This window comes from Ctenopharyngodon idella, chromosome 18 (genome assembly GCF_019924925.1).
Source record: "Ctenopharyngodon idella isolate HZGC_01 chromosome 18, HZGC01, whole genome shotgun sequence".
Lineage (NCBI taxonomy): Eukaryota > Metazoa > Chordata > Actinopteri > Cypriniformes > Xenocyprididae > Ctenopharyngodon > Ctenopharyngodon idella.
In genome coordinates this window covers 16708276-16932091 of record NC_067237.1, presented here as the reverse complement: position 1 = coordinate 16932091, position 223816 = coordinate 16708276, and the positions used below count along the sequence as shown (strand labels likewise).

At 38.4% G+C, this 223816-nt stretch overlaps 1 protein-coding gene across 4 annotated transcripts; it reads right to left on the bottom strand.

The window, feature by feature from the left end:
- Positions 1–5101: 5101 nt before the first annotated feature.
- On the bottom strand, positions 5102–213242 carry lekr1 (leucine, glutamate and lysine rich 1). Of its 4 annotated transcripts, XR_007926205.1 has the most exons (14): positions 213103–213242; positions 211976–212058; positions 198668–198882; positions 178754–178873; positions 166233–166396; positions 156717–156902; positions 148537–148618; positions 135479–135544; positions 128410–128592; positions 114785–114878; positions 111166–111330; positions 107851–108117; positions 58832–59012; positions 50000–50228 (listed from the first exon to the last, which is right to left on the bottom strand). XR_007926205.1 is itself a non-coding variant. In XM_051870470.1 (13 exons), the coding sequence occupies exons 1-13, from the start codon at positions 213104–213106 to the stop codon at positions 85250–85252; spliced, it is 2043 nt and encodes a 680-aa protein (XP_051726430.1). In that variant the 5' UTR covers positions 213107–213242; the 3' UTR covers positions 84956–85249. The 4 variants fall into 4 exon arrangements, 2 of the variants coding, with proteins under 2 accessions (XP_051726430.1, XP_051726431.1); XM_051870470.1 differs by lacking the exons at positions 50000–50228; positions 58832–59012 and adding an exon at positions 84956–85663; XM_051870471.1 differs by lacking the exons at positions 50000–50228; positions 58832–59012 and having other exon boundaries at positions 107186–108117.
- Positions 213243–223816: the final 10574 nt, after the last annotated feature.

The following is a 223816-nucleotide window of genomic DNA, read 5'->3' as shown; positions in this document are numbered from 1 at the left end:
GTCCTCCATGCGGGCTTTCATGTGTCTTGCACTGAGGAGAGGCTTCCGTCGGGCCACTCTGCCATAAAGCCCCGACTGGTGGAGGGCTGCAGTGATGGTTGACTTTCTACAACTTTCTCCCATCTCCCGACTGCATCTCTGGAGCTCAGCCACAGTGATCTTTGGGTTCTTCTTTACCTCTTTCACCAAGGCTCTTCTCCCCCGATAGCTCAGTTTGGCCGGACGGCCAGCTCTAGGAAGGGTTCTGGTCGTCCCAAACGTCTTCCATTTAAGGATTATGGAGGCCACTGTGCTCTTAGAAACCTTAAGTGCAGCAGACATTTTTTTGTAACCTTGGCCAGATCTGTGCCTTGCCACAATTCTGTCTCTGAGCTCTTCAGGCAGTTCCTTTGACCTCATGATTCTCATTTGCTCTGACATGCACTGTGAGCTGTAAGGTCTTATATAGACAGGTGTGTGGCTTTCCTAATCAAGTCCAATCAGTATAATCAAACACAGCTGGACTCAAATGAAGGTGTAAAGGATGATCAGAAGAAATGGACAGCACCTGAGTTAAATATATGAGTGTCACAGCAAAGGGTCTGAATACTTAGGACCATGTGATATTTCAGTTTTTCTTTTTTAATAAATCTGCAAAAATGTCAACAATTCTGTGTTTTTCTGTCAATATGGGGTGCTGTGTGTACATTAATGAGGAAAAAAAATGAACTTAAATAATTTTAGCAAATGGCTGCAATATAACAAAGAGTGAAAAATTTAAGTGGGTCTGAATACTTTCTGTACCCACTGTACATGCTAGTTCTCTGCTGGTTTTTGTCTTTACGGTGTGTTCGAGCACAGCTGTTTGGCTCAAATGTCATAGACATGAGGAGACTAAACAGTAAGGTTTTGCTATTGCTATTTTTTTTTTTATGTCGGTTTCATGTGTCTGCCTTTACAAGCGTTTTGAATAAAGTTGTTGTTTTTTAGAATGTCATTGCAGAGTTTTGCATCAGCTGCCTCTTATATAATTTAGATCTCTCTGTTATTATAAAAAAGACTCTAATTGGCTCAGCCATGTCCCTGAGGACCCAGAAACCCCAAACAGATGCACATCTGTAACTATTGTTTGACCACAGCAAGAAAATACTCTTGGTTTCTTAAAAGTAGGGTAGGCAATAGGCTTGCTGTGATAGTCAGTGTTACCGGTGTTACATGGCTCTTGCCCACTGCCCCTCTCCCCATGTCATTTTAGTAATAACAAAATCATTTAGTTCAGTTAGAGAACAGATACTGAATTTAAAAACTGAATGCGTCTGCACAATTCGGAGTGAGCCGAACATGAGTCAGAGTCGGGTGTGCCTCATACGTCCTGAAAAGTGAAGCTGCGGGCTCTTTGATCACCCCCTGGTGGCTGGATGCAGTACAGGTCATAAACCCGCACTCTCCATGTAAAGGAAAGGCACTTGAGTCAAAATAAAAAAAATAAACTACACTTCCAATAACATTTTCCGAAAGATGGTTTTGGTCATTTAAGGTAGTTGTTATCATGCTGATATATATTCAATTGTTAGTTTTTGTGACAAGTTTGGTTTTAGCTAGCAATTTGATGCTATAGAAACGGGGCGTGTTGTCATGATTGACAGTTGTGATTGACAGCGTCTCTGAGGACTGTCGGAGCTTCGAGGGGAGATTGAAGATATATAACTAATAATTTTCAATTTCTGTGTTATTTCACATTGACAAAATGGATCTGATGGATCACTGAACTTTTTTCGGTAACGTTAAATGTGGGCTTTATAAGCTAATAAATAAATGTTATTAGCTAAGATAACACGCCTAACGTTATATAGCCATGATGGGAAAAAGCAGGTGATCGTTATCTGGCAGTTACTAATTATTTTTATGGGTATAAAAAAATTATTAGCAGGACAAAACTAATGATAGCCTACTCTAATTAATTATAGAGCACTGTCTACAGCAATCGATCTCCTGTAACGTTAGTTCAACTTTATTTAAAATGGCAGGACCGTTTCTGACATTAGAGTTGTTTCTAGTGGCGTATTATATTGAGTTTAATTTGCTGTTTCAAAAATATTATTGCTCTAGAAACAGAATAGCCTATTATTTTATAGGTAGAATTTTAAATTGTGTATAATTTATACAGCCTATTTAAAATACATCAATGATGTATTGACGTCTGGGCGGAAGTTTGATACCGTGACTCCGCCTCCGGGCTCCATTGACGATTCCTTTTGCGCATGCCCAGGCTCCAAACTGACGTTTTTGCGTAACATGTCAACGTCCATCGTGGTACGTTTTACATTCAGTTCATTACAATGGAAGGAAGCGACGTCGGCGTCCATCTTTTTTTTAAAGTCTATGGTCAGAGCACAGATCACCATGGTGTATGGATTGCCTCCAAGCTGTTTTATTTGTTTTGTTAATAAATAGTCTATGTTTGATATAAGCGAGTTTATATTTGTTTCTTATTTATTTGGTTCCACTGGGATTTTCAGTTTTTCATTTAAACTTTGTGCAAGTTATTTGTTATTTTATATTAGGCCTATAGTATGGTGTATGCTGTGCTTATTCGTTTTGTTAATTCATAATGTTCAAGTAACATCACACATTTTTTTGGAACGCCCACCTGGAGGGCAAAACAAGGCTTTCCTCCATTGCCCACCAGAGATTTTTACCAGGTTTGTACAAAGTACTAATGAAGTAAGACAGTATTATTAAAAGGCCAAATTCAATATACACCTTATTGATGATGCATACTATGTACAGGCAAGCAGATGAACCCAGAATATAAATGAAACACACCTTTTTCGTTAAGCATTTTTCCAAAGAAAAACATTATAAAGAAAATACTTAACCATTTAACACATTGTGTTCATATTCTGGGCTCATCTCACCTGTATATAGTAGATATTCATTATCAGTAAGGTGTATACTTGGTCTAATGAACCAACCATTTTAATGAACCAACCATTCAAGCAATTGCCGGCCCTGAATTGCCGCCAATTCAAAAGCGTAAGTAAATTGCTCACAGGCATTCATAAGCGATTTAAAAAGAGAAAAAAAGGTTTTTTCTCTAAAAAGGTAGAAAAGAGTGAAAACCCCCAACACCCTGGTGATACCGGTATTACAGGTGTTGTCACACGTCATGTAGATGGTGGAAAAATTTCCTCATCGTCACATCCCTGGAAGGCAATGTTTTTTGGCAACACTTTTTGTTATTCTGGTTGAAACTTTCTTCACATCCTGATAGCAATCAAGATTAGAAGTGGTCTAAATATTTTTTTAAAAATGTACATATACCTTCTATAGAAGTCTCAGGACCAAAAAATGTTTCCTCCATCCAATTGCAATGATAGGACCGAATGAAATGATAGGATGTCCTATCTGCCTGTCAACCTATGTATTTGCGTACCTCCGCACACCCTGTTCGTGTAGACATCAGGCTATGCAGAGTTGTAGACAGTCACCGAGTGCTGTAAACGAACTGCAGACGCCTTTACAGTTCCTCCTGAACCAAAACAACGAGCTTATACTGCGCTCGCGCCATGTTGTAACCATATTTACAACCCGTGACATTATACTCGGAGCTGTTCATGTCCTCAGACTTGGATTTATGTGTTTATATGTCAAAACTATCAACGCAAAAATTAATCTGCAGCAGTCAAGTGGTACAAGTAAGAGCTCTGCAAGTTGTTTACGTTCATTATTATTGTAATGTTATGTGCTTTGAGACATGAGGTAATTACATGAGGTCTCTCATGATGCTTTGCAGACTCTGCTCTGTGCGTGTTTGTGTGTTTTGGAGAGAGAGCTCTGAAGGGAGGGTGGGATCTAATGCTTTCAAAGCTAGCTGGCTATTGCTAACATCTCCGAAATTGCCTACCCTACCTTTAAAAAGATAGATCACACAAAAATAATTTGTCTCGCAACGCGAGTGAAAACGCTGTGAAGTCACCTTCTCATTCTCTATATAAAGTTGTTGTTTTTTAGAAAGTCATTGCAGAGTCTTGCATCAGCCGCCTCTTATAGAATTAAGATCTTTCTGTTATTATAAAAAAGACAGTCTTGGTTCAGCCATGTCCCTGAGGACACTTGTCTTGCTGCTACCCAAATCTCAACCGTTGAAGATCACACAATGCCTCTGTGTGTTTAAAATTTACAGCAATATTATGCACATCTGATTCAAACCACCACGCAACCCCAGAATCAATTGCAGTTTACAGCAATATGCTGTATAACTTGTTTGCAATCACGTGGCTCTGATGATGTGTGAAATTCATGTGGAGGGCAGGAAGTGAAAATTATGAGAATGGATGAGATGGAGAAAAGACCGTACTGTGCTGGTTTAGAAAGGTATAAACAGAAAATCACAACATATGTTGGACGTGATCCTTATGTTATGAAGAGGAGCAACTTTTCCACTGAATTGAAAGACTTGCCTGCCATCGAGGAGGTAGATACAGAGAATGTGAAGCTGCCGTCACGCCGCGTTCAGTTTTAGTTTGGTTTGTTTATATCGCGCTGCCTTTCTGCTAGTGACGTTAGGGCAGTATTTTTGATTTTCTGTCGTGACTGTGAAAATGTCGCCATTGTAGGTCATTCATGCTGAATCAAAAATTGCAATAGGAACTCATCGCCATTCAGGGAAAAAACTGGACAGTGTAATACAATTTTCGCCTGTGTAAAAACACTAAGGGAAGCGGGTTGAGGAGGTGACATATAGCAAATCTAATAATGTCACTGATTAAACCCACTGCCTATGACTCAATGAAATAATCACATAGCTGAGTGTTTTTGAAAGTTTTGTATTTTGTTTTGGTTTAATAAGTAACATTACATTTGCGAGTATGACTCTCACTCGGCTTGTGAATGAGCATAACCTGCACACAGCCACTTCAAAACCGTTCACAAGCTTTTATGGGTTTGATTTTGATTGTCATTTGTTGAAATAAATACAAAAAAATACAGTGTTGGTGTCTGTCCACTGAATGTGACGATTCTCCTCCGTAGCCATATGGAAAAGTGATTTACAAAGACAACATTAAAACTACAGTTACATTTACACTCTTCCAACAAAAAAATGAATCAACCTCTGTCAGCTTGTTAAACATTTTTTTATTTGGACATTTTCTACCATATGCAGCAGCCCATGCCACTGTTTTCACGGTAACCAGATCAACACTGTCAAACAGAATTTTACAAAACTTAAGTGAAAACACCAAATGATCATGCAGTGGGATAAAATAGCTTCTCTTCCCTGTAAATGATACCATGAAGAATGTGAATATTTAACCGAGTCAAAAACAAAAAAGGTAAGCAGGTATCCATATTAATTTCAGTATCAGCAGACGCAAAATGCTATTAAAAGCGACAACTTTTAAAGTAAAAAAAAAAAAAAAAAAAAGTTAAATGATAAAACCTCCTTGTGGTTTCTCGGTTTGAGCAACCATAAACAACCCAAAACATATGAAGTTTGTGATAGCAATTCCTATATAGAAAAATCTCTTCCTTCCCTCCAGCTGCATTTCGTGTGTCAGCAATGATGCAATTCAATACAGTGTGAATCTATGAAAAAAATCTATGACTGGGTTTGGACAGTACTTGATTTTAGGCAAAATAATGAATGATGCCATCTTAAGCTGATATTGCATCATAGATGATATGAGTTAAATCATAAATCAATTAAAATATTCTTTTAAATTAGTCATGGATGATCATAACGAAACTTACATCACTCTGCTAAGCAAGCTGCCCTATCAGCTCTACAAATCATACAGAAGTTGTGCAAAACTCAATTTCCGGAGGGCCACAGTCCTGCAAAGTTTAGTTTCAAGCTCCAAAACACACACACACACACACACACACACACACACACACACACACACATACCTGTATTTTATCGTTTTCAAATAAGCCTGAAGGATTGACTGAGCTGGATCTGGTGTGTTTAATAGGGTTGAAGCCAAACTCTGCAGGGCTGTGGCTGAATCCCAAATCGCACCCTAAACCCTCACGGTCTTCCTCTGAGTGTGCATCGAGTGCGCATAGCGGCCACAAAGGGGGAGCACCCTTCTGAAACCTGAAATGATGAATGGGACACCCTGTGGTCTCGTGGACTTAACGGATACACGCACGCTGCAGCAAGTCCACAAGACTGAAAGTGCATAGAAGTGTGTAACTTGGGATTCAGCCTGAGACTATCCATGAACTGATTTTTCTATCCCTGTCATACAGTGTTTTGCTCTCTTATGTCAGTGTTTGATTTTGCAAAGGGACACATTTCTGTTTAGCCAAAGTGAGTAGAGGTGCCTTGTACTTGTGTGAACAGTGCAGATAAAATCAAATGCTTGCAGACTATTGCTGGACAGTGACAAGAGATGCTCCAGAGACAAGCTAAGAAGTGAAGGATAGACACTGGATAGGACTAAACTATGTAAAATCAAGCAGCATTAACAACAGTGTTGAATTATCACTCTCCCTCCCCACTTCTGCACTTATCAAAAATAAATCTTTTATACCTTTTTTTTTAAATTGCAACATATTTACACTTTGTTTGATCAATTTGTTCAGACTATTCCACAAAATCACCCCACAAGCCCCTCTCAAGTTATAACCCCCCCTCTCTATCTGTGAACAATTGTTGTATGTTTCCAGGCAGCTGTTTATTTTTTGCTTTATAAATTATTTGTGCAGTCTTAAATTCTACCATATCTTTAAACTTTAAAGTGTGTAATTTTAAGTACAGTAAATTGGTATGCTCATAATATCTTACTTTGATATCTGAGAGGCAGGAGACGAGTAGTGCGTAAGCAGGTCAAGCGCAAATGACAAACATCTGTCTTTTTTCAGTAATTGGCTTGGAGACACCAGATGAAAGCCAGGAAAAAGAATGTGGTGGAGAGAGAGACTGGCTAGACTTCAAGGCAACTTTTATTTGTTTGTACCACTAAGAACTGAGCAAACCAGTCACACTAACGCTGTCTTCTCCTTTCCACACTTTGAACCTCATCACAAATATAATGTACTTTCTTATTCAACACATGCCGTTTTTCCAATAACTCCAATACGCTGTGCTACTTTTGCATATGTGGTTTCCAGCAGATTTTGTAATCAAGTATCACACCCAGAAATTTATTTTCACACTCTTTCTATTTCAACATTATTAATTATTACTTTTACTTGTGTATCAGTTTTGCAGTTTCCAAATAGCAGCAGCAAAAAAAATCACAAATTTTAAGAAGTTTGTCACCCTACATATATCATTTATATACAGAATAAATCATTTGGGACCCAACATTGACCCCTGTGGGACTTCACATATGATAGCCAAGCACTCTAATCTGTACTCCCCTATTTGCACAAACTGAAGTCTGTTACTTTTCATCCAATCATGTACAACCCATTTGATACCATACTTATCTAGTTTATTGATTAATAAATGGTGATCAATTGCATCAAAAGCTTTTTTCAAATCTATAAATACTCCCACTGCATATTATACTGCCCCAATCATCAGTAGGGGGCGTGCCCTCCCATGATGGGGGAGGAGAGTGAGCCAATCAGCAGTAGGGGGCGTGTCCACTCATGATGGGGGAGGAGAGTGTGTGAGCAAGAGGGAGATTTGAAGAAAGACTGTAGAACGAGAGACGGCTGAGAGACATTACAAAAGAGAAAAGATCAGAGGAATTATGATTAAGAAGGGTTATGATCAGGCAAAAGCTGTAGAACCCGCCTTAATATTAGAAAAGCTTTCCAGCACTGGAGAGACCCAAGTGGGAAGGCCTGAAAACAAATGCCAAGTTTGCGTTGTTTTTGCTCCATACGCGAGTAATACTGGTTTTGCTGTGTTTCACAGAACCAAGATATACTGTTGTTGTAATGTTAGCTGTAGTAACAGGACACTTTTGAGTGTCATTGTTTGTCTGGAGCTGCTGTGCTGCTGGCGACTAACAACCGACTCTAAATTCAAAAATTGATACACCTCTTGATGGAAATCACAACATTTGTTTTCATCAAGAGGTGCATCAATTTTTGGTTAAGATCTTTTATTGACAATGCAAGAGCCAAGCAATCTGTAAAGTCTAGTCCAGCACATCCCAAAGAATTTCAGTGAATTTGAAAGTCCTCCTTCCATATTCAACTTACGAAGAAAGTGTAAAACTCTCGCAGTTCAAAATGCTTATGCTATGTCCAAAATTACGAAAAAAGCTTAACTATTGCGACGTCAGTCATCACGTTTATGATGGATGGATGCACTTTCTTAAACTTCATACTCGTTGGTCCCGATCACTGCCATTATAAAGCTTGGATGCGTCAGGATATTTATTAATATACACCGATCAGGCATAACATTATGAGCACTGACAGGTGAAGTGAATAACACTGATCATCATCACGACACCTGTTAGTGGGTGGGATATATTAGGCAGCAAGTGAACATTTTGTGTTAGAAGCAGGAAAAATGGGCAAGCATAACGATTTGAGCGAGTTTGACAAGGGCCAAATTGTGATGGATAGACGACTGGGTCAGAGCATCTCCAAAACTGCAGCTCATGTGGGGTGTTCCCGGTCTGCAGTGGTCAGTATCTATCAAAAGTGCTCCAAGGAAGGAACAGTGGTGAACCGGCGACAGGGTCATGGGCGGTAGGGCTGCACGATACTGGGAAAATATGCGATATGCAACATTGTTGTTGAGTTTTGCGATAACGATATTTCTTGCGATATAAGAATTCCCTATAGAAATGCACAGGTAATAGATATTCTTCTGATCTAATTAAATCTAATTCAGACTAAAAAAAAAAAACTACGCAATGTCAAGGTGCAAAGTATAGTTATATTAACCTTAACATCAAGAACATGAAACTAACACCTGAAACTAGGGGTGGACGATTAGTTGTTTTTGTTATTTTAATTTATTTATCTTTGTTATTGAAAAATAATAATTACAGACAATAGGACAAATACAATAGGACAAATTCTTACTTGAAATAGCGTTCAGGTAAGAAACAATACAGAAACTGAATGATCAAATGTAAATCTAAAACACATGAATTAAATATACATTGATTAATAATAAAGCTACAAAAGCTATTCAGTCAAGAGCAGTGAGTGAATTTCTCTTTATTTTTTGTTGTTTAACAGATAGCAGCAGGTTTACTGTGTAAGGAACCCCGCATCGGCCCAAAAACGGAATCCGACGGCCTGGGCGAAGGTTAACGCGTGTATGTCTTTTCAGCGCCTCTGTGAAGTTCACTTAATTTCACTCGTTTAATCTGACTCCGATTTTAAATGATTATTACTCTTAGGTTGTGTTCCCAATTAGAAATTAATCATTTGTTATGTACTAATTTAGATTTTTGATTATTCTGGGTATCTCATATTTTCAATAATTTGTTTATTACGGACCCATATCACTTAGAAAAGTCACTTCGGCCGGTGAGTGCCTTTCACGATCACAAACTCGCCAGTTCTGATCTTAGTCAGAGGGTGCAGAGTTTACTAATGCGTTTGAGTCGAACCGCCACATGCTTGTTCATACAAAAACACAGTTTTCTTAGTCACAATACTGCAACTTGCTAAGCCAGTTGATAGATAAAAATCAAAAAGTCCCATGATGTGCTAACATGCTCCTTTCATGGGACTTTAGTTTGAATCTATCCTGACGCAGATTTGTGGAAATATGGACTCCAAGAATCTACTGGTCATAATGATTTCAGAAGAATCCAGAGTAAATCAAATATAACATTTTATTTGTCAAGTAAAAAATGTATCGCGTTAATTTCATAGTTGGACAATTAGAAGCCAATTCACAAATAATAAATGCATAACATCAATTGAAATGCACATGCACACAGTGGTGGATTAGTGTTTGAAGACACTTGAAGACACTGTGTGGGGGTCTCTGGCTACAGAAAATCCCCCATGACTGCTTTGCACTTTACCTTATATACAGACCAGAACAAAAGGGTTGTGAATATTTATTACACCAACACCTGTTTTGGGGGGAGAGGAGTGGGTTTTTTCAACACCCAAAAGGAGGACAGAATTCTCCTTAGTTTTCAGTCTTCTTCATAATACCAGTGACTGCTGTGAAATTGAGGCCATTTTACCAATCGCACTGAGACATTTAAAATGATACCAAACATGAAAGGAAATAACAATAGATACACCAGATACATTATACTTCTCTGAGAACTTTCAGTGACTTGTGTCAGGGGGAAAGGAAGGAGAGTGGGAGAGTGAGTGAGTGGGAGAGAGAGTGAGTGGGAGAGCGTGGGAGAGAGAGTGAGTGGGAGAGAGTGAGTGGGAGAGAGAGTGAGTGAGTGAGTGAGTGAGTGAGTGAGTGAGTGTGTGTGTGTGTGTTGGGGGGGGGGGGGCAATAAGGCGCGAAAGAGAACTGAAGGGATCGCACGCTGTCAGAGATTTCCCAGATCTCATTCCAATCAATCATCTGTGGGATGTGCTGAACAAACAAGTCAGAAGACTTAAAGGATCTGCTCCTAACATCTTGTTGCAGATACCACAGCATACCTTCAGGGGTCTAGTGGAGTCCATGCCTCGACGGGTCAGGGCTGTTTTGGCAGCCAAAAGGGGGAACAACAATATTAGGAAAGTCGTCATAAGGTTATGCCTAATCAGTATAACTTAGATTGTGAAAGAAGAAAGTCATATATAAATATCACTTGAGGCTAAAGCAATAATTATTTCATTTTATTGTAAACTAATCCTTTAAGGTCTTGACTCAGAGGTGCCAATTCTTGTGTGAAAATGATTCTTCATGCTTCCTCCTAACCATTATTTCACAATTTGAACCTGACGAATCTTGGCTTTGTCAACCTGGAATATGGCCAAGATGTGTGCTCATACATGGTTGTTTAAGAAATGAAAAGGTACACACTCCACCAATTAGAGTTAAAAGAACTGTTGCCAAACATTTAACATGCTAGAAACATAATAATCACTGCAATAATGATCCAGTCATAGACTCTTAAGCATTTGCCTATTTAAAGCCCAAAGTATACTTTGGCTGTCTATGTGATGTAATTTTCACCATCAGGAGGATCCGCGGGCATGCAAAAAGTATACACGGGCCTTAAATCCAAACAGTGACTTTTTTTTTGGCCGGGCAGTGTATATTAGTCTTACTTGGACTATCGTGTTATGTAGGGAGCGGTTCATGAAAACAGTGTTTGTTTTTTTTTGTTTATGGAAGGGATGACTTAGAATTAGAAGAGCTAAATAACAATAAGGCGACGTTCACACTGTCAGTCCAAATCCAATTTTTTGTTTATCTGATTGGAATCTGATCTAAAATTACTCATTGTCCACAATGTGTATCGCAACTGTTCAGATCCAATTTGCGTGTCCATGTTGCTCTTTCGTTTTCCGGAATATCTGCTGGTTTCAATGGCAATGTAGTTGCATTGGTAGGCATATGCCAAAAATAACAATAGCAATGACAACCACAACTTGGAGGCAGTGTTAATTTCGTTAACGAAAATTATGACAAAAAATGTTTGTTGACATTTTTTTCCATGACTAAGACTAGACGATGAGAGATGACACCAATGTCATTAAACAATAACTGTGACTAAATCAACACATGCAATATCTTTATGGAGAAACAAGCTTTAGTGTGTTTAAATGATGGTAAGGGAACTAGATTTAATATAAAGGATTCATCGAATTCTTTTCTAGATCTAACAATAGTTTCTGGAGCTATAGCTTTAGAATGTCAGTGGGAAGATCTAGATCAATCAACATTAGGAAGTGACCACTTTCCAATAATATGTGATGTTGGATTGGAAATTTATCAACAAAATAAAACAAAGCAAACTAGGTGGAGGTTCGATAAAGCTGATTGGAATAAATTTAACAAGTTATGCATTGACGGAATGGAGAGCTCAGAATATTCCAGTTTAAGCAAATGAAGGGAAAACAGCAGTGACCGAAAAAGAAAAAGCTGTAATGTTAGCTTCCACCTTTCAAAAGGCACACAGCACAGTAAGTAATTATAAGAGAAGGAGGGAAGAAATTGTAAAGCAACATGAAGAGATATATTATATAAAAAAAAAAAAAAAAAACTAATAGTCAAACAGCTTTAGATGCCACCTTTAAAATGTGGGAACTTAAAAGAGTATTAATGAGGGTTAGAAGTACTGCTCCAGGACAAGATAGAGTTTGCTATACTACGATTAAACATATAGATGAAGTAATACTTAAAGCAATATTGCACCTTTTTAATAAAATATGGGTGGAAGGACAACTACTTTTATCTTGGAAACAAGACATCATAATCCCTATTCCCAAACCAGGGAAAGATTATGCAATAGCAGGAAATTATAGGCTGAAAGCTCTGACGTCTAACCTCTGTAAAGTGATGGAAAAATTGATTGTTAATCACCTTTACTATGTGTTAGAAAGCAGAGGATTATCAGTTTGGTTTTCGACCAGGTAGATCCACTTTAGACTCATTAATAAGATTAGAAACCGATGTAAAAAAGGCTTTAGCAATGAACGAGGTGTTGCAAAGAATTGGAATTGAAGGAAGATTTTATAATTGGGTTTTAAGTTTCTTATTTAGACAAACGATTCAAGTCAAGGTGGGCAGTATATCATCTCAGATGGTAAATGTAGAAAATGGAACACCTCATGGAAGTGCTATAAGTCCTGTATTATTTAACATAATGATCAATGATGTTTGTTATTAAACAATAAAAAGGAATTAAAACAGCATTATATGCAGATGATGGAAGAGAGGAAGACATGTTAAATATATTGTGCATAAAATTCAAGCAATTGGGGTTGTAGAGAAATGGTCAGTGGAATGAGGATTTAGATTCTCTATACCCAAAACGTGTTGTCATTTTACAAAAAAAAAAAAAAAAAAAAGGATTGCAGAAAATATTACACTTTACTTATATAAACAGCCACTAGAAAGGGTAATAAATTTTAAATATTTAGGTTTATGGTTTTGTCTGGTGTGGGCTCGGCGACTGGAGCGGAGTCTGGAGACGACTCGGGCACTGGAGCGGAGTCTGGAGAGGGCTCCTTTGTGGCGGCAGCCCTTCTCTTCGGCGGCTCAGGCTTGGCGGCGGCCATTTCATGGCGTGACTCCAATGCGGCGGTGGCCATTTTCTTCGGCGGCTTGAGCTTGGCGGCGGCCATTTCATGGCAGGACTCCGATGCCGAGGCGGCCATCTTCTGGGTAGGCTTAGAGACAGGCAGGACAAGATGGGAAGGCCCACTGGAGGGATATGTGGAGGAAACCGGCGGGAGGTGAACTGACCAGGCCACGTGTGTTTCTGAAGGGGCTGGACAAGGAGGATATGTATTCATGAGCCTCTTCAATTTCAAAATCAGAACCATTTAAAAAGAGAATCAGATTAATAGACTCGACTAGGGAGAATGAACAGGCAGGTTCAATATAACGAATAGTATCCTCGTCCAGGCCCTTCAGAAAACATGCATTAAGAGGTGCATCTGGCCAGCCCACCAAGCAAGAAAGCTCAGAAAATTCCTCCACGTACCTCTCCAGCAGACAACCGTCCTGCCTAATCCTCCACAGACGAGCCACTGCTTGAATGCTGGTCTTGGGGAGTACTTAAGAAGTCGGGAGAAGGAAAATCCCCATAGTGCTGCGGTGTCCTTTCGGTCTTGATCTGTTCTTCTGTTACGGGTAGTTGCAAGCAAGAGTGGATGCAGGAAAGAACTTCAGCAACAACAGGTTTATTCTCCAAATATAACAAGAACAGAACAACTACACCATTTAGCAAACATAAAAACAGACAAAGGAGTGCAGGGAAGTGAGTCCACATAAAGAGAGTGCTGACGATGAAGTGCAGGTGCAGGGAATCCGTGATCAGGAGAGTGATGAGGAAGTGAATGCAGGTGTGGACCAGGGAGGATCATGGGAGATGGAGTCCGGGAGTGACGGGAACTGTGACAGACATAAGATATAAAAAATTATCTGTTGATTACTGGATCAATTTACAAGGGCATAAATTGGATCATCCTACAAAATCAATAATAGAGGGGAGTTGGGAGACAATAAACTTAACAGGAACAGGTTTTGCAAGGAATGGGCTGCAGGAATGTCATTAAATAATATATAATTTTCATTAAAGGATTAGTCCACTTTCAAATAAAAATTTCAAAGGTCAAAGTTTGAACTAAATTGTCATATAGACCTTATGTGCCAGAGAAACAAGTGCACCGCCATCTTTATAATATTGTCTTTGAACTTCCGTTTTTGCGGTAGCTCTGTATATTTCTATGGTATCGCTGTCAAAGAATAACTAGCTGGTGAAGTGGATTTACTTGTTGTAGAGTTAATGAAAGTTATCATGAGCATTGTAATGTTTAAAGCAGATGTCTTAACAAATGTCAGTAGACCGGGAAGATTTTAAAAAGAGCAGTTCATTCATAAATACGTAAGATCGCTAAACCAGAAGTCAAAAGACAACGAGCGCAGTGCTGAAAAGGGTCAGGGCTACATAAGGTCTATACAATATGCTAATGTAAGTATTTAACAATTAGTTCAAACTTTGACCTGTGGAGGGCAGTAATACACTTAGCAGTGTTTACACTGCCGGAATTCTAGTAGAGAAGAAGAAGAAGAGAGTTAGTTCAAGAAGACCGTCTATGGTTAAAACGTATATAATTTTTTCTTTTTTTTTTTTAGAAAATGACCGATCATTTCGCTAGATAAGACCCTTATTCCTCGTCTGATATCGTTTAAAGCCCTTTGAAGCTGCACTGAAACTGTAATTCTGACCTTCATCCATTTGGGGCCCATTGAAGTCCCCTATAAGGAGAATAATCCTGGAATATTTTCATCAAAAACCTTAATTTCTTTTCGACTGAAGAAAGAAGGACACGGACATCTTGGATGACATGGGGGTGAGTAAATTATCAGGAAATTTTTATTTGAAAGTGGACTAATCCTTTAAGAATAGAATATAGATAACATCTTTTAGCCTATACCTAGACTGAAATTACGTCGCACGGTAAAATGCCGTAAATACATGACATTCAATCAAATTACCTCATCTTTCGCGGTCAAAACTGACTGCATCCACGCCAGCAAATCACGCTACATTAGTGCTGTTCTCAACAATAAAAGTGGGGATTTAGCACTTGCCAGCTTGAAGAACAAATAGCGTATAGACAGACTGTATAGAGATTTAAGATTAAAACTCTTCGATACAAAAACATACCCTTCTTTGAGTTATTGTTTTTAAAGTTGATCATATTATACCAGCAAGAATGCAGTGTTTCCTGAATATTGATTTTATACAACAGTTCAACAAACAAAAGTGATGTATATTTTAAACAGTATTGTCAGTATTTTTTGCTCTATTTTGCAACGAAAGCCACAGCAGTTCTGAATCTGAATCTACGAATCTGCAGCTTTGAAAGAATCGTCAATGATTCAATGACCCATTCATAACTACTGCCGCTTGTTTTGATACTGAAAGAATGAACGACTCGATGTTTCGCTCATAAAAACAGTGACTTACGCCACCTAACAATTGCTTTCCTGTATAGATGACATCACACCCTCGGGTGGCAGGCACAGCAGATTTCGCCATAGTGGTTGTTTGTGTTGCATCGCATATGTGAAGGTGGGGGCAGAGGCATGAAGATAAGGGTGTGATAGAGGTGCTTTGTTTTGTTGATTTCAAATATCCGCAGAGTTTACAAGTAATTGCTTGCAACCTTAAGGATGGACAAGATGTAAAAAGGTGTAATTCAGGAGTGATTGATATGTTAGTCATGTTAGTTTAGATTTATATTAGTACCATTCTGGATGTGAAAATTTTTTGACTAAAGGTATGCCACTAGGTTGCGTTTTATGCAGCGCTCATTGGTTTATTAAATTTATTAGGTATTTTGCTCAGTAGACAGTTTTTGATTATTACTAATACTACTCTTGTGTTGGATCTGGATGGCTGTTACTTTACAGAGATTATGTATTAATCAGGCTACTCGGATGAAAATAATGAGATGTGTCCTTTGCAAAGCAATGTGTTTGGTATGGTATTTTTCTGATACTTCGCTACAGTGAAGGTCAAAAATACCCCTCTTTGTTGCACTTGTTTGGGTCCCGTTAAAACATTTTTATTTATTTATTTTTTGCACATGGCTGGCTTGCTGGCAACATTTGAAGAACATGCATATTCCACCAAAAATGCTTGAAGCAGGGGAAAAATTATTGGTGTGATGATGCACTGTTTTTTTTTTTTAACTGAAAAAAATGCCACTATGATACTAGGTATTTTCCTGACTTGTCCTAACATACCAGCTAATACTGCTTCCTTCATAAAAACCCTTCCTTTTCAATAAATGTAGTTTTACATTGTGTTCTGTGGTTTGAGAACAGAGAACAAAGTTATTGTTTGGCCCATTCTTTGTTCATGGATTACTCAGTTATCTGCATTTTACTGTTCGAATCTCATCCTGGAGTTGCTGTCATAACAACAAGTTCATAAGCTCAAGTCTGCTCAAGATTTCAGAAAAATTGTAAAAAGTCTGCTGTGCCATTAGAAATATGTTATTAACCCTTAAGAAGCTTTACTGATTACTGTACCTTACTGAGAAGCTTCCTGATCAAAGCATATAGGTCTCAGCACCTAATTAGCTGGGAGAGTGCGGCGAATGCTTTGATTGGAGTCAGGATCTACACCTGCAGCCACCAGCATGTCATTTGAAGCTATCGCCAAACTCATAAACGTGAGAGCAAAAACTTTCACTTTTAACACAGGAGATAAAGCTAGAATTCTATATCCAAGGTGTGCACTCTCAGAAACAGTCACTCAGACAGCTCGTGCATATACCGAAATGAATCCTGTTCTACTGCTTATTGTGCTTGAATGATTGAAATCACTTCTTTTTAAACTGCAAGGCTTAAAAATGCATTTAAATGATAAGCTTTCATGATGACACATAACGGTAACATTACGTGAATGTAATCAGGATAGAATGGAATGTAAACAGTCCAAAATCACCGGTTAATACCGTCTACCGGTATATCTCCCTCCCATAATAACTCTACTGGTGACAGAATGGAGAAAAAACATGGGAGAAACCAGGCTCAGTCGGGGGACTAGTCCTCCTCTGGCCAGGCAAACCAACATGGTGTGGTTATGATTCAAGGCTCTTGAGTGGCTGATATAATCAGATTGTGGACTGATATCATTCAGAACAGTTTATCCAGTTCCTTCTGCTTGAAAGATGCACCTTGTTATTCATTAAATGGCAGTAATTGGGTCTTTCAGACAGCATGCTGGTCCTAACCAGATTTGGCTTTCCCAGAATCTGGTGTGAGGTGTTCATTGGGCATCTGCCAGGTAAGCAAAGCTATACTTAAAATTCCAAGACTGAAATGGCATATAGAAAAGTTTATTTTATTTAGCTTGTCACCACATTTAAGGACTTGTGAGTGCTGTAACTTTGTTAGTTGTGTGTTCTCTCAAGATGTGAAGCACCGTACAAACCACAGAATGGAATTTGCAGATAAAAATATGGACACTGGATAGTCACTTTTAATCTCCAAAATGTTTGTGAGCTCTAAAATGTGGATACACATGTTCCATACAGATGTTACTATGATTGTTATACACTCTCAGAAAAATAGAATAGAAAAAAATGTCCTATTATTGGTACAACTGCTTGTCACTGGGGCAGTACCTTATTTACACCTAAAATGTCAATATCAAGTTTATTTCTAGAGCAGTTTAAACAACTAAGTTGACCACAGTGCTTCACAGTGATAAAAATATAACAACATTCAAACAAAACACAATATAGGAGATTAATCTCTACAATACATTAAAAGCCAGTAAAAACAAATTGAGTGTTTATCCAGAAAGTGTTTGAGCAGTTTCAATACACAATAGAAGAACTGTTCCACAGTTTTGGGCAACTACGGAAAAAGCCCTATCCCTCTCAAGTTTAGTCATGCCCTAGGAACGGTCAACAACCTCTGATCTGGATTAATGGATTGTGCATAGAAGGCTCGTAAGATAAGCAGGTGCCAGTCTGTCTGTTTAAAGATTTAAAAACAAATAAAAGAATCTTAAAATCAATTCTATCAACATCCAACAAAAGTCTAGCTGCATAATTTTGCACCATTTGAAGTTGAGAAATAGACTAATGGTTTATAAATACATAGGCACAATTGCAGCAATTAAGTTGGGTAGAGATAAAGTCATGAGCCAGGGCTTGACTTTTGGCAACAGCCTTTGGTGGTAAAAGCTGGCTTTTATGACCAAATTTATCTGATTATCAACTCCAAGTTTAGAAGCAAGACAACTGTTCCAGATTAAGATTTTAGTTTAAGATCATACTCATCGGAGGGACTAAACACATCAATCTTTGTTTTAAACTCAAGTTTAGAAAGTTTAGTGGCATCCAAAGCTTTAGATCGGTTAAGCAAGCCAATAAAGGTTGTAAGGCATTTGAATCATTCAATGTCAAGATATATTTGAGTGTCGACCGCAAAACAACAAAATGAAATGTCATGTTTCCTAACGAAGGCATGAATAAAGAATAGATCCTTGTGGGACACCAAAAATGAAGGAAGCCACAGTAGGAAAACCCTCAAGATAAACTGATTTTTGACAGATAAACCATTTTAGGGCACTTATCTCCCTCCACAGTGTTCAAGGCGGAAGATGAGGGTATTATGGTCTACGTCATCAAATGCTGCACTCAAGTCTTGTAATATGAGAATAGCATGATCACCTGAATCCACAGTTAAAAGAATGTAATTTCAAACTTGCTATCTCTGCTATGGTATTTCCTAAAACCCGAACGAAATGTTTCAAAGATATTGTTTATGTTCAAATGACTCTGTAATTGTTGGAATACTATTTTCTTGATAATTTTCAAAATAAAAACTAGTTTAGAGATAGGCCTAAAATGTGACAAAACAGTAGGATCGAGATTGGGTTTCTTAATAATAGGTTGGACAACAGCATGTTTTAAACACTCTGGGATAGTCCCTATGACAAGGCATTTATTAACAATGGACAGTATAGGTCCATCAGTAGCTAGCACCTCTTACAACAGATATGTAGGAATTCTGTCATGGTGGGAGGCGGTAGGCTTTAAAGTTTTAATTATGCTTTTTCGAATATTACCTTTCATTAAAGGTGTGGTAAATAGATTTTGAAAAACGCTGTTGGACATTGTTGATATTTGAAATCAACCCAAACAAACCCACCCCTCTCTTCATTGCTTCGCCTCCAAAACACACACTCCAATCCTAACCACCCTGCTCCGAGTCGGTCTCAAACCCCGGCCCGGCCACTGCTGGCATGCGAAGCGAATGCACTTACAATGACGCTAAACACCGCATTCACTAGTGGTCGTCAGTGTGTAGTGGTTTAACTGCACAACTCTCACTAGCTGGCCACTGGTACACATGCAACAAAATGCTTCAAAAAAAAAAAAAAAAAAAAAAAGCGCAGTTGATGAACGAATGACAAGGAAGCACAAAAAATGAACGTACAGTACACAAGAGTAAATAAAAACAAGAGTTTGTTGTTAATCGCCAACAGCACAGCAGCTCCATACAATCAAAACCCAGTGTTACTCACATGTGAAGTGGAATCAAAGCAGCCTCCGCGTCTGTTTTCAGGCCTTCAAGCTTAGCTCTCTCCAGCACAGTTTCTAATATTAACGTGGGTCCTAAAGCGCTTGCCCAGTCATAAACCTTCATTCCAGTGATATTCTTTTGAGCTTTTGTATTGTGTCCCATCTCTTGCTCTGCAGTTTTTTTTGTTTGTTTTTCTTATTTTCAAATCTCCGTCTTGCTCCTCGACCGTCATACGCCCCCTAATGCTGATTGGTTAGACGTTTGTTGTTGGTGTCGGCCCGACTAACTTCCAAACAGTGTTTTTCAAAGTCCCGCTTTAAGTGTGTGATGTAGCTGTCTGTGAATGTAAACGATCTGCAAGGTTTTGAAGCCGAAAGTGCATGATAAATAAAGTTATTGTCTCTCAAAAGAAAGAATCGACAGCCTAAATGAGTCGTTAGGAATTCAAATCACACTTCCATGACAGCCACACGTCACTGGGTAACACATTTGCCTAATGCCCGCCTATGGTCTTCATTGGCTGCCCGTGAACGTCTACTTTGACCCACCCTCAAATGCTGTTTTCTGCTCTGCAAAAGCAAATTCTCTTTGTAAACACTCCCAAAGGATGAGGATGTGAAGAGTCAGTGGTTAAAATTACAACAGCGATACAGCAATTTGTTTTTTTTTATTGTGTATTTCTTCGGCTAACCTGCTAACTCACGTTATCACTGTCTTAATGAAATACTTCTGCAAATGAGCTGTGGCCCACTATTACCTAAAACTGTGTCCATTAATGCAGATTGTCTGTCGTTCTTATTACAGTTCCCACATGTACACTGCAATAAATATACACATCGGTTTGTTGAGGAACATACACTTGTTAATGCTGAAGGAGAGGAATTACAGTTGCAATATCTCAAATTGTACGTCAAACTGAGTACAGTATCACTGAGAAACGTCCTGCTGAAGTCGTCCTTGCGATGGAGGTTCGGGTTGAATAACTAGTTCTTCCAATGTTTTATCAACAGACTCACGCTTGGATTGATATGGTAAAATCGATGGCATCATTACTGTCTTTACACTGTGTACAATCACTAGGCTTTAGGAAGCCTGCGGAGCTGAAATTCAACTATGGGAATGGCCGTTTCGTTTCCGCATGTGCTGTAAGCGGTAGACCAATCACAACAGACTGGACTATCTGACCAATCAGAGCAGAGCAGGCTTGTGGAAATGGATTTAATTTTAGGTTTCAAAGGAGCAACATCATTGAAAAAGCAAGCGAAAAATCAACACAAGATCAAGCGTATGACTAAGGATGTGTGTGGGGCCTTTCTGATCCTGAAGAGCTTAGTAGTATATTAGGTTTATAAGGTAAGGGGTAGATATAGCCTGATGAATCTTGGCTTTGTCATCCTGGAATATGGCCATGATGTGTCTTCTTATATGGTTGTTTTAGAAATGAAAAGCAACACACTCCATCAATTAGGGCTAGAAGAACTGTTGCCAAACATAAAATGCTAGAAACATAATAATCACTGCAATAATGATCCAGTCATAGACTCTTAAGCATTTGCCTATTTAAAACCCAAACAGTGACTTTTTTTCTTTTTTTTTTTTTTTGACTTTTTTCAGGACAGTGTATATAGTACATATGTTCAAATATATTTATACACAAACAGTACCATATTTTATCACATGTATATCTATATATTACAATGAATATATTACTGAATATAAAATTACATTTATCATAATATAAGTAAATAAGTATATTATCACATTTTTCAACAGGGCCTATATGAAAAGTGCCAATTCCTCATTTATTATTCAATATAATTGTCACGAATATGGCTCCTTCGGCCCTTCCTCCGGACCACCGGAGGGAGCCATCACCGGAATACTGATCAGTTCTCATTCGGACTACGTTTCCCATGGGCCCTCACTCCTGGGACTGATTGCACACACACCTGCACCGCATCACACTCACACTATATAAGACACACTCACACACACACACATTGCGAAGTCTTGATTTGCCGAGGTGATCATTTCTGAGCGTTTTTCTGTGGACTGTTTATCTGTTACCGATTGGACTGTTTATTCCCTGCGACCCTTTGCTGCCTACCCTGATCTTTGCCTGTTTCCTGGACTGTGATTGTTTGCTGCCTGCCCTGATCCTTGCCTGTACCCTGACTCTGTTTGTCTGCCGCCTGCCCCGACCATTGCCTGTTACTGTTTATGCCTCTGCCTTTGCCCTGTCTACTCTGTAAGTACTTTTAATAAACTAGCTGCAAATGGATCCACATTCTGTCGACCCATCATTACAATAATGCAATATATTATTCTGTATATTTTAAATATACATTAAAAAATATATATTGATTGTTCATATATAAGGAAATATATTTTCTTTGTGTAAAGGGTGACAAGCTGCTGTACCCCAATTTTTGCACTTTTTTCCTGACAGTGAGTTGGAATGGCAGTTGACAAATTGTACACCATTAAGTCAAGTTTATTTATATAGCACTTTATTTAATAAAACATTGCTTCAAAGCAGCTTTATGGTACAAATCAGTGTAATAGTTTAATAATTTTCAAGCACAAATTCAAGTACAACAAAGCAGCTCTACAGGGAATGACCGTAGTTTTAGTCAATTATTTACAGTGGTCTTCCCTGAAGATGAAGTTCAACAAAATTGGCTTGGTCACTGAGTCAGATGACATCTTCCTGTTTTAGTGGGTGGTTTTTGGCAGATTTAAGGTGTGACAGAGCCTAGGCCATTTACCGTTAGTGAATAACAGGCACTTATAATATAGTAATATTAGTAATATTCAGCTGGTCATGTTATCACAACATGTCTGCCCTCCACTAGGCATATGTAAAACACATATCATAAAACACAAGGCACGTGAGCTAAACCGGCCCTCTACCTTATTTCATGTGTCCTGCAAGTTAATTTCATTATACTGTGATTGTCATACTTCCACCTTATTTAACTCATAAGTTAATTTCCAAAAACCATACTAATGAAATGTCTCAGTTAGCACTTTTCTTGTGACTATAACCCTTCCTGTGTATCACATGTGTGTACAGAACATTCAGTGTGTGACATACAGATATCATTAATGTTCTTAACGAAAAAAATTTAATGTAACAACATGAATCAAGATGAATGACAGAAGGCCAAGTCCTGACTGTGGATGAGAAGAGGAGGGTAATTAGCTCCTGAGCAACACAATGAAGCTGCTGATAATATTGAATAGACCTTCCTTATAGGATCAGTAAAGTCAACGGATACGTGACTTGGCAGAACTATGCTTGATTTCCTTGATGTGAAGTACTGATGTCAAAACATAATTATGTACACTATACTCCAGCTGCTCTGGCTCTGCAAAGAGTCCCCCACCTCTTTTTATGACGTATATGCCATATTCACCGCCCATGAAAACGTCACACCCAGGGCAGGACTTAGATCATTATTCTGGCATTATTAAGCTAATATAGCATAGGTCAACAAACACAAGCAAAGTCGACTTCTGAAAGTTGTTTCTTGGAAATGATTGCTAATGTCAAAAATCTGTTCAGCCTGATCAGCCAATTTTAGATAAAACTGGGAAAGATTTGTAGGAAAAGTAAAAAAGTTGTTTTTCATACAAGCAAACAGTTTGAAAATGGTAAATAGGGATATTATCGGAATCGGCATAAATCAAGGAATCTGTTGACAGAGGAACACACAACAAATTTTGGACAATATTTGTAAAAGTTAAGAGTTTTGTAAAAATCCTTATATTTACAGAACACTTGGTGGTGCAAACTTCTCAGATACCTTCATAACATGCTGTCACTAAAGGCAGGCACCTTATTGGGCACTCAGTGGTAAATCGGGCTGTGGTCACATTGCAAATTGCACCTACTGTAATTTAAACTGATTTAATCTCTAACCCGGTGATGACATACTGTGTTTAGTTTGCTCTAAGTTGCACTGTATGTGTATTTTGTGGGGAATGCAGGAAAACCCCAGTGATATTAAAAACAGTGTATTACATCATGCTAGGCTTGTGATTGCCCCCTTTGTGTGCAATAAAAATCCCCTGTGAAATCAGCTACTAAAAATCTAGTCATATGAAAGAGGATAAAAAAGAAGAGCCCTTTTTTTTTTACAACCTTATCCCTTTGTCAAAAATATCATCTACTGTGGGAACAAGTCAAAGTTTTTTTTTTGATGTTTTGTTGTACAGAATTGAATTACAATGATCAACAGAGAAAGGCTGTTCAATGTAAACAGTAATAAATAGATGGAGAACAATTGTGAGTGAGGGATTTTTTGGGTCACCAGTCCACCCGTGGCAGGTCAATGGAAGAGTGGCAACAGTAACCATACTACCATCATTGGGGTTTTCCCTGCATTATCCACACATATTTTAGGATGCATGCAGTGCTTCTTATCAGAGCAAAGTATAAACAATTTTGTCACATAAGTAATACAGTATTACATCACCAGCTTTAAGAGTTTGAGTGAGATTAATTAGATTAAGACTTTAATCCTTTGATTTAGTGGGACTCTCTCTCTCTCTGTGTGTTTGTGTATGTGTGCATGTTTTTCTATCCCAGTGGGGACTTTCAGAATGAATTTTTTTGAAAGTGTAAAACTTGCGAAATATCCTGACGCATCCAAGCTTTATAATGGCAGTGAACAGGGTTCACGAGCTGAAGAATGTGCCTCCATCCACATCCATCCATCATAAACGTGTACTCCACACGGCTCTGGGGGTTAATAAAGGCCTTCTGAAGCGAAGCGATGCATTTGTGTAAAAAAACAAAAAACAAAAAAAAAACATATTTAACAAGTTATAAAGTAAAATATGTAGCTTCCGCCAGACCGCCTTCCATATTCAACTTACAAAAAAAGTGTAAAACTCTTGCAGTTCAAAAAGCTTACGCTACATCCTACGCCTTGCCTATTCAACTTACGGAAAAAGTGTAACTGACGCGACGCCAGTTTATAATTTCTTCGTAACTTGAATACGGAAGGCAGTCTGGGGGAAGCAAGATATTTAACTAGATTATATTTACATATTTAACTTGTTAAATATGAATTTTTTTTTACACAAACACATCGCTTCGCTTCAGAAGGCCTTTATTAACCCCCTGGAGCCATGTGGAGTACACGTTTATGCTGGATGGATGTGGATGGAGACACTTCCTTCAGCTCATACTCGTGACCCCTGTTCACTGCCATTATAAAGCTCAGATGCATCAGGATATTTATTAAAATATCTTCGATCTTCGATATAAACCTAGGATGGCTTGAGGGTGAGTAAAGCTTGGGCTAATTTTCATTTGAAAGTAAACTAATCCTTTAAGCTAAAATAAAAAATAAAAAAAACACTCACTGTAGAAACATTAACACAACTTTAGTTCACAATGACATTGGATTCAACCTAATGGCCTTAAGGAGATGTCTGTCTAAAGCTTTCTGAGCTGTGCACCAAACAATGGGAAGTTTATGTAAAATGTTTCTTATTAGATTGTGGCAATCGAGTCTGGGATAGTCACCCATTCATTCTCAGCTGCGTCAGAAAACCCAGAGACCAACCACAATCGGATGCTGCTGCCCTAATCGCTTAGAAAAAAGCTTGTAAAATTTGACCACATCCTGAATTCTTGGATGAAGGTAGTGAAGTGTTGAGTGCCAATGTATTTGACATGCACCCGACATTTGCCACAGCAGTGCAAATACATGCAGAAACACATGCTGTGGCACATGCAGAAACACATGCAGTCCCATAGAAATGGAATTCTATCCACTAATGCATTGACAAGTCTACCTGAATGAACATGCATTTCCCCAGGACATTTTGTGTGTTATTACTGTTTATATTAAACTGGCTTTTAATATTGTATAGTGTTATGCATGCCTGATGATAGAACTACTAGTTAATGAAGCCCAATCTGTGTGGTGTCTCCTATCAAAATAATCATCGTTTAATGACTCACACTTTGATGGACATCACAATCTTAACAGCTGTTTAATAGTACAGCAAAGAAGTAAATGAGAAAAATTAATCGCTCACCCAAGATATTTATAGATCAAGTTCCGTAGCTTGACCCTTAGGAACTGAGGAAAGATGAGAATTGAAAGGGAATGCACAGTATGTAATGACATGCCTTTAGGCAGACATGGTCATGGGGGTGATGACTTTGACACTGATACTCAGCAAAGACACAAGCACTAGAAAAAGACTCCACTAGATAAGTTAGAAAAGCACTCTGGTGGTCCAGAATGAAGTGAAGTAGAACTAAATCTAACATTACCGTTCTAGGCTGTGTTTCCTAAAAGTATTGCAAGCCTAAAAATATTGTAGAAACCATTGGGACTAGTGATCTCTACGATCTGCTTAGGTTTGCGAAGCTCGTGGGAAATGCATCCCTTGTTGGTTTATCATAGGCCTATGTGTGAATTACATTATAAATATGAAATGAGTTTTTTGTGCAGTTTAATGTGTTTGATAGACAGAACAAGCCATTTAATGGCATAAATTAGTAAAACATGATTAAATGACTCACTGAGTGATAATTCAAATGTCAGGAATTGATGATACATACAGTGTTGCGAAAACAAGCATCCAAAGTCTTTTTTTACATTTGATGTGTAATCCTTTGCAGTCGATAGAAAACTCAGCATATACTGAACAGTATATGTACAGTACATGTTTTTGCCATATGTTTTCTTAAAACAGAAATAATTTCTGTAAATCCATTGGCCAAATTATGAACAATTTGCTGCCATTCTGTGAATAATATGTACAATACAATACGATGTTTATTTATATAGCACATTTAAAAACAACCAAGGTTGACCAAAGTGCTGTACAACAATAAAAATAAAATATACAAAGCAAACCACACAGACATAAAATGCACTCACAAATACAAGAATTCAAGAGAAATTAATAACAAGTGAAAATAAATGAGTTTAAAGGGTTAGTTCACCCAAAAATGAAAATTCTGTCATTAATTACTCACCCTCATGTCGTTCCAGACCCATAAGACCTTCATTCATCTTCGGAACACAAATTAAGATATTTTTGATAGAATCCAATGGCTCAGTGAGGCCTCCATTGCCAGCAAGGCAATTATCAATTTCAATGCCCAGAAAGCTACTAAAAAAATATTTAAAACAGTTCATGTGACTACAGTGGTTCAACATTAATGTTATGAAGTGACGAGAATACTTTTTGTGCGCCAAAAAAACAAAATAACAATTTTCAAAACACTGCTTCATGAAGCTTCGAAGCTTTACGAATCAGTGGTTTGGAGCGTGAATCAAACTGCCAACTGTCGTTATTTTTTTTTTTTTTTTGGCGCACAAAAAGTATTCGCTTCATAACATTAAGGTTGAACCACTGTAGTCACATGAACTGTTTTAAATATGTCTTTAGTAGCTTTCTGTGCATTAAAAGTGTTAGCTGTCTTGCTGGCAATCATCGAATTTTATCAAAAATATCTTAATTTGTGTTCTGAAGATGAACGAAGGTCTTATGGGTGTGGAACGACATGAGGGTGAGTAATTTATGACAGAATTTTCATTTTTGGGTGAATTAACCCTTTAACGTTTTAAAAATCAAAACAGATGGCGCAGTTCTAATGTCAATCAATAGGCTGTTCCAGAGTTTGGGACCAGCAATTGCAAATTTACGGTCACTTCTGCATTTTAGTCTGAACCTTTGGATAAAGAGCAGGTCAAGCTCACTAGATCAAAGTGAACTAGATGGTCTCTGAGGGTGTAGATATAATGGGGCCAGATTGTTAAAGGATTTAAAAACAAATAATATTTTAAAATCAATCCTATATATATATTTATTTTGAATACTTTATTTTAGAGTTTTTTTTTTCTTTTTCAAAAATAAACACAGAACAAAATCAATCCTATATTTGATAGAAACCAATGCACTGAAATCAGGACTAGTGTGATGTCATCAAACTTGCATTTCACCTTTAGGAGTCCTGCAGCAGCATTTTTAACTCTTTGAACATGAGAGAGAAATGGAAAATTCCAAAACAGAGAAAGTTGCGGTAATCGAGGAAACAAAAGCATGAATCATGGTTTTGAATTCGTTCAAGGACAGGAAGGAATTACTTTCGGCAATAAAATAAGATCAAGATCGTATTACTATGTTCTTCTAAGCAAGTGAAAAGCGACTGTAAGGCATACTTATAATTACGCTTTAGGGAAAAATAGATCTGAGTATCGTCTACATAACAGTGGAAAACGTCATATTTGTGGAAAATAGAGCCTAAAGGGAGAATGTATAAACAAAACATTACAGGGCCAAGAATAGAGCCACGTGGTACACCACAGCAATGGTTCGCTGTAGAAGGAGAATGTCATGGTCAAGCAAATCAAAGGCTGAAATAAGGTCTAATAGCTAGGACCAGGATCATTTTCCAAACACACTTCTCTCAATTGTTTCCCATCTGTTTTGAGTATTTCTGTCTATAGAAATAGCCAAAAAAAAAAAAAAAAAAAAGCATATATTAAAAGTTGAGCTGTGAGCATTATATGTATGTGTCCCTCTCAACAGAGGCATGTTTTAACAGACAGAGCAAGTGCAGGTCCCTGCTCTCTGTTGATGGTCTTCTCTCTTACTGTCCCACACCAAGCACCCACAGAAAATGAGCATTGGGTGCTCAGAAAAAGCCCCATGACTAACATTTATTCAAGCTAACATTTAGCAAGCATTTTGATTGCATCCCATTTGCTCTAGTTCAGCAGGAGAAAGTTCCAAATAAAAGTATCTGTAGTTCAGTTTCAAACTAGGAATGGCAAAGTACAGCAGATGTAAACATTCAAGATGACACTCCACCAAAGTGTTTAGATTTATTTTCCAAAATAGCACTTTAATTGCCTTTAATAGCAGTAAATGGCTGCAATCAGTTGTAATGATATTCCTTCTTAAAGAGCTCAATCACACTACATTTTTTTAAACTGAATTGCTTTCCTCATCCTGGGAAACACAAAGACAGCTTTGATGCCATTGGGAAATGACTCATTAGTGTTACAAGGTCTCAGGTGTGAATGGGGAGCAGTTGTGTTAAATTTGGTGTTATCGCTCTCACTCTCTCATACTGGTCACTGGAAGTTCAACATGGCACCTCATGGCAAAGAACTCTCTGAGGATCTGAAAAAAAGAATTGTTGCTCTACATAAAGATGGCATAGGCTATAAGAAGATTGCCAAGACCCTGAAACTGAGCTGTAGCACGGTGGCAAAGACCATACAGCGGTTTAACAGGACAGGTTCCACTCAGAACAGGCCTCGCCATGGTTGACCAAAGAAGTTCAGTGCACATGCACAGCGTCATATCCAGAGGTTGTGTTTGGGAAATAGACGTATGAGTGCTGCCAGCATTGCTGCAGAGGTTGAAGGGGTAGGGGGTCAGCCTGTCAGTGCTCAGACCATACGCCACACACCGCATTAAATTGGTCTGCATGACTGTCGTCCCAGAAGTAAGCCTCTTCTAAACATGATGCACAAGAAAGCCCGCAAACAGTTTGCTGAAAACAAGCAGACTAAGGACATGGATTACTGGAACCATGTCCTGTGGTCTGATGAGACCAAGATAAACTTATTTGGTTCAGATGGTGTCAGGCGTGTGTGGCGGTAAGGAGTACAAAGACAAGTGTGTCTTGCCTACAGTCAAGCATGGTGGTGGGAGTGTCATGGTCTGGGGCTGCATGAGTGCTGCCGGCACTGGGGAGCTACAGTTCATTGAGGGAACCATGAATGCCAACATGTACTGTGACATACTGAAGCAGAGCATGATCCCCTCTCTTCGGAGACTAGGCCGCAGGGCAGTATTCCCACATGATAACGACCCCAAACACACCCCCAAGACGACCACTGCCTCGCTAAAGAAGCTGAGGGTACCTAAACTGGACACCCCTCACATTTTTGTAAATATGTATAACACTGAAGAAATGACACTTTGCTACAATGTAGTGAGTGTACAGCTTGTATAACTGTGTAAATTTGCTGTCCCCTCAAAATAACTCAACACACAGCCATTAATGTCTAAACCGCTGGCCACAGAAGTGAGTACACCCCTAAAGCTCAAGTGAGTACACCCCTAAATCCCGCAAGCTCAACTCCGCCGGGTTGAGCTTGCGGGAGAAGAAGGCACATGGATGGAGTCTACTTGGATTCCCCTGCTGCTGTGACAGGACCGCTCCTACACCAGTGGTGGAGGCATCAACCTCCACGATGAAGGGCTTGTCGGGGTCGGGATGGACGAGGAGAGGAGTGGTGGTGAAGGCTTCCTTCAAGATGTTGAAAGCTTCTGTGGCAGCTGGTGTCCAGTACAGAGACTTGGGCTTATTTTGGAGGAGGCTTGTAAGTGGGCTGGTGATGAAGCTGTAGTTCTGGATGAAGCGTCGATAGAAGTTGGCAAAGCCTAGAAAACGTTGAAGTTCCTTTACAGTAGAGGGTGAAGGCCAGTTCCTGATGGCATCCCTCTCCTCTCGTCCATCCGGATGCCACTGCTGTCGATGTTGTATCCAAGGAACTGCACTGAGGGCTGATGGAAAGAGCACTTTTCTGCTTTCAGGTAGAGTTGGAACTCCCTCAGGCGTTGCAGGACCTCCGCAACGTGGTGGCGATGTTCGGCCATGCTCCGGGAGTATATCAAGATGTCATCGATGTAGACCAAGACGAACTAATGGAGGAACTCGCGGAGCACCTCATGTATCAAGTCCTGGAATACGGATGGGGCATTGACCAGGCCATACAGCATCACAAGATATTCATAGTGTCCAGTAGGGGTCACGAAGGCGGTCTTCCACTCGTCCCCCTCACGTATCCGGATGAGGTTATACGCGCTACGGAGGTCCAACTTGGTGAAGACAGTGGCACCACGGAGATGTTCTAGCGCAGCTGGGACGAGAGGAAGGGGGTATCTGAACTTGACTGTGATGTTGTTTAAAGCCCGGTAGTCAATGCATGGCCGCAAGCCTCCGTCCTTTTTTGCCACGAAGAAGAAGCTAGATGCAGCAGGGGAAGTAGACGGACGGATGTAACCTTGCGCCAGAGCCTCCATGATGTAATCCTCCATGGCCTTCTCCTCCTCCCCTGGGCACTGACTCACCCGGAAGCTCTTTTGGGGCAGAAGACATCGCTGAAGGGGGCGTAACAGGATGGTATATCCACGGAACATTGTTCAACTGGGCTTTCGATGGATGTAGCACAGACAGAGAGATGTTCAGAAGGAGGAGAGGATGGTACTGGAAACTCAGAGAAGCAGTTCATGAAACAGGTGTCGCCCCACTTCAGGATCTCGCCGGTCTTCCATGAGATGACTGGGTTGTGCTGCTCCAACCAGGAGCGCCCTAAGATCACGTCAGCGGTGGATTCCTCCAGAACCAGCAGATGTAGTTTCTCCACGTGAAGAATTCCCACTTGCAGTTGGATGGGACCGACACTCCTATGTACACGTCTTCTACTGAGGGGTTTCCCCATTACTGAGTGGATCTGGTAGGTAGACGGCTTAGCCGAGGTCTTGAGCTTGAGCTGACGGCAGAGGGCGTCGGAGATGAAGTTGCCTGCTGACCCAGAATCGAGGAGTGTGCAACAACTGGAATAGAAACATCAGCAGCAGTAAGGTTTACAACGGTGGTGAGTGGCTTCATCTTATTTATAGGGGGAATGATGGCACTCACCATGGGACGAGGAGGACGAATTGGGCATGTGGAAATTACATGCCCAGGAGAACCACAATAGAGGCACAGATACTGGGTCAGCCGCCTCTGCCGTTCGGTGGGAGTGAGTCTAGAGTTATCCAGTTGCATGGGCTCGTGGGCTGGTTATGGAGGGCTGACGGATTCTGGTCGGCAGAGGGAGGTGTTGAACAGTGGCTGGCCCTGGTGCTCTTTGAGACACGACTGCATACGAGTGGTAAAGCATATTTAGAGATGGATGAAGCGTTCTAGCCCGATGGTATCCTCGTATGCAGCGAGATGCAACCGCACTCGAGGGTCCAATCCTTGACGATATGTTGTCAACAGAGCTTGCTCATTCCATCCACTCGTGGCAGCGAGGGTTCTGAATTTAGTAGCATATTCATTCACAGTCATTGTGCCTTGTTTCAAATTATACAATTTCTCACCAATAGACGAATCCCAGGCGGGTCTTCCGAAGACTTCCTTGAAATGAGTGACGAAACTGGAATATGACTGGGTGACAGGATTATTTTGGGACCAGACAGAATCGGCCCACTGAAGTGCTTTTCCATTCAACTGTGAAATAATAAAGGCTACCTTGGAGTGGTCAGTGGGAAATAAGTGTGGTTGCATCTCCAGGACCAGCGAACATTGCAGGATAAATCCGTTGCAATCCTCCGCCGAACCAGAGAAGGGCGCCGGTTTGGCCATGGGACTGGCGTACACAGACGGTGAAGAAGTGGCGGCAGTGTTGACGGAGGTGATTGCTGGCTGTGACGGTGGTGGATTGGTGGTGAGTGCTCGGCGCAAAGCATCAACGAGCTCTTGAAATGGGTCCGGGTGGCTCATGCTGGCGTCAAACGGTCTTGGTCCGGTCTTCTGTTACAATACAGAAGGGCAGGTAACAGATAATGGTTGTTTATTGACACACAGCAGAGATAACAGTGCAGCAGGTGAGTAAATAGATGATGTTGGAGTGAATGATGAGTGATAGTTAAGTGATACTGTCCTTTGTGGTTTGTAGAGATGACGATCCTGGATGACGATGGTGAGACGAGACGCTGGAGACTGAAGACACTCACACACAGACGTGGAACACAGGAGTAAGTATAACCACTGGAGTCCTTGAGGTAAGCATCGAGGTAAGTCCTAATGCGAACAAGACCGGACAGTGACTGAGTGTGTGTGAGTGTCTTTTGTACTGGTGGTGATGCCGTGCTGATGAGGTGCAGGTGCGTGTGATCAGTACTCTGGTGATGGAGTGCACTGTGATTGGACGGTGTTGGAGCCTGGCGTGTCTGTGACACCTCTACAGTCATAATAATTATTTCATGAATAATGCCTATGTAAATTTTTATTCTATTCTTTTAATCCTATAAATAAAAAAGACACATTTTGTAATCATTTGTAAGGTTAGCTACAGGTAAATGTTATGCTTATCCTGTAGAAATCATTGTGTAAGTCAGTTGCTGTTTGAAATGAAAAATATTTTTGAACTAATAACCTGAGTCATGGCCAAACCAGAAACTGTTGCATTTAAGACATTCTACATATTTCTCTTCTTAAATGCATCCTGTAGACAAATCAGTTCTGGTGTATTTTTGTGCTGGTTTTGGGTGTGGGAATATCTGTGGAATTCATTAGTTGCCATCAAAAATATGATTACCCTTTTTCCTCTCTGTTTCCCGGAGTTGGCCAGTATTTACAGACATTCCAAGCAAAACTTATTGTATACTCAGGATTCCAAAGGTATGTGAACAACAGAGAGAGAGACTCTATGCAACAAGACCTAATAAACAATAATCAAGTAGAGAAACCACCTAAATTTTGACACAGTATTCAAGAGGATAGAAAAATGCACAAATCTATCTGGAAACTCCGAAAGGTTAAGAGCATATTTCAAAATCCAGTGAACTTTTCAGACACTGGGTGTCACTGTGTGCAGTGTGCTGCTCTCTCCTCTCACGTACTGTTTGTTTTAGTACTTTATTGAGCTTTGAGTGGTATTTGGGCATGTAAATGTTGTCATAAATTGATGTAAGAGATAAGCTGGAATCAGGATGTCCGCGCCCCGGATCCTTAAAAAGTTTTAAAATAAGGCCTTAATTAGCATTAAAATGCAACCAAACTGTCACAGAAATTAAGATTTAAATTTTATTTTCACTCATTGCTTTCTGAAATCTTAAAACCATTAGAGCAATAAAGAAACATGGGTCAATGAGAAAATAAAAGCCAAAACATGTTTGATAAGTTATTAAAAGCACAATAAACCGTGCAAGAGAACTGCATCACTCACACACTTACAGGCAGCCTTCCGTGCACACACACTCGAAGCCCGCGCACAGAAAGCCATCCGTCTATCAAATACACACACTTATGTGTCTAAATCACACTATAATTTGTGTTATGGTACCCTGGCATTAAATTACACGCACAAAAAACAAAAACAAAGAAACATTGCTGCAAGGGTATATCTAATACCACCGCTGAGAGAGTGAAATTTAACATCTTTCTCTCTGACTGCCACGATTTATCTCTCTATTTTTGTTTTCATCTATCGGAAAGAAAGGCAATAGTGGATTATTTTCTTTCACCATTGGAGCAAATGGTAACGTTAAAATTATATTTGCTATGGTCTCCTAGATTCCTCCACAGACCTTTACCCTGCTATGGTTCATTTAAACACAGAATTTTGCTTATGTATATAATTTTGAAAATGACATTTTCAGGCTTCTACTATTCATTAAGGATTCAACTTTGGCAATGGGATGTACAAACATTGCAGTGTTGAATTAGGTGTGTAAAATGAGTGCGATGATCTACATCAAAGTGTGTCCAAGGACTGAGCCTGAGAGAGAGATGAATTTTGTCTGAAATAGTTGGCGGTGGAGTGGAAGGGTTGAAAAATCCTGCATAAACTATCATGAATTCCAGGCTGGTTTATGATGGTTAGAGCCGGTATAGGTCTGGTGTGGCTAGTCAACCAGCACTTGCGCTTCCCATGCTGCGCACCAGCAAAACAGCATCCCAGCTGGCAAAATATTTCAGGAGGAATCACACATGCTTACTTCATGCTCTCATTATTATACTGAAATGTACACTTGCATTCCACAATTTTTTCTTGTGTGGCACTCAGATATATTTATGGGGACTTCACTTTAAGCTTCAGAAACTTAGGGTTCTTATAGAATAACATGCAATGTTCATGCCTTCATTAATCAGACTTGAACAGAAGCCAGTGGGAAAAAATTAACATTAAGCTGACACTAAATAGCACACCACAAGGGCTTCAAAGACACAAAGTGGAACATTCAAACAAAAACTGCATTCTGCAAGACTTACTTGAATAAAATCTGGTGTCTTCTTAAAAAAATCTCTAAAATGCAGGCTCTGATTTTGGAATGACTGCCTTGTGGTCTGTATTCTTCTCCTGCAGCAGATAAAGAGACTGGCAAATATTGTCAAAATTAAAAAGAAAAACTGGAGGGGAGGGAATACGGAGAAAAGAGCGTAAGAGACCTAAGGAGCAATACAAGCCCTGCCCTGCATTTAGATTGCTGTTTTTGCACTATTTGCACATGGCAATCACAAAGCACCTTTATATGAATAAATTCTATACATTATTAATGATAACAATAAAACCTTATCATTATCTCTTTTTTTATGTTTTACTTTTCTGAATGGTCACTTGTGCTCTTGCATTTGTATGCCTTTTGCTTACTCCTGAAACTTTGCGCTACTGCACGTATTTTTCTGTCTTGTATGATAACTTGCTTGTGAAGTTCTTCATTTGTTCCTTGGGATAAAAGCATATGTCAAATGACTAAATGTAAATTTAGTGTTTGGGTCTGTCTACAGAAGACTTTGTTTAGCTATAAATGTATGCAATAAGACAAGCAAGGCCAGAAAAACAAAAAAGGGAATGGCAGAGCAAAAAACGACAAAAAAAGAAGTGCAATATAAAGGACTGTTTCATTGATGTCAGGGAGCCAACTCAGTCACCACCGTCATCAATCACCACGTTCACCAGATCACAGTCACCTGATTACTGATTCCCTCCACCTGTCAGCAATCAGCCCCAGCGCCATATATACTGCACTTCACCCGATCACTCACTGTCTGGTCTCAACCTTACCTAGTTGTGTTCCCAGATCGTCTTACCTGTGCTACTTACCTGTGGTTCCCGTACCGTCCTGGCTCTCCTTAGTCCCTGCTCTCTGTTGCTTCTGGACCCGTTGTTGCTGGATCACCTCGAAAGGAAACAAAGATAACATCAGTATCAGATAAACTGTACCAAGACTTCACTACACCTCAACCACTTACCTGGTCTGCTTTCTCTGCTGTGTTGATCAATCGTCTGCTTTCTAATAAACCTGCTGTTCTTTACATCACGTAGCAGATAGACGAGGAACACAGAGGTAACAACTGAACTAACTGCAAATAACTGAGAAAAGTCCAAATGAAGATTTTTTTTTTTCTTTTTTTAATTGAAAGAGTGAAAGGTGACATAACATAATATAACATAACATAACATAACATAACAAGAAGCCAATAGGCAGAACAAAAACAAAAACAAAACAAAACAAAAAAGATAACAGAACAAAGATACAGAGATACAGAAAGAAATAAAGATACACACATACCTATACATAAATATAAATGTCATATATCATGTACTAAAGTGTAAAGGTTATTCCACAGCTTTCCAGTAAATATAGGAAAGATAGGTGTATATTTATAACAAAAAGTATATATATATATATAAATACAAACACACACACACACACACACACACACATATACATATACATACACATACATACATATATATACATATACATACATACATACATAAATACCAATATACATGGATACGGTATATACATTTTCTTTATAACATCTATTGTTATTAACAATCAATTTAATTACTGAATATAAAGAATGAAGTTGAAGAAATAGGATGCTTGTTATTATAGTAATATATTAACAATAATAATAAAAGTAATGAAACTATGTATGTATACTTACATACATGCCCACTTACATATACCAATATATAGATATGTAGTAATATGCAAATTCCTGTTAATATCGAATGCTATTATCACGTTATTTCCAGTAGATTCAATAAGACAGTATAGAGAGAGAAGTAAAAAGAAAAAAGAGAGAGAGAGAGAAAAAAATGGTAAGTTGTTTAGATGTATATATTCCATGGTAGTATGTTAGTATTATTGCTATTGTTGCTACCACTGCTGTCCTTCAAATATTATAAGTTACACAATGATAAGAAAAATAAAAATAAAAAATAAATAAATAATAAAGAGAAAAGAGATCTTTGGATGGGAGAGAGAGAGAGAGAGAGAGAGAGAGAACTTGCGTTGTTTGATGCTGAAGATAGGGAATCATTGCGATATAACGCATGAGCCCATTTCTTATTCATTCGTAGGCCATTTGCAGACCTTTTCTAAGTCACTGGTGCATCACAGCCTCGCCTTAGTTGACTGACATTACAACATGGAGGTATTCTGGTTTGAGCTCGCGCTCCGTTCCCATGCTCACACACACAGCATCGTATATTATTATCAGTTTAAAATTATATTTTGTATGACTAACCTGTACTATTTCTTTACAACAAAACATTTTGCAAATCTATCATCTCTAGTCACACACCAGTCATCATCAGTTAGCCTATGTGTCCCAACCCAACACGCACCCCAGAGAAAAAACTTTGCAGGTCCTATGGCTAAGAGAGAGACTACTCGTGACCTCAATAGTAACGACACATTTTTTTTGTCAGTAACGGTAACGGCGTTGTAACGGGGAAAAAGTAATTCATTTGATTACTCGTTACTGAAAAAAGTAACGCCGTTAGTAACGCTGTTTATTTATAATGCCATTATTCCCATCACTGGTAGTGATACTGAAGTCTATGCTTCAGCCAAATGACGTCTTGCGACCATTCAAATCTTATTAACCACATCAAATGGCAAAACTGTACACATTTTTCTCTCTTCAAGTAGAGATAATAAGAGGGGATAAAGAGAAATAGAGATGAGAGGGAGGGAGAGAGAGAGAGAGAGAGAGAGAGAGAGAGAGAGAAAAAAAAAAAGGCATGTGCATATATATTCGTACATTCATATACAAATATTTATACACATCTCCCCTTCCTTCCTTTTTCCCATACATAATAAAGATATGCATTGTATGTGGGGCATTGATTCACCAATCAGGGTAAATGGATGTTCAAGTGAGGGGCAATGGAGCCATATTCGTTTGAATTCTGATACTTTATGTTTGAGTATGGCTATCTGGTTCATTATTAATATAGTCATTTAATAGTTGTAACCATTGTGTAATAGAGATTTTGTTTTAATTTTTCCAGTTGATTAGTATTGTTTTCTTGGCGATAACTAGAGACAGAAGTATAGGTTTGACGTATTCTGATGAAGATTTTATTTGAGAATGATCACCTAAAAGACACAATGAGGGAGTTGCTGGGATTTCACAGTTAAAAAAAAATAGAGAGATTTGCGGTAACGTCTTTCCAGAATGGGATAACTGATGGACACGACCAGAATGCATGAAGATAATCATCTTGAATATTGAGAGTGCAGTGGATGCATTTGTCAGACTCCGCCATTCCAATTTTAAACATTTTATATTGCGTTAAGTGTGTTCTATGTATAATCTTGTATTGGATTAGTTGAATTTTAGTGTTTCTACTTATATTGAATGTGTTATTGCAAACCTGTCGCCAGAGATTACTATCTGTATTTATGTTTAAGTCTTTGTCCCATTGCTTAACTGGAATTGTGTATGTTATGTCTGTAGGTAAAATTAAGGTGTATAGTTTAGTAGCTGTCTTGAATTACTGATCTTATTTATTTTTTCGGTGAGAGTTGGTGATTTGTGATAATTTTTACCGATTTTAGTTTCAATTGCGTTTTTGATTTGTAAATAGAACAAATATTGATCTTTGCCCAGGTTGTATTTCTGCATCAATTCTGGGAATTTGGCCAGTCTGTTGTTGTCACGCTGGGTTGCAGGAAGGGAAACACAGACGAAGAGAATCAATCCAAGATACTGGTTTAATGAATAATCCAACCGGGAGACAGGCAGTCAGGTGCAACACAACATAACGGACCAAGACTGAGTGAGCGGGAGGAACTTAAGTAGCAGACTTAACAGGGGTAATTTAATGGAACACAGGTGATACAAATGAACTAATGATGACGGTAACAGATGATGGCGGGAAACTGAACAAAGGAACATGTGACAAATGAAAACAAACTGAAAGTCCTTAAACTGAAACTAAACAGACTGTGACATTACACCCCTCCCAAGAAGGCGTGGCCTCACGCCGTGGAGGGAAAATGGAGGCGGCTTGGGAGGGGGACGAGGACGTGGCCAGGGGCAGGAACCAGAGGCAGGCAGATGGACGGAGGATGACGACCAGGGCGGGACTGAAGGAGGTAGCATCCAAAGAGGTGAAGGTAGGAGTGGCCAGGTGGATGCAACCCAGAGCTCAGCCAAGGTGATTCCCCAAGGTGGAGTCGACGGTGGTAGGAGCCATGATGGAGATGGACTTGGGGGGATGACCGACAGCGACAGAACCTTGGGAAGTCCAGACGAAGTCCGAGGCGGTGATGGAGTGCCGATGACCTGGACGGCTGCGACGGAGATGCAGCGACGACTCTCTGAGGCGAAGGTGGAAATCCGGAGAGCAGAGGATGAGCTGGTGCGACCGAGGGCGGAGGTGGAGCCTGAGGGAGGGTGGAGCTCGATGGTCGATGCCGGAGTCGAGGGGAGAAGGAGTGTAGGCACAGGAGCCAGGTCGACGTGTCGAGGCAGGACAGAGCACGACGAGGCTGGAGCGGAGCCACGTGCTCATGACGCCCAGGAGGAGTAGGCTCCCAGCAGGACCACGACATAGCCTCGCCACTGAGAGGAGGATGTGGTGACTCGTAAGGACTGATGGGAGACGATGATGACTGGGTGACAGGCTTGGCGGAGGTCTGGATGTGAAGAGTGGCACAGGAACCCAAAAAAATTAAAGTGTCCTTAATGGCAGTTAGTAGAGGTGGTGGGAGAGGGAGGTTGGGTGGGGATAACAGAACTGGCGAAGCAGATTCAGATTCATAAGAATTCCTGGGACATAGGGAATTTCTCACCACACTCATTGAAACCAGTAAGTCCATCTGGTGCTCGCTCTCAGTGGCGGGGGGGTGGGCGGGCACCGATCCAGAACAGGGTGTTAAGGGCGTCGTCCTCCAGAACGTTGTTGTTGGCCAAAAAACAGAAGTTATTCACGTATGAAAAAAAATTGTGGCTCTCCTGGGCCACGGTGATGAACATTGCCCGTTCATCAAGGTAGGGTGGTCTGTTCATCTGTCACGCTGGGTTGCAGGAAGGGAAACACAGACAAAGAGAATCAATCCAAGATACTGGTTTAATGAAAAATTCAACCGGGAGACAGGCAGTCAGGTACAACACAACATAAATGGACGGTGAACGGACCAAGACTGAGTGAGCGGGAGGAACTTAAGTAGCAGACTTAACAGGGGTAATTAATGGAACACAGGTGATACAAATGAACTAATGATGACGGTAACAGATGATGGCGGGAAACTGAACAAAGGAACATGTGACAAAAGAACGTGACAAATGAAAACAAACTGACAGTCCTTAAACTGAAACTAAACAGACTGTGACAGTTGTCTATTACCAAGTGATGTATATGTGTAACTCCTGCGTTACTCCATTTTTTATTGATGATCGGTGATTTATTAATAGTGAAATCTGGGTTATGCCATAAAGGAGAAAAATTTTTTGGTATTAACTGATTCTGGTTTATTTAATTTACACTCCACCATGCATCTAAAGTACTGCGGATTACTGCATTTTTGTATAAATCATGATGTTTAATTGAGTTTGTCACGAGGGGCAGATCAGCTAATAAAATGTTTTTGCATTCGGATTGTTCTAATTGTAACCAAGTGTTATGAAAATGATTACCATTAATCCATTTGCAAAGGTATTGTTATTGTGCTGCTAGATGGTAATAATAAAAATTTGGTGCGCCTAATCCCCCCATATCCTTACTTTTTTGTATGGTATTAATGCTTATTCTGGGGTTCTTATTTTTCAAATAGAATTTATTTATTATGCTATTTAACTTTTGAAACCATTTTTTAGTGGGTTGTCTGAAGATTCTTTCATAGAGATTACATTATTATGACAGAAGAGCAAAGCATTGAATAGATACTTCAAAACTTTGCGTGAGAAGTTAATATATTGTTTATTTAATTTCCAAGCCATTGAACATAAGCCTCACACTGGCATTCAGCCAGGCCCAGTTCCAGAATAGTTAATATTGTGTCACATACTGGCTTTGATGAAGCACACAAAGAAAGAGAGAGAACAAAAACAGACTTCAATGATCAGTCCAAAAAGGGAACAAGCAGGAGATTGCTGGAGAAAACAAACAACCACATTAAACTTATTTTACCACACAATGAACTGAACAAAACAGGGAGTATATATAGAGAGAAGCAAAAAAGGGAACTGAATGATACATCAGTGGAGAAAACGTAAACAAACACATTAATCTTAGAAGATACCAGACAATGAATGAACAAAACAGGGAGTTTATATACAGAGAAGCAAACAAGGTAACTAAATGATACACAGGTGTAATTAATCAGAAACCTAGGAAATTAAAAAGGAATAAAACCACAGGAAATCAGGAAACAGGGAAAACCAAACTAAAACACTAAACATAACCATTATGATACTGATAAGGCACTAAATATTTTCATGTTATTGTTTTCATATCTAATAAATTATTGATATTAAAATTCTATACTATTATGCTTTAATAAAGAAAAATAAAACCCAAGTTTTTAGACATTCACAACAGCATGAAGATTGGCTAATGATTACATTTAATAGTGTCATTCAATTATTAGCCTTTTTAAAGATTAACTTAAAATGAGTGTGAAAAGGTGATGGAATGGAAAAGGTAATCTAAATGTAAAATTAGGGGAAATGTACAATTTAATATCCAATATCGACTTATAGTGACTGAAAATCACTAATATTGGCATATGGTGCCTTTAGCAGTTAAACTGCCATCTGTATAGTACTCCTGTGACTAGCATACTAGCATTCCATAGTAAAATCCATCCAGCCTTCAATCCAGAGCAAACCATTCTGAGTTTTGCAATCAAGTTGTCATAGCATCGTGTCTTTGCTGTTTTTCAGCATCTCATGCCATGAGTGTCATGTGCAGTGACTACTGTGTCCCACTGTTGCTCTTTAAATACTGCTGCCTTTAAATACTATAAGTCATACAGCTACAACTGCGCATAAATAGCTAGCTATGTGTGCCAGATGGAGTTTTGCTGAATAGATCAACACCAATGGCCTGACTTTGGCTGTTCTGCTAAATGGCTTAAAGGGGACCTATAATGCCCCCTTTACAAGATGTAATATAAGTCTCTGGTGTTCCCAGAATGTGTCTGTGAAGTTTCAGCTCAAAATACCCCACAGATAATTTATTATAGCTTCTCAAATTTGCCCCAAATTTGGGTGTGAGCAAAAACATGCCATTTTGTGTGTTCCTTTAAATGCAAATGAGCTGCTGCTCCCGGCTCGCTTTCCAAAAGAGGGTGGAGCTTTAACAGCTTGCACTTCGGTTGATCAGCAACAACAGAACTGGAGAATCTCATGCAGCCAAAATGAGGATTGTCAGTAACGGTGTTCAGCCTTACATTGTTCAAACCGGAGTCGGACACTGTTGGAGAGACTGCAACATTTAGAATGCATCAGGATGTTTCTGAATGGTTAGTGGATAAATTTATGTAGTTGCTGTGGAGTTGATTCAACTAATCGACTAGCATGTGCCGTCATGTTAATCTTTTGAGCAAATCCAGCGTTGAATTGACCCTCGTTTGTGAAGCAGTCCAGTGTAAAAGGACGGCATCGCAACAACACTCTACTACAACAACTCTTTCTCTTCTCTAAAGCAGCCCAACATGGCCTCAACCCCTTTGTTGCATGTTCTTGCGAGCAGGGTTTATGTAAATCTTAGGATTAGTGATGTCACCAACCCGGGAAGAAGCTTGTTGTAGTCTCTACCAGCCGTTTGTTGTAGTCTTTAAACAGTGAATTCTTTAAAAGAAAATATCTCTCTGTGCATTGAACTTTGAGCGTCGTAACTTTGCAGATGTTTTTTATGCTCTAACAGCAACATTACACACTAACTAAAGTTAAAAAAGTGAAATCATAATCAACCACCCCTTTAAACATCTAGGGCCAGATTTACTAAACAATTAGCGTGAGAAAGCAATTAGTGTTAAAAAGTGTTAATTATCTTGCTGTCAATGAAGGTCTCACTGATCCATCAGATTTTATCAAAAATATCTTAATTTGTGTTCCGAAGATGAACAAAGGTCTTATGGGTGTGGAACAACATGAGGGTGAGTAATAATGACAGAATTTTCATTTTTGGGTGAACTAACCCTTTAATGACAAACTGCTCCAAATACTGCTTGTTGGGAACGACAACTGCTCATTATTTAAATACATCGAGTACACACTGTGTGTGGCTGGTTCTCCATTAATCGTAGAGGAGAAAGCCCGCTCCGAACCAGCAATACTCGCCAAACCCAGCCTAAGATCCTCAAGTGGACCACACAGAGCCTATTCCAGAGCCCAGCCAGCCATCACCCCAATGCACAGGCATTAAACCAGAGCCTGAGACAAGGACAGAGAGCCCGGAGCCCGACCCCCAATATGAGTCTGACCAGGTGTGTGAGCCAGAGCCACTGTGTATTGCAGAGGGACTTTTGGTGGAATATGATGGAATGGAGAAAAACCCCGACCACAATCCCGCCACTGAGGGTGAGCTAAAACTGGCCTCTGTGCAATATAATTGTAGCGAGTGACAAATAATATGATTCAAAAGTATGTATCTGTATTAGATAACAGACTCTAATAGAAAAAAACTGCATTTAAACTCTTAACAATTTGGGCGATTTAAATGTATATGAACCAATTTTGCGAATCAGAAAATCACAGGAACGGCTACAGGAGATAGTAATTATTCACTGCAGAACACAGGAGTCAATAATAAATTAAGTACTTTACTTCAAATAATAATTTCCCCAAATTTAGTTGTAGGCCTTCTAAAAAGAAAAATAACAACAATTAAATCACAATAAAACAATAAGAAACAACAAATAAATCACAATTTTCCAATGTAGAAGAAATTAGGAAACTCTTCAAATATACTCAGTTATTAAAAAAAACAAGATAACCCTCTTTTCCTCAAAGAAAATACTTTGGAGGCAAAACACAGTTCGGTTCAAACAGTCACTGATATCAGATTTTGTTTCACAATCACTTATCTCGAGTCCAGCGATGCATCTGTTAAAGGGGTGATGAACTGAGAAATCAAATTTTCCTTGAGATTTTGACATATAAGAGGTCATCATACTATAAGAATATCCTGTAAGTTTCAGACCTGAAAACTTCCTTGTTAGTCCAATAAAAGCTTTTATTGACTCCAGGCCCAGCAAACGTAGGGATCTAAGATGTCAAAGGGCAGCAAGCACCGCCTCTGCAGAAGAAGATCAACGCCTACTTCATCACTGCCTGTTTAGCCCCGCCCACTGATTCGTGCATGACATGCAATAGAATAGGTAGCCTAAGTAACATAGGCCTACGTGGTGCTAAACCAGATCGAGCTACAAAGCAATAAACATGCCGTTGAGGATTACAAAATATTGTGCAGTGCCTGGACTCGACAGTAATGCAACATGTAAGTAAATGTGTTAATTCTAATGCCTGATCTGATATGTAATGATTCATGCACAGCCAGATATTCTTTGTCTATGTGTCAGTAAATCAAACCAGTGACTAAACGCTCAACTTCACGTTGTTTCTCTTAGTAGGATGAAAATAATCTGTTATTTAACGATGATTAAATTATATAAAGAAAGCGATCAAAGAAAGCTCCCTTTGCAATCGTTGGAGCAGCGCGCGCTGAAGCTGTCAATCAAACAGCGTGAGTTTATCAGTGACGCCTTTATCGGTGACTCCCGTTTTATTCAATGAATCTCTTAATTATATTACGTTTGCACTGTTAGTGAAGATGAAAGCATTTGTTAGTGTACAGAAATTGAGTTGCAATGATGAGATCACTGCTTTCATGCGCACAACATGTCTGTGATCGGCTACAGTGTTCATCACTACAACCTTTCATGCCACAATCTAAATATAATGCCATAGATCTAAACGTAATGCAACACTTTTCACGATTAGTTAACCTTGAGAGCTGTAATAGTAAAAACACGCTAAAAGAGAGAGTAATACTTAGCTATTTCAAATGGAAAGACGTTAGCCAATCACAGCAGTGGGCGTTTACACTGAAGTCTCACAGCAAACACGCCCCTTAAAACAGAGCGTTCAAATCAGAGGGCTAAAATCAGGGTAGGAAAAATGCCTTTTATTTATAAATTATGACAATTTTGGATATAAAAAGCATACCAACATTGTAAGTGCACCCCAGGAAACATTATAAAACAATAAACAATGCAGTTCATGACCCCTTTAATTCACAGTTCCATCCAAGAAAAACATCCTTCCCTTAGCAAAGAATGAAAAACTCGATCTCAGTCTCTGTTGTCCTCTTGATAATCTTCTTCTCCTAGTATTTGACTGGGTAGTTCGCCATCAACGGAATTTTCTGGTGAATTCGAAAAACCTGACCTATTAAAAGCCAGAGATCGCAACACATAATATATTTATATGTGTTAAATATCCCTCAGGTAAGTAATTTCCTTCTATTATAATCAACATTCACATAATGAAAATGTTTCAAATGATTTTACATTAAACAGCAATTAAACAATAACTCACCACATCCAGTATTTCCACACGGTAATACGTCAAGATTGAGATCCTCACGAACATAAAATTAACTGGATTCTCTTAGTACAACTGTTCCTCCACGAAATCAAAAGGTTTTTAAACAAAAACAACAATTTATATTTGTATTTCTTTTTTTTAGAGAATTGCTCTAGCTTAACGCTCTGATCAGTTTGTGAGCTCGCGCTGCTTCTGCTGACTAAAAACAGGGCAGAGTTTCTTAGTCTTCTCTCATTGGTCAATTCTCTAATACATCTTATTCAAATTATTCCTCTTTCACATTTATTCATTTTTTTCCCTTGCACACTATATGTCAGTTAACAATCATATAGCTATACATTTCTTGTATGCTCATCGTTGCCCCTGGTCTTGCCCAGCCCGAACTCTTCTGTGTCTTCATCACCACTGGTTCTGCCCAGCATAAAGTCTGTTTCATCACCCTGTATCAAGTTTATATCATCGTCAGTGATCCCACTCAGCCTCCCTCTCCTGCCTCCACATCCTGATTTAGTCAGTCCATCAGCCCCCCCTCCACTGGTTCCATTCAGTTCCTCAAATTCTCCTCTAACACAATTTTATTGTGAGGATTATCCTGAATCCCCTGGCTCCGCCTCCAGCCACTGATCCCATTACTCCACCTTGGTCCGTTGATCTGTTAGTTCCACCTTGGCTCCTCCCTCCTTCGGCTCCATCAGATACAACACTGTTCATATGGCTCCCTCATCCCTCCGGCTCCGCCTTGGTCAGACGTCACCCTGCCTGCGCCACGGACTTACGAGCCATCTGCTGCTCTCCGTCTCTCCACCCCTTCAGCTCCACTGGCACCTGGCCACATTCCCTCCGGCTCCACTTTGGTCCTCGGTCACACCGGCTCCACCTCAGACTCTCATCGATGCAACCTCGGCCTCAAGGACCACCAGTGTCACCCGGTCCCATCTGTGCCCAGAGCTCCACTACCATCGGCTTTCTCTCTGTCAGTCGTCCGGGTGTCGTCAGTCAAGTCTCCACCATGGCTCTTCCCTCCGTCATCTCCTCTGTGGGCTTTCATCCTGGCTGTGCTCTGAATCAGCACCTGGCTACTCTTTTGATCCTCGCCTCCCTGGTTCCTCCCACCATCATCAGTTATGCTGTGTTTAATTTTTTTTTTATGGACTTTTAGTTTGTTTCTCTTCAGTTACCTGTTCCCTTTGTTATATTTTCCCGCATCTATTCATTTGTCTGTATTTGAGTTCATCACCATGTGTATTTAAGTTCCTCATTTTTTCTTGTTCATGGTCCGGTATTGTTTGTGCTTAGCACTCTGTTTCGTTTGTGTTCCCTCTGTTTGGATTACCTGAATTACTTTAATAAACACGCTTTTACTTTGATCTACATCGCCTATCATCTTCATCCTTGGACTAAACGTGACACATTTCAAATAACTGGTAACGAGTGGAGAAAATTATTTTCCTTCTACCATGCACTGTCTGTTGTTTGTGGTGCCTCCTCCAACAGCAACTATCGCAGCCATGTCAAGCGCAAAGAGAGTTAAGAGTAAGACATGCATTTTTGGGGCATTAAATAATGCCGCAAATACCAGTAAATTGACTACAAACCGTAGGATTTATTTAAGTACTCTCCTTTCCTTTTATTTAAGTACTCTCCATTCATTTTGCGTCTGAAAGGGAAACTCTTACAAATGCATATGCACTAAGGGCAGCTGCAAAAATAATTGTGTCCATGTATTTTCATCGCTAATTTTTCACTGTGTCTTTAGTAAATACTGACAGTAGTTTTTTAAATGCCAAAAGAGGGTTTGTGCTGGCACAAGCTGTTAGTAAATATGGCCCCTTTGTCTTTACCCACTATGTGCACATATATGGAGGCATGAACCTGAAAAGATAATAATATAAAAAAAAGTTAGATATTTATTTATTTCTGCAGGTTTGGGCCTCCATACACAAGGGTCATGAATCTCTGCAGCTTATTTATCTAATAACTTAACTGCCTGTGTACATGAGCTGGCTAAGGTTTAATGACGCACTTCATGGTCAACTTGCATTTTTAGGAAGCCATGGCCAACTTAATAGCAATGACAGACACAGAGAGTGTTTTTATGAATTTGTATTCATCTGTTTACCTCGGTCTTGCAGATGATAGGTGTGGTCAATAAGAAAATCTCAGTTTGTTTTTATTAAACAGATTTAAGCAGTGTCACACTTAGTAAAATAAATAAACCACAAGAATTTCAAAAGGCAACAGGACTTTTCTGAGAGCTTGCGGAAACTTTCTACAGGGTTTGTTGGCTGTCCCTCCTGATAATTAAGATTATCTGTTGGCATTCACAATACCGAGCATAACTTCAACGGGAATGTTCATATTTGGATCTCATCACATCCTCTACAGGATATAAAATCATTTCCCAGAAATGTAACAACAGCTAACACCCTAATGATCTTATTCATGTTAAGAGAATTATGGAAATTGTTTAGACTATTTAGATAACCTTGGCCATTCTGATTGTATCACCCGGCAGGCAGATGATGCTCAGGCAGAGATCAGACAATCTGTACATGTTTTAAAGTGTCTTTCTTCACTGTATTTTCTCATCCACACACTGACATTCATTTGTTCAAGCACTGTTCACTGAAAACAATGTTAGTTATAATTTTATAATTGAATTTTTATTGTATAATTTTCATATATTTTTATCATATAATTTTTGGTAACCCTTTATTTTAAGGTGACATAGTTACATGTTACTACATGTACTTACTAAAGTAATATCAGTAAATTGCATAATTATGCATATTGCATAATTACAAGTTGTCTTGAATCCATCCCACTCATTTCCATTCCCCCAAATTCTATTTAACTACACCTGTTGTCATTCATCATGGACTGCTACATAAACCACCTTTCACAAACACACACTGTCTGGTCTCGTTGCTCATACCTGTGACTCACATTGCCTATTTGCAATCCTGTTTTAAACAAAGGACGCCAATGTGAGCGTGCACAACACGACACGCAAAACGGCAGGTGTAAAAGCGTAATTTTTAAAAAAAACGCCTTGGGTTCGTTTTTTTTTTTGGTTTGACGCACCGCGTTAAAAACTGTCCGACCAATGAGATTGGCACTTTTGTTCACGTGCCTGGAGCTGCAGAAGTTACAGTAAAACACAACTTGGTGGCGCTCAAGCACAAAAGGTCTTGCCGAGCACACATTGATACCAAGACGACGAAGAGGAAGTACGTAGACGAGGAAGACCCCTACAAACTATGGATGCTCTGCCAGTTCTTGGCCACATCAATAGATGTGTATTATATGCCATTTTATTTCTGTATTTATTTTTATTGTTTTTTTTTTCTTTTACACTCAAGAAATATAGTTGAGAATGTCTATTTCATAAATTATGTTTATTTGAACTACCGTTGACTACTGTCATTGTGACTTATTTTCACTACCTTTTCTGACTACCATCTCCTCATGTCATGTATATGCCATATATGTCATTTTATATCTGTATTTTTATCTTCTTAATTTTATTAATGTCTAATTCATAAATATGTTTATTTGCACTACCATTCACTTGCACTAAGCACAAGTGCCATATACTGTCAGGGAGTGAATTTGCACATTCACTCTGCGCATCGCCAGTGATAATCGCTTGGGTATGAGCACGAAAAATGTCTCTAAAAACGCTGGCGATAAGCACGTGCGATAATCTTCCTGGTGCTTTATTTTGTGTTTTTGTGAGACATTTTTTTTAGGATTTACAGGGGGTTCTGTTATGGTAGTTTTGTAGGGTTACCATTGTGGTTAAGAGTAGAGCCTAAACACTGGCCTTGCTCCGCTTCCTCGGCTCTCAGCCCCACCTCACTTGTCACAAAATTTTTAAGTTCTACCAATGTTTTGAGTATTCTGAACTTATTGAGTTTTACAGTGTGCCTAGTCAGGTTTTTTCCAGTAAACAACAGGTGGCTGTGAAAGAATAAGACAGTTAATAAAAGGTGTCAAATGGAGGCTTCTTGCCTCTGGGTAAGAGTTGTCCTTGGAGAATGTTATATCTTGCCTTTGATGAAGGGTTGGCCATCAATTGGCAGGTTTCCACAATCAGAGCGAAAGGCAAGATAAGAAAGACTTGTCTGTGTGAAACAGGAGCGGAAAATCTTACCAGAAAATTAAGTCACTTGGTTATTGCGAAATAACAGATAAGAAAATTTTTTAAGAATTGCACCAGGCCAGAGACAAATTCAGATGTCCTACAGACATTTTGGCAGGCATCTCATTTACTCACAGGGTGAGTAAATCATTTTCTTCTTATTAACAGGGTGAGTAAATGACCGGATTTTCATTTTTGGTGGACGATTACTTTAACCAGTATTAATAAGTGCGATAAAAAATATTATTTATTATCCCTGATGCACTGAACTTTATTGTAAGGGTTAGTGTTAACAGGTTCATGGTGATATTACTTTTTAATTAGGTTGTGAAATGAATTTGACATGTCACTTCTATGGAGACACAGATAACATTTTGTTGTTTTATGTCTGGTTTGGGTTAGAGTTATCTGCTTTCTATTTGTAAATCAGTTAATGGTGTGAAAAAGTGCTGGATATCATGACCTTAATTTTGATAACCTTAAGCACCAGAGTGAATGGCAAGTGTAAAATGAAATGATAAATACAGGTACACCCACATTACTACACCCTCAGGGTAATGGCAGCAGAGTGACTGTGTGGGAGAGAAGCTAGAACAATCAAACTATTGAGATCACAAAGTTGTTTCAGCACTGTGCTTTTAATCTTTCTGGGATGGTAGCAAAATTATTGGCAAAAAAACAATCCTACTAAGAAAATATTATTGAAAATATTTCTGCACAGTTTAGCAAAGAACAGAGGGCTTGTCCGGACAACAGTATTGTAGACCACAAGATATGCATACAACTTGTTTGACACTAATGAGCAGATGCATCAGACGTACTGACGCACATGTGGCTGGACACAATGCCTGCGGGGGGAAAAAACAAGCTTGAGAAATTCACATTGACATTGTCTGAGATTTTAACAGAGGTATATGTGTAGGACATCACAGAAGACAGTGTTACCATCCGTTAGTATTTTATAAATTAAATTTATCTTAAATGTCCAACACTGCATGTAGCAAATTTTCCAAACACACTAAGAAAGGGGTACATAAGTGAAGCTTAGTATAAGATAAATACCCAGGGGGATCTTCTTCTAGACATAAATGAGGTTACACAACCATCAAATGGAGACATTTCAAGACATCTTGTTCCCTTTCAAGGGGAACTCAATGCTGTGTCAGTTGCTGACAATAAATGGGGACGTTAATACACACTACTAAAGATTGATCTTAGGATTTAAGACTCAATATTGGTTCTTAAAAATGAGATTCGATTAAAATCGAGCCATAGTAGTGATGTAAACTGTGAAGATGTAAAGCATGGGTGAGTGATATCTGCTCAATGTATGATATAGTAAATGCCCTGTATGAATGTAGTAAGCCATACTATAAGCATAAATGTAAGATACTGTACATAACAACAGGCCTGGTTTGAGTAAGTACATAGCTGAGCACCATGCTGAAGCTCAGGAAGCTACTAAACTATGGGTTATGGCAGGCAGACCCAGACAAGAGCTCAATGTTGTATAAGATACAATGCTCTATTCATTTCATCTATAAAAATGTCTTGAGAGCTGATTCTATGGCTATGAAGCTGTTAAATAAAAATATTACTGATTTTTGGAAAGAAGTGAGAACTTTTATCAACTGCAGAATATCACTTCCATGTACTTTAGATGTAGTCTCTGGAGCACAAAATACTGCAGAGTTATGGAGACAGCATTATTATAATTTATTTATTTAATTGTGTCTGAAAGGATTTGTATAATGTGGGCAATATTGAGGGTAATGATCCAATAATGATCACGTCACATGAGGTGTATCAAGCTATTAGCAAGCTGTTTGACAACAAGTGGCCTAGAACCTGAATCTTAAATATGGTTGTAAAAGTAAAAAATCTTGGATTTATTTTTGGACCTTCTGAGGGTGCAGCCTTTGAATTGGGACAGCCTTCATAGTGCCGCTGTGATGCAATCGGCCTTCAAATACGGCCTTCTGAGGGTGCAGCCCCTGAGTTGGGACATAGCTAGTGTGTCTGATGTGTCAGCAATTAGAATATAAAGCTTACAAAATGGTTATCATAAACTAGCGCTAAGATCCAGAATCTGCCCTACCTAAATTTATGGCCAGGAACCACTACTGAATCTCAACCATATTGTTTGCGATCATGGTTAGTGAATAAATGCACATGCAACCTCTGTGCTACAACACAAAGTAAAAATGTAACATCTGGAATTATAAGAATTAATATTAGGAATTTCACCGGTTTAGTTTTTGAGAGAAGCTTCTTAAGGTTTTACCAGAGTTCAAAATGTAAATCAGAAAACTACTTATGCCGAGTGCAGACTACACAATATTTTTGTCGGTTACGGGTCACTCTGTCAGATTATATGATTTTGACTCCTAAAATCTTGGCGCTTCTGTGCTCCTATTAGCCAGTGTCACACGTGACGGACCATAGACTAAAAAAGATGAACGATGCACTTTTGCTCTCTTCCATTGTAGTAAAGAGAAGCTGCCAATGTCCAAATATGGCGCTGACACCTTGGATCCCGAGTCTGCGCAGTAATGAGCATGAAGTAGAGCGGTATCAACACACTCTCCCTCAGAATCGGTTAGTACAGTTTACTTCAGAATAACTCATTTATGTGTGTTTGAAATAAACATTTATGGAAATGTAGAAATTAAAGTTGAAGCTCCAATCTCCTTCTGAAAATACCAAAAAAAGTCAGTTGGTGCCTTCAGTGACTACCTAGCTCAGAGAAGCTGTCAATCTCAGCTGTCAATCATGACATAACACCCCCCGTTTTATAGCATCAAATAACTAACTAAAACCAAACTTATTTTAAAAATGAACACTTGAACTTACATCAGCATGATAAAAACTACCTATAATGACAGAAACCATCTTTGGAAAAAAAATTATTTGAAGTGTAATTTGATTGTTTAGTTTGTCTCATGTCCCATTAAATTACATGGAGAGGGCAGGGTTTATGACCTATACTGACTGAAATGTTCACTTTTCAGGACTAGTGCGGCACACTTAGATGGAACTTGTTTTGGACGACCAAAAAAAAATTTACCATGCTAGTTTTTCTGTCGTGTCGTTGTGAAGCATCGCAGAAGCAGCATCAGTTGTCGTCAACTATGAGCAGATTGGAGCTTTAACTTTACTTTCTACATTTCCAGAACTGTTTATTTCACACTGATATAATGAGTTTTGACCGATTCTGCGGGAGTGCGGGAGACCTTGATATCGCGGCTCAACTTCGCACTCACTACTACGCAGACTCGGCCTCCAAGTTCACTATGCGCAGACTCCAGACTCAAGATGTCAGCGCCATATGACACACTGGCGGCTTCACTTACAACAGTGAAAGAGAGTGAAGGTGTGTCGTCCATCTTTTTTTACAGTCTATGACTGAAACGATCGAATCTTGTGTCCCGATTCCCATTGTAGTTTACGAATCCCCACAACATCCTACGTCAAGCAGATCATGGCAAAATCGGGCTAAAATAGTGCAGTCTGAACTGAGCATTAGCCAACAACTGTTTATGTTTAGTCATATCAAAAATGAAAATGGCTAAAAGAAAAAAAAAAAAAAACATGAGTATGTTGTTTGTTTTTTATGATCTGCACGAATTTGCTTTTGTGGAAGAATCTGGATCTGTGGTTTGTATCATCTGCAGCTGAACTGCTTCTCTTGATCTAATGTGAAAACAAAGCACTCACAAAACCATGCATTACCACAAGTCGCATAAATGTTAATTAGTGTTCAATTTACTCTTATCAAAACAACTGTAATCAATACAATTTTGTTTGTGATTAATAATCGTGCTTATAATTTTTAAGCAAAATAATCATGAATATCAGTTTAACCATTATTGTGCAGCTCTAACTTACAGAAAGAAGAGGGTTTCCAGTGGCAGAATCCGAAACAGACTTAAACATCGCAGGCAGTCTGAACTTACAGTTCAATTTGAAGGGGGGTGGATTCTTGAATCCACTGCCGCTTCAATATATATCTTTATTAATCAACATTTATCTTTCTGTTAAATTATTTGAATGGCTTCTTCAACGTATGTTAAAGCATTTATTTTCCTTTTCAAACACTAGAAAATAATTTTGAATTTTGTCTGTACCTCTCACTGAGAGAAAAGAACATGTTATCAGTGTGTTTTGGGAAAGTTTCCTGCTCAGAGCAGAGTTCAGATCAACTTCAACCTTGAAGAAGCTGCGAATCATGTGTATCTGTGTATGTGCGCTAAGTGTTCTGTGCAGGTCCTTTGTACTGGTGGACAACTGGCACTCTGCTGGAGAACAGACAGACGCCATGTCATGACCCCCCCAAAAAACATCCAGAGCCTAAATCCAGGGGCCCCTCATCAGCATCCTGATGAATGGAGATATGCTTCTGACTATCTGTCCATGTGTGGAAGATTATCAAATTTGTCTATTTTTCTTAGCCAATCAGAATCATTCAACCTGAAGTAATGAGGTAGTTAGTTGACTCTGTTAGAGTATAATTGTTATGGAAATGTGAATGTACGCAGAGCGGCCTACAAACTCCTTGTGAGACTTGAAGCTGGCTTCTGCTGATGAAACTGCAAACTATTCTTCAGTAAAATTTTCTTCAATTTATTATTTTTTTAAACTAGATTTAAACTGGGTGAGCGAGTCTGAGCCCCGAACATTATCAGGAAGGCTATTCCAGAGTTTAGGAGCCAAATGTGAAAATGCTCTCCCTCCTTTAGAGGACTTAGATATCCTAGGTACAACCAGAAGTCCAGTGTTTTGTGACCTTAAAGAGGTCAAACAGGACTTTCCCTTCCCATCATGCTTTGCATGGGACTGAATTGGTAGAGTAAATGTTGAAATAAAGTGTTGTTTTAGCAAGATGAGAAAATGGAGAGACTTGTTAATGTTTAATGTTCTATTAGGTATTTAAAAGCTTCTGTTATGTTAGTGGTTTAGGGGGTTACCAATGTGGTGAAGTGCTTGTGTTTGGGTTGAGGACCTGCTAACAAGAATTCTAATCACTTTAATAATAAAGCAACCACTATGGTAGTGCTCTGGATGAAACCGGTACCACTTCCAGACTGCTAACACCAAACATCACGTGTAAAGAAAAGTTATATTTAGGTTGCTGTTATGTAAATCAAAGGACTAAACAAGAAGCATTAATAGCCAGTTGTACAGTTGTGCTCAGAATTATTGGCACCCTTGGTAAATATGATCAGACCCGGCGCCAGACACAAATTCACGGACGGGCATTACGTTTTTTCATGGGGGCACAACTGAGATCAACCTCATTGCATGGACAAAAAAAACCCCCAAAAAACAAAAAAACAAACATTGGACCAAACCTACTGCAGCTGTCTAAACATGTCGCAGGGCTCGACATTAACGCTTGTCCGCTTGTCCAGGACAAGTGGATTTTTTAAGGGGGCAAGTAAAAGAGAATTTTACTTGCCTGACTGGACAAGTAGGCTAGCGCTAGCCTGATTAGATTAACAAAAAAATAACTAGGGAATCACCAAAACGCGATATTGATTCTGCATTCATTTAGTCTAAGTAGCGATCGATAGTGCATAATAATATATAATGTATAATGTACTGACGCTAACAAGGTTGCGTTGTTGAGGCGCTCGCGCTGCGTCTCGAGGAGAAATCAAAACAAATGAGCGCAGCAGACACAAAGAAACTCAGTTAACGTACTGCCAGTAGCGGCTCCCATAAATTTAGGTAGGGCAGATTCTGCGTCTTAGCGCTTGTTTATGATAAACATTTTGTAAGCTTTATATCCTAATCGCTGAACACATCAGACACACTTTTGGCAGAATTCTAATGTCCGTGCGTTATTCAGCCTGAGGGTGGCGCTCTAATGATGACTGACAGACTTTAGTATAGTACACACGACAAATGCATAGAATGCCATCTTAGAATTGCCTTAATGTAGTATTTATTGCGTCCAAATGTTGTTTTAGAATGTTACAAGTTATGTAAGAATTCCAGAAAAGAAAACAGTAATGTTTATTCTCAGAAAAACATAACACAAACACAACAGAACTACTGTATATAAAATCTATTCACATGAGCACGTTTAAACTAAAGGGTTTATACTCTCATTAATTTGATACGCTACTCCACATAGGAAGAACAGACATGCCAACTAGTTACTGACCTGATGCAGACACATATCTGAAGCGGACTGATATCGTCTTGGTCTGGAGCGAGGTTTACGTGAGGTAATGTCACGTGGAAATAAAAGGGGCAGCCAGAAATCTGCCCCAATGGCTCTCTATGAGAGGGTGCTGCAGTTCCATTTTTCACCACAGATTTACAATGGAACATTGTGGGGCGCTGTAGAGCTGGGGAGGGCTCTGAGACCGGCTGCCCCGCTAAATATCATGATTCATGCCTGCTAGTGCTGAATCCATGCGCTACATTTTAATATATCCTGCTCACTTTAGGTTTTAAAATAGTCTAGAAAATCTGAAAAATATTTGTTGCAGAATGCTGAACACATTTATAATTTATTATTAATTCAGTTTATATAGATCTATCTATGTTTGGATGAATATTGTGACTCTTTTTGTTCTATTTTAGCAGCGAAAATAGTTCAAAGCCAAACAAAGATCACAGCAGAACTATAGCACGTCAGTCTCACAGCAACACTCAGACTTTCGCCTAACGTTACCTTGCTGCTCTCTCCTGCCAACTTTGGTGGTCTTTGATTAAAGAAACGCCGTACATCCATAGTCACTGTCACACGAGATAGCTCAACATAGTTGTTTAAAAAAAATGACAGTTAACGTTAAGCGGCAGCGCTATGCTTAGCACACAACCAAACATTTCCGCGCTCACTATCGACAAACCAATCAAATCCGTTAAAAATTATAATTTTTTTTTTTTTAAATCAGACCAAAGAAGACATTTTTTTTTTTTTATTCAGGAGTTATGTATATACAAAATGATAACTTTTGATAACAGTAGCCTATTGATTAATATATATTAATATATATATATATATATATATATATATATATATATATTGTGCAAACATGCAAGACTGGTGGTTGGTGAGACGTGGAGTTGGCTCGTCCAGGGTGGGCACTAGTGACTCACAGGGCGGGCTAGGCCCCCCAGTGCCCATGGCGCCAGGACTGAATATGATCAGAGATGACTAAAAATAAATCTGCATTGTTTATTGTTTAAGAGCCAAATGTAAAAACGCTCTCCCTCCTTTAGTGGACTTAGATATCCTAGGTACAAGCAGAAGTCAAGAGTTTTGTGATCTTAAAAAGCGTGAAGGATTGTAGGGCAATAGAAGGTCGGTTAAGTACACAGGAGTCAAACCATTTAGAGCCTTATAGGTCCTTAGCAATACTTTATAATCGATACGGAACTCAATAGGTAACCAGTGAAGAGATGATAAAACTGGTGTTATATGATCATATTTTCTTGACCTGGTAAGAACTCTAGCAGCTGCATTTTGTACTAATTGTAGCTTGTTTATTGAAGAAGCAGGACAACCAGCTAGTAATGCATTACAGTAATCTTGTCTAGACATGATGCATGAACTAACTTTTCTGCATCAGAAACAGATAACATATTCCGTAGCTTAGCAATGTTTCTGAGGTGGAAGAAGGCTGTTTTTGTAACATATGAGATATGATTTTCGAAGGACAAGTTGCTGTCTAATATAACACCCAGGTCTTTAACTGTCAAGGATGGAGTAACAGTACATCCTTCTAAATGCAGACTGTAGTCTGAGAGACAGCCGTGACAGCCGACCCCTGAGTGTTAAACAACATAAACAGGAGAATAACTAGGAGAAATTGCCAACCAAAAACACCATAAACATACAACAACGGAAGACAAGGGACTAACTGAAACAAAGGGCTTAAATACAAGGAGAACAGAGGACTAAACCAGACTAATTAACTAAACACAGCTGGTAAACAATAATCATAATAAAGGTAACCACTAAGGAGTGGAGAGATCTTAATGTCATCCATATTTTACCAAAATACTGTATAGGCAGCTACTAAAGAGGATTAAGCCTGCCATTCATCAATGTGTTCCAGAGACTCAATAGAAGACTTTTAGAAAAAAAATATTTTTTTGATGTTGTTCACTTTATTTTTAAACAATTCATTTTGATTTAACACCATTGTATCAGGTTTCTGGTTCAAATGTGGTTGCTTCATGTATAATTGACTTGAAACCGTTACTCTTTGACTTAACTTGAGGTTTTCATTTTGAAATAACCTGTTTCAATCAAGTAACCAAATCAAACAGGACTTTCCCTTCCCATCATGCTTTTTATGAGACTGAACTGGTAGAGTAAATATTGAAATAAAGTGTTGTTTTATGCATTTTTTAGCAAGATGAGAAAATGGAGAGACTTGTTAATGTTTAATGTTCTATTAGGTATTTAAAAGCTTCTGTTATGTTAGTGGTTTTGTTTGGGTTGAGGACCTGCTAACAAGAATTCTAATCGCTTTAATAATAAAGCAACCACCATGGTAGTGCTCTGGATGAAACCGGTACCACTTCCAGACTGCTAACACCAAACATCACGTGTAAAGAAAAGTTATATTTAGGTTGCTGTTATGTAAATCACAAGCATTAATAGCCAGTTGTACATTTGTGCTCAGAATTATTGGCACCCTTGGTAAATATGACCAAAGATGACTGTAAAAATAAATCTGCGTTGTTGGCCTGGCATGATTGTGCTCACATTGGTTCAAACTGGGAGATTTATTGAACTCCTGCAATTTGATTACCGGGCTAATCTGAGCACTTTCTCATTCTTATTTACTGCACTTTGTTATTCTTCTAGTTATTTACTTATAGAGGCTAATGAATCAGAAGTCTCAAACATTCACAGAAAATAGCTTACTTCTTGACTGCAAAATAAGGTGGATAAACTGTATGCACAATCCAGTCTAATTACCCTTTGATTCCCCCCTAAATTCTAAAATTCCAAACATTTCTGGCATCTTCCAGGGTGTATGTATGTGGGTGTTTACTAATGCCTGGAATGTCCAACACTGCACTGGGAATAATCACAAAGCACATCTGTCTGCCCAAATCTGGCTCCAACAGTTCCATCCATAATACTTTTTGACTATTTACATTCCCAGTAGATTAACACAGTGTGTTTTTTATGGGAAAAAGGTCAGTATACATTTTTTTCAGAAATACCTAATTCATTCCAACAACTCAAGAACCCTTCATGTACATAACCCTGATGTAAACAAAAAACAAAACATTGGTTAAGAATGCATACCTGGGTTTACAAGGTGTCTGATTCATTGGTTTGAAATCTTGAAGAATACATGGGAACATTGTATCAGTCTGTGGGCTGCTTTGTTTTCTACTTGGATGCTGTATTCATTCTGTCACCTGAAGCTGTGTAGTGATTTGTTGGGTGTGTGTAAATTCATGGCTTTCTTACCAGTGAGTAATCTTTTCATCAAATCAACTGGAAAAATGCTTCCATATTGTCCAAAAAACCTCAGCATGAGCCACACCTGTTCATCACACCATCACAGATTGTTTTGACTGCTGCAGTTCTGGTCTCTAGCATTTGGCGTTGACGTACCCTCGCTAGGCTGCTTAACGCTCAAGTTCAGGTCCTTGAAGAAAAAAACAAACATACAGTATTAGGTTGATATCATGACTACATGCAAAGCCCTTCTCAATTAGTGTACCCAAAGAAGAATCTACATCAGACAGTTCTTCATCCATCCATCCATCCATATCCATATCCATCCATCCATCCATCCATCCATCCATCCATCGTTATTGTAACAAAGACATGGCATTTTAATAGTACAGCAGGATTTGACATGCCATCTTTCACGCTTGAACATAATGGTAAGAAAACATCCCTAATGTTAAACAGACTTCATTGACTTCATTATATTCTTCTTGCTTGTTCTGAATCAGATCCAAAGTAACTAGTAACTCACTACTCAACAAGCACAACTCTTTCTTGTCTAGTTTCTCTCGTATCATGGCAGAAAACACAACACTGATCATATCATAAATAAACTAAACAATTTCCTTTTCTCATGACTTAGCGTTATCTTTTGGTTTCAGTAGGTTTTGGGGGCGCAAAGGAATTTAAGCCAGTGTCTCTTGAATGTGGTTTAGATGCTAAATATTGGACTTCTCTTTGCTATAAATGTTGATTTAAACATGTTTGGGGCTTCTTTTTTCTCGGAACAGTAAATAATATACTTTGGGGCTTTAATTGTAATATGCATTTTATTTGCTACAGGATACAACTGAGGGATCAGAGGAAAAACAGAATTCATTCCCTTAGTAGTTTATTTAAATGTTCCCCTGAATGAATGACTATAAATTATTGATTACATGAAGGCACCAATATTATTGTGAACTCTTATACTTTTAAATTGGCACAACCTATCATCTCTTTTTTTCTGTAGTTAATTTAATCTGTGCCCAAAGATGGCAAAAAGCACAACTTAATCTTACACGTTTGATCTTGAATCAATAACGCCAATGACACGACGACATGTAAGGTCATGTACTGTAAATGCCTTCAGTTGTGTTCTGTTTTCAGGTTACAGTCATAAACAGTTCAACTGATAGTCACACCTACATTTTTTGCTTGCTACCTTGATTTGACTCTGCATAGACACTTATTTGCTGCTGTTCTGGGGGCTTTTAATTATGCGTGTCTGTTTACATTTTGAAAGAAAAACACTCATGTAAACACATTTTGTTTGGCTTCGAGAATAAGAGGATTTGTAAATCACATGTAAACCACTCTCTGATTTTACACCCCATATTAAAATGTGTTTTGGTCACTTGAATCACAAACAGTGTACTAAAAGTATTGAAAGGTTTTGCTGCAAAGGACAACTTTCCAGCTTTTTCACCTAACGTAATCACAATAGGACATAGTGGATCTCAAATCTGGCAGCTGAAATCCCAAAATAAACATTGGATTTCTATGGTTGGATACCTCAGTTTGGGCCGAAGGCCCAGACCAAAGGAAAATATGTAGACAGGAGACGCATTTACTGTGAAATGGGTCTTGATTGACCACTTTTGATGGGACAGACTGAACGTCATTTTAGCACTAGGGCCTATAAGTTGCCAAAATGTGTACTTCTAACACTTGCCCCAGTGTTTCAGTTTCAGACACTTTTACAATGCAATTATTAAAGAAATAAATTTCAAAACATTCAAAATCCACTGACTCTTAAATGTGATGTCTCAATAGGCATGACATGTTATACTATATGTTACCACTACCATATATGTACCATATATTTACCATGGTATATATCAGTGTGTCATCTCTAATACTGTTACAAGTATACAGTATTTTTTTTTAAACATGGTTTGGGAAATATGCTAATTTTCCCACCATAATATTGATTTTATTATGACTACATAAATCCTTCCAGCTAAAGATGATCAATGGAAAGACTACACACGCTGTTCATTAACAGACCACATTTTAGAGTTGTTGAAAAATGTGGCAGTTTTGAATCTGTTTGCTATTTGTCTAAAATGCCGAATGAACAGTCTAATTATTGTCTGAATGCCTTAAGACGTGGTGTCTGCCACTTGCTCCAAATGTCTGAATTCTCAGACTGTAGCAGCTGCATCCTACTGTTTATGTCTATACAGTGTCTCCTTGTTAAATGTGATTGCTCAACTTTTCATGCTCTACCATCAGAAAAACTATTTCTGGAGCAGGTTTACATCGTCTCTGATGTTTCCAGGCTCCAGATGTAGAAGATAGTCTTAGGGTTGTTTCGGGCAATGCAAGATCGAGTCTCGGCTTGTGGCCCCATTCCTGACCCCATTTTGCTCTCTCTTGTTTCCTGTCAGTTCTCTGTACTGCCCTGTTCCAATAAAAGTAAATACAGTCAAAAAATGTTTCCAGACCGCAACCATCTCAAATTCCTACTTGACCTATGTCAGGAATGCAGTAGCAGTGTTCATTCATTTAGCATTCCGAGAATAAATATGCACTTGATTTGTAATGCATTTGATCATTTTTTTTAGAGTTATTTTGTTCTTATGTTTATTTTGCTGTTTTCATGATAGTTGTATGAGTATGGTTGAAATACTCATCTTTAGTACTCTAAATTAATCTAAAAAAGAAGGGATTTTGAATGTTAAAAGGTCTGTCATGAAACTCTAGATAGATCTTTGTTTATATAGCACTTTACACAATACAGATTGTTTCAAAGCAGCTTTACAGTGATAACAGAGAAAGATGGATTTCGGCTGTTGTTCAGCTGAAGTCAGATCATTGTTGATCCAGTTCCATTGTAAAGATCATCAGTTATTAATTCATTCCAGTTCAGCATTATCTTGACCTAGAAAAAGTGTTCGTCTGGCCTTCATCGGCCTCCATTTAGAATAAATCAGCTTGCCTTAGGCCACTAATATGACTAAAGTCTTCATCTTGTTTGAGTGGATATCATTTTAGGGGTCCTTGATTATGAATTCACTTTTTTAACTTTAGTTAGTGTGTAATGTTGCTGTTTGAGCATAAAGAACATCTGAAAAGTTACGACACTCAAAGTATTTTCTTTTACAGAAATCGCTATTTAAGGACTACAACAAACGGCTGGTAGGGACTACAACGAGCTTCTTTCCGGGTTGGTGACATCACAAACCCTAAAATTTACATAAACCCCGCCCCCGAGAACACGCAACAAAGGGGGTGAGGCCATGTTGGGCTGCTTTAGAGAAGAGGAAGAGTTGTTGTAGTAGAGTGTTGTTATCATGCCGTCATTTTACACCGGACTGCTTCACAAACGAGGGTCAATTCAACACAAAAGATTAACATGACAGCACATGCTAGTCAATGAGTTGAATCAACTCCACAGCAACTACATAAATTTATCCACTAACCATTCAGAAACGTCCAGTTTCATTCTAAAAGTTTTAACTTCTTCCTGAGTCTCCCCATCAGTGTCCGACTCCGGACTCCAAGCTATAATAAATGATCTGTGGGGTATTTTGAGCTGAAACTTCACAGACACATTCTGGGGACACCAGAGACTTATATTACATCTTGTAAAAAGGGGCATAATAGGTCCCCTTTAAAATTTTTAAAAGTACTGCTGACTTCTTGTGAATAGATTTTGTAGTATGTGTAAAACTTTTTCAGTGAAAGGAACCTTTTATACCTGTAAGTAATATTTTTGTCATCAGGATTGTTGATGGGACGTGTATGGAAATACAGTATAGAATGCAAACATCTTGTGTTGGGCATGTGTTCACAGGTATTTTAGGGGATGTAGGCGGTATCTTGAGTTGTATGTAAAGGTGCACTATGTCACGTTTACTTGTTTTCCTGGCTAAACAAACAATAAGTGTAGTATACATTCATTTTATTTATTTATTTTCAAAAGGCCTATTCTGTAGAGATAAAACATTTTTACAGTGAACCAAGTTGCTCTTTTTATTATTTGTAAATTAGCAATTGAAATCCTTTTTTATCAACTGCACTGCAGTACTTTATCACCAATATTTTCCATACAATTGTAGTTGTTCAGAATTGTTCAGAATCGTTTAATGTCACATTCAGCCAGTCCAGGCAGTTCAGCAGTTTTCAAAATCTGGCTGTTTGCAAAACCCCTGGAATAAGTGGTTCTCCAGGCCTTGATTTGAGGAACCCTGATGGAAAATTGTCCCTATCATGGCCCGTTCAGCAAGGTGACCAGCTTGCCAATTCAAGATGACTAATAAACTGTCATGTTTTCCAAGATATATTTATAGAAAACCTTATTTGAAGCTTTTTATTAGAGAAGACAGAGATCAGACACTTACTGTTCATTTCTGTAATATAAACAGATACTGACTAGCCGAAAAACTCGAATGCTTGATTTATAAGAAATAATCAGATCAGCCAAGCTAACCTAAATAAACACAGCACTGTTATTATTTCATTTGAATGTTATTAATGGTTTTGGATCAAAATCTAGACGAGTGCTATTAGAAGAGACACTGCTGTCAAACATTGTTGAGAAATCACAGACTAATAATTCACAAAATCTTAATCCCTCTCTTTCTCTGATCAGATGTTGAGAGTGAGTGCGTGGAGTTAGCGTGTGTGAGTGGAAGAGAACTCTGTTGTATAAGTGAATTTTTCTGTTTTGCAGCTTGTTTGTGTCAGTCTTTTGTTTGGCAAGCGTCTTAAGCAATAGGAGGTGCGCTGTCGATCAGCGAAAGCTGGTCGATATGGCAGCATCTCAAAAGTTCACCCAAAAATGAAAATTCAGTCATAATTTACTCCCCCTCATGTTGTTTCAAACTTGTATAAATTTCTTTTGTGATGTCTCAGTAAGTCACTGTGTGTCTGTACCAGAGCTACAGGTGAATGTCTGACGTGATTTTGCACCTGGACTGAATCAACGTGCTTTCAAAAAGGGACTCTTCAAACTGACAGCGGGAAGAGAGTTGCTTGTTGTTGGTGTTTGTCATGAGGCTACCGGAGCTCTTGGGGGATATGGAGGTTGCGGGACACCACCGCCGCACTAAAGGAGTTCTCGTTCTGATTGACCTTCCCTAGAATGATGTTTTGTTGGTTGTGTTTGTCTGAACTGTTTACACTTGTATTACTTACATGCACACGCTAACACGCTGATTATTCATCTATACTGATTATATTTTATTAAGAAGAGGTTGTGTGGCCTCTCCCTGATTTTGATGCATTCCTTGGAAAAGAATCGTAACACTTTGTTCTGCTGAAAACTAAGAAAGTTATTTGGAAGAATGTTTGTAACCAAGCAGATCTCACCACCCCCATTGACTACCATAGCATTTTTTTTTCCTACTATGGTAGTCAATGGGGATGGTGAGATCTGCTTGTTTACATTCTTCCAGATGACTTCCTTTGTGTTCAGCAGAACAAATTTATACAAATTTGAAACAACTTGAGGGGGAGTAAATGATGAGTTTTCATTTTTGGGTGAATCATCCCTTTAAAGTGGAGGCATAGCATTAAAGTCATCTCCGAGGAGCGTTGTTCTCTTGAGGAGTGCACAATTGCAGTTGCTGAAGTAGTAGGATACTCTAGTATTTTGTCTGCAGCTAGAATGAATAGTGCTATAGTGATTTTTTTGAATGATGTGGAGAAAGTTAACAACGTTGTAGTGAAAGGGATTGTCGTTAACAATGCGTTTACCCTGGTAATACCTCTGGTCCAGCCGGCAAAAAAGATTATGCTTTCAAATGTACCACCATTTATTAGAGATGTGGGGAAGATGTAATATGTTCTTCCAGCAGTAGGGGGGAGCTGTGTTTCATTGTTTGATTGTGCCCTCTTTATATGGGTGGAGCTGTTGTTGGTCACAATGCTCTTCCTTTGTGACAAGGTAAGGAGGGTCTTCCCTGCCCTTTGTTATCTTATAAATGTATATGATTATTTTGACCATCCGTGTTATATAAAGAGATATATTGTTGTTAGAGAGGTTTACTAACGTATATGTGCAGTTATTTTTGATGGATGGTTTCGTATTTCTGATATTATTTCATATGTTGTAAATTCCATGTGGTGGAGTATATTTTTCCTTATATTGTATTGTGTTCAAGGTTTATTTGTGTATTTTGTGGTTTGTATCATTTGTATTTTGCATATATTTTACATCTATCTTTAGTTTTTTGTATGTTGTTGTTTATTTTTCCTTAGTTTGCAACCATGTGATTGGCTGCAGCTACAGCTATTTTGCTGCCTGTTGTAATTTGATATATAATGTTTTGATGTTAATTTGGAATTAACACAATGCTCTTCCTTTGTGACAAGTGGCTGATGTGTACGAGACAAATAAAAAGAAAGCTTCACTGCTGTGACACAACGACGGTCTTGGTGTCCTCCTCTTACACCCAGTATATCACACAACGCAGAGACATTTGGGGGAGCACACCAACGAAGAGGGTTACAGAGATATGATATGATTGAAAGAGATTTAATGAGACATGGTAAAATTGTGTCTAAAATCAGGAAGATCTAGTTAGGTTGCGGGTCACCTCAGCTGAAACCTGCGGTTTCATTTAGAAGACAGGCACACATGATTCTAAAAAATCAAAATGATCTCACATGATTGAAATAAAGTGGTAAATTATGTTTGTTTTTTTATTTAGCACCAACAAAGCACTCATGTCGCTTCATAAAATTAAGTTTAAGCCACTGGAGTCACATGGAGTACTTTAATGAAGTTTTTCCTACCTTTCTGGACCTTGGAGTGGTAGTTGCATTGGATCTCTATGGAGGGACAGAAAGCTCTCAGACTTCATCAAAAAGATCTTAATTTGTGTTCCCAAAATGAACAAAGGTCTTATGGATGTGGAGGGTGAGTAATAAATGACAGAATTTTCATTTTTGGGTGAACTAACCCTTTAAGATGGACAATTATGATTATGTGATCTATGCAACTTCAGAATGTATGAAGTGCTCTGGCTGTGGACAAGAAGGACAATATGATTCATGCTCTTCTAGAGAAGGGAGATCCGGAAGTAAGAGATGGAAATGATAATGGAGAACTCAACAAGAAAAACTTGAAAGATGTTGAGAATGAAGATTGGAAAAACAAGTACAGTGTGATATAACTGATGCTAACCAGTGTAATCGAGCGATAGCCGATGATCGCACTTGATTCTGACTACGCCACCGGGGCTTTGATACCCACGGAAATAATTAAACACAGCAACACAAGTTCTATAGCTAGTGAATAACAGAGACGTGACCTTCAAGTACAACGCTTTTTATTAACAATCAGTACTGAAATCTCTGAGTAAGCATTCAACTTATAGACCCTTAGCGGTTGGTACAAATAGGACTCAAATAGCAAAATCAATAATAACACAAAAAGAAATAACTTCAAAACAAATATCAGTATATGACCATCAGCCTAAAACTTATGAAAAAAATAAATGAATAAATCATAAGCAAAACAGCAGAGCTTAGACATCAGAGGTCCATATGCATACAACTCCACAAAGGAAGATCTGTCAAACAGAAAAACAAAACATAAATACAAAGCAACTTTATCAATCTTTAACAAACTAAATAAATAAACTATATAAAATCAACACAAATAAAACACCTGTCACGGCGCCAATCTAACACAGCGTCGTAACCACTCAAAACACACAATCCTTTAAATCACCCAATGAGTACACATGAATATTATCACTATAACAAACCTAACCATCTAATACTGTCGTAATCCAAGAGTGGACTAGAAACACTGCGTGATACAGCTCATTGCTATAGGCCAAACACGGCGTCCACAACTTGCTATAGGCGAAACACGGCATCCACAACTTGCATAATATTGCATACCGCCCACGCGCTCACACTTTTGCATCGGGGGGTTATCTCTCTACAATTAACAGAATAGACCATGTAAAAAACAAAACATCCTTATACAAGCTCTTACAGCAACTAAACAAATGCCACACTCATACCTTGCTATGGCGCTTCAGGGTCACAACACCGGAAGGAGACGGAAAAGATCAAAACGTCAGAAAATTACACAGTCTGCCAACATTTGCGCTATTTATAGGGCAAAGTAGATACATATGCCCCACCCCGTACACCATCCTTATTATCCACTCGGTCACACTAGGTTGCAATGAAGGTGAGGAAGACATAGAAATGATAGAGAATGAAAGTGTTTTAAAAACACCTGCAATAAAATGGAAATTGAAGAAAAAAAGGCTATTGGAAGAGAGCTAGGAAAGTGACTGGAGATGAAATGTCAGGAAAAGGTGTTGGATTCAGATGGAATCAGATATGAGCAATATTGATGAGCCTGGCCCAAAAAGTGGAAGTGTCTGGGTGCTTCTCATTTCCTTATTATTTGTGCATTTAAGATTAAGATAAATCTCTTTCCCTTGATCGCAACCCATTTTCTATTTTATGAAATTATGCATGTATGTGTGAGACTAGTAAAAAAAAAATTTTGTTACTACAGTGCAACAAGTTGCTCTTTTTTATTTGTAAACTAACAACTGAAATCCATTTTTACCACTGCACTGCAGTACTTTATCACCAATATTTTCTGTACAATTGTAGTTCAGAATTGTTCAGAATCGTTTAATGTCACATTCAGCCAGTCCAGGCAGTTCAGCAGTTTTCAAAATCTGGCTGTTTGCAAAACCCCTGGAATAAGTGGCTCTCAAGGCCTGGATTTGAGGAACCCTGATGGAAAATTGTCCCTATCATGGCCCGTTCAGCAAGGTGACCAGCTTGCCAATTCAAGATGACTAATAAACTGCCATGTTTTCCAAGATATATTTATTGAAAACCTTATTTGAACCTTTTTTATAATTCAAGACAGAGGAAGCACTTACTGTTTATTTCTGTAATCCAAACAGTTACTGACTAGCCGAAAAACTCATGCTGGAATTTATAAGAAATAATCAGACCAGCCAAGCTAACCTCAATAAACACAGCACTGTGAGTACTTTATCACCAACATTTTCCGTACAATTGTAGTTCAGAATTATTCAGAATCGTTTAATGTCACATTCAGCCAGTCCAGGCAGTTCAGCAGTTTTCAAAATCTGGCTATTTGCAAAACCCCTGGAATAAGTGGCTCTCAAGGCCTGGATTTGAGGAACCCTGATGGAAAATTGTCCCTATCATGGCCCGTTCAGCAAGGTGACCAGCTTGCCAATTCAAGATGACTAATAAACTGCCATGTTTTCCAAGATATATTTATAGAAAACCTCATTTGAACCTTTTTTATAATTCAAGACAGAGGAAGCACTTACTGTTTATTTCTGTAATGCAAAGAGTCACTCACTAGCCGGAAAACTCACAAATAAGTTGCTCTCCGGAGGCAGATCTAAGGAAGCCTGCCTGCAAGGGGAGCAGTTTGCCAAGCCATGTGAAGATGACTAATAAACTGCCTGAGTCTGGAAAACAGTTCATGTTGTCCAAGACCTTATCTGGAGCTTTTTATAAGAGAAGACAGATAGTTTGCACGTACAGCGCTACCCCTTCATTTCTGTAGTCTCTGCTAACAGTTACTGACTGCCAGAAACCTCATGGTTGAATTTATTAGAAAGCTAGCATCAATAAACACCACACTGTGATTATTTCATTCATATTTTATTAATGGTTTTGGATCTGTTGTGTTTATAATCAACTTGACTGATTTAAACTAGTCCCACTAGACGTTCAATCTAGCCGTAATCTGATTATCAAGATCTAGATGGTCATTATGATGTAAATATCATAAGACAACATATGATCATTAAAATCACATTCCTGTCAATCTCATGCAACTTTTAAAACAGCTATGGAATTCACACTTAACATTTGAAACAGTCAATGAATTTAAAACAGTCCATTTGAATGTGACTGTCTGATGTTACTGTGATCATTTGTCCTTTATGAAGAAACGTCTCTTCAGTTAGTCTTTGACCCAAAGCAATGCATTTTAATAATGTTATATCCATTGTTGAAAAACTTGACCTGATCAGTCTTTTAAGTTATATTCAAGTGTTAAACAACTATAAAATCAGCTATATTTTATACTGCGGGGCTGTTGTATGCTTGAATCTGATTGGTTGACGAACATTCTAAGGTGTGCAATTATTTTCAGGGAAACGCACGGCTAAAGTAGTTCCAGGCAGGTCTTGACTGCATTGCATGTCCATATTAATTTGCCAAATGATTTCAGTTATTTCAAAAGTCCTTACAGCCTACAACAGCAGAAGAACCAAAACCCACAATGACATTGACCAAGTAAATGCTTTCTTTTCTGTTATTTGAGTTATTTGGAAACCTGTATGGAGGCGGGTGCCATTTTCTTTGAAATTCATTTTTTCCTCCTGTTTTTTCTGAGTGAGACAGGGAAGTATTGCTGTTTTTCTTTTCATTTTCTTTTTGTAATAGGTAATTTAGAAGATTAAAATTTATTTTGAACCTTTTTGTTTATTATTTTGGCCTTGCTCTCTCCTGAAGCTTTTGTTTTCTACTTCTTTTCTGTTTTAATAAATTACGCTTCAGTTTGATCTTTGGTTGGCAGCATTTCTTTCTTGAGCTGGGGCTGGAGATGAGAAGTTCCCTATGGTCTCTCTCATTTTTGTTACATTTACCCTTAACCCCTAGACCAGGGGTCGGCAAGTAAGTTTGGCATCGGGCCAAAATATTTTTCACCACTAGATGGCAGGCCAGAACATAGTCAAAGGATAATTTAGGAAATGAATTGATGAAAAATGCAACTAGAATTGCCTGCGAGAGACTGTTCTAGTGTCTTTTGTAACTGGTAGTGAGCTGTTACTCTGTGTTAAATCCTGTAGTAGGACAGTCATTAGCAAAAAGCCACATTCGTGTGGCGGTTTCCGGGTTTTACACTGGATAAATTAATAAAGCAGAGTAGTGACACGTAACCTGGCAAGTATCTTCATTCACCAACTTGCAACACAGACTGCCTTGCTAAAAAACACATATGTGGGAGATGCGGAATGGATAAAAACTAAAAAAATAAAAGAGGACTTGAATCATGCTCTTGAGTCATGCTCTTAATGAACTATGTTTTATTTCCTCTTTCCACATTGTTGTAGGAAACTTTTTCCTCGTCGAAGCAGAGACCAGGAGACGTTGGGATATCTTTCAAGCAGAAGTTACTCTTTATTGAGAAACGCGCTGTGCGTCGCTGTAGTCATCCAGGTCCACTAAGGCAGGGTACATTGTAGTTTATATACATTCAAGAGGGAGGGATACATAGAGTAGAGGTGGAGACAATCTAAACAAAGCATGCAAATGCAGTGCAGGAATCAGCCCGTTACCGGCATTTCCCCAGCCCTGATCTAATCAACATAATAGTGTCATTCAAAGGCATAGGTGCTAATCCAATCAGTCTGACAGTATAGCCCATACCTTCACATTATCATAGAGACAAAGGCAGAGCTAGAAAGTCATCCTTTTTACCTTAAAATGCTAAATACAATGTACTTCACCATATTATTTCATGTGATGTTATGTCAGGATGTAGGATCAGCAGATCTTAAACAGATTCTTAAATTTGTAATCCCACAGTCCCCCCTTTGAGAGTTCTAATAACTTTCACATAATACAAATTTAAACCTTCTTAAATCCCTTCTTTAACCTATGTTTGTTAACATAAGTCCCATCTTCCAGTCATGTAACTTGTAACAGATACAGGCACATACATCTTATTCTATGTCGTGTCCAACATTTACATAAGTGTTGTTCTTTAACTTGAGTATACTGTTGACACACATATACAATGCAGGGTGGTAATATGTTGTATAAACTACATGATGACACAGAAAACCATGTAGCATAAGCGTGGAAGTCCTAAAAGTCCATGGCGCCTGAATAGCTGTGGAGTCTGTTCCCTGTAGAGTCCATTTCCAATGCATTTCCATGTTTGTCCCAAGTTGCTCAGATGATTCTTTGTCGTTGTGCAACTCCGAGTTGCTCAGATGACTCTGTCTTCATGAAGGTTGTTCATGGATATCTGAGGTGATGCTTTACACCAGGTGCTGCTTATGAGCCTGTCATGGCATATACACATACCTGCAACACAAGAAAACAAAGAAACAGCAGACCAGCAGTATTCATGCATAGACTTTAGTACGTTAGACCTCTGATGATCGTATAGTTTTTCTGTCTAACTCTGATCATCATAAACTTCTAGTGATCGTATAGTGGTTTTGTTCCTTTTTTTTTTTTTTAACCTAGTCTTAATCAATTTGACACCTATAGACCAGTAAGGTGGGGATAAACTACTGAGAGGGGGAAACCTATGAGGAAGTCTTCACCACAGGGTTGACCCCCGAGGCCTGTTGCACTTCGGTTCTTCCCTGGGCTCCTCACTAGTCTGTGTGTCCTATTCTCTCCCTGTAGTTAATTTGTAAACTTTACTGTGCTACATCTCCATCTTCCAATGAAACATTAGTCATAGCAGACATCATAACCCACAGAGCATGGATAAGTGAATGGAGTGTGTTGTAGCATAACATTTAAGGCTGTGAGTGTACTTAACCAGTGTACCCCAAATGGTGGAAGTGACAGTCAACTTTCTTTTGTTCAGAATGAGTCTTTCAGCTTTCTTGTAGATTACTGGGGAAATTAAGCACTCACAGCCCAAATGGTTAGCATGTCAGTAAGCTGTTGCTCCAAGTGTTTGGAGAAGAGGGGAGGGGCAGTTTCAGTGTAGCAAGTAGACTGAGTAGGAGCTGAGTAAAGCTGTTCATTTCTTTAAATGTCTTTTTGTTTTTCCTACACTCTTTCATCCAATGTCCAGGTTTACCACAGTAATGACAACTGCCTTCTCTCTTAGGACATTTACGTTTCTGTCGATTCTCTGTGTTGACCTTAAAGGATGCTGCTGCAATCTTTACTCTTGTCTTGACATCCGAGTCTCTTTCCCAAATAGCTAACCGATCTAAGTTGTTTTGCAGAGTTCCATTAGACCATGTGAGGTCTAAGAAAGGCAATGCATTTTTGTATTCTGATGAAAGCCCATCAAACCACATGCGAACCAGTGGTCCATTATCCTCTAACACCTTCTCTGGAGTGTCAGCTATTCCACTGTATGCTGCAGCTGACTGACAAAATCTTTCAGTGTACTCACTTACAGTTTCATCCTTCTTCTGTACACAACTAGTGATCTTTGACCAGTCCACCTTTGGTCCAACAAGGTTCTGTAACACTCTCAGAACTCCTTCTCTCAATTCACCTTTGCTGGAATGCTGAAACTCAGAATTATTTACAGCACTTTCAAAATCACTGAATTCTGACTCTTTCAGGATTTGTGACATTAGCTGGGTGACTTCAGTTAGGGACATATCATAGAGCTTCATTTTCCTGGACAACTCTGTCCTAAACTTAGAAAAATTTCTGTGCACTGATGGCAAACTCTCAACAAGTCTTTCTATGTCTTCAGGACCTAGAGCGGTACTGACTGCTTGTAACTGGAGTATGGGGGTTACAGATGTAACTGTGTCAACACCTTTTACCCTACTCTGAGCCTTTTGTCTCGCTCCACACACTTGAACTGCATTTACATCTTTATCCATGAATCCAGTATTGCTATTGCCCTCTAGTCTACAGAAAGACTCTAAGTCAGGATAGCTTTCATCTGACTGTTGGTCTTTTGAGTCACATTTGGTTGAGGCTTTGTTAAGGCCCAACTTCTGCGTGAGACGAGACACTCGAGTGTGCAACTGTTTGTTCTGCTCTTCTAACTTAGCAATACGTTGGATTTGTTCTTGTGCAATGGATAGAGTAAATTCTCTGTGGCAGCAGATAATGCCCTTCATATTTTTCTTCCGAATACAAGCACCAAGTACCTTTTTGCATTCTTCAATAGACCAAACTTTTTCTGGATGAATCCCAAATTTCTTTGTCAAATCCAATCTGACTGACTCAGTCACTATTGAGTCCATGTGCTTTCCTAACAATGATTTGAACTCACTATCTGTCCATAAAGGGGTAGCTAGTCCACCTTTCTCAGTTGTTGGAATTAGTCTAGCGTTCTTAACATTTTGTAATGTCTTTCTGGCACAACAATACACTTCAACACTTCCCTGACAGAGCAGAGGTTAACCTAGTTAATACACATCGTAATATATTCAACCTTCTCTGGTGAGCAGAGTAGAACCAACTTGCTTACACACTGTAACAGTTGTAACCTTCCCTGAATTAACAGAGGATGAACCTTCTTCTCTAGCAAAGTAGAGAATGACTATTCTGTTAACACACCACCTTCCCTGATTAAACAGAGGATAAACAACCTTCCCTTATAAAGCAGAGGATAAAACTTCCCTAACTTTACAGAGGATAAACCAATATTAGCACGTGATGCCAATCTTCCCTGCCTGAGCAAAGGATACCAATATTAGCACATAATGCTAATCTTCCCTGATTAAACAGAGGATAAACTTCATCTCTAAAAGAACATTTTTAGAGGGTAACTTAGTTAACCAAACCCTACAGCTGTCTGTTAACTCTTCTCTGACGGCGCAGAGGATAACAACTTGGTACTGGTCTTAATGGTTCTTTTGGATAGAGTATCACTCACCAACCCTTGGGTGTACAGGAAAATTCAGCTTGGATCTTCTTTTGGATCAGATCTTTGTTGTGCTTGAAGTTTCAATCAGGATTGAGGTGAGAAGCTCTATCCGGGTCACGGCACCAAAACTGTAGGAAACTTTTTCCTCGTCGAAGCAGAGACCAGGAGACATTGGGATATCTTTCAAGCAGAAGTTACTCTTTATTGAGAAACGCGCTGTGCGTCGCTGTAGTCATCCAGGTCCACTAAGGCAGGGTACATTGTAGTTTATATACATTCAAGAGGGAGGGATACATAGAGTAGAGGTGGAGACAATCTAAACAAAGCATGCAAATGCAGTGCAGGAATCAGCCCGTTACCGGCATTTCCCCAGCCCTGATCTAATCAACATAACAGTGTCATTCAAATTCATAGGTGCTAATCCAATCAGTCTGACAGTATAGCCCATACCTTCACATTATCATAGAGACAAAGGCAGAGCTAGAAAGTCATCCTTTTTACCTTAAAATGCTAAATACAATGTACTTCACCATAGTATTTCATGTGATGTTATGTCAGGATGTAGGATCAGCAGATCTTAAACAGATTCTTAAATCTGTAATCCCACATTGTGAATAATAAATGTGTATCATTTTAATTTGCTTGTTACACAATGGAGCCTAACTTACTGTAATAATTATTTGACGTAGCTTACTTTTACACTCAGAATTATTCCTTGGCATCCTCACATATTAAACTGCATTTTTTTAAATTGTTTGCATGCTGGAGGTACGCTATTACGTAGAGTGCAGAGTGATGTTAACATTTAAGCTAGCTGGTGAGAGAAAATGGCACAATCAAAGAGTCTAAAGAGAAAATGGGCATACAAAGAAGAATGGAAAGACAACTATGCGTTCATCCTACCTAGTTTTGCGAATGCAAAACAAGTCTTATCTGCAACGAAGTTGTCGCTGTTTGCAAAGAATATAATATTAGATGGCACCACGAGACAAAGCATGGCCTTTCTGCTCCAAACAGAGGCACAAAATCGCAAAATTGAAGCACTGACAGCAAGGTATGCACACAGCAGCAGGATCCTAGTGCAGAGCCTCACAGATCAACAGAAAGTGACAAGTGCATTCCTAAAAGCGTCTTGGGTGCTCGCACGACACAACCGTCCATTCACTGACAGTTACACCTATCTGTGTGGTCTGCTATCCGGTGCACAGATCTGCTGTCAGATGCTGTGCAGGAAGTTATGATAAGTGTTCTCATTCAGGCCAACTACTTTTCCCTAGCCATTGATGAGAGCACTGACAACACAGATGTAGCCCTGATGTGCGTCTATGTTAGATACTTTGATGTAGGAGTTCAGGGAAGAGCTGCTTTCTCTTATTCCATTAGAAGGGCACACAACTGAGCACATTGTATTTATGAAAGTAGAAGAGTTGTTTAGGCTGCATTCATTGTCATTTGAGAAGGTTAACCTAATCGTGACAGATGGGGCTCCTGCTATGGTGGGAAAGCACAGAGGTCTGATAAGCAGAGTGAAAGAGATCGCCCGCCAAATACATTGACTGCACTGCCTCATCCACCAGAGTGTCCTTTGCACCAGGCTCAGCGGTGAGCTAAAGGAAGTTATGGATAAAGTGCACACAGCATCGTCTTTTCTGACAACTTATGGCTGAGTCAGAAGAGGCCACTCACGATGACTTGCGCTGGTTAAGCAACGGAAACACGTTGGGCAGCTTCTGTGCGCTTCTGGATGAGGTCAAGGCGTTCCTTAAATTAAGCAAGATTAGGGCAGCAGCTGATCACCTTGCCCTCTTGGAAGATGAAAAATTCATGTCTAATGTTGCATTTTTAGCAGATACATTTGGCCACCTAAACCAGCTTAATCTGCAGCTACAGGGGAGAAGCAAATCCCTAGTGGACATGGTTGAAAAACTGGAATCATTCACGAGGAAGCTGGAGTTGTTGGAGTCAGATATATCAACTGGCCGGCTGCTACATTTCAGTACACTAAAAACACAGGCCCTGGGACAAGTGACAGAGCTGATGGTGGACTTCTTCAAGCAGCTACAGGCCAACTTCACTTCTAGGTTTGAGGACTACTCTATCCCAAAGAATAGTATTGCTTTTGTGTGTGACCCTCTCACAGTCCGACCAGGAGACTTCTCCTCCCTGGCGAAAAAAACGATCCCCTTGTTGGACGAGGCAGCATTTCAGAAGGAGTTAATTTCCAAACAACTTCCCTCGTCATTGATGCGCTCAGAAGTGCGGAGTCTGTGAGTGCCTTTTGGGTGGCATGCTCAGAAGAGTACAGCACAATCAAAACACTTGCATTTTATGTGCTGACAATGTTCCCTTCCACCTACACATGCGAGTCGACCTTCTTATCAATTAATGCGATAAAGACACATGAGAGAAATCGCATAAAAACCTGGAGAACTGAGGCTGTTCTGCATCCATAATCAAGATTTTTTTTTTGCTGATTGTCTTGTCAATCTTTTTGATAAAAAGGAAGCTGAATTTGCTTTGTTAATGTTCAAGTGTTGGTGCTGAGGCCCCGCGTTATAAGTAAACATTTCAATGGTTCACTGTTAGTTTTTTTATACCACACATTTCATGACGGCTATTTTAGAAGTGTGTCTAGCGATCCACAGACTCTTTTGAATGTCTTTCAGAACTTTTAAAATTAAAAGCTCTCAATTCATCTCAAAATAAAACATAAAAGGTTCTTGTACTTTTATTTTGAAGGCAAAATCACTAAAGACGAAGTGATTGTGAGTAACTGTTGCTGTCATGACAGATCTATTTCAGAACCAGCCGCTATCAAAATAATCTGGCTGCAGGCGCGGGCCAGATATTATTGCTGGCGGGCCAGTTTTGGCGACCACTGCCCTAGACTTAAAGAGGGGAGATCGTAACACAACTTAAAAGCTACATGACATTTCTCACTAGTGAGGTAATAACAGTGCTGTTCTTGGAGCAGATTTACTTACAGTTTTCCTATAAGTAGAGACGCTGCTGCCAAACACTGTTGAGAGACGCACAGATTCAGGTAATTCACACATGCTTAATTTCTCTCTCTCTCTCTCTCTCTCTAATAACTGCATTAGTCTGCTATCAATGGCTCAAGCCTCCATTACTAGCTCTAAAATGACTTTCAAAGCTAGCTTGCTATTGCTAGCTTCTCTGAAATTGCCTACCCTACCTTTAAGACACTTTACAGGTGATAGATAATTAAGGTCACAGTTAAAATAACTTAGGACATTAAAAAGACCCTTCTACCTACTCTGAAAAACACCAGGAGAAAGATGTCCAGGGTCCCTGATCACCTACTGAACATGTCATAGTCCTGCCGCAGGAGGCATGAGGACTGCAGATGTGAACAGAGCAATAAACTGCAATGTGCGTAATGTAAGACACCTAAGACAGCGCTACAGGGAGACAGAAGCAGATTCTGACTGTTACTTTTCATATCGACACTCCTTTATTCAGGGAATCATTATTCAATTTCTGTTCATTAGTTTTTGTCTCTGTTGTTGAATCTTTTTATGCTCATACAAATATTTACATGTTACAAAATTTGCTAGAGATAAAAGCAGTTAAATGTAAGAGAATGTTTTTTTTTTTTTTGCTGAGTTTAGTTAAAACACTGGGGAAAAAACTAAGTAAGTGATTTTGTGCATTAAAGTTACTTCAATGGGAAAATATCTGTCCATTTCATCAGTCAAATTCATGCCTAGCGATAATTTAACTTCTGTGGCTAATAGAAGATTTTCAATATTATGGGTCCTATCACACAACCAATGCGACGCCAGGCGCGACGCAAGTATTTTTCGCTAGTTTCTGCCCGACGCAGTTATCATTTTCACGTCCAGCACCCACGTTGTTTAAATAGCAAATGCACTCATTCCCATCTGTTCGCCCATCGGCGTGCTGGTTTGAAAACGAGGTTCAAGCACATTGTTGGCGTGTTGCTATTTTGAGGCAATTTAAAACGACTGCGCAGTATTTTTTTTTTGTTATTTAAAGGGCGTGTTAGTAATATGCACCTATCGGTGGGTACACAACGCACGTACACTCTGCTTGTTACACACACAGGGATGCGCAGCAGCACACAAACATGCCAAATATTAAAATTAAAAGGATTACAATATAAAAGATTATTAATGTGTTCATTAAAGGGGTGGTATAATGCCACTTTTATAATTTGTAAAATAAGTCTATGATGTCCCCAGAGTGTTTCAGCTCAAAAAACCCCACAGATCATTTATTATAGCATGTTAAATTTGTCACTTTTTGAAGGTGAGCAAGAACGCTCCGTTTGTGTGTGTGTCCCTTTAAATGCAAACGAGCTTCTGCTCTCAAAAGGAGGCGGAGTTTCAGGAGCTCGTGTTAGCACTTAGAAGCTCTGATTAAGGTTACCTCACGCCTTTTATTTTCAAAACAGAGTCTGCCAATGAGAGAGACTAAAGAAGAAGTGACATTTTGAATGCAACAGGACGTTTCTGAACGGTTAGTTGATGAATTTATGTAGCTGATGTGGAGTTAACTATCTTAAAGTCATTGATTAGCATATTCTGTTATGATAATCTATAAATCGCTCATGTGGGAACTGTTGTAAGATGCCTGCAGAGCCAGAGAATATGCTGCATGAAGATAGAACAGGTATAGTTTAGTTTAATTACGGTTATAACTTGTCATTTTGTCATCTTGCTTTTATGGCATGCTATTGCATTTGTATTACGTACTGTATTGCAGTAACATGGCCTCACCCTCTTTGTTGCGTGTTCTGGGGGCAGGGTTTATGTAAATTTTAGGGTTAGTGATGTCACCAGCCCGGGAAGTAGCTCGTTGTAGTCTCTACCAGCCATTTGTTGTAGTCCTTAAGCAGAGAATTCTTTAAAAGAAAATATCTCCCTTTGCATTGAACTTTGAGCGTCGTAACTTTGCAGACGTTGTTTATGCTCAACAGCAACATTACACACTAACTAAAGTTAAAAAAGTGAAATCATAATCAACCACCCCTTTAAGATAAAAATGCCCATAATGGATAGTCATTGCATGTATCAGAATTACCTATTTGCAGTAATGGCGAATGAAATTGGCTAATTATTTGACCAATCGTGCAATGCACACATGTATTTAAACTGACTCGTCAGGTTGAGGGTGTCTTTATTCCGCCATGTAAATAGCGAATCCACCATGGTGCAAGCACACCTGGCTTTTAAAGGGAATGGGAGATGGCACTCTGATTGGTTTACTGTATGTTATGCCCAAAACACACCCATGACTCATTAAAAGACTAGGTACAACCCTTTTGGACCATGCGCCTGGCACACAGACCGTTTTTTCCATCATTAAACTAGCAAAAGTGGATTCAGACATGCCCTAAGTGCACCTGCGCCATGCGCTTCAAGACCATGGCCTTATGACTTTAGCACGGAAAAACTTTCTTTTGTATTGGGATCACTGATAAACCCCCTTCTGTGAACGAATGGCAAGAAGTGTTAATGGAACTGATACCACTGGAATACCTTACATGTCTAATCCATATTGTTCACAAAATATGGGAGCATTTGTAAATGATTTGGATCCCTGAGTCGCAAACTTTGTTGTTTAAATTTCACAGATGAGTACTCTGTATATCCATCGTGTGAGCTAATATGTTGAAATGGAAGTTTGTACTTATTTTCATATTATTTTGAACAATTTGGAAATATGTTCACTTTCAAATAAGTATGTTCAAGTATGCTTAGTAAAATACTTTTCTCGGTTCTTGTCACACTAAGGCTGTTAGGGAATTAAAATGTAAAAGGCTGATTATGTTAAACTAAGTTAAACTCTAAATGCCATACTGAGAGGTTTGTTAAAGAGTAACTGTAATGATTTCACTAGACCAGCTTTGTGAGACAAAGATAAAAAAAAAGAAATAAAGTAAAACTGTGAGAAACAATGTTGCTATTGTGACATTTGGAGTGATAATTATGAGATAAAGCCAAAATTGAAATTTAGTCACATTTATGAGATAATTCACAAATGTGAGATAGACAAAGTCGCAATTGTGAGATATAAAGACACATTGCTAGGTTGTTGTTGTAAAGTTGCAATCACAAGAAATAGTCACCATTGCCTTTTTTTTTTATAATCTATGACTCAAAAACAGGCATAAGAAACCCATTTATTTTGAATATCAACACAGAGGTCCACCCACCCAATGAACTCTTTTCTCTCACATTTAACACTGCCTTCTAACCTTCCTGAAGTTGAAGGTGTTTCCTGCTGCTTTACTGTATGTCAAAAAACAGTGTCAGAACATTCTGTATTTCAGTATGCACGTGTATAGATAACATAAGTCACTGTCCGCCCCCCTCTCATTCCACACAATGATTGATGAGATGATGAAAGCATACAAAAATGTATTTTCCTGGGCTTCATGACTTACGTGTTATGAGACGGATATTAAAACAAAACACAACGTCTTCTGCGTTTGTGCATTGTGTTTGTGTGATTTACTTTGGTTGGCACTTATTTAAAGACTTCCCCTCACTTCAGGACGAGGAAAAGGTTAAGTGGTTGGATTAGCAGGAAGTGTGGAGGAGGATCACACGCAGGCCACCAGGCTCAGCCATCCCTTACAAAAAATAAGAATACTTCAGATTCATTTTATTAAGTATATCTCAAGTATATTTTTAAGTATACTTTATGTATTAAGTATACTATCAATGTTAGACAAATATGCTTAGATTTTTCTATCAGTACATACTATCAGTGAAGTATACTTAAGTGTAATTTTATGCATATTTCTGAGAAGCACATAAAAAGTAGACTGAAAGTATACTTTCTTATTTTTTGGTTTAAAAGAAGTATACTAATAGCACACTTGAATACAATTAATTTTTGTAAGGGAAGAGTAAAAGTCTCTGGTTCAAAGTTCAAGAGTTTATTTGGAAGAGGCCATGTGAACTCGAACTTATGATGGCCGGGTTCGGGAAAAAAAATCATGTCCAAAAATAAGACTGATGTAAGCTATACACACCCAACAGCTATCAGCTACTTCACACAAACAAAAAAGGAATGACTGAATGCAATCCAGTACTGTTACGGTCTAGCGGTGTAGGAACACACACGGCGAGGAATGTAAGGTCAAGAGTCAGACTTTACTAGGCAATCCAATGGAACATACAGGAACAAGGGTTACACACACTAACAACGTAAGATAACGGACAATGGTGAGGAAGGTGACTGTTTATAAAGGAAGTCCAGATGAGTGATAATGATGATGAGTGACGTGCAGGTGCAGGACAGAAGGGATGCTGGGAAACGTAGTGCTGGATCTGGTGACTGTGACAGTACTTCCCCCCTCCGGCAAGGCGCGTCCTCGCGCCGAAGAGGAATATCCAAAGGGGAGGGCCGGAGGGGGTTCAGGAGGAGGGCGGTGAAGCTGGAGGATGAGCCGGATGAAGGCCCAGTCCCCAACCAGGATGATGGACATCGGCAGCGACGCTGAAGGGAGGAGCCATGGTGGTAAAGATCTCAGCGCCACCTTGGGGACGAACGAAAGCGGCCGCGGCGATGGAAGAGGAACCCACGGCGCAGATGGAAGGCAGATGGAGCGGTTTGATGCCGATGACCCAGGCGACCGCGACGGAGCCACAGCGACGACCATCCGAGGAGGATGCAGGGATCCTGAGGGCTGAGGTGTAGCTGGAGCGACCGAGGGCGGCGGCGGAGCCTGAGTGAGGGTGGAGCTAGCTGGAGCAGTAGGGGTGGAGGGCCGGAGAGCAACGGACGGACTGCAAGTCCGTTGCGTAGGCGATGTGACGTCCGACCCTGGTGAAGCCGACGGTCCGAGGCAGCTCCACGAAGCCGATGACGACGACGAGGGAGGGAGGAGCGCAGGTGAAGGAGTCAGGGCGACGGGTCGAGGAGGAGAGACGAGGACAGATGCTGGAGGCGAAGCCACGGGATCCTTAAGCCCAGAAGGAGATGGCTCACAAATGTCCCGCTATGTAACCACGTCACTGAGAGGAGGTGATGGTGTTGTAGCGGGACTGATGGGGGATAGCTCTGGCAAGACAGCAGACATGGTTGGGGTCAGGGAAGAAGGCTGAGATGGAGATTCGATCAACATTTCCAGGAGGGGATGTGGGAGAGGGAGGCTGGTAGGGATTAATGAGTCCAGTATAGAGTCTTCAGAAAGCTGGGGAGTAGAATTGTTGTTGGGAAACTCACTCTTAGTGACGGGCGGGTGGGCGGGGCTTCTGACCTGCTCGTCGTCTCCGACACTTACTCTCTCGACGCTGGATGGGACCCCCGACTCGAACCTCTCCTCAGATGGAATTACCTCAGGCTCCGGGGTGATGTCAGACTCGGTCGCTCCTCCTTGCACGGGCTCTGACGTCACGGCGGGGTCGTCGTCTCCATCTGCGGTGAGTCTCTGGTTGGGAACTGGGTTCGGCGGGGTTCTGGATCTCCAAGCACTTTAGCAGGGCTTCCCTCCAGTTCAAGCCGGTGGTATCAGGAAGATTGCAGGGTCCGTGGTAGTTCGCCCCGATCTGGAATAGTTTCTTTAAGTCATCATCCTCCAGCTGGCTGTTGATGGCAAGGTGAAGAAATATGGAAGTGAAAGACAAAAAATCATGGCTCTCCTGAGCCACAGCGATGAATTTGGCCCATTCATCCATAAGGGCGGTTCGTTATTCTGTTACAGCTGTGTAGGAACACACACGGCGAGGAATGTAAGGTCAAGAGTCAGACTTTACTAGGCAATCCAATGGAACATACAGGAACAAGGGTTACACACACTAACAACGTAAGATAACGGACAACAATGGTGAGGAAGGTGACTGTTTATAAAGGAAGTCCAGATGAGTGATAATGATGACGAGTGACTTCAGTTGCGGGTGATGATGATGATGACGTGCAGGTGCAGGACAGAAGGGATGCTGGGAAACGTAGTGCTGGAACTGGTGACTGTGACAAATACAGAAAGTGTTGATAATAATTCAATGTAATAAGAATGTATTACTGTACCAAATATTTGTTCTGTTTAAAGTTTAATGTTTTTGAAAGAAGTCTCTTCTGCTCATCAAGGCTGCATTTATTTTGATAAAAATACAGTAAGGGGCCGTTCACATATCGCGTCTAAAAATGCGTGGAAAGCGCAGCCGTGCCACTTTGTTCTTCTTTCCAATGCACTTGCGCTGCCGTGGCACCTGTCGTTGCTATGAACTGCGCTCTCCACCATGAGGAGGTTTCAGCAAAGGATTGATTGATTTCTTTAGCTTTACTACTAGATATATTTATGGAGATGAGATATAAAAACCACCCTGTACAGCTATGATCAGCTGTTCGGCTGAGCTTTTGATGTTTTGTTACGGAAAGGCTGAAGCTGATCAGTTGGTTCTCGTCACATGACCTGTGGTGCGCTTGTTGAGAATTTTTCATCTCGATGCGCCTGGAAAACGCACCGCATGAGCATCACGACCGCGTCGCTTCCATTATGAGCGCGCCTGCCGTGCACCTACATTTGAAATAATGAATTCGAGCACGCAAAAGACGAGATATGTGAACGCGGCCCCTAAAACAGTAATATTGTGAAATATTACAAGTTAAAATAACTGTTTTCTGTTTGAATATATTTTAAAATGTAATTTATATCCAGTGATCAAAGCTGAATTTTCAGCATCATTACTCCAGTCTTCAGTGTCACATGATCCTTCAGAAATCATTCTAAAATGCTGACATTTCTCATAATCAAACAATTGTGCTGCTTTGATGAATAAAAAGTCAAAGTTAAAGAAAAGAAAAGGGCAGTACAAATCTTTCAAGTTGGGCCACTTTTCAGTTTGAGGAAGTGAGGAAACCACACACATACTCTCACTAAGTCATTTTTCAGAGATAAAACGGAAACAGGCATAGAACAAAGGGAAAGGCATTGGAAGAAACAGATAAAAGTCATTCACATAAGATAAAAGCAGAAGGGAATTGCTCCAGGAAGAGGAACAGGAGTGTGTGTGTCTGTATCCGTGTAGGAGGATGTGGGCAAGTGTTCATGAGTTTCATTTCAAAGGAATGTTTGAGTGTGGAAAAAGAGCCTTCAAAAGGGTGGTGCAGCACATTACTTGTGTTTGGGCGGCTCAAATATGTATGAGAATCCGTGCGTACGTGCTTTGAACCAGTCCAAGCTGGCTGAGGACTTCAGTGTTTACCCTTGCTACGACTGCAGCAATCTATAACAAACACAGGCAAACATTCTAAAACACATTCAGTGAATGTGCCAAGAGGTGCACTTCCTAAATTTCCTTAAAGGGGTCGTATAATGCTTTTTTATGTTTTACTTTTCCTTTAGCATGTTATGTATCCATATCCATGCATGTATACGATCTGCAAAGTTACGAAGCAAACGTCCATGTCATTATGTGAAATATTAGCATAATTCCCACCCAAAGGCGTACGCAACGAAAGAAGGCAAGGTTTCAGGTTGAATTGTAGTGCTGTCGTCATATTGTGTTAGGAATGAGAAAGAAAACCCACTTTTGATTCAGACGTTGGGATTTTTTTATAAAGTTGTACAACCCAAACATTTGACGTTTGCTTGTGCACAGCACATTTTACAGAGGACAGAACAGCTTTCACACACGACTTTCAAAATAAAAGTCTTGCATCAGTAAAACATTTACAATTACGTTTTTGTTGTTGTTGTTTCTTTACACACTCCATGACTCAAGGCTGTAACCATGTTTTGAACAGTGGAAAGGACATTTTTTAATTTTTTGCCAGGGGGGTTATTGTTTTTTTTTATAAGGAATTAAATAATTAAAGGAATAAAAGGGATTTAAGGGAAAAAAGACACAAGAACGGTAAAAGTTCCAGGCCTATTGTAGTTATGAAGTAATCAATTTAATATTTTATTTTGAAATACACACAAATTTACTCTTACTTGTATGTCCAATATGTAAAACATGCAAAACGTTTCTTGTCTCATCACATGCAGTTATGAACTACATGAATCATGTAAAAAAATAGCATATTTTCAATTCAAAACTGAACTTTAATAAAAAAGTTGAGTAGTTTGTATCACTGGGTATTACTATCGGTTGCTGAACATTACTATTGTAAAACAGTCGTCAAATATTAAACATTTAGCTACTTAAATTTTACCACACACTCTTTCACTGCTAAAACTAAGTGTAGCATTGGAATTCGCGCTCGTCTTCTGTGAACGCCTTCTTTGATGTGATTGGCCATCTCAATCATTTTGAGTGCTGAGGCAGACCAGCCAAAAATTTAACTTTTAAAACTTTGTCAATTCTGTCATTCAGTGCATAATGTAGTGCAGCAACAGCATCAAGAATATCAAATTTGGGGGGACAATTTGGCCATTTTTAACTATTTGGGGGGACTAGTCCCCCTCAAAGTCTATGGTGGTTACGGCCCTGCCATGACCCACCGGTTGAGAAACACTGTTCTAAAAGACTGCCAATCAAAATCTGGACCACGCTAATCTGTGACATTGAGTTGAGTTGAGATGATAACCCAAATGCAGTTTATTGAAATATCAAACAAACGCAAAGTAAACAGAACTTGACCTGAACAGAACTCACCAACAGCAGCTAGACCAGGCACAATGCAAACATGACGGCTAAACGCTGAGTTCGTAATTACCTTAGTCTCGAGATGACCACATGTGTCACACAAGTCACATGACACTAGACAGGAACCATAATTATGACAATACACAAAATAAAAAACATCAAAACATGAACAGACGTGACACCTAGAAGTATACTGAGCACACAATCTAGAGATCTTTCTAGGGAGAATCAGAGTTTGTTCTGTCTGCTTCTCACCGTGACGATGCTTTTGCACAAGTCGTTCACTGAAGTGACTCTGTCTTTGCTAATTTTCGGTAGGGTGGGTGCCAGCCGCGATGATCCATGCCAAGATGCCGTACTTCTACCCACGCTAGTAGGATGCCACTCAGACAAACCCTGTCTGCTGCTCTGAGTGGATGAGGTGTCGTAGTTACGTGTCTGAGGATGGGAAAGGCTGGGATTGAGTCTGGGGATGGGGAGGTCTGAGTTCATTTCTTTAGATCTGGAGAGTCGGGTGTGTGTGTGAGTGTCCTGTGGTTTTTGGGTGGCGTGTTTCAGCTGTTCTTTGGCTAGTGTGAGCGCAGCTGTCAGCTGTTCCCTTTCTTCACACTCACGCCTTACTGTCTCCTCAAGAAAGGACTTCTAAAAATCACAGAGAGAAAAAAGGGTGGAGGGATGGAGAAACAGAAACAGGCATCAGGCCAATACAACCCTTATGTATGTAACTAACCAAGCTATATGAAAAGCAGCTACAGTAGCTTAGAAAACATCTTTACCTTAATTTACAGTAAATCTGTAACCTATTTTTTTTTTTTTTTGGACACTTTTAGCAAGCATTTCATTCATATGTTTATAAAGAATAAATCTAATACGCTTCTGCTGCAGTCTAAAGTTTTGTTGTAAAGTTAAGAGGCGTGTCGGCAGAGCTGCTGAAATCTAAATAATTTTGTAAGTGTTAAAGTGGTGCTTAATTACAGTCTCATTAATACAGCAAGATGAGTAACAACAAAGCAGTAAATGCCACCAGTACGAGCGCCAGTATAGCTAGCTAGTTGGTCACGATGATGTGTGCAGGGAAAGCTTAAAACTTACAAAACTGCAGGAAGTTGGTCCTCCTCGCCCACTGGTTGTTTTTCATAAATTCCAGAAGGAAAAGGGCTAAGCTGGGCCAGACAACATGAGACAAAATAGAAGAGCTCTACTCCCCTATGCAGACACCTCCGCCGATCTCGCCTGAAAGCATGCCTCTTTTAAATACGTGAAACAGTTGCAGAAGGATGTACGATTCCAGCTGCTTCATCGCGCGACTACTGTTTGAGTTCGTTGAGGATGAAACATTGCTCTTCAATACGCTTGATGAAGCTCAGCAGTTTTACGATCAGCGGATTGCTACATGTGAATAACTCTTGATATTTTGGCAGCAATGTTGTGAATTACAGAAGAGACATGTTGACTACTAGGTAGGATTAAGACATTTTCACAGTTTCAGCACACCATTTAAGTGCACTTTTTTGTTTTAGGGTGCTTTCTTCTGCTTTGACAATTGCAGTGCCCTATTTTCATTATTCATTAAGTATATAATTGATCCTGCATTTGGTTTAAAACAGTTTGACCCAGTTTCACAGACAGGGCTTAGATTAAGCCAGGATTAGGCCTTATTAGGGCATTTAAGTGTCTTTTATGAACGTGCCTTAGAAAAAAAAACATTACTGGTGTGCATCTTGAGACAAAACAATGACATTGGCATATTTTAAGATATGCCAATGCAAGTTGCTTTCAGCTCAAAGATGCATTTTAGTCTGGGACTAGGCTTAAACCTTGTCTGTGAAACCAGGGGTTTAAAGGGTTAGTTCACCCAAAAATGAAAATTATGATTTACTCATCATCAAGCCATCCTAGGTGTATATGACTATTTTCTTTTAGATGAACACAATCGGACATATATTTAAAAATATCCTGGCTCTTCCAAGCTTTATAATGGTAGTGAATGGGGGGCGTGTTTTGAAGCCCAAAATAAATGCATCCATCCATCATAAAAAAAATAATCCATACGGCTCCAGGGGGTTAACCCTTTAGAACCTGAAGCTAAAATAGGTCGTTTTCACATATTTTGTTTTTTTGACTATAAAATTATAGTTTAAAAATAGAATTTAAATAGAAAAAAAAAACTTAAAAACGGGAATAAATTTTACTGCTTTTTATTTAGAAAAAATCTGAAAACTCATGGACGAAAGAATCGAACACTTCAAACTTCAAAAATGAACTATAATACATATATACAAGTCTTTTTTGTGACACTGGGTTAGGGCTGGGCGATAAAACGATAACGATATGTATCGCGATAGACACGTGATCGATATCAATAAAAAATGTGTTCGATAAAACGTTCGATATTTTTTTTATTCTTCGTCGGAAGAAAACAGAGGTTGCGAAGCAAGTTTGGTTGCATTAACAAAGGCACTCGCTCTCTGGTAACCTAGCAACGTAGGGAGTGACACGCTAACAGCCAATCATGTAACAGTATCAAGTTTGGTTGCGCCATATCGTTGTCTCGTGCTGGTCTGCTGGATTCCTCTTCAGTAACCGGCGACTGATAAGCAGAAAATGAGTGCCGCAGCGAGCGAGGAAATTGTAAATAAAAGAGGAAATGTCAGCTCGCCAGTATGGCAGTTTTTTGGATATTATAAGTCTGACCGTAGTCAGACCAATGTCGTCTGCAAATTATGCAAGACCGTCGTCCCCGCCACGACTGGTAATACCACGAACTTGATGTACCACCTTAGCCGCGCTCACCCTTTGGAGCACAGCCGCATTCAACCAACAACATCTGTAGCTGCAACACCGCACAACATTTTAATTATTTGAGTTTTCCATGGTTGTTGACATTTCTGTCTTAATAACTGAGGGGATTATGATCAGAAGGTTAAGTTTAAAATAAAAATGTTTAAATGTAATATATTTTTCTCCTGGTCCTTATTTTAAATGGGTCAGAAAAAATTATCAATAATTATCGATATCGACCGATATGAAACACTGATATCGTGATACAGTTTTCAGCCATATCGCCCAGCCCTACACTGGGTTGCAGAGTTTTCACTCAGGAGCCTTTTTTTACCCCAGTTCTCCAGGCGTTTTTTGATAATTCAATCCAGTCACTCAAATGTGATGCTCTCTGAAGCAGTTCCTATCTAATTTGCAAGCATAGGCCCACATCACACTCCTGGCACTTCCATGGGGTGCTCTTTTTACATCGTACGCAATAACGCCGACCCATGCTGGCCTTCTTCGATGGGTCCTGAATGCCACTCACAGGAACAGGCAGACGATCGCATCTCTCTTTGGGGCTGCCATCCAGGGGAACGCCTGTGAGCTGAGCAGCCAGCAGCTCCTGAAAGTTTTGCTGTGTCATGGGCTTGTTCTGATGGATGGCACACAACTCTTTGTGTAAAATGAAGCTGTTGGTCACTGCAATGTCCAGGAAGTGCTGGAAAACGGTCATGTACCACTTCCGTGTTTTGCGGTGCACCCACTTTGTTCCTAGCATCTGGTCAGAGGTGTCAACTCCCCCCATGTACTTATTGTACTGCCGAACTGCAGTTGGCCTGGGAACAGGGACCCTCTGTTTTTGCCCATCGACTGCGTCCACGGCTACAACTGCATCCACGGCTGCGCCCACGGCCCCTCTGAGGTGTCGTCGTGGAGGATGTGGATGGCCCATTTGCTTCTTCAGAAGCCACACTGGAAAAAAATACAACCTTGTGTTACAAACTCACTATATATTAATAAATGTATTTTCATTATGAAACTATACATTAGTAAAAGCAACATTGTAAAAAAAAAACAGCAGCAACTATAATTACAACAACACAACAATGAAATAACAAAAATAAAGCTTGCACACATCACGCATGTACGCACACATCACACATTCATGCATGCAAACACATGAATGCACACACAGGCATGAAAACACTTGAATGCATGCATACACACAAGCAGGAACACACATGCATGAATACACATGAACACACACATGCATACAAACACATGAACGCAAACACATGAAAGCACAGGCATGCAAGCATGCATACACATGAACGCAAACACATGCATGCAACACATGAACACACACATACATGTGCACGCATGCACACAAACAAATGCACAGCACATTCTAAAATGCATGAAACAGTGGTGTTTTGAACTGAAACACTGAATCTATGTATATTTTACTGACATTTCTCACAGCGTAATTAGAAAACAAAGGACAAGTTTCACTTACCAATCCACGTCTGGATCAACACCAGCAGCATACGCCTCCTCAACGTCTGAATATGCAGACTCTGGGTCTGAAGAGTCCCGCTCAGCCTCCTCCCAAGTGTCATCAAAAATAAACTCAATCGCCTCCTCTCTTGTATACCCTGTTTTCGCCACGTTTTTGTCCGTTTTTTAATAATGTTTTGTAATCGAAAACTCTGTAATTACCGTATATAAGCTGTATATTGGCGTAACGTGCATGTTGTCTACTGTCAGGAGCACTTTGAATTATTTTGATAGTGCAAACAGTTCAAGAGTTACGGTAACATGAATACAGCTTGGTTGGATGTGTCGCTGACGACACATCTGGTTTTAAAGGGTTAATAAAGGCCTTATTTAAAATATTTAAAAATTTAAAAAATAAAACTAGCTTCTGGCAGACAGCCAGAAATCTGACCTGATGCATAACATAATGACGAATGCGGAGGCACAGAGGAGAGAGCAAAACAAAACAAAACACCAGGACCAAATTAGAAGTCTAAAACAAGAAATTTTAAATAGAAATGTTGGAGGATTTTGATATAAGAGAAGAGGAACTTCAGTTTGTTGCACAGCCATATTTGTTTAAATCGTGAGAGGTGTCTAAGCTTACGCTACTCCTACATCCTGTGTCATCATCGACTTGCACAGTATGTGTATGGTTGTCTGCTGGAAGCTAGTTATTTTAGATTACAAATGTTTAAATATGGATATTTTTCTTACAAAAACCCATTGCTTCGTTTCAGAAGGCCTTTATTAATTCCCTGGAGCCGTATATGGATTATATTTATGATGGATGGATGCATTTATTTTGGGCTTCAAAACAGGCCGTTCACTACCATTATAAAGCTTGGAAGAGCAAGGATATTTTTTAAATATATCTCCGATTGTGTTCGTCTGAAAGAAGATAGTCATATACACCTAGGATGGCTTGAGAGTCAGTAAATCATGTGATCATTTCCATTTTTGGGTGAACTTTAAGGTGATAGGTCTGCTACATTATATAACACACTTTACTTATCTGTGCTAATTAAAGGTGCAGTAAGTGATTTCTGAGAAAAGCTGTTGAAAGTGGATCGGACCGAGCACCAAAACACACTTGTAGCCAATCAGCAGTGAGGGGCGTGTCCACTCATTAGGGGGGAGGTGCCTGTGTTGCATAGCATGTTTGTGAATTTGGGGGCGGAGCTATCAAGATATCTTTTTGGGTAAGGGCGTGTTTGTTTTGGTGATTTCAAATATCAACAGCGTTTCTCAAAAATCGCTTTCTGCACCTTTAACAGGCTATTCAATAGTATTGATGATGAATAACTTTACCGTTGATTGGCCCAGAATTTATGTTTTGCATTTATAGTTTTTTTTTTTTAATGCGATGTCTGTTAATAGTGCTTGTGGCCCACTTATTTGTATGCCTGATTTTATATTTTTTGCTTTGCTTTTCTGGTTACATTATGTTGGGTACTCTGGGGAAAATAAAAAAACTCAGAAGGATATGGACTTCGATCATTGGGAGCCGAGAGATGGTTGCTAGCTGCAGTTATCTTTGTTCAATGGACAAATCTAGAATGTATTATATGACAATACTAAACACAGAGATTGAGAGATTGAGGAGATTAAATACAGAAATAGCCTTTCTACAGGAAACACGTACTGAAAATCATAAGAGACTTAGGAAACCTTGAGTTGGCCAGGTCTACCACTCCAGTTTTAACCATAGGGGTACGGACGCAGAGATAACAAATCACAAAAGAACACTTTACTGCCTCTGGAATGATTTCAGATCCCCAAGGGCAGTACATTATTGTATCAGGTCATATTTTTATTACACCAGTAGTCTTGGTCAGTGTTTACACACCCAGTTGGGATGACATTAACTTTGTTAAAAAAAATATTTACCTTGTTACCGGATTTATTCATATCTAGCATGATTAACATATTTCTACTAACAAATAAAACAGACTCTATATCACCATTTTTATGGGAGATGTTTAAGGTTGTAATGGGGGGAATAATACCATACTCTGCCCCTCGTAATAAAGTAAGGAACAAACACAGGAGAAAATTATTGCATCCATACAGAAAATTGATCACCAATACGCAGTTAGCCTTTTTCACACTTCTGGGTTTTTGGCTTCCGGAATGACCACCGCCGGGTAAAAGTTATTCCAGTAACAGTGATAGATAGCCGAGCCTAAGAACCAGTTTGGGAATCAAAGTCTTTTTACGAATTAAATGTCATGAAAATATTTGAATGGTCTTGGTGATTTATTGGTGAGACTACAGAGCTCTCATTAAGAGATAAATTTATGAACTAATTCAAAGTGATTACAGTTAAACTGGTTATATTCGCGTCTGTTTGGTGTGGTGGTGCATTACCGCACTCCATGTGCTGTAAAGACAGTGTGTGCATCTCAATGTGCACACTATCCATCCTAAATAGTAAGCTATGTGACATTAGTAATACTCAATACTATTTAGGGTGGATAGTATACACATTGTGATGCAGGGAGTGTTTTTCATGACGCCCTGGGGAAATGATCGTCTGGCAGCTCTCTTTTCACGCAGACCTGATCCTCTGATTCATAATGAGAAGCAGGAAGGCTCGCACCCTGGATATTTCTGGATATATATATATATATAGACACTTCTGTCATTAATTACTCACCCTCATATCGTTCCACACCCACAAGACCTTAGTTCATCTTCGGAACACAATTTAAGATATTTTTGATGAAATCCAAGAGGTTTTTTATACTCCATAGAGAGCAACGAAATTACCACGTTCAAGGTCCAGAGAAGTAGTAAAAACATCATTAAAATAGTCAACATGACTACAGTGGTTCAACTTTAATGTTATGAAGCAATGAGAATATTTTTTGTGTGCAAAAAAACAAACAAAAATAATGACTTTATTCAACAATTTCTTCTCTTCCATGTCAGTGTCCTACACTGATGAAGTTGTAAACAAAGTGCAGCACTTCCGTGTTTACGTCTGAACGCCGGCTCCTGTGTCAGCACCACACGCATGCGTCTACTTGCACTTGATATTTTGTTTTCAGCCTCATCACCGGCTGCAGTCATGACCTCATCTCATAAATCAAACACCTGTGATTCAGCAACTACCTGCTAATGCACTTGTATTCATGTAAAGTAGCCTTGCTGACAAGTTTGGGTGAGTAAAGGCAAAACACACAAGATATAGTACCTTCAATGCCCTTAGACGGCGATATTGCTGCTTTACAGCAGAAACAAACTTCTGCAGAAAAAGTTAGGTGCAAAATGTAAGGTGAAATTGCATTACTCATCACAGATGTATTGGAGTTAAAAGTACATTTACTTGTTCAAAAATGTAGTCAAGTAGTGAGTAAAACTTACTAATATCTTTGATACTCAGTACAACAACTTGACTTATGAATTTGCACATGGTTTGTCTTAAAGCATATTAAAAACACCACATAGACATATAAACAACATTAAAAACTTGATTTTCACCACAGGGGGACATTCCTGGCTAATGAAAACTCTCCCAAAGTTTAAAAGAGAAATCTGCATGAACCTTTACGATTACAAGAAACTAAAGGAATTAAATTCATGCAGAGTGGTAGGACCAGACTGATTTCCCGTCAAGTTCTATCAAAAATTATCCTCAAAATTGTCTAATCATTTATTTATTAGGCAATTTTAGATTTTGCTCATTCATTTCCTAGGCTCGCCTGCTTCATCATAAACCAAAGGCAGTTGTAGACACCAATATGCTGCCCACAATATTTGTTTGTCTAGGAGGCACACGGCAAGCCTGAACCCATGCTGTTTATTTTGGCTATAGAGCCACTATCATTACTCAGATCGTCTAGTAGTGGTATTAAAAGAACGAGTGTCAAGTACAAAGTTTCTTTATACAGTATGCCAAAGATAAGTTACTACACATGACTGACCTCCTATCATGTATCTCAGAAGTTGTGAAACTATGGGCACTTCTCAGGTTATAATCTAAACTTTCTTAAAGTACAGTGGTGGTCAGAATTATTGGCACCCTTGGTAAATATGATCAAAGATGACTATAAAAATAAATCTGCATTGATTATCCTTTTGATCTTTAATTCATAAAATTCATAATTCAAAAAATGAACCTTTTATTGAAGGAAAAGAATTGAAAGTGGGAAAAAAAAAAAAAAAAAAAAAAAAAAAAATCACATTATGAAATAAATGTTTTTCTCCAAAACACATTGGCCACAATTATTGGCACCCTTCTATTCAATATTTTTTGCAACCTCCTTTTGCCAAGATAACAGCTCTGAGTCTTCACCTATAATGCCTGATGAGTTTGGAGAACACCTGACAAGAGATCAGAGACCATTCCTTCATGCAGAATCTCTCCAGATCCTTCAGATTCCAGCTCCATGTCGGAGCTTCTTCTCTTCAGTTCACTCCACTCATTTTCTTTAGGGATCAGGTCAGGGGACTAGGACTGGCCATGGCAGAAGCTTCATTTTTGTGCTCAGTGACACATTTTTGTGTTGGTTTTGATGCTTGTTTTGGATCATTGTCCTGATGGAAGATCCAATCACTGCCCATTATAAGATTTCTAGCAGAAGCGGCCAGGTTTTGTTTTTTTATTTAATAAAATATAATAAAATATAAGAAAGATTTGTTTACATTTTAATTTTTATTTAAAATTATTTGTTGTTTGTCTTAATTAAAAATGCATTGGTTACTTTTTTTACTACTGTTCTTTTTTGGGAAAAAAAATGTATTCAATTTTTTTCAATAATTATCGATACTGAACAATATGAAACATTATATCGTGATTAATATACTATGGGAAACTCCTTTTGGAAAGACTCTGGAGCAGCTGGATGCTGACGTGAGCACAAGTGAGGTCACACGTGTCTCTGGGAACTCGTTTGTGGGAAACTCCAGCTGTTAACACAGAGGCAATGAGGAGCATCTGTCTGCATGATGTCAACAGCCACAATCTTCAGGTGAAACAGTGTCATCTAGTGGTCACAATGAGATACTGCAGTACACAAATGAAATCAACAGTCTCAGACTGTTTAGAATTACGGAACTGTAAGAATTTATAATGGCACTCATGAATGCTTGTTTCTCATTGGCTGACAGAGGTTCTAACTAGGGGTCTATAACTGCAAGGCTATGAAGCAGTTACAGGTACTTATTGTACAGTTAACAATAATAACTCTGCTACAAGAGTTATTATTGTTAACTAAATCTAGAACTATTCTAAAAAAAAAAAAAAAAAAAAAACTTTAAATGACAATTAGAAATATTGCCTTGGCAAATTGCTGAAATAAGTTTCAGAACTAAAATTACTAATTGGAAATAAATATAAACCAAATAAACCAATTTTTTTTTTTTTAAACTATACGAGTATTTAAATCATTCTATAATAATAATAATAATAATAATATTTGTAGGCCACATTATACTTGTCCAAATTAAAAAATCATCTAAAATCTATGCAAATACATCTGTTTTTTTACCTTAATTTAATTTTAACATCTATGAAAAGCAGGGCAATTTCAGCAGCTGTTTTGATAAGAATTTATTAAAATAAAAACACATACAAATTTAAAAAAAAAATTAATGCACACCTGATGAGCAAATATGCTTCCTGTCATGGCAGCAGTATTTTCAGCAATTAATTGGTCTGTTGTCAATGTAGTGAACAACAGACGTGATGGCACCCGAGCTTCACAACAGACATTCTTTTGTCCCACTTTGATTAATACAAAAGAGTCTGATAGGACCCTCAACGCCCTCAACTAAATGACTTTTGTAATCAGAACCAGCGGTGGACAGTAACGAAGTATTTTTACTTCGTTACTGTACTTAAGTACACTTTTCAAGTATCTGTACTTTACTGGAGTATTTTTGAGCAACTTTTACTTTTACTTCACTACATTCCAAAGCATAAGATCGTACTTTTTACTCCACTACATTTCATAAAACATATCGTTACTCATTATTTTAAAATGAAGAAATCGTTACATGCTTAGAGACGTAAAAGGGGTGTCGGATTCATGCATGAACTGATTCTTTTCAATCATCCTGTTAAATCGGTTCACAAATCACATCAACAATTCATTCGTGAATTGGGCTGTTCTCGAGTCAACAAATCACTGATTCAATGATCCGTTCAGAGCGACTCTCCAGTGAATGAATTTCACTGTCTGACTGAAAATTAGCCAAGAACTGGAGGATCCTCTGAGTGCGCGCACGACTGATGGTGAAAAGTAAGTCAGCCTACTAATGTTGAATTTTAGGATTAATTATTATAACTGAAAATTATATTTAGGTCACAACTGTCAGTTGTTTTTGAACTAAATCTTCTGTAAAGGGCGATCTGTTTAAGCCCACTGAAATGCTTTAATGCCGACACGTCCACATCAATGTGTCTACAGATCGCGATCTTGATTCAAACAGATCAAATCACATTTGAAAACTAACTTGGTGCTTTAAATAACGGTTCTATCGATTACATCATTACTGCACTAGGAGGCGACAAGTGACTGTTAAAATGTATTTGACATTGAATGATTCATTCAAAAGATTTGTTCAAAAACATCGATTCATCCAGTAATGAAACAAGTGAAGTAGTTATGAGTAAGTCATTAAATCATTCATTCAAACCCATTTTATTAAATTAATTATTTATTAAATAGACTGCAGCAATTAATATTTTGTCCTCTAGTAAATAATTATATGCAATTTTGTTTAGTTGTCTATTCAGAATCATGGGAGAATCATGATTTCTATTTGAAGGAAACAACAACAAAAAAGGAACAAAAAAAAAAATCTAGATTCTCATTTTATCCAGAATCTCTAACACAAATTAAAAATAAAATAACACATGCATGTTCATCTTCCCCGCTGCTGTAGCAATTTTTTTAAAATGTTATATATTTAGCCCTATATGTTTTGTCTGTTTTTATATTGTTTGTCAACAGACATTACATATTATGTATCTGCATCCACTAATCTTCCATCCATACTGACTAGTGGCTATTTGACAATTCATAATCATTCATAATTATTTTGAGCAATAGGATTATATAAAATATGTAATATAAAATGAAATTATATAAGTGGCCTATATAAAATTACAAAATAAACATTCATCAATCAGTACTTTTTTACTTAAGTACATTAAAAATTAAGTACTTTTGTACTTTCACTCAAGTAAAATTGAAAAGGAGCAGTAAATACTTTCACTTGACTAATATTTTATGATACGTCTCTGTACTTTTACTTAAGTACTTGATTTGTGTACTTCGTCCACCACTGATCAGAACTGCCAAAGATGGAGGACAGGAAACATGACATCAACGGCCTATTGATGATAGGCTAATCTCATCACCAGTTGCCTTTGTTCACCCCAGCCCTCCATGCCTGAGTTCAAGGTGTGAATGACCATGGACTCCTAGGGCTGCCAAACTGGTTCTGGCTAGAGCACAGCAAGAACAAAGAAATGCTCAGAAAGAAAGACATCTTCTAAACATATTAGCTTGAAATCACCAAAAATGGACAGGAATACTGTAAGGAACATGTCCTATACATCCTTTTACTCATCCAGGAAACTACACACACAGTGGAAACCACACCTAGAATAAAAGCCAATGCAACTGCACCCACTGAGACAGAAGTGTGATACCTCAACCAATTCACATCAAGTTTGGACTCTACGAGTTCAGAACACTGCTACAAGGACTTTGAGAAAGGTTTGAAAAAGAAATAAAGCATTTCCAAGGTCCTAAAGACATTGTTTTATTTAACGGTGTATTTTGGGACAATACAACAAGTTTCACAGGATGAAAAGTGGGTGTGTTAAGGGACGGACACCTGGGCCCTCATTTACCAACAGTGTGTAGAAAAGGTTCTATATTTTGACCTACGAATAAAATTTAGAATGTGCCTAAGTACAAGAAAAAGCCTAAGTAGACGCAGTTCTTACGCACATTAGTAAGAAATCATTGTTGATAAATCCCACATGTGCGTAAGTACCCTGCTCGTTCACGTTCACGGTCATTAGCATTCGGAAACGCCTCCAATTAACCATATATGGTGACAACACTTCCCTTTAAAAATCACGTGATTGTATTTTTTTCTCACCGCAATAATGACAGAGAGGATTCTGTCCAAGCAGATCAGCACGATCTTGGAAAACGCGCTCTCTGCCAAGTTTTCCAATAACGCAAGATAAGCTATTGCACTGGGACAAACATTTTTCACAGCTGTCTTTTATGGGGTTTGACACCAATTACGCATCATGTTTAAAACTAGACAAATTATAAATTGAGTGTTTTATAATTAAAGGAAACACAGGACATGTGTGGATTGCTTACTGTGACACTCTTAAATGCTTTTTATCTGTAGTGTCGCTATTCTACCACTAGATTCTCTGCGTAAGCATGCTCAGAGGTGTGCTTATATTTACACACATTTCTACGTATAAGTACAAGTTGGTGAATCCCACACTTTGCTTGAAACTGTTCTTACGCACTCATTACGCACAAATCTGTCCGTACGCACCGTTGATAAATGAGGGCCCTGGAATGCTGTGACCCAATCACATCACCACATCAGGAAAGGTGGGGATTAAAGCTTCTCCAATTGAACAAACCCTCGTTCTGAGTTTCTGACCTGACGAGGAAAGAACAACAGCACGGCCAAGGTGAGACTCTTGCGAGTAAACCTTTCACCGCACGGATCTTCAAGCAGCCCAAGTGCTTCTGCAGAGGACTTTGAGTCCAGACCTGCATAACTCAAGTACCTCCAACCTACAGAAGATCCTACGGACCGACCACCATCCGACCTACAGTTCTCTGGATTACACAAAGACCTCCAGCACTCAGTGCAGCTCTGCAACTGTTGGAAAGCAATCCAGTCTCCCACTGCACATAGAAGGATACCAGTGGACAATGTTTCCCATTCCCGGACTAATCACCCAACCAAGAGAAACGTAAATATAAGCTAACCTAACCTTTTCCCAAAGGCCTTGGCATTAGGTTGTTGCTAAATGAGATTGCTATTTGTGTAGAGACTGTTTATCTAGGGTCAGCGTACACAGATAGATACTTTAGACACGTTATCTGTATTCACAGTAAATGCGTATTTTCTATTTTTAATACCAGCATCCACAAAGACCACAATTGACTCCCTCATAGACTGCTAATTACCCATTCATTGCTTCGTCCAATCCGTTGCTCATCTACTTGGCATTCAATTTTGTTAACATTAACATTAATACAGAATATTAATATTAATATTTAAGACCATAAATAACTACATTTGTGGTGCCCTCATGTGAGGCTAATCCAAAATCACTACATCAATTATTTCATACATAAACTTTCATAAAAATTAAAGTTACAGGTTATTATAATGCTAGACTGCAATAAATGTGGGTGGTAATCCTGATTTGGATTGTAGCTCATGTAACCAGAGCTAATCTAAAACATTCACCCATTTTCTTCCCTGCAGCTACAGAACATACTCACACACCAGCCATGAATGCAGCTCATCTACACACACACACACACACACACACACGCACGCCTGCTTAACAAGCCATACACTCTCTAACTGTACCGGAGAGAATACAGTGTGTGTGCCAGTAAAGGTCAAACGCTATACGGGAATCTTGTGTAGACAAAGTGACCTTTGCTTCACTCCTCTCCTCGTCTGACACATGAAGCCACAGAGAGTTTATATCACAGCATGAGGCCGAGTGAGCAAAGCTGCAGTACAGCAGCTGAGGGGAAAGGGAGAATGATGAATGGCGATCTTACTGACGACAGCTAAGAGGTCAAATTTTTGCCACATAGGGATTTTATTGAGGAAAGCAAAATACTCACCAGTAGGTTGGAAACAAAATAAATCTGTTGTAAACACTTTCTGTTCAATAAATTGATTTAATTTAGGCAGTTTAGAGTTTCAGTTTGAGATCTGGATTAATTCTGTTGACTTCACGATGACCAAGATTTTTAATAATTTCCATTAGCTCACTCCTGTTAATTTTATAATTTATGGCAGATAATTGTTCTAAAGTCTGGGGTCAGGTTATTTCTTTCTTTCTTTTTTAAAGACTTAGCAATAGCACATTAATTGTTCAAAAGTGACAGTAAAGACCTTTATAATGTTTCAAAATATTCTATTTCAAATAAATGTTGTTTCTATTCATTAAAGAATCCTGAAATTTTTTCTTGAGAACCAAATTTGCATATTATGATTTCTGAAGGATCATGGGACACTGAAGTAATAGCTGCTGAAAGTTCAGCTTTAACATATATTAAAAAAGAAAACAGTTCTTATAAGTTGTAATAATATTTCACAATATGACTGTATTTTTGAGCAAATAAATACAGCCTTGGTGAGCAGAAGAGACTTCTTTCAAAAACATTACAAAAAAAATCCAAAATTGTAGTGTGTATGAAATACATATTCAATGTAGCAACCCATAAATCACCATCTTTCTGTTATGAAGTAGAAACGCTGTCAGCGTGAAACCACAAAAGCAAAACCACAATTCTGCTGTTACAGTTACTCTGATGCTCCGCTTACACACTGCTGGTCTGTGCGGTTTGAAACACTAAAAAACATAATACAGCTGGCTGTGTGTGTGTGTGTGTGTGTGTGTGTGTGTGTGTGCATGTGTGTGTGTGTGCGTGTGTGTCTGTGTGTGTGTCTGTGTGTGCAGAAAGGATGGATAAACAGTTGTGTTTATTTTGTCAAAGGGATGAAGTGTGAGGAGGAATACTAAAATTGTCTTACTATACAAACAGATATAAAGACAATTTTAAGATGTGAAAGAAAATGAAAGAGGAGAGGCTTGAATGCACACACATCTCTACAGAGAGGGGTTAAAGAGTCATTTTAAGAGCAATACAGAGTCCATGATACATGTCAAACAGCCCCACGAGCGACTAATGAGGGACTTCAACTCTCACACAAGGCAAACACAGTATGTATGGATATGAAGGGATTAAGAGGATAAATATGAATCCACTTTAGAGGTGGTTTGCCTCATGTACACTTATGTCAACATCATATAGTTAGCATTTATGGCATGAGCAGTGGTGTCTGGTGGTCTTCTGAAAAGATCAGTCAGAGTTTGTGTGTTTGTTACAGTGTGTTGATCTGCCTGTTGTGTGCAGTAGGGATGGAGAAATGAAGCCTCTTGAAGTTTTTTTCTGATTATTTCGGGTAAAGATTCAAATCATCAGGAGTGTTGAAAACAGTGCCATCTTGTGGCAGGTAAAATTTACAGCAGCCATAAAACCTGAGTGTGCAGCTCCGTTATTTTATTCATTTATCTAGTTTATGGCCATGTCCCAAATGGCACCTTAAACCCTCATGGTCTTCCTCTGAGTCCACACTTCACGTAATGAAGTGTGCCATTTGGGACAAGGCCTATATTGCGGCCTCACCCTAGACGGGGTCGTACCAATAATACACACACACACACACACACACACACTACTATTCGAAAGTTTGGGATCAGTAAGATTTATTAATGATTTTGAAAGAGGTCCCACAAATGAATGTAATTTATTCCTGCGATCAAAGTCTTTAGTGTCACATGATCCTTCAGAAATCATTCTAATATGCTGATTTGCTGCTCAAGAAACATTTATATTATCAACGTTGAAAACAGCTGTGCTGCTTCATTTTTTTTTTATGGAAACTGTGACACATTTGTTTTCAGTATTGTTTGAGAAATAGAAAGTTCAAAAGAACAGCAATTATATGAAATAGAAACCCTTTGTAAACTTTTGTATGTCTTTACTGTTGCTTTTGACCAATTTAATGCTTCCTTGCTGAATAAAAATATAATTTTCTTTCAAAAATAAATAAAATAAAAAAATCTTACCCCAAACTTTTGAATGTTGGTCCCTGTAGCAGATCTAGGCAGGTGGAGCTGGGGAGGAGGAGGGGTTGTAGCATGCTACAGGACCAGCTTACAGCAAACAATGAACCAAACTATTTAAATGTTAAGCACACAATCTCATCGGCTGCAGGATCAGCAGAGGCCAATCAGTTTGTGCCATGCGGTAATGATGTGATTGCTTGCAGATTGCATGTGAAGGCCTGCACCCAGTGGTCTTAAACTCGATTCCTGGAGGGCCACAGCTGTTTTGCTCCAACCCTAAATCAAACACACCCTGATCCAGCTAATCAAGGTCTTCAGGATTACTAGAAACTTCCAAGCAGGTGTGAGTTGGAGCTGGCTGGAGCTAAACCAAACAGTATAGAACCCAAGAGGCGACACTTTGATATTTTTTGGGTAACAGCCACTAGATGGCGCTCCGGTAGCGCGGCTAACATTATGGGGTGAAAACACTAACTGGACCATAGAACCCTTCACATCTTAGGCACCCAAAATCGGCGAATTTCACTGCCAAATCAGAAGCACAAAAGAACATTTTTCAAAATACATCATCAGTAAATTTTATGGCACCTACAGTAAATGTTGTATTGTCTTATATATGTTTTATTTTACCAGTTGTGGAATCCAACCATTCAACCATATGAGGTAACGTAGTTAGCCTACTTTATTGAGTATTTCCATTTTATGCAACTTTACACATTTATTAATAGTAAATTAATAATTAATAAATGTAAGATCATCATGTTTGCAGCGAACAATATATTTCAGACCTAGTGGAGTAATAGTAGTAATAGTACCTAGGTCTGAATTGAAATATATATATATTGTACGTTTTAATGGATCACGCTACAAACATAACGATCTTATAATACATGATGCATTGCTGTGTCCGTTATCGCATAATTCCCACTTTTGGACACTTTTGCTTTAACGGACATTAGACAACACTGCAAAATCAAGCTGTTATATTCATATATTTATTGTCCAACATTCCCAATTTTTCTGATGCATGTCCTTAATTTAATTTCATATGTTGGTATTAATTCAGTGTTTATAATGCTAATACTTGAACTTCAAAGAATTTTAACCCAAACTGACTGGGTTTCTAGAGAGCGAAGGCTTTGTGAAAAAAGTGTAAGACTTAAACAAAAAGTGTGTAAAATAAACTGTTAAAAGGATTTGATGATCACTAGTGATAGTATTTTATTCTGTGTTGTCATCATTCAAGTTTGATTTCAGCTTTAATGTACGTTTTTTTTAACAAAGTAGCTGATATTACCATAGAAACTAGTGGACTGCCGACTCGCTTTCACCCCAAAATGGCGGAAACGCAGGGCCGCTGCTGGGCGCCGGTGTTGCAATGGAACGTTCTATTGAGTGTCGCTTCTTGTTAGTGTATATTCTTTGGCTAAACTGTGCAGAGCTGTGGCCTTCCAGGAATTGAGTTTGAGACCTCTGCCTTAGTTTCTCATAACTGAACTACATGGCCCTCCAGGAATTGAGGTTGAGACCACTGCTTCAGTTTCTCATAACTGAACCACATATTTCAATCATGTCAATTCTCGAAACAGGACTTACAGCTCCCCAACACAAACAGATATTTCACCAAGACACATGTACTGTTGCTGCTCAGAAGAGCCACGAGAACCGCATGTTTGCTATCTATGTGTGTATGGGCATGCTTTGCCGATTGGCTTAAAATCTAGCGGTTTGACTTGACTGTATCCTAGAGTCATTTACTATTAATTTTAGCAATGTGTACCTGGTTGCCATACCCTCAGGTTTAACCTAAAGCAGCTCTTTGTGCATGAGCCAATATGACTCAAACTTACCGAATTAGAATGTGAACTATGTGTGATTTTGACAAATTAGACATATGTTGCAAGCTGACAGAGATGGAGAAAATAACCCCCAGCATCCACCTGAGCAAGCATGCATGCTACATGCACTTATTCATATTTTGCTGTGTTCAAACAGCCTATCCAAAAGTATGGCCATGTGATAAACAGCAAACCACAGAGTAACATGCAACCTGTACAATCTATCTTCATGAAAAATGTGCTCTCATGCAAACTATTAGCTGTAACTTCACAGCAAGGTTTTCTTCCTGCTGCTGTCATTGACTGAAAATACATGTTCTCATGCTTTGCTTATATGCTTAATGATTCACTCCTGTGCATTATACACAACTTGTAAAACATCAAACATGATTTTGAACATGCATGTTTGCTTCATTTATGAATCGATATATGCAGATCATGTAACAATATTTGGTGATTTCGAATAATATAGGATGGTTCACTTATCTAAAGAAGTTGAATTTCAGAGTAAATCTGCAGGACTACCCTACAGCAAACACTGAATCAGACTATTTAAAATGTTGAGCAAGCAACCTCATTGGCTGCAGGATCAGCAGAGGCCAATCAGCTTGTGTCATGCGGTAATGATATGACTGCATGCAGATTGCATGTAAAGGACCAATCAGCTTGCGCCCTCTAGAGTTTCATGACTGAACTACTGTATATAGGGGTTTAACTGAGGCCTGGGTTTTTAACGATGGGGGCCCACAACAACAACCTCTAAAAAAATGCTGGTTTAAAAACAACACAAGTTGGGTTGGAAATGTACAAACCCAGCGACTGGGTTGTTTTAACCCAGTGGTTAGGTTAAATGTTTGCCCAACCTGCTGGGTAGTTTTATTGAACCTAACTATTATTTAAAAATGACTATATGGCTGGCTTAAAATGAAACCAAAATATGTTGGAAATTAAAAATCAGACACAATTACTAGAGGCAACAATAGTAATCAAAAGGTGAACATTTATTAATAAGCAATTTAATAAATGTTTATTGTGTAATTATTATTCATTAAACTTAATAATAAATGTTAATTTATTAAACATATTAAAAAATGTTATTTTTTGTGTTCATTTTAAGCAAGCAATATAGTAATTTTAAACAATAGTTGAGTTAAATAAAACTACCCAGCAGGTTGGGAAAACATTTAACCCAACTACTGGGTTGAAACAACCCAATCGCTGGGTTTGTCCATTTTCAATCCAACTTGGGTTGTTTTTAACCCAGCATTTTTAGAGTGTATCCTAGCTACAACCCTGAATATTAGTGCACCCGTACTGTAAGGTGTTAACATTGCTTCTGAAAATAAATACTAAATATTTGTTTTAAATTATTGCTGTAACAATACTAAATTAAAAACGACATTAGCATGTTGCTAAGTTAACGATGCAACATCTGTTGAGCCTACAAATACATAGCACACAGAAATAGAGTGTAAAATTGATAATTTACTAATTAGATTCAATTATTTGTAATGAACGAAATCTAATTTTAATCACATTTCTCATGACTCATCTGCCATCTTGAATGAATTGTTTCGCTCATCGCTACGATTGGCCTGTCTGCTAACGATAAAAATTATACCTTTAAATTTGGCCAAAATGAAGTCTCTTGGAAAGGGAGCATATTTTAAAATACTTTCATCATGCCTTAAAATACTGTCTAAGTAGGCAGCTAACTTAATTTAGAAACAGAGCACCAGTCCTTCCCACTTCCCTCCTGCTCTTGAACCTGCAACCTCATAAATCCTCATAAATATCAACCAAAGTCTGAAAATATCTCACATGCCTCTGAAGAGCGCAGGCACAGTTCAAAGACAAGATGAAAAGGGCGAAAGAAAAAGAGAGCGTGAGAGGGGGAGAAAGGGAAAAGAACATCAAGAAGGTGCTTCTTATGAAAGGTGAAGCGTTAAATGCCCTTAGGTATCGATTTTATATCACAGTCAGATCTTAGATAGCTTTAATGGATTCTTAAAATGCAGCGAAATCTTTCCCACAAAAGAAAGCCATTTGCTTTGAACATGGCGAGGGAGATGAGAGAGGGAGAGACGCTGCGCTCTGGGGCCCGAATAAAAGAATATGTCAGCTGTGAAATTCACGTCACGGCGCCTTGAACTAGACGAACTGGCGAGACACGCAGGAGAGAGAGAGAGAGAGGAGGGTGGGGGCGGGTGGCGGACCCTGAGGGGCGGAGGAAAGGGTTTTTGGAGTCCGAGTGGGAGAATATGAGAGGGAGAACTGACAAGAGTGTCGTGACTGAAACCACAGACTGCCCCCTGGAGACGCAGGCATGCGTGTCAACAGAATACTGCCCCAAATACTCTCTCCCTCGCTCTGACTAGAATGATTCACTCATCTCTCCCACACTCTCACGCATGCTCATGTCACCTCTGCTGTTTCTTATTTTGGTGCTGGATATTTATTCTCGTTCTCTCCTCTGACCTGTGTGCTAGTTATCTGCTGCACTGACTGTCTAACCTACCGTATCTGAGTCTAGAGCTGTTTGCTTAAAATTTTTTGCACCATGATATAAATGACATGTCTCTGCACATCAGTGATGAGCACCTGTGAGTTGTTTTGTTAGTATGTCTATTTATTATTAGCCTTCATTATTAATTGTCTGCTGTGTGTAAGCAGTATTTGAAGTGTGTCAGAGCTCTTGCTCTTCACTCTTTTACCCCTAGGGGTCGGTAAAAAGCCATTTAAAATCAGATAACTCAATTTTGCTTCAATGTAGCTTAAGAAAGAAAATATTCCCCCGGTTTCACAGACAAGGCTTAAAAAAGTCCTAGACTAAAATGCATGTTTGAGCTGTTTTAACTGAAAGCAACTTGTACTGACATATCTTAAAATATGTCAGAGCCATTGTTTTGTCTCAAGATGCACACCAGTAATGTGTTTTTCTAGAGTACATTTATTTAGCTACTTAAATACCCTAATTGAACTAAGGCCTAATCCTGGCTAAGCCCTGTCTGTGAAAACGGGCCATTATATCAAAACTTCAATAACATACAATCATGCCCAATTAATATTAAATATTAAAAGCTTCAAGACACTTTATATAACCTATTTTCTTGTGTTGCAAGGGGAATGTCCAACTGGCCAGAGGCAGAACTCATTCCAGCTTCACTACTCACTCTCATTTGGTAACATTTTATGTTCAATTCATTAACTTTAGTTATTGCATTAGGTATCATGAACCTAAAATGGACAATGTTAATTTACAAATGTACTACTCTTCATTGTTTAAAGGGGTCATGACAAATTTGCCTTGATCTTTTGACATATAAGAGGTCTTTGTACCATTAAAACATCCTGCAAGTTTCATAGCTTAAAACGTCCTCCTCATTAACAAATTTATTTAATCAAGCTCCAAACATGGCTCGTTTTGATATTGGGTGTCATTTACATACACTGGACGTGAGTGTTGCATCTTCTCAAAATCAAATAGAACCCATTATAATCACTGACACTGTCTACACTGATACAGTATACAGATGTGTGTTCAGTTTCTGACATACTCCACACACTTGAGTCTGTCGAAAAACAGGACAAATGGAAGTGCGAAAGAACGTTCGCTTTGACGTGTCCAGTTCAAACAGCTCGCTTGCGTCTCTGTACAGACTTCAAAAGGATCCCAGTGTCGGAAACAAGTGGATAGTTCATTTTAATGGCATCCTGGATCAGGTTGGAGGATTATATGTTTGTTTGGGGCATTTTGTTTTGTAAACGAGGCACAGTGAGTTTGCAAAGAAACTTTTGTTGACAGATTTGTATTGGATCTGACAGCAGCTGCATCACAAACCGTAAGTAAATAATTACATAATACTTTTAATACTGTAAATGATGGTTTTATATGGATAATGTTTTCAAAACACTTACTCGTGTGCAATAGCGAGTGGGCGTTGATACTGTTTCCTATGAAGTGACATTAGCCAATCATAACAGTGGGTGTTTACTGACAAGCCTTAAAGTTTTTCCGCATATATATATATATATATATATATGTTTTTTGTGCAAAAACTTTATTAACATTATAAGTGAACCTCAAAGAACATATTGAAATAATAATAATAATAATAAAAAGCATGTCATGACCCTTTTAATTCACGGTTCGTCATAATACATTTAATAATGTTTAATTTCTGTAACTTGAAATGTTAAAAATTTATATTTCCATTCAAAAGTTAGGGCTCTGTAAAAAAATTCTCTCATGCTCATAAAACGGCAGCATTTATTTGATCAAACTTCAGTAAAAAACAAAAATACTGTAAAATGTTATTATAATTTAAAATAACCATTTTCTATTTTAATATATTTTTTAAAAAATTATTTATTCCTGTGATGGCAAAGTTGTATTTTTAGCATCATTACTCCAGTCTTCAGTGTCACATTCTAATAAGCTGATTTGGTGCTCGAGAAACATGACATTATTGATGTTGTGCTGTTTAATATTTTTGTGGAACTGTGATACATTTTCCCTAATACTTTTACAGGTAATCCCTAACCTTTTAATTTTAACTCATGTATTATGTTGAAATGAAATGATCATTTCCCAGCATGCATTTATCCATGTCTACCCACACTAGAAACTATAGCAGCTAGTTCTTCCTATGAAGAAAAGTGCTCAGAAACTGTGTAAATGTGCATCTGTTAAATCCATTTTTGGACTGACAGGCCGTGTGGCCCGTGTGAGTCGATGACTCTTCTCAAACTCCCACCTTTTGCGGTCAGATCTGTAAGTGGAGAGGAAGACAGATGTGCCTCACCTCTTCCTCTAGGGCGGCCCTCTCTTCTCTGAGCTTGTGTGTGTGACTCTGAGCCTGGTTCAGCTCCTGTGTCTTCTGCCGCAGATCCTGCAGGGCCGACTGCAGCTGTGCCTCTCCCGTCCTCCGCTCCTGCAGTAGCTGCTGCTGCCTCTGGGAGGCGCTCTCACGAATATGCTGCATCTCCTCCTCCTGCTTATTAACACGCTTTTGTAGCTCTGCCAACTCCTCCCGGAGCTCCTGTGTGGCTGAATGAATGAGAGCGGGAATCTAGAGGGAGATATAGGCAGACATGTAAATACAGTTTGTAAAAAAAACACACACCAAAAAACATTTGTGCTGATGACTATGACTAATTACTTCATCTGCATATCAATACAATCCTATGTATGGACTATAAAGATAACAATAAAGTTAAAAAATCTTTGTAAAAATAATTTCTGAGGGATCATGTGACACTGAAGACTGGAGTAATGATGCTGAAAATTCAGCTTTGATCACAGGAATAAATTACAGTCTAAAATATATTCAAAAAGCTATTTTAATCTGTAATAATATCACAATATTACCGTTTTACTCTATTATTCATCAAATAAATGCAGCCTTGGTGAGCAGAAGAGATTCTTTCAAAAATATTTAAAAAACTTGAACATTAAAAACAACCCCCTCACTCCCAAATCCCCTCCCCATGTTGGCGGTGCCCAGCAACCCCTCATCTGTGGCATGCAGGCAGACAAAACCTCTCAACATCACTTCTGGACCAGTAGACCTGCCTCCACCAATCTTCCTCTGGCCAAAGTCTCACACACTCACACACACACACACACTGGGTGTATCAGGCTCCACTGGACAGACAGTAATCAGACATCATTTATGGCCATGAACAAAGGAGAGGTGTGAGCCAAAAACCAAACACTCTCAGAGAGAAAAACACGGAAACAGACACAGAGAGCTGAGTGAGAGAGAGAGAGAGAGAGAGAGAGAGAGAAAGAGAAAGAGAGAGAGAGAGAGAGAGAGAGAGAAGGGGGTAAACATGAAGTGCTGATCATGTCAATCAACCGCCACACTGTTTTGTCTTGTTTCCAGTTTAAATATCTAGAAATTCTTAAACCAAAAAGCATTTTCTAGACGAGTAAAAATTATTGTCTTGTTTTCAGAAAAGATAAGTCAAAATTAAGTGAGTTTTTCCTTAAATGGAACCCCTGGTGTTAAGACTTGTATGGCTTAATATAACGTAAATGATGTCTCTTACTGAAATATGTAGTAGAAAACCCATGAAAGATTTACGTTATTTCAAAAATCCACATCGTTTTTATGCATATTTTGGACAATGGGCGGCACCATTTTGTTTAGGTGCACAGTGCGTTCAATGTCGATGACGTCAAATGGTTGCTCTCTGTGAGCTACTGACACTGCCCGGCTGCTATTTTTACCTCAACACAACTCGGAATATAATATACGATGCCACATTGTGCAGCTTTTGGTTGTAATTTTCAGTCGAAGGGCAACAAGAGAAGCGATGTAAGTCTTCACTGCTTTACTAAAGATAAGAAGAGGAGAAAAGAATGGGACGTTGTGATGAATGTGGACGAATAAAACTTCCTAAAGACCCGCGTCTTTGTTCTCTTCACTTTAACCCTGATGCCTTTGAGGCTTTTAGTAGACCACAGCTGAAAGAGCTTACAGTTGGCGATAAATATAAGTGTATGCTTTAACAAAATGCCACGCCTGTCGTGGGCAGCCCATAACACATCTCGATTGAGACAGACTGCCTCAAAGCTCACGTGCGCTGTGATGCACGAGATATCTGTGATCGCATGAAACAGTAGCATCTTCTCAGCATGTTTAACTGTGTGTAACGCATTCAGGTGATCAGATGATTTTAACACGTCAATCATACAACAGTAGTTCGAACAGCCACAGAGACATTGCACAGAGACATTGCACAGCTTCGATGTTTTCAGCCTCATGTTTTAAAAGGAACCCTGCGGGTATTAAGACTTGTATGCGTTATTAGATTACCGTTGCACCAAAACATATAGATGAAAAAGTATCAAAGGCATCAGGGCTAAAGTGGAGAGAACAAAGACGCAGTTCTTTGGGAAGTTTTATTCTCATCCACATTCTGCACAACTTCCCATTCTTATCTCTAGTAAAGCAGTGAAGACTTACATCGCTTCTCTTGTTGCCCTTCGACTGAAAATTACAACCAAAAGCCACACAATGTGGCATTGTATATTATATTCTGAGTTGTGTTGCTGTAAAAATAGCAATAGGACAGTGTCAGTAGCTCACTGAGCAACCATTTGACGTCATCGACATAGAACGCACTGTGCACCTAAACAAAATGGCGCCGCCCATTGTCCAAAATATGCATAAAACGATGTGGATTTTTTAAATGATGTAAATCTACTACAAATTTTAGTAAGAGACATTTTTTTGTTATATTAAGCCATACAAGTCTTAATACAGGGGTTCCCTTTAAAACAAGCAAAATAATCTGCCAGTGGGGTAAGCAAAATAATCTTGTTTTCAGTTTGAAATAAGATTATTTTGTTTACCCCATTGGCAGATTTATTATTTTTTTTTGCTTGTTTTAAGGAAAAACTCACTTAATTTTGACGTATTTTTTCTGAAAACAACTTAAAACACAACATTTTGGAGGGCAATTGGGAATGATTCTATTCATGTTTTGAAGTGCAGTAAAAAAAAATATTTTTTTGATTTGTGGTTTAATAACTCATGCATCAGAGAGTTAATTAATTAGTCCAGTGGGAAACTGAGAGCGTGAGTTAAGTCTCAAATTCAAACCCTCCAAGCAAGTCAAACATGTTTTTCTTTATCTCAGGATTATATAAAATTGTGAACTCATCAAATTAAGATCAAAGGGACAAATAAGAATGCCCAAGATGATGCAAACTCCTTTGAATAGTTTGAAATGCATGTGCCATGTTCTTGATGACCTGTAATCTTTGTATTTGTGTTGTTTTCATAGAAAAAACTTTTATAGCTTTTTCCAAAATATATAAATAAATGAACACGTATTTAATCACTCTAAAAAAGCAGTATAATCTAGAATTGTTTTTCCCTACACCAAATACATGTGAATTAACTGACAGCTCTCATTCATTCAGAGAGAGCTGATATTGGCATCACTATATTACTATTTACACTATAATATATATAACACACTATATTTAAGACACAGCTAAATGTGACATTTATTTGAAAACTAAACTGCTTTACTATTCTGAAGTCACTGACCAATGATCAAGACTTGTAGATCAAATGTGTGTGGCAGAGGTTAGCCAGTTGTACCTTGTTTTGTAGTTGCTGGTTTTCACTCTGGTATTTGTTCTGCAGCTCTTGGTTTTTCTGCTGTTGGATGTCCAGTTCAATTTCAGCTTCTCTTCTTAACTCCATCTCTTGCTGTTTCAGCTGTTTGTCCTGCTCAGCCTGTTTCTGCTGGAATAAAACCTCCATCTGCGTGCACACAAATACAGGATAAATAAGGGTTGAGGTCCAATTAAGTTTAGAAGATCTACTAAGAATCAGATCATCATTTGTGCACTTGATCCAATTAAACTTTATTAATTAAAACAAATGTAGTACATTTCAACCACAACACAAAAGAGCAGTGTTACTGTATTGCTTTCTTAAAATAAACCCAAAATGGGTTGGAAATTAAAAATCAGACATTAATTAATAAGCAATTTAATAAATGTTTATTATTTAATTATTATTTATTAAACTTATTAATAAATGTTCATTTATTAAACATATTAATACATGTTAATTTCCAACATATTTTGGGTTTATTTTAAGAAAGCAATACAGTAATTTTTAAACAATAGTTGAGTTAAATTAAACTACCCAGCAGGTTGTCAAACATTTAACCCAACCGCTGGATCAGAACAGAAAAGGGATTTTTAGAGTGTACCCATTTAGTAACATTGCTACAATAAGTACATAGTATGTTTATGCAAAACAGGACTGTAAAATAAAGTGTTAGTAAAATAAATAATTTTTGTTAATTAAAATCAATAAATTCAAGCTGAAATAAAATATAAATATTAGATGAAAAATGTAATCTTAGGAAGGAAAATGAGAAACGTTGCTTGTAGTTGAAGTTCTAAAATTACTACTAAACTGAAATAACTAAAACTGAAACAACAATAAACTAAAGCTAAATAAAAATAACAAAATTACAGAAACTTAACCTAAAATTTAAAAGGAAAAATAAAAAAGCTAATTCAAAATTTGAATAAATGATATAGTAGTATATAAATAATGCTAAAACAACACTGCAAAATAGACAAAAAGGACAAACAGTAAAAATTAAAAACTGACACCATAATACATAACCAAATAGGAAGTCCCATGCAAATCCCCTGAACACCTGCACACTTGCATCACATTCTGCCTTATTTACATGCTGAGTGAATTCTTGCTTAGCACAGTGTTTATTTCTCACTGAAAAACTGAAGAGTAAAACAGCTAACAGGACAAAATGGGATATGAAATACATTTCATCTCCTTTCATTATGGTTAACTTGGGCCTCATGTGGTGGGGCAGAAAGCAACTAAAGCTGTTTGTGTAGTCCTTCAGTGATCATACGCTTTCATATTAAAGACAAGGATTTTTCACCAACTGTGGGTTTTTGAAATATTGAACTGTCAGCAGCTGAATAAAATGGTTAGAGCAATTACAAACAGCAAAGAGGGAGATGGTGGCATGCCATGTATTTTTAGTCAGGCGTGACCAAGGTCACCATGCTTTTCATGGAGCCCAGAGTGCAGACAGTTTGCGTGTGAGAGAACACAACAGGCTCTGTGTCAGTGAGAGAGAGACAGCATCTTATGTGTGTGACAGTGAGAGACCACTTCCACCTAGACTTGGATGCATGTCTGTGTTAACAGCAGGAAACCGGCGGGTCTTAAATGTAATTTGCACTAAATCAAACAGCATTCCTCTTAATACCAGCATGCTGAGGGCAGACCTCAACCCACATAAAAAAATAAAAATCAATGAAATTCAAAAAATAAAAAACAAAAAGAGAACTAAACTGAAGTACAGACGGAAGGAAAAGAAAGAAAATGTGCTGGTACTTCTCTGGGACAGCGATGTTATGGACTGCACAGAAAAGCTTTGTGTCTTCAGTGTTCAAAGGCCACACAAAGAAGTTTGTGAGATATTAAATGATGAAACAACAGATTTACTGATCAAAATAAGTCTTCATTTAGGTATTTGGCACATTCTGGTTGTGAATAATGTTCATAATTAATGTGATTAATTCCACCAATTGTTTGCAAACTACAAAAGCACTGAAATATAGTTTTAACTCTCATCTTAAAATATTTCCATTGATATTGTTCATTGAAACTTACTGTATTATGTAGAAGAGTGTTGTGAGAAAGAGAGTGAGCGAGTTTATTACCTGAATTCAGATTTAGCATTTTCCTTCAGGTCAGTCCTATGTTCATAATAAAAAATCTGTTTAAATGTCCTATGTATTATCTTGTCCTTTTAATAGTTAAGGGGTTTTCCCATGATTGACAGCACTAGTCAAAGCATTTTTTAAGCATGTTTACAACAACTCCGTCTTTTCAATGTAAAAGTCTTCGCTACTGACTGACACACTCATAAAGACACTCTTTGTCGCCATCTAATGGCATAATAATGTAACTTCTGTTGCTGTTCGCGGTCAGGGACTATTTTTTCCGGTGGAAGGAAGGCTTTTACTAAAAGTTTACTACATGAAAGTTGCATTGATACATATTTTTGGCTTTAATATTTGTATTGTGTGGTAACCGTTTTATAAAAGCAATATATATATATATATATATATATATATATATATATATCATAGTCAACTTTGAAGCCTATTATATTGGTAAATTTCCTAGGTTATTAGTCAGCTTTTAAGCTTATTATATTAGTAAACTTTTCAGTCTATTTCACTGGTTAACTTTTTAACTTATTCCATTGATGAATGACAGTATAAAAGGGAGAACAGCTTTGCTGTTGTGTGATTTGCCTCATAACTGGCCATGTGACTCGCTGTGGAACTTGCCTTTAAAGGGTTAGTTCACCCAAAAATGAAAAAATTGTCATCAATTACTCACTGTCATGTCGTTCTAAACCCGTAAGACTTTCGTTAATCTTCGAAACACAAATGAAGATATTTTTTAATGAAATCTAAGAGATTTCTGTCCTTCCCTTGACAGTCTACACAACTGATACTTTGACGCTTCAAAAAGTTCATAAAGACATCGTAAAAAATAATCCATATGAATCGAGCGGTTTAGTCCAAGAGACACAATCACTTTATATGATGAACAGATTGAATTTAGGCTTTTATTCACATATAAACATTTATCAGTGAACATAAACAGAAGCTCAAACATGCTGCGTAACATGAGAATGAACCTCATTTTGTTCTCGCACACCAAGCAAACATTCTTGAGCTTCTGTTTATCATATCTGATGTGTGAGCTGATGAATGTTTATATGTGAATAAAAGCCTAAATTAAATCTGTTCATCATATTAATCAATCGTGTCTAAACCACTCGAATCATACAGACTAGTTTTCGATTTGGAAATGAAACAATCTTGTTCTGACCAGCCAATCTATAGCCAACAGAATATATAACCTATATTCTTCCAATCTGGACTAGCAACTAGATTAAACACCCACAAAATATTGCAAAGTGAATGCAAAGTTACTTGGGGGAACGCAAAAGTTTTGAATTATTCTGATGTGAAAGATGCGAAAGTTGTGAACTGTGAAGATGTGAACTGTGACATTACAGAATAGTGCAATAAGGGCCATGCCATCCTTCTGATGAATGTATTATGAACAAATTACCAATCATAAATCAAATCTACTCATTATAAGAGAGGATTCACCTTTCATTTGTAAGTTGTGACCTCACCTTTGAACTGTGCTCCTCTGCAGTGTTCAGCCTCATTCTGAAGCTCTCCTCCAGTCTCTCCAATTCTCCCACATGAGTTCTTCTCAACTCCTCCCTGTGAAAAGAAAGTCTACAGTAAATTCACCAACCATATAAATCAACTGAACACATTGCATAACTTAAATGCTTTAGAGAACGCTTAATCATTGAGCAAATGATTACACTTAAGCATCATTAACAAAATGTCTCGTCTAATTCTGACTCATGCTGTCAAACCTGCCAGGACACGAGTCTTCTAAAACCACTACGACATGATTCAATGTTTTAATATTACAAGACAGACAGAGGAGAGATATTAGGCCATTGCGACACAAGGTGTTTCAATTAAACAAGTGCACAAGACTTCAAAGAGTCACAGTGACACATTTATGAGCAAGAATATTTTCCCGTTTTTGATACAGTTGTTATGGAAACATAATTGTTATTTTTGTTAATTGTCACATGTCATAAAACATTCTTATATAAAACTATGACTAATCTTGGTCTGTAGCCTCAGGGATGAGGAGAAATTACAAAGGAAATGGAGAAGAGGCCCTAAAACAAGGTCAACAAAGTCAGACGCAGTAATGAGTACTTCACAACAACTGCTAATCCCAGCTGAAGACGAAACTAATTCACCATTCACCCTGAACACAGCAGACATACATGTTTGAGAAAAAGAGTTCTGTTTCTTCCTAAAACTGTGGCGAGACTGGGCACCTGTTTTTTGTTTGTTTTTTTCCTCAAAAAATTGTTATCTATTAGCTTTCATATTAGAGATATTTTTAATCTGCGCCATATCCTGCGCTCTGTAAAATGTATCTTCTTTTTTTTTTCATGCCCAGAAATAAACAGTACAATGCAAAGAAATACATTTTTAATTGGTCTTTTTGAACTTGTTTTCCAGTAAAAATATAAGAGAAAATACATATAAAAGTAAGTATAAAAATATACACTGCAATTCAAAAGATTGAGGTTAGTAATTTTTATTTTTTATTTTTAAGAAACTGATACTTTTTTTTAGCAAGGATGCATTAAATCAGGGGTGCACATAACTTTTTTGGTCTGGTTCTCAAGGGAGCACCTGGAGATGTTGCTTGGTACTCACATTTTGCTCTTCTCACTATCTTCTTTTCTCTCGAACATGGTAGATGATGGTAATGATGTTTTATTTTATTAACATTAATGACACAGACAACAGCAAGAATATTAGGCTGCTGTCACTTTAAGACTGAATGCACGCACGGACTGAATATACTGACACACATCCGGTTCCTTTCTCAACTGTTTGCTAATGACATAACCGAGAGAATACTTGCTGAGACAGGTATTTTGACATAATTTTGTGTATATGTGTCTGTTCAAGCGAAAGTAAACGCGAAATAGGAATCAATTCGGTGTTTGAGCGTTGTCTGAAACAGGCCTCTCTCGAGATCTCTCTCTACGTGCGCGCGCTTCGGGTGTGGCGCAGATAACAGCTCGCGAGTTCCGATTTTCGCCACTTCTTCCGCTTTTAAAATCGTTTGAATGTGTTAATTGGACAAAACACGTCCAAATGATAAACTTTCACTCTATGATGGTTAAATTTAGCAGTTAATCCGCGAATAACATGCGTGCTGAACCGTTGGACCTTATCCGTACGCATCACGGATTAACTGCGATTCGTTGCACACCTAATAATTAAAGAACACACTTATCATCATGATTGCTATCTTACCAGAGATGGAGAAAAATCCTACTCCACTAAGTAAACGTGTCCCTGTGAGCCGGTCCCCAAAAATGTTGGTACTTAAAAGCGCTTCCCTCCATATTTTCTGGTGCGCATCGTTTATTTTTACCGCGCATGCGCACATGCATTAAATTCATCAAAAGTGACAGTAAAGATTTTTTTTTTTTTACAAAGATTTCTATTTAAAAAAAAATGCTGTTCTTTCTAAAATATGACATTCTATCTAAAATATGAACTGTTTTCAACATTGATAATAATCAGAAATGTTTCTTGAGCAGCAAATCATCATATTAGAATGATTTCTGAAGGATCATGTGACACTGAAGACTGTAGTAATGATGCTGAAAATTCAGCTTTGATCACAGGAATAAATTATAGTTCACTATATATTCACATAGAAAACAGTTATTATAAATTGTAAAAAATATTTCAGATTTTTTCCAGTATTTTTGATAAAATAAATGCAGTCTTGGTGGTTTGTTATGGTGAACATCATTCCTGGTCATATTCAACAATTAATGCAGGTTATACCAAAGAAAATAATTGTATATATTAATAATATTTAAAAAAAAATGTGATACTTTCTCCACCTCTGAAACTACTTTCCTGACTGCAGTAATGATGCTAAAAATTCAGCTTTGATCACAGGAATAAATTACATTTTAAAATGTATTTTCAAAAAGAAAACAGTTATTTTTAAATTGTAATAATATATTACTGTTTTTGCTGGGTTTTTTTAATCATATAAATGCAGATTTTGTGAGTAAAAGAGGCTTCTTTCTATCATAAACATAAACAAAAATCTTACTGACCCAAAACTTTTGAACGGTAATGCATAAATAATATATAAGAGAAATAAAATACACTCATATTAAAGATACTGTACATTCTCTAAAGTCTTAATATAATAATTTAAGGACTGGAAATAAGGATATAAATCCTCATTGAGAATAGGATATTTTGTCATGTACAGACAGTCTCTCTTCCTGTTTGTTGTCATTTTTAAACCGTGATTATAGTTTGACTCATCAAACTGTCAAGATTTAAACAAAAGCCTTTGAAAAGCTCTTCTGCTATTAGCCGAGACAGACAGCGGGGATATGAGGAACGCCGGTGACTAGACAGACAGTTTGGCAGAAATTCCATTTTTACAGCACATTCCTCTGTGGCTCAAACATTCCTCCCATGAGACAGAAACTGTGACTTCGTAGACAGACTACTTCCATCCTGGATTGGTGAAGACTGAGACGGACAAAAACAAACATAAACAGCTCAGCAGAAACATCAAAGTCCAAACAGACTGACTGAATCACATCGCCACATACCAGCATTCCTACATCCACACACCCTGACCTGACCTAAAATGTGTCTCGAATACGATATTCAGAATATTTTAAACCTGAGTATAACTTTGATTCACCCTAGTATGTGTTAATGGATGCTGCAGTAATTCCCCTGAGACAGAGGCGCTCACACAAAGAGGAAAATAGAGTGAGCGAGCAGAAGATTCCAGGCGTATTCTCGTTTTTTCCACTCAAAGAGAGAGGGAACGTCTCATCTCGCTGGTCTAGGGGTTTACGTGCCATGAGGGTGCATACTATTAATGTTAGATAGGTTGGGGACTGACAGACACGCAGCTCTCTGACAGCAGTTGTGTGATGGGTCTCCAGAGAGCTGGCCTATAATGGGGGATGTCTGCAAGAAGTGGCTCTCAGAAACACAAGTGTTAAATAGACCCAGTCTGGAATGTCCACACTTCACTGCACTTGTGTAATCACATCAATGGAAAAATATCGGAGTGGCAGATAGAAAGCAAATGCTCCGAAAATGGAAGAAGTTGGCAGGAAGGAGGAAAAAATCACATGACAAAAAAAGTTCTGAAAGAAGTTTAGTGTAACTAGGATTTTCAATACAGCTTTGAGGTCAGCGTTACTAAATGTGTAACCGCTCACAGGCGTGAGGGAAAAAATAAGCATGTGGCATGTGACGTATCAATTTTTCATATCAGATTATTTAACACATATTTTCACATTACTAAAAAAAAGGTTAAATGATTCAGTGTTGTCCTCATAATAACACATTTTTGCTTCAAAGAAAGTGTAAAAGAATATGATTATAAAGAACAATAATAAAGATTTTTTAACTAATATCTAGATATCTTTTCTAGGCTGGCAATAAAATGTAAAAAAAAAAAAAAACTTTTATATATATATATATACACCAAGGCTGTAACCATGTCCTGAACATTGGTGGGGACCAATTTTTTATAAATCATAAAGAAACAGAACAGTAAAGGAAATTCTAGGTCTAAAATTAGTTGGGGAAATAATCATTTTTAACTATTTGCAAAAAAACATTTGCATTTATTTGCATTAAAATATGCACACATGTCCTAGTTTTATTTGTATGCCTGATATGTCGAAAACGTTTCTTGTCTCGTCATGTTAGTAATTACATGAATCACGTAAAGTGAATCATGTAATTTCATGTGTATATATATATATATATATATATATATATATATATATATATATATACATATATATATATATATATATATATATATATATATTTTCCATTCAAAACGGCCATATCTGAGAAAAAAGTAGAGTAGTTTGCATCACTGAATGTTACTGTCAGTCGTTTAACATTTCTGTCACAAAACAGTTGACGTATTAAATGTTTCGCTATTTAACTTATCTCACTCTCTTTCAACATTAAACTGACGCTTCGCGCTGAGGAAGACCAGACTAATCTTATAGTTTATTTTTATTTAAATTATTTTTTGACTATATCCATGCAGCTAGTTAGCTTTGTTAAAGGGATAGTTCACCCAAAAATACACTACCGGTCAAAAGTTTGGAATCGGTAAGATTTTGAATGTTTTTAAAAGAAGTTTCGTCCGCTCACTAAGGCTGCATTTATTTAATTAAAAATACAGTAAAAACAGTAATATTGTGAAATATTATTACAATTTAAAATAACTGTTTTCTGTTTGAAAATATTAAAAAAAAAAATGTATTCATGTGATCACAGCTGAATTTTCAGCATCATTACTCCAGTCTTCAGTGTCACATGATCCTTCAGAAATCATTCTAATATGCTGATTTGCTGCTTAAGAAACATTTATTGTGTACAATTTTTTTTTTTTTTTTCAGGATTCTTTAATGAATAGAAAGTTCAAAAGAACATAATTTATTCGAAATATAATCTTTTGTAACATTATAAATGTCTTTATTGTCACTTTTGATCGATTTAATGCATCCTTGCTGAATAAAAGTATTAATTTCTTTTAAAAAAAATAAAAATAAAAATTCTTACTGACCCCAAACTTTTGAACGGTAGTGTATAATGTTACAAAAGCTTTGTATTTCAGATAAATGCTGTTCTTTTGAACTTTCTATTCATCAAGGAATCCTGAAAAAAAAAAAAGTACACAACTGTTTTCAACATTGATAATAATCAGAAATGTTTCTTAAGCAGCAAATCATCATATTAGAATGATTTCTGAAGGATCATGTGACACTGAAGACTGGAGTAATGATGCTGAAAATTCAGCTTTGATCACATTTTTTTTTTTTATATATATTTTCAAACAGAAAACAGTTATTTTAAATTGTAATAATACTTCACAATATTACTGTTTTTACTGTATTTTTAATGAAATAAATGCAGCCTTGGTGAGCAGATGAAACTTCTTTTAAAAAAATGTAACACTATAGTGAACACGATCTGTACGGAGCCACTAAAGGGACATGGGGAAAGAAAAAAATATGTCAATGCTATTGCGTTCTCTAGCAAAACTTTTGCATTCCCCCCAGAAATGTCACATTTGCTTGCAAAAGTTTTGCGAGGGAACAAAGTTTTCCGGGAAAATATGCATATCTCTCATAATGTATGTCCAGGTATATGATATATCTCACTGTCTCTGACAACACATGTAAGCATTCACATTCACAAGAAAGAAAGAACTAGACATGATAGCCAGCAGTGTTGGGGAAAGTTACTTTTAAAAGTAATGTGTTACAATTTTGCGTTACTCCCTAAAAAGAAACTTAGTTACTTAGTTCCTTTTTTACATTACTTTTGTGTTACCTTTTCTGTAGCCTGAGCTGGGCTTGCTTGTTTGTTTAAAAAAACAAAACAAAACAAAACAAAAAACTATTTTTGGCACCTGTAAAGTCCCTTCTCACCAAAAGTGAAATGAATAAGCCTCAGGCTAAAGGAACTGCAAATTCATGTCTGTACAGTAGAGGGCGCAGCTCAAACAAACCTTTCAGCTGTGCTGCCATTCTGGATTAAAGAATAGGATGCAGGAGAAGTTCAAGACTCTTCAGGAATAAAAATAAAACACAAATGTGATGTTTAACTAAAGCCATTTTTGCTTATTAGTATGATTGAATTGGATCATCTAAGGTCAGGAGGAAAGACATTGTTTAATGAAGTGAGAATAAAGTATATTTGTATTATTTAACATCTTTAATTATTGCAGATTTGTGTAATACTCTGAGTTTGCATTTCACTGTTTTTAATCATTCTGAGGAATACTAAATCTGTTTTTGTGCAAGTGAGATGAGTAAATGAATGCTCACATTTAGTGTAGAACTACAATAACCATCTCACTTTTGATTAATTTAATGCATCCTTGCTCATTAAAACTATAATTTCTTTAAAAAGAAATTAAAAAATTTTACCGACCCCAAACTTTTGAATGATAGAGTAAAACTTTGTCTCTAAAATGGCCTAAAAGCGATGCCGCCGTCTTCCTGCCTCTCTCACTCTTTGAAGTGTTTTTGTTGTGTTCGGGGGTTTGGTGATTGTGGTTGTATGACCCTGGGCTGTGCGTGTGGGAGACCAGAAGTGAAGTGTTACTCTCTCTCACTCTCTCTGTCTATAAAACACATCAACAGTGTTATTGTGATCCATGCGAATGCATGAAAGAGGGGTTTGTTCTTATGATTCAGTGCTTATAAAAAGGCTGAAGCAGTAGTTGTTTGGTGGGCGGGAATACTGGAGAGTAGAGGGACAAAATGTCCTCTATAGAGAAGAACAGGGGTCAGAATCTGTTCTGCTTTAGCTGACTGAAACGCACAAGCGGGGACTGTGATAATTGGCAAAGCGTGGTTACTGCAGAGCCCTGTTATTGTATGACTGTGAATATGTGTGAGAATACAACGCACTTGCCTTTTATTGTGCTTCCTCAGCGTTTGTCCCTCTGAACTGAACCAGCATGTTCAGTTCAAGCATACGGTCAGGACATTCTGTTAACTTCTTTGCACTTTAACAAAGTGTTTATTCTTCTTTCCCACAATGTCTCAGAAACAGTGGTGTGTGGTGGACGTCTGAAGGCACAGTTCCCTCTTCTGGGTTTTTCTTACTCCACTTTCATTTGATGTTTATGGTACTGGGGTTAAAGTGTTAGTTGACCCAAAAGTGAAAATTCTGTCATTAATTACTCACCCTCATGTCGTTCCACACCCGTAAGACCTTCGTTCAACTTCTGAACACAAATTAAGATATTTTTGATGAAATCCGAGAGCTTTCTGATCCCCATAGACTGCAACGGAATCACCACTTTCAAGGCCCAGAAAGGTAGTAAAGACATTGTTAAAATAGTCCATGTGACTACAGTGGTTCAACCTTAATGTTATGAAGTTACGAGAATACTTTTTGTGTGCAAAAACAACTTTATTCAACAATTTCTTCTCTTCTGTGTCAGTCTCTGATGCTGTTCACGTTGTAAACATAATGCAGCGCTTCCGGTAATGTTGTAGTCAAGACCACTTAATCCAAGACCAAGACCAATGTATGTTGAGACCAAGACAAGACCAGGACCAAGGCAAGGAGAGACCGAGTCAAGACAAAGACCAGACCAGCAATCCTTAAATTCATCTAAAATATCCACATTACACCCTGAAAAATGAGGTCAAATGACTTGTTTTTAATCAATAAATACAATTAGAATAAGACACTATATGGAGCCGTTAACAATCAAATTAAATCATTAACAACAAAATTCATCTTTGCGCTGCAGAGGTGGCACAGAAGCTGCATCTGAATTCGTAAAATTACAAATGCATAAATAATGCAAAATAAAATTTTGTTTATTGAATGTTTATATAAAAGCAATATCAAGTTTACAACTGTGCTCAAATTTGTGAAAACAGCTTGTGTGATATTGCTTAATTATATCAAGTTATAATATAAAAATCCAGATCTCATACAAGTACCTTTTTTGCAACAATATCTTGAATTTTGTGAGCATTTGTAATAATTTTGGTTACATTTTTGATACGATCCCTTATTAATTTCTGACCCAGCACAATAAATAAATCTAATTGCAAATTACATTATTGATTGCATTTGAAGCAGGAAGTTTTACATCCAATAACATTAATGATGTTAATAAATCAGACAATGCACCGGCAATTTATCCCCGCAGTTTCGGTCTTGAAACAAAATAAAATCCCAAGTCCTGAGTCTGAGACCAAGACAAAACCAAGACCTTCAAATAATGGTCTTAAGAACAAAACCGGAACACAACACTAGCTTCCATGTTTTATGTCAGAACGCCGACTCCGTATTGGCCGGCTCCTGCGTCAGTATCACATGTATGCGTCGAGGTGCTCCTGTGAACAGTGTCAGAGACTGACACTGAAGAGAATAAATCGCTGAATAAAGTCGGTATTTTTGTTGCGTTTTTTGTGCACAAAATGTACTAACATCGCTTCAAAACATTAAGGTGGAACCACTGTAGTCAAATGGACTATTTTAACAATGTCTTTACTACCTTTCTGGACCTTGAAAGTGGTAATTATGTTGCAGTCTATGGAAGGTCAGAAAGCTCTCGGATTTCTTCAGAAATACACTATATTGCCAAAAGTATTGGGACACCCCTCCAAATCACTGAATTCAGGTGTTCCAATCACTTCCATGGCCACAGGTGTATAAAATCAAGCACCTAGGCATGCAGACTGCTTCTACAAACATATATAAAAGAATGGGTCGCTCTCAGGAGCTCAGTGTATTCAAGCGTGGTACCGTGATAGGTTACCACCTGTGCAATAAGTCCATTCGTGAAATTTCCTCACTACTAAATATTCCACGGTCAACTGTTAGTGGTATCATAACAAAGTGGAAGCAATTGGGAATTGCAAAGCGTCGGATGCAGTGGTGTAAAGCATGCCGGCACTGGACTCTAGATAAGTGGAGACGTGTTCTCTGGAGTGACGAATCACGCTTCTCTGGCAATCCGAGGGACGAGTCTGGGTTTGGCGGTTGCCAGGAGAACTGTACTTGCCTGATTGCATTGTGCCAAGTGTAAATTTTGGTGGAGGGGGGATTATGGTGTGGGGTTGTTTTTCAGGGGTTGGGCTAGACCCCTTAGTTCCAGTGAAAGGAACTCTTAATGCTTCAGCATACCAAGACATTTTGGACAATTTCATGCTCCCAACTTTGTGGGAACAGTTTTGGGATGGCCCCTTCCTGTTCCAACATGACTGGGCACCAGTGCACAAAGCAAGGTCCATAAAGACATGGATGAGTGAGTTTGGTGTGGAGGAACTTGACTGGCCTGCACAGAGTCCTGACCTCAACCCGACAGAACACCTTTGGGATGAATTAGAGCGGAGACTGCGAGCCAGGCCTTCTCGCCAACATCACTGCCTGACCTCACAAATGCGCTTCTAGAAAAATGGTCAAAAATTCCTATAAACACACTCCTAAACCTTGTGGAAAGCCTTCCCAGAAAAGATGAAGCTGTAATAGCTGCAAAGGGTGGGCCAACTCCATATTAAACCCTACGGATTAAGAATGGGATGTCATTAAAGTTCATGTGCACGTAAAGGCAGGCGTCCCAAAACTTTTGGCAATATAGTGTGTCTTAATTTGTGTTCCAAAGGTAAACAAAGGTCTTACGAGTGTGGAACGACATGAGGGTGAGTAATTAATGACAGAAATTTCATTTTTGGGTGAACTAACCCTTTCAAGGCAAATGAAACAACTGTGTTTTTGCCATTACCCCCTTCACATTCACACCATGCTTTAGGATTTTTATGAGAAATCAATGAGAGGCTGCACTGCCTCCCTATTCCTCGGTCAAAACACCCCTGCTTAGAATCAATATCAAACATAACAATTCAAAAACTGCTCAGTTTATCTACAATCAAAAGAAAAGCTATAATTTGTGCATGTCTACGTCTAGACTCACTTTTTACTGCTAGTATTTGTGATTATTACTGCTTCTATTACAAGCTGGATATCCCCCTCCGTGCCTTTAAAGGCCAATTCACACTGCACCGACAGACGACACTTAGTCGGGTTTTGTCGGATCAGTGTGTTAACCCTGTCGCCGTTGTTCATACTCTTTATTTTTTCACCATTTGAACAAGCTGAATCAGCAGTTGTGGAATGTCTGAGAAGTGACGTACTGTAATCTGGTGACTGTCAGCAAAGGTCGTGTCTGTCGGTGCAGCGTGAATTAACAATATAATCAAGCTCTGTTTTTGGGCTGAGTCTGACATTGCTGTTCCTCAGAGGACGACAGCTTAAGCACTCATTTCCATCTCATTACTCAAACACCTGTGACCTCTGACCCTACCTCACCTGCAGCACAAGTATGAGCCTGCCTAACGAAGCCCATGTCTGAAAATCAGCTCAATGACTAGATCAATACATTTTTAGAAAAGCAAGTGTTTGCCTTGGGCTGGAATGAACAGTGTTGAATAGCAGTTGACCAGGTGACCTCTTGACAAACTAAAGGAACATTTTTGAAAACAAGTCTTCACTGTAGTATATAAGAACGTCAGGCATGAGTAGACGACTACCAGTAGAAAACACTGCATACTATAACTGTAACACTAGAAAACATTCATAAAACATATGATGCTTGCAAAAACATGGTTGAAAATATAGAGTTGTGACAGGTTCTTGTTGTTCTCAATGACCAATGAGCTTATCCAAATAATTGGCAATACCCTAGCAACCACCTAACAATTCCATAGCAACCACCCAACACATGATCAGACAGGCCTGGACATCAACATGTGAGAAGTGAGTGGCATGGCAACAAGACCATTAGCCGACACAACAGTTGAGGTGTAAACAGGTGAGGACGAACATAACAGAGAAGACAAGCCTGCGCTGTTGGTTGCTAACAGACAGGTACCTCAGGGACAGAGGAGTGTATACAAACAACATCAGACATCCAAACACATAAACAGCTGGGACGTAACAAAAGCGAGAAAAACAGAAACTCAATACACAGGTGGCCATTGATACTATCATGCACTAATAAAGGAGAAGACATATGTGAATTGACTTGCAATTACCCTGATGAACAGGTGGAAAAGAACAATAGAAGATCTAATAGAAAGGAAGGAGAAGAGGAGTTTAGGGGCCATTCACACAGAATGTGTTTTTGAATTTAAAAACATGAGACTGGAATGGGAAAGATGCATTTTTTAAAAGCTGAGTGCTGTGATTTTAGAAACATAAGAAAACAATGGAAAAGCAGCACAAAGGAATGCAAAAACATTTGTATTGTATTTAAAAACATGACACAGAGCAGTGAAATGAAAAAAAATATGCGGTCTAAAGATGTGTTTCTTAAAAGTTTAACTTATTTTAACGTTAACTTATTTTAAAAATGCTACCAAAATTTGCTGCAAAATACACAATCGCAATGGTCAAACATGTCTGTCTAGTGCATGCTTACAGGAAAACAATCGAAAAGCAGCATAGTAACTGTGTTTACATGGACCCTAATAATCCAATTGTAACCGGACTAGTAGCACAGCTGGAAAAATGTCAAAAGAAGTCACATGTAGCCACATCAATAAATTGGCCAAACTATTTCATTCAGATTGTAAGGGTTGGTTTAAACCTTTTCTAATCCAATCGAGAGGACATGTAAACACTGGAACCCAAATTGAATCCAATGGAGAGGATGAGATTGAAACCCAAAACTGGAAAGTTCTGAGCATGTGCAATGATGTAGAAATGGCGTAATGACGCACGGAACAAGCTGTTATTGTTGTTGTTGAATATAGTGTCATAAATGACTGTCGAGGCATTCTAAATTTCTCCTTCCACTCATTTTTACTGCTTGATATAGATAAATATTAAGTCTGCTCTTTAAAACAAAGATACAATGTAGGAGAATGGTTAGTATGCGCAAACAGCGGGAAACTCTGTATATTCGTGCAGTGTGTGCGTGTCAAAAAATCACTTCCGATTTGAAGCTTGTGACTAGGGGTGTAAGAAAACATCGATACACGTCAATATCGCGATATTATGCTTGGCAATACTGTATCGATTCTTAAAAACACTGTATCGATATTTATTTATTTACATCCAAGATTCGTGGCTTTGTGTTCGGTTTAATCCCAACCACTAGTCGCTAGATGGCAGTGTTATCGCAGAACGTAACGCAGAGAAGCACAAGGTGCGTGCATCACTGGCGTTAGCATTAGCAAACCCAGCTCACAAGACGATATAATTATTCCGGCTTTCACCGTGGTGTACAGAGCTCATGTGGACTCATTTTGGCTTCAACTATAAAGAAACCACAAGGAGATCGACAAGAGTCATGTTGTTTGCAAAATAGACCATGTTAAAATCCAATACTCTGGAAACGCACTGAATCTGAGAGCTCACTTAACATCCCGACGCCATCCACGCTGCTGAGAGGCGTTTCGATAGAATATGCAACATGTACTGCACACTCTCCTCTCAATAACAAAATGAACACACAACAAAAATGACAGCAGAAAGAAAGCATCTGATCATAGCGATGTGGATTTTTTTTGTCAGGTTTTATGCATATGGTGGTGTGTTCTTTATGACAGTTTTTTTCTAAAATTAGATCCTCTTCTAAAAAAACAAGAAATTTCGCAATATATCGCCTTTCTTACAGATTTTTCTTGCAGTATTCTATATGCTTAGTAAGACCTTGATTAGCTGGTTCAGGTGTGTTTAATTGAGGTTGGAGCTAAACTTTGCAGGACAGTGGCCCTCCAGGAGCAGGATTGGACACCCCTGGTCTAAAGATACGGGGGTTTTTTTAACTTCTTTGGTGTCGCATTTTTAGAACAATGTGTCATGCGTGAAGATGTGAAATGGTAAACCATGTCAGTCAAGCGCATATTGAAACAGCAGTGGAAACAATGAAAAATCAGTGCAGTGGAATGGAAGTTTTTTGTGCATTTCAAAATGCGAGACACCGTTTCAGAATTGATTGCACTTCAGAATGACGTGTCAATGGTCAAACACATCTGTCTATGGAAAGCTTACATAGAAAAACAATGGAAAAGCAGCACAGTGGAATGCATAAACATACTGAGTCAATCACACCGACTAGATAGACAGCTGCACTCACTTCTTGCACGACACAGTTTTCTAAAAATACGATGGTCAAGTTAAAATAAGTTCAACTTTTAAAAAAAAAATGCAGTTTTTTCCCATTCAATTGCCATGCGTCTCACGTTTTTAAACAAAAAACGCGTTCTGTGTGAACCAGCCTTAATTCTGCTTCACATCATGCCTAATAACACCCCTTAATACTGGTTATTTTCCAGTAACGCACAGCTTTAGTTGAAACACAGCTTCTGCATAACAGCTTTCGTTTTGTTTTACCATTGTAAATGAAGACAGATAGAGAGGAAACAGGTTCGCAAACAGTGAGTCATATCCTACAGGTCCCGACGTGTCGACAGACTATTGAGAGGAACAGGTGGGATGCAACAGAGAAAGAGAAAAAAAAGCTGTACAGCTGTAGTGTGGCTGAATATAAATGTATTTGTGTGTAGCAAGCAACACTTTATTTATTCTCTCCTGCTGCGGAGTGTGACTGACTAGCGAGTGTGTTTGTCTAACAGACCTCTCCTGCTGTAAAGTGGACCGGGCCACTCTCAGGTCCTTCATCTCGCCCTCCGCCCGCTCCAGTTTCCGGGTTACCTCCTCCTCTTTCTGTTGCCACGTCAACAGCTGCTCCTGCATGGACTCGCATCTTTGTTGACATGACAACCGGCTCTCCTCCTTCTCCCTCAGGTCTCGGGACAGCCTTCAGGGGAAAGTGTGAACATATTGACTCACGACACATGCAACCGTTTAAAACCACATAAAAGCTAGATATCTGCACACACACAAAATAAAGAGCTTTGTTCTGAAACTAAGAGAGCTGCTTCACTGCATACTGCCTACATACATCCTTCCATGCTGAAATGAACAGTATATGCTGTGGTTTGGATGTTGGAAAGTTGGTTATCCTAGCAGGCTTCTAAGTTACCATGTGCTAATATCCACAGTTAGAGTTGGCAATGGCACATGCTGCTACGCAAACACAATAACTGAGCACAAACAATACTTAGCACACATAAATGATAGTTTAAATAATTAGTAGATGGAATTATTTTTATCTGTATGATAATTTTATCTTTAGTACTGAATTAAATAAACTACTAAGTCTCTTCTGCTCCCCAAGGCTGCATTTATTTGATATATAAAACAGTAATATTGTGAAATATTTTTCAATTTAAAATAACTGTTTTCTATTTGAATATACTTTAAAATGTAATTTATTCCTGTGATCAAATCTGAATTTTCAGCATCATTACTCCAGTCTTCAGTGTCACATGATCCTTCAGAAATCATTCTAATATGATGATTTGCTGCTCAAGAAACATTTCTTATTACATCAATGTTGAAAACAGTTGTGCTGCCGAATATTTTCTGTGTTCTCTGATGAATATAAAGTAAAAAGAAAAAAATTATGTGAAATCTTTTGTAACATAGCAAATGTTTTTACTGCCACTTTTGATCAATTTAATGAGTCTTTGTTGAATAAAAGTATTATTTTCTAATTGCTAATGTGAACCTATATTTACACAATGCCATACAAGTGATTTTATTTTATGCAACAGCTCAATAAACAAGAACTTAATATTAGGCAACTTGCATTTAAGACACAATATCACCAGTTACTTTGTCTATTTTTGTTCTGCCAAATGTAAATAGCTCCAAGCTAAGTAAAAGCAGAATCAACTGAAGCGTCTCAGAGCTTGGTGTTTCATTGCTGAATGAATCTAATTGTTTGAATGGATCGATTAAGTGAATGATTCAATGACTGGTTCATTACAACAGTCACTTGTTTTGCTCGTGAATGAATTGGTTGAAAAAATGATTCAATGACTAACTCATAAAGACAGTCACCTGTCGCCACCTACTGGTGAAACCATGTAACCTGCAGAAAAAGTCACTTGGTTGATACCTCTATCTGCCTAGTGAGCACACCTATAATGTCTATAAATGTTATCTAGGCAGACACCTAACTGTAAGTTTTGGAAACATGCTTATGTTCAACTACAAACAGACTCTTAAAGAGATATTATACAAAATCTTTAGGGTCTGTCTGCAGTACTGGAGGCTGCAGTTTCAGGACACTAACATAAGATGGATAACAATCAGAGTGTGAGTACAGAATGTGACCCTAGCTGTGGTTATTAGCAAATTTTTGTGGGCAAAAAAGTTCTGTTGTCTATTGTCAATTCTGTAGTGATGTATGAATAGGGTGACCATATGTGCCATTTTCCCAGGACGCGTCCTGTCCAGGATTTCTAAGTTGCATAAAATGTCCCAGTTTTGTTTTTGTTTTCATATTTGCGGAAGGTAATGACTGAAAAATAATTTGACCAATAGCATGCATTACACATAATCGACCAATCGTGGCTTGCGAGAAGGCTGGATCTACAGAGAACGTTCAAAGCATTGCAAATACGACAACATTTTAATGCATTGCATGAAGACTGTCAATAAGAACAGTGGCTTGCACAGACCTCCGTTCCGGGGGCTCATCGATATGACCACTTTCACGATTAAAGAGGCAAGGGCTCAAACCATTTTAGGCAACTTAGAAATCCTGGACAGGACGCGTCCTGGGAAAATGGCACATATGGTCACCCTATGTATGAAGCACAGTTCACACATAAATCACTTTCAAACAAAGCAGGTTCTGTTAGGGAATCTGTGTGGGGAATCTTCACACTCACACAAATTCCAGATTGTGTGGATTGCTATTAAAATGACAAAAATTTGCAGAACAACAGCAAATGTAGTCTCATCATCAGAAATCATACCCATGGACCATTGGCTGTTGTATTTACATTTAAATTTAATCATTTAGCAGACGCTTTTATCCAAAGCGACTTACAAATGAGGATAACAATAGAAGCAATCAAACCAACAATAGGGCAACAATATAAAAGTGCTTTGATTAGTACCAGTTCGTCTAGAACAGTCCATGAGCAAGGCACACAAAATGGGAAAAACTTCAGGAGTTTCAATGTTGTCATCTGATTGGTTGAATTATATAGGAGACGTGTATGTCGCCTTCTTTAACGGTCTACCTGGAAACAAAGCAGCCACGACGCCAACATCTCTCATGGAAGAAGAAAGCTGTTGTGTTTACAACTGACAATGAGCGCTTGTCACGATCAACTAAAAGCTGGACTTTCAAACGTATGTGAAGATCAAAGCATAGACTCTTTAAAATACATTCAAGATGTATTTTATTGTAGGGACATCGACGTTACATTTTCACACACTTAAACTTGAATGAACTGTGATTGGTTGCTTTACATGTCAGTCAGACGGCCTCTAGGCAGTCCTTTGCCAATGAAAGCTGCGATGGAGTCCAGACCTTCTGCTGTCAGTCTTAAGCTCTGGCTATGTAAATGTGACCACACCTTTACTTAAACCTTTTAGCAATCAAGTTGAATTTCAAGAAAACTGTAGGTTTGCAACACTGTAAGTTGTTAGTATTTGGTAGAAATGCTGCTTTGGTTGCACTTTTTTTCAGACATCCAATTTGGTAGGTGGCGCTGTCACAAAACAACCTAGAATTATGGTGCTGCAGGATTGTACCGTTGTGAATAGGCATATGTATAATGACATGAAGTTGACATGAAGCTAACTTATCTGAAAAAAAAATCCTATACCTGCCTGAAGGAGGACTTCCTGGAGAAACAGTCACATTTCTATTTCTCTCCCTTTCCTATCTCTCCTTGTCTATCTTTTTCCTGCAGGACAAAACTAGGAAATTCCCAAACACAGCTGATCTTATCTGTTGGCCTCCAGCCTCCTCTCCCCCTGGTTGAGGAAGACATTTTGGGAAAAGGTGTGATAATGACACACTTCCCATGAGCAACAGTTATCACTTAAAGATCAGACAGTTTCCTCCACAAGACAGTGTGGCAGCAGATCTCGTCTGGCCCTTCTAAGAGGAACCAGGAAGCCAAAAAAAGAGGCTGGTATGGCCTTAGATCTGAGCTGGAGTCCTTAAGTCAGACAAAGATAAGCGCCATCCCACAGGCACGCTCACATCTGTGGATTTTTTTGTATGCCTGAATCCTGTGGATAAAACATTTTCCCAAAGTACACACTGGCTTCTTTGGAATGCCTAAACAATTAAGGAAATGCTGAAGCTTAACATATGTTCACTATAAAGTTGAATACGGAATGAAAGCAATGTGGGGAGCACATGGGCTTTTCTGTGGGCGTTACGAGCCAAGGAGTCATACTTTTTGAGTATAGAAGAGTGAGAACCGTGGTTAAAGATGACAGGGGTCGGATTTAAAATAGATTCAGTCTGATATCTGTCATCAGAATAAATCATTAGCGCCTGTGACATATGAGTCTACTTTGCAGATATCATGGCTCCATTGAGATGGTGAAAATTAAAGGAGCTTTGAAAACCGAGATGTGAAGTGTGTGTATGTGTGTATGTGTGTGTGAGGTGCGGGAAACTCTGAAACCCGAAGCCCTGTGAGTGGGAAGTGCTTCTATCTTCCATCACAGAGCTTCACACGCAGCTTAAGCCTGCTGACACATTACAGAATTTAATATCTATATAATATCACTCAGTTTGAAACAGAGCTGTGATATATGGAGAGGAGGGGGAGGGTGTAAGACCTCGAAACACAGAACATCACGCACATACGTGCCGCTTTCTAAGCTCAAAGGCATCAGGTCCTCTTTCATCAGGTCCTCTTTCTCACATCTTCTGTCCTTTTTTCTCCTTTTGCAGTACTAGGTGTGGAAGCTTGTTTCCGCCACTAAATTAAAAAATAAAAATGATAATTGCGATTTTTTTTTTTTCACAATTCTGACTTTTTTTCTCGCAATTGCAAGTTTTTATCATGCAATTCTGAATTTATAACTCGCAATTCTGACTTTATAACTCACAATTCTGACTTTATATCTCGCAATTCTGACATAACATGCAGTTCTGACTTTATATTTCACAATTCTGACTTTATAACTCACAATTCTGACTATAACTCGCAATTCTGACTTTATATCTCGCAATTCTGACTTTATAACTCACAATTCTGACTTTATAACTCACAATTCTGACTATAACTCGCAATTCTGACTTTATATCTCGCAATTCTGACTTTATAACTCACAATTCTGACTTTATTTCTCGCAATTCTGACTTTATAACTCGCAATTCTGACTTTATATCTCGCAATTCTGACTTTATAACTCACAATTCTGACTTTATTTCTCGCAATTCTGACATAACATGCATTTCTGACTTTATATTACGCAATTCTGACTTTATAACTCACAATTCTGACTTTATAACTCGCAATTCTGACTTTATATCTCGCAATTCTGACTTTATATCTCGCAATTCTGACTTTATAACTCACAATTCTGACTTTATATCTCGCAATTCTGACATAACATGCAGTTCTGACTTTATATTAAGCAATTCTGACTTTATATTACGCAATTCTGAATTTATATCTCACAATTCTGACTTTATAACTCACAGTTTTGACTTTATATTTCGCAATTCTGACTTTATATCACGCAGTTCTGACTTCATAACTCCCAATTGTGAGTTCATATCTCACAATTTTGAGAAAAAAGTCAGAATTGTGAGATATAAACTTACAATTGCGAGAAAAAAAGAGAATTGTGAGATAAAAAGTCGCAATTATCTTTTTCATTTTTTATTTCATGGCGAAAAAAAAGCTTTTATAACCAGGCACTGCAAAAATGTTTAAAAGAAAAAAAAAATTATATGTATCAATTGAACTTGTCTTATATCCATGCTGTAGAAACAGTCCAAATGATGACGTGTTTAAATACATGATTAATGCCTGTAATGGGTTTTGTAATGCCAGTGTTTTTTATGTCTGAGGTCACTTTGCCCTCTGTGAAAAGCTTTCAGGTCTTTTCAGCCTTTCTTTATCTGCGTGTTGACCTCTCTCCATCTCAGACTGGTGAGCAATCATGACAAACAGCACACAGCACTCCAAACCACAGCCAGGAATGTGCATCAATCCACGGAGACACTTGCAGATGACTGACAGACACTAACAAACTCTGTCTCTGCCACACATAAACACACACACTCACCACACTTTTACATAGACAAACACATGATCACACCCTAGTCAAACAAATACACAATAGTTCATGGTTGTGCACAGTTTAGTGGACCATGACATCAATCAAAATAGACAAAATGTGGCCAAAGATGTCTGACATACTTCTATTTATAATTTCCTAGTGAGTGAGTTTAGTATTTGTGTGTATATGAGAAACTACTGCTTTTCTCTTCTCAGAGAGAAAAAATATTTGCAGAAGTTACCCTGTTGTCTCAGAAAAAAAAAAAATCCTTAACAAAAAAAGAAATTGAATTAGTTTTCAAAATATAAAGAGTGCATGACAATTATCATAATTTAAATACCAAGCTCTGTCATGAAACTCTAGATGGCACAGGCTGATGGGTCTTTAAAGGATTAGTTCACTTCAGAATTCAAATTTCCTGATAATTTACTCACCCACATGTCATCCAAGATGTTTATGTCTTTCTTTCTTCAGTCAAAAAGAAATTAAAGTTTTTGAGGAAAACATTCCAGGATTTTCTCCATATAGTGGACTTCACTGGGGATCAGTGGGTTGAAGGTCCAAATGTCAGTTTCAGTGCAGCTTCAAAGAGCTCTACACGATCCCAGACGAGGAATAAGGGTCTTATCTAGCGAAACAATCGGCCATTTTCTAGAAAAAAAAGTCAAATTTATATACTTTTTAACCACAAATGCTCATCTTGCACTGCTCTGTGATGCGCCACACATTATGCAATTATGTTGGAAAGGTCACGCATGACGTAGGCGGAAGTAATGGCGGTAGGGTGAAAAATTCCATCTCATTTTCTCCATCAACATCAAAATCGTTTGACTTCGTTGTTTTATCTATTTTTGTAAAGGGCATTTGACTTAGTCTTTGCACTTTGTAGACACTGGATCGGTACTTCCGCCTACGTCACGCGTGACCTTTCCAACGTGATTACGTAATGCATGGAGCAGAGTAGTGCAAGATGAGTATTTGTGGTTAATAATTTTGATTTTTTTTAGAAAATGACCTATCATTTCGCTAGATAAGACCCTTATTCCTCGTCTGGGATCATGTAGAGCCCTTTGAAGCTGCACCGAAACTGACATTTGGACCTTCAACCCGTTGAACCCCAGTGAAGTCCACTATATGGAGAAAAATCCTGGAATGTTTTCCTCAAAAACCTTAATTTCTGTTCGACTGAAGAAAGAAAGACATAAACATCTTGGATGACATGGGGGTGAGTAAATTATCAGGAAATTTGAATTCTGAAGTGAACTAATCCTTTAACACAACCTGCTGACAATTACATCATTAAGTGTGCACAAGCTGATTGGTTCCTGTTGCAACTGTAGCCAATGAGCTTGATGCTCAACATTTAAATAGTTGGTCAGTCAGTGTTTGCTGTAGCAGTTTGCAGCATGCTTTCAAAGTTTCTCTAAACCCTTCACCTTTCTCTGCATAGATCTGACTCCTTTCAGACTTTTATATCTCGGCAAATCAAAGCACAAATGTGTGATTTTTCATTCTTACGGTTGTACCTCTCTATGGCGGTCGTCTGTTCGCTCCACAACGCTTGCAGATCCTCCTTCTCCACAGACTTTATCCTGAAAGACAACAGAGATGTGTTTTTATTTAAAGCATCGGCTGCTAACATCTGTTCCCTCTTTCCTCTATTGCCTCTGAGCTGAGAGATACTGAAAAAATTTCCCTTCTCCAAAAAAGTCACCCAAGCATGTCCCTCTGGCATCCGCTTCTAACACCAGCATCTCAGCATGAGCAGCTAAACAATGGCGTGTAAACGAGTGTAGCCCAGGGCACGTCCACGTGTGATGTTAGCAGGTACCAGCAAGGGTATAATGGGTGTTGAAATCTCACTGAGCGAGAGGGAGAAGGTGAAAACAAGAAAGCAGGTGGAAAAGAGATGGAAACTCAATCTGACATACAGCTGTTATGTTTTTTTTGTAACATCGCTCTGTAGTGTGAGTTATAATATAAAACTCGGTTAGTGAGCACAAAGTGACAAGTGTGGGAGTCTAATAAAACAGAATGAAAGCCATAGTGGCGCCAAGTGATATGTTATTAAGATAAGCGCTTCTGAGGAAAAAAATAATCAAAGATTATCATTTTAAAAGATATTCAGTTATTTGAAAGTCACACATTTCTGCAAATTTCTCAGGTATTTTATGCACTACCATTTAAGGATATGTTTTTTCAGGCCATTCTATTCTTCTTCAGATGAACACTTTATAATAAGGTTATTGTTAACAGGGTGATGACATGAGAAATCAAATTTGCCTTGATCTTTTGACACATAAAAGGGTCTTTGTAGCATTAAAACATCCTGAGGGTTTCATATCTTAAAACGTCCTCTGTATAAACAAAGCATTTGTTTGATCAAGCTCCAAAAACGACTGTTTTTGATATTGCAGGATCTGTGACAGCAAATCCATTTGCATATGACTTCAATGATTAGTTAAACATCATTGCACCATAGGCCCCTGCCCACTGGCACACAGTCACTTAACGACTGACATTTGCCTACACTGGATGTGAGCATCGCGTCGAAAGCAAATAGAAGCCATTATAATCACTGACACTGTCTACACTGATACAGTATACAGATGTGTGTTCAGTTTCTGACGTACTCCACACACTTGAGTCTGTCGACAACAGGACAAATGGAAAAGAGAAAGAACGTTCGCTTTAACGCGTCCAGTTTAAACAGCTCATTTGAGTCTCTGTACAGACATCAGAAGGATCCCAGCGTCGGATGGTTTATTTTAATGGTGTTGTGTTGGAGAATTATATACAATACTTCTACAGCATTTATAAATCTTAATGTTAACTAATGTAAACTAATGTTACTTATTGTAAAGTATTACCTTTCTTACTCAGATTTACCCGTACCTAAACACATCAGATAGATGGACTCTTCATGTCACAATAATCTGCAAATTGGACCAAACTTTGTTGCCTCAAGTCAAAAGACTGGCTAAGCAAGACTATTAATATGCTAACAGGGGGCTTTTGTGTGCCTGTGTGTGTGTATGCGCGTGCTTTCGTTTAATGCGTGCCAGACAGTGTTTACATGCGTGTCTATCACTCTGTCATTGCTTTAACTCATTAATTCACCATGACATTCTCAAACTCTGCATGCTAGTCAAGCAATTGTGTCATGCAACATCTAAACATTTGCTGCATATGTACATACAAACCTACATTCTTGTTTTTCTTTCATGGTCGGGACTTGCCATCGATTATATTATAAAAACAATAATATAATATGACATTTATAATATACAATGGACTTGCCATTGATTTTGCTAATTTATAATATGTAATATAATATAATATAATATAAAATAATTACAGAATATAATATAATACCCCCAACCATTAAAACTAACCCTCAAAGAAAACTTTTGCATTTTTCTGTTGTAACATTTGGTAAATTTTTAAGTTGTTTTCCTCGTGGAGACTTTGGCTTGTCTCCACAATGTAAGTGACGAGGGATGCATGATATATTGCATCACATTTCTGTCACATTTGTGCCAATATTAGAGATTTTTTCAGCTATCGGTAGCAGTCAGTGAATTGAATGTGAATGTTTTATTAGCCATAATTATCCGCAGTGTCACGCAGAGTCCAAGCACAACCAAAACAATGTTCTTCTGCAAAAATGCATGCAGTTTTGTTTTTCAACCACTAGAGGGCCAAAAGTTACCTAGTAGACCTTTAAAGGGATAGTTCATCCAAAAATGAAAATTATCCCATGATTTACTCACCCTCAAGCCATCCGAGGTGTAGTATATGACTGTCTTCTTTCAGGCGAACACAATAAGAGGTATTTATTTAAAAATATCCTTAGTCCTCCAAGGTTTACAGTGAATGGGGGGCTGCGTTTTGAAGCCAAAAATAATGCATCCATCCATAAAAAAAAGTAATCCATATGACTCCAGTGGGTTAATAAAGGTCTTCTGAAGCAAAGCAATGCAGTTTTGTAAGAAAAATATCCATATTTAAAACTTTATAGCTTCCGGCGAACGACCGTACGCAGAATGCACAAGTCGACTTGTGCCAAATGAGTAATCCTCTGATGCGATGAATGACGCAGGATGAAGGAGAATCGTAAGCTTAGACGCCTCTCGTGGTTTAAACAAATAGGGCTGTGCAACAAATTTAAATTCCTCTTCTCTTATATCGAAATATATATTTGTCAGGTCAAAGGTTACTCTTCCGCCGCCAGTCGACTTATGCATTCTGCGTACGGTCGTCCACCGGAAGCTAGTTGTTTGAATTTGAAAGTTTTAAATATGGATATTTTTCTTACAAAAACGCATCGCTTCACTTCAGAAGACCTTTATTAACCCACTGGAGTCATATGGATTACTTTTTTTATGGATGGATATATTATTTTTGGCTTCAAAACGCAGCCCCCCACTCACAACCATTATAAACCTGGGAGGACTAAAAATATTTTTAAATATATCTCCAATTGTGTTCATCTGAAAGAAGAGAGACACCTAGGATGGCTTGAGGGTGAGTAAATCATGGGATACTTTTCATTTTTGGGTGAACTATCCCTTTAATACCTATTTTTCACACTGTACATTATAATGTTGTAGCATTGAAAATGATTGATTTTAGTTTTAGAGTTTTATTTTTAATTTATTTATACAAAACAATACACTACCATTCAAAGGTTTGGGGTCTGTAAGATTTTTTAATTGTTTTTAATGTTTTTGAAAGAAGTCTCTTCTGCTCACCAAGGCTGCATTCGAACAAAAATACAGTAAAAACAGTAATATTGTGAAATATAATAAAAATGTAAAATAACTAATTTTAACTAATATAATGTTAATATATTTTAAAATGTATTTTACTCCAGTGACTTTTGAAAGATAGCATAGTATAGAACTTGGCCATTTACTGGTTATCAACCATAACATGATAATAATTATTGGCCTATCAGTACTGGCTAGAACTGTAACATCGCTGCATCCCTCGTTCCAGCAATGAAGGTAAAATCTGACCCCCTCACACCCACTCAACCCAGATAACTTCACACACAGGACTCTGCAGACAAATTCTCCCTCTGGCTCTCAGACTGACCTTCCTGTCGATCAGGACACAAGCACAGACCTGGCATGTCTGAGTCCGGTTGCTAATAAACGGGAAACTGTTCTCTCTGCTTTCTTCTTTTCTTGCCGTTTGCAAAACGTCTACGCCAGCCGAGGCTCCTGGGGCCTGATGTTAAGCACAACATAGCAGAAAAATCCCTGCATTGCTAAGCTGAATAACAATCAGTCTCTCACTCTCTGTCTCATTCCCTCGTTCTCTAGTTTCTCCAATTCCCTCTCAAGGTCAGCACAGTATAGATTCCCTGAGGGTGTCGTCTGTCAACTGTTAAGCATTCTGCATCCCCCCCATCCCGACTCACAAATATTTTTCACCCTCACACGCCAACACTCCCCATCCTACCCAATCGACTCCCTCAACGCCAGTCTAGGAAGAACCTGGGGAGTTTGTGTCTCCCAGCTGAGCCGAACGAGAGCAATGGTGTTTAGATGATTGTCGAATTTTATGGACGTTTGGTGAAGTCCTTTCTTTCTTTGTTTATTATGGTTGCCTGAAGGTTTCGCTGAGCTCTGTGACACACTGCTATCTGACAGCGGGTTAAGATAACCTTTTATTTCCTCTGGATCTCTGTGACACTAGAGATAAGATTGAGGGGGAGAGGAAAAGGGAGAGAGAGAGAGAAAGAAAAAGTGATTATGGGATTAACATGTTAAAGATGGATGTCCCTGTTTGGATGAAAACATGGCAGCTATCAGGTCAAGTGGACCTGAAAACAAGAACACAATCTGTAACTCTCACATGCTCATAAGAAGTCTGCCTCTACCAAAGAATGGATCAGATTTGATAGAAATGAATGATCTGAGATTATCTTTAGCTCATACTTAAGGGTAAGGTATTTGATTAAATCCCTAACACACAGCAATGAAGAACTGAATATATGAATTATCCCTCAAATTATGCGCCTTGTGCTATTACCTTCCTAAGTGACTGGGAAAATGGCAAAACAAAAGCATAGACTTTGAAGAAGGGAACCTAGCCATATCTAGGGACCACAAAATAATTTGGATATAGGCACCACCAAAACAATGGCTGACAAAGTTTTTTATGTTTTTGAAAGTCTCTTATGCTCATCAAGCCTGCATTTATTTGATCAAAAATACAGTAATATTGTAATATATTATTATAATTTTAAATAATGGTTTTCTATATTACTTTAAAATAGAATTTATTCCTGTGATCAAAGCTGAATTTTCAGCATCATTACTCCAGTCTTCAGTGTCACATGATCCTTCAGAAATCATTCTAATATGATGATTTTATACTCAGTTAATATCATATTTAAGTTAATCTATGTTGGAAACAGTTGTGCTGCTTAATATTTTTTTGGAGCCTGTGATACTTTTTTTTCAGGATTCACTGATGAATAAAAAGTTAAAAAGAACAGCATTTATTCAATCATTTGTTCATCTTCAATATCACTTTTTATCCATTTAACACATCCTTGCTGAATAAAAGTATTAATTTCTTTCCAAAAAAAAAAAAAGAAAGAAAAAAGAAATTGACCTCAAACTTTTGAACGGTATAGTGTATATTGTTACAAAAGATTTCTATCTAAGATTCTTCTAATAAATTGTATCTTTTTATTCATTAAACAATCCCGAAAAATCACAGGTTATAAAAAAATATTAAGCAGCACAACTGTTTCCAACATTGACAATAAATCAGCATATCAGAATGATTTCTGAAGGATCATGTGACACTGAAGACTGGAGTAATGATGCTGACAATTCAGCTTTGATCACAGAAATAAATGGTATATTAAAGTATATTAAAATAGAAAACCATTAATTTAAAGCTGCAGTCCGTAACTTTTTTAATCCAAAATCAATTTTTGAGCAAGTACATAACCAGCCAGTGTTCGAAACTATCTCCTTACCTTAGCCCAGGGCTCGTCAACTGGCGGCCCACAACTTTGGTCTGCCAATCATCTTCAACCGGCCCGCGGCACCCCAATCTCCCTCCTCCTCTTTTCCTGGTGGTGCGGCTAAATTTGGTTAGATACGTGGCCGCAGTGGCGCCTACAGCTGTACGGCTATATATGCACTGTTCGTACCATGCACGCTCCTCCAACTGACCTGAGAAACGTTTTCCGTGCGAATATTTCAGCAGTTATTATGCATGTCCCGTATTTCTGTCGACTTTCTTTTCCGTGAATTGGCCAAACGCGCTTGCATTAACGATCTGAAACGATTTGGATTCATTCGGGCCGCTCTGTCTCTGAATCGTCTATAGTTGTTTCTCGGGTCAGTAACAACAAATACAGAACAAGTAGCACTGTTTTCAGGTGTTTCACTAGTTTACTTTGAACTACGCAGCACGGCTCAGTGGTTAACGGAACGAAAGCTTAAAGGAGCTGCGTTTATTCCCGGTCACCATTATTAAACAGTGTTGCGACATCAAGTGAGATTAGCGTTTCAATTCGACACACACCTCTCGGTTACAAACCACAAATCACTCGATGATTAAACTAGTTTTAAATCGGATGAAACAGCCTCAACATTCCCAACAAGACTGATGAGGAAAACAGGAGAAACGTGCCATGAATGAAGATAGAAGACTTTTAAATCCCAAAATCACCACACTTACAAATATTTACCATGAATGAACTGTAGTAAATTACCATGGTTTGTGTAAATGTGGATTATTTATATTGAAAACTATGTTATAACCATTTATATTGCAATATTTATTAGGTGGGTAGGGGAATATATAATTCATGTCTTTGTTGAGGTGTAGTTTGTACCTGTGTTTAGGCATTTTTTATAGGCCTATATAACATATCATAATATAATATCATTTGACAGTGGTAGTGAGTAGCCATGTATGGTTTTGCCGGTGGTTACCAAGTCTCACTGTGAGAATATTTTCATTTAAGCCTAATAATTAATAAAATAATTTTTACCAATAAGACCCCCCCTCCCGGCCCACCTCAACTTTTTGATTTGATAATCCGGCCCTCGAATGAAACTACTTGAAGAGCCCTGCCTTAGCCCGATTCACAATGGTAAGTACTGGTGGGTTTCCGTGGAAAATTTGAGAGGTCACGTCTGTTTACATAAAAAATGAGTCCCAGCTAGTAGGCTAAATCACATGTGAGGATGGCGGATCATTTATAGCCTTTTCACACAGCAGTTATTCCGAAGTACAGTATTCACACTGGTGTGGTGACTGACAGCAAACATTAGATTCATCCGCTCTGAGGAGTTGTGCCGATTCACAACCCACGTAAAGATGATAATTCCGCAAATAACCGCAATTGCAGGATTCAAACAGAGATGCCGACAAAGTGGTGAAACTTACGGACTGCAACTTTAAATTGTAATAATATTTAACAATATTGCTGTTTGTTCTGTATTTTTGATCAAATAAATACAGCTTTGATGAGCAGAAGAGACTTCTTTCAAAAACATTAAAAATGGTAATGTTTCCAAACTTTTGACCGGTATATATATATATATATATATATATATATATATATATATATATATATATATATATGTCAGTGCTTCCCACAGGTTTGAAATATACTTGCGGTTCATAGCCGGGTGAAAAATCCTCCTATACCCACCTCACAAAAATGGTCTACTACATGTGACAAACAACAAATAATGTGTGATTTTTAACAGTATTTTTATTTATTGAAATAAATTTTAATTACATAGCATACTATTACATTTAATTACATACTAATATTATGCATTATTATGCATTGTAAATTATGCAAAATTACAGCATTTAAATGGTTCTCCTTTTCCTATGTTCTCCTTGCTGTCATATAGTGTCTCTCTCAGTGAATGGGACACAGATTTTACTAGTAAAATTTATATAATGAATAATATACGGGTCAAATAATGTCTTTTCTTCCTGTGGTGGAGACTACAATAATTTACTATAAATTAAATGGAAATCAAATTAAATACAATTTATTGTGTAACCAAAATACCAATAATGCCCAGAAGAAGAAAAAAAAAAAAAAAAACTTAGCGTGTGACTTTTAATTATAAACAAGCCCGAAATACACCAGGACTCTTATTTTGAAATGTCTACACAATTGCGGGCTGATCCTTCAGATTCTTACAACCATCTAAAACATATTACATAAAGGCCATAAAGTAGACATTGTCATAATTCATTAACTTGAGTTCATTAGCAATCGTTTGGCATACATCTGCGCTTTTCGTTGATTGAGAATCACTGTGAAGCAGTCTGAAGCGTTGTTTTTATTATTTTTATCCTCTTATACTTTTGTATAAGAGGATAAAAATAATAAAAGCATAAATGTGTCTCCAAATATACTTGGGCGGCCGTTAATATACCTGGGCGGCCCGCCCAAGTAAACTCTATGTGTGGGAAGCGCTGTATATATATATATGTGAGGGAAAGAACCACTCATATTTTCATCAAAACAAGCACAAATTTAGTTTATAATCAAAATAATGGCTTAATAACATGTTCTTTCCTTATCATTCTCTTCCTTTCTCTCCTATAATAATCGATGGCCAGCACTCTTTGAGGTTTATTAATGGGTAACAAATGGAGGTGGAATCTGTGGCATGTGAGAGAGTCTATTTCTTAGAGAGCGTTCTTTAGGCCTGAGGGGCTACACTCACACTGCTGGAGCGCTGTGAGACATGTAAGACCAGGTATCAGGGTTTTCTGCTGTGTTTAGGAGGGAATACTGGGAAAATGACAGGGTGTGACATCTGAACTCCAGGTAACTGAGTTCACTACATCAGTTGAGAAGGTCCAGTGAAATGTTTTGCATATTCATATTTTTAGTTAATATACTGTTTATCACTTCATATCTCACCAGGGAAGGTCCCGCTCATTTACAAAAGTTTTCTTCCTTTTCAATCTTGCTCTTTTCCATTCTCTCTCTCCGCAGGTTAATCACATCGGTGGTCTGTCACTCCATGAGGATTTTAAATAGCCCCTAACTATTTCTGACATGTATCAGCGTAGCCACGGAAACAAACCGGCTCGGCAGATGTGTGTGTGATATGCGTGTCTGAAATAGGGTTAGAGGTTGTGTAGTTGTCATGGGAACACATGCTGCATACAAACACTGCTCTTTCTTCCCTGATATGGAGATATCAAAGCTTTGGCACACGTATCCGCACACACACGTCATGCTGTTTCAGAGAAGCCGAGCGCAATCTAATTCATGAGGTCTAAAGTCATTGGAGTGTCTTTACTGAGAAAGTTGAATAATTCAGGTGTTATTCTTGGCTTGTTTGCGTGTATAACTTAAATTAGATTAAAGGGATTGCTCAAACATAAATGGAAATTCTGTCATCATTTGCTCACCCTCACATCATTCCAAACCTGTATAACTTTCTTTCTTCTTTGTAACGTCTAAGAAGAAATTTTGAAAAACCATTTTTGTTCATTTGTCCAAGACAACACTGAATCCCGTTTACTTCCATTTTATGGACAAAGAAAAAAAAATCTACTTTTCTGTTCTACAGTGAGTCATTCCATAAATCTAAAAATAAGTTGATATCTCAAAAAATGAGCTTTCAGTAAGATGTTGTTTTATCGCAATACCAAACTTTTTTCCATTAGACGCCAACATTGCTTCACAGAGATTTCTGATTTGCAGTACAGTATAATTTCTCTCTCTCAAACATCACACACACACATTTTTTTAGTAAACACATATAAACCACATTCTGACATCCACACCAACACACCCATACAATTATAGCTGCATAATTTATCCAATTGGCTCCATAAAACAGCAGAAGCGGAAAACAAGGGGGGAAAAAAACCCTGAGAAAATGGAGCAATCCTTACCAACAGAATGAAAGCCTATTAACAAAGACTGCATCATTTTAGAGCTAAATGGCCCTGGGATTTAATGGATTTCAATGGGTTTAAGTGTAACTATTTTGTGTACCTACAGTGTAAAATAGATTTATGGAAGGAAATGAAGGTGAAATATTAAAATTCCAATAAAAATAGACACTACTGCCAAAATTTAAGCAGTTGGCATTAAAGGAACACTCCCCATTTTTTTTGAAAATAGGCTCATTTTCCAACTCTCCTAGAGTTAAACAGTTGAGTTTTACCGTTTTTGAATCCATTCAGCCGATCTCTGGGTCTGGCGGTACCACTTTTAGCATAGCTTAGCATAGTTCATTGAATCTGATTAGACCGTTAGCATCTTGTTAAAAAATGACCAAAGAGTTTCAATATTTTTCCTATTTAAAACTTGACTCTTCTGTAGTTACATCGTGTACTAAGGCCGACGGAAAATGAAAAGTTGCGATTTTCTGGGCCGATATGGCTAGGAACTATATTCTCATTCCGGCGTAATAATCAAGGAACTTTGCTGCCGTACCATGGGTGCAGCAGGCGCAATGATATTACGCAGCGCCTGTGACCCCCTGCTTGCACAGGGAGCGTGCCTTGCAACCATGAAGACATTTGTGAGAGACGCTGCGTAATATCATTGCGCCTGCTGCAGCCATGGTACGGCAGCAAAGTTCCTTGATCATTACGCCGGAATGACAGTATAGTTCCTAGTCATATCGGCCTAGAAAATCGCAACTTTTCATTTTCCGTCGGTCTTGGTACATGATGTAACTACAGAAGAGTCAAGATTTAAATAGGAAAAATATTGAAACTCTTTGGTCATTTTTTAACGAGATGCTAACGGTCTAATCAGATTCAATGAACTATGCTAAGCTATGCTAAAAGTGGTACCGCCAGACCCGGAGAACGGCTGAATGGATTCGAAAACGGTAAACCTCAACTGTTTAACTCTAGGAGTTGGAAAATGAGCCTATTTAAAAAAAAAAAGTGGAGTGTTCCTTTAACGGGATAGTTCACCTAAACATGAAAATTCTGTCATCATTTACTCAGCCTCATGTCGTTCCAAACCCGCAAGTAGGACTGGGCGATATGGTAAAAAAATAAAATCTCGATTTTTTCATAACGATTGACGGATTCACGATTTCAATTTCGTTTTTTTTTTTTACTGTTTAACCATCCAAATTAACTTAATATGATTTAAGTAACATTCTCTTTATTAACAATCTGGTTAAAAAAAAGTTCCAAGTGCAGCACACATGAAGGGATCAACATGGTGTAAATGTAAAACAATTTGTTAAATATCTTTGCAGAAAATATGCCTGAAATATGAAGGCAAATGTTGTACAAACTTATCTTAAACACATTCTATATACTCAGAAATAATATAAAATAAGAAAATGCTAAATATTTCTTAAAAAAGTAATAACAATTAATAACACTAGTAATAGGCTATTATTAACAGCAAAATTGCAGCGTTTCACCCATGAAACGGCATTCTAAAAACACGGTGGTCAAGTTCAAGAAAGTTCAACTCGCGTTTAATATCTTTGCCTTTTTTTCTCATTCCACTGCCTGCGTCTCATTTTTATAACGCAATAACGCATTTCTGAATGAACAGCCGCTTAAGAATAGTGATGTGTTCTACGTTCATAAAGCGTCACATGAGAGCGGTTAATCAGACGCACCGGCGCCATCATGAGGTCGGATCATTTTCTTCTCCTAATACGGTTATCATTGCTGTATTGTCAACATGTCTAATTGTAACGCTTGCTAACATTTTTATTCAAAATCGCGATTTCTCGATTTAAAAAATAATAAAATCGAGGCAAAACAATACATTTGAATTAATCGAAAAAATCGGAAAAATCTCCCAGCCCTACCCGCAAGACTTCCGTTCATCTTTAAAACACAAATGAATATATTTTAATGAAATCAGAGAGATTTCTGTCCCTCCATTGACAACCACTTTGATGCTCCAAAAAGTTCATAAAGAGATTGTAAAACTAATCCATATGAATTGAGTGGTTTAGTCCAGATTTTCTGAAGATACACAATTGCTTTATATGATGATTGAATTTAGGCTTTTATTCACATATAAACATTCATCAACTCACACATCAGTTGTGGTAAACTCAAGTTCAAGGATGTTTGCTTGACGTGTGAGAACCAATGAGGTTCATTCTCTTGTTACGCAGCACGTTTGAGCTTCCGCAAGAACCAGTGAGGTTCATTCTCGTGTTACGCAGCACATTTGAGCTTCTGCAAGAACCAATGAGGTTCATTCTCGTGTTACGCAGCACGTTTGAGCTTCTGCAAGAACCAATGAGGTTCATTCTCGTGTTACGCAGCACGTTTGAGCTTCCGCAAAAACCATTGAGGTTCATTCTCGTGTTATGCAACACATTTAAGCTTCTTTGCATCCTTGCTGAATAAAAGTATCATTTTCTTTAAAAAAAACAACATGCTGACCCCGAACTTTTGAACGTTAGTGTACACGCAATGTGTTTTTGCAAAGATTGAGGGCTGTCGGTTGCATCAGATCTGTTTATCAACCTTCCAAACTACATTAGCGCAGACGGCAGGAAGAACCAGCACGCGACGAGCCCCGTCCCACGCACACATACACAGCTGTCAATGCCAGAGCGGCCCTGACAGCTACACCAGCTCTCCCCCTGTCACATCACATACACTGTCCTGCCACAGAGCCATCTGACAGCTCTCATCCACAGGCACAGAGAGAGGCTCCTTCGCTTACAAAAGAGATAAAAGAAGCCAGAAAAACAGAAGTTGGGATAGATTATAAAAGGAGTATGAGCCAATGTTGAGTCAGTGTGTGTAATGTGATGAACCTCAGAGGAGGGAGGTGTGCAGAGTGTAAAGCAACACCTGACACTCAACAAAAATGTTTCTTCATCACGCGCTGCCAGGTCACAGAGCTCGCAAGTCTTCGCTCCTTCTTCACCTCCAGCAAAAAAAAAATAAACTCCCTTCATGAGGAGATACATCACATATTGCAAAGAAGATATCCTCATCTCTTTGGTTAAATAAACACTCTTGTTTGGTGTGAACGGCAGTGCATTGGCATTCAAATGTAATACAAAACGGCTTCTCTCAGACTGGGAGGAAGATGGATGGCTGTTACCCAACTGAGCAAATCATAAAATGCTGCTCTTTCCTGTTCCCCACACACATTAAATCATTTTAGAGGGGAGTGTTTTATAGATAATGGTGTTATATTGAGCTGTAATATGAGCTGTGCTGAGATGTTTGGATGTAGTGTGTATGATGAAGAGCTATCAAAAGCAGAACACTGAATTCTGGGTAAATCAGGGTGAAATAATTTTTTCTTAAAATATTTTTGTTGAATATTTGTGCTCCATCACACTGATAGCTTAGCAACATGTCAAACTATATTGGAATCAATTGTGAGTTGAATCTCCTGCATGCTTCACATCAGTCACCAAATTGGTGTTTCAGTCAGTTATGTTTTATTTCAGTTTGGATGCTTTAGAAGGACACCAGCAGACAGCTCACTTATTTTATATAATGGACAAACTGTAATTCCGCTGTATACTCAAAACATGAACATGTCTAATTCTGAATATGTGCTGAAAGTGTAGACTATTCAAAAATAACTTACTCCAGGAGTTTCTTTACATGCTCTTTTTCATGCATGCTGTTCTGGAGATCTATTTTCAGAGTATTCACCTCCTCCCTCAGGCCTGTAAAAACAACAAGAACAAAAAAAAAAATCCTTGATGTACACAGAAAAAATTTAATAACATGACACTATGTGCCCTTAACAGGCTACGGTGTTGATCAGATGACTAAGGAATGCTTCAGGAAACTCATGTAACACAGAAATGTTCATGCTTATAAATCCAACTTGGCTTAGCATCTACTGTTGGCAAAAGTTGAAAACAGATTTTTGTCTCACTGTCTTTTGTCACTTGCTATAAATGTTCATCTGCTTTTCTTTCCTCATTCATCCATTTCCTCCTCTGCCAATAAATGTAATTCTCTTTTTCCTGTCTCTCCCTCACTGCTTTGTATCTCTCATGAAGCACTGAAGCATAATCTGATGCCTATCGGTTGCCAGCAACCATAATTGAAGGTGAACTCTACACCCAAACACGGGCCAGTGAAAGCATTCTCATTCATCATCTCAGCTCGGTGACATCCGATGCAGCATCAGGAGACCGTATTCACTCAGACCTGCTCTCATTATCGTGAAGGGAGCAGAGAGACAGAGGAAAAATGGCCAAGGGTTTGAAACAGGAGACATTTTAAAAGACAAGAGGGAGGAGAGGATGACAGGAAACTGTAGGAGTCAGACTAGCCACAGATTTAGAGTTGTGCTACTGCAGTCACCGGACACGCAGGACATCTAAATCACAAATTATGGGCATACAAGCCAATCTTCATCTTGTTTTGTTTGATGACAGCATTCAGTATTTATAGTGGCCAGGCTACACTTAAAATTTATGTCATTTAATTAGATAACAAAACCAAGAGGCGTCTGCAAACAAATGATGTTAGAAATGTTCTCAGAATGAATGCCACTATTAGTCATGCTTGCAATTATTTTTAACCACCTGGTGTCAAGGTGATTTTTAGTGGCCAAGAGAGCTCAACACACTGCAACTGAAGAAAACACAAGCAAATAGAAAAACACCAGCAAATTAAGAAAACTTCTTCATCAGTTTGACAACACGTGCTGTAAATACTCACAACACAACCAAATACAGAAACACACTGCAAATACTCACAACAGAGAAACACGCAGAAACAAACGATCAGGATGTTAAAATAAATGTCAATTGTCAAATGTCAATTCACTGTCTATTTGTCAGTGGTGTCATCAATAACCTGTAAGGTGAGTTTTTTTGTTTATTTTAACATCCTGATCCTATGGGAGTTGTTTTTGCAGCACGTTTCTGTAATTGGTTGCGTTGTGAGTATTTGCAGCACGTTTTTGTATTGCATTGTGAGTATTTGCAGTGCATTTCTGTATTTGGTTGTGAGTATTTGCAGCACATTTCTGTAATTGGTTGTGTTGTGAGTATTTGCAGCGCGTTTCTGTAATTGGTTGTGTTGTGAGTATTTGCAGTGTGTTTCTGTAATTGGTTGTGTTGTGAGTATTTGCAGCACATTTCTGTAATTGGTTGTGTTGTGAGTATTTGCAGTGCATTTCTGTATTTGGTTGTGAGTATTTGCAGCACATTTCTGTAATTGGTTGTGTTGTGAGTATTTGCAGCATGTTTCTGTATTTGGTTGCGTTGTGAGTATTTGCAGCATGTTTCTGTATTTGGTTGCATTGTGAGTATTTGCAGTGCATTTCTGTATTTGGTTTTGAGTATTTGCAGCACATTTCTGTAATTGGTTGTGTTGTGAGTATTTGCAGCGCGTTTCTGTAATTGGTTGTGTTGTGAGTATTTGCAGTGTGTTTCTGTAATTGGTTGTGTTGTGAGTATTTGCAGCACATTTCTGTAATTGGTTGTGTTGTGAGTATTTGCAGTGCATTTCTGTATTTGGTTGTGAGTATTTGCAGCACGTTTCTGTAATTGGTTGTGTTGTGAGTATTTGCAGCATGTTTCTGTATTTGGTTGCGTTGTGAGTATTTGCAGTGCATTTCTGTATTTGGTTGTGAGTATTTGCAGCACATTTCTGTAATTGGTTGTGTTGTGAGTATTTGCAGCATGTTTCTGTATTTGGTTGCATTGTGAGTATTTGCAGTGCATTTCTGTATTTGGTTGCATTGTGAGTATTTGCAGTGCATTTCTGTATTTGGTTGTGAGTATTTGCAGCACATTTCTGTAATTGGTTGTGTTGTGAGTATTTGCAGCGCATTTCTGTAATTGGTTGTGTTGTGAGTATTTGCTGTGCGTTTCTGTATTTGGTAGCGTTGTGAGTATTTGCAGCATGTTTCTGTATTTGGTTGTGTTGTGAGTATTTGCTGTGCGTTTCTGTATTTGGTAGCGTTGTGAGTATTTGCAGCGCGTTTCTGTAATTGGTTGTGTTGTGAGTATTTGCAGTGTGTTTCTGTAATTGGTTGTGTTGTGAGTATTTGCAGCACATCTCTGTAATTGGTTGTGTTGTGAGTATTTGCAGCGCGTTTCTGTATTTGGCAGCGTTGTGAGTATTTGCAGCGTGTTCCTGTATTTCGTTGTGTTGTGAGTATTTGCAGCGCGTTTCTGTAATTGGTAGCGTTGTGAGTATTTGCTGTGCGTTTCTGTATTTGGTTGCGTTGTGAGTATTTGCTGTGCGTTTCTGTATTTGGTTGCATTGTGAGTATTTGCAGCGTGTTCCTGTATTTAGTTGTGTTGTGAGTATTTGCAGCGCGTTTCTGTATTTGGTTGTGTTGTGAATATTTGCAGCACGTTTCTGTATTTGGTTGTGTTGTGAGTATTTGCTGTGCGTTTCTGTATTTGGTTGCGTTGTGAGTATTTGCTGTGCGTTTCTGTAATTGGTTGCGTTGTGAGTATTTGCTGTGCGTTTCTGTATTTGGTTGCGTTGTGAGTATTTGCTGTGCGTTTCTGTAATTGGTTGCGTTGTGAGTATTTGCTGTGCGTTTCTGTAATTGGTTGCGTTGTGAGTATTTGCTGTGCGTTTCTGTAATTGGTTGCGTTGTGAGTATTTGCTGTGCTTTTCTGTAATTGGTTGCGTTGTGAGTATTTGCAGCGCGTTTCTGTAATTAGTTGCGTTGTGAGTATTTGCTGTGCGTTTCTGTAATTGGTTGCGTTGTATTTGCTGTGCGTTTCTGTAATTGGTTGCATTGTGAGTATTTGCTGTGCGTTTCTGTAATTGGTTGCGTTGTGAGTATTTGCTGTGCTTTTCTGTATTTGGTTGCATTGTGAGTATTTGCAGCGCGTTTCTGTAATTAGTTGCGTTGTGAGTATTTGCTGTGCGTTTCTGTAATTGGTTGCGTTGTGAGTATTTGCTGTGCGTTTCTGTAATTGGTTGCGTTGTGAGTATTTGCTGTGTGTTTTTGTAATTGGTTGCGTTGTGAGTATTTGCTGTGTGTTTTTGTAATTGGTTGCGTTGTGAGTATTTGCTGTGCTTTTCTGTAATTGGTTGCGTTGTGAGTATTTGCTGTGCGTTTCTGTATTTGGTTGCGTTGTGAGTATTTGCTGTGCGTTTCTGTAATTGGTTGCGTTGTGAGTATTTGCTGTGCGTTTCTGTAATTGGTTGCGTTGTGAGTATTTGCTGTGCGTTTCTGTAATTGGTTGCGTTGTGAGTATTTGCAGCATGTTTTTGTATTTTCAGCACATTTGTTGTCAAACTGATGATGTTTTAATTTGCAGTTATTTTTTTCTCTTTGCATGTGCTTTCTTCAGTTGCAGCGCGTTGAGCTCTCTTGGTCACCGTAAGTTCCTCTCAAACCCACACAGGTTATGGTGAACATGTTCTACTAACGTTTGAAAACCAGAATGTGGACAAATACCTTCTATAAGTCATGGAAACCTGGAAAGAGCTTAAAAATCATAGAAATTTCTATTGTGAATATATATTTTTGTACATGTTCTAAAATATATCACCAGCTACATATTGTTCAAATGTAGAGCCTATGTGGCGTTAAACTTGCTTGCAAGTTTACTGATGCTCAATTTGTGAGTGAATTGCTCTTTTGAGGCAGCTTGCTTTCAAAAAAATCTATCAAACTAGTTCACAAAATGATCTGAATGATTATCAAATCGATCTTAATTGAAATAACTTTAAAAATCCTTATCCATTTGACCGGAAAGGTAAAAAAGATGTAAATTAACTGGTCCAAAAAGGTGGGAATATGAAATTTGCTTGTGAGCCATAGTGACGGTTGATTTGTAAGCATTTTTTTTTTCTTTTGAGGTGGTTCATTTTCAATAAATCGGTCAAACTTGTTCACAAAATGGCCTAAATGATTATCGAATCAATTAGAATTAAAATAACTTTTAAAAATCCTGATCAACATGATTGGAAAGATCAATTAATTGGTAAATAATGTGGTAATATTTATATTTATTATATTGTGACATATTTTGCTTGAAAATTTTGCTTGCTCATGCTATCTTTCTTTAAAATAAATGCCATTAAAGTAATTTAATGAAATGTATGCATTTTTAAGTGTGATTTTGAGAGATTTTTAAAGTGATTTTGTGATTTTAAGGGTGCCGAATTGCTTTCTGATCACCGTAGCATGACCAGGCGAGATGGAGAGCAAGGTATACCCACATACACTCTTTGCTTTGCTCCCTTTTTTCTTTTCTTTTGTCTCACACGGGAAGGAAAAATCAATCTGCTTCAATAATGTTCAATGAGTGCTTCTCAGAAGAAAATTTCATGCTCTTTCATAGTTCAGGAGACTTAATGGAGTTCTTAGCCGCATTTCATGTATGAATTAATTTTGTCTCATTAGTTTTCCTAAAATAGTTTTCCTCCTTTTGCTTGCTCATGCTATCTTTCTTTAAAATAAATGCCATTAAAGTACTTTAATGAAATTCATACATTTTTAAGTATGATTTAAGATCCTTTCATTTTTAACCACACTTAAAACGGAAATACTATTTGAAATGAAATCATTACAGGTTATCAGCATCACATTGTCTTGTCAAAAAAATCTAGAAAATGCACTACATGAACATTAATTACACGGTCTGTCAAATATACTATTTACTATTTAAGTCAAACATATGACATATGACTGAAAGTGGAAATAGCTCCTTTTTTTATTTTACAGAATATTATAATTGTAATTTTCTAATTCTAACTATATGCAGAGTTGTGGTTATATGACTGTCAATGGTTATTAATAATGCATGGATAAACAGCTCTTTTCAGGCGCCTTTATCACTATCTACCTATGAACAGATAAAGTACACAAGACACACAAGAGATAAGATCAACCAATTTGCATGAAGAATTATTGATATTTACAAAGGTGTCAATGTAACAAACAGGAACACACGTTCACACATGTAACCGCAGCCAGGAGCCACACACAGGTCCTGGCAGTGTTTGAATAGATGGAGTGGATGAGAGGCTGCCCTTTACTGCCACCGACCAGAGCAAGTCGTTCTGACCTCTCTCTGTCTCGCTCTCACTCTCCTAATGATTAGCATCGTAAACCACAGGACAAAAATACCCCAGAGAGGCTGCGGGACTTCAGAAATCCAGGGAGAAATTATTTGTAAGACGCTGGTCTAATTTTGAAGCACATCTCCTGAGGAAAATTACCACAGCAAGCACAACATTGTCTTTACCGAATGAAGAGACGATAATTAGGTTGTTGCATCATCCCTGTGAAAACAGCAGCTGCAGAAGGAGAGATAGTGAAAAGGGGGTGTAAAACCACAGTAAATTATGGGAAACAAATGTGTTTGTTTCTAAAGGAACTGAGGGCCAAGCCATAAACACCTGAAACCGCAGTCCAGAGGAAGCGGTCATTCTGTTCTCAAACTGTTTGTGCTGGCGAGCAGGTCTGCTAACTCACAACAGGATGTATTCCAGAACTGCATAAAGCCTGGGGGGGGGGGGGGGGGGGGGGATCGCTGTGCTACGCGGTCGATCCAAAGAGCTTTTATTCAGAGGAAAAATGGGCTGTTTTGTTCTGTCTGTTTGTTGGTGAATCGGCTGTCTGACTGGCTCTGAGAGGCTGAGACCGGTTAAGGTGACGTCGTGCTTTTTTCTGCTGAAAGTGCTCTCTACTGCATTGCCCATGTCAGTGTGACATTTTCTCGAGAGGGGTAAAAGAGTGCCGAAGAGGGGGGCTTCACCTCTTTAGCAGCATACAGATAATTGCTTTCTGGTCACCGTAACATGACCAGGCGAGATGGAGAGCAAGGTATACCCGCATACACTCTTTGCTTTGCTCCATTTTTTCCTTTCTTTTGTCTCACACGGGAAGGAAAAATCAATCTGCTTCAATAATGTTCAATGAGTGCTTCTCAGAAGAAAATTTTATGCTCTTTCATAGTTCAGGAGACTTAATGGAGTTCTTAGCCGCATTTCATGTATGAATTAATTTTGTCTCATTAGTTTTTCTAAACAATTTTAAGAAAACAAACATGACAATAGATTAAAAATGACACACAGTGTGGCATCTAATACGAGTATAGAGCTTGAAAATGAATGTGAATGGCACATCTCAGGCAATTTGGCCTGGAAAAAACTACTTTTTTTGATAGATTACCATTCAAAGGTTTGGGGTCAGTAAGATTAATTAGAAAAAGGAAGACTTTTAAGAATATTAAAAATCATATACCAAATTCAAACTTTTAAATGGTTGTGTATCTTCTATCTTTACAAATCTGGGCATAGGTTGAGACATTATTGAGATCTATTCCAAAACTATAGAGAAAATAGATTATTGGTGTCTTTTTCTCTGGAGAAAAATCTCCAATCTTCAGTCTAGGAAAAACAATTGAATAATTTGTGATGTTTCTTTCTTTAAGCATTAAGCTGTGTTTCTCTCTCTGATTCAGAAGCATCTCCCATCAGGCCGCTCATGGAGGTTAGAGGCCGTTGGCTTGTTGACGAGGGAAACGTTTCAAAAGTGTTAACTGCACCACTGAGAGTTTCAGAGGCTCCATAAAGAAACAAGCAGGGAAGCTGAGACTCTTACCCCTAAACACCTGTCTAACACAAACGTCCCCATACACACGCTCAACACCACATAAACACACACACAAGAACTGAAAAAGCTAGTGAAACACATCATAGGCACGTCTGGATACTGACATGGTGTGAGACTGCAATCCCAAAACACCTGTCCAACACAAACACACACACCAGATGTACATGGATTTCCATGGATGGCAAACAGATAAACACGGGGGAAACAGAGAGAATGAAAGTGAAAACTGCTGAGCAGCTGAATGGGGAAACTCCCCAGAATTTGAAATGTATTATTATTATTGCAATTCTGTTTGGCGCCACTAATGGCGCTAAAATGACACACTTCACCTTTAAAGGATTAGTTCACTCACCCCCATGTCATCCAAGATGTTTATGTCTTTCTTTCTTCAGTCGAAAAGAAATTAAGGTTTTCGAAGGAAAACAGTCCAGGATTTTTCTCCATATAGTGGACTTCACTGGGGTTCAACGGGTTGAAGGTCCAAATGTCAGTTTCAGTGCAGCTTCAAAGAGCTCTACATGATCCCTGATGAGGAATAAGGGTCTTATCTAGAGAAACGATTGGACATTTTTTAACATTTACTTTTTGACCACAAATGCACGTTTTGCACTGCACTTTGATGCGCCACGCATGACGTAATCACGTTGGAAAGGTCACGCATGACATAGGCGGAAGTACCGCGGTAGGGCGAAAAACTCTCATTTTCTCCTTCAATTTTCAAAATCGTTCAATATCGTTGTTTTACCTTTTTTTGTAAAGGCCGTTTGACTTAGTCTTTGCACGTTCTCTTTGTAAACACTTGCTCAGTACTTCTGCATACGTTACTCAACCTTTCCAACGTGATTATGTAATGTGTGGCGCATCACAGAGCAGTTCAAGATGAGCATTTGCGGTTAAAAAGTATATAAATTTTATTTTTTTTAGAAAATGGCCAATTGTTTCACTAGATAAGACCCTTATTCCTCGTCTGGGATCATGTAGAGCTCTTTGAAGCTGCACTGAAACTGACATTTGGACCTTCAACCTGTTGGTAACCACTGAAGTTCATTATATGGAGAAAAATCCTGGAATGTTTTCCTCAAAAACCTTAATTTCTTTTTTCGACTGAAAAAACATAACATCTTGGATGACATGGGGGTGAGTAAATTATCAGGAAAATTTTAATTCTGAAGGGAACTAATCCTTTCAACTGTGGGTAATATACACACCCTGTATGAGACACTGGGCTTCTTGGTTTTGGTTCTGCAGGAGTTTCTGGGACTGGACCTGGTTCTCCAACTGCAGCATCTGTTCTCTTGCTGCATCCAGGTATGACCTCAAATTTGGCACCTCCACCTGCAGACTCTTCAGCTCCGCCTGCAACCCATCCACTTCCTGTTTCAGACGAGCACACTCTGAAAATGAATATATTTGAGAAAGTGGTCAGACTTTAACATTTTTCATTTGTTTGTCATCATTGTGGGGTACAATCTCATAATGTAGTGGAAGTGCTGTGTCCTGCAAGTATTCCTGAGAATAATTCAAATGCAAAACAGACTCTTCCGAAAAAAAAGAATAACGATAAAAACAAGATGCCCGAGCGTAGACTAATTTGACCTGCTGGAAAGACAATGAGTTCAGTGAGGTGCAGGGGAATCCAGTCAGCATGGTTCCCACCCTCTAAAGCAGACTGTATAATGACACAGTAAACAGGACGTTTGAATGGATGCTGGTAGTTTCAGACTATTTGGGGCAGGGCTAAAGTACATAAACACGGTGGGACCAAAAGTATAGACACGTAAGCCACATTTAAAAACATTATTATTATTATTTTATTTATAAAGTATGGACACGTAGGCCACAATTAAAATTAAAAAAAGAATACATTATTTATATATATCACATTTATATAATATATATATTATATTATATAATAAAATAAATACTAATATACAATTAATTAATTAATTAATGCTTAAATACTATATTAAATGCTATTATATAATAATAATAATAATAATCAACAATGAATGTAAAGATATGTATACTGTAACGAAAGATTTCTATTTAAAAAAAAAAGTGTACTTTTAAACTTTCTATTCATCAAAGAATCCTGGAAAAAGAAAATGTATCACAGTTTCCACAAGAGTATAAAGCAGCACAACTGTTTTCAACATTGATAATAATCATAAATGTTTCTTGAGCAGCAAATCAGCATATTAGAATGATTTCTGAAGGATCATGTGACACTGAAGACTGGAGTAATGATGCTGAAAATTCAGCTTTGATCACAGGAATAAATTACATTTTAAAATATATTACAATAGAAATAATTATTTTAAATGGTATAATATTTCAATGTTTAATATTTTACTGTAATTTTGAGTGTAATTTTAAAGTGTTCTAATGCTTTTTGGGGCACCTGTATCTCAGATAAAAGCCTGATTCACTCCGCATACCACTGCAGTGAGAAAATATTTTGTGTAAATCCTTTGATCCATTGATATACAGTAAGATAAGACTGACACACATAGTAAATCAATCACCTAAGAAGGTAAAATTCATAACTCTAGAAAATCTCACAAGTGCTTGTGCATGGCATAACAAAGACAACAACAAAGCAAATTCTCTAATGGGTGAGAAAATACCAGAGAACTTTAAACAACAACAGCGGGCGCAGTAATTCATGTCAGCAACCCAGACCAATGAAGAGCTCGCACATAAACAGAGACAGAGAGAGAGAGAGAGAGAGAGAGAGAGGCCAAGCCTCTGCCTGCTGATTGATGCACTTCAGGTCATGGGGTGGTTACCATCAGCTCTGTTGCATTCGGTCCCAAACCTGCTGTCTCATGAACACACACACACACACACACATTCAAACACATTCAAACCCTACCTGTCTCTCTCAGCTGACTAAGCACCTGAACAGCAGCTGCTAGTGCTGACCCAGCGTGAGTTAGGGTTCAATGAACGCTTTGGATGAAACTCGTTAGCATACTACTGCATAGTGTGTGTGTGCGTGTGTATGTGTGTGTGTGTGTCCTTGCAATCTAAAGCCCTGCCCTGTGTGAGTGTCTGAACTTGCTTTTGGTTTTCCCAGGTTGTGTGAACTGCAGGGGCACGTCCGTACTAAAGAGTTCTGAATAAAACCTAAAACCTCGATTTTAAAAATGAAAGTATTTTATATACCTTTGTAATTTTAAGTAAGTGTTAATAGAGTTCCAAATCGTAACCAAATACTGTAGACTGGGATGGAAACCAAATGTAAACATTTAAGATTTGGTCATTGATCAAGCACTAATCTGAAGATTCAATGTCAGTGGTGTAGTATATGACGGGTGTAGTATGTGCACAAGTTAAGTCTTGTTAACGTCTGACGCATTCGCTCTGGCACAAAGCACTGAAGACGGCGTGTGTGCCTCAGAGGCACTGAGAGGCGTCTATATTAGGTGTTCGGCTGCACTATTCTCTACAGACAACAGGCAGCAGTGTGGAGAAAATATCAGCTGAACCTGTAAGAAACAAAAAATTTCCTTTTTTTTAAATGAAATTAATGACAGATTTTTCTATTTTGGGTGAACTATCCCTTTAATTGTTCACTAGTATTTGCAAAAGGTGTACAAACCAACAAAAACACCCAACATCCAGAATAAATACTGTCCCTGCCTCATATGGTACACTTCGGCTCTGTCCCAAATGGAACTCTGAGCCCTCGCGACCTTCCTCCAAATCCACATTTTCATGATGTAATGCCACTTTGACAGTAGGGGTAAACGTCAGCTGTGGAGCTTACGGGCTTGGCAAAAATGCACATCGAGGGCGCATATTGACCGCAAAGGAAGCGCTTGCGAGCACCTTTCTGAAACCTAGATATTTGGAATAGGGCCTTAATGTGCACTTGTGGTCTTGTGGACTTACAATGGCCGCTGTGTGTGTGTGTGTGTGTGTGTGTGTGTGTGTTTGTGTCTGTGTCTGTGTGTTTGTTAAGTCCACAAGACTTTAGGGCAGGGGTGTCCAAACCTGGTCCTGGAGGGCCACTGTCCTGCAGAGTTTAGCTCTAACTTGCTTCAACACACCTGCCTAAAAGTTTCCAGTATGCTTATTAAGACCTTAATTAGCTGGTTCAGGTGTGTTTAATCCTGAACTCTGCAGGACAGTGGCCCTCCAGGAGCAGGATTGGACACCCTTGATATAGGGTGTCCCATTTGTCATTTTAGGTTTCAGAAGTGTGTTTGTGAGTGCCCACTTTTACCCCTTTTCCACCAAGGCAGTTTGCAGTGGTTTGTAAGTAGCACCAAAACACTGCTGGTCTAGAAGTAAAAAAACGCTTGTAATCTAAGTTATATTATTAACCTTACTTTCATGTTATAAGTAAAACAAATGTTATATTAAACTTAGTCTTGTCAACATTTTGGAAATTGTTTTCGTGTTCATTGAGATATTGTTTAAAATGTTACTTTTCATAGGGGGTGTACTCATTTACGCTGAGCACTGTAGGTTCGCAAAGCTATGAGCATCAATAGTAACGCAACGTCTGCCATTGTTGATGGAAGGCTTGTTTGAGATGCATCTCAATGCGATAGGCGGGTGAGTGCTGCGAGAGCGTTTGGAGAGCATACGACTCCTTGTGCTTTTGGATCGCTCTCGCGGTGCTTTGATGTCATGTGCCGAACGGTCTGCGCGGCTCGGATGCATCTCAAACAAGCCTGGTGTGTTTGTGTTTTGGTGCTGCCACGCTAGTGTTGCTGTGAATGATGAGGTGTATACAGTGACGTAAGACCTGGCTCTGTGGTGGCTCTCTAGCCTGTGGAAAGGCAAACCGGCTCATAGAAGGCTCGTCAGCCGAACCAACTCCAAACCGGCAATAGCACTGGCTCTGAACTAGCACCCGTTTCATGTTGGTGGAAAGTGGGTATTTGTGGCCAATATGCGCCCTCGATGTGCACTTTTGCCAAGCCTGCAAGCCCGGAGCTCTGCAGCTGACTTCTACCCGACAGTCAAATCGGCATTAGATCATAAAAGTGTGGACTTGGAGGAAGGTCGCGACGGCTTAGGGTTCCATTTGGGACAGGGCCACTCTATGTCAGAATTGTGTCTCAGGCTCTGAATTTTTTTTAACACTTTCTTTTTTTTCATCTTAGAGCCTCAGAATGTTCATTTTTAACTTGTAGGTAAAAACCTGGTTCATTTGTAAAGTTTATTTTTACTTTAAAGGGTTAGTTCACCCAAAAATGAAAATTCTCACCCTCATGTCTTTCGAAACCTGCAAGACTTCGAAACACAAATTAAGTCTGAGAGCTTTCTGTCCCTTCACTGACAATCTATGCAACTATCATTTGCAAGTATTCCTGATTCCTGATCAAATATTAATCTCCAACTTGCATGTGCGTTGTGTTGACGCGAGAGCAGACGTTGTTATGTGAATGTGCGTTAGAGATTAATATTTTGTAAAAAAAAAAGTGGTAAATTATGTTTTTTGCACAAACAATGCACTTGTGTCACTTCATAAAATTGAGGTTAAACCACTGGAGTCACATGGATTACTTTAATGATGTCTTTACTACCTTTTTGAGGCTTGAAAGTGGTAGTTGTGCAGACTGTCAATGGAGGGACAGAAAGCTCTCAGATTTCATTATAAAGATCTTCATTTGTGTTCCAAAGATGAAACAAAGTCTCACGGGTTTGGAATGACACGAGGATGAGTAATTAATGACAGAATTTTCATTTTTGGGTGAACTAACCCTTTAGGTAAGACCAAACCTACTCCTTTAGCATGGAGCTTTAGCATCAGTGGAAAACAACACATAACACAACCTTAACTTTTCTATTCATCCTTTTTCTAATTTTCTTCCTCTGTCATATTTTTCTCCTGCCTTTATATACCTTTCTGCTCTCATCTTGTCTCCCCCTCATGTCTCATAACCGTGGAAAGCAGACAGACAGGTAGCAGCGCATAATTGTTGCATCCACACCCATATCGGTTTGGCCCTTACCCACTCACACATTTCTGCACATAAACAAGCTGTCTTTTAGAGCAGAGCAGAACCTACATGCACACAAACAGCCAAATATAACATCCTAGGAGTGCTTTCAGTTGAACTGACATGAGCAGTGTAACATACACATATTTAAAAAAAAAAATGCAAGTGTTACGCGTACATGCTGAAAGACAGGTAGAGGGAGGCAGAAAAAAACTAAGCCTAAACACTCCTTAGGCTACTGTAAACAAAATACCTGTCTGTTGGTTCAAAGGATTCTAGCCTTTTGTACTCATTCACCTCTCAATGACACACACACGCACGCACTTGCAGGAATTTGGCAGCTTTATGGAACGTGCAACAGGCAGAAGGAAGGCGGTACCAAACGTTCGTGGGGAGGAGGAACACACCTCACGGGGTGAGCGAGAGGTTAACTCACCCTACGGCACCTGAATCATCTGCTAACCAAAACTATGTTGAGCGACACAGAAGTATGCATGTGCTAGTATCAATGCATGAAGCGATTTGCATGCCAATGTGTAAACCGAACAAACGCCTTCAAACATGCAAACGATCTCTTAACATATATGCACAGACATGCCTGTCCAAATACTGAAAAATACTGACACTTTTGCCCTCACTTTAACTACACTATTCTCTCTCTTAAGGTGTAGTCACATTAGCAACATTTCGGTGCAATTTTGCAGGCCAAAAAAGGTCCAATATCCATTATCCGTTCACTAGTAATTGTCCATAAGCTGAACAAACCAACAAAAACACCCAACAAACACGACTGTTTGTCAAAATTGTGTCCCATGCTTTAAAAGTTTTTTTATTATTATTATATTATATTATATTATTCAGGTTTCCTGGGCTCCAGTGTGAATGTAAAGTGGACCAAGATTAAAGTTGGACGAAAACAGAAATAATTTAACTTTTAAAATATTATTTTCACAGCATTAAGGAAAATAATAAGGGCCTTAAACAGTGAGATTGCATACAGTGAGAGATGCATTAAAGGATTAGTTCACTTTAAAATGAAAATTACCCCAAGATTTACTCACCCTCAAGCCATCCTAGGTGTATATGACTTTCTTCTTGGAGTTATATTAATAAATATCCTGACGCCTCCTAGGTTTATAATGGCAGTGAATGGGACCAACAAGTATGAAGCTCAAGAAAGTGCATCCATCCATCATAAACGTACTCCACATGGCTCCAGGGGGTTAATAAAGGCCTTCTGAAGCAAAGTGATGCATTTGTGTAAGAAAAATATCCATATTATAAAGTAAAATATGTAGCTTCTGCCAGACTGCCTTTACGTACGCCTTCTTTGATGTCGAAATCTTCCAGTTCATTTCTTCTGTTTAGTCCGTCTAGGTCAGATGTCTGCGTTGAATACAGAAGGCGTAGGATGTAGCGTAACACTGTGTCCTAACCAGACGCGATGCAATAAGATTCCAGCGATAAACAGTTTGACTGTCCACACTAGACGCGACGCGACAATGAGAAGTGATAAAATCAATCAAAAACCACAGCCAATCAGAAGAGAGTGTGGGCGGGCTCTCTTTTGGCAAGAGCACAGCAGACACAATGAAATGGGCAAGTACATAGTAAAATTCATAAATATTACACAATTTAAACATTATTTAAAGTACATACGGAGTGACTGAACCAATCTTTGTCATAGAATACACTTGTTTGTTCACATTGAGTTGACAGTTTGAACATTATTGTGCCCATTTATTTATTTTCAAGATCTGAGGTGAATTAGCCAGTGTTGTTTTCATTACAACCAAAAAGTTGGGAACACAGAATGATATTCAAACTCACGTTAGATGCTTTTAACACTAAATAAAGCACATAAACAGTACCTGATATTATCATTGGCATACTTTGTGTTGCTGTTCCAGCCGCGGCGTCGCGGAGAAAAAGTTGCATCATTAATATTTTCCTATTAATATGGAAAAGATACCTTTTAACGCTTGACGCGGCGTCGCGGCGCGCCTGGTTAGGACACAGCGTAAGCATTTTGAACTGTGAGAGGCATTACACTTTCTTCATTAGTTGAATACAGAAGGCGGTCTGGTAGAAGCTACTTTATAACTTGTTAAATGTGGATATTTTTCTTACACAAATGCATCACTTTGCTTCAGAAGGCCTTTATTAACCCCCTGGAGCCGTGTGGAGTACGTTTATGATGGAGGGATGCAATTTTTTGAGCTTCAAACTCGTTGGTCCCGTTCACTGCCATTATAAAGCTTAGATGTGTCAGGATATTTATTAATACATCTCAGATTGTGTTCATCAGAAAGTCATATACACCTTGAGGGTGAGTAAAGCGTAATTTTCATCTAATCCTTTTAATGGGTCAAAAATTAGCATTTTTGCTTTGTAAGAGTTTCTGTGTCGCATAAGCTCTCTTCAACAGACCCCGAGTGTAACTGGTCTCTATAACCGATCAAACGCCTTATAAAAATGCCACAAAATAAGCCTCAAAAGTTATTAAAGATGCAACAGTGATCATATATATTTTCGATGCGAATGGCTGTGCTTTTTTTGTGCATTAAATTATAGCTGTTTCATGACCCTTTAGTTATGTTTCCAAGTAAAATAGATATGTAAAATAGACTTACAATGTAAGTGACATGAGCAAAACAGACAAACTGTTAATTGCAAAAATTTGTATTACAATTAATCATCAGCACAAAATTCATGATTGTGACGGTATTTGTATACCATATTTGCGTGAATGTCCCTAACTAACTAATCCTAATCCAGTGCCCAATCTAGAATCATTGCACAGCAGAAAAGGAAAATCTGCACTAACCCCTCAAACATGCTAGTCTTGATTCAAGGAACTGCTCAGACACAGAGGATGGGTTATTTTTCGGAACATCTCAGTCTGGTTAGAATTACATAAAACAAAACTAGATAGCTCACATTTCAATCAACAAAGCTGAAACGGCCAACGCAGCGATGCATCATGCATTCAAACAGTTAACACATTCCTTTGTGTGACTCGTTGCAGTGGCTTCAAGCACTTTAATTTTCCTGCACATCTAAAACAAAAGTAGATGATTTATGAGTACCACGTGGGGTGTACTATGAATTGTATTCAGTATGTAAATTGAACTCGAATGATTAAATGTCTATTTAAAACACATCTCTCATCCAAGACAAATTTCTCCTAAGGGAGACAATAAATGGTACCTTGACCTTGACTTGAATACAAAATTTGTTTTAATACTACATTTTTAACTAAAACATTTGTCAAGAAGTGCTTGAAACTGCTCTGACAGACTGGTTATATTACTGACACCATGCTCAAGCCGGAGCGCTGAATCCAGTGTCAAAACAAGCCATTCTGAAGGATATCATTCATAAAATGGACAGAATAATATTGTTTTGATTTTTACTGTGGCATTTTTGTTCCCTCTTTTTAGTGCACTGAATAAAAATGTGGTGTTCTGATCAGCGTGGCTGTGCCAGCTCACAGTTTGAAGGGAAAAAAATCCCATGTGCATCCAGAACATTCCTGCACAATTTTCATTTCAAAATTCCACACTTTTCCACACTAAAATTTCCAAACCGAATCAGTAGATTTTTGAGACCTTATTTAACATAAATAGTTTATGCTGCATTATTTTTATCATTATATATTTGGTATATCTATTGACAGAAATGCAATATAATATACATAACTATGTTTTCAGTGGTGTATAAAGACCTTACATAATGAACCATTATGTTTTTATTACCTTAGAATGAGCCATTTCTATCTACATATACCGCGGGTCCCCCCTCCATGTCAAGTCGCAATTATGCGTCGGCATGTTTCTACAGCAGCCCTAAACGGACAAACACTCTACAGAGCGTGTTTCATCACTATGTTGTTGTTCTTCTAAATCGTTTGTGTTTTTAGAGGCAGCTTGCATCATCACTATGTTGAATACGCACAAAGAAGAAGTAGTAGTAGTAGTCATCTGGTTTATTAGAAGCAGAGACCGTTCTTTGTTAGAAGTAAAAAGAAACCTTGTGGGACTTTTTAGGGAGTGAACGTTTCAGTGCACTGGAAGGATTTTGCGATTAAGACAGCCCTTAAAATGGCCGACTCCCTAATCAGTGGAGCTGCCAGTTTGCTACGTTTCAAATGACAGCAAGCACAAACTATGCAAAAGCGGTCCAAATTCACTCACTCGTTTCCAGTCACTTCTTTAAGTGAACTGTATTAGTGAACTTATGTAGAGAATAGTGAATGAAGGTATAGGGGGTGATTTCGGATTCAGCCCTTGTCTACAGAGCTTAATAAATTTCAGCCCCACAAGACTACCAATACCACACACAGCACTGTGCGGCACATACTGCCCTGCCATCCACTGACACTCTTCTCTCTTCCAGCTCCGATAGCAAATGTCTCATATCCTCTATTATCATTATACTGCAATTATCTCAGCACAGCGGGAACAGTGTGCCCTACATCTCATAGTCACCAACACGCACCCACAGGCCGAGGGAGAGTGTGTTCTATTTTAATTTCAGACCATGACAAGATATATTGTGATTGTCATCCTTGGTGTGTAGGAGTGTGCTCTGATTCTGATCTGCCTGCATCTGCTCAGAACACGTGTGTAATAGACATGCACCAACATACACGTGTCCTATAAGTTGCAACAGATGTACAAATCACAGGAGCAAATGTTTTCTGAAGAAAGACAGAGTTCACAGGACACGAGCAGTGGTTGTTTTGTGTGTGTGTTTAATTACCTGCGTCAGCACTGATGCAACTCTGCTGTATCGGTGCTTTGCTGTTATCCCAGGTCTCCAGGAAGTGAGTTAACTGGCCCTTAACAGTCGTCATCTCCCCACGAGATGACTGCAGCAGGGTCAGAGCCTCCTTGAGACGCCACTGCTGCTGCACAAACCGCGATCTGACACACACACACACACACACACAAAAAGGATTATTCAAAAGATTCTAATTTAGTACTGAAGAAGACTACATATCTTCACTACACTGCTTTAGTGCAAGAGAACAATACTGGCTCCGGAAAATGGCAATATGGCAATAAAATGGCAACATAAGAGAAAAAGAGACAAGGAAAGAGAAAAGATGAACAGAAAAAAAAAGTGACTACATGAGATGTTTGTGTTCATTTTGAAAAGAGAAGAGGCGAGACAAGAAGACTACATTAAATGTTTGAGTTGATTTTGAAGAGAAGCGAAAAGATGAGAAAAGACGAGATGAAACATTTGAGTTCTATTTGAAGAGAAGACAAGGCGAGATGACAAGAAAAATTGAGAAGAGACATTAAATGCTGATAAGAAAAGAAGAGATGAAACGTTTTAGTTCATTTTAAAGAGAATGAGAAGAAAAGAGAAAAGATTAGAAGAGAGTACATGAAATGTTTGAGTTTATTTTGAAGAGAAAAGACAAGACGAGGCAACTAGAGACGACTACATGAAATGTTAGTTTATTTTAATGAGAACAGACTAGATGAGAAGAGAAGAAAAGACATTAAAGGCCCCGATATGGTTCAAGCGAAATCGAAGAACAAGTTCATTTGCAGTTTGTTTTGGGAGTTCGAAAAATGTTCCGGAAAAGTTCGCTCTGGCAGGTAAACACCTTCATACTACCATTGGTTTGTGGCGATTATGTAATAGGTAGCTGTGGCTCTGAGGCCCCGCCTTCTTTGATGTCGAAATCTTCCAGTTCATTTCTTCTGTTCAGTCCGTCTAGGTCAGACGTCTGCGAGTAAAAACATGGACACACCGGATTCCCGCTTTATTGTAGAAAATTAAGTTGTAATTCTAATTGAATGAGACACTTATGCTGTGTCCAAAATCTAATACTTCTCTACTATATAGTATGCGAAAAACAGTACGCCAACAGAGTAGTGTGTCCGGATACATAGTATTCGAAAAACAGTAGGCGAAAAGTCCCCAAATGACTTACTACTTCCGGCGAGATTCTGAAGTGTGCATACGATGGACACTTTACTATCCCATGAGGCTATGGGAGAGGATTTATGAATGGAGGTGAATCGACGTAACTGATGCCAATAGGTCACATGATAATGACAACATGGCAGATGTAGTACGTCCAGATTTCATTCATACTATATAGAACGTACTTTTTTAAAGGTTGCGAAATTTCAAATGTAGTACCTACTTAGACAGTACGCAATTTTGGATGCAGCTTTACACTTTTCATGTTTAACTCTTTCCCCACCAAACATGGAATATGTTATTTGTGAGAAAACGCTTCCCCGCCAAACTCCGGCTTTCCGTGTTTTCACTGTTATATGCTAGGGGGTGCTATGACACATCTTTTGAAAGAGTACTGAATCTCCTGATTAAAGCACGAAGTTGCAGAAACAAGCGATATCATATGTAATCATATGCATATGTAAAATAACATGATCACTAACATTAAACAGCATTTAAATCAAAACTGCCTAATGTTACTGAATGGAATGTCAACCCAGATCCCAAATCTCTGATATTTTATTGCACACTTTTGTATCTTTGCCAGTCTGAGAACATTCATTCAATATTCAATCTCAATTATATTCAGGAGAAACAATTGAGATGATACAGAGATCTCAGTTGTGATCTTTCTATATTACAGGAATTAACCAGCACAATCAATAATGATTAAAAAAAATCAGTGCTGAAATCACTGCTGATTCTGAATCAACCAGGTTTGATCCATTAAAGTCAAGTCCTTGAACACAAAACTCTATAAGCCTAGATAAATAAAGTTTACACTTTATGTGTGGGTGGGATATTTGTACTCCTGTTAGTTTTAAGCTATGTCTCATTTGTTATGAGTTCACGTTTTCATATAATCCTTGAGTAAGTTGAAGGTAAACACATTTGGTAAGCAGCTGTTTTTACAGTACACGCTAGTGTCGTGATGAACAGGATTAGATGAACATGCTCCTGCTGGACCTTCATTTACAACACCATTAATTTTCTATGGGACAGTCTGTGTCTCTTTGGGTTTGGCCTCTTGCAGTTTCTGGCTGGGTGTCAGCACCGTCAGTGTTTAGTTGGGTGATTCATTGAGGTTTGTAGATTTGAAGTACTGTGTCAGTTCGGCTGCACCGCTGTCCTACATCACACCATCCCCTACTCATCCCCACCAGCATTACATCATCATCATGAGACAGCGGCAGATAAGAGCTGCCAGAAGTCTCAATGTGAATAAACAGGACGCCAACTCCACACACACACAAACACACATGTACGAAATCTCTTCAGCGACCACACACCAACCACATGTGTATCCATCCCCCCATCTCAGTCTGTCACCACATAAACAAACATACACAAGCACACACTCATCCACTTGTCTAGGAGTCATGGAAACGGGTAAACATGGCAGTGTTAGGGTGAGACATGGAGACAGACAGACAGTAAAAGAGGCAGTGAAAGAGAGAGAGAGTGACACAGTGGGAGAGAATCATGCAAATTAATTTTTCATAACAATGGAATAAACCAGGGTAAGAAAAATGGCTATTGTCAGAGGAGAGGAAAAGAGAATTACAGTAAAAAGGCAAAATGAGAAAGTCAAGACAGGTAAGGATTGGAATGAGACAAGAAGAGGCAAGACAAGAAGACAGAAGACTAGAAGAGGAGATGAAAAGAGAGGTGAGGAGACGAGATGATGGGATGAAATAAGAGGTAAAAGATGAAATGTAAGAAAAAGAGATGATGTGAGAAGAGATGAGAAATAAAGAGGAAATGAAACAAGACAAGACAGGATACTAGAAGAGGAGATGAAAAAAGGGAGAAGGAAGAATAGGAAAGGAGATGAGACAAGATGAGAGGCAAGAAAAAAACGAGATGCAAGGAAAAGAGATGTTATGAGAAAAGATGAGAAAATAAGAGGAAATAAAACAAGAAGAGAGGTGAGATAATGAGACAAGACAAAGCGAGAGACGAGACCAAAAACGAGATGAGACCAGAGACGAGAGAAGAGACGAGACCAGAGATGAGAGAAGAGACGAGACCAGAGACGAGACCAGACCAGAAATGAGACCAGACCAGACCAAAGACGAGACCAGAGACGAGACAAGAACAGACCAGAGACTAGACGAGATGAGACGAGATGAGAGAAGAGACAAAAGAGACGAGACCAGAGACAAGACCAAAAATGAGACGAGACCAGACCAGACACGAGACCAGACCAGAAAAGAGACCAGAGACGAGACGAGACCAGAGATGAGAGAAGAGATGAAACCAGACCATAGATGAGACAAGATGAGACCAGAGACGAGACCAGACCAGAGACAAGATGAGAGAAGAGACGAGACCAGACCAGATCAGAGACAAGACAAGATGAGAGAAGAGACGAGACCAGACCAGACCAGATACCAGACCAGACCAGAGACGAGACGAGACGAGACAAGACGAGAACAGACCAGACCAGACCAGACCAGACACAAGATGAGAGAAGAGACAAGACAAGACCAAACCAGACCAGTGACGAGACGAAAGAAGAGACAAGATGAGACCAGAAACGAGACAAGACCAAACCAGACCAGAGATGAGATGAGACCAGAGACCAGACCAGAGACGAGAAGAGACAAGAACCTCACCAATAAACCTGATTGATCAGCACTACTAACAGCTGTGTGCCTTTCCTGGAAGCACATCTGGCTTTGTCAGTTAAACTGGACTGCAGTGCAATGACTGACCCCATTCAGATTGACCCTTCATGCTTTGTCTTTTTTCTGTCTTTGTTCCCCATTCCTTTCCTCTCTTTAGTTCTCATTTCGCTCTCAGGGTTTGAAGTGTTTCTGGAGTGTGTCTGGACAGCACATGGGTCTGTTTTTGATGTGTGCGTCTGGCCAGCTGCTAACCCGCCTTTCCCCTGCTTCTCAGCATTCTCAGCCTGTCCGGTTTTCAGATCCATGACTTCATCACAACTGTCTTTATAAATCACCTCCCATATCATCATCATCATTAACATTATCAGCATTCTGGTGCTCTTCACCTTCCTAGGGGGTGATCATGGATCAAACAGTTTATATTTCCTGTCTCATTCGCTGTCCTTCCCCGTCTCTTTCTCTGAACCGCTAGGGCGTAGTCTATAATCAGGCTACAAACCTTTTGACCGAACAGACTGCTAGACCTCACGCTACAGTGAGCTCGCACTACACACGCACATGCCCCATATGTGGAGCACGCACACTTCACTCCAAAAAAATAAATATGCACACACACGAGACATGAAAAGGGCCCTTTAAAGTGACGCTAACATTACGGCTTGGGGGTTAAGGAGGAAAGACATCTAAGAATCGCACCATTTCATTTTTTCTTTGCTCTGATGTCTGAGGCAGTTCAAAGATGTGAAATCTACTTCATATCTTTGTGAAGTAGAGAATAAAGAGAGCATACTTCAGCTCTCATTTTACCGACCTTCAGGGAAAGACTTCTTCACAACTACATTTTTATATTTTCTGATGAAAATAAGAGTAAAGATTTTCAATGCAAGTTGCCGCCACAATGCTAGGGTGTAGGGTTGTCACAATATCAGATTTTCAGTACATAATTACCATGGCCAAAAGAATTCAAAATAGCAATATTATTGCAATATCTATTAACATTTTGAAAAAAAATAAAATAATACCATCAGTCAGCTGTCTTTAACTTTGGCCCAAAAAAAGAGAAAACACAAAATAAACAATGAATCACACTCAAAATATGAGCGTAGGGAGATGTAGAGAGTGTTTGTAATCATAACTGTACAAGCGTACAAAAACAACTTATAACAAGAACTGTTGACTGGGGCTCAAACTCCCCTTCTTCTTTTTACGGAATCCAACTTTTTTCAGGTGAGGGTTGAGTGTCTCGTCTGTCATATCCTTTCACATCGTTTTTTTTTTTTTCTTCTTTTTTCCATTTTATGGTGGGAGGCAACCAGCATTAAGGTGCAATAAACCCACACCCATCTTGGAGTGTCAGCCAGTTACTGATGCTGGATTACTTATAATACTTTTGTATGTGTAATATTATATGATATCAAGATTTCATTTTATAAATATCATGGTTATTGTCAATAGTGTATATTGTAACACCCCTATAGGGTGTGGTGGGTCGTTGCCAGAGCAACGACCCAACAGAGGCTCGAACCTGAGGCTCGGCTCCAGTTTTTCACCTACTGACCTAATGCGTAAACATTATGGGAAGCACGCTAGCCAGACGGGATTTAAACTTTGTTGGCTAAAGACCCAAGTTTGGTTTGAAGATGAAAAATGTACCAAGCACAATGTTCCTGATTTCTAACACACACTCACACTTTTCCACCGTCTCCGGGCATGTTCATATGTAAATTGTGCAAGCTTATTTTGTCCATTAGATCAAAAAGTCTGAAAAAACCCATACATTTACCTGCTCATAGACTCTCTCCTCGAAGAAATCAGGTCAGAAGTGGTTTAAAGTGGACAAAAGAGACGGATTAAAACACCAGGTGTAAACGGGTATGTGTCTCCCTCGTCTACTTGTGATCCGATCGACCAAAACGCATCTTAATACTAGGTGTAAACAGGGCCTAAATGATAATATCATTTCCATTTTTGTCTGATTAAAATAATCGCAAACTTAATAACTCTTCTAAATGAGACACACGCTTTGAAGTATCATTCATGTCTGTAGTACAAATTGTGCTAGATAAGGTTATTACAGTACATAAGGTCTTTTCACATGACTAGTGTCGAAGCTTCAACACTGCTCAACACAAGGGTCACACTCTGCTTTGACATCCACGTGAAAAAATGTAAGATAACATTTCAAAAGGAAGATTTTTACGAGGTTGCGAGGTAGTGGGAAAGTGTGAAGCATGCACAGTAAACAGTGAAAACATGTATTTGAGCTTAGAATAGAAAAAAGCCTGGCAACTGCTGTGCAGAAAGAGAAAACGGAGCCATCAATTGTAGTTTAACTAAAATGAACTCAGGATACTGAGGTCTTGGGATGGTCTTGGAAACAATAAAATAAACCAAAATGAATAAAAGGAGATGAGGCATTTAAGAGCTCTTTTAAAGTTTGACAATTTTTAGACATTTCTTGTTGCTATAAAAATAAAAGACTAAGTATTTGTGAAAATCTTAAACTAGAAACAATGTTAAACTTGTCTTTGACAAGACAGACTTTACATATCATGTGCAAATTGTTTAGTAATTACTGGCTGATAAAATGGGGCAAATGGGGTCAGAACTGAATTAATTGAAAGTTGAGTACTGTGTTTCAATGTTTGACTGGCAACACATCACTAGACTCACTAGAGTCCTGCACAACTGGGACAGGCAAAAAAAAAAAAAAATACAGAGAATGAAAGAGCGAGAGAAATGCTTTAACCATCTTGAAACATTACAATCCCTATCAGCACAGGAACACAGAATAGAACATTTTGTTTTTCCAGGGATACATTTTTATGGGGTGCAAGGTAAGACCACACAAGAGCACTTTGATTATTTCTTGACACTTTGAGAAATGTAAAAGGCGTCCTGAGAAAGTGAGATGTAATATTAACACCCACTATATACCACAATGCCACACATTCCAATATAATAGGTCGTGACATATAAGGGCACCCAGGGAAATAAGCTCCTCGTTCTACAGGTGATGAAATGATACAATCATTATCACTGAATGAATAACCTGGTAAGACCTTGGCCTAGATCACATAGCAGCAGAATACAGTTGTCAGTCCTGTATTTTGATCCTTAATACGGTTACATTAACACACATTTCAGTTATTAAAGGGAGTGACAACTGCATTCTATAACCAAACTCACACCCAGAAATTTTCTTCAGAACTCACAACAAGGGACGACTTCAGATATTTTAAAGTAGACATTTATGTGATTAAAATCGAGTCAACGCTGATGACGTCATTAATGAACAAATAAGCCTGAACCTCGGGCTGAGACTTGAACGCAGGTCGTCTTGTGCTCAGCTATGGCATATAACATAGCGCTGCCCACAAGGCTATTACTCCTACATAGCAGCTTATTTTTAAGCTTGCTTTGGGTTGTTATATTTTTCACAGATTTCTGCTCGTTCTAAATCAGATACAGATAAAGTAGCACAGTAAAGATTCTACCTGGCAGCGTCTCTCTACTAATAGTGAAGCTGTGGGTTTAGTTACTAAGAAATATACACTAGAAATGTTTCTATGCACGCGATCTGCACATGATCTACATGCTACTGTCTGTATGTGTGTGTGTTACAATGTAACAGCGCATTAGTTAAGAACGGTGATTAACTTACATGTACAATAAGCTGTTTAAAAAGTGCATTCACCTGATCAGTACTGAGCACCCTGATGGAATAATCAAACATATCTTGTGGAGCGCTCTCGGAGTATGCATTTATTTGTCATTAACTGTTGGATATGGAGCGTAAATGTGGATTTCAAAGATTTCTTATCCTGTTTCGCCCTCTATAGGCCATGATCAGCAACTAGTCAACATCATGCTTAAAGGCGACCTATTATGCCCCTTTTCACAAGATATAATAAGATATAACATAAGTCTCTGGTGTCTCCAGAATGTGTCTGTGAAGTTTCAACTCAAAATACCCCACAGATCATTTATTATAGCTTGTCAAATTTGCCCCTATTTGGGTGTGAGACATGTCGCTTTTGTGTGTGTCCCTTTAAATGCAAATGAGTTGCTGCTCCTGGCCCCCTTTCCAGAAGGGGGCAGAGCTTTAACAGCTTGCGCTTCGGTTGCTCAACAACAACAAAGCTGGAGAATCTCACACAGCCAAAATGAGGATTGTCAGTAACGGTGTTCATCCTTACATTGTTCAAACCGGAGTCGACACTGATGGAGAGACTCAGGAAGAAGTTAAAACTTTTAGAATGAAACTGGATGTTTCTGAATGGTTAGTGGATAAATTTATGTAGTTGCTGTGGAGTTGATTCAACTCATCGACTAGCATGTGCCGTCATGTTAATCTTTTGTGCAAAACCCGTATGGACGCCCACAAGGCTTGCTACGGTATAGTCGGTGTTATTGGTGTTCAGTCGCAACATCGGTTTCATCACTTGCCCACCGCAGCAATTTTTTTCAGTTTAACGCGTTAAAAATATTTAACATAATTAATGCAGCATCCGTTTTTCTGCATTATATGATCAAGCTTGTATTCATGCAAATGCTTTTAAACCATTCAAGCGCGACAAGACAAAAGAGAACGCACTGTTTGTGAATGTCCTGCCTGTGACACACACAACGCACGCCAGTATCGAGTTCTCTTGAACGAACCATAACACACAAATTATGCCAAAATGTCCATTTTGTCGAGAGTCCTCATAAGAGCAGTCTTAAATGAGCTAAATTAGGTCTTAAATGAACTTTAAGAGTAAAATGGGACACGTGTCAGATCTGCGTCGTGTGCAGCAGCAGCGGTAGATCTTAAAGTGTCATTAATGTTAATCAAAGAACAAAGGTAAGAGAGAGAATTATTCACTGCTCTTGACTAAAGAACTTAAACGTTCTGTTCCTTATTTATTTGATTCCAGAGTTTCCACAGTTTGATTCCACAGTTTGATTATAAGTGATTTAAAAAAAAAAGAGGTGGAGGCCCCGCCCCCCGGTGACACCGGTATTACCAGTGTTGTCACATGTCAATTAACCGGTGGGAAATTTTCTCACCCTCACATCCCTAACGGCCATTATACATAGTGTACCAGTTTGCCAAACACACCAGGCTAACATTTATTATTGCTATCAAATGCTGTGAATGTGAATATTTTTTCTAAAATATCACTCGGACAGAAACGCTCCTTTTTAGCAATCGAGCTTGTCAGGGTCAACTTGCAGGATATCCAAGCTAACAAGACTCTAAATACTGTTCAGTGCTCGTCTGTGCAGCCAACGACAGAACAGTTAGCATGCTTTGCTCTAAATTTTGCCATGGCGTTAGAACTGATACACCGTTGCTGCTTGCGAAAACAAAATGGTGGCGCAGTGGGTGGAAACGTGCAGATTAAGGGGCGGTAATATTATAATAAACATGGAAAAAATCAGATTTTCATGATATGTCCCCTTTAAAGCATCATGGCAGAGCATTAAAGTCGACTAGTCGATTAGTCAGTGCAACCCCCACTCACAACCACCACATTCGCAGAAATCCCACGCTGTGTGAACAGAACAGGACTGGACAACTAGTTTTCTGTCACGCCACACAGGTCGAGAGAGCCGCTCTGCGCTGCACAAATGCGTGTCTACCGTGTATTGCGGGTTTTCATATGTCCACCCACATATAAACACTGCTGTCAGTTAATGAAGATTTGATGGATGAACTCACAGCTCAAATGGACTCTTGTCGTGTCAAGTGATAAGACTTTTCATTTTTTGGACATCGGCAACTTTGATATTATTTTGGTCACTTTCGCGATGGTTACTGATAAGAGAATACGGGCACGACTCCTGTTGCACATTCATACAGACAGTATTCGTGACTCTACATTCGCTGTATGAATGAGGACATTTTGAGACTCACATCTATAAGTAAATGCGGTTGCCACTCCCAAACACTGACTATGTGAAAATAGCCCTTGTGGTCATGAGGGTGTCATAATGTCAGGCTAGCATATTTTCATGAGAAAAAAAAATACATTTTGTTTACATTTTTAATTTAATTGAATGTAAACATTGTACCTTTAATTGGCCTTATGTTTATTTTCAGTATTGTCTATTTCTGTAAAATAAATACTCTGTAAGCTTTGGCAACACATTAAAAGCTGATAACTACGACTTGATAACCTGCACAGATGTCAACCATCAGCCGAAATAATCAATCAAGGTCAAGATGGGACAAAGAGAAAGAGAGCAAACAATGAAAAAGATTATTAAAAACTAATTAGAAAAGGATTTTCAAGTAACTCCAGGCATTTTACATTACTGAGCTGAAGCACACTAACCACAAATAAATTTGCCACACACTCCTTTACTCGCATTAATTCCCCTGACACACACCTTTCCTGGAAGCACTTTGTATTGTGACGCCATCATGGCCTTTGTGTGTGACGGTTGGAGAAGATAGAAAGGCCTGTCAGAGAGCTCATGACTGCATTATCACCTGCCAGTCAACCGAGACCTCTGTTGTTCATGACAGCTTCACGTCACAACACCTGATTATTAACTGTTTACATCACAAACAAAAGATATTAGCAGGAGGAACAAGCCTTGAATAAACTAAAAGTAAATAACTAGACAAATATTTGTTATTATATATAGAACAGATGGGCCACACAGGGACGCACAGCAGCACACAAACATGCCAAATATTAAAAATAAAAGGATTACAATGTAAAAGATTATTATTGTATACATAAAGATAAAAATGGATAGTCACTGTATGTATCAGAATTACCTATTTGCAGTAATGACAAATAAAATTGGCTAATTTTTTGACCAATCGTGGCAATACTTATTACACACCAGGCTAATGTTTATGATTGCTATCAAAGGCTGTGAATGGTCTAATATTTTTTCCAAAATATCGCTCGGACAGAAACGCTCCCTTTTTAGCAATCGAGCTTTCCAGGGTCAACTTGCAGGATATCCAAGCTAACGAGACTCTAGATAGTGTTCAGTGCTCGTCTGTGCAGCCAACTACAGAACAGTTAACATGCTTTGCTCCAACTTTTGCCATGGCATTAGAACTGGTACACTGTTGTCTCTTGCGAAAACAAAATGGCGGTGCTGTGGGTGGAAACGTGTAGATTAAGGGGCAGTAATATTATAATAAGATCCCCTTCCTATGTCACTAGGGGAGCGAAATCTGAGCGGCTCATTTTTTCACATGCTTACAGAGAAAGGCTTACCAAAACAAAGTTACTGGGTTGTCCTTTTTCACGTTTTCTGGATTGGTAGATGCACTGGGGACCCGATCATAGCACTTAAACACGTAAAAAAATCAGATTTTCATGATATTTCCCCTTTAAAGGGAACCCCGGGTATTAAGACTTGTATGGCTTAATATAACATAATTGATGTCTCTTACTGAAATATGTAGTAGAAAACCCATGAAAGATTTATGTTATTTAAAAAAATCCATGACATATTTGGACAATGGGGGGCGCCATTTTGTTTAGGTGCACAGTGCATTCTACGTCGATGACGTCAAATGGTTGCCCTCTGTGAGCTACTGACACTGCCCTGCTGCTATTTTTACAGCAACACAACTCAGAGAAAAAAACAAGAGATGCAAGTCTTCACTGCTTTATTGACGAATAAAATTGGCTAATTTTTTTACCAATTGTGGCAATACTTATTTAAACTGACTTGTCAGGTTGAGGGTGTCTATATTCCACCATGTAAATAGAAATCCGCCATGGTGCAAGCACACCTGGCTTTTAAAGGGAATGGTTAAACTAGCAATAGTGGATTCAGACACACCCTAAGTGCACCTGCGCCATGTGCTTCAGACCAGTGTGCTTAGATCGTTAAAATAGCGCTCTATATCTTTAACTCTTTCCTTGCCATTGTTTTCATGTTTTTACTGTTATACGGTAGGAGGTGCTATTACACATCTTCTGAAAGAGTAGAGAATCTCCAAATCAAAACACAGGAAAAAAAGGAGCAGAAACAAGTGATAAAAGCATTGCTTACGCACAATGTATTCTTTGAGGGGGAAAAAAGCGATTTTCTCAGATTTTTCTTTTTTTTATGAAACTTACCCACATTCAAGTGCTGCTAAGAAAGAATGCATGAAGCTTTTTGTTTAAAAGCAGAGGTTCTTTCTTTTTATATATTGCATGTTCAGATATTCATAGAAAAAAATATTCTGAGGGCCATGAAAGTTTTGTGAAAATTATCAAAAATGCTGGCGGTGGCTGGCAACTTTTTTTTTAAACGCTGGCGGGGAAAGAGTTAAGGAACCCTAATAAGTCGTTACATAACCATGTGACTAAAATAAGAAATACAATGGTCAAGCATATCAACAAACATGTTCAAAGGATTTTGAAATTCATTTTGTATTTTTTTTACAACTACACAGAAATCTATTCTGCTCAAATCAATGTACGCTTGTTCTCTTTTTAGTTCTCCTTCCCTTTTTACTTTGTATTTTTTTCTCACACTTGTGCCTGCAAACACCCACAAGTGTACTCACACACGCACACAGTTGTTTCCCATCTGCAGAGCTCTTCCTGTCGTGCCGTGGCTGAGGTGGCTACTGCAGACACTCCACACGCGCTCTCACGACCCAATGAAAGCTGCTTGTTCTTTTGTGTTTTTTACGCCATTGTTCCCTCATTTCCTTACCTGAGGTGCAGGCGGCAAGAGCGCTCGTTTTCCAGCTCTGTAAGCGCGGTGTTTTTCTCCGCCCTCGCGCTCTCCATCTCACGCGTGACCACGCACAGCTGCAGGTCAAGGGCCCTCGTGCTGGAAAAGAGACAGAATGAGATGTAGAGAAAACAGCGATGGAACAATAATTATTACGTTGAGTTTTTTTTATGTGGAACAATATTGTTTGTGTGGAAACATTTCACTTGTTGATTTTCCAAATATAAAGTGTCTTTCTTTTTCTCCCAATAAAAGTTCAATGGCAGGAGAGCGGCCCAGCCACAGAGCAGGAGGGTTGCGTTACGTGCTGTGTGTGGAGTGTGTGCGCCTAAATGAAACACAGGCATATATATACAGGCTGCAGAGTATTATGGGCTTTTGTGGATTTCACACAGACAAGGTCGCTATAGCAACGGGAGATCCCTGACACGAATGGGGGATTATCGAACCCGAAGCAATAGCTGATATATCAGTGCGATATCACCGGGAGCGTAATTGTCTGTCATTGTGTTTGTGTGTGCCCATTTCAGTGCCTAATTCAGGCTCGTGTTTGTGTAAGACGGAACAAGAGCGTGAGAGAGAGTGAGCGAGCGCTATTGTTTGTGTTTGTGCTGGTAAAAGGCATGGCTATGAATAAATTTAGACCTTCAGAAGATTCCCAGCTGCAGAATCTTGGGTTCTTGTGGCGAAGTCATGTATTTCATTCACACCATCTGTTTGTGTGTGTGTGAGAAATCAGAACACATGCGGATCTGAAACACTTCAATGGATCACTTTCCCCTTCTATCAGTAGCTGAACTCAGAAAGGCTCTAGTGTGTGTTGTTGTGGGGAAGCTGTATAATTGCATTTTGAATAATCAATTTCAGATAATAGCCTTCTACAGAAATGGAAAATGGTTAAGAAACTAGTTTGTTTTGGAGAAATTAATTTTTCTTATAATTAAATTGATGTGCCCTTCAAACTTCTGTTCTTCAAAGCATAACACATCCCTGACTGTTCTCCACAAAAATAAAAAATAAAAAGCAGCACAACTGTTTTCAACATTGATAATAATCATATTAGAATGATTTCTGAAGGATCATGTGACACTGAAGACTGGAGTAATTCATGGCTGCTGAAAATTCAGCTTTGCTGTCATTATATTTTTGCCAAATTACATTTTAAAACGCATTCAAATACAAAACATTTCTTTCAAATTGTAATATTTCACAATAATAATGTTTTTACTGTATGTTTGGCCAGATAAATGCAAGCTTGTTGAGCATGAGTGACTTGGTGAGCATTCAAATATATGAGAGGTAATGTGTTTTTATATATATATATATTATCATACACACACACACACTGCCGTTCAAAAGTTTGGGATCAGGAAGATGTTTTTTTAATGTTTTTGAAAGAAGTCTCTTCTGCTCACCAAGGCTGCATTCATTTGATAAAAATATTTATATTTTATATATTAAAAAAAACAAAAAAAAACAGTAATATTGTGAAATATTATTACAATTTAAAATAACTGTTTTCTATTTGAACATATTTTAAAATGTAATTATTTCCTGTGATGCAAAGCTGAATTTTCAGCATCATTACCCCAGTCTTCTGTGTCACATGATCCTTCAGAAATCATTCTAATATGCTGCTTTGATGTCAGCAGAAGAAACATTTATTATTATTATCAATGTTGAAAACAGTTGTGTACATTTTTATAAGATTCTTTGATGAATAGAAAGTTCAAAAGAACAGCATTTATTTGAAATAGAATCTTTTATAACATTATAAATGTCTTTACTGTCACTTTTGATCAATTTAATGCATCCTTGCTGAATAAAAGTATTCATTTCTTTAATTTCTTTCAAAAAAAAAGAAAGAAAGAAAGAAAGAAAGAAAGAAAGAAAGAAAGAAATCTCACTGACCCCAAAATTTTGAACAGTAGTGCAAAATGTTACAAAAGATTTCTATTTCAGATAAAAAGTCTTTTGAACTTTCTATTCATCAAAGAACCCTGGGGAAAAATGTACACAACTGATTTCAACACTGATAATAATCATAAATGTTTCTTGAGCAGCAAATCAGCATTTAAGAATGATTTCTGAAGGATCATGTGACACTGAAGACTGGAGTAATGATGCTGAAAATTCAGCTTTGATCACAGGAACAAATTACATTTTAAAATGTATTCAAATAGAAAACAGTCAGATATTTTAAATTGTAATGATATTTCACAATATTACTTTTTTGTTGAGCATAATGTTTTAAAAACATTAAAAATCTTACCGATTCCAAACTTTTGTACATATATCTCAAATCAAGAAAAAATTATTTCTTTAGTTATGAACCCATTAAAGATCTAAAAGATGATATTTTAATCTCAATAGCAAATAAAGGAAAATGACAGGATTACAGGATTCCATACACACACACACACACACACAAAACAAAACAAAGTTTAATGAAATCTTAGCAGATGCTGTTTTCCAATAAAATCCCTAAAAACAATCACCCACTGTATAAAAGTTCTCCTAATGGATATACTCTATTGTTATGGATAATGTTAAATTTCCAGATCAATTTATGGCGTGTATGTCGATTGTAAGTGCGTAAGTGGCAAAAACTGCTTCCAGATTAACATTCTTAGCTTGACATATCTGATATACGGCCCTTTGAGCTTAAATGCTTAGAGTCTCTGCTCGTTCTCTGAAATAAGGACTTCAAAAACCCCACAAAGGAAATGAAAGATGAGGCTCTTTTGACTCTTGATTTTCCCTTAACAAATCATTCTCAAGAGTGAGAATGTACTGTTCTCACTTCTGCTGTCAGACGATCCAGCCATGCTGAAATATGGCGCAGCCACAGATGGCTTCGGAATGCACTGTACCCAGAACTGTCTGTGAAATTACACACGCTACAGTCTTGTAAGGACATGAGAGACCTGTTCCAGGATCTTCATCACTTATTGAAGGGCACTGAGAGAGCAACACAAAACATTATATTCATCTCCAGATGTCTCTGTTATTTGCGTTTCACATTCCCACCATCCACACAGGTAAATACCGGGGCTTATGGGTATTTAGAAAGCTTCAGATGCTCACTGCCGCAGAGATGAGCAGCTTACAGACTATTTCATCAGAGCATAAATCCATACATTAAGCTCTAGTGCAGACTAATGTCAGCATGCTACTGCATTGTCAAGCGGTGGGTAAACGTAGCAGATGTTGGCCCTATTGTCTCAAAGCAAGGCTTAATGAGAGACAGTTCAATAGCGCACAATGTCTGGTTCATTACCTCACGTTACTCGATCAGAATTAGAGCAGAGCTTCAGCTGCCTACAGAGTGTGTGTCTGTACCAAGAGTCGTGATAATGGGCTGCAAAATCCCAGACTAAAGAGGACTCTGCTGTTCCCTCGTCTACAGGACGGAGTGTGTGCGTGTAGGAGGCTGAAAGAATCGTGATAACAGACAGCAACTGGCTGTGCGTGAGCGAGCCGGTGAACCGACCTGCTCTTTCTATTAACGTGTGATTGAGTGGGAGGCTGAGTGCGCGTGTGCTTCCGTACATTTATCAGTGCGAGTGCATGCAATGGTGAATCATTATAATGATTTTATGCTACTTACAGACATTTATGTCACTGGCTTTGTTCGATTACCAAGTGAGCTGCTTGCTGTCTACTGCCTACATCGTGCCGCTCGCGTCCAGTGTAGATGCGGTATAAGTTGAAATGGAACCTCATAAGTAAGTGATTTGGCAGCTCTCCGTATGAAGCACACAGATGAATAAATTTTTTCTGTAGAGTTGGTGTCACCATATTGCTAAGCTAACAACATAAAAATGCATAACACACAAAATATTACTTAAAATAGTAAATTTTTAATTAATTGAAATATTTTTATCATTAAATTTACATTTTTGCCACCTTGAAATGCATAATAGAATTGCTTTCCCTAGACCCTTACAAAAAAGAAATTTATTCAAGTGTGCTATAAGTATACTTCTTTCAAACTAAAAATAAGTATATTTTCATTCTACTTTTTGTGTACTTCTCAGAAATATACTAAAAATGACTCCGAAATATACTAAAAATTACACTTAAAGGGTTAGTTCACCCAAAAATGAACATTCTGTCATTAATTACTCAGCCTAATGTCGTTCCAAACCTGTAAGACTTTCGTTCATCTTCGGAACACAAATGAAGATCTTTTTGATGAAATATGAGAGCTCTCTGTCCCTCCATATAGGCAGCCCACGCAAATACCACTTTGACGCTTCAAAAAGTTCATAAAGAGATTGTACAATTAATCCGAATGAATTTTGATGGTTTACTCCAGATTTTCTGAAGAGATACGATCACTTTATATAATGAACAGATTGAATTAAGGCTTTTATTCACATATAAACATTGATCAGTGAACATAAACAGAAGCTCAACCGAACCTGCTTGATGCGTGAAAGCTCAAACTTGCTGCGCAACACGAGAATGAACCTCATTGGTTCTTGTGGAAGCTCAAACTTGCTGCGTAACACCAAAATGAACCTCATTGGTACTTGTGAAAGCTCAAACTTGTTGCGCAACACGAAAATGTACCTCATTGGTACTTGTGGAAGCTCAAACTTGCTGCGCAACACGAAAAATAACCTCATTGTTACTTGTGAAAGCTCAAACTTGCTGCGCAACACCAAAATGAACCTCATTGGTACTTGTGAAAGCTCAAACTTGCTGCGCAACACGAGAATGAACCTCATTGGTTCTTGCAGAAGCTCAACACGAAAATTAACCTCATTGGTACTTGTGAAAGCTCAAACTTGCTGCACAACAGGAGAATGAACCTCATTGGTTCTTGCAGAAGCTCAACACGAAAATTAACCTCATTGGTTCTTGTGGAAGCTCAAACATGCTGCGCAACAGGAGAATAAACCTCATCAGTTCTTGTGGAAGCACAAACTTGCTGTGCAACACGAGAATGAACCTCATTGGTACTTGTGAAAGCTCAAACTTGCTGCGCAACACGAAAATGAACCTCATTGGTACTTGTGAAAGCTCAAAATTGCTGCGCAACACGAGAATGAACCTCATTGGTTCTTGCAGAAGCTCAAACTTGCTGCGCAACACGAGAATGAACCTCATTGGTTCTTGCAGAAGCTCAAACTTGCTGCGCAACCCGAGAATGAACCTCATTGGTTCTTGCACGTCAAGCGAACATGCTTGAGCTTCCGTTTTTGGTTCTTGCAGAAGCTCAAATGTGATGTGTAACACGAGAATGAACCTCATTGGTTCTTGCAGAAGCTCAAACTTGATGCGCAACATGAGAATGAACCTCATTGGTTCTTGCAGAAGCTCAGAAGTGCTGCAAAAACACGAGAATGAACCTCACTGGTTCTCGCACGTCAAGCGAACATGCTTGAGCTTCTGTTTACCACAACTGATGTGAGTTGATGAATGTTTATAAGTTATACATTTACATATACTAGCAACATTGTAACAAATTACAAAGCAGGTTGAAAATTGGCAAAGTTCCACTTTAATATAGCCTGCACTGCACCCTAACAAACCTGCAACTCATTTTTGACCAGATATGAAGCAGAGGGATGCCAGAACTATTATTTGAACCAGAGTTAGAAAATAACTTGGCAGCTGTAGTGTAAGCAAATACCATGTGTTTGTCACATAAAGAACGATTAAATAAAGAGAGTCATCATTTAATGATGTAATTAAATTAGACAAGGACCTATTTTAATATGTATTCTCAAGTCTATTCTGCCAACACACATCCAACCATCTCTTGCCAGTCATTGTGAACAACAGAAGCAACATCACACCGTCCAACAGCAAACCAATTATGCAACGATTACCAAGTCTGATACAGCATCATGCCAACAAAATGTGCAGTTTCCACTTCTTTCGGCATTCCGGAAAACCCGGTGGGCTTCTCACCCCTCTGTTGAACAGCTCTGCGTTTGAACGTGAGGTTTTGATCAGCAGTGTGAAGCTGGGGAGCATTAGAGTAATGAACACAGAACAGAGACGTGACTCGTGGCCGCATTCCCGATCAGTCGAGAAGTTCAAAGAGCTCCAGTCTAAATCACCATCTTACTGAAAGATCCAGGCTACTGAGAAACAGCTATGTGGACTACACTGGATTACTTCTCAAACCTTTGGAAATATAATGCAAGTTTGCTTTAATCATTGCGTAGACAAACAAAGCCTATCCTAATTAAGTGAACTGACATGTACAGTCTGGCTAATTTTATTACTTGGCGCTGATGAGCAAATGAAGCGGTAATGTGAAAACAAGAATAGAAGTAGCACGCAAATTTCAAAGGGCAATAGTGTATGTGTAACAGAGAAAGAGCCTGTCCTTCCTATCCTAAAGTATTTCCTTGATTATAATCATTGCTATGGCATCATTCATGGAAACCAAACATCATAAAACACAAACAAGATACATACAAACACTGATGTGACACATTAAACCACACACTCTCACACTCTCCTTCGCTCAGGGATGTGATCCTCTGATGATATTTCAGTCAAAAAGTCATCCGCCTTTCCCCAGGCTCACCAAAGTTTATGCATTCGGGTCTTGAATGAGATCACAAATCGTCTGGCTGAAATATGAAAATCATATGCATGATTGTGACACTCTCCTTTCCTGCAAACCCACAACAGGAGGCCTTTACTCTTGTTTATTCTTTTGCAGTTTACTCCTCTGTTGTCGCTGCCGTTGTCATCACAACCCTCTTCATGTGTGCCTGAAGCTAAATGTGTGGCCTACTCATGTTTTCCTAGACTTCCTTATACAAGCAAGACACAAAAGTATATTAAATGCATATTATGTGCAGGTGGTTGAATGAGGCCTCTGGGTTTGCATACACAAAATATCTCTCGCATGCGCATAGACGAGTGTATGCAGACATACGCAAAAACACAAGCAGGACCTGGGGTTTGAGATGATGAGGCTGATGGGATGAGGGAAGAAATGATACAGCTCACGCTTTACGAACGGATGAACGAGTGAGCAAAGGAATGTATGGACAAAAGAATAAAAGAACAACAAAGAAAGAATGAATAAAAGAAAGAACAAAAGAACGAAAGAGCAGATGAAAGAAAGAACAAAAGAACTGATGAAAGAATAAAAAAAGAAGGATAGAACGTGCAGTTGAAAGAACTAATGTGAGAAAAAGAACGAGCAGTTGACAAACAGAATATATTAAACAGAATAAATTAGACAAAAGAACAAAATAATGGACAAAAGAATGAATAATAAAAGAAAGAGTGAAAAAAGAAAAGAAAGAGTGAAAAAAGAAAAGAAAGACCTAAAGAGTGACCGAAAGAGAGAAAAAAAGAAAGAGAAGAAAGAAAGAAAGAAAGGATGAATGAAAAAAAGGATGAACGAGCGAAAGAAAGGATTAATGAAAGAAAAAAGATGAACGAGCGAAAGGAAGAGTGAAAGAAAGGAGGAATGAAAAAACGAAAGAAAGGAGAAGCGAAAGAAAGAAATTAGACAAAAGAATGGAATAAAAGAGCGAAAGAAAGAAAGGATGAATGAGAGAAAAAAGTATGAATGAGCGAAAGAAAGGATGAATAAAAGAAAAAAGGATGAACGAATGAAAGAAAGGATGAATGAAAGAAAAAAGGATGAACAAACGAAAGGAAGAGTGAAAGAAAGGAGGAACAAAAGGACGAAAGAAAGGAGGAGCGAAAGAAAGGATGAAAGAAAGAAGTTAGACAAAAGAGATGAAAGAACAGACAAAAGAATAAAATAATGAATGAAAGAAAGAAATTACGCAAAAGAGATGAAAGAACGGACAAAAGAATAGAATAATGAATGAACGAAAGAAAGAAGTCCCCAGTGAGAGAGAGGAATGGTGTATTTGCATGATGAGTGCTGACTCAGACCACAGCAGAGCAGGATCACAGCCAGACTTCACTGTTTGCCTGGTTGCTATAGCAGTAACAACAGGACCAGGATGTATCTGAATTATTGTAATCTAATCATCACTCCATCAGCTTTCTTTGTTTCAGTTTAAGTAATTCAGCCCAAATGTCCTTTTCATTGCTTTATAGTGTTATGTGTAAATGTACAATGTGGCCTAAAAGTTTGAGAGCACAAGTGAAAATTCATCTATTTTGCATTTGTTACTAACGCCAATACAAATTATATTATCAGCATGAAAATTTGACTTCAAATTTGAATTGAAAAAATGAACATGAATGCGTGAATGTCTCTGTATTTGATTGGTCACCAGCAGCACTCCAGCTGCATGAACTCCACAAGTGTGTCAAACCCGATGATCATGATCTCCAGCACTGACAGGATACGACCACCATCTTGAGCTTCAATAGAACAACATCTGACCGACAGAGTCACATGATCAATGTGATTAGTGACCTAGACATAGTGCAGAATCTTACATTTTTCTTCATTATTTATTGTCATGCCTGTTTTTAGTTTCTTTAAGTCCTGTTGGTTTCCAGGTTTAAATGAAAAACATCTCAGATTTTCTCATCTTTTGGACCTCACTGTACATTTATAAACATGAATGCATGTGCATGATGATATTTCTGTCACCACCTTTACTGTGGCCATATTAAACTGTCAAGTCCAGGTGTAATATATTATGAAGACAGATATGATGCATGAACTATACACTCCTACACACATACACATTAACTGAGATTTTTAATAATACTTACAGGTGTTAAAGTGTGTGCGTGCGTGTGTGCGTGTGTGTGTATGTGTGTGTGTGTTTCAATCATTACACTAAAGGTCTGAAGAAGTAGAGAGATGGATAAGCATAGAGGGGGAAAAAACATGGTATTACCATAGTACTTTTATTAATGACGGATCAGCTGTAGTGAGTGTCATTTTCATAATCGCAGGATGACAATTTGGTCCCACTTTATATTTGGTGGCCTTAACTACTATGTACTTACATCAAAAAATATCACTTACTGGGTTCATTTTGAATTGCAAAACACTTTTGCTGCTATTGAGGTGGGATATGGGTAAGGTTAGGGAAAGCTTTGGTGGTATGGGTAGGTTTAAGGGTAGGGGTAAGGTGTAAGGGATGGGTCAACAGTGTAATTATGAATGTAATTACAGAAATTAATTACAGATGTAATTACACACAGGTGTTTTTAAAATATAAGTACAATGTAAAAACATGTATGTACACAATAAGTGCATTGTATCAAATGATTAATTTGAATGTAAGTACATAGTAGTTAAGGCCACTTAACATAAAGTGGGACCGACAATTTATCCTCTTTATCCATTTCTAAAAGATGCTTTGCATTTTTTTTGCTTGTAGGTCATATTGCAGCACATCAAAGGAAAGCGTTTAGGGCAGTTCCCTGTTAAAGTGGCATGACACGGGCTTGATTTGAATCTCTAATCACTCCGTTGACTCATTCAGAGCCTCTTTTTGACAAATCAAGCCCAGAGTGTCTGATTTACATTCTCTATGCCTGCCTTTTAAACCTGCCGGATCCCCTGCAGAGCCCTAGACAGACTTGAACGAGATGAATCGATTCTCCAAACCCAGACCTCATCAGTCTTCATGTATAAATCCAATCCCATCATGCATCAGTTGATCTTCTGACCCTGTCAACCCTATGCCCGTTACATGGAAATCTGACATGGATACTGATGAGTCGGGGTTTAAGATTGTTTAGAGCTCCATTAATGATATGACGCTGATGAGGTCTTACTTAAGCCCTACAGGGAGACCCAGGGGGTCATTTAAATTCACACACTCAAACGACTAAGGGAACCACTTATCAATAATGAAAGAAGCCATTGTGTGACCTCTGTCTGAACTCACGCAGACAGAAAACAGGAACTGCTTCACTGCACGCTGGCTTGACAACCACATACAAAGCAAATGAGGTAAAAAAAAAAAAAAGGAAAACCTGCATTATTTTAACAATAATAATAATAAAAAAACAAAAAATACACAAATCTGAATATTTTAGGATGGTTTTTGAAGAGCAGGTACCACAGCTGGCCTGTCGATCTCCATTAGTTAAGGTGAGAACAAAGCTCGGCCCTTTCAACATTCATATCTCAAAACTAATTGAAGCTGTCAGACATAATTTCACAAAAACAAAAGCCTTTTCCATCACTGCGAGTCCTCGCAAACATGCATTAGCATATAAATAATGTACCGCCATATAAAGTATGTTCGCATCTTGATATGACAAGTGCAAAATCCCATCTGAATAAGTAAGCACTCAATTCACTTGTGCTTACTGTTTTCATTACATTTCAGATGGTAATTAGAATGTCTGTGTTTCGTGTAGAAAAGCATGCTGAGAAAAATAGCACACTTATATGCTGCCCTCTTCCACTTCCTGCACCAACCACAGGCAAATAGCGTGTCTCTGTTCCTGCATGCTTTACGTGTGGATGTGCATATATGGTGGCTGTGACACATACGCATTGATGCAAACACATTAACCCTCACAGTGACAGAGGTGTAGCTACACATATACAGGCTCACCACAGACACACAGCATTTGGTAAACATGCGTGCAAGACGTACTGAGATCTAAAATTCTCTACAGCTGAGTGATGCATTATGAGGAAGTGAAATCCACCAAACCCAGCACAGTGCCGTCTGCCCGATAAATCTATATCATTGTGAAAGCCACACACACGCACACAGACACACATAAAAAAGCTATGGATGATAGTGGTGTAATAATGATACACTTCACCTTTAACTTTATTTTGTTTGGTTGAAAGTTTCCTGTGCAGCTGTAATTCTAAAACCTGCATCAGAATTCGGTTTTATTCATATACAATGCGGGCAGAATTATTAGGCACGTTGATTTTCTCATCATATTTTTACCATTTCCATACCACATTAATCTTAATAACTACTATTAATTTTGTATTTAATCATTTATATGTGATATGTAATTGTTCATGGAGGCTGGAAATCACAGAGACAGGTGTGTATAATTATTAGGTACGTTTTCTTTTACAGATAAAATAAGCCAAAAAAGAGATTTAACTCGGACTGAAAAGTCAAAAATTATTAAATGCCCATGAGAAGGATGCAATACTAATGCAATTGAGAGTGAGTCTTGTAAGTTTTGGAAGATAATTTTTACCCATGTTTACCCAGTGTGCATGAATGGTCATGTGACGTGCGTTTTCGGTCATGTTGTGTAGACGGAGAGCGTTTCTGAAACGCTGTGGAAACGCCAGTGTAGACGAGGATCGTTTTCATTTTAAAACGCTGTTTTAAAACGAAAACGTACTAGTGTAAACAAGGCCTTACTCCATCTCTGTTAAACGGACTTCAGGGTAGGAGATGGACTAAGGCCTTGTTTACACTAGTACGTTTTCGTGAACGGGGGCAGCCATGCCAACTTTTTTTTAAAGTCTCCGTTTGGTACATTTACACTAAAATGCAACCCCGGTGTTTTCAAACTAAAATGGGGTCTGCAGCATTTTCAAAAGTCTCTGTTTTCGAGGTTCGAAAACACCAACGTAGTGTAAACAACAGGCATAACTGTAGCAAAACTTGTGCGTTTTAAAACGAAAACGCACTAGTGTAAACGGGGCCTAAAAATGATCTTCCAAAACTTACTGCCAGATTCTGGAAGATGACTTCTTCAAACAGTGGTACAAGAGGATGTGGTGCTGGTCCTTCAAGAGTCACTCTCAATCTGTCTGTCTATGAAGTCTATAAAAAAAAAACAGTATTCATGTATTCTACAACACTTCAGCTTGTGATTCTTATTAAGTGTGGGACATTTTTAGGATTCTTTACCTAACCTAAGTCTCTGAGATCCTGACACCTTACACTTCTGGAGACTCCAGGTAGTTTGCAGTTCTGGAAAATGGTGGCGCTGGAGACTAAAGGGTTCCTGATGGTTTCACACTTAATTCTTCAACTTAATTCTTAATTCTTTTGCAGTTGACATGTGTCTTTTCTTTTCCACCTGTTTCTGTCTGACCCTGCTGACCCACTGAGCATTTCACTGTCCAATGGTCATGCTTTAACTGCAGTTTCTAGTACTGCATTAGTATTGCATCCTTCTCATGGGCATTTATTAATTTTTGATTTTTTAGTCTGAGTTAAATCTCTTTTCTTTTTTGGCTCATTTTATCTGTAAAAAAACATACCTAATAATTATACACAACTGAATATAAGGCTTTTTTCATTTCCAGCCTCTATGAACAACTATATATCACTTATAAATGATTAAACACAAAATTAATAGTAGTTATTAAGATTAATGTGGTTTGGAATTGGTAAGAATCAACATGCCTAATAATTCTGCACGAACTGTAGCCTAGCGGATGCTCTTCTTCAAAGCAACGTGTCTCTGTCATTCTCACACCTCTCTCCCGGATGTTGTTGCCCACTAAAATATCTACAATCTACCACATGCCATCTCTCCCACGACCCATTTACTGCCATCTCACATCTGCCTCTTCCTTTCATAGCTTTGAGTTCTGCTTTGCGTCACCTCAGAGGGTTCACTAGCAGGTCGCAAAACTGTCTGAGTCAAACCGAAAGACTAGAGCTGTTTTCAAAAAAGAAAAAAAAGTCTGTCATCAGCATATTGAGCTCTAACCCCATTTTTTTTTTTTTTTTTTTTCACAGTGATACATGTTTTGAGCTGTTAATACAGGTATGATTAAGCTTTAGGTGTAGGAAAATGGAGGCAATCTTCCAAAATACAAATGAAATGCTCCTTTAAAAAAGATAATGAGTGCAAAAGAAAAAAAATATATGACAAGTCACATTAAAGAAGGCAGTGCCATGGTTGTGACTGACTCATCCTGCATCAGATGTGCTAATCTGTCTCAAACTAATGAAAATTACAGCCTTAAAAACTCACCTACTTAGATATCGCCACTTTTAACCACATCAGAGTCAAAATGAACTTGAAATTATCTGTGAGTGAGCGTGTTTTTAGTGAGTTATTACACAAATACAGTGGTGCGTGTACAGTACTCGCACACTCTTCTGATGACGAAATTCGTGTCACGTGCACTGTGCACTGACCCACATGTATGTGTAAAAAGTGAAGTATACTTTGGGCTTTTTAAGGTCCTGTGACCTTCATGAGTCATGACACCTGTGGTGTGTAACAATAACAGCTGAACAACAGTTAGTAGTAATAAATAAAAGCTATATTAAATAAGCTTGGTTCTGTATTACAGTATTGTATTTTATTAATACTTGAAATTATTAACAAAATGTAAACAAATATATGAAAAATATTTTATGTTGAATAAAAAAGTAATAAATAACATATTGACACCAGGGTTCCACAGTCTTGGAAAATCTGGATATGTGAGGGATTTATTTTAAAGTGTGATTTTCTATACCTGGAAAAATCATGGAAATGCAGATTAATAGCTATTTGTGTGTAAAAACAAAAAGGCTTGTCCTGTAATCACAAAAGACTGGAAAAGTCATGTAAATTCTTTTGTGACTAAGAACATGTTCACACCAAGGATGATAACTGTACAGATTATGATTAAGATATAGCTCTAAAAATAGTTCTTAATATTAAAGAATAGCAGAGTTCACACCACAACTATAATGATAACGGCACAGAGAAACAATATCACTGAAATCACTGAATGATTTTATCCAGCTGATGAACGATACAAAACATTAACAGCCAATCAGAATCAATCATGCTATAACAAGCTTGAGCATTTAAAGCAGCAGACAAGCACACGCTTTAGAATAAACAGAACGATAATATAGAACACTAATATAGTTACCGTTATAGTTATCTTTATAGTTATCATTGTTGGTGTGAACGGGCTTCAAGTCTGTAAACCCTGAAGAACATTCAGTTACTGAATCCTCTGGAATCAGGAAATTCTGTAATGTCGGCACACCACAGCTCCAGCAATATAGAAATTTATTAACAGACTCTCAAAAAGGTCAGTCTGATGAAGAGCCTGTGTGCTCGAAATGTCACCTTTGTGAGAGTCTGTTAAAGTAGAACTATAATGCCCCTTTCACAAGATGTAATATAAGTCTCTGGTGTCCCCAGAATGTGTCTGTGAAGTTTCAGCTCAAAATACCCCACAGATCATTTATTATAGCTTGTCAAATTTGTCCCTATTTGTGTGTGTCCCTTTAAATGCAAATGAGCTGCTGCTCCCAGCCCACTTTCCAGAAGAGGGCGGAGCTTTAACAGCTCATGCTTCGGTTGCTCAACAACAACAAAGCTGGAGAATCTCACACAGCCAAAATGATGATTGTCAGTAACGGTGTTCAGCCTTACATTGTTCAAACCGGAGTCGACACTGATGGAGAGACTCAGGAAGAAGTTACAACTTTTAGAATGAAACTGGATGTTTCTGAATGGTTAGTGGATAAATTTATGCATGGCACATGCTCACTTTATGAGCATGTGCCATCATGTTAATCTTTTGTGCAAATCCAGCATTGAATTGACCCTCATTTTTGAAGCAGTCCGGCGGAAAATGGCGGCATGGCAACAACACTCTACTACAACAACACTTCCTCTTCTCTAACATGTTCAACATGGCCTCGCCCCCTTTGTTGTGTGTTCTCGAGGGCAGGGTTTATGTAAATTTTAGGGTTAGTGATGTCACTAACCCAGGAAGAAGCTCATTGTAGTCTCTACCAGCCGTTTGTTGTAGTCCTTAAACAGCAAATTCTTTAAAAGAAAATATCTCCCTTTGCTTTGAACTTTGAGCTTCGTAACTTTGCAGATGTTGTTTATATTCTACAGGGTTTTTCCTGCATAGAGAATTACGAGGTGGCCGCCTCCGTCAAATTTCGTGCCGCCTCCGGCTCTCGAGTGTTGACAAAACAAGACAGGCAGTCACATAGTCAGATACCCCTTTACCACGGTTCCATTGCGGCTTCCCGGCCTGTGTCCATTCTCGAACCATTCCACCCATCCCCACTGCAGAAAATGGGGTTCTGTGCCGAAAAGATCGCTTTCACTCCGGCACTACAACTTGCTGGCCTCAAACGGAGCCGTTCAGGACATTCTGCGAGAATGCACGAAAGGGAAAACCAATCAAGGAAAGCATATGCTTAGAGCACCTTCTAGTGGTCATTATATAAAACACAAAGGAAAAACCCCACATGAGATATTGCTTAAAAACTTAACAGCTTTAACTAAAAATATACACAAGCTTAACAGAAATTATTCTGATAAGAGTGTTTTTTCAACAATGATGTAATGAAACAGTGAACAGTGAGTTTGAAGGGAGTAAAACCTGTTTTTAGAGGCTGTTAAAGGGTTAGTTCACCCAAAAATGAAAATAATTTAATTTATTACTCACCCTCATGTCGTTCAACACCCGTAAGACCTTCGTTCATCTTCGGAACACAAATTAAGATATTGTTGATGAAATCCGATGGTTCAGTGAGGCCTCTACTGAGAGTAAACCCATTCAAACTCTCAAGATCCATAAAGCTACTAAAAACATATTTAAAACAGTTCATGTGAGTTCAGTGGTTCTATCTTAATATTATAAAGCGACAAGAATGCTTTTTGTGCGTTTTGCGCACAAAAAATATTCTTGTCGCTTTATAATATTAAGATAGAACCACTGAATGCACATGAACTGTTTCAAATATGTTTTTAGTACCTTTATGGATCTTGAGAGGTGCAGTAACATTGCTGGCAATGCAGGCCTTACTGAGCCATCGGATTTCATCAACAATATATTAATTTGTGTTCTGAAGATGAACGAAGGTCTTACGGGTGTAGAACGACATGACGTTATTTTCATTTTTGGGTGAACTAACCCTTTAAGGAAATGTAATCTAAAGTCCCCTTTAAAGTTGAGGTACAAGACTTTTTCTTTGTTCAATTTGCACACTAAACATGGGTTGGAGCTCTTAATTTTGAACTCTCAAAGTGCACCAGATTAATGAATTTACATTTAGAATGTATGATATATATGATAGTGTTCTGAAAATACAAATCTTATTCTCTTAATATTAAAATACCTAAAATACGTGCTTGTAAAAGTGTTTTTTTTCTGCCGTGATCAGGATTTTACCACCTCCGCCTCATTTTGAGCCAGGAAAAACCCTGTTCTAACAGCAACATTACACACTTTTATATATATACACAACTATAAATCTATAATTATGTATTTACATTTAATGAGTACAAAAAAAATCTTGCAATGACAATAAAGAGCTTGAATTGATTTTGAAATGCAGCTCAAAAGCCCAAAAGCAGAGAAGTGACCTTGTGTCCTCATTTCAGAAGTCCACCGCATGCCACTAACAAACACACAACCCAAACACACACGCTTACGCCCGCTGCTCTGTCGTGTCGGGACTGGAATGTGCTGGATGTGAATGAATCGGTGGGGGCCGATCTAGAAGCACGACTGCTGCGCTGTTCGTTTTTTCTCGTGAGCTTACACGGACAACACAACCTGCTATTATTATCAGCAACAGTGGGAAGGAGCGCTGAAATAAGATCCACAATCACACACTCGCTTCGCACCTCTCTCCTCATTCTCTGAATTTCTGTCTGTGCTAAGTTGCGGAGGCGTAGGTGTTGAGAGGTTCATTTTTGATTGCTGTGGTGGTATAATTATGCCTGGCATTCGCGTCAGCTGGGAGAGAGAACACATGCATGCCCGTCTCTCCCACAGTGACTCACGAGGGAAACTAGAGCTAAAGAGTTCAGAGCACGAGGAACTATTCACACATACGCAAATAGATATACACATATTGATCACACTAACAAGTGCATTCATACACACACCATCATCAGAGGCCCGAAGTCCCCGACCTGGTGATGAGGGGGTGCCACTAAGGTCCCAAATGTTTTTGTGAGCCGAAATATGTACTTGAAGCACCCCCCGGAGATTTTAAAGGGGTCATTAACTGCATTATTTTATTATTTTATAATGTTTCCTGGGGTGCACTTATAATGTTAGTATGATTTTTAAATCAAAAAATGTCATAATTTAGAAATAAAAGGCATTTTTCCTTCACTGATTTTACTGACTCAGATTTGAACGCTCTCTTTTAAGGGGCGTGTCTGCTGTGAGACTTCAGTGTAAACGCCCACTGCTGTGATTGGCTAACATAAGTATTACTCTCTTGAAAACTTTTAGCATGTTTTTAATAGTACAGCTCTCAAGGTTAACTAATCATGAAAAGTTTTGATTATAGCATTACGTTTAGATCTATGGCATTATATTTAGATTGTGGCATTAAAAGGTTGCGGTGATGAACACTGTAGCCGATCACAGACATGTTGTTGAGCGCATGAAATCAGTGATCTCAACATTGCAACTCAATTTCTGCACATCTTGCTTTCATCTTCACTAACAGTGCAAACACGATTTAACTAATAGATTCGTTGGATATAACGGGAGTACTGAACTCAGTCACTAATAAACTCACGCTGTTTGATTGACAGCTCCAGTGATTGTAAAGGGAGCGTTCTTTGACCATTTTCTATATATAATCACAGTTTGAATAACAGATTATTTTCATCCTACTAAGAGAAACAATGTGAAGTTGACCGCTTAGGTACTGGTTTGACATACTGAAAATAAACAATTTTGAGACAAAGAACATCTGACCGCACATGAATCACTACATATCAGAACTGGTGATTTTGGTTAGACATGTACACCTACTCAGTACATATCAAACAATCTGTAACAAAGCAAAAGTGAAACAGTAAAAAAAATTTTACTCACATAAGTGTGTTGCGCTGTTCCTGTCGAATCCAATATAAAAGGCACAGCATCGTTTTTTATTTTTTATTTTTAATTTCAGGCTCTCTGCTAATCCAATGCAGCTACTGTGTTTTCCACAACTTGACACTGCACAACATTTTGCACTCTTCAAAGGCATGTTTATTGCTCAGTTGCTTGATCCAGTGTTAGCATCACGTCTGTTATTTACATACTACTTGTCATGCGCGAATCAGTGGGCGGGGCTACAGTGGTAACAATGTAGAAGTAGGCGTTGATCTTCTTCTGCAGAGGTGGTCTTTCACCTCTCTATGACGTAATAAATAGGCACATTCCACAACCAGTCTCAATCTGGGCTTGGTTTCAATAAAGGCCATTTTTGGACTAACAAGAAAGTTTTCAGTTCAGGGCCCTCATTTATCAAATGTGCGTACGGACAGATTTGTACGTAAGAACAGTTTCACGCAAAGTGTGGGATTCACCAACCTGTACTTATACGTAGAAATGTGTGTAAATATAAGCACACCTCTGAGCATGCTTACGCAGAGAATCTAGTGGTAGAATAGCGACACTACATATAAAAAGCATTTAAGAGTGTCACAGTAAGCAATCCACACATGTCCTGTGTTTCCTTTAATTATAAAACACTCAATTTATAATTTGTCTAGTTTTAAACATGATGCGTAATTGGTGTCAAACCCCATAAAAGACAGCTGTGAAAAATGTTTGTCCCAGTGCAATAGCTTATCTTGCGTTATTGGAAGACTTGGCAGAGAGCGCGTTTTCTAAGATCGTGCTGATCTGCTTGGACAGAGTCCTCTCTATCATTATTGCGGTGAGAAAAAAATACAATCACGTGATTTTTAAAGGGAAGTGTTGTCACCATATATGGTTAATTGGAGGCGTTTCCGAATGCTAATGACCGTGAACGTGAACGAGCAGGGTACTTACGCACATGTGGTATTTATCAAGTGTTTGAATGTTTAGCCGCAGCTCATTGGCTGCAAATGCAACAGCAACCTATCAGCTGCACTATGTAGATAACAATGTGATTGCTACCAAATTGAGTTAAGAACTAATAAGTCTGCGCCATCTAGAGCTTCATGACCTAACTAGATACTGTATATGCTTATAAACCAGATGACTATATACTAAAATTTGTTTTCAGTCATGATCTGACTCACTAACTAGTTTGACTGGGTAGGATGACGTGTAAATCCAAACTGTAGCACCATAAACGCTCTGGGTAAGAGGTGGGTGGATGCTGTATGAAGTGAAAGACTAAATGTATGTTATGCAGTGGGTGTAAAATTTTGTTAGTGAATTCATATATTTTGGCCTGTGGGTGCTTAACAACTTTGCAGCTTGTGTGAGAAAGAGCACCATGAGGAGCAAGAGGAAAATCGGTGGCATAAAATCATAGTTCCTCTGCAGCACTGACAGGTTATAGAATCTAACTACACTTTTAAGGGGATGATGGGATTTGGTGTAAGATTTAGTCTTTCTCTTTGCCATAAAGTCTCTTAGATGGTTTACTGCAATGGGACGAAAGATAGAAGATTTTTACACCTTCTGAAGAAAATGTGAGTGATAAGTACCCATCTAAAACCCACTATGATTCCGGAGTGTCATGAGTGAAAATCGTAGGCTCAAAGCACAGCTCTCCTTAACAAGCCTGGGTTTAAAATTCACGCCTGCTAAAAAATCCAGCATTGCTGGTCACCAGCATAAGGTATGTTTAGCATGCTGGGTCCATCATGGGATACAGATTGCTGGTCCCCAGCATGGGAAGTAGAAGTGCTGGGTACACCAAGTTTTGCTTGAGAACAGCATGACTATCCTGATCCACCAGCTAGACCAGTACTATAACCGGCTCTAACCAGCATAAACCAGCCTGGACTTACATGGAATTCATGCTGGTTTATGCTGGATTTTTCAGCAGGGATTTACTGACCTCTCAAAACAAAAAATACAAACATTACACTTTGGGATGCCAAAATGAATCTCATGAGCCACAGATGCAGTATGTGTGCAACAGGCCGAACTTAAGACAAATGCTGATACACAAAACTAAAGCCTAATTTAAACATTCACCCTGACCTAAAAATACATCTGCTAGATGAAATGAAACATTCTGTTAAATGTTCATGTGAGAATAATCAGATGTTTGCAGGCATGGAACTGTGACTGAGACTCACGTTTCCTCCTGTTGAAGCACAGATGCTTTCAGATCCTCCAGATGAGTGTAGGCTTCCTGGAGCTCCTCTCTCAGGGTTCTCTCTCTCTCCGCACTTCCTCTCTCCTTCTCCAGCTCTCTCTCGACTTCCCACAAACGCTCCTGCAGACGCTGGAACTCATGCAGGATCAAATAACTCACGCCACAGTAACGACAGGCCTTCTCTGAATGATCCATCTGAACACAAACACAAATATAAACACAGATGATCTATCACAAATCTATCTACCAGGAGTGTGACGAGATCTTGTGAGGTGACAAGATTTCTCGTCAAGGTGAAAAGCTGCCTCGCGATATTGCCATGACAGAGTGTGAGGGTGAAATTAGGATAGAATATCTACCGCTATGTTTACATTACGCCTCCACTGTCATTTTGCTTTTTATAGAAATAAAAATCATTTAGTTTAGTTGGATAACAGTCGCTTCAATTCCATCCAGCTCATCCAATACGAGCTTCATAGTCGTGTGTAGTGCAGCAGGAATCAGAGTTCACTGATCATGTGATGAGAGTAAGTGACGAGATGACTGACAAGACCATGGCGGAGGATTCGTTGCACAGCAGAGCCTAAACATCTGACAAATGTCTTATCTTGTTGAATGCACACTCAGCCACCGCTGCTCCCTATTCACAGAGTACGCGCAATTGCGAAATTGAAAGCGAAAGTAAAACGCGAAAATGCATTCAAACGTGATTTCAATACCCCGCATTTTGAAAGCGGCTCCCTGATGTGTGCAAATTATCTCCTAATATGAAAGCTATCTTAGGCTGGGCTGTGTAATTGTAACCATCTCTCAGCTCTGTATCATATTTGAAGAAAAATTTGGTCTCTATTTGATGACTTTGACTATGGTTGCACTTAGGCTACATCCACACGAAGCCAGAGCTTTCCCTATCTGATCTTTTTTTTTCCTCGTCTCAAGTAATATCTGCGTCCACACGAAACCCCTGAAACCGACTCAAAACGATGTAGTATACATGTCAGATCAGTATGTGGCGCTGTAATTCTGCAACAGGGATACACTAAAAATGGAGAATAAGACTTGGAGCATGCGCATAAAGCTTGCGCGCTGTATACAAACTTCAGTAAAGCTTAGAAATAAAGCTTTATTTTAGTAAAGCTAATAGGCTCAGTAGATTCTGCGGCACGAACACAAGCATGTAGTCCGCTATTGTTGTTGTTGCTGTTTTGTGCTGTTAGCGGTGTCTGACTAGGGTCAACACGTGGGGTGATGACATCATTGTTTCACAAAATATACAGATTGGCTGTACACACAAAAACGCAAGGGCGTCATTTTCAGATGTATCCCTTCTGGGACCCAGTTTCAAAAAATAGCAGTTTCACCTTCTGAAAACGCCGGATCCGTCTGAACTAAACTATACGATACAAAATTTTTGCGTATACAGCTAAACTCGTCTCCGTGTGGACAGGGCCTTATTGTTTGCACTTAATAAGACTAAGAGAAAACTGTGTTATTCATTTTTATAAATACTGTTGATCAATCTGTGGAAATGAGTTCAGTTAGAAAGGTCAAAAGTTGAAGAAGCTCATAAATCATGTACAGTTCTAAGGTCTATAGAAACTCATATGAAATCATACAGGAAAGAAGCCTGTCAGTTGAGTTTGTTGTCTTTTACTGCATATGATAATTCATACTCAGAAAGTAGAACTGAAATGACTAGATGTTTAGTTAAAACGTTTCAAATCCACCTGCAGACTATTTATCTAGTAATGTATTTCGTCATTGAGGATTTCTTAAAAATACTGTGCAAAAATCTCGTCATTCTCTCATTCTCATGAACTCAATCTCGTGTCTCGCCTCATCTTGTGAGCTATCTCATCACACCCCTACAATCTACCCATCTACCCACCCATCTCCCCATCTATCTATCTGTCTGTCTGTCTACCCACAATGTATGTAACCATGTATCAACCCATCTACACATTAATCATCCATTCATCTATCTGTCATCCATCCATCCATCCATCCACCAACCTTCCCTTCATCCATTCATCTATCCATTTATCCATCTAACCTCTATCTACCTACCTATCATCCATCCATCTACCCACCTTCCTATCTACCTATCTATCTACCTACCTATCATCTATCTATTATCAATCCATCTACCTACCTACCTGTCATTCATCCATCTACCATCTATCTCACCATCTATCCACCCATCTTCCTATCCATCTATCTACTCACCTACCATCATTAAATCTAGCAATGCCACTGCACATACAGTGGGAACGGAAAGTATTCAGACCCCCTTAAATTTTTCACTCTTTGTTATATTGCAGCCATTTGCTAAAATTATTTAAGTTCATTTTTTTTTCCTCATTAATGTACACACAGCACCCCATATTTACAGAAAAACACAGAATTGTTGACATTTTTGCAGATTTATTAAAAAAGAAAAACTGAAATATCACATGTTCCTAAGTATTCAGACCCTTTGCTCAGTATTTAGTAGAAGCACCCTTTTGATCTAATACAGCCATGAGTCTTTTTGGGAAAGATGCAACAAGTTTTTCACACCTGGATTTGGGGAACCTCTGCCATTCCTCCTTGCAGATCCTCTCCAGTTCTGTCAGGTTGGATGGTAAACGTTGGTGGACAGCCATTTTTAGGTCTCTCCAGAGATGCTCAATTGGGTTTAAGTCAGGGCTCTGGCTGGGCCATTCAAGAACAGTCACAGAGTTGTTGTGAAGCCACTCCTTCGTTATTTTAGCTGTGTGCTTAGGGTCATTGTCTTGTTGGAAGGTAAACCTTCGGCCCAGTCTGAGGTCCTGAGCACTCTGGAGAAGGTTTTCGTCCAGGATATCCCTGTACTTGGCCGCATTCATCTTTCCCTCGATTGCAACCAGTCGTCCTGTCCCTGCAGCTGAAAAACACCCCCACAGCATGATGCTGCCACCACCATGCTTCACTGTTGGGACTGTATTGGACAGGTGATGAGCAGTGCCTGGTTTTCTCCACACATACCGCTTAGAATTAAGGCCAAAAAGTTCTATCTTGGCCTCATCAGACCAGAGAATCTTATTTCTCACCATCTTAGTAAACTCCATGCGGGCTTTCATGTGTCTTGCACTGAGGAGAGGCTTCCGTCGGGCCACTCTGCCACTTTGTCTCTGAGCTCTTCAGGCAGTTCCTTTGACCTCATGATTCTCATTTGCTCTGACATGCACTGTGAGCTGTAAGGTCTTATATAGACAGGTGTGTGGCTTTCCTAATCAAGTCCAATCAGTATAATCAAACACAGCTGGACTCAAATGAAGGTGTAGAACCATCTCAAGGATGATCAGAAGAAATGGACAGCACCTGAGTTAAATATATGAGTGTCACAGCAAAGGGTCTGAATACTTAGGACCATGTGATATTTCAGTTTTTCTTTTTTAATAAATCTGCAAAAATGTCAACAATTCTGTGTTTTTCTGTCAATATGGGGTGCTGTGTGTACATTAATGAGGAAAAAAAATGAACTTAAATGATTTTAGCAAATGGCTGCAATATAACAAAGAGTGAAAAATTTAAGGGGGTCTGAATACTTTCCGTACCTACTGTACACACACACACACAAACGCCAGGAGTCCAGAGAGAGCAAATTAGTCATTGATTATATTTCATAGATCTTATTTGCACAGTCAGTTCTGTACACCGTCACTCTTCACTGAATCTAGTGGCAGCTTTATAAAGACCTTCTGAGAATGACAAACAACCAAGCCTTGGCACTCCTCCCCAGCATGAACGAGACCTGTCAGAGCGCAAATGCCACACCAAAAGCCCACTAAACCTTGATCTGAACAGCACAATGTAGCTGATGTGTTTCCCTTTCATTTACATTTGTGATTACAAGCAGAAATTAACAGAAAAGGTCAGGCACTGCAGTTTCATTTTTTGTATCAGCATCAGTTTCTGTTACGCTTACTGTAAGAGACCATGTGTTTATGATGGCCGGGCCTGCAGCTGTGCGTTCCAGTCATTTTACTGTAAAGCTATACGGTCTGCGACTTGTTCTGATAATAGCGCTTGTGAAAAGAGAAGTGATAGAGAGGTTCTTGCTGAGTGGGGAAGCCAAATGATATATTTGCATTTCTATCATCCAATCTCTCACCAGTCTTTTTCACTCCTTTACTCAGTGTCGTTTATTTTCAGGACTGACCAGCATGTAGAATCATGAACAAGTCATTACATTCTCCCATTTTTCCTTTAATCAATCATACAGTGTCTTGTATCATGGCTGGAGTTTTCACATACACACAAATACAACACTGGGTTCTACGAGTTTGACCCCGTCTCAGTTAAAGCCTGTCTGTGATCCTGCTTACCTAACTGTCTAAACACATGCACACGCAACTGTCTGCCTCCCGGAGAAATGTGGACATTTGCACGGAATCTGAAAGCCCTGATCCCCCCGCTCTCTCTCCCTCACGCATTCAGAGACAGGCACGCATGCATAGGCTTACACACACACGCACATGCTGGCCTGAGGGGACGATGTCTGCCACCAGTAGGAACGTGTTCCCGTGACAGTGATGGCCCTCGGGGAGGCCTCTGCCCCTGGCACTGACACATCCGCTTAGCGCTCAAACACACTGGCCTCCTCACACACATGCTTACACACATCCCTTGTACTGAGCTGGATGGATACTTCAAGACAGGAAAGGCCATGCTTCTACATCTCTTCTCAGGGGAAAAATATAAAAGTTCATTTTATATAGCCTTTAATGGATAAAGGAAAAAGAAATCACTCTTTCAGATTCAGTAAACGTATTTATGGAAGCTGGTTTCCACCATCAAAAATAAAAAAGGAAATTGTGACTTTTTATCTCACAATTCTGACTTTTTTTCTCGCAATTGCGTGATATAAACTCACAATAGCAAGTTATAAAGTCAGAATTGAGAGTTATAAAGTTCAAATGTTATGTTTAAATATGCAAATGAGGCGTTATCTAATTAAATATGCGCTAATTTGCATACATTTCTAGAACAAAAATCTGAATATTGGATGACATCAAGTTCAAAATTCTTGTTTAATTTTTTGGACAAATTAAATTCAAAGGTTTTTACAGAGGGAATTTTGAATATCTCTTTTTATCACTCCATAAATCAGAAAATACTATCAACAGCCAGAAAAAAAATTATTTTCACCATTTTTTAGGAATAAAATGTTGTATAAAAGGCAAATTATATATAAACAAATGCCTCTGTAAAAACCTTCAGAATATAGATAGGAATAAAACTGTGAAGTTTGGTGTATGTAAGTTCTGCTGAAGTGGAGATTTCTGACTCAGAGCAGGAGAAAAAACTCATTTTGAGAAAACGGCTTTTAAAGATATTTACTGTAATTGAAATCTATAGATGCAAATAGATAAAGTGCTATAAAATATACACTTAAAAGTGTATTTTGGATGTTTTCTTTCCACCAGTCTGAAAAAACACTTTATAAAAAGCCAAAAAGTGCAAAATCTCAAAATTGACAGGTGCCTGAAAAAACAGTGTTTTTGCCTGTAGTGTCTCCCCTTAAAAACTCGCAATTGTGTGATTAAAAACTAGCAACTGCGAGAGAAAAGTCAGAATTGTGAGATAAAAAGTGGCAATTACCTTTTTTTATTTTTTTATTAAGTGGCGGAAACAAGCTTCCATATGTATTTGACTGAGAGGTTATGCCGGTGAGAAATTTTAAAATAGTATGGGAAGTCAAATGACTAGTGTTATTAGCGGCACTAAAGAGAATTGCAAAAATAATGACTTCAGACAAGCCCTTTTTTTCTATTATCTGACAAATAGGTCATCCCAAATTATACCAATGTTGTTGTAAACACTAAAACAAATAGACTGCAATTCCTTTTAATGCTGCTAGTTTAGCAGAAATTACACACTTCCCACTTAAAGGGATAGTTCACTCAAAAATGAAAATGTTGTCATCATTTACTCACCCTCAAGTAGTTCCAAATCGTTCTTCTGTTGAACACAAAAGAAGATATTTTAAAGAATGTGGGTAAGCAGACAGTTGATGGCACCCATTGACTTTCAGAGTAGGAAAAAAAAAATACTATGGAAGTCAATGGTTACCAACATTCTTTAAAATATCTTCTTTTGTGTTCAACAGGAGAAAGAAACTCGTACAGGTTTGGAACAACTTGAGGGTGAGTAAATGATGACAGCATTTTCATTTTTGGGTGAACTGTCCCTTTAAGGTCATATCAAAGCCAAAATAAGCCTATTTTATGTCTTTTTAATTGATATGATGGCACTTGCCACAGTTCCCTAGGAAAAATGAATTAAACATATGACACATTGCAGGGGGGCTGAAAATAACAGCAGAGGTCTTATCAAGGAAAGAGCAATAATTAATTTAAATGGAATCTTTTTGCCATCATCAAGCATCAGAGGTTATCGTCTTATGCACACCGGGTAGGCAAGAACAGTTTACATGCCATGGTCTTTAAAAACAGACCCCTAATCTTTTTTCTACCCACCCCACCCCTCTTCTCATCTACCCCCATTAAATCCGGTGTCAGAAGTGGGTCAGTGTTACAGGCACGCAACATACCCCCAAAACCTCGGCAAATTAACAATCCCCCTCCAACCACTACACAAAGAAACCTGTTATGAATTTCCTCTAATACTTATGCATTAAAATCCTTTTTTGTGATGGTAGAGTTGAGTTGGGACACAAGCAAAGGTTTTAGACGTTTGAAACATGACAGAACTACGCCTGAAATTGTCTGTGTAATTTAATCAACAATATGACTACAGTATGTTATGCAGCATTAAAATTTCACCAAAAATTCTTTAGTTTTTGCTCACTGCAATGGTAAAATTATAAGTAAATAAACTAATTCTGGCTGTTCATCTCATAAAGCTGTCATATAGCTTCAAGACTATAAGCATATCGTCATATTATATCTTTTATGATGTTTTTGGAGTTTGAGTTTGACTATAATCTATGAAATAAACAATGTATGTAAGAGCTTCATAATATCACAATTCTACTTTTGTGTCCAACTAAAAAAATAAAAATTTGGGTAAGAGAAAACCTACTTTTTTGTGCGTGTGTGTGTGTTGATTAAAATCCTGCATTGTTAATCGAACGCCTAATATGTCGCAAACCGCTCTGTTGACGATTCTTGTCACATACATTCAATAATTTATTATATTAATCTCATAAAAAAAGTCTATATTTTCAGTTCATAACTGCTAAATTTAATGGATAATTATAAAATGGATAGTCACTGGATATTACCATCAATTGATAAACAATTATATTGTAAAATATTTTTTTAAAATATTGAAGTTTATATTTTGTAGTTGATATTTTGTAATTATTGAGCTGTTAGGAAAAAGAGCCTAAAAATTTTACTTTTAAACCTAAGGTAGGCAATGTTTTTCATAAACACGTTTTGTTATACTGGTTGAAACTCTCTTCATATCCTATCTCCAATCAATAATAGAAGTTGTCTAAATATTAAAAAAGTCTCTCTGAAATTGCCTATCCTACCTTTACATTTTTTTTTATCCTAACAACAAACAGATCGGTGTGTAATGGAGTGCAGAAGAGCAGCTGCAAGAACATCAAATATTTGGCAGGGGACAATTTGGCCACATCTGATAATTTGGGGGGGACTTGTCCCCCTCAGTGTCTACAGTGTTTACAGCCATGTTTGAAACGCCATGACAGTGAGTAAATATAAAAGAATTAAATTTTTTGGGAGGGGTGAATTATCCCTTTAAGACTCCAGAACTGGTTCCAGTGTCAATTTCTGCCTCTCATTTCCTTTGTATTTGATCTTCTCTCATCTCCTACTAGCCATGAAATAGCCTCGGACACTGCTGATCACGTAAAAAGAGTAAGCGGCTAAGGAATTTCTCCTTGATTTTTCCTTAATATCCCTAAATTACAGTATGTTTCAAAGCAAGTGTGTGGGTGTTTGTGAGTGGAGCACGTGAATGAGAGGACGGTTCGTGACTGCAGCTTTGTGGATTTTCATGGAGATAAAGACCCCCCGTGGTGCTCACTGTACCATGAGCCAATGCTGAGATTCTCATCTGGACCCACAGTGCCAACACATTACATGACAGCAGGATGGCCGTTGACAGGGGAATTGGGGAAGGGGGTGTAGACTATAGGACTTGGGGCAAAGAGGGGGCAGACGATGGCCTTCAGCACTCATGGGTGAATTTGACGCCTGGATGAGTTCTCCCAATTCCCTCATTCCTCTTCCGCCTTCACGCACACTTCCTCGCGTGGAGGGAGAAGAAGGGCAGTGGCTGGGAAGAATCACCTTTGCCCGCATGTTGATCTACAGCCCAACGCACACAGAGACAAACAAGCTGGAAGTGATGGGGGTGGAGCGTTGTCTTCCATTGTTCTTATGGGAGAGAAATAAGAACGCTTCTTTTTTTTGCTACGGCTTTTTTCACTGAAGCTTTGAGTTATAAAGGAGGAATTTTCAGCTCACAACTCATCCATAATCTATACATTCTACTTCGCCAATGCGAACAGGATACAAATTTACACCTGCAAACGGAGGGAGAGTTGAGAAAATTTGCAAGCCATTAACATTTATTACATTTAAGTGTACTTTCATTTAAAATATATATTAATATTTATATAAATTCAGTTCCTTAATAAAAAATATTGCATTGTTATATAGATGAATATATATTCATCTACATACCAATGCAGAGGCCATCGTATCACTCGCAGTATCATATATTTTAGGTAAATGTTCTCTAAAACATTTAAAACATTGATATTTTAGATATACAACATTCAAAAGTTTGGGGTTCATTTTTTAAATGTTTTCAAAGACCCCCTGTGGTGAAAATCAAGTTTTTAAAGTTGTTTATATGTCTATGTGGTGTTTTTAATATGCTTTCAGACAAACCAAGTCAACACCATTGCTGAGTATTTTCTCTTTAAAACTGCAGTGATCTAAAGACAGTTTCAAAAACGCGGTTTGAAATCGCTGGTGTTTGTGACGTCACAAACTACCTTGTAACCAATCACGTCAATGTGCCAGCGGGCTTTTGGCATATCATTAACCATGACCGATCTGAAGCAGGGAGTCTCAAGAGAAGGTTATCCCGGTATATTTTTCTGTTGATATGAAAAATCGGGTAGATTTAGCAATATAGCGGTTGTATGATGTATATTATGATATTATGATGCCTTTCTCCACTGACGTTCTAAGGTGTTCAAAGCATTTCTAAGGATATTGATCATTAGAAGGCAACTGTCTGACTTGCAAACAGGAACATGGTTTGTGTAAAATTAGCAACACATTATTAGCTGTTTGATAAGCAGTCAAGCAAATGGTTAATCATATTAATTACCGTTATGTGTCCAACATTGTAAAAAGCGATACAATTGTGCAGCGTTTACCTCATTAAGTTGACTGAGTGGATCTCTGAGCTCGTGCGAGTGAGTGGAGGCGGGGCTAATTAGCATATTCATAGATCCGCGTATACTAAACGAAGCAAGGGTGTAGAGTTACATTCAAGCTATTTGAAGGTATGACGAATTTTTAATTCACAAGAAAAAACATTTAAATATGTCATTTTGGTGATCAAAGAAGAGTTTTAAGGGATAAAATTATTGACTACAGGGGGACTTTAAAAGAAGTCCCTTATGCTCACCATTTATTTTGATAAATAATACTGTGAAATATTATACCAGTTTAAAATAATGTATTTCAAGTATTTTGAAATGCAATTTATTTTTGTGATGGCAAAGCTGAAATATTTTTTGAGTAATAGAAAGTTCAAAAGATCAGCATTTATTTGAAATTAAAATCTTTATATAATTATAAATGTCTTTACTGTCACTTTTGATCAATTTAATGCATCATTGCTGAATAAAAGTACTGGTTTCTTTCAACAACAACAAAAACAACATTTTATTGATAGTGTATGCATGACTTAATGAATAAGGAAATCCTTTTTTCCAGAACAAAAACTGGGAAAACTATTACCATAAAGGTTTTGAGACTTGACTCAGAGACTTGTGAAAGTCTGAGCCAGTCTCTATGTGAAAGACTTCCTCTAATAAAAACATTTAAACTCACGTATTGGTGGCTTTAAGGGAGTAATAGTTCACGTATGTGTCGCCATATGGAGTTCGGGATGGAAGAAAAAAAAATCTTAAGACATCCTCAATAAAACTCTGATGTCAAATTTTCCACTAAGGTAAAAGTAGAACATCATTCTTGCCATTTCAACCACATGCTTTATACTGCAGTTCCTGATAAAGTTACCAGCTATTAACTCACAAGTTAGTCACACAATATACCAAAATATACTTGCATTTTGCAGTAGATGAGTTAGTTTTTTGACCCAGCCCAAGATGCACAGCAGAGACAGGTGAGAGGCGAGAGAACGTGTTGTTTGTGTATGGAAGCTGAGCAGCGGAGGGAGCTGAGGATACTATCATGCCTTTGAACACGCGACATGTGCCGCCATTATCCCCCCATGTCTCCCAAGGTAGAAAAATGTGGCTGGTTTTTGTCCCATTCATTATTTAGTGAGAAGCAGAGCTAGAGAGAGGCACCATAGTGAGACTCAGTGGGATCTCCATCATTTCTCTTGTCACAGTGGAGCCACTTGCCACGCTAACATCAAAAATGAATAGTGAAAAGGCTGAACATTATAAAACAGGCGGATGTGGGTTAAAGCCAGAAAGGAAAAAACAGGAAGGGAATTCAATCAGAAATTCCTAAGAGAGAGAAGTTAGTGTTGGTGTATATCTGTTTGTTAAAAGTCAGATGTACTTTATAATTTTTGTTTGATATCTGAAACTTCATATTTACAAGTCATATAAAAATAATTAAATTAGTTGTTTATAGCCCAAGGATAATAGCTTGAAGCCATTTTTGACCTTGTGTTCAACCTGTGGGTGGCACGCAATGAATCTGGGCTGCAGAAAACAATAGCATAAGGTGTTCATTTAATTGGGATCCTCCCTATGTAAAGACGTTGCATAAACTGAGGGCATCTTAGGACAATGTGTACATGTGACTTAAAAAAATTTCACTTTTATCTTCTGAGTTAAACATGGTCAGCGTAGGTTAGGTATCTCAGTGACCGAGTTTCAGTTCCTTTGTGGAACCAGAGAGCAAAAATAACCTTATGCATATAAATAGCTGTGATCTTCTTGATAGACAGTCCATTTAAATGTCCACATAAGGCTTTAAATAAAAAGGCTTTTTGTATTTTTACTTTAAAATTGACATTTTTATTATTTTAATATGTTCCTTGAGGTTGAGGTTCACTTATAATGTTAATCAAGTTTTTTGCACAAAACACACATATACTATATATATATATATATATATATATATATATACACAGTATATATATATATATATATATAAATGTGGAAAAAAGATCATTTTCAACCTTCATTCTGACCCTCTGTCTGAAATTATCCATTTTTAAGGTGCGACTCCTTTAAGGCTTGTCAGTAAACGGGCACTGTTATGATTGGCAAACGTCATTGCAAAGGAAACAGTGTCAACGCTCACTCGCTATTGCACACAAGTGTTTTGAAAATACTATCCATATAAAACCGTCATTTACAGACAAAGCATTTTGAAATTGTTTACTTACAAAGTTTGTGATTCAGCTGCTGTCAGATCCAATACAGTTGCTGCTTCATCTTTCAACAAAAGTTTCTTTGCAAACTCTTCATTACAATGTGCCTCGTTTACAAAACATCTTCAGTCAAATGCTCCGAACAAACATAGTGCGTGGAGTGTGTCAGAAACTGAACACGCATCTGTATGTAGATCTGCACAATTATAGATTAATTGAGAATCACACATTTTTTTGTTTAAAACATGGATCACGATTCTCCCACGAATAGACAAAATAACATGAAATTTACTTAAGGTTCTGACAAAATGTTAATTGCTGCAGTCTATTTAAAAAATATTTAACAGTTTGAATGAATGATTCAATGACTCATTCATAAAGATTTCACTTGTTTCATTACTGGATGAATCAGCGTTTTTAAACGAATCTCTTGAGTGAATGATTTAATGACACAAACATTTTTAACAGTCACTTGTCGCCACCTACTGGTGTAACGATGTAATTGATACTTTATTTGAAGCGACAAGCTACTTTCCAAAGGTGATTAGTCTATTTTCATCACTGCCGTAGACATCAGTGTTTATATCTGAACTATAAACTTTTACCCCAGTACTTCTGTGATGATTTGAATTATTGTAAGACAGAAATAATGATACTGTGTGTGGTTGAAAAGACAGCACAAACACAGATCTGAATGTTCGCTGCGATCGTACTTGTCAAAGGCTTAATAGACACAGGTAAATCGCTGTCATTTAAGAATAAAATCGTGCGGGTGTTTGAATCAAGATCGAGATCTTTTAACGATTAATCATGCAGCTCTATCTATATACTGTATCTAGTGTAGACAGCATCAGTGATTATAATGGCTTCTATTTGCTTTGGACGCGACGCTCACATCCATTGTAGGCAAATGTTAGCCGTTAAGCGACTGAATGCCAGTGGGCGTGGCCTATGGTGCGATGATATAATTATTCATCGATGTCTTGCTCTTGAGGAAGTCATATGCAAATGTATTTGCCCGTGTGACGTCACAAATCCCTCCCGTTTTTGGAGCTTGATTAAATAAATGCTTTGTTTATAATGAGGAGGATGAGTTAAGCTATGAAACTTGCAGGATGTTTTAATGGTACAAAGACCTCGTATATGTCAAATGTTCAAGGCAAATTTGATTTCTCATGTCATGACCCCTTTAAACGAGAAAATAAAACAATTGGCATTTCAAAACCTGTTGATCGACCAAAACTTTCACCCTGGCAAACTTTTATGCATTAAATACTGGAATAAAAATAGTAAACTGGTTTAACAAGTAGACCTGTTTTGGAGTTGTAAGAGAAATAGCTAGGCAGAAAAAGGGAAATATAGAAAGTGTGAATGTTTTTACTACAACAAAGTAGGTTTTGATAATATACCATTTTGAACGAGCCAGCGTAACATGACCTCTTTAGGACACAAAGGCACCTGATAAATCAGACAGAATGAATGCTGATCTCATATCTCTCGCCAGCTGCCCCAGAGGATCGGATCACAAAATATCAAACTTCCCTCTCTATCACGCAGAGATGAGAAGTGTCTGTGATTATGATGGAATATAATAGCGACAAAACTGAGAACCTGTGCAATTACACCTGCACAGCAGGGGTGTAAAATCTGTGAAATTAATGTTATTTACCTGCTGTATTTCCAGGGGTAGGGGGTATGAGGGGGTGTGTATCTCCATTTCCTCTTTATCAGCCGTCTCCCTAGGGATCTTCTCTATAGGCAGAAGAAAAAAATGCTAATGTTACTGAATTTACTGATAGAGATACTATAATACAAATATTGCTGTATTGCTATAATGCTCCGAATCTTCCTGAAGCAGTGTTTTGAAATCGGCCATCACGAAATAAGTCGTTATTTTGTGTTTTTTTGGCACACCAAAAATATTCTCGTCGCTTTATAATATTAATATTGAACCACTGTACTCACATGAACTGATTTAAATATGTTTTTAGTACCTTTATGGATCTTGAGAGAGGAAATGTCATTGCTCCCTATGTAGGCCTCACGGAGCCATCGGATTTAAACAAAAATATCTTAATTTGTGTTCCGAAGATCAACGAAGGTTTTGGGTGAACTAACCCTTTAACTAAAACTACACATACTCTTTTATACTCATATATATATATATATATATATATATATATATATATATATATATATATATATATATATATATATTATTCCAGCTAGTTGTCTGGGCAACAATTTTCATTTAGTTTAAAAAGAACTACTACAATAAGTAAAAAAGTGAAAAAAAAAAAAAATTATTAAAACTACATAGACATCTTGAAATGACATCTAAGACATCTAAACATGACAAAAACACAACGAAATGAAGAAAACTTTAATATTAAAATTAAAACGGAAAATATAAAAATAAAAAAATAATTAAAATATTAATAAAAACTATAATAGCATCTCATCGATACTAAATTAACACTGTCACACATAAACAATGAATATGAATATTATAGAATATTATATATTCATCTATCTATCTATCTATCTATCTATTCATCTCAACCAGAGTCTCATTTCATCCTTTCGAAACATTTGGCTTTTAATACGGCAGCGTTAGCTGTCATTTTGTTTTCATTTTAAATCCACATAAACAGATTAGCAACGATGCATAACAAAACACGCTAGCTCGAACTTTAAAACTTTCATATTTTGGTGACATTTCTGCTTGCTTTCAACGGTTTAGTGAAAAGACTCAAATTTAAAAAGTATAACTACATGTAAAAAGTATTTACATACCCATTATTTTGTCCGTTTGCTACAAAAACGGTTAAACTCAAGTCGTATAAATCAATGCGCGTGAAAAGCACGCCTCAAAAGTGAAACTTGAGCGTTGCGCAGTCACTATAACGACAACGCAGGTTTCTACGCAAACAGCGTAGAGACCAGAATGCGGAGTATTCTCAGAGCGCGAGAGAGTGATTCATTTACCCAACCCACGCACTAACAGAACTGCATTTATTTAAGGATCCTCCTTAGACGTCGTCGTGCCCATGTTTCGCTTCTTTGACACAGTATGGGTTAATTAGATCTAGTGAATCGTGAATCATGTCTATAAATGCAGATTAGCTCGACTGTGCCTTCGTGATGGTTGATCCGCATTTACAGCAGAATAGCGAGGATGTGTGTGATAAAAATAAAACAAGTGGGCTTTGAGGGGATTTTTTTAGAGAAAATCCTCGAAACCCCGACCTTATGTGCCTCTCTATGCTAAACCCTGGAAGACACGCAACGTCCGGGCAGTAGGGATTTAACTCATTCTGCGCGTAATGAGTCTCTTTTGATTTTTATCCTGTCATGATTGAATAGTAATGTTACATAAATGCCATTAATAATGATAGTATAGGATCGTGGATGATTGTATGTCGTGTTAATCCAATGGAGAGCCACTACTGTTTAATGGCGATGTGCCCGCGGGACCGGGACGCTTGCGTTTATGGAGTTCATCCAGGCACGCTATGTGTGTGGGGAAGTGTGTAAAGTAAATAGAGCCTTGCCGAAAGGACAAGTCACTGAATGAGTGTGTTTGCGTGCGTAAGGATGTGACTGAGTGTGTGCGTGCGATCCCTTGTGCGTGCTGTGGCGTATTTGCGCCTGTGCGTGAGAGTAGGAATGAATGGGTGGAGTCTAGAATAAAAAATGAAAAGGCACTGAAGTTGTTTTATTGATTTGTAAAATACATACATAGAGGTATTGAATATGTCCTCTATTATTTGTACTGCTTTATGAATTGCTGTATTTGTATTTCTCAGAATCTCTCACCACAGGCTGTTTACATATGGTATTATGGATGCTATTTGTCAATGTTTGTAAGATTTTGTTTTTTAATGAAGGCTGAAAAGTTGTATGTGGAAACAACAAACCTCAGAAAGCCTACACATGCTCGGCTAACAGATCGAGCAATGCAAACAATATAATAAAATGTTGTGACAATGAATTATTCAACTGGTACTGACTGTGATACTTTAAAAAAATTAAATTGATCCCATGATTTACTTGCCCTCAAGCCATCCTGTATATGATTTTCTTCTTTCAGCCGAACACAATCGGAGTTATATTAAAAAATATACTGGTTCTTCCCAGCTTTGTAATGGCATTGAATAGTTTTTGAAGCTCTAAAAAGCGCATTAATCCATCATAAATATAATCCATATGCCAGTGATTATAGATGCATTCTGAAGTGAAGCGATGGGTTTTTGTAGGAAAAATATCCATATTTAAAACTTTATAAACCTGGCAAATCAGGTCCTCGTTTAACTGTCAGTTAATGATTATCCTTAATTCGTATATATACAGATTATATTAATTTAAAATACTCATAGCTTACAATATAATGCGTAAGAAAACGAATTAGTGCATAATAAAAGCAAACTGAATGTAATTTCTTACACTTGATTAACTATTAATAAATAGTAATAATAATAGCCTATTAAGTTAATAATTGAAATTCATTGATTTATTTTATTTATAACTGAAATATTTGGACATTTAACAGGTAATTTAACACATTAAAGATGATTGTGAAGACATGTCGGGTAAGTGTAAATGCGTGAATAAACTAAGCTATCAGGCTAATCGGGTATCTGTATGCTATGCTAGAACATAAGATAACTAATACAGACATAAGTGGTCATTATATCGCAGTTGAAACAGCATTTATCAAAACTTAATTTTGTAGGAATTGTAATCAGGCGCTAAAGAGAGTACCTATCAAAGGCAATTTGAACCAATGGGATCGCTTGGGGTCCTAATGGAGACCCGATTTATCGGCAACAGCTGTTCATGAGAGAGTTGATTTCCAGCAGTGACCTCTGACCCGACATATGACGTAGGCATAGCGTAAGCTTAGGTGAGAATGGACCAACGGCGAATGTCAAGAATTTTATTAAAAAATACATTAAATTTTGGTTTGTTTTTCACCAAACCTTATCATATACCTAGAGAACATTTGGAATATACGGCGTGTGTTGATCTCGCCCCCCATTGACTACCATGGTATTTTTTTTCCCCCTACTATGGTAGTAAATCCCAAACAGCAACATAGTGTGGCGCAGATCCGGCTCACATCTGGTGCATGTGGATTACATGCGGACCAGATGTGGGCCGGATCTGGGCCGACACTATGTTGCTGTCAGTGTGGAGGGCGAGATCTGCTTGGTTACAAACATTCTTCCAAGTATCTTCTTTTGTGTTAAAGTAATTTTTAATCATGTAATCAACTCATAAATTCTCGTTCTTGCCCTATGTGGTTATGTGGTTTTTATAATCAATTAACACTGCTTTTGTCATTTTTTACAAGATGGACAAAATTTGTCACCAAAAAAAGTCATTTGGTTTAACCAAAGTTTCGGTTTTACCGAATTACACCTTTGGTTATACCAAATGACGATATTTTCAAACAATGCTAACAGGCTCATATCTAGCTAGTTAGCTTGCAAGCTAACTAACAAAAGGACAAACATTTTTATTTAGTACAAGTTTTTAAAATATTACAACATTTTCCATGTTTTATAGCGGTTGTACCGAATGACCTGATGTTTAAGCAAGCGAAAACATGAATTTTCAAATAGTTAAAAGAGAGTTAGTTAATTTTCTTCACGACCATGTGGTCCTTTGCAGGTGTCTGAATGATGTCACATCCTGTCACATGACCGCATGATCCCTTTATATCGGTTACTCTGAATGACATCAATGAAATTCATTTTTCCGGACATTCTTTCTCATAACAAAGCAACGACTTCTACACATAATTTTAATACCATTTTGCACTATGATGATATATAAAATCATGCCAGAGTAAAAATATATACATTTATTACATCTTAAGATATTTTAAACACAAATGAAATGGCTGTATTGGCCTTTGGACAGTTAAACCGAATGACCTTTTGATTATTCAAAATCTTTAAAATACCTTTATATGTAGCAAAATATAATTAAAACCTTTTGGATTCGATAAAACAGATCTAGTTGTACTACCTTACATACTTTGGATGTCATTTCTTTGTTTTTTATTATTATTAAGGCCTTTGGACAAAAAAATGACCGTCACGTCATTGACCCATTTACATGATACCTATAGCCTACAGAAAAATGAGACTAATTCAGATTAATATCGAGATATTTTTGTGCATATTACCGTGGTTGTTTCTTGTCTAAAAATGAAATAAGCGCCGCAGTTTGCAAGAGCTGATAGTCCATAAATAATTAATATAAAAAAATATGTGCCATATGTGTCTATTTGTATATCCGTGTGCGGATATTTTTCACATAACATGTTATGTTGTTTACTCGATCTGACTGTTATATATAGCCTAGCAGGGCATGTTTTCCTTTGTGCAATAAATAGGCTTGCTGAGGTTTGTTATTTGTTTCCACATACAACTTTTCAGCCTTGTGCTCAGCCCTGGGGGATTTGTGCCTCCCAGGGAACCTAAACACCAAATGGTCTTTTCGTGCTGTCTGCACGCAAACGTGTGTTAACCCAATCTCGCGAATCAATTAAAGCTGATTGCCAGTATGTCGCTTCTCATATCAGGTCGTGCACGGCAATGAATGGCGTGACTGCTGTGCACTTCTCGTTCCAGTTCCGTGAGAGAGGGCGATAAAGTATCAAGACACCTGACATGCAAGCAGCCTGTTATAGGAAATAAACCCAGATTTAAATGAAACTGAGGAGTGGAATGAGTGTGACGTAGACCTAATGCATAAGAAGACAGGAATATGTGTTTACCAGACGGAAATTGGCTAAGAATAGACAACGGACTACGTATATTTTTGAAGGAGCAAACTGAACTCGTGCGTGCCTGTGTGTTTAAGATTGGAGGAAGGGAGGTTTAAAAGCGCCCTTGTGAATCGATTTGCATGAGAAACGCAGAAACGACCCGGCTCCTCTCACGGCAGCGCGTTGTGTTACACATTTAAGCGGCGGATGTCGTGACAATCCCCCGCTATATCAGTTCAAATAACCGCTGTGACTTACTGAACACAGTCACGCATCAAGCACAGGGGGCGTGGCCTCAACAACTGCGTCACAACCGCCATAAATCCTGCCTGTTCTTCACCACAAAGAAAATAACTGGTGTGAAATGTGGGCGGCATGAGGTGTTAATTGTTGCATCTACAGAAAACATATTATTTTAAATTATTTTAATTATATATATTATTTTGTTTGTCTTTGTGGGCATACATACATACACACACACACATATATATATATATATATATATATATATATATATATATATTAGAAATAATGCAGAATCTTAAATGTTTGTCATTATTTTGTTCTATATTAGTTGTTGCATTTACAGAAAACATATTTTTAATTATTTTAATTATATATTATTTTGTTTGTCTTTGTGCGTACATACATACATACATATTTATATATATATATATATATATATATATATATATAAGAAATTATGCAGAATCTTACATTTTATTTTCATTGAGTTGCATTTACAGAAAACATTATTTATAATTATTTAAATTCATTTTAATTATATAGATCATTTTGTTTTTCTCTGTGCACATTGTATATATATGTATATATATATATATATTAGAAATAATACAGAATGTTAATTTTTGTATCATTATTTTGTATATATATATATATATATATATATATATATATATAATATAGTTATATATTGTATTGAATGAATTCAGGAAGTTCTTGCTTTTTAATCACATGACCAGACTGACCCCGATGACAATACACATCAGAGCTGTAGTTCATGCTGAGCAGTGTAATTAAAAAAGATTAAATAACAGGGCTGGACTCAACATGGTGACCTTAGACAAACTTTAACGTATGATGTCAATGAATGGATCAAAATTTTGTTGTTAATCATCGACAGAGCGTGTCTGAAGTAGATAAACCACGGAAGAATCTAGGTAATGAAGATTTCCTGAATATCTAACCAATAAATTATCTGCCCCTCCATAACCATGAATCTCAAATGACGTAACAGGTGACTTTAATGGGCTATTTACATTTGAAATCGAGCACCTTCTGAATAGGATCATGATTCACTTTTCATATTTTGGATATTTTGAAATTTCACTTTACAGTTGCAAACCCATGTGCTAACGTCTTATTTGCATATTTATGAGGTCAGTTGATGGGATGCATGAAGCCTGTTTAAATAACCAAAGTAAGCACTATTTAGTTTATGATTGGTTGTCTTAATTTCCTGGTTGCTAAAAAAAGAAGTCAAGCTGTGGCTAAACAATCAGCCTGTCCAGTCATTACTATAATTACTCCATTACCTAAAATCTCTTCAGAAGATAATCAATCCACAACATAACCCTGCAACATTTTCCCATTCATAAGCATACATCAGGTTTTTGAAAGAACTCCATCTTCCTCTCTCTCTTTCAACTGTGACTGTTTTAGTGGGCCATTCTCCAGCCAGTCCTCCCAAATCTGATCTCTATCAGCGCCTCTCCGTTAGGTTATCTCCACCAGACCACCCCTGATGTAGGCGGGAAAAGGGAAAAACAGTCTTCTAGCCCTGAAAGAAAGAGATTCCTCTGTGAGAAGGCAAACACTCTGACTGACAATAGCTGCTTCTTTGCAGTGGCTATTGTGTGGTTGTTTACTACTAAGCTCTGTGAGAGACTGGTGGGAAAGATTGTTGTGGAAAGAATCTAATCAAGCATTTAAATGGGAGAAAGGGGGAATTAAACGGATTGATTGAAGCTGACAGTAAGGAAGTGGTAGTGTGTGTCTGCTTGATTAGAATCTTCCACGTTAAATGTGACATAAATGTGTGTGATGCTGCATAACGATAAGGCAGGTTTCAGTTTGTGCCTCAGTATTAAATATAACCGATCATATCAGGACATTTGAAGCCCTGTTGAACAAAGACAGGTGACTTTTCATGATTGTTTCTGTGGAACAGGTTTATCTTTGTGAACGTTAAGGAGTTAGCATCAAACTTAATTTGCATCTACAAAACAGTTTAGTTTAATATTTCACAAGGTTCTTTGCATGTAATTTGACATTATTCAAGCAGTTTCATTTTAGACATGGTTCAGCATTATTGCAATGTATACTGTACACATACAACATTCAAGTCAGCATTACACATGGAAGCCTTAGAGTAAAAATAAAGTTTTTTTCTCACAATTCTGGCTTTATATGTCACAATATCAATCTATTGCTTAAACTTTTTCACATTACTTTTTTTTAGAGCAGGAATGAAGCTTCTTGCAACATTGCATGTGACCCATGAAGTGGTTAGGTTGTTTTTGTTGATTATGATTAGTTTGCTGTTGGGCATGGTTGAATTCAAACTGCAGTTTCTAATTAGGAACTGGTTTTGAGCCCAAAGCCTCCACTTCACGCAAACATAAAACACTGAATCACGTCTGGTCAAATTCTCCTGACTATATCGGCCAAATGGAAATGAGAAATATGAAACTGTACACTCTAAAAATTGCTGGGTTGGGTTGTCTCAACTACAGTTTAAAAAATGACTATATGGCTGGCTTAAAAACCCAAAATAGGTTGGAAATTAACCCATTCTCTGGGTTAAAACAACCAATTCTCGCTGGGTTAAAACAACCCATTCACTGGGTTAAAACATCCCATTCGCTGGGTTAAAAGAACCCATTCGCTGGGTTAAAAGAACCCATTCGTTGGGTTAAAACAACCCATTCGCTGGGTTAAAACATCCCATTCGCTGGGTTAAAACAACCCATTCGCTGGGTTAAAAGAACCCATTCGTTGGGTTAAAACATCCCATTCTCGCTGGGTTAAAACAACCAATTCTCGCTGGGTTAAAACAACCAATTCTCGCTGGGTTAAAACAACCCATTCGCTGGGTTAAAACAACCCATTCTCACTGGGTTAAAACAACCCAATCGCTGGGTTAAAACATCCCATTCGCTGGGTTAAAACAACCCATTCGCTGGGTTAAAAGAACCCATTCGCTGGGTTAAAACAACCCATTCTCACTGGGTTAAAACAACCCATTTGCTGGGTTAAAACAACCCATTCTCACTGGGTTAAACCCATTCGCTGGGTTAAAACATCCCATTCGCTGGGTTAAAACAACCCATTCTCACTGGGTTAAAACAACCCATTCGCTGGGTTAAAACATCCCATTCGCTGGGTTAAAACATCCCATTCGCTGGGTTAAAAGAACCCATTCGTTGGGTTAAAACATCCCATTTTCGCTGGGTTAAAACAACCCAAAACAACCCATTCGCTGGGTTAAAACATCCCATTCTCACTGGGTTAAAACAACCCAATCGCTGGGTTAAAACAACCCAATTGCTGGGTTAAAACAACCAATTCTCGCTGGGTTAAAACAACCCATTCGCTGGGTTAAAACATCCCATTCGCTGGGTTAAAACAACCCATTCGCTGGGTTAAAAGAACCCATTCGCTGGGTTAAAACGACCCATTCGCTGGGTTTAAAGAACCCATTCTCACTGGGTTAAAACAACCCATTCGCTGGGTTAAAACATCCCATTCGCTGGGTTAAAACAACCCATTCGCTGGGTTAAAAGAACCCATTCTCACTGGGTTAAAACAACCCATTCGCTGGGTTAAAACAACCCATTCTCACTAGGTTAAAACAACCCATTCTCACTGGGTTAAAACAACCCATTCGCTGGGTTAAAACATCCCATTCGCTGGGTTAAAACAACCCATTCGCTGGGTTAAAACAACCCATTCTCACTGGGTTAAAACAACCCATTCGCTGGGTTAAAACAACCCATTCTCACTGGGTTAAAACAACCCATTCGCTGGGTTAAAACATCCCATTCGCTGGGTTAAAACAACCCATTCGCTGGGTTAAAACATCCCATTCTCACTGGGTTAAAACAACCCATTTGCTGGGTTAAAACAACCCATTCTCACTGGGTTAAAACAACCCATTCGCTGGGTTAAAACATCCCATTCGCTGGGTTAAAACAACCCATTCGCTGGGTTAAAACAACCCATTCGCTGGGTTAAAACGACCCATTCGCTGGGTTTAAAGAACCCATTCGTTGGGTTAAAACAACCCATTCGCTGGGTTAAAACATCCCATTCGCTGGGTTAAAACAACCCATTCGCTGGGTTAAAAGAACCCATTCGCTGGGTTAAAACAACCCATTCGTTGGGTTAAAACAACCCATTCGCTGGGTTAAAACATCCCATTCGCTGGATTAAAAGAACCCATTCGTTGGGTTAAAACATCCCATTTGCTGGGTTAAAACAACCCATTTGCTGGGTTAAAAGAACCCATTCGTTGGGTTAAAACATCCCATTCGCTGGGTTAAAAGAACCCATTCGTTGGGTTAAAACATCCCATTCGCTGGGTTAAAACAACCCAAAACAACTAATTCGCTGGGTTAAAACAACCCATTCTCGCTGGGTTAAAACAACCCAAAACAACCCATTCGCTGGGTTAAAACAACCCATTCGCTGGGTTAAAACAACCCATTCTCACTGGGTTAAAACAACCCATTCGCTGGGTTAAAACATCCCATTCGCTGGGTTAAAACAACCCATTCGCTGGGTTAAAACATCCCATTCTCACTGGGTTAAAACAACCCATTTGCTGGGTTAAAACAACCCATTCTCACTGGGTTAAAACAACCCATTCGCTGGGTTTAAAGAACCCATTCGTTGGGTTAAAACATCCCATTCGCTGGGTTAAAACAACCCATTCGCTGGGTTAAAAGAACCCATTCGCTGGGTTAAAACGACCCATTCGCTGGGTTTAAAGAACCCATTCGTTGGGTTAAAACAACCCATTCGCTGGGTTAAAACATCCCATTCGCTGGGTTAAAACAACCCATTCGCTGGGTTAAAAGAACCCATTCGCTGGGTTAAAACAACCCATTCGTTGGGTTAAAACAACCCATTCGCTGGGTTAAAACATCCCATTCGCTGGATTAAAAGAACCCATTCGTTGGGTTAAAACATCCCATTTGCTGGGTTAAAACAACCCATTTGCTGGGTTAAAAGAACCCATTCGTTGGGTTAAAACATCCCATTCGCTGGGTTAAAAGAACCCATTCGTTGGGTTAAAACATCCCATTCGCTGGGTTAAAACAACCCAAAACAACTCATTCGCTGGGTTAAAACAACCCATTCTCGCTGGGTTAAAACAACCCAAAACAACCCATTCGCTGGGTTAAAACAACCCATTCGCTGAGTTAAAACAACCCATTCGTTGGGTTAAAACAACCCAATCGCTGGGTTAAAACAACCCATTCGTTGGGTTAAAACAACCCATTCTCGCTGGGTTAAAACAACCCATTCGCTGCTCAACATAGGGACATGAATGTGAGAGGAATTTGAAGTTCTCAGCCTTTTCTCTTCAAGGCGGATCATGATAGGCTTCTTCTGCTTTAATTCAACACGCACACACATACATAGAATTCCGGTGACGCAGGTAGTGTGAGACTATGTGCCCTCACTGTTGCCGTGACAACCTGCCTGGGCTTGTTCTGTGGGACTAGAAAGAGCAGCTCTCTGATGTTGGATCAGTTGAGTGGAGGGAGCCGATGTTTGTACTTTGTCACCTGTTACCTCCTCACTGATCCCACTGCCACTGTCTCGCACGTGCCGAGCAGGCGGCGTGTGGTGCTTGAATGACACAAATGCATGTTTTAATTCCCTTTATCAACCACATCTCTCAGCTAACTCCTCTGAGAGGAAAACCTCAGCAATATTTTGGAAATATGATTATAGGATTTGAGGTCGTAACTTGAAGACAATTCTTCTGTGTCCGGGCCTGGTTTGGCCTCTATGTTCGAAGCTTGATTGGATTAACGATATGCTTCTTTTTATAATGTTACTGAACACACTCAAAAGTGGCCTCTAGAGTGACAAACATCTGCTGTGGTCCAAACCAAGTCATGCATTTCTCGGGTTTATATAAGGTGCTGTGTGCCTCCAATGAAAACTGTTACCGCTGACTAAGACTCAGGAATGTTTTATGGCGTTAGAGACTGGATTGAGATCCCTCAGGTTAGGGGAAGTTACATTTGTAAGCAACACCCAGGCAGGCCAACACTTGACATGGCGGCATGCATTCTGTACAGCACAGGCCTGGAATCCAGCTGGGCTTTTGAACACGTTAGCTTAGCATTCAGGCTTTCATAGGCAGTGTTGGGGACAGTTACTTTGAAAATTAATGCATTACAATACTGCGTTACTCCCATAAAAAGTAACTAATTGTGTTACTTAGTTACTTTTTAAGGAAAGTAATACTTTTGCATTACTTTTTCTTACCTGGGCTGGGCTTGTAGGTTTTTAATAACAAAAAAATTCTATTTTTGGGCAAATGTAAAGGCCCTTTTTACACCAAAATTGGCGTATAAAGCCCTGGGTATACTTCGTTTTTTTACGTGCACGGTCGAAAGCATAGCTTTGTAAAGTTTACTTCACTTGACTCGTATGTATACACAGGCGTTCGACGCATGCACAGTTTTG

Bases quoted from the DNA above. Each gene is read 5' to 3' on its own strand.
- lekr1 (XM_051870470.1), bottom strand. The intron at 128,593-135,478 runs GTACAACCGTAA...TTTCCCCTGAAG, and splicing joins CAGACGACCGCCATAGAGAG to GCTGTCCCGAGACCTGAGGG. The intron at 85,664-107,850 runs GTGAGGCACATC...TGTGATTTTTAG, and splicing joins GGGCCGCCCTAGAGGAAGAG to AAGTCCTTTCTTGAGGAGAC.